Here is a 284132-nt window from a genome sequence, read left to right as displayed (position 1 = left end):
GAAGGCTGGCTGGCCTCGGCGTTGAGAGCTTTGGGAAGTCGCCACACTTAGCAGCAGCATCTCACCTCTGCTCAGAGCTGCCCCCAGCCATTCTTTCAGCTCCAAATGATGGATGGACCTCCGTCCCTCTCATGAACTGATCTCACTTTTCGCTAAGTACAACTGCCAGCAGCAAATATCAACTTTTCCCCCTGTGAATATTACTGTACAGAACGTTTTGGCTCAGTGGCATCTGTGCACGTACCCGACAGCCAGCTCCTCTCTGCTCACAGACACTCCATGCTACAAGGAAGCTGGGGAGTTTTTACATTATTTTTATGGTTTAACGTATTCGGCGCACAGTCTCCAGAATGACTGTCCTCTTCCCTGCTCTGTAACTTGGATAGGTCTCTGGGGCTCATTTAAACTGTTTGCCTTGCTCTTTCATTTCTTTTTTCAACTGGAATTTAGTGCCCAGCTGACAGATCTTGAAAACAACATCCAGTCGTCCTCCACCCTTCCAACAGTTCATGAACCACTGCCTCCAGCCTTGCAGCATGCTGGGTGGCCCTGCACAGACTAGGGCACCTTTCAAGGGGGTAAATGCTTTCCCCCTTGTTTCTCACTTGTATTTTTGGCCTTTTTCCCTGCACAAATGCCTGGTGATATCCCTGGGTTCTGAGTTGTGGTGAGCACTGGCTGTCCATGCTTGAAAATCAGTGGGGCCATCAGCCTGTATCAGAAACATGTGGCCAGCAGGACCGGGAAAGTCATCCTTCCCTTGTACTCCTCGAATCAGTTTTGGGTCCCTCACTACAAGAATGACATTGAGGCACTGGAGCATGTACGGAGCAGGGGAACAGAGCTGGGAAAGAGTCTGGAGCCCAGGGGTTGTGTGAGCAGCTGAGGGACCTGGAGCTGTTTATCCTGGAGAAGAGGAGGCAGAGGGGAGACCTCATCACTCTCCGCAGCTCCTGAAAGGAGATTGTGGTGAGGTGGGTGCTGGGCTCTTCTCCCAAGTAACAAGTGATAGGAGGAGAGGAAATGGCTTCAAGTTGTGCCAAGGGAGGTTAGGTTGGATATTAGGGAAAAGGTCTTCACTGACAGAGTGGTGAAGCAGTAGTAGAGGCTGCCCAGGGCTGGGGTGGAGTCTCCATCCTGCAAGGTGTTTAACAGACGGGCAGATGAGGCGCTCAGAGGAATGGTTTCGTAGTGGAGAGATAAGGTTGGACTTGATCTCAAAGGTTTTTTCCAACCAAATGAATCTATGATCAAGTTACTATTAATGGTGGTGCTATTTATTAGCAATAATTGCAGTCATGCTCATCCTTCGTTTTTACTGCTTGGTTACAATATAGGCATCAGCTTTCAGCTGTATGCTGAGACTGTGAAGCTCTTTAGCCTCTCCCGTGAGCGAGCCCCAGCTGAACGCTGCCAAACTCACGTGGAATGCAACAGCCAGGGACTGACAGTCTCTCAGTCACTGTGTATTTTCATCATTCTCTTGTTTTTCATTTAATTTAAAGCTGTTCTTAGTAACTTTTGAACAAACCACTGTGTAGCTGTCTTGAGCATTCAGACACAAGAATCCCTGCTTTGCACCACATATGTGGAAAGGAAGTAATGAACGTCTCTAGCTTAATGGTCCAAGTCTTCCTCGTTGTACAAAAAAAAAACCCAGCATCCCCAAATCCATTTTCATTTATAACATTATGAGTGATTCTACTGGCAGTGTTTTTTCCTTCCCATATATATTTGAAAGAGAAATTCCCCATCCTAAAATGATGTTCTTGCTTAGATCGAATACTTTTCAAACTCCGACTCTGTGTTTAACCCTTTCATTAACCTTGTGCTGTTTTATCACACACTATGTGGGTTGGAGTGTTCTTCTCTACAAAGATGACACCCAGGGAAGCAGAAAGCAGCCTCAGCAGATGACTGAGAAGCAGATAGAGGTGGTGCTTGGAAAATGAAATTGGAGCAGCTTCAGAAGGAGCTGTGCTGTTTTTGTGACAGCAGAAAGCCATGAGGACTAGCACCCATCTCCTTAAAGAGCAGATATCTTCTGCCCATGCTCCTCTACTAATGACAGTGAAACTGTAATTAGGGTATGATCATCTGCATGCAGACACCCTACCCTCAGCTGGGCTGCTGAGGGACGCAGGCAGGTGTCCAAGCTCAGGTAAAGGGACTCTGCAGGGTAGGCTGATGGTATCTCTGAGCTTTTGTGGACCTTAGTGTGGTGGTAATAGCACAAGAGTTCGTAGTTTTTTCTCAGCGTGGTGGTAATCGTGCATAGCTCCCAAGACTAGGTCACCTGCAGAGGAACTGCCTCCCAGCTAAGTGTGGAGATAAGCAGTCTTGAGAGAAGGGATTCCCCCTTGTTTCCTGATGAAATATTCCTATGAGGTGCAATACTGGCAATGTGGGACAGAGAGAGAGAGAAGCACGTGCTGCCTGGGAGGAGGAAGATGAGGCCACCATGAATGGGGCTGGAGAACTCAGAAGTCTTGGTCTGCTCTAACAGTTTGTTGGTGACTGGGGGCATCGTCTCCCGATGCGCAGGGTATTTTTCATCGTGTCGGTGACAAATGGCTCTCGGTTGAGTAGAAAAATGGTTTATTGATTAGCTAGCAGCGGTGCACACGGGGACTGTGTTGCTAACGAACTGCGCCTGTTCCGCCAGCTGCTCCCTGTGGGGGCTGCAGGGAGGGATTGTCCATGTGTGACCTCTTCCTCCTGGGGGCCTGGGTTCTGCAAAACAGAGAACGGGGGACAGCAGTGCTTAGGGAAGCCTTGCGCCTTTCCCTGGCTCCCTCAGGAGAAAGACCTGGGTGTGTTGGTTGACAGCAGACTGAACATGAGCCAGCAATGGCTCTTGGCATCTTGGCTTGGATCAGAAACGGCGTGACCAGCAGGTCTAGGGAGGTTATTCTCCCTCTGGACTCGGCACTGGTGAGACCGCTCCTCGAATCCTGTGTTCAGTTCTGGGCCCCTCACCACAAGAAGGATGTTGAGGTTCTGGAGCGAGTCCAGAGAAGAGCAATAAAGCTGGGGAAGGGTCTGGAGAACAAGAGGAACGGCTGAGAGAGCTGGGGGTGTTTGGCCTGGAGAAGAGGAGGCTGAGGGGAGACCTCATTGCTCTCTGCAACTCCCTGAAAGGAGGTTGTGGAGAGGAGGGTGCTGGGCTCTTCTCCCAAGTGACAGGGGACAGGACGAGAGGGAATGGCCTCAAGCTCTGCCAGGGGAGGTTCAGCTGGACTTTAGGGAAAAATTTTCCCAGAAAGGGTCATTGGTCCCTGGCAGAGGCTGCCCAGGGAAGGGGGTTGAGTCCCCTTCCCTGGAGGTGTTTAAGGGACTGGTGGACGAGGTGCTGAGGGACATGGGTTAGTGATTGATGGGAATGGTTGGACTCGATGATCTGGTGGGTCTCTTCCAACCTGGTGATTCTATGATTCTAAGCAGGGATGTGTCACTGCCCCCAAGGCAGGCGACAACCTGTCTTCTGTCAGAGACAACCACTGCTGTGCAAAAGGACCATCTCTGCACATCACCTCTTGGCAGTCTATCCCTCTGCTTTCCCATTTCTCTCCTTTCCTTGTCCACACAGAATAAACCCAGCTTTAGCAAAATGCTCTTGTGCTTGATTTTAAGCAGAGAGCAGTCCTACTGGACCTAGCTGGCCTGTTCAGACCAAGGGTTTTTGGATGCTGTGGGGTGGGAAGCCACACCAGTTATTTGAACTGTCTGTGCAGACTGTGTATCATAGAGTCATAGAAAGAGTTGGGTTGGAAGAGACCTCAAAGCCTATCCAATTCCACCCCTGCCATGGGCAGGGACACCTCCCACTGGATCAGGGGCTCCAAGCCCCATCCAGCCTGGCCTTGAACCCCTCCAGGGATGGGGCAGCCACCCCTGCTCTGGACAACCTGGGCCAGGGCCTCCCCACCCTCACAGCAAAACATTTCTCCCTAAGATCTCATCTCAATCTCCCCTCTTTCAGTTTCACAGCTTTCCCTCCCATCTTCTCCCTGCCCTCCCTGATCCAGAGCCCCTCCTCAGCTTTCCTGGAGCCCCTTTCAGTTCTGGAAGCTGCTCTAAGGTCTTCCCACAGCCTTCTCTAGGCTGAACAACCCCAACTCTCTCAGCCTGTCCTCATACAGGAGGTTCTCCAGCTCTCGGATCATCTCCATGACCTCCTCTGGAGTTGTTCCAACAGCTCCAGGTCCTTCCTGTGCTCAGGACTCCAGAACTGGATGCAGGGCTCCAGGTTGGATCTCACCAGAGCAGAGCAGAGGGTCAGAATCCTCTCCCTCACCCTGCTGGTCCCACTGCTATGGATGCAGCCCAGGCTGCCAATGTCTTTCTGGGCTGTGAGCACTCATTGTTGGCTTGTGTTGAGCTTCTCATCCCCCAGCACCCTAAGGTCTCTCCTTAGGGCTGCATTCAATCCATTCTTCATTGAGCCTGTAATTTCTCCCGACTCAAAGCTTCATTGCTGGAAAAAGCCAGCCCAGTCGCTTTGTTGTCTTTCTCCCCTCACCCCCCCCGCCCCCGTCTTTAGCCTCCGTGTGCCTTCCCACAGCACACCTTGAGCAAGCTGAGCATAATTAATCACAGTTTGCTTCCCTGTGTTTGCATGGGGATTCCTAATCCGCAGTAAATCCTTTGGGGAACAGATGCAATTATGAAAGAAACACTTATTAGAAAGAACTATATGTGCCATAAAAAAAATGTTGGGACAATTGTCCTTTAGTTGTTTGTAACGATGCCAGCTGTAATATAGGATCCTAGTGCTCCATCCCAGCTGTCTGTGTCCCCCGGTACCGTGTGCTTCAGTGATAGCCTGTGCTGGATTTCATGCACAGCTGCACAAAGCCCTCTTATTTCAGCTGCTCTTCCTTCTCTCTCCATCCTGCGAGCACCTATTCTTGACTCATCAAGCAAAAGCCTGTCACAGCCGCGAACCTCCTGTAGCAAATGCTGCTGTTGATCTCTCCTGACTGAAATGGATGATGAGCTGCTTGGAATTAATATCTTCTGCACGTGTCAATGTGAGCAGCCACTGGAAGAAGATACGCTTGACAGTGATTTGTTGGTTTGACTGGCTTGGCAGATGAAGGACCACAGCAACTGATCTGTGATCGCGCACTGTGCTTTTCCATCTAGCGGTGTTTTCTTCTGTGGTAAGGAGTGAAGGAGGATGTTACAGTCACCATCCATGTGTTGGGGCTTTGTTCAGCTCTCCTGCGGTGGTGTTGACCACCTGAGGACAGCGAGTCCAAGGATATGAGGATTGTGGAGAGCTGTGTCCTGTGGGAGGAATCACATGCTGAAGCAAGGAAAGAGTGTGAGGAGGAAGGAGAGGTAGAAAACAATTTTGAGATGAACTGACCACAACTCCCATTCCCTCTCCTTCTGCACTGCTTATGAGAAGGTTGTAGAGAATTCAGAAATCCAGTCAAGTCTGTGAAGAAGGGAAGGCTAGGGGGAAGGTGTTTTAAGACTATGGTTTTATTTCTCATTATCCTACTCTGATTTGATTGGTAATAAATTAAATTAATTTTCCCCAAGCTGAGTCTCTTCTACCCATGACAGTAACTGCTGAGTGGTCTCTCCCTGTCCTTATCTCAGCCCACCAACGTTTTGTTGTATTTTCTCTTCCATGTCCTTCTGGGGAGGGAAGAGTGGCTTTGGTGGGCACCTGGCATTCAGACAGGGCCAACTTACCACAATATTCACTGTTCTAGAACTTAAATCTCAACTCAGATAAAAGCCGTTGGGTTTTGAATTTGTGTAGTTTTTGTCAGAAATGCCTTTGAGTCGTGTCATTGTGTGACATGCAGCTGAAGGTACAGGTTCTGCCCTGAATTGCTCTTTTATACTGGTCCAGTGGCACAGTCCTGTGCTGTTTTCTCTTATCCCATGTAAAGCTAACAGAATAAATATGCATTTGTCCTCCCTCATGGACATAACCCAGGTAAGGTGGGAATGGAAGGGAAAAGGGAGTATGTGAGAGCAGGTAAAATAACTCATCTGCACTGTTTTGTTGCAGTGCCCTAGAGGGCGTTTTCAAACCATGATAGGGTTGTGCTCTTGGATTTGGCCAACCTTTTTTTTTTTCACCCTGTGGATTAGCCCTTCACTGGTAAGACTTGTGAAGTAATGTCAGTCCACTTCTGTAGAGGCTTAGAAGGAACAGCCAAACAGATACAGGCAAGAAGGAAGCTCTTTAGCAGCACTGCTGGGTAGCCCAGGACCAAGGTCAAATAATTCTTCTGGTATGAACAGGGAGTAACTCATCTTGGAGGAAGAAATAGAAGAAAAGGGAAGTTGCAAGTGCTGGAGAACAACGGAATATGGGACCTACCGAAAAACTGTGGGTGATTAATAAGCACAGTCACATATTGTGAGGCTGTTGACCTGCATGTCTTAAGGTGAAACAAGTCTGTTCATAGGCAAACAGCAGAACCATCCAAGGAGGAAAAGGAGTAGGTTTGGAGAGGTGTTATTAGTGCTGTAATCTGAATGGCTTAAGTTCAGGTACTAGAAAAATATTCCTAAGTACCAAAAGAAAAGAATATCCCCCCCAAAAGAAACAACCAATAGCCAATCTGATTTCCCTGAGTGATGAGAGTAAATATTTCTGATTGGGAAGATGCCAGAGATGTCAGATATCTTGGCTTTGCTTGGATTTTGCTGTGGTTCACATGGTATTCCTTTTAACAAGGTCGATAAGCAGGTCTCCGTAAAACTGCCGTGGGAAAGGTGCAAAACACAGTTGGAAACCAGACAAGAGAAGTCAATGATTTGCTGTCAAATGAAAGGATGGATTGAGTGGCTTTCTGCAGGAATCTGTCCTTGATCTAATGGGAGTCGGTATTTTCCATAACGATCCACATGATGGAATATTCTCAGTTAAATCTGCGGAAGTTCAAGATGGGAATTAGTGCAGCAATTGCAGAGAAAGAGATTTCTAATCTTGTAACAGTAAGGACGATTAAGTGCTGGGATGTTCTGCCTGGGGATGCTATGGAGTTTCCATCATTAGAAGTGTTTAAGAAGGGTTTGTAGGAACATCTTTTGGGAATAACACAGAGCTAACCCTACCTTGAGGCAGGGGCAATGCTTGAGGTCCTTTCCAGCCCTATTTTCTGTGACTCCGCATCATGCCAAAAGCAATGTTACATCCCATGTGGCTTTTAGGGGAAAGTGTGAAAAATACCATGAAAAGCTAAAAATATGTGATGACTTTATTAGTTTTTCTTTTATTTTAGATCTTGGGAAGAAATATTTTGCTGAGGGTGATGAGGCCGTGGCCCAGGTTGCCCAGAGCAGGGGTGGCTGCCCCATCCCTGGAGGTGTTCAAGGCAGGTTGGATGGGGCTTGGAGCCCCTGATCCAGTGGGAGGTGTCCCTGCCCAGGGCAAGGGAGGGTGGAACTCTATGGGCTTTAAGATCTCCCTTCCAATCCAAACCGTTCCATGATTCTATGACTTTAGAAATGCAACTTTGTGCTTTTATTTACTAAAATCTCAATATTTTATCCCAGTTTGCCAAACAAGAGGCAGAAATCGTGTAGCTTGGCTTTTAAGCCTCATTATCTGCAGTTCTACCAGAGCTCTTGCTGGCCTCCTCCAGCCTGCATTTGAAAAGCCTGCGAGGTAAGGGCTTACCACTGTGGAAAAGCATTGGATGTCTAAAACTGAAATATGAACAAGGGTATTTGTATGAAATAGGAATGAATAAAATTTTTTTCCTTCGACTCCTCTGGCAAAGGCAGCTGGGCATTTGGAGTGATGGTGTTTGAAATGCAAAATACACCTCATTGGAGAGTTGTTCCGTGCAATTCATCTTCAGAGTACGCTCTTAGTGCTTGTTTGCAATGTGCAGCTATAAACAATGCTTTCTGAAAGTGCTCCGGCTGGCTCCGTGGCAAGGAAGAGGGGAAGGGTGGTAATATCAGACGTTTCAATCCCCACCACAGCCTACATTGCTCAAAGCAAGATGACTTGCAGACATCCAACACAGATGAGGAAGATGAATCGTATGCAAGGTCAGGCGCAATGCCAGAAAACTGATAGAGGCAAAAGCAGTTAATTGCTTTAGATTCCAACAACCCCAAAACGTGCCCTGTGTACAGACATCTGTTCCTTGCGCATCGGTGGACCTTACTGTCCAAACCAGCAAATAAAACAGGCAGTCAAGGCGCTCATCGTGATTTTTAATGTCAAAATCAGATTCACTGTTGCCTTATGGTCTCTGTAATTACTAGACATCACTCATCATTTTTCCCAGCTCAAGGGATACTTTGTTATTGACCTCAATGGGAAGATATAAATACATTACTGAATGGAAATATCAGCATTTACTGTTGTGAAAAGGTCTACATCATAGCTCAGAGGACTCTCAAACCTTTATCTCGGGGTACCTACAGCAGAGGAGAATGCTCGATACTGTTGATACAATGGCAAACCGCTGGTACTGAGGTCTTATCTTAGAGAAGAAAAACCTATTACAGGTTATTAGAGGAGAGCAACAATAGCAAACCACAAGCCCATAGGAACTTGCTGCAGCTGAACATCTAAAAATACCGTGGTAGGCTAGCACAGAGCTACCAGCGATGGAGGTGGCCAGAGAACACAGAGGCCTTACTCGTCCCAAGATATTTATTTCTCCTGAATGTGATGAGCACTGAAAGAGAGGAGAGCGAGCAAGATGCTCTCGTGAAGCCACATGTGGAGCGTCGTGGTGGAAAGGAGCTTTTGTGAAGCTGTGCATGGAGCATCACAGTGGATGTTCAGCTCTGTGGTTCACCCCTGAGACTGCCTCGCAATTATCACTCTAGAGCCCGTGGTGGGGGGATGCCTCCTTGCTGGCGGCACCCCTGGAGACATCCAATGGGTCAGTGTTGCCTGAACTGGGCTTCCCTCCTGTTGTGCCCTTTGGGGACCCTCTCTTTTGGGAGGAATGAGGCTGTTGCAAAGGTGCCAGGGGGTGGCAGCTCTCCCCTAGGCTGCCCATGCTCCCTGGGACCTGCCTGTTACTACTGCATGAATCATAGAATCACCAGGTTGGAAAAGACCCACAGGATCATCGAGTCCAACCATTCCCATCAATCACTAAACGATGCACCTCAGCGCCTTGTCCACCCATCCCTTAAACCCCTCCAGGGAAGGTGACTCAACCCCTTCCCTGGGCAGCCTCTGCCAGTATCCAATGACTGTTTCCATGAAAAATTTTTACCTAGTGTCCAGCCTGAACCACCCCTGGCGGAGCTTGAGGCTATTCCCTCTCATCCTGTCCCCTGCCACTTGGGAGAAGAGGCCGGCTCCCTCCTTTCAGGTAGTTGTAGGGAGCGATGAGGTCTCCCCTCAGCCTCCTCTTCTCCAGGCTAAACAACCTCAGCTCTCTCAGGCACTCCTCGTAAGACTTGTTTTCCAGCCCCCTCATGAGCTTCATCGTGTGAGAGCCATTGCCCGCTTCACCCCTCAGCGCCCTGGAGCTGCGATGCATCTCAGCGACACAAAAGAAGGCTTTCTAGGTAGGGATCTTTAGAAGGGATCAGCAGTTCTCGTCCATAAAAGTCGTACACCTTTGCTTTCTGAGTCTTCGGACAACCACAGAGTAAATGTGCAGGCAGGGAATGTGCTCAGCATGGGACACGTTCTTCCACACCATCTGCATCACTCCTTAAATGAGAAATCGTGACTGGTGATGCTTAAGCTGAGCACACATCACCTCACCAAAGGTTTTTTGTTTAGCCCCCAAGACCTTTACACCCATCAGCCTTCTGCATCCCTGCCCAGCACAGCCACCGCAAAGGTTGGGAGGGAAAGGTCTCGCTCTCCTGCCTGCCTGGCTCAGCTTTCTGCCCGAGTGCATCTCCAGTGGGGAGAGCTTCTCTGTCCCCTGGTAGTTTGTGCTGGTTCAGACAAGCCCTGCTCAGACATCGCACCTTCTGCGTGGTCCCACCAGGGCTAGTGGGAGCCAGCTGGCTGCCCCTGCGTGCTGGCTCGTGTGTTCAGGAACTGGAGGGCTGTTAGCGACGGTTTGCTAGGACAGGGCTGGCAGAGCTCCTGTGTGAGTTCCAGGCTTTTTAAGAGGCCCCATAAAAGAGCCCCATCCACTTTGAAGGGGAAATGGCTGTTTGCAGACAGGCAGGGCAGTGACAAAGCAGGAACTGGATCCAGAGATCCTTCCAGATGGAAGGGCCTATTAAGTGGCTGATAGTTTTTTGGAGTTTCATGGATTTCCCCTAGGAAGAATCAGTAGCTCAAAATGCGCTTGGCTAGAGTAGTTCCTGGATGATGAGGGCACTGGGTCTTGATTGAAAATAAGGAGATGGTGAAGCCCACCATCCCTTGGTGCCTTCTTCCCATGGCTCCTCACCCCTGCAGTCTCATTCATTTTTAAAACGGTGCCACACAAATCCGTGGGCTGCGTTAGAAAATCCCAGCCCGTACTCTCAGCCTCCCATGGGAGTCTTCAAGAGTGGAAAGCTGCACGCTTCCAAGAGATGCTTTAGGCACTGGAGGGAGAGAGGACCTGGTGCCCATCAAGCCTGAGCCCTTCCCAGGGTGACAGCCACTGCGGAGATACTAGCCCTGCTGGGTGCCTTGTCACTAAACCTCTCGGGGTGGCATTGCTGATGGGGTAAACAAACCAGGCAGGCAGCTCCCCGCTGTCCATCCCCACAGATCTCCGCTCAGCCGGTACCCCGGGGGCATGCCGGAGGGCATGGGGGATGGCCACCCCCTCCCTGGTGTGTCCCAGCGGATTGGGGACCCTCCCTGCTGCAGGGCAGGGAGCAAGAGGGTCTTGGCATGGGGAGGGGGAGCCCTGGCCTCAGAGGGCATGGCAGGATGGGGGGAAGGAGAAGGAATGTGCATGCAGGCACTTGATCTGCATAGATTTGTTTAGATGCCTAAACCACAATGGAGCCCTCTGTGAGGGTTGTGCTCTGGTGAGTATCTCTGGGGTGGGGAGCTGTAAATCATAGAATCACCAGGTTGGAAAAGACCTCCGAGATCATCAAGTCCAACCATAATCAGATGCACTTTTGGCTTTGGGCAGGGATGCATGTGGTGGATCCCCAGGGATGCAGCAGGGACCAGTCCATCCAGCGGCGTTGGAGGGGTGAGGAGCAGGACAACCAGGAGAGCTGCTTTGGGGCTGGGCCCCTCTCTTCCCATGGTGAAGATGGGCCATGATGAAGGGAAGCCAGCCGAGCCTGCATCCCACAGGGAGAGCTGGCCCTGCAAATTACAGTTTCTCTGCCTGTAAGTGCTTATTATAGTTTATTGAGCTAGGGAGGTTTCTCTGCTTTCTATTTTGGGCTGAGCTCCCCTTGTATTTATTTACAATCAGCAGAGCAGCTTGTGGCCATTGGAGTTGAAGAAAATTGCTGTGAAAAGCAGGAAATTGGCTTCTCACCTTACGAGAGTGGGATTGGGCTGCACGTACGGGAGCTGCAGCTCCCCTGGGGAACCCCAGCCCTGCACTCGCTGCACCAGGGGATGGCTTCAACCCCAAACCCATGGTGCTGTTGTCTTGTCTTGGTCCGCGTCACTGTGAGTTGACATCTCACAGGCATGCCTGAAGTAATCTCCAACGCTGGCTTGAGGCTGTGTATCAGTGTGCACTTGGCACTGGCTGTGAAAGCTGCCTTAGGCAGTCAATGCTGCATCTCGTATCAAGACACACATCAGTAACCTTAGTGTGAGCTCACATGCAGAATCATAGAATCGTAGAATGGTTTGGGTTGGAAGGGACCTCAAAGCCCATCCAGTTCCACCCCTGCCATGGGCAGGGACACCTCCCACTGCATCACAGGCTCCAAGCCCCATCCAACCTGGCCTTGAACCCCTCCAGGGATGGGGCAGCCACCACTGCTCTGGGCAACCTGGGCCAGGGCCTCCCCACCCTCACAGCAAAACATTTCTTCCTGAAATCTCATCTCAATCTCCCCTCTTTCAGCTGAAAACCCATTCCTCTTGTCCTCTCCCTGCCCTCCCTGATCAAAAGCTCCTCCCCAGCTTTTCTGGAGCCCCTTTCAGTACTGGGAGGCTGCTCTAAGGTCTCCCTGCAGCCTTCTAATATAGTTTTGAAAGGTACCTGAAGTCTTTCAGGGATGCATCTTGGAAGGGTGAAGGAGTGGTGAAAGCCTCCACAGAGGTCTCTGGGGTACATAGCCCCATGTTCTGCATGGTTCTGAGCTCTCCTGGGCTGCAGGCTGGTACCTCTGACATCGTTCCACACCCCTCTAGGCACTGCTGCTCCTAAAGTCATAGGAGTTTTCAAGCAGAATGATGAGAAAGCTGCTTTGTGCTGGTGTAACAGCCTCCAGAAAGCCTTGCAGTCCCTCTGCGTTAGAAAACAACTTACCTATACGGTTTCATCGTGAGGTGCTGAGCACACAGCCCTCCAGCAAATCCTGGCTTCGAAAGCAGAGGGGGTCAGTGCAACTCTGTCTGTCCCCAGCCAAATCAAGTCCCTCGGAAGAGGAAAAATGTGCAAGTGCCTGTGCAGCATCTCTCTCTGGACCGATTGTAAATGTCATGGCAGTGTCTATAAGTGGCCTAACATATTAAAGATCAGGCAGCTAGGGGAGGAAAGATGACCTTTTGCATTTTGCCCAGAGCAGGCAAGGATAATGTAATTATAATTTCATGTAATTCATCTCCTGACACTGTGTAATAGCTGAACCTCACATGGCCGAGCCAGGGATGGAGCGGAGAAAGGCAGGAGGGAGAGGAGGACCTCGAGCCCAGCTGGGAGAGCATCCTCTGGGCAGAGCCCCCCACCCTTGCACAGCTCATCAGCTGCCGCAGGGGTCCGCGCTCCGGCCGGGGTGCAGATGGAGCCTCTTTCTCGTGGGAGGCTGCCAGGGCTGTTAGCTCAAAGCTGCTGTGTTCAGAGGCCAGCAGCTAAAATGCTTCGCAGCCCACAGGAGCATCTGGCACAGCCAGGGCTGCTTGCTCTGCCAGCCTCAATCTGCTCCTCTGTATGGTTCAAGCTTTGCTCCTTCCATTCCCGATATTGTTTCCTGCTTTTCAAATTGCACTGAGCACAAATCCTCTCTCTGTTGCTGGGGGAGGCGAGGGGCTGTGCCTCCCCAAATCCTAGAGCTGAGGATGGAGCAAACCCATCCCCAACAAAAAGAGCTTTACAGCTTTTACCCTTAAATAAAGCTTTTCTCTTGTCCGAGCATGCTGTACCTAAAACCTGCAAAGTATCAGACTACTGTTGATTAGTTATTTGTTCATTTGTTCAGCTGTCTCTGGGCTGGATGGTTTCAGAGAAGTCTACTCTGGCTTGTCCGTAAGGGATGGAGTGATGGAACGAAGCACCTGCAGCTCCTCTGAGCCTGTGACAGGGGATGCTGTGCCCACTGCGCGGAGTTTGCACGGGTTGCAAAGGATGGTTTGTTAGCAGAGCAGATACTGTGTTTTCAGAAAGAAATTACACCTATTTAAAAGCTGCTGCCACCTGAAATTTATTCTTCATCACTAACTGATTAAATTCTGTTAGTCAGAGACTTTATCCTGCAGAAATTCTCCAGGAAGCTCTAATAGCAGAGTCAATCTTTATAATATCAGGAACAATAAAACAGAGAGACCTCATTTTGCTGCAAGTTTTATCTGCGGGTACGTGGCTCCGCGTACCTACCAGCCCCATTATCATCCCAGCACCCAATAGGACTCATTAAATATTTATTTAAAAGGTTTTCATTCCTGAATGGCTTAATAGAAACTGGCAAAGATTAAATGGCTTTGTTAAGATAAACAGTGTGGAGCAGAGTGCGCCGTATTGCGTGGCTCAGGGGACTGGGCAGTGGAAGAGCGAGCTTGGGGCTGGAGGCAGCGTGCTCCGGTGTTGCTCCAGGGAAGATCCTGAGGCAGAGCTGGATCAGCTAGCCACAAGGCTTCATTACCCAGTGAATACAATGTTGGGTGATGCTGAGCCCAGAGGAGCTATGAGATCTCTCTGAACTGATGTGGGGGCCCAGCACCCAGTGTTTGCCGCACGATGGCCATGGTCTACCTTGGCAGCTGTCCATGGGAAACAGAAGCAGGGATACTGGTTAGGGGGGAGTTATCATCAAACTTACTGCACTCTGCACTCTCAAAGCCCAGCAAAATGCCCCAAGTACAGCTACCACAAGAGAAATGCCTTCATCAGCGTTGGGCTGTGTGGGCAGCGTTTCTTTCTAAAAAGGCTCCATCAGTGAAAATGATCTCATCAATATCAGCTTTTAATTCACCTTCCCTGCCTCATCCCGTGTGCCTCCTGCAGATCTGTCACAGTAGTCATCTTGAAGCCCTCAGTAAATGTATTTTTTCTTATTAAAATTACCCCGAGCTGAGCTAGATGAGAGAGATTTGCTGACATTTCCCACCCTGCTCTGCATTTGCCTTCCCAGTAGCAGAGCAGGTTGTGCCTGTCTTGCATTAAAACGCCTTCTGTGATTTCTCTGCCCCCTAAAAAAAGACACTTACAGGCTTCCCCACTCCAGCAGCTTTCCTGTAACAGCATCTCTGACAGGCAGCAGCCCTGTGTGGTGAAACAGGCTGTGCCTCAGCACTGGGATGTGACACCTTTGGTGCCATTGAAGGAACTGAGTTTCCACCGGGAGGCTGGAAAGTGAGCACCACATCCTTTCTGCTACGAGGAGCTTTGGAGTTACACCCCATCCTGTTGGAAACACAGGCTGGTGTTGGGGTGGGGAACGTGGGCAACTCCAGCGCTGGGGAGGCAGGAGCCAGCCCACTGCTGTTTGCACCTCCGAGCCCTTTTAAATGCAGAAAGAAAAACTCGTGTTTTCCACCTTGCTCAACTGACTTGCTTTTCCAAATCTATATCAACACCTAAGGCTTTTATTGGGATTGTTTTTGAGCAGGCTAAAGGGGGAAAACCCAGCAGCTGAAACAACTCGCACCTCCCATCTATGGATTGAATATAATACTTACCCTGTTATTTTATAACATTAAAAAAGGAAGTGTCCTACTTATTTTTGAAGCATAGATTTTTCTGCATGGTAGTTTTTTGGTCGATACGATTTAATTATGCTACAAAACACTGAAGAGCCAAGCTGCCATGCCTGGCCTCCCCCCTCCCTCAGCTCACTGGGACGGATGGAAGCAAGTCGGCCAGTTTGGCATCACCCTACCAACTTCTCTCCCCCAGTCTGGATTCCTCCAATTTTCTTCATTGTTGCACTTTAGATGTTTTGGCAAACACCCTCGATCTGCCCCAGACCAAGAGCCTCCACATTAGGGGGAGATGATCCAGTTCCCTGTGGGAGCTCATCCTCACCACAGCCATGGCAACTCAGCTGGCTGAGTCCCTCACTGGTGGGATTCCCCAGCTCCCTCCTGAGCTGATTCAAATGTTCATCTGATGTAGGAGCCTGGCCCCCTTGTCCCAGCTGGCCTGGCCTGTGAAGTCCCTGAAGCCCATTTAACCTCTGGCAGGACCAGCAGCGCTGGCACAAGCGGTGCCTGCGGTGAAATCAAAGGGCGCTTTGAAGGCTGCAGAGCATTTACATTCAAAAGTCTTTGAAAGGTTTGGGATTTATCTCCATCCTGGGAGGGAGCCTTATTAGTGGCTTTTGGGTACACCGCTCCTGAATAATGAGGACAATCCTGTCTCAGGAAGATAAATCCCAATATAATGATGCCATTGTCTTTCCTTATTGTAACTCTCCGTCAGCCCCTCATTTAACTGCTGTTTTACCCAAAGATTTTGACAGCCTGTTTTAGCACAGGAAGGATAATACAATGCTTTTTAATTGCCACCCAATCTAAAATTAGCCCTTTCTTCTGTGGCTAATGAGCCACTGCACAGTCCTCTGGGGACGATGGTTTGAGTGTCACCTGTTGCATCTCATCTTCATGGCCACACTGGATCTCCTGCTGCTTTTACATGTCTTGATGGGTTTGGTGCATCACCTGAACCCCTGTGGCTGCAGATGCTTTCTGCTTGAATCCTTCCCTTCCTACACTTGTCCACTTTGAATGGAAAGAGCAATCAACAGGAAAAGGTTTTTGAAGCTTTGCAAATCCTCCTACGTTCTCTAACAAGTGTAACCTGCAGGGTGAGGGAGGGGATTCTGCCCCTCTGCTCTGCTCTGGTGAGACCTCATCTGGAGCCCTGTGTGCAGTTCTGGAGTCCTGAGCACAGGAAGGACCTGGAGCTTTTGGAGTGAGTCCAGAGGAGCCCATGGAGATGACCTGAGGGCTGGAGAACCTCCCATATGAGGACAGGCTGAGAGAGTTGGGATTCTTCAGCCTGGAGAGGAGAAGGCTGTGGGAAGACCTTAGAGCAGCTTCCAGCACTGAAAGGGGCTCCAGGAAAGCTGGCGAGGGGCTCTTAACCAGGGAATGCAGGGATGGCATGAGGGGAACAGTTTTCATCTGAAAGCTGGGAGATTGAGATGAGATCTTGGGGAGAAATGTTTTGCTGTGAGGGCAGGGAGGCCCTGGCCCAGGTTGCCCAGAGCAGTGGTGGCTGGAGGTGTTGAAGGCCAGGTTGGACGGGGCTTGGAGCCCCTGATCCAGTGGGAGGTGTCCCTGCCCATGGCAGGGGGTGGGACTGGATGGGCTTTCAGGTCTCTTCCAACCCAAACCATTCCATGATTCTATGAATTATCACATTAAAGAGAGTGGCTGAGACAATCACAGTACAGAAACACTGCTTGGAAATAAATTGTGAGGACATGTTTCTGCCGTGACTGGACTAGGCAGGCAGGTGGCTCATAGGTCATTACAAGTTCAAGTCAGTTCCCAGAGGGATGCAAAGGGAGCCAGAGATGGATGTATTGTAAGAAGGTTTTCTGGAGAGGACCTGAGCAATTTCAACCAGCTGCCATGGTTGGGATCAGCTTGAAAGTCGCCTAATGAATTTCTTTGTCAGGAGGAAATTGGGCTGTTGACTGGAGGAATGCACAGAATAGAAAAGCAGGTTCTTTCTGTTGAAAATCCACCAATGAAAAATCCAAATAAAGCTAAAAGTCCTTAACCTTTTGGCATGGATTTTTACATCCGTAATTCTCCCTGGGCACTCAAGGCAGCAGTGGGACTGCTGCCTGCTCTGCAGAGGAGTGAGGGGGCACAGAGGCAGAGACCTGTTCCAGCTCAGTGCAGCGGTGTGGAGTCATCGAATCGAGGAATGGTTTGGGTTGGAAGGGACCTTAAAACTCATCTAGTCCCACCTCCCCTGCATGGGCAGGGCCACCTCCCACTGGATCAGGTTGCCCAAAGCCCCATCCAGCCTGGTCTTGAACACCTCCAGGGATGGGGCAGCCATACTGAGTCAGATCTGAAACCACAGCCATGCTGGGATGTGCAGAAGCACAGCCTGGGCTATCCTTGCATGGGGTGTCCCCAAGACCTTTATCCCCAGGCTAACTGACTCGTGATACACACACCCCCGGGTGGCAGCGCCCCTGAGCTGAGGTCTAGCAGCTTCCAGGCACTACGCTGCAGCGCTGAGCTTGCTGCCAAAAAGCCACATGTCCCCAAGGAAATTGCAGAGAGCAATTTCTTGGTATGAATTTTCCAGCAGTTTGCAATCAGCAGCAGGCAGAACCTTCTGCCCTGCACATTGTCCCTGAGGGCTGGTGGGGAGGAGCACTGACCGATGCTGGACTGGTATCTGGAAAGGTAAGAACGCTGGGGCGTGTGCCCATTTCCCTCCACTCTTAGTTTCTGTGCTGACTTAATTTTGTTGTTTTCCCCAGAATTAGCTGTCGCAGTGGAGGAAACTCAGAGCAGCCTTCACACCGTTCCCAGGAGCATGTCTTGGACTCGTCAACGAGGTACATTCCCCAGAATGAAATGATAGTGCAGCAGTTCTCTCTGTTGTGTGTGTAAATCTCCTGGTTTTGCAAGAAGAAAAGGTCCTCAATCATTTCCTGGCTTCTAGGTGCTGAGGGGGTCCAAAACTTGCTGGATCTTTGGAAAGCGCTGGGTGGGTTTTGCGTGCTTTGGACTGAGATGATAGTTCATTTAAGGAAGATCCCTTAGGAGCCTGAGCCACCTTTTGTATTTATTGTAGAGCTAGTGCTTTCAAATAATTTCAGAAGTCTAATTCTCCTGCTCGTGTCTCCTTGACCCAAATTTAGCAAGGACTGGGTGATCAGCAAACAGCCACGAGCGATGCCGCTTGCCTAGTGATGGCTTTGCTGTGTGGGTGCTCACAGGGTAGGTGTTTGTAGTACCTCGCTGGTACAAAAGACCCATAAACCAGTTCAAGTAGTGAGATAATCTCCATGGCTCGGTGCTGCTGGGAACACTATTAGTGGTTGTGGGACTTGCTGCTGCTGAGGTGGACCCACAATTGTGTGTCTGGCTCTGTTTGAACCTGTTCTGCTCTGTCTGTGCCGTGAGTACCGAGCATGCAGTGCTCTGCCATGAGCAGCGATGCCCAGAGCTGGATGCCACAGCTCTCCCTCTCTTGACTGGCACAGCCATTAAGCCACAGGCCTGGCTCTGCAGCCACCTCTGAGCCCACAGAGATGCACGGTGACAGTGGGAGGTTGGCTGGTGGGGGCTGCAGCCAGCAAAGAGGTTTTGCAGAGGAGCTGGTTGCTGCGGCTCTGCTGGCCTGCACTGGTCCAGCCAGGGCTGAGGCTGCTGGTGGGCACTGGGGGACACATCGTGCCGATTCCTACAGATGACTTACAGAATCATTGAATCATTAAGGTTAGAAAAGACCTCTAAGCTCATCCAGTCCAACCATCAGCCCAACCCCACCATGCCCACTAAACTATGTCCTGAACTGCCACATCCTCATGCTTTTTGAACCCCTCCAATTGGTGTCTCCACCACTGCCCTGGGCAGCCTCTGCCAGGCTTCACCACTCTGTTAGTGAAGAAGTTTTTCCTGCTATCCAATCTAAACTTCCCCTGGCACAACCTGAGGCTGTATTTCCTCTCATCCTGTCCCTTGTTACTTGGGAGGAGAAGAGACCAGCAGCCACCTTGTTACAACCTCCTTTCAGGCAGTTGTAGTGGCCCCTCCATTATCGACGTGAGCAGGATTCAGTAGTGATGTGGTTCTCCTAATCTCTGGTAACCTCCAGGTGAGGATGCTGGTACCTGGGGTCCACTTTTCACCATGCCCCCTCCAATGAAGGAGCTATGACTTGTGACTGTTTTGATCCCGCGGTGGCCTTGATTTGCCACCAGGTTCCACTGGAGCAGGCTGGAGATCTCTGCTCAGGGTAATGGGATGTGGGGATGCTGCAGGAGGTGAGGAGCAGCCACGGACCTGCAGGCACAACCTCACCTCCCTGTCCTGCTCACTGGCTGCAGGCACAGACCAAACGACTAAAACAAGGTGTAGTTTTGCCCGGAGCTGCCCTGCTGCAAGCACAGGCAGGATGACTTCGTGTTAGGGAGCTGGCACCTCGGAGAAGTTTGTTCTTAGCACACAGGAGCAGCCTGGAGGCTCCTCCTGACTCTTTCCCCCTGTAATGATGCTCTATGAATATTGTAAGAATGAATATAGTTATGCCCTGAAAAAAGAAAACTCATTTATTTATGAGGCTATTTGATTTCCTCTGAAATGCCTCATCTAGCAGCCCCCCTCCATTAGAAACCCTCTGAAGCTATGCAAGAAAAAGCCATATCTTATTATTTAAATTAATAAAGCAGCTGCAGATTTTTGCTTCGTTTTAAAATATGACTGTAGAAAATATCCTTCCATGGACCATTTTTCCTGTGGTTTTCTTCCTGAATATTCCTAGCTATGACCATAATTAATTTTAACGAGTCACCCACCATCAATTCCACAGTAATTTGTAAGTGTCCTGCAGCTGACTTAAAAAAAAAAATTCAAAGTGATGCCCTCCTCCAGCTGCCTCTTTAATGAAACCCAGGATTACTTAAGGAATTGGCACTTGGCCCCAGCAACACAAAATTGCCTGGTCCTCAGTCAGAGCCGATGCTGTCCACCCGTTGATGGATGGCGTCATTCAGGGCTTTTATAGGCACTGTGAAAGAGGCCAATCTGTCCAGTCTGATAAATCTAAATCTTCTGTGATATATCATAGTTCTACCAGACAGATGTATGAAGCCAACATGATGCTTCATTTTTTCCCAGGGAGACAGCCTCTCCGAGGTCAATGGTCAACACCAAAGTTCTCAGACAGACTTTGGCCTCTAGAGAAGGAGATTGGGAAGGTCTGAGTGGGCAATGGGAAGGTCTGGGTGGAAGCTGGGAAGGAGGCTGGGAAAGCCTGGATAGAGAAGGTTGGTATGGTCTGGGAGGGAGGTTGGGAAGGAGGCTCGGAAGGTCTAGATGGACATCGGGATTCTCTAGATGGAGGTTGGGAAGGAGGCTGGGAAGGTCTGGATGGCAAAGATGGATGGAGAAAGGAGGAACAGTAAGCACTACAGAGTCTCCCGCACTGGGTTAATGTCAGATATCTCTACAAGAAGAGTCTCCAGCTGCTTGTAGAAGCTGAAGAGTGTGGGAGCCCTCAGAGGGCGCCTCCAACTAAACTTCACCAGGTTATTCTCATAACAGTGAGGAAATTAGGTGAAATACCGAAGTCACCAGAATGTAAGAGTAGGGCTGTCAGGTGGAATGAAAAGAGAGGGAGGGAAGGATTGATGTGCAGAGCAATCCCACACCTTCATAAGGATGGTTGCAGAGGGAGAGCCCCCATTCCAGCACCCACCGCCCTGGTGCTGCTCTGCTGGGACTCAGGGTCACCAGTCACTCACCAGCAAGCACAGTGCGGGCTGGGCAGCAGCACGCTGCCTTCAACCATTTATTTTAATAAAGAAAATCACTGATGTCCTCATTAGAGCCTCACAGCCGAAAAGCAAGGGCTGGAGGCCAGCAAAGTGACTGCACGCTCATGGGAGCTTCCTGCTGACATTTTGGAGCTAATCAGGCTTGCTGGCACTAGCCAGGGGTTTGACATGAGAAATAAAGAACCAGGTAGCAACAAGATCTTCTGTATTGCAGCAGGGCTGGTAGCCAGGTCTCTCCTCTAGATCCTGTACTAGTATATTACTGGCATCCAAAGAATCATAGAATGGTTTGGGTTGGAAGGGACCTCAAAGCCCTTACAGTCCCACCTCCTGCCACGGGCAGGGACACCTCCCACTGGATCAGGGGCTCCAAGCCCCATCCAACCTGGCCTTGAACTCCTCCAGGGATGGGGCAGCCACCACTGCTCTGGGCAACCTGGGCCAGGGCCTCCCCACCCTCACAGCAAAACATTTCTCCCCAAGATCTCATCTCAATCTCCCAGCTTTCAGATGAAAACCATCCCCCCTTGTCCTCTCTCTGCCCTCCCTGATCCAGAGCCCCTCCCCAGCTTTCCTGGAGCCCCTTTCAGTGTTGGAAGCTGCTCTGAAGTCTCCCTGCAGCCTTCTCTTCTCCAGGCTGGACAACCCCAACTCTCTCAGCCTGTCCCCATGTGGGAGGTGCTCCAGCTCTCAAATCATCTCTGTGGCCTCCTCTGGACTCGCTCCAACAGCTCCAGGTCCTTCCTATGCTGAGGTCTCCAGAACTGCACACAGGGCTCCAGGTGGGGTCTCACCAGAGCGGAGCAGAGGGGCGGAATCCCCTCTCTCACCTGCTGCTCCCACTGCTCTGGATGCAGCCCAGGACATGGGTGCTTTCTGGGCTGTGAGCTCACGTTGCTGGCTGATGTTGAGATTCTCAACCCCCAGCATCGCCAAGTCCTTCTCTTCAGGGCTGCTCTTGATCCATTCTCTGCCCAGCCTGTAATTGTTGTTGGGATTGCCCTCCTTTGATTGCCCTTGGCTTTGCGAGTGTGTTCTGATTTGGTGCAGGTGGCCATGGGGCTTGGGGTTGTGACAGCAATATTTGGAATGTGTTTGTGTCTACTCCCATGAGCTATTGTGATGGTATGTTGATGCTGGCGATATGATTTTTTCCTGCTGGGACATTGCTGTGATCCTTCTGCACCACGTCCCGTTGTTTAACTCCCACAGCTAAGCTGACAGTGACCCCAGGTCCGGCTGCAGAAGCAGAGCTGTATGGGGAGAGCCATGCAGTGCTGCAGGAAGGTGGAGTTAGGATGTGCACAGAAAATCCTGACCTCTTACGACAGCTATGCCAGCCATTCTTGTTACAGCCCCTGGAAAAGCACTTATCACTGGGTCTTAATCTGCAGTAGCTACAAAAGGGATAATATGTCTGTCTGGGGAGCGCCAGGGGGCTTATCAATGTTTATAAAGAGCAGCACAGAGAGGGACAATGTTCAGAAACTCTGAGTCTGTTCGCAGTGTTCAAGAGCCTGGCTTGAAAATTGTGAAAATATTGAAATATGATCTCTTCTTTTTATCTCCTGGTCCTGCGCTGCTGACTGCATAGCTCATGTTTGCAGAGCGCTGAGCAAAGTGTTCCTGGCTGTGTGCAAATGATGTGCTGAGGCTTCTCTGCATCCCAAGGCTGGTGTCCTGGGGAAACACTCATCTTTCCTCTTGGGCTATGAGTCCAAAACAGGCACCTTGAGATGGCAACGGTCCCTGAAGGAGAAATAGCCAGGTTAACATTAGGCAATCAGATGTAAAAAGGGACTCAGAGCCATCATTTCACTTTAAATGCTGAGTTCCAGCTGCATTTGGTGAGCATCGAAGGTCCAGGTAGGCATCTGAGTGAATCCCAAGCACGGGGAAGCGCGCGCAGTAGCACTGTGAGCAAGGAAATCAGGGAAGAGACCGTATGAAAAGCATTCAGTTGACTGAAAAGCCCATGAGGATACAGAAGACACTCACTCTTTACATATGCAAAGTTTAGCCATAATAGCGTGAAACCGTGAAAAATATGTTTCCTCTTTACTGCAACTTGAAATGGTGAAATACGGGCTGACCAGCAACTGCGGCAACCGTTTTATCCTCCAATTTATTGCTCTCAATTCCAGCCCGGCCCCGAGAGCCTGGCTCCCTTTGTACCATTTTTCTATTAGCGAGTTTTATTTGTGGCCGGGAGCTTTGTACTCGCAGAGCAAAACCCGACTTTGCTCCCAAACCATCCTGCCTGGGCAGCGCTCCAAGGGCCGGCACCGAGGGTGGGAAGAGCTGCTGCTCACGGCTGGGTGGTGAGGAAGGTGTGACCGCAGGGGTTCTGCCGGGCTACAGTGCCAGGAGCAGGGGTTGAGCCACTGGAAGCTTTCCATTCAACCACCGAACCAAGAACAGGTCAAGGAAGGTGATAGGATAGGAGGAAACGGCCTCACCATGGGAGGTTTAGGTTGGGTATTAGGGACTATTACTTCACTGAGAGGGTTGTCAAGTACTGGCAGAGGCTGCTCAGGGCAGTGGTGGAGTCTCCAGCCCTGGAGGGATTGAAATGACATGTAGGTGTGATGCTTAAGGACATGGCCTGGTGGTGGGCTTGCCAGTGCTATGTTAAGGGTTGGATTTGATGATCTGAAAGGTCTTTTCAAACCTAATCTCTTCTGTTAACTGGGTACAGCAGTGCCTCAGTTTCCCCATGTTGTTTCCACCCTGGGGGCATTGCAAGTTGAGGAGAGGTGGGAGAAGGTCAGAGACATCATGCACTGGTATGGCATGAATACTCCTTGAATACTGTGTCGCTCCTTGAATCCTGTGTTCAGTTCTGGGCCCCTCACCACAAGAAGGATGTTGAGGCTCTGGAGCGAGTCCAGAGAAGAGCAACAAAGCTGGTGAAGGGGCTGGAGAACAGGCCTTATGAGGAGCGGCTGAGAGAGCTGGGGGTGTTTATCCTGGAGAAGAGGAGGCTGAGGGGAGACCTCATTGCTCTCTACAACTACCTGAGAGGAGGTTGTGGAGAGGAGGGAGCTGGCCTCTTCTCCCAGGTGACAGGGGACAGGACGAGAGGGAATGGCCTCAAGCTCCACCAGGGGAGGTTTAGGCTGGACATCAGGAAAAACTTTTTCACAGAAAGGGTGATTGGGCACTGGCAGAGGCTGCCCAGGGAGGTGGTTGAGTCACCTTCCCTGGAGGGGTTTAAGGGATGGGCACTGAGGGACATGGTTTAGTGTTTGATGGGAATGGTTGGACTCGATAATCTGGTGGGTCTCTTCCAACCTGGTGATTCTATGATTCTATGGCCACCCAGGAGGCATCTCACCAGCCCAGGGGACCCTGGGGACACCTGGGGCTGCCCACCGGAGCAGGGACAAGCTCAGCTTTCAGACAGATTTTGGTGAGATTTACTGGAGGTGCCCAACCTACCTCTAAGCGTTGCTTGCCAGTCTCTGCCTAGCAGGATCTTCTGTGGCTTTCTCTGGCCTCATTCCCAGTCCTCCCAGTCCACAAAGAACAAACCCAGTTAAGTTGCCTTGTGCTTGGCTGAAGGCATTTAATCACTGTCTCGGCTTGATGGAAATACGAGCTACTCCTGTGCCAGTCAGGACACGCTCTTCTTGCATGGACGAAGATGAGCAAGGAGCCATCCAAGCATGAAATAGTTGTCAGGCTTCCAGAGGGTCACAAGATATATGGATTATGAAGTAGAGACTCCCACAGATCTCAGATTATCAAATATAAAGACTGCAGGAGAAGATTGCTTCAGCGTGTGAGATCACAGGAGCGCTGCCCTGAATTCAAAGCTGGGCTGAAACACCAGCCCCAGTGCTGGCTGAGCCCATGGGGCTCCTGCTCATAAGCTTTGGGTTCACCCCAAATATAGCCATCCCTGCAGCAAACTGGTGAGGGGGCCGGAGAACAGGCCTCATGAGGAACAGTTGAGAGAGCTGGGGGTGTTTAGCCTGGAGAAGAGGAGGCTGAGGGGAGACCTCATTGCTCTCTACAACTACCTGAAAGGAGGTTGTGGAGAGGAGGCAGCTGGCCTCTTCTCCCAAGTGACAGGGGACAGGACGAGAGGGAATGGCCTCAAGCTCCACCAGGGGAGATTTAGGCTGAACATTAGGAAAAAATATTTCACAGAAAGGGTCATTGGGCAGTGGCAGAGGCTGCCCAGGGAGGGGGTTGAGCCACCTTCCCTGGAGGTGTTTAAGGGATGGGTGGACGAGGCGCATGGGTTAGTCATTGATGGAATGGTTGGACTCAATGATCCAGTGGGTCTCTTCCAACCTGGTGATTCTATGATTCTATGAAACTATTTGGTCATGAGAATTATCTTGCCCCTGGTTCTGTCTCCAGCTCGCAGGAATGGGCAGGTTTTATATCTGGGTGTGCTATGTGGAGCAGAAGACTTCTAAAGGTTAGAGCACTTGAAGGACTGGAGGCAGGGATGAAACAGGACACTTCAGGCAGCTTGAATAGAAGCTAAGAGGATTAGTGGCGTTAGGTTTGACACCGGTGGAAGCTGTCTTGTGCGGGCGGATTAAGAAGAGACAGATGCTAGGGGAAACCCAGCAGTGTGGTGGCAAATCCTGAGGGGCTGTCGGAGACAGGGAGTTCCTGCATACGTGAGATCCAAGGGGATGATTTGGCTGGTGGGAAAACACTGCCATGCCCTTGAGCCTCTTTCCTAAGCCCCAGAGACAACGAGTAGGAATTCCATCACGTAGCGTGATAGCGTGCAGAGGCTGCTGGTATTTCGCCTGAGGTGAGTTCCATCACTGCGCTCGGCTCCAAGCTGCGACATGCAGTGATCTTTCACAGGTGATCACCGCACTGTTCCCCTTTTCTAAGGTACAGCTGAGGGTCACCTCCCTGTTCCCATATCTTGGTGCCCCGTGTGCATCACCAGCAGCTGGAAGCAGGGCCCTGGCCAGGAAAGCCTTGGCTCACTGGACTGCTTTCCACCAGGAGGAGCTGAGCCACGAGCACAGATGATTCCTGTGAGATGCCAGGGCTGCAAGAGCAGGGCATGGGCTTGGTGACCCTGCCAGCCAAAACCTGAGGTCACCCCCAGGCAGCCCCTGTTCCAGATTCAGGGGGAAGAGAAAAGGCAGCGTGTAACCCAGGGAGCCAGCAGAGGTGCAGGTTCTCCGTGTCTCTGTGTCCCCTCTATTCGTCCATCCCCATCAGCTGCACCTAAAACTGGGGAGTCCCCAAGACATTCTTACAGCTCATTAAACCCAGCCCTGGTAGGGACCGCGACTACACCCCACCCTCGCTTGGTACATGACTCCTTATTCCTCACTTCCCCTGCTGCCCACCAGTTATTCTTCCCCAAAGCCCAGGCTCAGCCCCATTTGAATTAATTGCAGGAGTCAGTCGTCAGCTGCTTTTATGTAACGCTCCCGTGTAATTCCATCTACTTGTTTCCACTCCCCAACTAATTTATTCACACCAGGTTTGTTTAAATCAGCCCAGCCCTTCTTTTCTTTTCTTTTTTTTTTTTTTTGACCCCAACAAGGTCTCTTTGTAAACTATGTTCCCAAGGACTCAACGCTCCCCAGGTAGCCAGGGTGAGCTGGAGTGAGCCCCAGGGGAAGGGAACAGCAGGGCAAGTGCCTTCACGGGGTGGGGGGGTTGCTGTGCTGAACGCTGCTCATGACTTACCTATTTCCCTAATTATTTCTATTTTACTGTTTTCTTCTGCTGCTTCAGCAAAGAGACAAGCTAGACTTCTCAAACAGACCCCCTTGTAGTGTTCACATGCATATATATTTATATATATATATAGTAATATATATTTTCATATATATATATAGTAATATATATTGAGATTTTCTGGAGAGCAGGTGTTCTTTATAGTGAGGTGAAGAATGCTCTTATATACTTATCCATCCCCAGGGAGTCTAATACATAGAAAAACAGTCCTGCTGGAGGAGCGGTGCTTGCTCTTCATCTCATGTCCTTGGCTCAGCAGTGCTGAGCACTGAGATGTGCCGGGCACCGCGGGGCCGTATCTTGCTGGCAGAGCTGCAGTGGCTGCAAAGCTCAGTGGCTGTGCTGACGAGCTGCCTGGTTCCACGCACTGAGAAGGGCTCACCTCTCTCTTCTAGCACTCCTTCAAATAGACAATGGCTCTTCATTTAGCTCTTGTGTTGACAGGGCTCAAATTAAGAGGCAATTCCAACAGCTCTCAGAGCGAGAGATGCACGCGAGTCCTCATGAGGAGGCAGCGGGTCTGGTAGGGAATTCAATATCCCAAATTCCCACAGAACGTAGTGGATAATTGGGGTTCATCTTCACATCAAGGTTACCGCTATCTCATAGTCATGGCTTGATCAAACCCCACCTGCTAGCAAGTATCCTGAGCAGGGTTAGGCAGGGGCTATGCATCACAGCGCTGGAAGAGTCCCAGCATGGGTTTTGCAATACCTGAGCCTTGCAAGAAGAGCTGTGGAGGTATTAGGACTGAAAAATCATCTTATTTGCTTATAGATTTCCAGTAGAATCTAATAATTGGAAAAATAGTCCTGCCGGCTTGCGTACACCGTGCTTACAAAGGGAGGAAGAAAAATCACTCCGAGGATGACAGCGCTTCGATACTTTCCCTGTAATTTTTCTGGGCAGACAGACAAGTCTCCCTGCGGCTGGTATTAGTCTGTGTCTTGAGGGAGAGAGCGGAGACCAACGGCGCTGGGAGCCTAGAGCATCCCTCAGGCACGTGCAGAGCCAGGAAAGGACTCTTGTGAAGATGAATTGCCATAGATGGAACCATGAGGTCCCACCCCACGCATGCTGTGGCATGTGTACCTGTCCCCTGGGCTAGCTGCGGTGACACTGCAAGCCCATTTGTGGTCTCGCCTCTGCCAGCATCACCTGCAGCTCCTGTTTGCACCGATGGGGAGATGCTGCTGTGAAAACAGTGGGTGCCATGTCTCATATAGAGGGAGAGAGGGAGACTGGACCCTTCTGGGAAAGGATCGTCCCCATTTCCAGAGCCAGCACAGCAGCAAAAGTGATGCTGCTGAGGATCAGACGTCTCTCCTCTGTGAACGATCAGAATATTTTGCTCTGCGCAGATTCCTAATATAGCACCTTCTACCATCTGTAAATAGCACACTTAAATGGCAGTTTATCAAAAACAAGTCTTGGGGAATTATCTGAAATCAGCCTGTGTAATGAAAGGTGTGTGAGGTGGAGGGCCAGATTCTGCACAGGAGATTGAGAGCTGAAAAATGGCAGCAGCATCGAAGTCAAAACACATTTGTTGTTGTTCTGCTACCCAGATTCTGAGCGAAACCCCTCTGAGTCCCTGACATACCAGTGCTGGGCACAGTAGTGGCTGTTACCCACACCTTTGCACACTTCACACATGATCGACAGAGTAATTGGAAGGTTTTTGCAAGGGAGCTGATATTTTGCATTTGGAAAATCAAACTTTGAAACTTTCTCATCCCAAAGAGCTCATTGTTTGCTTTCTTTCTGCTTCCAGCATTGCTTGCCCCTTCCTGCTGAACCGACCTTTCCTTGCAGCTGATCTGTTGCTGTTTCTCTGCTGACCTGTTTGCTCCTCTGCCTCTAAGGGAGCTGAAGGATTCTTAATTGCTGGAGTGCATTGTTCTTGTCAGAGGTTTTGGGATTCTCCCAGAGCCAGCATCCCAGCATAGGTGTGCTGAAACTGCAGCTCTACAGACAGGAGCCATAGAATCATAGAATCACCAGGTTGGAAAAGACCCACCGGATCATCAAGTCCAACCATTCCATCAATGACTAACCCATGCGCCTCGTCCACCCATCCCTTAAACACCTCCAGGGAAGGTGAATCAACCCCCTCCCTGGGCAGCCTCTGCCAGTGCCCAATGACCCTTTCTGGGAAAAATTTTTTCCTAATGTTCAGCCTAAACCTCCCCTGGCAGAGCTTGAGGACATTCCCTCTCGTCCTGTCCCCTGTCCCTTGGGAGAAGAGCCCAGCTCCCTCCTCTCCACAACCTCCTTTCAGGTAGTTGTAGAGAGCAATGAGGTCTGCCCTCAGCCTCCTCTTCTCCAGGCTAAACAACACCAGCTTGTCAACACCTCCAGTGACGATGGGCACAATCCTTGGCCTCATGAAACCATCCCTTTTGGTAAGAATGGCAAAGAGATAAAGCATCATGGCTAGATAACAGTCACTGGCTGCTGCCCATTCCCATGGTGATTTCGCACTGCGGGACAAGGACCACATCTCACTTCGCATGTGCGCTGCGCTCAGCCCCAGCCCTTGCTCCCCAGCACCTCAAGGCATGTTTTGTGTCCTTGGTATTTATCAGGGTAGCAGTAATTGGAGAAGGAATTGGGATGAGGCTCTGCTCGGCAGCCAGGTATGATCTAGGGTAGGAGCAGTCTCATTTTAGAGAGACAGGCTCTGCACACAGAAAATGCCAGGGAAGGGAGGCTCCTCTCCTTTCGGCTCAAGTTAACGCTTGTGTGGGTCAGGAGTGATAACTTTGTCTTGCCAAGTCTCACCGATTAGCATTCTGCTCCAGTCTGGGTTTCGTAAGCTGGTCTGACTTCGTAAGATAAAAAAGTAATAACACTGCCCTCTATTATTTATTAGCAGCCCTTATGTCTCCCGGCAAAAAAAAGAGTCCTTCCTACTCCCAGCTTCCTCGCCGGGCTGCTCCGAACAAGATGTGGTGCTGTCTCTGCACATCCACTGTCAGCCAGGATTTCACAAAGCTCCAGAAAACCCATCTTGTGGCTCAAGAGTTACATTCCAGAGATGACAGGCGCTTGTTTGGCTCCCATCCTGTTTTCCTGGATGCCTGGGGTGGCCTTGTGCTCCGGCTCCAGGCAGCCCAGGACACTTCTCCAAACCCAGCAGGGAAAATCATGGCAATCAGGATAGGGCCAGATGAGGTCCCCATGAGGGCACTTGCCTTTGGCCTCAATTTCATAGCTATTAAGCTCTTGCATTTAAAATCATTTTGCCTCCAGACTCTAAAATTACTGCTCCAAATGAAGCAGGCATTGGTTTTTCAACCTGTTTGGCGTGGGTGTCTCAGATGAAGGTGATCCATGCTGGATCCTTTGGGGTCCTGCAGATGGGATTTTGAGAAGACAGAAGTCCCTGGTGTCCTGGCCAGGTTTTCCTGGAGTGTTTGCCCCTCCTGGGAGCTGTGCACAGTGTCCTCCTCTCTGGGCTCAGCCCGGGTACGGGGGCACTGGAGCTGCCCGGCACGGCGCCAGCATCCCTGCATTGCCTATGGTTTGTGTTGACTGTATCGACTGAATTAATTACAGCTGAGGTTCAATATTGAAATTACTCAGAACTCCGGATAGCCAAGCTGAATCAATTAGTTTATTAGCGAGAGGCAAAAGCCAGCCGAACAGTGAAGGGCCGCTGCACCCTTGGAGAGGAAGCAGAGCAGCCACCGTTCAGCACAGATCAGCCCCGCGATGTGCATTTAGAGAAATCCTTGTGGTTTTACTCGACACGATATCTTTGTTTTAGCCCCAATAACCCCTAATTTAACCTCTGCATTTTGCTGAGGCTGCACTGGCTGCTTGGGCAGCCCGGCAGGAGCACACAGCATCCTCATGTACAGCAGTGCACGGGGCTGCTGCCGAACTCAAACAGAAGGGAGGCTGTGATGTGCACGACGTCTGTGACTCATGTAGGTGACATTTCTAAGCCCCAAATATGGGTGGGAATAACAGCAATAAAAATATATCACTAACTAATCTAAAGATGTAGGACTCAGGTCAGCATATGCATATGCGCCACTGGGATGCCTCATCAAGCTTCCTGGGATCTCTGTCAAAAAAGGACTCTCTCTAAGATGTGAACGCTGTATTCATCCTCCTTGCTGCAGCATACCCTGGCCAGGATGCTCAGAATTAAAGGGCTATTTCCAGTTCTCTTAAGCCCCAGGTATGTCACTGCTAGGAGGTATCAGGTAGGAGTTTGGCTCTGCTTGCATCATGCTTAGTGCACAGCCCATGGATGTGCTAGAACTCCAGGCTTTAAAATCCATCACCTTTTCATTGTCGCTGCTCTAAACGTAGAAACTGCAGCACCTTTGCACGTGCGAGCATCCAGCTGGAGATTCACTGGGGTTTTGCTGAGGAAGCGCCTGGAAGTCTGCCTTTGCTGGGGCGTAGCTGGCTCCTCGCAGGTGGCAGGGGTGGCATTGCCACAGCCATCATCACCTGGGAAACGGAGAGGTACAGAAATGTCAGAGCAGCGGTGTTCTCTCACATTTCTTCAGTAGGCTGGCTCAGTGTGCATCTGGCTCAGTGTGCATCCAGCTCAGTGTGGCAACGCAGAGCAGAGCCCAAAAGTAGCCTCATCTCCACACCCCATCCTTGCAGATGGCCATGGCACATGGATGGCACAAGCCACCCTGCAGCGGGTGGCCACCATGGGCCATCAAATGCCTCTGGTAGGTGTAGGAGAGGCTCAGGACCAAATGAGGTGAGCTATGCCCAAAGGAAAGGATCCCAAAATGGAGAAGGCTGAGTCCCACTGAAGTCAAGACTTCAGTTCCTTTCCAAGTGGAGCCTCCTGCTTTGGAACAAAAAGCCTCTTATCCTCCTGAAGCCTCCAGGAGCAGAAATTTCCCAGCCTGCATGGGATCAAGCCCTAAGCTGTCAACATGTCTGTCACTTAAATAAGATCTTCACAGGGATGCTCTTTGGATGCTTGCAGTTTTATTTATTTAGTTGGTTTAGTTTAAGATTAATCAGAAATGGGGAAAGAGCCAGAGACACACAAAAGAGGCTCTAAATAATTCTGAGTGATTGAGCGCACCATGATTAATGGGATCTGCTGATGGCATTCGGGTGGAAGCAGCCTTCCGAAAAATAGATTTATGTTAAATGGAAAAGTACAATAATGTCATTCACAACAGGAGAAAACATGGGATGGAAGAACCTGCCTTGAACAGTTGTCACACATAATTCAGGCTCACAATGAACAAAACTTAACTTCTCAGAGCTCTGTGTGTCCTGATTCTATATTCATTCATTATATTTGATTATCTTCAGCCTTCCCCAAGTGTAATATATTATTTCTTACAGGATTCACCATGCTTCATATCAGGCATGGTTTAATATTTCATACAGTTCATTAAATAACACATTCAGTTCAGCTTACAATGCCTTATTCATAATCCCATATACATCCCTGTGAAACAAGAGAGAAACAACAAAAAAAAAAAAAGATGTATGGAGAAAACAGGAGAGTGAATCGAAATGGTTCTGTAAAAGGACGCCTTTGCAACACCGGCAATTAAAGGAGCTTTGCAAAAGGAGAGGGAGAGGAGGTGGCACTGGGTCCCTGCCTGCTCCACGGGTGGGAGAAGCAGCAGTGGGAAGCACGGCTGCAGGGCAGGAGGGATCGGAAGAGGACATCTGGGCTTTGCTTTTGGTCCAGTCACGCTGAGCAGGCTTATGCTTCTTCCCTCCTTTCGTACTCGAGGCATGAACCAGAGAAAGCTTGTCTCACGCTGACCTCGTGTATTAGATTAAAGCCGTAAATACCTATTGCCCTCTTGCTGGAAGCAAGCTCGGAAGGCTGCACACTGTATCCAAGCTTCCTCTAGAAATATGGACAACGAAGGCTTTTTATGGACTCTGGGTGGTTTTAGGCACCTGCTTTTAGTTTGAGGATTGTGTTGAACCAACCTGAGTGACCCGCACCACCACAAGGCACTCTGCCTTCATCAACATGCTAGGCTTGCATCCTGCTTCTATGAACTTCAGCGTGAGAACAGCTTGTCCACAAATTCACACCAGGAGCATGTTATTGCACAGGATCCTGCTGCAATGTGGGGTGCACAGGCAGCCCCTGTGCATGGGGTGGGCATGGGACCATCAGCTGTGCTGACACAAGATTTTCCTTGGTGGTTTGCTCTCTAAAGCTCCTTTGTGCACCAATCTGGAACAGCGAAGCAAGATTTAAAAGCTTTCTCACAAGTAGCATCTTCTCCTAAAGGCAGTTTCCTTGATTTCAGGACTTTGGCAGGAGGAGTCCGACTGGAAATTTGCTCCAAGCCGAAGAAGCTCTTTTTGACAGAAAGTTTTACTTGTCCAAACATGGGTGGAAATTCCTTCCCTGCTTCAGAAGACAGCAAAATACTGCAAATATCTCCAAGGAGGGTGAATTTAGTCATTGCATCCACAAGGACACTCTGTCTGATGGGAGAAGACTGGTGCACAGCAGAGTTTATTATTTCTTCATGTGATTAAAATTAATAATTCATATGGGGATGAACCGACTCCCTTGTAATTCCTTGTGAGCCACGATTCCTCCTCGGCAGCACCGGGGATGCCAGGGGAGACCTGAGGAAGGAAAAAGGGGGCTGGATGAAAGTGCCCCAGGGAAGGGCAGAGTGAGAAGCCCTTGTCCTTCTCCTACGCTCAGTGGCTGCTGCCCCAAGAACATAGGAGCTCCGTGCTGGGAGCAGACAGTCGCCCCAGCAATAAATATCCCTGGCTAAACCATGCATACCGAATGAAGACATACGTTATACTCAGTCCTCAAGAGCTGCAAATATCTTCTGCTCTTCCTTACCAGGATTGTTCTGTCCTTGTCAGGAGGACCCTGAGGAATGCCCGAGCTTGGAAAGGAGGATCTCCAGGGATGCATTATTCAAAGGGCAGGAATCAGCAGTGTGCTGGGCTGCGACTGCCCGTGCCGTTGATTGGTGTATGTTCTCAGGCATGTCTCTCCAATCCTATACCGTTTTATTCCTCAAAGAACTGCTTTCTCTATTTACACACAAGCTGTCAAGGCAAGGACGGTCTCATTTGTTGTGTTGAACCCAGCAGAAGGGGAGCCTGACTCTGCAGAGGCCTCTGGTTCCTCTTTCCCTGTAATCCTTCCTGATGGCAACATGCAGATAATCATGGAATGGTTTGGGATGGACAGGATTTCAAAGCCCATGCAGTCCCACCCCTGCCATGGGCAGGGACACCTCCCACTGCATCAGGGGCTCCAATCCCCATCCAACCTGGCCTTGAACACCTCCAGGGATGGGGCAGCCACCACTGCTCTGGGCAACCTGGGCCAGGACCTCCCCGCCCTCACAGCAAAACATTTCTCCCTAAGATCTCATCTCAATATCCCCTCTTTCAGTTCAAAACCATTCTCCTCGTCCTCTCCCTGCACTCCCTGATCATGAGCCCCTCCCCAGCTTTCCTGGAGCCCCTTTCAGAACTGGGAAACTGCTCTAAGGTCTCCACGGAGTTGAATTATGCAAGAATACTGGCTTGAGCTGTTGCTTTCTATACAGGTCCATGCTCAATCTTTTTTCTCCATTTGCAAAGGGAACCTGTGCTCACTGATAATGCAGAAATAGCCAGGAGTGGCTGCATTCAGACATCAGAGCCTGTCTGCAAAATCATGCCAGCCCTCCAGGTAGAAGGCCAGAGACAACATCCTTTGATGGAGCTGGCCAGTTGCAGGTAACTGTTAGCAGAAGCAACAGTTTTGTTAACATCTCACTGGCCCAGTTCCGCTCCTCGCTCCTGCCTGGTGCTCCATCTGCCACGGTGGCGGCAGTTTCGCTCCGCGTTAACACCCTCCCACGAGCAGCTGCTCCGCGGCGGCTCTCCAGCGCGCTGGCAGGAGCGGCGCAGGGCGCTGCGCACGAACGAGCTGGGCTGACAAGACTTGCGCCCACTGGATGGAGAATAATGGTCCCAGTGGCAGGAATGCAGGTGATGCTCCTCAATGGTGCCACCCTGGCCAATGACAAACCCCTGAGATGCGTCCTACGTGTCCCCATCCTCGTTAACGCCGCTTTGCTCAAGTGTTCCCTTTGCACAAGTGTTTTCTTGCTCTTGTCCCTCTGCCTTTCTGCATCTCTCCCTCTCTTTTCAATCATCCATTGCCCTGTTCCCAAATGCCAGAAGATATTTGGTGTTAGGTCTTGTTCCATTCCTTCATAAAGATGGAAACTTCCCCTGGCGTCTGGCATAGCTCGGGCTGGGAGGCAGTTTGGATGTGAGCATTTCAAATGGCCGTAGATGGGTTTAGCTCCAAACTCTCTTCCTTTTTTTTTCCTTTCCAGCACCATAATCCTGCCTCCATCGCTGGGCTGGATTTTCTGCCTTTTTTCCTTTTACTCCTCCCACCAGATTTGCCAGCATGGAAGAATTACAAGAACAGAAGGTGAAGCTAAATCTTCCTCCTTTATTTTTATTTGTTTTGGCATCCCTTCCTTGCTCTTTTGCCAAGCCCTTCCAATTCCTCTTCCCCAGTGCCCACGCTGCCTGCCCAGCGCAGGGGACACATGGTGCCCATGAAGCACAGTACCATGCGTGGTGGCCCCCAGCTTCTCTGCGGCAAGAGGAGGGGGTGGCAGAAATACCAGCCTGAGACCCAAGGAAGCACCTGTGTGGGCTTGGATCACCCTCTGATGAGGAACCGCTGAGTCAGGGGCTGAGCCGTGGCCACTAGCTGGTCTCCCAGTGGGTGGGAAAGGCTTGTCATCATGGGTGGAAGCCTGTGGTGGAGCTCCAGCCTTGGAATCATAGAATCATAGAATCACCAGGTTGGAAAAGACCCACCGGATCATCAAGTCCAACCATTCCTATCAAACACTAAACCATGTCCCTCAGCACCTCGTCCACCCATCCCTTAAACACCTCCAGGGAAGGTGACTCAACCACCACCCTGGGCAGCCCCTGCCAGTGCCCAATGACCCTTTCTGTGAAAAAAGGTCCCCACCCACGTCCTTAGTCCCTGCACGAAAGCCATTCAGTACGTCTAATCACCCTTCCCACATTTCTTGGATGCTTTCTCAGCTCTATTATGTTCCTTTTCACCTGAGTCGCATTCAACATGTAGGTGCCCGGGGGATTTATGGAGTAGCAGCATGATTTTTTCTGTTTTGCTCTCTGTTCTTCTCTGAGTAATCCCTAACATTCAAGACGCTTTTAGGTTTTTTTTGATCTCTGTTGAGCAATGAGCTGATGTTTTTGGAGAACTATCTATTATAACTCCAAGATCTTGTTCCTGAGAGTTAATAGTCAGCTCAGAGCCCATCATTTTATTTCTGAAGCTGGGAATAGTTTCTCCCACGTGCACCGCTATTTATCCACGCTGAATTTCTCCTGTCATTTTCTTGGCCAGTCACTCATCACAAGGTCCTCCTGCAATTCCTTACAGTCAGCCCTTGTCTTTAACATCCTAAAGAATTTGGGAGCATCAAAAAAAGCTATCATTTCACTCTCCACTCCCTTCCTCTTCTATTCCAGTGAGTCTCCCCGTGGGATCTAGGAGCAATTTTGGGGAATCCCATGGGAAAACTATCAACCATGGAGGAGAATGGGAGAGAGTAGCCCCTGTGGCTGCCTGCAGTCCTGATGGGCATCAAGCACCTGGGAGCACTGGGAATAGGCTCCAGGCAATCCAAACAACAGATATCTGTAGGGACAACTTGTTTTGATACATTACCCCCAAAATTTATTAAGAAATGCAATTTAAGGGTCTTTAAGGACCATAAGGAGTGAAAATTTCCAGTGGAGGAATGGCCGTGGGTTTCCTACGCGAGCAGATGCTCAGCAGAATCGATACTCTCCAGGGAATTGTTCCAGAAGGTGGATGGAATAGAGTGATTCACGGTATTAAAAAAAATAAAATAGAAAGAGAGACATCAGAGCTCCTGGAAGCTGTTCAGTTGGCAATGCGAGGTCTGCGAATAACAGACGCCCAAGGGAACTAATGTTTTAAGCCAAAGCAATTTGGGTAACAGGACAGGCTTGGGGAGAAAAAACACACAGTGCCAGATTTTGGATTATGCTGCACATCACTGCTAAAATAGAAGACACACATGTTGCAAATGTACAGCCGAGGAACACGTTTTATAAGCATATTCCTAATATGGCATGTGCTCTGCTTCTCATTATTGATAATCACTAACTATAGCTTCTCCTGTAGCTCTTCCCTCCTGTTCTCTTGAATGTGGAGTTTAACAGGCCAGCGATGACATGAAAAGATGGGATGCAGGTTCTGTTAAACAGCTGTAAAATTGTCCAGGTGAACATATTGGCAGTTTTGAGGGTCTGCCTTGAACTCACCGTGCTTACGTTGCACGGCAGTCGTGTCCAGGGTGGGATGAGCCCATTTGTTTCCCATATTGGCATCCGTACAGGAGGGCTGGAGAAGCGTAGAGGCAGCCTCAGCATTGGCTTTATTTGATCAATAAGGCTGTGTGGCAAGCACGGCAGAACTCAATCTGCCCAAAAGCACTTCTCTGAAAAATGTCAGATGATGCTTCGAGCTCCTGCAGAGCCGAGAGTGTATTTTCATTCTGCAAACCAAAATCAAACCTCTCTGTTCACTGTTATCCCCACTATAAGCCCAGAGGAATCAGTAGGAACCTGGTGATAAATCACCTTTTCTCTGAGAGGGAAGAAAGAAATGCTTTTCCCCTTTTCCCTCCCAAATCTATTCTGTGGATTTGTGTCCTCTGTGTCCTCTGCATTTCTGTCTGTGTAAAATGAGGGCGAGCACGTCATTGCTCCAGCCACCCGCTCCAGCAGGGCCAGTAGAGCAGCTCTGGACCAAAAATTAGGAAGTTTTGTACCTCTGGCCAATGCTTTGTGTTGTGTCCACTGGGAGCAAAGCAGCACGAGATGACTGACACCAGCCAGCGTGTCCCGTGATCCTTTATTACTCTGTAGGTCTCAGTCACCTCCAACATTTTTTTCAAGGACTGTCCTTGGTGACTTTTCTGTATCTGACCCCAATTCTATTTGGGAACTTGTGGAAGCTCATTTTATCAAGTTTTTGGGTAGGTGCCTCAGGTTAGTAAAGGATTCCATCCACATCTGAAATTCATGTCCCAGCCCTCAGGGACCTGGAAGACCGCTGTTTAAAGTGCAGATGGTCCATCACTGCTGGGAAAGCCCCAGTTAGTCCTGTTGCCACCGGGCTGTCCATCCCCTAGAGCTGCTGTAGCACCTTTCTTCAGGGAGATCCAGTGTGGACCAGGCTGCTTATCTTCAGCAATGTGCTGCCCGCAGCCAGGTCTTGGTGGTTCCAGTATCATCACTGCCATTAAGCCCTGGGTTTATCAACATAGGTGGTTCTTGCAGCTCCTGCAGTGCTTCTCCTGTGGCTTTCATGCACCAACAACTCCCTCCTTTCCACATTCATAGCAGTCCCCATCTCCTACAAATCTCTGCAGCATCCCGGGCCCGTCGTCTGTTAGGGTCAGCCTTGAAGGGCAACAAGAAAACGGGTATCTCTGCATCTTCCCCTTTCACGTGGAGCCCAGAGATGTGCTGGATGTTTTGCAGCCTACATCAAAGAGGTCTGGTGGTCCTAGTCCCTAAGAGCTAACGTGCAAGCCATTGGCTGGTGGTGTCGTGGCAGTGCCCCAAGGAAAAACCCTTGTTGGCCACGAGCAAGGTGTTGCAGGTAGGACAATGAGTTGCTGTGGGGATTGGCTTGGCCGAGAGCTGTGGGGTTCTGATGTGGTGGTGGGGAAAGGTGCCTGGGGGGAGATGGAGCAGAGTAGAGAGGACAGAGCAGCCCCAAGCTGAGTGTCCACTGCAGATGGCAAAACCACCATCCGATTTCAAGTCCTGTCCCAAATCTCCAGTCCCTCAATTTTTTCAGCACCCTGTGGAGGAACTAACTCCATGCACTTAATCAGATGCCACCTTGGGCCACCAATCTCCACTGGCCATGGCCAGATGAGGCCAGACACCACCCTCAAGAAGAGCTTCCTAACACCGTAGGAAGGCAGGTGGGGAGCCATCTCCTTGGTGCATCCCAGGAGGGAGGTGAGGAGCCGGGCTGGAGGCAGGTGCCAACTGGGGGTGGTGCGGAGGGACAGAAGCACAGCTTCACCCCCATCCCCTGACTCATGGTGGGTCTCTACGATGCTGCGGGGCTCAGCATGACAGCTCGGCTGCCTGCGGTCGTCTATAGCAACTGAGCCACCTTGGAAGGCTGTGCTGCCTGTGTGGGCTTGAAATTATGTGGTTGTTTTTGTTCCCTCTCGGAAAAAAAAAAAGAAAAAAGACAATCTGATTTGTATGTAACTCTGAATAAATTCCTTGTTAACCTTTACAGCCATCTGGAGGGAGAGTCACTCCTCGCTGCAGAGCACACCGCGGCTGTAGGAGGGAGTGATGCTTCTGCCGGCAGATTTGACAGGAGCTGGTGTGGAAGGAGCTGGAGGCACCGCACTGGGCAGGAGCCGAGAGCTCCGTCTCAGCCTGGGCAGAGCCAGGATGTGGAGGATGTTGATGTTCAGAGCGTCCTGGGGTTGTCAGGAGCCAGCTGGTTTGTTGGTCTGTCCCTTTTGCTCCCAGCCACAAGCACAGGGAAATGGGAATAGCTTCTCACTGCTTGCCTTAGGTAGGAACAGAGATGGAAAACCTCTTACTGAGAAGCCCTGGTCTGAAAGCACTCTGGGGGTCTCCATTTGCTGCTTGGGTCATGCTGCCCCAATGCCACACTGTGCTAAAGACCCGAGCTTTGAGGTTTGCATTTGAATTTTGAGGGCTCGTGTCTGCCCTGGTTACTGAGAGAGTCTCTCATGTCACATGGGAAGAGCTGGATCAGACCTGAAGGTCCATCCAGTCCACCCATGGTCCCTAGGAGTATGATTCAACTTGCCAAAGACATCGTCCTCCTTAGGCTTCTCCACCTTGGAGCAGTCCCTTGTTAAGCTGGCTTTGGAGCTGCGGTACCTTTGTTCACCTCCAAGAGCTTCTTGCAGGGTCTGATCTCCACTGGCACTGTCTCTGGCAGCTGTTCCCTGCCACCCTTGTTATTCTATTGACTTTCTGGACTGACAAGACTGCAAAGTTCTTCAGTTCTCAGCGGCAGCTGCAGCATCCAGCTGGGTAATGATTTTGTGTGCAAGCCTGGTGCATCCCTGGCTAAGCGTGTTTGGTGCCGTCTTCTCCTGCAATCGTTTCAGCACCAGCTTCTCTCCCACACATAGGTGACAACCCTCAAAGTCCTTCATGCAGCTTCCTCCTGGCATCTCAAGTGCCCTGGGGACACTGGATGAACCAGCAGCTCCATGACCGTACAGCAGGAGTCCCACAGGACTGGTTGCAGAGACTTCCTGTGCATTTCTATAGCTCCTAAAGCCTTCTTGGTTATTCACATCAGAGTTAGTTGGATGTGGAAAAGACTGCTCCTCCTTGGTGTTTTGGGGTAGCAAGGGGCTGCGAGGGGAGCAGGGGATGCTGCAGAGGAAATTTGTCCATGCCATCGCCATGGGGGTTCTCAGATACGGGGATTTCCAGCATGTATGAAGTCTGACACAAAAAACCACCAAGACTGTGCCTGCAAGGCTTTTTATTTAACAAATTAAGAAAATCAGCTACAATCACCTTCACAACAGTTCCCTTCTGAGTTGACACACGGCTGCACACGATGCTGCCAATGTTCAAAGCAATTCCACACATCATTCTCTGAAAGGCTGTTGAGAAACTCCATTGTTTTAGCTTTCACAGCTTCTACCAACAAAAAAATGGGTTCCTTTGAGCACTGGCTTGATCTCTGGGAAGAGAGAGCCAGGTGTAGCGAGCAGGGTGGGTGCTCAAGCACAGCAATGTTATGAGCTAAAACCCACTTCATAGAGAAAGCATTGTGGGCTGGTGCACGCTGACATTTTCTGATTGAGGGTAAGAAAGAAAGCTTCTCGATTTGAACACGCATCCACTCATACTGAGTGAAGTGATCAAGTTGAGCTTTATCTCACTGTGGCAGGTCAGAACATGTTCTATACCCATCTCTTCATCTCTCCCCTCCCGTTCTTGATTCCCGAGCTAGAGTTAGTCTTGGGTTTTTTGGTGTCCAAGCTTATACGTGTGTTGCATTGGATTCGCATCTGACCTTAAAGCACTTCCCAAAGCAACACACTCACATTTATCCCCTTTCAAGAATACTCTAGAGGGCTCATGGATCTCTGATCCTCTGATCCCAGGAGGATCCCTTACCCAGTAGAGCAGCTCATGCTTGGCTGCATCCTTGCCCAGTCCCGTGGCAGCGGTACTTGTCAAGGAGGTTTGGTCATCCTGGAGAAGAGAAGGCTCTGGGGAGACCTTAGAGCAGCTTCCAGTTCTGAAAGGGGCTCCAGGAGATCTGAGGAGGGGCTCTTGGTCACAGAGGGCAGGGATGAGGGTGAAAGGCTTTCAGCTGAAAGAGGGAAGATTGAGATGAGATCCTAGGGAGAAATGGTTTGCTATGAGGGTGGGGAGGCCCTGGCCCAGGTTGCCCAGAGCAGTGGTGGCTGCCCCATCCCTGGAGGTGTTGAAGGCCAGGTTGGATGGGGCTTGGAGCCCCTAATCCAGTAGATGTCCCTACCCATGGCTGGAACTGGATGGGCTTTAAGATCTCCCTTCAGACCCAAACCATTTGGTGATTCTACGAGCAGAGAGGAGAAGGGACACTGGGCATCCATCTGTCTGCCAAAGGCAGCCCCGTGGCAGCCCAGACAATGGGATGAATTACAGTTCCCGCAGATGAGAGAGAGAAGGGGGAGTGCTAGCCAAATAAACACAATGCAACTTTATTTTCTTTCTTTCTCTGCTCCCTTTAAAATTTATAAATATTTTGAAAACTTTCCAAAGGGAGGGAAAAAACAGCAAGTTGCACATCAGTGACTCAGTGCAGTGTCACTCTGTTCATTAGGAAAGAAGGAAATCAGATTGTTACTGGAATTAATAAAGATTAATCTCTTGGTTGACTAGGAGAGGGGAAGGGGATGCACTTTAAACTGGTTGGACATAACAAGCTCATGGCAGGTTTCCATGAGCTCTGTCTGAAGGTCTTAATTATAAGCAGCTCAAAAAAAAGGCAACGTGAAAGGGAATTTGCAACACAAAAGAAATAAATTAGATCTCAGATGCCTCTATACATATTTAATCGTTGGGATGCTGATGAAGAGGAATCTTTAATATTAGCTGCCATGATCCAGTTTTGCTTGTGCAGGGCCCTGGGGCAGGTGCTGGGCCCGGCCACCAGCAGACTTGGCTGGTGGAAAGGGTTCTGCTGTGGCTCCTGAAGCACAGCCACGAGCCAGGAAGGAGAAAACCCCAATCTTTGGGTTTGGGAACTCTACTGGAATAACAGTGGCATCTCCTTGGAATGCTCTCCAAGCACAACGACTTGACCTTCAGAGATGCTGAAGGTCAGCAAGATGCTTGCTAAGTCCAAGAACATCTTGAACCATGCAGCCAGAGCACCCAAAATCCCTGGCTGAGCCTCCAGCTGCCGCAAAGCACAGGGGATGACTGCACCCTTTTTCATTTTTAAGCCAGTCTCACTAAGTCCTCTCTGAACTCATTTGATTCTTCTTGCCATCTTAGCTCTGATAACCACAAAGATTATTTACCTTTACCCCATGGCACATTCTGACTGTCCTGAACCTTCTTCTCATTTATTGATCTCCCGCAACCTCCTGGGTAACCGTTTCCACTGTATCTTTTTAAGACTCGGTTTAGATGTTATCTCTCCTTGCTTCTGTTTGTGTTTGTATAGCGCATCCTCATTAATTAGGATGTCTTGTCGGACAGAGTGTAGTCTTCAGGGAGTTCCTCTAGTGATTTGTTTACAGATGTCAGGTTAGCAATAAATTGAGAGAAATAATTGACCTTTCCTGTAAGACTTTGCTAATCCTGTTTCTTCTGAACTGTTTCAAATTTTTTAGCGTACTGCGGTGTTTTTCTTAATCAATTGTTCAGACTGTGAGAACATTAATGGAGATGCGATCAGGAACATGTTGCAGTGATGCAATTTTAATGATTCATCCTCCATTTCTCATTAATTCATTGCATTTCATGTTTCTTCAAGTGCTGACTTGGGAAGTTTGCAAGACTTTAAATAGTTCTGTTTTTTTTAAAAAAACAATTACAGGAGCCTTCTTGGTATGAGTTGTGTTGCTATGGCAGGCTGAGTAGGGTCTGCTTAGCGGGCACGAGGTGGCTGCGGAGCATGGATCTCATCCCAGCATCCAGGACTTGATATTGAGCTGGAACAGGTTCCAGCCAGCATGCAAGGAGAGTAGTCAGCAGAAGAAAGTTGATAAAGGGTTTAGAGAGGAAGCCATGTGAGGAGCAGCTGAAGTCACTTGGTCTGTTCAGCCTGGAGAAGAGGAGACTGAGGGGAGAACTCATCATGGGCCACAGCTTCTTCACCAGGGGAGGAAGAAGAGCAGGCGCTGAGCTCTTCTCTCTGGTGACCAATAACAGGACCTGAGGGAATGGCAGGAAGATGCCAGGGGAGGGTGAGGTTGAGCATTAGGAAAAGGTTCTTCCCCTAGAGGGTGGTGGAGCCCTGAAACAGCTCCCAGGGAAGCAGTCACAGCACCAAACCTGACAATATTCCAGAAGCATTTGGCCAATGCCCTCAGCCACATGGTGTGAATGTTGGGGTTGTGCTGGGCAGGGACAGGAGTTAGACTCAATGGTCCTTATGGGTCCCTTCCAACTCAGGACATTCTATCATTCAATGAACACTTCCATTAAAAACCTTTACTTTTAAACAAGTTAATTTCCTTCATGCCACTGTAAAGAGAAATCCCGTGTGGCAGGCTACGTGTAATTGTGATGCTTTCATTAGAAGTGCTCAGACTGAATTTATTATCTTTTTTTTTAACTGAAGAATTCAAACTTTTGGAAGTTAAATATCTTGGAACAGATCCAGCTTTTGTTTTAAAGGAACGTTTCCCATTGTTATATTGCATTTCAGAAATTATAGAAAGATTTCACATTTTGAAAACAAAGCCTGGGGAAACGGAATGTTGCATTTCATGAAAAATGAAAATATTGGGGCTTTTCCATGTCAGTTATTTTAAGAGGACGATAACATTCTTATTAAACCAGCTGTGCGAGCATCTAACGCTGCTACTAATGTGAAACCACAGCTCCTCACTCCTGATCCTTGACAATTAGCAAAACAATGATTAAGTGTTCTGCAAGGAAATCCTTTCTCTAACTAATCCCCTAATTAGAAATGCATAGATTGACTTAAACTTATCAGATACAGTCGATTCACTGCAAAACCATCTCTCCCACCAACAGCGATAACCAGGCGGTTTCTGCCGTGGCAGGGGCAGATGTGACGTGAGATCAGGTAACGCAACCCCCTAATCTGCCTTTACACGGGCTCTTGTGTCACATTAAAAACACCGTTAGACCCATCAGTTTATAAATTACACATTCATTAGTACAAGCTGTTATCTTGTTTCACACGAAGCTGTCAATTTAAGCCAACATTGCAAATTACGTGTTATCTCTGGGCTGTAATTGCCTTAGGGATGCTCTGCGTTGTCATTTCACAGGGTGGGAGATGGCAGCAGCGTCCTCTGCCAGGAGCACTGGGATGAGGAGGTGGGATGAATTTCCCAGTCTCACCACCCCAGTCATCTCCAGGCACCCTGGGTGCACCTCGTCAGGAGCAGAGGGACACGTGCGTCTAAATCACTCAGTCTTTTTAACTCACACATGTCCTCTGTGAGAAGTATTTAACTGAAAGCCAAGCCAGCAGAGTAAAACGCAGCATCTGCCATTGATCAGGTGGAAGGAGACTCTGGATGTTTAGTTTAGAATTAAAAAAGTCATGTTTATAATCTAAAAAAACTTCCCTTTGAGCATTTCAGGCAGCATCTTGCCAAAGGCACTCTTGTCTGCTTGGGTTTTCAAGCAATGCTTGGTGGCTGAGTCTTTGTAGCCAGGAGGTAAATCTCGTTTTCTTGCTCTTGTTTAGCAGTTTTGTGCTTACAGGATACAATTTTTTGAGTGCCGCTCCCAGAGCACGGTAGCTTTGCTCAGACAGGGACCAAGCTGACATGTCCAGCATGCAAACCCCTCTGGAGGCTCGGTTCCCAAAGCGCTTCCCGGACAGAAGGTCTGGGTGTCTGTTTGCACACTCCCAGTCCATAGTAAGCAAGTCTCAGGGGGCTGAGCACTGGGTTATGCCTGAGCACCAGCTTGCTCCAGGTGCTGCTCACCGTGCCCCATCCTGCCGGCAGCAAACCCTCCAGCTGTGGCTTTAGTTAGGTCCTCAGGGGCAGGCAGAGGCCCATCAATCAGCCAGTCTTTGCTGGGCCTTCCTTTTTAGTTCATAGAATGGTAGAATGGGTTGTGTTGGAAGGGACCTCAAAGCCTTTCCAGTCCCACCTCCTGCCAGGGGCAGGGACACCTCCCACTGGATCAGGGGCTCCAAGCCCCATCCAACCTGGCCTTGAACCCCTCCAGGGATGGGGCAGCCACCACTGCTCTGGGAAACCTGGGCCAGGGCCTCCCCACCCTCACAGCAAAACATTTCTCCCTAAAATCTCATCTCAATCTCCCTTCTTTCAGATGAAAGCCATCCCTGTTTGTCCTGTCTCTCCCCTCCCTGATCAAAAGCCCCTCCCCAGCTTTTCTGGAGCCCCTTTTAGCACTGGAAGCTGCTCTAAGGTCTCTCTACAGTCTTCTCCAGGCTGAAGAAGCCCAGCTCTCTCAGCCTGTCCTGGTATGAGAGGTGCTCCAGCCCTCATATCATCTCCATGGCCTCCTCTGGACTCTCTCCAGCAGCTCCAGGTGCTTGCTGAGGTCTGAACACAGGGCTGCAGTTGGGGTCTCACAAGAGCAGAGCAGAGGGGCAGAATCCCTTCCCTTCCCTTCCCTTCCCTTCCCTTCCCTTCCCTTCCCTTCCCTTCCCTTCCCTTCCCTTCCCTTCCCTTCCCTTCCCTTCCCTTCCCTTCCCTTCCCTTCCCTTCCCTTCCCTTCCCTTCCCTTCCCTTCCCTTCCCTTCCCTTCCCTTCCCTTCCCTTCCCTTCCCTTCCCTTCCCTTCCCTTCCCTTCCCTTCCCTTCCCTTCCCTTCCCTTCCCTTCCCTTCCCTTCCCTTCCCTTCCCTTCCCTTCCCTTCCCTTCCCTTCCCTTCCCTTCCCTTCCCTTCCCTATTTCCTTTCTCCTTTTCTATTTCCTTTCTCCTTTTCTATTTCCTTTCCTCTTCCCTCTCTTTTCCCCTTTCTATTTTTGTTTGGAACATGTCTCCATCCCACATGTCAGGGTCTCTCCATGCAGGGTGCATGCAAACCCAGGGCTCTGGTGGCGCCTCCGCTCCATCCCCAAGGGCAAGGCAGCCAGCAATAATTATCTTACTCTGTCCTGGGAAAACCTACTGATCAGGGAATATTTCTTGCCCTTTCAGGTGTGTTGTCGTCTTGTAGGTCTGTGGTAGCTCTCCCCCTGTGTCCAAAATCACCGTGGAGAGGGGTAGACAGAGACACATCACTGCGTATGTACTCAGAGGGACAGATGGCATCATCGTCACAGAGATTTATGCTCCTTAGGACAAAAAAAAAGCTAACCATGTTTAAAATGAGGCCATTTCCAGCTGTCAGGATAATGGAGCGTGCCGGGAGGACTGCGAATGCCTCTGCCTTTCCTCAGCTGCTCGTGGCTCCTCACGCTGCTCCACTTCAGCATGAGCAAAACTCCTCCTCACCAGCAAACAGCCTGGAAAGGATCTCCTGCTCCCTCCCCAATTAAGCAGTGTGCTCTCACTCCCATCCAGGAGGGTGAGTTTAATTACAAACTAAACCCAGACCCATCTGGTTAGGTGGTTGGTGGTTTTTTTCCCCAAAACTGATGGGGTTTGGCCATTTTTCTCTTAATTTTAGGCTCAAAGAAATAGAACATTATTAAACTCTGGCATCGGTGAAGGTGACCACAAACTGTCCCTCACTGAGCTGCTTTCTTGGCAGTGAGGTCTCTTCTGCTTTGAATCATAGAATCATAGAATCATAGAATCACAGAATCATAGAATAACCAGGTTGGAAGAGACCCACCGGATCATCGAGTCCAGCCATTCTTATCAATCACTAAACCATGTCCCTTAGCACCTCATCCACCCGTCCCTTAAACACCTCCAGGGAAGGTGACTCAACCCCCTCCCTGGGCAGCCTCTGCCAGTGCCCAATCACCCTTTCTGGGAAAAATTTTTTCCTAATGTCCAGCTTAAACCTCCCCTGGTGGAGCTTGAGGCCATTCCCTCTCGTCCTGTCCCCTGTCACTTGGGAGAAGAGCCCAGCACCCTCCTCTCTACAACCTCCTTTGGAGGTACAGAGCAAAGGAAAAGGGTCAGGAAACCCCAGTCCTGTGTCTGAACTCTTTTCCCTGCTGTTAATTCTCACCCATCCAGTGCGTGTCGTGGTGAGATCCCCTTCGTGTTTGCCTGGAGGAGCCACCTCCCATCAGTTTGGGGTTCATTCAGAGTTGTTTTTACAAATTTCACTTCATGCCTGTTTATGAGTTACACTCTTCCCCTCTCCCACAGGTCTGTGCAGTTAGACACGCCACAATTACTAAGGTCTGTTTGCGCTTCTCTCTGCATTATATGAGATCTTTAATGGAGGGGAAAATCATGCAATTGCACAAAGCTAAGCAAAACTTAAGCTAAAAGAAGTTAGTGATAACATACCTAAAATAAACCCAAACTGGCAGGATGTACAGCAGATACCTGACTGCGTTATTTAGGCATTGGGAACAAGCAAGAAATGCATTCTTGCATTCCCTCTTGTGTCCCAAAGACACTTGCGAGCTGGCCAGGGATACTGGGTGCCTCTGAGGAACATAGCTTGTTCATAGAGTCCTAGAATGGTTTGGTTGGAAGTGAGCTTAAAGCCCATCCAGCTCCATCCCCTGCCATGGGCAGGGACACCTCCCACTGCATCAGGGGCTCCAAGCCCCATCCAACCTCGCCTTGAACACCTCCAGGGATGGGGCAGCCACCACTGCTCTGGGCAACCTGGGACAGGGCCTCCCCACCCTCACAGAAAAATATTTATTCCTAAGATCTCATCTCAATCTCCCCTCTTTCAGATGAAAGCCACCCCCTCTTGTCCTATCTCTGCACTCCCTGATCCAGAGCCCCTCCCCAGCTTTCCTGGAGCCCCTTTCAGTGTTGGAAGCTGCTCTAAGGTCTCCCCACAGCCTTCTCTTCTCCAGGCTGAACAACCCCAACTCTCTCAGCCTGTCCTCGTACAGGAGGTGCTCCAGCCCTTGGATCATCTCCATGGCCTCCTCTGGACTTGCTCCAACAGCTCCATGTCCTTCCTGTGCTCAGGACTCCAGAACTGGACCCAGGGCTCCAGGTGGGGTCTCACCAGAGCAGAGGGGCAGAATCCCCTCTCTCACCTGCTGCTCCCACTGCTCTGGATGCAGCCCAGGACGTGGGTGGTTTCTGGGCTGCAAGCACATGTCACCAGCTCATGTCGAGCTTCTCATCCCCCAGCACTCGAAGTCCTTCTCCTCAGGGCTGCTCCCAGTTTCTTAAACTCCCATTAGTTTCTTAAACAATTCTTCAGAAATTATTAAAGCTAAAAGAAGTGTATTGCAAGATAAAATAAGTTGAAATCCGGACAAGGCGTGGAAACTTCTGAAGGGGGTGTGGCTAATTACTGAAGATGATTTGGAACACCGGGCTGCCTGGGGCACAGGGATGCCCTTCTTGAGGAGGTGCAGAGAGATATTTGCCATCACTGTGCAAGAGCAAAAAGCCCAGAATAGGAGCATGGCAGAGACACAAAGGGGTTCAGGCCCAAACAATGCACATAGAAATGACAATATTTGATGGAAAAAGACTCTATGGACAGAGCTGCACTGGGTCCTGCACTTGGGGCACAACAACCCTGTGCTGTGCTACAGACTAGGAGAAGTCTGTCTAGAAAGCTGCCTGGAGGAGAGGGACCTGGGGGTGTTGGTTGGCAGCGACTGAACAGGAGCCAGCAGTGGCCCAGGTGGCCAAGAAGGCCAATGGCATCTTGGCTTGGATCAGAAATGGCATGAACATCAGGTCCCTCTGTACTCGGCACTGGTGAGACCGCTCCTCGAATCCTGTGTTCAGTTCTGGGCCCCTCACCACAAGAAGGATGTTGAGGCTCTGGAGCGAGTCCAGAGAAGAGCTACAAAGCTGGTGAAGGGGCTGGAGAACAGGCCTTATGAGGAACGGCTGAGAGAGCTGGGGGTGTTTAGTCTGGAGAAGAGGAGGCTGAGGGGAGACTTCATTGCTCTCTACAACTCCCTGAAAGGAGGTTGTGGAGAGGAGGGAGCTGGGCTTTTCTCCCAAGTGACAGGGGACAGGACAAGAGGGAATGGCCTCAAGCTCCACCAGGGGAGGTTTAGGCTGGACATTAGGAAAAACTTTTTCACAGAAAGGGTCATTGGACACTGGAACAGGCTGTCCAGGGAGGTGGTTGAGTCACCTTCCCTGGAGGTGTTTAAGGGACGGGTGGATGAGGTGCTGAGGGATATGGTTTAGTGTTTGATGGGAACGGTTGGACTCAATGATCCGGTGGGTGTTTTCCAACCTGATTATTCTATGATTCTATGATTCTATGATCTTCCCCATGGATGCACCAATGCATCTGAGGTCTCGGGTTTCATGTCCTTCCTGACCTCGCAGGCTCTGTTTCTGTAGGATTATTCCTGTGTAAGGACCTTAGTGCCTGCTTACCAGCCAAAGCCACATTTCTGGCACGGTCGATGTGGAGGACTTTGAGTGAAGAAGGCCATTAAGCACTGCAGCGGTGGAGTTACTCCATCCATTCCTGGCTCCCCAGAAGAATTGACTGTGTTGTTACATGGTGGAGGGCTGCGATCTCTGCATAGATTTAACCACCTGACAAATGGAGGACCCGAGTTAAGGTATCTGAGCTTAGAGCTTGCTTTATGAGATTGACCATATAATAAATCCAATAGTGCTTAGCTCAGCAGCCCTCCCCAAGCAACTGCAGCTAACGACTTCCTCCAGAATTGATACGAGCGCAGCGCGGTGCAACGGCTGCAAGGCTGTAAAAACAGAAATCTGCAGATGTAAAAACTGCAATGACCTGGCGGTGGGAGCCAGCTCTTTGCCAAGATCTGTTAGCAGACCTGGGAAAAGTGCCTGAAGCTTGGGGGCATGTATGGCCAGATACAGAGAGGGTGGTTGATGGGCCATCCTGGGCGATGTTCAACTGAAAAGGCAGACCTACATCCCCTGAGCTCTTCCTGGCCATCTCCATCTGAAAAGGATCGTGTGTGGATTCGAGGCCCTTCCCAGCAGCAGTGACATTGTGACAGTCTCCACATAGCGTTTAAAGACAGGCCACCCCCAGTGCCTCGGGTGCAGCCTCATTTGAGGATGTCCAGAGCCTGCGCACAGAGCCCTCGGAGAGGACTCTTTCTCATTGGGTTGACATGATGCAGCTAGAGCAGGTAGGAAAGAAGAAAGGACAGCCCTGCTGCATTGCTGTTGCCTCAGGAAAACAGCCCCAAGCTGTGGCTTCTCCATCCCCATTTGCAGCCCTGTTGCGTGCCCCATTCAAATGTCTCTGTTGTCCCAAGGATGGACTTGAGGGGACCACAGGTCCATGCTGGGTCTGTTTTTATCTGTCATGGGTAAAAGTCATGGCTAGGCACATCGTAGCTTGTTTTTTTCTGCTCCCTTAGAGCCTGGCAAGTCCTGGGTTGACCCAGAAGTGTTTGAGTTGTTGCGAGAGAGGACAGCTCTGTCCTAGTGATGCCTGTGCTCTTGCTCCACAGGCAGCCCCATCTGGGAGATGATCTGAGCTTGACCTGCTTGTAGATCTGCTGCTGATTGGAAATAACTTTGCCAGCTGGTAGTGGTGATGGTAGGAAATGTACTGAGCCCCTCCCTGTGGAGATGTCAACAGGACTTTGGCGGGATCTGTGTTGGAGCTGTGGAGGGGCAGCAAGTTGGGTGAGCAGTCTGGCATGCACATGGCAACGGGCACCGTCTGCATCCTGTCACTGGCTTTCAGTTGTCTTCCTCCTCCTTTGTCACTGTTAGCATTTGTAAGATCCCAGAATGAGAAAAAGACCACAGAGATTTCTGCTGGAATCCTGTCTCTGCTGTTGATCCCATGTGTGGGCTTAGACACCTCTCTGCTGCCTCTGCTCCTGCAAGCTTGCACCCCCCCAGCAACCTGCAACATCTGCAGTTTTGCAAACTAATGACATTGCAGAAGCAACCAAACATCATGTCCCAGGGCCTAAGTTAACCTCCTCTTCCGCCTCCAAGGAAAGTCTTGCAGAGCTGCCACTTGTGCTGATGGAGACCTGCACCTCTCAGGAGCCAGGATGGACCGTTGCCTATGATCAGATACTCATTTGATAAACCAGTGCTCTCACTCAGCACAACAGTGACCTCCTGGGCTGTAACATCACAGTGAGTGAGGCCTGGCCAAGGGAACAGGAATCCCTAGGGCAGAAACAAGTTAGGGAAACCCAGCTACCCTTCATGCACAAGCAAAAGGTGTGGTAGGGCTCCTCCCTGGCTCAAGTAGAGATTTTTCATTAATGAAAAGTGGCTAAAATTCACATAGTATTTACCAAGATACTATGCTGTTTATATTTAAGATCTAGAAGCTGTGGCTGTGGCTGCCCCATCCCTGGAGGTGTTCAAGGCCAGGCTGGATGGGGCTTGGAGCCCCTGATCCAGTGGGAAGTGTCCCTGCCCACGGCAGGGGGTGGAACTGGATGAGCTTTGAGGTCCCTTCCAACCCAAACCATTCTATGATTCTATGATTTATTCAGCTTCTGAGTGCTGACAATTTCTTGTGCCAGTTACTTGCTTTGGAGAACAAGTCTGTCCAGCACTGCGAGTCCTCAGCCAGAAGCTCTGACCCCACAGAAATAAGAGAATTTGTTTTTTGATATGCACTGTGCCTGGCTTGGAGATGCTCTCATCATCCCTCTGTGTCATGAGCAGAAGTAGTAATTGGACGGTTGGCAGGCAGTCATCATACATTTCACATTTTTAATAAGCACTTGCAAGAGAAATGATCCGTTCATCTTCTCAAGCTTTCCACGAGGACACATAAAGCTGTAGAAAGCCTGCAAGCCCCGCCAGCCAAATGCCCGAGCACTAACGCTGCACAGAACTGGTCGCCTTGGCCGCTGGGTTGGAGAGGCCAAACCAAAACGGCGCAGGGATTGGTTCAGTGCAGTGTCCAGAAGCAAATACCGAGGTGAGCTCATCATGTCTTGCCCAGAGAGTGTCGCTGAAGGGATGATTTGGGCAATTATATCTTAAAAAGCAAGATAATCCTGTGTCTGTTTTTCAGAACAGGCAGCAATAATTGGCTTAACAGAATAGGTGCTGATGATTCCTTAGAAAAAGTGAAGATGCTCCGATTACACTGGTTTAGGTTCATGGCATGTTGGCCCTTGTGTTGCGTAGTGGGTTTGTTTTCTGTGGGCATGACAGGGCTGCTTCAGGATGTGTTTGATTTGCCAGAGGAGCACGATGATTTCAGAAGGTCCTTGAGCCCATACACCTCAAAGGCAAAACTCTTTCCAGCTCCTCACTCCCACGTGCTCTGCTACCTTTGCAGGGCATTCGTAGCTGATGGATGGCAACAGTGCCGGCTCCAGGGTATGAGCTGAACTCCGAACTATTGTAACACGAATGAAAAAACACTTTTTTCTTTTTTTTTTCCCGAAAGAGTCACCTTTGGGAGGTGTTTCTGGCTTTTGGATTGCATCTTGATCGAGCTTTTGGATTACTTTTGGGGTTGTGGCCAGCAGGTCGAGGGAGGTGGTTCTGCCCCTCTATTCCTCAACATAAGAAGGAGATGGAGCTGTTGAAATGGGTCCAGAGGAGGCTACAAGGATGATCAGAGGGCTGGAGCACCTTCCATACAAGGACAGTCTGAAAGAGTTGGGGTTGTTCAGCCTGGAGAAGAGAACGCTCTGAGGAGATCTTAGAGTGTCCTTCCAGTACTTGAAGTGGCTACAAGAAAGCTCAGGAGGGACTGTTTACAAAAGCTTGTGGTGAATGGATAAGGGGCAATGGGTATAAACTGGAGAGGGGCAGATTTAGACTAGACATTAGGAAGAATTTCTTCGCTCTGAGAGTGGGGAGGCCCTGGCACAGGTCACCCAGGGAAGTGGTGGCTGCTCCATCCCTGGAGGTGTTCAGGGCCAGGTTGGATGGGCCTTGGAGCCCCTGATCCAGTGGGAGGTGTCCCTGCCCACGGCAGAGGGGTTGAAACTGGATGATTTTTAAGGTCCCTTCCAACCCAAACTATTCTGTGATTCTATGATCTGCCCCTCCATTCCCTGGTGTAACAGTGCGTGAAAATTAAAGTTGAAGCCATCAGTGAAGTTGAAGTAAGAAGGTGTACTCTGAATCGCGCAGAGTCATTCAGAGACAGCTTTTCTTCGTGCCCTCTGTGTGGTACTACCTTCTCATCTTGCTTATCCTCACAGCGAAAACGAAAACCACGGCACATTTTTATTATCCTGTCTCATCTTGTGCTCCGCACAGAGCTGTGGTAAAAGAAGAAAATGAGTCTTGTTTGTCTCATACAAGCTTGATCTGAGACTGCCGGGAGCTTCGCTGTGCGTGGATTGCTTTCCTGACCTATTCCTCCAGCTTTTGTTTTTCTCTTAAGACTCACCTCAGCCCTTTGGTGAGCTTTCCCTGTTTACCCAGGAGAGAACCAGAGAAGCAGGGTGGAATTTTTGGTTCCAAACAGCATGGTCTGGAGAGGAAAATCTGCCTGCCTCTGTCTCTGCTCCTTTCCTTGTCCTGCTGAGCAACCCTGTGAGCTGCTGAAGATCTGGCCACGAGTCCCTAGTACCACAAAACCTCAAAACCAGCCTGAAAAACCACTGAAAACCAGTTTTAAACCCATACATGCATATGCACCCTGCTGAGTGACCAGACATTCAGACTTGAGCCTAGTTTTATTTGCTTATAAAGAGAGACAGTCATGGCCACGCTGCCTGAGGTCTCCTCCCCCACCACCTCTCCTCACCACTTGGCCACAGATACCTGTGGATGTTTTTCTCCAGGAAAATTGCACAGGATTACAGAGAAGCACTGGTGGTTTGAGAAATCCTTAGGTAGGAGTGATGGCAAGTGGAGCATCTCTGCAGCAGAGCATCGCTCTGGGCTACAGCTCTGCTTTGCTAAGGAGAATTAGCTTGCAAAGAAGCAACCGCAGCAAAGATGTGGCCACATGGACTTTGCAGTGCTCCGGCAAGGACGGTGCCTCTCTAGGGTCCTCGGAAGCGTTTCCATCTGATGTGCTAATGCTCAGTGAAGCCTCTGCGCTCCTCTTCTCTGCTGCTGGTATTCTGCTGGCGTAGCTCAGCAAGCATGGGGACCTGGCATGCCTTGTCATCAGATCTTCACTTGCTGTGGTGATAGGGCTGCTTATCTAACCACACACTTAAACAACCACAAAATGTGAGTAGAGAGCAGTGGCAAGTCGCATGCCAAAGGTCAGGTGGCCAATTTTGTTTGTTTGTGAAGTCTTGGAATCAATTTACCTCTTTTTGCTGGAACACAAGAATCCCACATCCGCGGGACTAAGACTTTGGCACAAAGGGACATGAAACCATTTTCTTTTTTTATTGCGCAAATCAAGAGTGACACAGAAAATGTAGAAGACAAATCATTGGGCAGTCCTTAAGAACTTGGGGGTGGGATTTTTGAAGGAGCCTCATGGAGCTGCGATGCCATGCACTACTGGCACGTATCTCCCCCGGGACACTTTAAAACCCTGGCTTTAAAACTCAGCTTGAGCAAAGTGTTGCTGTTAGTGCTTTTAGTAACAGCAATATAGATTTTTTTACTGTTGTTTCCTATGGGAAATTCACAGCATGTCCCTACTGTTATTTTGAGGTCACTCCTTAGATACAGCTGCGATAATTGAAGAGGCCAGTGCTGAGCATGTTCTGCACAGTGTTGGGATGGGCTGTTGCTGTCTATAAAAAGCTGCACTGGAACAGAGAAGGACGCTTGTATTCCCTTGATGTGGAAGCCTTGGGAGCAACTGTGGCTGTTCAGAAGAGGACTGGGCTCTTGGGAAACAGCTACAAGGCTTCACACAGCAAATTCTCTAGCAGAGAGCCAGGAGCTTTAAGGGATGCGTGGCAATACCTGTGCTCCCAGCCAGCTCCCAGTCCCTGCTTTGGTGGCACAGGGAGCTGATGGTGGCTTCACAGCACTCCTCCCACCTGCCCATTGAGCAGCTTAGCTCCTTCGCTGGAGGGGTTGTAGAATCATAGAATGGTTTGGGTTGGAAGGGAGATCATAGAATCATAGAATCACCAGGTTGGAAAAGACCCAACGGATCATAGAGTCCAACCATTCCCATCAATCACTAAACCATGTCCCTCAGCATCCCATCCACCTGTCCCTTAAACACCTCCAGGGAAGGTGAATCAACCACCTCCCTGGGCAGCCTCTGCCAGGGACCAATTACCCTTTCCGTGAAATATTTTTTTCCTAATGTCCAGCCTAAACCTCCCCTGGCGGAGCTTGAAGCCATTTCCTCTCATCCTGTCCCCTGTCACTTGCAAGAAGAGCCCAGCTCCCTCCTCTCCACTACCTCCTTTCAGGTAGTTGGAGAGAGCAATGAGGTCTCCCCTCAGCCTCCTCTTCTCCAGGCTAAACACCCCCAGCTCTCTCAGCCACTTCTCATAAGGCCTGTTCTCCAGCCCCTTCACCAGCTTCATTGCTCTTGTCTGGACTCACTCCAGAGCCTCAACATCCTTCTTGTGCTGAGGGGCCCAGAACTGAACACAGGATTCGAGGAGCGGTCTCACCAGTGCCAAGTACAGAGGGAGAAGACCCTCCCTGGACCTGCTGGTCACGCCGTTTCTGATTCAAGCCAAGATGCCATTGGCCTTCTTGGCCATGGGCAGGGGCACCTCCCACTGGATCAGAGGCTCCAAGCCCCATCCAACCCGGCCTTCAACACCTCCAGGGATGGGGCAGCCACCACTGCTCTGGGCAACCCGGGCCAGAGCCTCCCCAGCCTCACAGGAAAACGTTTCTTCCTAATATCCCATCTCAATATCCAGGGCACTGCATGAGCTGCTGTTTTAACATTCCTGAACATAAATCCTCCCTCTAATACACCGACAATTGCTGTGCCCGCTGTTCCTCTCATAGCTCTGCAACGACGCCCATCTGCCGGGGTGGCTCTGTGCCCGCAAGGGTGTCACGCCAGGAACACGGCTGAGGTGCCAGCTAAACAAGCTCGGAGGGGAACAGCCAGCGCCACACGGAGAGCCAACAGATCCTCCTGTTTGCAAACAGTGCCAACGCTGGGCACCGCGCTTCACTGCAGAGTGTGCATCTGGAGGGGTTCGTGGGCACTGCACCCCTGGCACGTGCCTCCGAGCTGTCCCTCTTCTGTCCGGTCGCCTCCGCGTCTGCATTTCTGCAAGTGGGCAGCGAGCTGGGGAGGGGAAAATATGTTGTTCGTTTTTCAGACCAAGGGCAAGTGAGAAGTTATTTGAGCAGAGCTTCTCAGGCAGCTTTTGCCAAGAGCTGGCTTGTCTGATGTTCCCAGTGCTTTTCCTCCCTTGTTTCCAGCTGCTAAGCTGCCCGTCCTTAGTACTCACTTTCACTGTCAGGTTTTTTGTGCCTGGGAAAGGGGAAAGGCAATCCCCTTCTGGAGCTGTTGGAACGGGTCCAGGGGAGGCTAGAAAGATGATCGGGGGGCTGGAGCACTTACTGTATGAGGACAGGCTGAGAGAGTTGGGGTTGTTCAGCCTGGAGAAGAGAAGGCTCCGAGAAGACCTTATAGTGACCTTCCAGTACTTCAAGGAGCTACAAGAAAGCTTGGGAGGGTTGCAGAAGGTGTATTTGTTGCCCATCATACAGGCTTTGTGCTAAAATTTGCTCTTCACCAAGAAGCCAGTGTGGAAACCACTACTTTTAAAACGTAAGCCTTGAAGGGAAAGTTGCTTGAGTCTTCTTGAGGGAAGCCACCTGCCCATTGCTAGGGCAGATTTGAGATCAGAAGGGGTGGCAGAGATGGCTGATGTTATTTTGTGGGAGACTTAATTTTCCCAGTGTGCAGATACCCTCTTCCAGACCTTTTAAGTTCCAAATAATTGGAAAGGATCATCTTGCTGACAATGCTTGTTCGTGGCCTGGTGCTGGCAACCAGAGATGGTACGAGTCGGAGCGAGGACTTGTTTGATATTATGCGTCTGTCCCAAATCATCGTTTTCACTTGCACTAATCATGACTTCTTGGAAAGTGGTAACACTACGCAGACATAACAACGTTCTGATCATAGCTGGGCTTGCGGAAATACTTGTCATCACAAAATCTATTTTATATGGGTACCAGTTAGCCTGGTCTCATAGCTGAAAGGCATGAAGGATGAGTGGGAAAGCAACTGTGACTAATGGAAGCTTTTCTCAAATGTATGTAGTCATAGGAGTTAATGAAAAGAGGAAAAAGAGCTGGCTCTTGAACTCTCCATCAGGAGAAGTGAAGTGTAACACTGCGCAGAAAAAGGAGCTATCATTTTCAGATTCTTTTGCAGCAATTATTTTGTATTTTCAAGCCTCTCTGAGCTCCCAGATCAGCTTAGGAGACTGGATTTTCTGAGTATTTCCTGAAAAGACCCAATGCTGCTACAAGAAATCCTGCTTTCACCATGTCCCTACTGTCCCTTGCAGAAGCAGCCAGTGCAGGGAAGGATTAGCTGAACTCCTGTCCTACTGGATGCTTATCCCAAATGGACTATTCTATCACCCTAAGCCTGGCTCTCATACCTCTGCCTGTGGTATCTGGCTGACACTCATGCAATAAGCAGCTTGGCTACCAATTCAAGGCAGCCCAGTTTATTGCATTGAGATGCAGCTTAACTTTGTCACACCAGGGAATGGCTTTTCCATGAAGGCAAACAGGGGAAAGCAAGCAGCACCACAGCACCAAAAAGGCTCTTGGTTTATGTGAGATTCTTGGTTTAGGATGAGAGGAAATGGCCTCAAGTTGTGCCAGGGGAGGTTATTAGGAAAAATTTCTTTACCAAAACAGTGGTGAAGCCCTGACAGAGGCTGCCCCGGGCGGTGATGGAGTCTCCATCCCCGGAGAGGTTCAAAAAGCGTGTAGATGTGGTGCTTCGGGCCATGTTTTAGTGGGCATCTTGGTATTCTGTTGATGGTTGTACTGGATGATCCTAAAGGTCTTTTCCAACCTTAATGATGCTATGATCTATGATTCTATGGAAAGTTAGAGCTGGATTAATCATTTCTGGCTTTACAAGTTGTACAGTGGATTTTGAGGTCTTGCAAAGAAAAGCTCCTTCCTACTCATGAGTCTAGGCAGCAATTTGAAGAATTACTTTTTCTACATCCATGGATTAATCGGCACTTAATTGAGGCTCTGTTCTTGGCGAGTTGCTCGGCACATGGACCGAGCACACGGCTCACAGCCTGGGAGTCTCTTCCTGTATCCTCTAGATCCAGACCCTGTTTCTCATGTCACATTGATCATTAGCTAGCATCTGTTTCAGATATTTAAATGGGAAGTGCCACACATGATGCATTTATTTGATTAATGCAAAATATGTCCTCCAAATCCTGAATTCAAAGATCCCAACTGGAGCTTTGCAGCAACCCCCAGTGCCAGCAGAAGCCTGGAGGCTTCAAGCTTTCCCATGCTGAAGGCAAAGCACAGTTTTTTCTGGCCTGGAGGGAGAGACGTGCTCAACCTGCTCAGCACCCTGCTGTGCACCCCACAAGCCCAAAAGCCCAGGGCTGCTGCCAGCCAGGGAACTACAGCACAAGCAGAGCTCTCAGCAGAGCCAAACTCTCCAGTCTGTGGCAGGGCAAGGATAAAAGGAGCTTTCTTGATTTGGGTTCTTTTATTCGAGTTACATAAAGCTATTACCCAGCTCAAAGAGAGCTGGCCTATACCCTGCTAGCTTTGATTTGTGTCTAGCCTGACAGATAAGAGCAAAGCTGCCTGCTTCCATCAGAAAGCAAACAATCTGGGTACAGCAGGTGCTTAAAATATCCGCAGGAGGAAAAATCAATTAAAGAAATGAAGGGCTGCTGGGGCAGACCAGGTGGTTAAGGACCAGAGGAGGGCGAGGATGGGGCTTTTATGGGTGAGGGAATGCTTGGGGAGGGCAGAAAGGAATGGGCTGGGGGACGCTTGGGGAGGGCAGAAAGGAATGGGCTGGGGGCTATGGGTTAAGGAGGAGGTGTGGGGATGCTGCTGTGCTCTGGGGTTGCTGTCTCCGCATGAGGGAGCCATCTCCTTGTCCCTGTGTGTAAGCTGAGCCTTTGGGCTTTCTCTGTCCCTTTTATCTCCCCTTGATTCCCTTTTCAGGTCTGTAAGACAGCGTGTTTGCAACCCGACTGCCTGGGTTGCTGGTGTGGGATCAGGGAGACCTACAAGGACTTCCCACTTGCTTTGATGAAGCCGTTTTTTAACAGGAAATCTCCTTGGGTAAAATCAAGCTCTGATAATAGTTAATAACGGAACTTTATTGACTATAGAGGAGCTAGGACTGTCCCTAATTAGTCTTTGATAAGCCTGTTATTTTTATTCTCCTGGATCTCTGTACCCGAGGGCTCTGCCTCCAGAACAGCACTCACTCTGATCCTCACTGTAAGAAGATTTGCTCTAACTTATCTGGGGATCATAGAATCACCAGGTTGGAAGAGACCCACCGAATCATCAAGTCCAACCATTCCTATCAAACACTAAACCATGTCCCTCAGCACCTCGTCCACCCGTGCCTTAAACCCCTGCAGGGAAGGTGAATCAACCACCTCCCTGGGCAGCCTCTGCCAGTGCCCAATGACCCTTTCTGTGAAAAATTTTTTCCTAATGTTCAGCCTAAATCTCCCCTGGTGGAGCTTGAGGCCATTCCCTCTTGTCCTGTCCCCTGTCACTTGGGAGAAGAGCCCAGCTCCCTCCTCTCCACAACCTCCTTTCAGGGAGTTGGAGAGAGCAATGAGGTCTCCCCTCAGCCTCCTCTTCTCCAGACTAAACACCCCCAGCTCTCTCAGCCGCTCCTCATAAGGCCTGTTCTCCAGCCCCCTCACCAGCTTTGTTGCTCTTCTCTGGACTCGCTCCAGAGCCTCAACATCCTTCTTGTGGTGAGGGGCCCAGAACTGAACACAGGATTCGAGGAGCGGTCTCACCAGTGCCGAGTCCAGAGGGAGAAGAACCTCCCTGGACCTGCTGGTCACGCCGTTTCTGATCCAAGCCAAGATGCCATTGGCCTTCTTGGCCACCTGGGCCACTGCTGGCTCCTGTTCAGTCGCTGTCAACCAACACCCCCAGGTCCCTCTCCTCCAAGCAGCTTTCTAGACAGACTTCTCCTAGTGTGGAGCTGCTCAGGGTTGTTGTGCCCCAAGTGCAGGACCCGGCATTTGGCCTTGTTAAACCTCATGCCATTGGACTCTGCCCAGCAGTCCAGCCTGTTCAGATCCCTTTGCAGAGCCTCCCGACCCTCCAGCAGATCGACACTTCCACCCAGCTTAGTGTTGTCCGCAAACTTGCTAAGGGTGCACTCGATGCCTTCATCCAGGTCATTGATAAAGACACTGAACAGGGCTGGACCCAGCCCTGAGCCCTGGGGAACCCCACTTGTCACTGGCCTCCAGCTGGATTTCACACCATTTCCCACCACTCTCTGGGCCCTCCAGCCAACCAGTTTTCCACCCAGGAGAGTGTGCGCCTGTCCAGGACAGAGGCTGACAGTTTCTCAAGCAGAATGCTGTGAGAAACTGTGTCAAAGGCTTTACTGAAGTCCAGGAAGATCCATCCACAGCCTTCCCCTCATCCAGCAGCCGAGTCACTTTGTCATAGAAGGCGATCAGGTTAGTCTGGCAAGACCTGCCTTTTGTGAACCCGTGTTGACTGGGCCTGATCACCCGGTTCTCTTGCATGTGCTTCATGATATCTCTCAAGATCACCTGCTCCATGACTTTCCCTGGCCCTGAGGTCAGACTGACAGGCCTGTAGTTCCCTGGGTCCTCCCTGCGACCCTTCTTGTAGATGGGCACAGCATCAGCCTCCAGTCCAGTGGGACTTCCCCAGTCTTCCAGGACTGTTGGAAGATGATGGAAAGGGGTTTGGCCAGCACATCCGCCAGCTCCTTCAATACCCTTGGATGAATCCCGTCCGGCCCCATAGACTTGTGGGTGTCTAGTCGGGCTAGCAAGACTCTGACCACCTCCTCTTGGATCACGGGAGCCTCATTGTGCTCCTCTAGCTCCTGGGTTTGTACACAGGGGGAACAACTTTCTTTACAACTAAAGACTGAGGCAAAGAAGGCATTAAGTACCTCAGCCTTTTCCTCATCCCCTGTCACTGTTGTTCCTTCTGCGTCCAATAGGGACTGTATGGTCTCCCTAGTCCTCCTTTTATTATTTATATATTTATAGAAGGATTTTTTATCTTTCACCGACTTTGCCAATCTGATTTCTAGCTGAGCCTTAGCCCTTCTGATTTTTTCTCTACACAATCTCACTTCCCTCCTGTAGTCCACCCAAGAGGCCTGTCCCCTCTTCCAGAGCCCATAAACATTTCTCTTCTTCTTGATATCACTCAAGATCTCTCTGTTCAACCAAGCTGGCTTTCTCCCCTGCCGGCTTTTTTTCTGGAACACGGGGATGTCTTTCTCCTGAGCTGCTAGGATTTCGTTTTTGAAGAGCTCCCAGCCCCCCTGGGCTCCCTCGCCCTTGAGTACTGTCTCCCATGAGACTTCGCCAACCAGCCTTCTGAAGAGTTCAAAGTCTGCCCTCTGGAAATTTAATGCTACCGCCCTACTAACAACCCTCTTCACTTCACCTAGAACAGAAAACCCTATCATCTCATGGTCACTTTGTCCTAGGAGTCCTCCTACTGCCACATCCCCCACAGGCCTTCTCTGTTCACAAACAGCAGGTCCAGGAGGGAATCTTCCCTTGTTGGTTCATTCACCAGCTGTGTGAGGAAGTTGTCTTCCACGCACTCCAGGAACCTCCTAGACTGCTTCCTTTCTGCTGTATTGTACTTCCAGCAGATACCAGGAAGATTGAATTCTCCCACAAGAACAAGAGGCATCGATCTAGAGATTAACCCCAGCTGTTTATAGAAGAGCTCATCAGCTGCTTCTCCTTGGCTGGGTGATCTGTAACAGACTCCCATCACAAAATCTACCTTCTTATGGGCTCCTCTGATTTTAACCCACAGGCACTCAATCTCCTCATCGCCACAATCCATCTCAACAGAGTCCAAGTCCTCCCTTACAAAGAGGGCTACGCCGCCTCCTCTCCTGCCCTTCCTGTCCCGCCTGAAGAGTTTGTACCCCACCATAGTTGCACTCCAGTTATATGAGTCGTCCTACCACGTTTCCGTGATGGCAATGACATCATAAGCTCCTTGCCCTACGACAGCTTCCAGCTCTTCCTTCTTATTCCCCATGCTGCGTGCATTGGTGTAAATGCACTTCAGCTGAGCTGCCGAGCCTTCAGCCCTCTTAGAGGGAACAGAGTTCGTTCCCAATTGCCTGGTAACTGGAGTAGCTAGCTCCAGAGTGCCCGTATCTCCCTTAGCACCCCCAGGTGTGTTCACCCCCACTTTTTGTGTGGTGATGTACTGGTGGTCCTCACCAGCACACCCTCTCCGAATCACCAGTGCCCCACGTCCAGGCTCGCTCCTGTCTAGCCTGGTCTCAGCCCCCTCTCCCTTCACATCTAGTTTAAAGCTAGATGCTCCGTGCTGGGGCTGCACAGCCTTGTGTCCTGTCCCCACACTGCAACAAGCCCTCAAGGGTCTCCACTGCCCTCCTTGAATTGCCACATGAGCCTGGGAAATCCCTACGGATGCGCCAAGGAATGCTGCGAGCCACCAGCTTCACAGCGAAGGTGCGCCCAAGCTGGATGAAATCTCCACAAGAACCCACTGCTTGTGTTTCTGCTTTCTCTGCTGATGGGGTTTTCAACCTGCCCGCTCGGTTGGGGTTTCAGATTTGAAATCCAGATTCCTGCTGGCTGGGAAGAGAGCAGCAGCAGGAGCCGTGGGAGAGGCCAGTGATGGTTGCGGTGGGTTTGGGGATGGGCAAGGCTCCAGCAGCACTCTGGTTTTGGATTGCCTTCCTTTGCTTCCCATTTTATAATGCTGGTGGAAGAGCCAGGCTGGTGTTTTGCTGCTGAGGAGCTTTTAATGCTTCTTCCTCTTTTCTTTTTTTATCAATAAGCCAACTTTGAAACAGGGGCAGCAAGTTTCCCAGCTGAATTCTTTGGGAGTTCTCAGTGACCTTGACAGCTGTCAGACTCTTACAGTTCTGCATCTTCTACAACGGAGCCCACATCCCACTGTACTTACCAGAAAGTGTGCTACATTCTGGCTTTTTCTGTTGTATCCCACACGTTCCTTCTTCTCTAGCTTTCAGATGTGTTGGTGATGCCCATTGAAATCAATAGCAGCAGCAAGAGTGGTTTTGCCGTGGATTTCATGGTTCTGGTATTTCAGTAAAGCTCAGGGTGTATTTGTGGACACGGCTGAGAAGCAGCATCAGGCAAACACCCTGGGGTGTGAAGCTGGCTGTTGGGGGGATGCAGGGCACCCTATCAGTGTTGGAGGCACCTCCACATCTGTGGGACCTCCAGGAAAATGGGTCGAACTCTAAAGGAGCTGTGAGCTTGGTGCTTCCCATCTGCATCTCCTGCAAATTATGGCTTGAAAAGCAGCAATGTACCTTTGTGGGTCTCAATGTGACAGTTGGCAGTGGAGGAAAAAGAAAATCCACAAAATATTTCTAATCCTTAACATTATTGGGGAAAACCTGGCAGTGTGACCTCCCTGGGGTTCAGAACTGGTGAACAAGACCTAGATTTTATTCAGGTTCAAACTCTCTGATATTTGAGACCCTCATTTCTGAGGGAGATGGATTGCTGAATGCTTGGAGTCAGATGCTGCCATCAAAAGCATCAGTCTCCCTGGATCACCAGTGGAGGCGAGTGGCTGAGGCTGTGCTGCTTGCCTGCCTTCTCTGGTAGGCAGACGTTTACACCAAGGCGAGGTGGGGTTAGCTACCCCCAGGCACAAGCTGTGTTGCTCTCAGTGACTCTGCAGTGATGCAAAGCAGTCGCTGGTCCACAGGCCTTCTCCTTCGATGGCTGCGTCCATCTCTGAGCCGCTGCTGGTCCGAGTGGTTGCAGAACTGGGGTATTGACCCCGTGGTTTGGGTGGCGATGGCCCTGGGGAGGCAGCCGGCACAGGAGGGGAGAATGAAGAGTTTCCTGCAGCAAGTGGCTACTGGTTGTTCAGAATGAGGCTGACGACCAGCTGAAGACTGTCCAGCAGCACAACCAGCACATCTAGAATGACAAGAAATAACTGTTTTGCTGAAATGCCAGGGTGAGCCTTAAGGGCATCTCAGATCTTTCCACCTGGGACATGTGAAGCCCTTAATCCCGTGCTAGCAGGGTGAGGGAGCAGGTGGATGGGCTGCTTGCTTTGGGAGAGGTCATAGAGAATTGAGAAGAGTTTCCTTTCCAGTGTCTTGTTAAATTTTGGGGGTTTGTCTAAGGGCACCCCTTGAAGCAGGCAGGGACATGGGAGGCATAGAATCATAGGATCACCCGCTTGGAAAAGACCCAGATCATCAAGTCCAACCATTCCCATCAAACACTAAACCATGCCCCTCAGCACCTCATCCACCTGTCCCTTAAACACCTCCAGGGAAGGTGACTCAATCCCCTCCCTGGGCAGCCTCTTCAAAAGGGGAAAAGCAGATGTTACGTGCTGTTATGCTTAAGAGAAAAAATGATGGATCTCCTAACTCTCCCTCTGGCTGCTTTAAAGCCTCCGAGATGGCAATGCCATTAGCTGCACAGCAGGACAAGCATTACCTCTGCCTTGCAGTTTCACTAGTAGAGTCATCCAAAACCCCAGGAGCACCTGGAGATGATCCCAGGTGGGCGTTTCTGTCCCTGCAGCAGGAGACAGTGAGCACAGGTGGCCCAAACATGGGCTTTCCTCGTCCTGCTCGCATCATCAGAGTAAGAAGGGCACTAATACTCTGCTTTTTCCCAAATTCAAAAGCTCTGCACAGGTTTTTAACTGAAATCACTATCGCATTCAGGGTTGTTTTTCATCAGTACCTGCACAGGCTATTTTGGAGGCTTACAGCATCTAAACCAACTGGCTGCCTGGGAGAACACACCCTGTAATTTTGGGATCTGGTGTGCAGGAGTACAGTAAATATTTAAAGCCACCAGAATGAGGTTTCTGAAGGACTCTGAAGAGATTGATTTCCCCAAGCCCCTGTGACTTCAAATGGAAATTTTGTGCCAGCCTCCTTTCAGTCAGCATTTCCCAGAGAGTCTAAATGTAGATCTCGGGTGTGCTTGATGAAGTTGGGACTCGTGGTTCCCCCGTTGGCTGCTGGGCTGAGATCCCGCTCCCTCTTAGCAGCAGCTGAAGCACACGGGCTGCTAGCAGTGACATGCTGTTCTGCTCAGACATGCCATGCTGGATTTTTTTTCCTGCCGTTCAGGATGTCTGATCATGTTGTTTTTCCTGTTGGCTCCCTCTGTACATCCTCCATCTCTTTTTGGGTAAAATCTGGTGTCTTCAGCCAAGCTCAGAAGCGCTGGGATCTTGGGTAGGATGAGGTTCCAGCTCCTTTTGGCAGGCTCAGGGGAGGCTTAGGGTGGGTGGATGTGTTTGGCAGGAGGTGTTACACAGCGTGGTCGTGGAGCTCTCCTTGAGAGCTTCCACCTCCGGGCGCAGCACCATAACCTGCACAACGCCAAGGCTAAACCTGCTTCCAGCCAGTGGATGTCTGGCCCCAGAAGAAAGCCCAGCACAGGGCTTTGTGACCACAGTTGTCCTCTGTAGACACCATTGGCTGCACAGCCCCTGTGTTCCCACCCCCATGACACCCCGTCTGTTCGCATGCGCTCGGGTGGGGTGGTCTTGCTGCTGCTTTTTGGAGCCTCTTGCAGGGCTACACCCTGGCTGGTGGCACCAGCAGTTTGTGCTCTTGCTGCCAAGGTCCCTCTTCCCCTCAGCTTGGGATGTTGCCTAGATTTATGCAATGGCTGGTACGTCCCAGGTGGTGGGCAGTCTGTCTGTCCATCCCTAGCAGGTCACTAGCAAGTTCTCCATGATGACAACTGTTTACTGGGTGGGGATTTGGAGAACCTTTGTGCTTCTTACCCACCTGATACCTGCTTTACTGCTGGTGTCCCACTCCTGCTCTGGTTTGTTACATCCCTGCATATCCCTGTGCAGACGATTTGTGCTGCATGTAACTATGCTGTTTCTCCAGGGATGGGTTAGCAAGGAAGGACCTGATGTTAGGGAGCTCATCAGGCTTCCTAAGTGAAGAAGAGACACCCTGGAGCTTTCAGGTGTCATCCCTGCCCACCAATACAACTAACTACCTGAAAGGAGGTTGTGGAGAGGAGGGTGCTGGCCTCTTCTCCCAAGTGACAGGGGACAGGATGAGAGGAAATGACCTCAAGCTCCACCAGGGGAGGTTTAGGCTGGACATCAGGAAAAAAATTCTTACAGAAAGGGTCATTGGGCACTGGCAGAGGCTGCCCAGGGAGGGGGTGGAATCACCTTCCCTGGAGGTGTTTAAGGGACGGGTGGATGAGGTGCTGAGGGACATGCGTTAGTGTTTGATGGGAATGGTTGGACTTGATGATCCCGTGGATCTTTTCCAAGCGGGTGATTCTATGGTTCAATCATCCTCTCGCCAATCCTAGTACCTACCTAGAGGCACAAAGCCAGGTCACACCAGATGATCACAACGCATGAACCATCACAGAGCTGTGGAAGGGAAGGGTGTCATAGTGTGTGGTGCAGTGGGGAGTGCCCCAACCACCTCAGCTTTAGGCCAGAGTAATATTGCATGGGAATTTGGATCTCTCCTTGTGCTGATAGTGATCGTTCTTGTCTCACAGCAATGAACGTCAATAACAGAATCATAGAGTGGTTTGGATTGGCAGGGACATTAAAACCCATCCAGTCCTACCCCCTGCCCTGGGCAGGGACACCTCCCACTGGATCAGGGGCTCCAAGCCCCATCCAACCTCGCCTTGAACCCCTCCAGGGATGGGGCAGTCACCACTGCTCTGGAATCCTGGGCCGGGGCCTCCCCACTCTTACAGCAAAACATTTCTTCCTAAGATCTCATCTCAATCTCCCGTCTTCCAGCTCAAAACCATTCCCGCTCATCCTGTCTCTGTCCTCCCTGATCCAGAGCCCCTCCCCAGCTTTTCTGGAGCCCCTTTCAGTGCTGGAAGCTGCTCTAAGGTCTCCCCACAGCCTTTTCTTGTCCAGGCTGAACAACCCCAACTCTCTCAGCCTGTCCCCATGTGAGAGGTGCTCCAGCCCTCAGATCATCTTCCGGGCCTATTCTGGACTCGCTCCAACAGCTCCGTGTCCTTCCTGTGCTGATGGTTCTTTACCTCCTTGTTTGCCCAAGTGGACAGGGACTGTTCTCTCACTCTTGGTGGTCGGGAAATGGAGCAGAGAGGAGAAGCTGGCTCGCCAGGCGCTGGTGAAGGCTACAGGCAGCTCTCCTGCTCACAGCCCCAGCAGCTGCCGCTGTTACAGACTTGGGAACATTTTCCCAGCTCAGCCCAGTGCTAAAACAGGCTCTGCCTGTGCTTGCCGGAGGGCAAGCGTGCGCTCAGGAGCAGTCGCATGCCACGAAAGGCAAACTCTCTGGAATAAGGCCAAAGAGCATCGTCCCCGAGCCGTGTCAGGGAGCACAGAAACAGCCCTGGTTCCAAAGCAAAATCAGACAGGATGAAAAAAAAGGGAATATAATGATGTCGATGCAAATTTGGGCTGAAATGATGTGAGTGAAATCCCCGAAGATGTGGTGCCAAGAAAAATAAAACCCAACAGAACATCAGAAAAGCAAATTGCAACAAATAAGAGGCAAGGAGGGGGGGCAGAGAAGAAGAAAAGGATTAATAATATGGAACAGGCAGAAGAAGACACAGGCGATTGGCAGAGGCGAGTGGCATCAAACCAGGTGGTACGAATCCCAGCGCCAGCCCGTCACCAGGAAAAAACCCAGAGGAGACGATGAGTGATGTGAGGCAGAACCAGGGCAGAGAGACGCTGCGCAGAGACGGGGCCATGTGGAGGCACGACGGGCTGGTAGTGATTTGCAAACCAAACAGCGATTCAAGGGCAGAAATAAACTCGTCTGAAGAGCAGAAGGTAAACTGCAAAGCAGAACGATGTCACGCCGAGCGCGAGCAGCCTGGAAATGCAGCTATTTGAGGTGGATTGACAGTGACAAAGACAGCAGAGCTAGGTCGAGCGCTGGGGACAAGGACCTGGCTCTGTGCATGCTGGAGCAGTGTGACAGGGCTTACGAGGTGCCTCTGCCGTGGGGCTGCCAAGCACTGCACCTGCTCCCTCTGCAGCCCCCAGGGGAGCTCAGGCCCCATGTTCATCAGAAGGGGAAACTGAGGCACGGGGAGGGTGGGCAGTATGACTTCCAGATGCCCTCCTTGGTGGTTTCCCAACCCTGCTGTCATCCTGGGGTCAGGATGGGTGTGGGAGCATCACCCAGATGCAGCCCTTATGTCACTGACCTGTCCCTGCCACCCCATTCCCTTGGCTCTCCTCTAAACCTCCGCTCACCTCTTACTACAGCTGGAAAGCAAATCATAGAGCAAACCTTGGTTTCTACATTTGCCCCTGTAAAAAGCACCAGTATCCACCTCAGGCAGCACTGGAGAGGCAGGAGGGGCAGTGGGGATGCTGGAGCCTGCTCGTGCCACGCGGGCAGCCCTCCCCAGCACAAAGCCCTCGATGTTAAATTCATGCTGCATGCCTTACAATAAATGGAGCTGCAGAGACAATAGCAACCCTGGTACATTTAGTACATAAATAACTTTAAAATATCGGTATTGTGGAAGGGAAATCTCTGTCATTTCACTGCAGTACTTTTCCATCAACGCCGCGCGCTGCCTGCCTGGCGTTTCATGGGGATGTGCAGGCAGGGAGGGATGTGCAGGCAAGAGTAAAGCAGGGCTCAACTAACCAGGGACAAGCTGTTTGTGTGCAGCCAGCCAGGGAGGACATGGCTTCATCTTCCAACAACTTCATCTGAGCTCTTGTGTTTGGGTTTATGCTGGGCCAGTTTTGCCCTGTCACCCTGTAATGAGAAGGGGAGAATACCTCACCCCACCGGTGAGCAGGAATTTGGTCTTTAATGAGAACCTGGCTCCAAGCAACAAGAACACCAATATTCCTTTTAATTTCATCAGGAAATCTTTGTTCTTGAAGGTTAAGTGACAGCGTGAAAGCTGAGAAGTCACCTGGGAGGGATCTGAACCGATGGGTACAAAGCCCAAGGGAAGGCTCTGCTCCTGGCAGTTTTCATCCTGTGCTGTCACCAGCCTGTTCTTAGGGGCTTGGGGTCAAGGACTCCTCAAAACTACCCTCTCCTCATCCAGTCCCTTGCCTCTCAACTTCCTTGCAGTGAGGACAGACTCAAAATAGTGCTACCAAAGCCATTAGTCATGCGGGGAGCGTCACCCTGCAGTGGGATTCATCCCTCCTCTGTAAATAACTCCTTCCTGCAGCCTCAGTTGGAGGATTATTTATATCTGGCAAAAATTGTCCCCAGTAGGAGAGTGATGGGAGGCCACAACGCTTCAGACAACATCTCAGTACAGGGAACATTGTTCTCCATGAGGAGGCGTGTCAGGGTGGCTCTGGGATATTCCTATTTTGATAGGAATGGTTGGACTCGATCATCTGGTGGGTCTTTTCCAACCTGGTGATTCTATGATTCTATGGGCTGGAGAGCTCTGGGCCAGCCCTTGGCTCCGGGGTCTGGGACACCAGGGCTGAGTCCATGCTCTAAAGGGAAAGCTCCACATGCTGCCAGGATTCCCAGAGCCCCAGAACCTTGTGAAAGGTGAGTTTGCGGGCTGGCAGCTCTCAACCCTGCCTGGGCTCAGATATGTATGAGCGTGTCCAAGGATGCTGCCAACCATATGCCAGTTGAGGGGCTGCTGTTGGGTTTCTGCTGGGGTTTGGAGTCAGCGCTGCCTCTCAGCACCAGGAATTTCATCCCCATGGGTCCCTCAGCACCCAAATGTGTTCCTCTTTAGGGCACCATAGGAGGTTTTAAGCTGAAAGAGGGGCGACTGAGATGAGATCTTAGGAAGAAATGTTTTGCTGTGAGGGTGCGGAGGCCCTGTCCCAGGTTGCCCAGAGCAGTGGGGGCTGCCCCATCCCTGGAAGCATCCAAGGCCAGGTTGGATGGAGCTTGGGGCAACCTGATCCAGTGGGAGGTGTCCCTACCCATGGCAGGGGGTGGAACTGGATGGGCTTTGAGGTCCCTTAGAACCCAAACTGTTCTATGATTCTATGTAGCTGTGACAGCAGCCAGGGAGAGGTCTGCTGGGGCTGCATTTAATAGCTAGAAATTACCTCCCTTCCCTTTAAATGTTGTGCATTGAAGCTTTTATACAGCGGTGCCTTCTGCAAATTAAAAAAAAAAAAAACAAGCGCAAAAAAAGGAATAAATATTTAAATGGTAAGAAGCCCATTTAGCCTCTCACAAACATCTATATCCCGGAGCAGTTTCTCGACGAGCAATTTGTGTTTCATTATGAGAAGAGTGGACATGTGCTAGCAAAATCCATCCTTTGTTTATACCTCCAGTGACCGAGGCACTAAGCAGCCTTCCTATCTTTTTACAGCAGCCTCCCAGCAAATCAACCCACTCCATGGCCCATTAAAGCCTTTAATCAGCCACCTCCGTGACTCGCAGCAGCCGACACACAAACAAACCCCGCCAAGGCATTAGGAGGACCCAGCATGGGGCTTTCAGGAGCGAATCCTGCTTTTGGTGGGTTGTGGTGTCATGAGCATCCCAGCAGCATCTCAGTGCCTCTGGGGACCACCTTGTCTCTGCGTGCAGGGATGAAGATGTTCCTGAGTGCCTGCCCAGCAAGGCGGGAGGGCACATCCTCTGTGGAGCCACGCTGGGACCAGGTATGGAAGGGGTTGTGGACAGGCTTTTCCCTCAGGAGCGAAGCCCATGGTGCAGGAGTTGAGCCCTGATGGCAACCAGGAGGGATGGAGGTTGGGCAGGAGCAGGCAGCTCTGCAGGGCTGCATCCCACAGAGCTTTGGATTTGCCCTTCTCCTGGCTCCCCTGCTCCCTGGTGGGGAAGTGCAGGCTGGCAGGAGCAGGACTCAACCCAAATCCTGCCCAGCTTGACTTCTCCAGTTATGCAGCTACAGACTAGGAGAAGTCTGGCTGGAAAGCTGCCTGGAGGAGAGGGACCTGGGGGTGTTGGTTGACAGTGACTGGACATGAGCCAGCAGTGGCCCAGGTGGCCAAGAAGGCCAATGGCATCTTGGCTTGGATCAGAAACAGCGTGGCCAGCAGGTCCAGGGAGGTTCTTCTCCCTCTGGACTCGGCACTGGTGAGACCGCTCCTCGAATCCTGTGTTCAGTTCTGGGCCCCTCACCACAAGAAGGATGTTGAGGCTCTGGAGCGAGTCCAGAGAAGAGCAACAAAGCTGGTGAGGGGGCTGGAGAACAGGCCTGATGAGGAACGGCTGAGAGAGCTGGGGGTGTTTAGCCTGGAGAAGAGGAGGCTGAGGGGAGACCTCATTGCTCTCTCCAACTCCCTGAAAGGAGGTTGTGGAGAGGAGGGAGCTGGGCTCTTCTCCCAAGGGACAGGGGACAGGACAAGAGGGAATGACCTCAAGCTCCACCAGGGGAGGTTCAGGCTGGACATTAGGAAAAAATATTTCACAGAAAGGGTAATTGGGCACTGGCAGAGGCTGCCCAGGGAGGGGGTTGAGTCCCCTTCCCTGGAGGTGTTTAAAAGATGGGTGGATGAGGTGCTGAGGGACATAGTTTAGTGATTGATGGGAATGGTTTGACTTGATGATCCAGTGAGTCCTTTCCAACCTGGTGATTCTATGATTCCAGTTAGGATGGGAGAGGTGGGAGCAGCAGCGTGGCTCATCCCAACCCAACCGTGGCCGGACTTCTCCCCAGCCAGCCACCCACACCCCAGCTGAGCAGCAGGTGAGCGGGTAAAACCCACACCAACGCTTTACACCGTGATGTTTCCCAGAGCCTGGGCCTCTGCCTCAAACAAGCTGTCTAATGGTACGAGGACTGCCTACCTGCAGATGGTACAGACCCTCCGTGCAGCTACAGACCCGAGGAGAGGGTGGCTGGGTTTAATCAGCCCTCCAAGCTGAAGGATTAACGGCAGCAATCTTGTTTCCAGCCAACCTCCAGATGATACAACATAATAAGACATATAACAGCCTCTTGGAAAAAAAGAAAGTTATAGTTCCCACAGCAACCATAACTCAGCCATATTACACACATATATATATTAAGGCATAAATTTAACAACATATATTTTAATGCAAAATATCAGCAATGCACGTGGGGCCAAATAACAGCAGTTGAGGGATCCATAACGTTTGGCTCTCCCCGCTTCCCGCTGCTTGAATCTCACTAGCACAGTGAGGAAGATGAAGCCGGGCTCGTTATGGACCTTCATCCTCCCGCTCCTGCGTTTTGGCAGAGGGAGGAGTGCAGGGACACGCACACAGACCTGTCTGTGTGCACAGACCCCCCCATCTGTGCACCTATAGGTGGTCATGCGCGCGATGTACGGAAAAGCTGTCTGGGGTAATAGCACATCTCCTGGGCTGCCAGCAAACGCCCTTGGATACAGCAAGGATTTCTCCTGTTGCTCATCAGGCTGAATGCAGAATGAGATCCTTTCAACAGATTGCTGGGCTTTTCTCAACTATCTGGTGGAATTGCACAATGGGGATATAATTCTCTATTACATTTTATGAAATGGCTCAAACCCATGTCATTTGAGCTCATTTTGCCAGCCGGCTTCTGGATGCCGGCAGCAAAGCATGCGCGGTGCTTTTCCTGCTAATGCCACACAGGTTGCTCCCGACGGCTTGCAGGGGATAATTGCAGCTGCAGAAATGGGAAGTGTGGCGATCTGGTCCCTTGCAAACAGAGGTCCCCTGCTCTGGTCCCCTGCAAACAGAGCGGTGAGGATGGCAGGACACATCCCACCCACACCATGCTTGACATTCCAGCCATCAAAAAACTGTCCTGGAGGAAACAATTCCAGTGGGAAAAGAAAGGGGATTAAAGCACCCTATGGAAATGGCCAAGAGGCTCTTTGCATCAGGATCCTGATATGGCCCTGCTGTGCCCCTGCTGGTGCAGCGGGTGCTAAGGAGGCGGGAGCAGCCTCGTTGGGGCCCTTCCCCCTTGGCTTGGGAGATGCATTTAAGCTGAGCTCCTTGGTGTGTGGGTTGTTGTGTTGTGGGCACAGTCCCCAGGCTTGTCCTTTGTTCTGCTCTGTTGGTGTGTCCTGGTGAGCCTCAGGTCATGATCATAGAATCACCAGGTTGGAAAAGACCCAGTGGATCATTGAGTCCAACCATTCCTATCAAACGCTAAACCATGCCCCTCAGCACCTCGTCCGCCCATCCCTTACTGCTCGTGTCAGTGCCCCTTCCTGCAGGTAAGCTGGGTCTGCACCTCCTGGGGATCCCTGAAGCAGGGAGATGCCGGTTCCCTCTGCTTGGCGTGGCTTACGCCTATGTGTTAACTCTATGAGGCTTTATTTCACCTTGGTACTACACTACTAGGAGCTGAACTACGAGTTGCTGCTATGACTGATGTTGTATGAGTGTCTGTGGTATAAGCACCTATGTCTGCACTTAAATTAGTTTGATTAATTGCATTGTCCCCTATATATCTGCATTATATGTGCATTTACATATATAGAGGGAGAAGTTCAATGTGAATTGGCAATGTGTGCTTGCAGCCCAGAAAACCAACCCTCTCCTGGGCTGCATCCAAAGCAGCGAGACCAGCAGGGTGAGGGAGGGGATTCTGCCCCTCTGCTCTGGTGAAACTCCACTTGGAGCCCTGTGTGCAGTTCTGCAGTGCTCAGCACGGGAAGCACCTGGAGCTGTTGGAGTGAGAATTTCTTTCCTGTGAGGGTGGGAAGGCCCTGGCCCGGGTTGCCCAGAGCCGTGGTGGCTGCCCCATCCCTGGAGGTGTTGAAGGCCAGGTTGGATGGGGCTTGGAGCCCCTGATCCAGTGGGAGGTGTCCCTGCCCATAGCTGGGGGTTAGAACTGGATGGGCTTTGAGGTCCCTTCCAACCCAAATCATTCTGTGATTATGGAGAGAGCTGGTCTGTGAATATTTTGCTCTGCCGTGTCACCTATGCTGAGGAGGTAGAGCTGGTACCTCTGCAAGTCTGAATCTTCCACTGCCTCATTTTAAAAAAAAATATATATATGTATGCACACTGTTTACAAAGCAATCCCAGCTAATCTCTCTATCTAGCCAGGGCTTTAGGATGCCCTTTCAGCAGGGATTTGTCGAGTTTGCTACAGTTATTTCCTGAGAATGCATTACCTGGGGTTGTGGATGAATAATGTAGGTCCTTGTTCAGCAAGTTACTTACAAATGTCGAACCTTAAACCGCTGAAGTCAATGGATCTGCTTGTGTACTTAAAGTTAGGCATGGGCTTAAGTGCTCCAGTAAATCAGGGCCTTATAGCCCAAGCTGGCACTCCTAATAAGGTCTGCTGATATAAATAGCAACCGGTATTGACCCAAGGGTACGTTTGCCTTGGTCAGTGTTGCATCCTGCAAGACAAATGCTGATAGTGGTGGCAACAAAACAGAGATGTCTGTGTGGCTTTGCTGTGGGTGTCCTCGTTGGATAGGTGGCACATCCCCCACTTCTGATGCTCCTGGCTTTTCACTTTAAACCCCTGCACTGAGGATGGGAGGTTGTCCCCTCCCCGAGGTGATGGAAATGGGGGCTTGGTGCCTGTTCAGGAGCAGCTGAGTTGACCCAAGGGTTTGCTGCTGCTGGGAAGGGAAGGGAATGGGAAAGCTTGAGGACAGAACTGGGGCTGGCACTGCTAGGTGACCAGGACATGCCCCCAGGGTCCCCTAGGAGGTCCCTCCGTGCTCTGCACTGCTGTTCCCCTGCCAGACAGTTCAGGGCTCTCTGAGAAAGGCTTTGGTGTTGGACAGAGGTGCTGCAGAGCCCTTTGGGAAAGCTTCCAGGAATAAAATCCCAACTCTGCTTCCTGCAAAACCCCAAAGTGGGGGTGTCCCAGCAGGTGGATCCACCCCCCTGGCAGGCAGTGGTGACCGCAGTTTGGCTGATGCTGGACCAGGGGATTGCTGGGCTCACTCTAAGGTGTGTGGAGCCATCCCAACAACCTGGCCAGCTTCACCCCTGAAGGCTGAGCTGAATAAATGGGAAGCACGATAGATCTCCCTTGGATGGTCCTGGCTCGGTGCCCTCAGCAGAGCCTGGTCTGCAGCTCTGCCCAAGTCAGCAGGAGCATGACGTGAAATACTTTGGTCTCACCAGAAGTATTTTTTTTTACATTTATTTTGGTTTTAATTATAATTTCTGGCTCGTGTGTGTATGCAGCAAATGCTGCCAACAGGTTGGCACAAGCGGAGGGGACCCCTCGGAGCAGGAGAGACCCGGCTCAGAGTGCAGCCCACGGGCACAGAGCAGAGGCGGTGTTTCAGCAGAGATCTAATTAGCGGTTCTAATGAGCCCTGATTTCTTCGTCACCTGCAGGTCTCAGCTGCTTCTCAGGCTGCATTGCAGAGCTGAAACATCAAGGGGTACATATGGGTGGGGGATGCCCCACAGTAATAGCACCATGGGACAGCACAGCCCTCTCCGTTCCCACATTCCCTGCTCATCCAGGCTCGCTGTGGGGACCTTAGTGGGCACAGGGAGCAGGCAGCCAGGGAGAAAAGTGCTAATTAAACTCTTCTCTAGCCTCTGCCACGCTTTGGCTGGCAGGGAGCTACTCCAAGGGGAATGGAGAGTTACGGTAGAGTAGAAAAATTAGGGCATGGGGTAGAGGGGCAATAAGGCATAAAATCACAGCTGGGCAGAAGAGGATGCAAAACATGTGCAAACTGTGAGCTTTGCTCTCTTTTTTGTTTTTTCTTTTCCTTCCCTGAGCATCCCTGTTCCCAGAGCACAACCAGCCCATCCTTCCTGGCACAGCTTGTCCCATCCAAGAAGCAAGAACCGAAGTGATGCCTTTATCTCAGACCTGTTGGGTAGTGGCTGGGACAAGCAGCATGCTGGGTGTGATGCCTTTTGGACAACGTTGAGCAGTAGAAAGCAGAGCCAAGCTTAAACCACATAAAACCATGGTTGTCCTGGCAAAAAAGGAGTTGCAGGCATGGTGCAAAGTGAAGGGAGAGTCCGTGCCCCTTGCAGAGGTGGGTGGGCTCTGGCCATGGCAATTTGAGCTTGCGGGTAAAAGTCTTCATTCCCTGTCATGCTCCCTTCCCTGCTTTCCAGAAAGGCTTATGTTTCCCGTGATTGCTTGGGCAAATTCTTGTGAGCAAGCCAGCAGCTCTCCTCTTGTCTCTTGTAATTACTGTCCCAGTGTTCTCCTTGAGAGAGACCATCTGCTACTCCTCCATCACCAGTCATCTTCCTATCTCCCTGGCGCAGCCCTTTCCCCGGAGAATGTGGCTAATCGTGCTGATGGTGCATCTCCTGAGGTCCCACGCTGCTCGTTAAGCTCCATCAGATCAAAGGTGGCTGCTCCATCAGCTGTTGAACCAGCCACACATTCGGGGGGCTCTGCTGTGCCCTGTGCTGGCCAAGAAATGAGAAGCCAGGGGCTGTGGGCAACGGGAGCTGGTGACCCCATCAACCCTTGTCCCCTCTCTCCATGCTTTGCACAGCTTCTGAGCAGACCAAGGCTGTGACTGTAGGGGCACCCCAGGACCTTTTTGGAAGTCAAGTAGGGGGGTGGGATATCCCTGGGGGGACAGGGGCTGAGTGAGGACAGGCACGTGGTGACCAGCCCAGCGTGGGGCGGCTTGGAGCACTGGGGTGACACAGGGTGCTGCTTGGGGGGTGCAACATCCAGAACAAGCAGGTTTGGGGTCAGAAACAAGATGCATTTCTGAGAGCTTTGGGACTCCCAGGAGCAGCAGAGCCAGGCTTTGAGTCGATGCACCAGCAGAGGGGAGGGTGGGAAGCAGCTCAGCGCTCGGCTGCACCCCGGTGCTATTAGTCTCTTGCTTTTAATCAACAGCAAATGAGTCTCTGGGGGCCTATTCTCTTGCTGCAGGATACCAGAAACTTTCATTGAAGTCAATAGAAGTTACTTGTACCCTTAGGCAGGAGGCTGTGGTCCTGGGAAGTTGCTAGGGAGCTGTGATTTATGCTGGGTGTCCCAGACTCGACCAAAGCTAGTGCCTGCCTCTTGGAATAATTCACAACTAAATGTACATTTATATAAAATATACAGTAAAACCATCACATTTTATTAGGGGAGGGCGTGCGATAAATTTTTATGTTGAAGCTTCCAGCAGCCGAAGGTGAAAAGCGTCTTCAGGAAAATCACTGACATGGAAATAGGCTTTCATCCTACCATATCAGGTGGCTCGTTTGGATTTTTAAGGAACCTCATTAGAGCATTAAATGATCTGTAAAGGGTGAAACATTTTTTTTTCTTTTTTTTCAGAGGCTCTGTTGCTGGCCAAGCTCTGAGGGTGGTGGGTCCTGAGTGCTTGCTGAGCCCACTGAGGCTTGCTCTGCCCCGCAGCCCCGTTCCCAGTCTGTCCTCAGAGCCAGGCAAGAGCGCTCGTTGTTTATTCATGTTGGCAAACATCCTCCTAAAAGCCCCTATAAAACTGATTTTCTGTCTGTTAATCAAAATTATTGTCTACAAAAATATATGCGCGTCTCCTCCAGGATTTATCCGAAAGCTTTAGCTGCGTATTTATATCCCCATGCCTGCGGATGAGCCAGGTGCCTCCTGCGAGTCTCCTCCATCCAGCTTGCCCAAGGCTTCGCGCTGGCACGTAAACGCTCCCATGTGCCGAGTACTGTGTGCCGAATCCTTGTAGGCAGCCTCCAACCCTCCAGGCTGGGAAACCCTGCTCCTGGCTTTGACTCCTGCGCTCTCCCCTCAGTCCTGCTGTCCTCGCTTAATTCGTTTTCATCCAAGAGCTCGTGCCGCTCTCCCCTTGTGAGAGCGTCTGCTTGCCCATCTGCGAGGCTGTGAGAAGGGCTTCCCAAGCTCTGAGCGGCCCTTCTGCTCCAGCTCCTGATTTCCCCTCCTAGAACAACCCCCTCCATGACTTTGTAAGGCGAGTGGATGCTGCAAAGAAGGGGTTTTTAAAGATGACTGAGAATACAAAACATCAGAAATTCTTAAACCATTCCAAGGCCAGAAATAACCTCTACACCTGAAGCCCTGGAAGCATTTCAATACCGTGTTTCGGGTTTAAAACCGCCTGAGAGCTGGTGAGGATGGTTTAAGCATTTATAAGTACCACGCTCGCTATGTGAGGAAGAAATAAAATGGTCGAGACAGGGAGAGATGAGCGATTTTGCAGGCATTTGTCCCTTTAGCAACATTTCAAGGACATTGGCACCACCTGGGCTTGAGCAGCTCAGTCCGCGGAGGAGCTGAGGGGAAAGAGCTGAAGCCCTGGGGCAACAAAGCCCTTTGCAATGAGCCCCCCAAAATCCTGGTCATTGCAGACTGGTGAATCTCCAGCAAGTCAGGGCCACCCACAAGACCCAGCATGACTGGGTCAGGAGAGGCGAGAAAGATGATACGCAAACCTCTGCTATCTGTTATCCTCTGCATCCCCCTTCCCAGGATTATGCAGTTAATGGCGATGAAATCTTCTGATTTGCTATTTTGTAAGAATTCCCCATCCCTGGAGGTGTTGAAGGCCAGGTTGGATAGGGCTTTGAGCAACCTGATGCAGTGGGAGGTGTCCCTGCCTGTGGCAGGGGGTAGGACTGGATGGGCTTTAGGGTTCCTTCCAATCCAAACCCTTCTATGATTCTAAAAAGCTTTGCTTTCACAAATGAACAGTTTTTAAAAAACATCTTAATGTACATAATCAGAGGCTTCTGAACTTAGCCAAGGTTGGAGAATAACTAAACAAAGGTGTGTGGTTGCTTTGCTTGCACTCGTATATTTAAAAAAATGAGTAATTCACAGAAAAGCATTCCAATCCCTGTACGTGAAGGACTTGCCAAGTTTGTAAAGTGCTCAATACTTTTTAAGTAGTGTTTCCAACCCTCTGTTTTCTGGACAAAAGCTTGGCAGGGGAGAGATTTTCCTGTTCATAATTTAGCATGTGAATTAAGGGAATGCAGGGACAGGATGAGGGGAAAAGGATTTTAGCTAACAGAGGGGAGATGGAGGTGGGATCTTAGGGAGAAATGTTTTGCTGTGAGGGTAGGGAGGCCCTGGCCCAGGTTGCCCAGAGCAGTGGTGGCTGCCCCATCCCTGGAGGGGTTCAAGGCCAGGTTGGATGGGGCTTGGAGCCCCTGATGCAGTGGGAGGTGTCTCTGCCCATGGCAGGGGGTGGGACTGGATGGGTTGTAATGTCCCTTCTGACCCAAACCATTCTCTGATTCTGTGATTAAAGAGGATGTACAGCCTTTTTTTTTTTTCCTCACTCTGTTTAATGTAGAGATCATGCTTTTAAAATATTTAGGGGTGGCAGTGCTGTAATGGGGCTCCAGGAGGGGGAATTCGGCTGCTGAGGCTGAGCCAGCCAAGGAGTGACCCTGGCTGCACCCAACTCCTCTCCATCGCATCCCTTGGGTCCCTGCCTTGCATTTATAACACGGAAAGGCAAAGCTTTGCTGTGTCATTAGCTGCTAAAGCACTGACTGATGGAGCCTAGGAGGATTTACCAAGGGCAGGATCATTTTATGCGTGGCCTGGATCCTATATTTTTCTGCTGGCTTTTGCTCCCAGGCTCTGTGACACTTGGCCAGGCCGCGAGCAGCTTGGCTTTGGCAGCCTTTGCCCTCCAAACGTGCTCCTGGGCTTCGCAGCGTGTGGTCACCAGAGCTGCCCACTGCAAAGCTGTGTTAACTGGCTTTTTAGCCTCTCATTAAAAAGGGGGAGGAGGCTCGAAAAAGGAACCTCAATTAAGAGAGGTGAAAGTCAAAACATCAAGAAAAGCTTTTAGTTGAAGAGCAGCCCTGCAGGGAAACGCAAAGGCGAGTCACTTGTTTGGCAGTTTTACAGATGGTGATAATGTCACTTTTTGGAGAAAAGAGAGGGGAAAAAAAGCGAGCTGGGTGGTCGGGAGCTTTGAAGAAGTAGGACGCGCACAAAGGCAATGAGAAGGGAGAGAGAAAGCACCACTGTGTGGCTACCAGCTCCCCATTGCAGCCCACCTTGCAGGGACAGCCCTGTCCCTCCAGCCACTACTGGGCTGCAGCCGTGCTCCTCGGAGTCACCCGGCTCAGCCAGCACATGGAGAAGCCACAACTGTCCCGCTGAGTCTATGTGATTCCTCAGACTATGGAAAGGTTTCCTCTATTTAACTCAAAATATGAAGGAAAAATCATGGAATGGGTTGGGTTGGAAGGAATCTCAAAGTCCATAGGGTTCATAGTATGGTAGAATGGATTGTGTTGGAAGGGACCTCAAAGCCCATCCAGTTCCACCCCCTGCCACGGGCAGGGACACCTCCCACTGGATCAGGTTGTCTGCCCAGATCCCAACTTGGCAGCAGAGACCCAAGAGAACAGGGTCCACAACAACTCTTGACAACTCTCCACAGGACAGCTCTAACTCTAAGCCAAAGGCTAAGGCTACCCTCAACCCTAAGGACTCTCCGTGGACAGTTGTCCCTGCAGAGAGCTGGCCATGGCGAGTTGTCCCTCCTTGAAGGAGCAGGACTGCTGCTACATCCCTACAGATCTTCTCTTCCCTGTTTTCACTTGACTTTAGTTTTTCTCCTCTTTCCACACTTCCCTCGCTTTTCTCGTTCCAGCTGCATTGTGGTTTGTTGCCCCCATTCCCCAGCCCTGCTTCTTGAGCTCGCCCCGAGTGAGGAGAGGCCACCAGCAGTGGTGTTTTGCAGGGAAATATCTTCCATATCTCTGTAGTTTATGACCTGGAAGAACAATTAAAGGAAGGTTTGAACCCACCCCCTGTCCTTAGAGAAACCACCCCCAAAGCTCGTGGAGAATAATGCAGATAAAGCAATATTTTGCCATTGCTGGGTTTTGGTGAGCTCAAATTTTTGCTTCCAAGGTTTCACCACCAATAATTCTCAGTGGGTTCTCAGCATTTGCTCTCTGACATCCTGGATCCCTGATTACCACTCAGGAGATGTTGCCCTCTGCAGGACAGGGTTGCAGTGGCTTTTACTCATGAACTCAGAGCTTCCAGAAAAGTCAATATTTTATTTTCTTTCTTGGGATACAGTGTTGAATTTCCCTGGTTATGAGCGCACTGGCTCTACCCCATCCCTGTGCCCAGAGCACACAGCCAGCATGGGCTCGCTGGTGGAAAGCACCTTGAGGAGCGCTCAACCCCAGCTTAATCAGTCTTGAGAAGAGAAATACTCCCAGGGGAGGGAGTTATGGCCATGAAGGTCCTGTAGCTCTTGAGATTCATGTTGGTTTTATCTCGGCTCCAAATGAGTGGGAAGGGTCAGCTGCCATTCTCGTTTGAAAGATGCTTCTCTGAAGGGCACCTCGCAGCAAGGAGGTGGGAACCTTGGAGATACTGAAGCAGAGGGGTGTGTTTCCTTTGCCTGGGGATGAGTTTTCATTACTATCCCAGTGAATTGGTTAGCAGGTAGAAACATTAATAAAAAAAATGGGACATTTTACCAATCTGGTCCTGTACTGAGAAGCACGAGATCAGTGGAGGATCATGAAGAATAAGACTGAAATTACAGAAATCTCAGGGCTGGCTGGGAGCCAAATCCAATACTGGATTTATGGCAAGTCAAATGTTGTGTCATCTTTTCCCTAAAAGCCTTTTCTAGGTTTCATACTCATTAAATCAAGGGAGGAGACCTCCACAACTGACTAAAACTAACCAGTCCAGCTCAGTTTCTGGCTGGTAGATACTCACGAGATCACAGAATGGTTTGGGTCAGAAAGGACCTCAAAGCTCTACCAGTTCCACTGGATCAGGTTGCTCCAAGCCCCACCCTGCCTGTCCTTCAACCTCTCCAGGGATGGAGCAGCCACAGCTAACCTGGGCCAGGGCCTCTCCATCCTCACAGAAACGTATTTCTTCCTAATGTCTAATTTAAATCTCCCCTCTTTCAGCTTAAAACCATTTTAAGATGCCAATGAGCAATCTGCAGCTAGGGAGTCATTAGCAAAAATTATTCAGTGAGCAGTTTGGAACAAGGAATAAACTTGAGAAACTTCAGCACTTGTTGGCTGATCACAGGGAAAAAGAAGAGAGAGAACTCGGTGCCTGAATTATTTGTGATGACTTGATTACACCGGCAAAGGATGATGGAAGATAGAAACAGCAGTCAAAATTTTCTGCCTTTTTCCACCTACGCAGTTTTCTTGGATCCACTCAAAATTAATGGTGTGTTCGATATCAGACCCGCTCAAGTGCCGAGTGACTCTGAGCCTAAATGTTTTTTGATTTAGTACCCTGTCCAGTAGTACTATGCCTTATATTTTGGATCTCTCCAAGATTTAAATCAGGTGACAAGTGAAGGCTTTGATAATCCGAAGTCCTGCTTCTGCAGGGGAGGTGACAGCCCTCTTTAGATGACCCTAAACACTTCAAGATGGGAAGGAGCTCGCACCTTGTAAGACCAATCTAGAAATAATGCAGCCATATGAAACCAGAAAGCTGAATGCAAAGCTCAGGAGGTGTTGGGAGAGGAAGATGAGACATAAAGATCATGAGCTGAGAGCTCCTGAGATCATTTGGAGCTGGGAGATATGAAGTAAAGAGGAACCTGTCCCAACAGGTTTGAGCTTGGTGAACTGAACCTCCTCGCAGCCCTACGCGAGTTTGTCCGTGCTCAGCCCCTCAGGACTGGTAATGGGGTGGGTCTTTTCCCAGGTGTTTGCAGGATTTACCCAGCTCTAATTTTCCGTCCCACTAAAAAACTGCAGATCTCACAGGAAAGCTGCTTTCCCATGAGACTTCGCACTGAATCTTGCGCATCCCAGGGGGGCTGCAGAGCACCCAGCAAGCTCTGGTATGTGTAGGCTCAGCTAAATCCAGAAGCACACAAGGTATTCCCCACGGGAGGTGCATTACCTGCTCTTGTGCACACAGCAGCTACCGTTCAAGTGGAGATGAAAACCCTGCTGGGATCAGCACACTTTTAATTAATGGCAATTTTGCAGAAAATACTGTATGTCCAAAATGACCCCGTGAAGAATTGAGGCACGCTGTCTCGCTCTGGGTTTTTAATCACAGGCCTCGGGATTTATTGAGACATCCAGGCTGTGTTTTCTGAGCTTTAGGAGGCTCTTTCTATTACAAATCCGTGGATTTTTATGCATTTGGTAATGGATTTCTGATGGAATTTTGAAACTGGAGAGAAGCCACTAGTGGGGACTCTTCAGGGCATCGCTCTTGGCACCCGAAGAAGGAAAAAAAATGGAGAGGGGGTGGAAAACTTAATGAAAAAATATATTTGTATAAACAATCAATGAAGATCGCGTTTGTGTGTTAAACAACCACCTTGAAATTGGTCTGTCTCAAAGGACTGAGCAATTGCAGGCTACCTTAGCATGAATGATTTATGACATTCATGAACTTGGCAACTGCATCAGTTTTCCTAAACCTGGCAGCAAACACCACCTGCATATTAAGTGAAGATTTATGATTTATAAAACTCACCTCATTATGCAGAGGAACATGAATTGTCTTATGTGTGCAGTCTATAACTCCTGGGACAGATGAAAAGGCAGCTATGACACACAATTTATGTGTTCTTGCTGCTGAAGTTGGTGAGGCAAAAACAGGCAGAATAACTGGGTCTTTGAGCCGGGGATTTTCAAAGCTGTCTATGTTCCTTCTCCCAGAACGACGTCATGGCTAAAATTGCCCGCTCTCTTGGAGGGGAAAAACAAACCAAACCTTGCAAAGATTCATGGTGGAGGTCATCTGAACCAACGTGCTAAGTGATGCCCTCCCTCCAAAAAACACAGGAATAGGAAGCATCTGAGACACCTCCATGGAAATAACACGCTTGGTGTTGAGCTCGTTGCTTGTATTTTTCCCCACCCTGTCCTCTCCTGACCTTTCTCTCTCCTGGCTTCAAGGAAGGAAGAGTTTTGGTGTCAGAGACTAAAATGTGGCATTTGGTTAGGTGTGGAATTCATGTCACTGAGAGAGGACTGAAGCAGAAAGCCCGTGAGCACAGGGTACCAGCTGGTTTCCCTCTCGCTGGGTCAGGAGAGCATTTGAGAGGCTTGAAAACAGACAGGGCTGATGGACTGAAAAACGAGTGACATGATCTGAGGAGAAAATGCCCCAAGTCAGGACTCATCCCTGATCTACCCTGTGAGTTTGAGTGAATCACTCATTGCTTGTGCTTATTGTTTCCTTATTTGCTTAAAAATAAGATGCCCAAGAGAGCAGGTGCTGGTACGGTTCTGTTGGAAGGTCCTGTGCTCTCTGGTTACTGCTGAGAGCAGGAGAAATCTCAGCCTCGGGCTTCCCCTGTGTGTTAAGGGCACCAGAGGACAGGGACATCCCCTCTGTCGCTGCCCCAGCTTGGGCAGGACTTCCAGGGGTGGACAGGGTGTCATTGCTGTCCCTGGGCTCCTGGACCTGTGCAGCGACTGCTGCACAGGTCCAGGAGCCCAGAGACAGCAGTGACATTGCTGCTGGAGTCCAAGAACATTGCTGCTGGAGTCTAAGGTGGGATGCTCACTTGCTTACTGACCTCAGGATGCTCCTTGGCTCCAGGGATGTGGGCAGGACACAGGGGTGCAACGAGGGCATCAGGCTCCCCCTGTACCTCTGGATCCATCTCCTTGTGAAGTAAAAAAAGCCAGCAGGGGAAAAAAACAGCTTGGTTGAACAGAGAGATCTTGAGTGATATCAAGAAGAAGAGAAATGTTTATGGGCTCTGGAAGAGGGGACAGGCCTCTTGGGTGGACTTGGAGGGAATTGAGATTGTGGAGAGAAAAAATCAGAAGGGCTAAGGCTCAACTAGAAATCAGATTGGCAAAGTCTGTGAAAGATAACAAAAACTCTTTCTATAAATATATAAATAATAAAAGGAGGATGAGGGAGACCATACAGTCCCTATTGGACGCAGAAGGAACAACAGTGACAGGGGATGAGGAAAAGGCTGAGGTACTTAATGCCTTCTTTGCCTCAGTCTTGAATTGGAAAGAAAGTTGTTCCCCCTGTGTACTAACCCAGGAGCTAGAGGAGCAAAATGAGGCTCCCGTGATCCGAGAGGAGGTGGGCAGAGCCTTGCTAGCCCGACTAGACACCCACAAGTCTATGGGGCCAGATGGGATTTAACCAAGGGTATTGAAGGATCTGGCGGGTGTGCTGGCCAAACCCCTTTCCATCATCTTCCAACAGTCCTGGAAGACTGGGGAAGTCCCACTGGACTGGAGGCTGATGTAGTGCCCATCTACAAGAAGGGTCGCAGGGAGGACCCAGGGAACTACAGGCCTGTCAGTCTGACCTCAGGGCCAGGGAAAGTCATGGAGCAGGTGATCTTGAGTGCTATCATGAAGCACATGCAAGAGAACCGGGTGATCAGGTCCAGTCAACACGGGTTCACAAAAGGCAGGTCTTGCCAGACTAACCTGATCGCCTTCTATGACAAAGTGACTCGGCAGCTGGATGAGGGAAAGGCTGTGGATGGATCTTCCTGGACTTCAGTAAAGCCTTTGACACAGTTGCTCACAGCATTCTGCTTTGGAAACTGTCACCTCTGGCCTGGACAGGCGCACACTCTCCTGGGTGGAAAACTGGTTGGCTGGAGGGCCCAGAGAGCGGTGGGAAATGGAGTTAACTCCAGCTGGAGGCCAGTGACAAGTGGGGTTCCCCAGGGCTCAGGGCTGGGTCCAGCCCTGTTCAATGTCTTTATCAATGACCTGGATGAAGGCATCGAGTGCACCCTTAGCAAGTTTGCGGACGACACTAAGCTGGGTGGAAGTGTCGATCTGCTGGAGGGTAGGGAGGCTCTGCAAAGGGATCTGGACAGGCTGGACCGCTGGGGAGAGTCCAATGGCAGGAGGTTTAACAAGGCCAAATGCCGGGTCCTGCACTTGGGGCACAACAACCCTGAGCAGCTCCACAGTAAGAGAAGTCTGGCTGGAAAGCTGCCTGGAGGAGAGGGACCTGGGGGTGTTGGTTGACAGCAACTGAACATGAGCCAGCAGTGGCCAAGGTGGCCAAGAAGGCCAATGGCATCTTGGCTTGGATCAGAAACGGCGTGACCAGCAGGTCCAGGGAGGTTCTTCTCCCTCTGGACTCAGCACTGGTGAGACCGCTCCTCGAATCCTGTGTTCAGTTCTGGGCCCCTCACGACAAGAAGGTTGTTGAGGCTCTGGAGCGAGTCCAGAGAAGAGCAACAAAGCTGGTGAAGGGGCTGGAGAACAGGCCTTATGAGGAGCGGCTGAGAGAGCTGGGGGTGTTTAGCCTGGAGAAGAGGAGGCTGAGGGGAGACCTCATTGCTCTCTCCAACTACCTGAAAGGAGGTTGTGGAGAGGAGGGAGCTGGGCTCTTCTCCCAAGTGACAGGGGACAGGACGAGAGGGAATGGCCTCAAGCTCCGCCAGGGGAGATTTAGGCTGGACATTAGGAAAAGATTTTTCACAGGAAGGGTCATTGGGCACTGGCAGAGGCTGCCCAGGGAGGGAGTTGAGTCCCCTTCCCTGGAGGGGTTTAAGGGACAGGTGGACAACATGCTGAGGGACATGGTTTAGTGTTTGATAGAAATGGTTGGACTCGATGATCCAGTGGGACTGTTCCAACCTGGTTATTCTATGATTCTGTGATAATATGTGACCTGCAAGCAGCAATTTAGCTCTGGCCCCTCAGCCAGGCAGCACATTGCTAATTACACCCAGGGGTTTTGGCTTCTCCTGCAGGAGAGAAACATGTGCAAAGACTTTGGGGTTGTAATTGGCTGTAGTCCCACTTAAATCCAGTTAAGCTGCCTCCGTGCCCAGCCTGGCTGCTTCTGCTTCAGTTGCCCGTGCAGGGAATTGGCTTGGGGAATTGAGCTGGGAAAAGGTGAAGGGGCAGAGAACCTTCCACAAATTGGGTCCCTGCAGCTGATCACCCCTGTTCCTCCACGGGAGCAGGGGCTGCAGGTGATTAGGTCATGGAGTTCTTGGATGCGTCCTCCTTCAGCAACGAAGGGGTTGGTTTGTGCCACACGTGTCTGCACCTCGGCATGATGATGATGCTTGGCTGAGTGAGAAGGCTCAGCAGGAGGTGAGGAGCTGAGGCTGGAGGCAGTCAGGATGTGTTCTCCTGCTGCTGCTTGCGAGGGGACACAACTCGCTGTTTGTTTTCTGCAGTAAAAACCTGCATTGAAGCTCTTTGAAATATATGTTGATGCTCCTGGAAAGGAAGGAGTCGGGAATATGAATGATTTTATGTTTCACTCCCTCATCATCTTATTGCCAAGGTAGCAGAGTAGGAGCATTTCTTCTGTCTGAGCACAAACCAGGAATTTTTCTCCTCCTTTTGTTCCATGCCTTTCTCATGAGTCTGATCCAAAATCAAATTATTGTAACTGTATGTATTAAATAAATCGCAGGCTTTACCTGGGCCAGGTGTGTTGGCAGTGGCTGATCCAACAAGAGCATCTTGGCACAGGCTTTGCCAGGCAGGGAAGAGTCTCTCTCCGTCTCTCCCGGCTCCGTAGTCAGACAGTCAGCACAAAGCAAAGTCTTTGCACAGAGGAGCTGCGCGAGGTTTGCAGCATTGTAGCTTACAAAGGAAAGGGCATGCATTTAAGAAATAACAAAGGAAATAGCAAGTATGTATGAATGGAGCGATTTATAATGTATTCAGTATAAAAACGCTGTATTCTTTCTCAAAAGGCAAAGATGCTGCCTCAGGACTTAGGTGCTGGCTGGGGAGTTTTGCATCCTCCGAGCTGCATTGGGAATGGGAAGCGATGGGTACAAAGCCAGGGAGAGGGTTAAAGTAGCATGGGGAAAAGAACAGTGGGCAAGGAGTGCTGTGAGGAACTGGCTCAGGGGGAGCAGTGTGGTAACAGACCCTTGTGGTGGCCTAGAGGAGGGGGTACAGAACACTCTTGGTTCCCACGGCTCTAAATTTGGTGACTCTGCAATTACCAGAGTGCAGAAAGAGCAGAGAGGAAGAGAGTCATGCCATCAGCGGCAAGCGTGTCACAGAGGAGTGATCCTTCCAAAGCCATTTAATGAGGGAGCGATTAGGGAAGCAGAAATAGGGAAACACATTTGGGCCTTGCACTGGGATGCTGGAGGGTGTGTGGGAGAGCAGATGAGGCTGTTTGGAGACAGCAGACCAGAGCAGAGGGCTGGTGAGTGCTGCAAAACCCTGTGGTGAGCCAGGGGAGAGGACGACTCCAGCCCTGCTCAGCAAAGGGCAGAGGGGAGATACGGGCCAGTGCACATAGAACCATGAACCCTGAACGCAGGGGTCTCCAGGGGCTTCCCCCACCTTCGAGCCCGGCTGGCTGAGCCCCGTCAGCCTCCTCTCCATGGCACAGCTTGGCTCCAAGTGACCTTCAAGCCAGCCTGTCCTCTCGGTAGGACTGACATCAGCCTTCAGAGCCGCAGCATCTTTCCCAAAACCACTCTTTGTACCTCAGCCACTTCAGATCAGGGTAAAAAAAAAAATAAAAAAATCTGCAGAGTGCAGCATTTGGAATTTTTCCTTTGTAACACACTAATTGCCCTCATTATTATGGTTCCTGGAGGCACCTCAGATCCTTATTACGGCAGCTGCAATCATGTAGGGGTGAGATGTGGTTTGCTGCTCCCTCCGGTTGCTGGCATCCTCGGCTGAGTGACAGGGCTCTGCCACACACACGGTGGGAAGGTCTGGTGAGCTGCTGGCAGACTCGCAGGCAGCCGCCGTAACTGTCTTGTTGCTGGTTTGTTGCTTCTCTGTTGCTTTCTAATTTATTTTGTGATGCTGTACAGGCTAATGCTTGCTGCCAGACCCAGTGGAATCAGGGAGTGAAACCAGGGAAGCCTGGAAGGATGCTGGAAATGTGTTGGAAATCCACACGTCCCTGCTCGATCCCCCCAAGACCTGGCCAAGCATCTGCCTGGTGGTTCCTTACAACACCAATGTGTAAGAATTAAATACTCAAGGCAAAGAAATGCCTGCGTTCCTTCCATCCCTGCAACAGGGAAGGTTTACTTTCACCCTTCTACCCCATTCCCTTCCCTCCCGTACGCTGCAGCCCTTCCCTGCGTATCTACAGATAACCCTGAATCCAAATACAACTTTTTCCTCCTGCGCACCCAGCGTGGCGGGACATGGTTTGTGATTCACCCTAACGCAGACTGATGCCACGCTGCGTTTGATCCGTCGCTGCTTTTTCTGTGTACGAGGCTTCATTTCAGCGAGCAGGGAAGCTCCTCAAGTGCAGGTGCTTGCCTCGAGAAGCCTTTCCCCAGCGGGTCACCTAAACACCATCATCGCTCAGGGAAACTCCAACACCCCTGGGAGCCAGAGAGCTCCTGCTCTCTGGCTCCCAGGGGTGTTGGAGTTTCCCTGAGAGCTCTCTGGCTCCTGCCAGCAGGGAATAATGAAGGTGGGGAAGCTAATGCAGAGCTCCCCGCAGACACATCACGCTGCCGGCAGCCCTAGCAGCTTCTTCCATGGAAAACCGTGTGTAACCTCCTTGTGGTTTTGCCATTTTCAGCGACATCCTTCTGAGACAGATGCCTACAGAGCTGACAGACGCAGACAAGTGGTTTTAGGCTGTGTAGGAAAGGAGCTACAGCTCTGCTCTGCTCCTATGGGAGTCAAGCAAATGCTCCGTGTTTGCTCTCTGTGGGAGTGGGGACAGGACATCCCTGTGGAGCCTTGTTTGCAGCTGCGAGACCAGCCTCTGCGGGGATTCAAAACAGCCTCACGTCGGGCAAGTTACCAGCAAGGAAACTAATTGGGTCCTCACAGGGCAGCTCCTTTGCCCCATTGCTGTGTTGTGGGCAGCTGGTGCCTGGTCCTCGCTGCAGGGAGTCTGAGAAGAACCGTGTTGCCCTGCCCTGCCAGCCCTTTGTGGGATTTCCCTTGTCATAGAATAGTTCGGGTTGGAAGAGACCTTAAAGATCATCCAGTTCCAACCCTCTGCTAGGGGCAGGGACACCTCCCACTGGATCAGGCTGCCCAAGGCCCATCCAACCTGGCCTTGAACCCCTCCAGGGATGGGGCAGCCACCACTGCTCTGGGCAACCTATTCCAGTGCCTCACCACTCTCATGGAGAAGAAATTCATCCTTGTGTCTAGTCTAAATGTGCCCCTCTCCAGTTTATCCCCATTGCCCCTCATCCTATCACCACAAGCCTTTGTGAACAGTGCCTCCCCAGCTTTCTTGTAGCCCCTTCAGGTACTAGAAGGTCTCCTCAGAGCCTTCTCTTCTCCAGGCTGAACAAGCCCAAGTCTTTCAGACTGTCCTCGTATGGAAGGTGCTCCAGCCCTCTGATCATCCTTGTAGCCTCCTCTGGACCTACAGGTGAGCAGCTCATGTTTCAGGAGTAGAGATCAGACTTGCCTGCTGGCCTTGCACTGGGGCATCCCAGGGGCCTTCACTGCTTCGAGTATGGTTGGACTATGATCCTGTGGGTCTTTTCCAACCTAATGATTCTGTGAGTTTGCCGCGTGTGGAAGGTGGCGCTCAGGGAATGAACCCCTGACATCAGCCAGACCCAAGGAGCTGTGCCCAAGGGTCCCTTGCAAGCTGTCCCCTCACAAGCAGCCAGAAAGGGGATTTTGCAACCTTCAGAGCAGGACGATTTACACTTTCTCTTGTTCTTATCACCTCTGCAGCCTGCTGAAACAGTCTCACCTGTTGCACTGTTGGAAGCTGTCGAGGGGCTCCTCTTGCAGCCCGGGGAAGAAGGGCTGGCGTGCTGCGAGGTGGGACAGCCTGCCCTTCTCACCTTGGAGACCAAAGGGGAGCAGGGAGGAGCGGCACAGAGCTCCCAGAGCAGCTCCAAAGCGCCTTCGTGTTTTAATTGCAGCCTTGCCAACACTTGGGAGTTGTCAGGGATGTGAATTAAGCTGTCATTCTCCTAGAGTTATGATTCACAGTGGCTGGGAAAGCAGCGCAAGCACGGCTGGCTGCTGCCCCTTTCTGGTGATGGGAGACAGGGACACGGGTGGGATTGGCCATGGCTCATCCCAGGACTCAGAGATGCCCGAGGGATGAAGTCAGGCTTTTGTGAGCCACGCAGAAACAATCTGATTGAACACTTATTACGAGTGTATGTTAATCCTGGCTCAGTTATAGTGCGTGGGATTTAGTGTGCCTCGGCAACAGCTCCTGGCCCTGCAGAATCGTGGAATTGTACAATAGTTAGGGTTGGAAGGGACCTCAGAGATCATCTAGTTCCAACCCCCCTGCCACGGGCATCGACATTTCACTAGATCAGGTTACCCAAGGCCCCATCCCTACACTCCTCCACCTCCTAGAAGAGCTCTTATGTTCAAGCAATATTGAGCAGCAGAAAAACCCAACTCTCCCACATCTGTCACTTGTGATAAACTTTCTCCATGGAATGATGTGGTTGGAAAGGACCTTAAAGCCCATTCAATTCCAACCCCCTGCCCTGGGCAGGGACACCTCCCACTGGATCAGGGGCTCCAAGCCCCATCCAGCCTGGCCTTGAACCCCTCCAGGGATGGGGCAGCCACCACTGCTCTGGGCCACCTGGGCCAGGGCCTCCCTATCCTTATCGTGAAGAATTTCTTCCTAACGTGTAATCTAAATTTTCCCCCTTCCAATTTAAAGCCATTCCTCCTTGTTCTGTCACTCCAGGCCCTTGTCAAAAGCCCCTCCCCAGCTTTCCTGGAGCCCCTTTCAGTACTGGAGGCTGCTCTAAGGTCTCCCTGGACCCTTCTCGTCTCCAGGCTGAGCAAGCGCGCTGGGGACACGGCTCTGTCCGCGCCCTCGGTCTGGCCACGCCCCCTCCCCTGACTGACCACGCCCCCTCCCCTGACCGGCCACGCCCCCCTCCCCACAGGTCACACTGCGCATGCGCGCACTGCCCGGCTCTTCCCTCCCCCCTTCCTTGTCGCCGCCTCCCTGTGCGCACGCGCACCGCCCGCCCTGACGCAAGGCCCCTGCAATCGCCCTGCGCTTTATCCTGTCCGACCTTGAGTGCGCGGCCGCCCTCAGGACCCGGGCTGTCCGCGGCAGCGCCTGTGCGCGGAGGGCCACTCCGGCGCCCGCGCCTCGGCTCAGCCCGCGCCACCGAGGCGGCCGCCTTCCTCGCCTCTCGCAAATACAACGCGCGGCCGCGCGCGGGGCGGCGCTGTGCGAGCCGTGTGTGCCGAACGCGTTCGGAGCGATCGGGCGATCTCCGGGGACAGCCCGCGACGGGGGTTGGTCCTGCGGCGCCTCACCCCTACTCCCCCCGGCAGGCCCCACGTGGGTGGAGGTTTCCAGAAGAGCCGCGGCCGCGCGCGCCCCGTCCCTCCTCGCCCCGCTCCGCCGCCGCCATGATCAGCGCCGCCGCGCGCCTCCCGCTGCTGCTGCCGCGCGCCGCGCACCCCCCCGCGCCGGGGCCCGCGCAGGTCGGGGGGCGCTGAGGGGATGGGGGGGCCCTGAAGGAACGAGGGGGCCTGAAGGGATAGGGGAAGGCCCTGAGGGAGATGGGGGTGAAGGCCCTGAGGGAGATGGGGGGGGAACGGGGGAGGCCCTGAGGAAACGAGGGGGGGTCTGAGGGGATGGGGAGGGCCTGAAGGGATGAAGGAGGCCCTGAGGGAATCGAGGGAGACAAGGGAGGCCCTCAAGGAACAAGAGAGCCTAGAGGGGCACAGGGGAGGCCCTGGAGGAAGGGGAGGGAGGCTTAAGGGAATGGGGGAGCCTTGAAAGGATAAGAGAGCCGGGGGAGGATAGGGGGGCATAAGGGAAGCCCTAAAGGCATGAAGGGGGCCGGAGGGAATGGGGGACGTCTTGAAGAGATGGAGGAGCCCTAAGGGAATGGGAGGGGGGCTTGAAGGGGCGAGAGAGCCCCAGAGGAGGTGGGGAAGCGATCCGATGGGATAGAAGAGGCCCTGGAGGGGACGAGGGGCCACGGCTTGGGGAGGAATGGCAGAAGTCCTGAGGGAGTGCGGGGAGGCACAGGGGGCTGTGAGGACAAAGGGACCCAGGGGAGGCTTTGAAAGGATGGGGCGGCTCTGAGGAAATGGCGGGGGGCCTTGAAGGGAGGAGAGGGCTTGGGGGAGCAGCTCTGAGGAAACAAGGTGGTGGTGGGCCTTGAAGGGATGAGGGTGATCCAGGGGTGATGGGGAGGCCTTGAAAGGACAAGGCAGCCCTGAGGGAATGGGGCCTTTTAAAGGCATGAAAAAGCTAAGGGGAGCAGCCCTGAGAGTAGAGGAGAGATGTGGTAGGCATGTGGGGGTAGGTGACAGAGGCATGAGAGGGCGCGTGGGAGAGACCAGGGAGGCCTCAAGGGGTCTTGAAGGGACAAGAGAGCCTGAGAGAGGTGGGGAAGTGACCTGAGGGTACAGGGAGGGCCCCGAAGGGACAAGAAGGGATGTCTTGGGGGGAATGAGAGAAGCCCTGAGGGGATGGGGGAAATTCTAGGGGGATGAGAGAGGCCAGGAGGAACAGGAGGCTGTGGAGGGAATGAAGGTGGCCCAGGAGGGATGGAGGAGACTCCCAGGGAACAATAGGGGTCTTGAAAGGATTGGGGGGGGTGTATATGGGGATGGCGAGGGGCTACGAAGGCTACGCTCTGTGCTGCTGCCCTGCCCATCAGTCTCAGAGACGGGATAGATTCTGTTAAGGAAACTGTTAATGGTGGCGAGGGGGAGCAGGGTGATGGTCTGGTATGGACCAGTTTGCATTAAGTTATTTTGTTAAAAATCCTGAGAGTTGATGCTTTCGGTCCTCAAAGGTGCAAAGTTGTGGTCACTGCAGAAAGAGTTGATGCAAAAATCTTGCCTGCAGGCCCTGCAAGAAAACTTTTAGAGCACTTATTGCTGAGCAGGCGTGATGCTTGGAGACAGGGGTTAATGTTTATCTTTTGCTGGTTGCTGCAAACTGAAAGTTCAGAGTGGATTTACCTTGGTATGTTATGTCTGGTTGCGTATTTGTAGGTTGTTTTGTATGAGGGAAATGGCTCAGTTCTGGTAAGAGATCAGAGTTCTGCCAGGTGGATAGGTGTAATTATTGGGGTTTGTGGCAATCTGACTCTCAAATTCCTCCTTAATTTGCAATTAAATTTTAAGAAAATAAACACTGTAGTAGGGACAGGTCACTTGAGGAGTTGTCTGCCTTTGAAATGTGGAAGATCGCTTGGTTTTTAAAACTGAATTTTCACTGGGACATCCTTATTTTATAGACATTTTGGAATGGCCTCAGTCAAAATGTTCTCAGAACAGCATCCAGCAGAAGATATGCGTAAGTATTTCCTTCCTTTTTCACATTTAGCCATTTAATATTAATATCGATTGTTGTCCTGGTACCAGCACTGGTTATTGGAGTTGGAGATGGGGTAACAGAGCAAAACCTGCAACCTGTGTGTTTAGCTTTGCTAAGGCTGTTTCTTTATCTCTCGTTTTTTTTTGCAGGGGGACTTTCAGGAATTTTTCTCCCCCTTCTCCCACCACCAGCAGCACCCACAAAATGTTGAAATTTGTTTGGTTTAAAAAAAAAAAACAAACCACTGGAAAAAAACAAACAAAAAGATACCCTAAACATTGGTAGAACAAATTGTTTTATACTGGCTTGACATGAGGGTAATGAGTGGCTCCATATTCATACAGATAGTTTATTTCAGCTTGTGTATTATAATTACTGGGGTTTCTTTTTTGCATGAGTAGCAGTTAGTTGTGTAACTTGGTCAGATGTTTTGTGGCTGGTGCTGATTCAGGACACAGTGGGAAATCTGTTCCTGTTAGAAAAATGGCCCAGTTCTGATTAGTGCAGAGAAACTGAGCAGTTGCACATTTCCAAGATCGCTGCTTTATGTTACATGAATTGGAGAGAGAGACTTAGTGTCTTGGGGAGCAAGAAGGGGGTAGGTAGCCTGGTCCTAAACATGGTCCTGCTTTGCCTTCGGTATCATCACAGGGCATGACTTTGCAAGGCAAAACTCTAATTCAGTTCTCTCTGGCCTTAATGGGGTAACATGCGCTTCCTAGAAAGGCAGAGAACATTTGAATTTGTCTTGTGTAAGAACCACTCCAGTTTTTCAGAATTAAATTAGTTAGTGGCTCCTCAGGACTGAAAACATGGTTATCTTAGTTCTGGCTTGGAGAACCCTTCATGGGTTAAGTAATTTGTTGCATTTGTGTATTCTCTACGTGCTAAGCAGCAATAAATAAACCAATGCAATTTATTGTTAGCATTTTGACTGCAGGTGGATGCTTTCAAACCAGTTTGAACATGATAAGCAACCCAAAACCAGTTCTGTCTGTGGAGGCACATATTTAGCTACTGCTTGGTTCTGTATCGGGATGTTGTAATATATGTAGTAAAGAGTATTCTTGTGAAGAATAGTATTTTGTGTTTATTTAAACAAGCTAGGATGTACCTGTAATCAGTTCGACTGAGAACAAGCACTAGGTTAAATTTCTCTGCAAGAGTCCAGGAACACCTTAGCTCAGAACACAGTGTGGATTTGCTTCGCCATCCAAGTGAAAAGTCACTTTGTCCAGCCTTCAGGGTGGAAAAGTGTTTTGCTATCTCATGGTTTTCCTTTGTTAATAATTCTGTTTTTCTTACAATGTGCTTTTCAGCTCAGAAGCAATCAAAGGTGCTGTTATTGGAATTGATTTGGGTACAACAAACTCCTGCGTGGCAGTTATGGAAGGAAAGCAAGCAAAAGTAAGTAAAAAATTTTAGCTCAGCTTAGAGTAAAGGTATTAAAAGGTCAGAATCCAAACAGGTGTTCTCAGAGGTGATGTTTTTTGATGGTATCCTGTTATGTTTTTTACGTAGGTGCTGGAAAACTCCGAAGGTGCCAGGACAACACCATCAGTTGTTGCGTTTACAGCGGATGGTGAACGCTTGGTTGGGATGCCGGCAAAGCGGCAGGCAGTGACTAACCCACACAACACCTTCTACGCTACCAAGCGGCTCATTGGGCGGCGCTATGATGACTCTGAAGTGAAGAAGGACATGTAAGGGAGGGCAGGGAGCAATTCTACATCCAGCAGGAATGCATAAAATACAGTGCTGTGTAACATGACGTGTTTTAAAGTATATCCCTCTTTTAGGTGAGGTAGTTATGCACTCATGTCTCAAAGTTTCATTGCTTATATTCTGAGGGCCAAGCTGTACTTTGCTATGTTGGTTGCTGATCATCTTAAGGTTTTCAGAGGAGGAAAAAGCCTAGCTGATGCTGTGCAGAATGGTTGGTGTCTACCAGCCAAGGCTTTTCTCATTCTTGAGGGCATTTACAATCAAAGCTTATATGATCATACCTAAGGCTTGTGATTAAAGGATGTAGCTGATTAAAAATAGCAGCAGGACATTCTTTGTTTAGAACTCATACATGCTCGTTTGTAGGGGGTTTGTGCTATATGCTGGTAGAAAAATCATGTGAAATTCTTCTCTTTTTCAGTAAGAATGTTCCATTTAAAATTGTCCGTGCCTCCAATGGTGACGCCTGGGTAGAGGCTCATGGGAAACTCTATTCTCCAAGCCAGATTGGTGCCTTTGTGCTAATGAAGATGAAGGAAACTGCAGGTTGGTACAGTCTGGTCTTTGGTGTGTGTGTGCGCAAGCGTGGCCTTGGTGCTGAGCTGTGGTAGAAGGAATTGGAGCAGCCACAAAGGTGTTCTTTGGTGTAGGAATCCTTGTATAGCCAGCCCTTCCATAGGGTGGAGGCCTTAGGGAAGATTAGTGCCTACCTCAGTCTCCGGTCTTTAGCAGGGTATTGGTGCTTTGCTTGAAACACACTCTTACGAAAATTGAATACCAATTGAGTTGATACTCAATTTTAATTGAATTGAATGCACGTTTACTCAGAATGGGGAGCTCCTTTTCATTGTAAACAGCAGTCCTTGTGCCTCGCAGGCAGCAGCAGAGCACAGGCTGTGGCAGCCAGGATTTTGGGTGGCTTTGTTCTAACTCGACTGCTGGATATGTAGCAAGAAAGGGACCGTTCAGGGGACCTAGTATTTGAGGCAAATGAATAGCTTCATGAATAGTCCAGTTCCATACAGTTCCCTCTGTTTTCCTGGAAAGCAGCAAGTTCTTGGGCAGCAAGCCTGTCTTCTGTTCTTAATTAGGAAGGTGATTTCAAACTACATAATGATAACTTGGTGTGATGGTCTTCTCTTACAAGGATAACTCTCTGTTCCATCTCCTTTTCCCTCCAGAAAATTACCTGGGACATTCAGCGAAGAATGCTGTGATCACAGTCCCTGCTTACTTCAATGATTCCCAGAGACAGGTATTCACAAAGCTGCAAGACTCTTGGGCTTATAAATCGCATTTAGTTTCTCTCAGTAGTCAGCACCCTTCCTCTTTTTTTCCTCAGGCTACAAAAGATGCTGGGCAGATCGCTGGCTTGAATGTTCTGAGGGTGATTAATGAACCGACAGCAGCTGCTCTTGCCTATGGTCTGGACAAGTCTGAAGACAAAGTGTAAGTGCCTGTTCATAACACCTGCCCTCTCTTCAATAAGCATGCTGTGATTTGCTTTGTAAATGCCTCTTCTGCTTTCAGTTTTTTTTTAAATCATGGGTTGGAATTCTGCCAGATGAGACTCGGAGCTCTGAGTCAGTGCTTTGTAATGGCACCTCTGTTCTATGCCAGCCGTACTTAAATGAAAGTGAGTTCATAACTTGCAGCTACAACTTAATTATGAAGGCTGTGTGTCAATTTAATTAACTTACCTAGTGGTAGCAGCAATAGGTGTGGCTAAGGATAACAAGGTGAGAGGCTGAGGTGTAGCACAAGAGGTGCGCCAAGGCTTAGTGCCTGGAATGCACAGCTTGCATCTTCCCTGCCTGCCTGTGGCCTTCTCTTGCTCTCAAGGGTGGCTATATAAATTCTTTCATAGAAGGGTTTGGGTTGGAAGGGACCTCAAAGCCCATCCTGTTGCACGTCCCTGCCACGGGCAAGGACACCTCCCACCTTCCTATTTAAGATTTTGTATTTTTCTGATGTAGATTAGAGTGCTATGAAAGCCTTGCATTTTGAAAAACATGTTTCATAATGATACTGTGTCCCTGCCCTTGTCATTGGATGCAAGTGTGGCTTTTGCTGAAGAGAAAGGATCTGCCTTCTCTGAAATAACAGGCAAGGTTAAGCATCGTGCAGCACATCTTTCAGAGAAAGCTTCCAGCTCTCAAGGAATGTGTGCGCTGCGTCATTTGTTTACTGTGGTCTTTAGAGGACCTCTTAACTTCTCTGCCGGCTTACCTCCTGGGGAGAGTGATTTTTGAGCTAAGCAAGTTTTTGTCTAGAAAGTAACGTTTCTGCATCTGTTCTTGTAGTATTGCAGTCTATGATTTGGGTGGTGGCACGTTCGATATTTCCATTTTGGAAATCCAGAAGGGAGTCTTTGAGGTTAAGTCCACCAATGGTGACACCTTCTTAGGAGGAGAAGATTTTGACCAGGCTTTGCTACAACACATTGTTAAAGAGTTCAAGAGAGAGGTAAGGTAACTTCTTCAGAATTCAGTCTGGAGTTACACTCTTTTTCAACCTCACTTATATAAAGGAATGGAAATTCTCTTTAATTACTAGGACTTGGTTTGTAATCTATGGCACAATTGAAATTAAGAGTATTAACTATCTGTTAGCCTGGCTTCCAGTTCTTATATTTGCTTTCTTGAGATGGACTGTTCCTCTTCTGGAAGACTAGCAGAACTTCTGCTTTTTTCCTCTAGCAGAGCAGGAATATCCTTTGTAGTCTGCTTACTTTTAATAGGGAAAATCTGTGGTTCCATTGAATGTGGCAGCACAGATGTATGCAATACCGGCTTGGCTGCAGGAGACTGCAGTGTAATTCCAACTCCTTTACTAATTCAGCCTTGCCTTAATATTCTGTGATGCAGCAGCTTTTCCAAGCTGTATGTTATTTACCATGTAATCGCTTCCAGAGCAGAGAGGGCTCACAGATGCTTCTGAAATGGTAAATGCATTTGCCAGAAGTGAGAGAGATCAGCGGAAGTGTATTTATATTAGGCTGTATTTCTAGAAACATCTTCACAGTCAAGAGTGATAGGAAGGTGAACTGCAGTGGAGAGAAGCTCTCCGTGATTCCTGTGCAAAAGTTGAAAGCCTATTAACCAGTGTTGTTTGTCTCTTAGATGGGTGTTGACCTGACTAAAGACAACATGGCCCTGCAGAGGGTGAGAGAAGCCTCAGAGAAAGCAAAGTGTGAGCTTTCATCGTCTGTGCAGGTAGGTGGCTGGGTTCAAAGCAGCCCACTGAAACAGTTCAGTATGCTGAGTTTTGCATGGTTTTTGTTTACATAGCTCCGTGAAATTGCTGGTTTTTTCTTGTGGTCACAGAACAAGCTTCTGTGTTAAAGTGATGCCAGTTGGTTACAAAATCCTTTAGCAAGGAAGACTGTTTGGGAGTGCAGTTAATTGTGGAAAGCTGAGATTATTAGCGGGTGCTGGGTTTTGCCTTTCTTCTGGCACTGTGTTTTCTCATCTTGCAGGGAATGTGGCTTTGGTCCCAACTTAAGTATTTCAGAAATATGATTGCCATCATGGGAGTCAGCTGCAGGTAGTGCTGCTGGGTTACTGACGGCCCTTCCAGCTTTGTGCAGGCAGTTCCAAAACCTTGGTGCTATTCATTCCACTGAAACAGCTAATTTGTCTAGTAACAAGAAATAATTTCTATAAAGGTTCTGTACTTATTTGCCTAGAGAAGAGTTGTCTGGACAGTGGGCAATATATACCTCCTTTCCTTTTTCCACTCACTTTGTATATGAATGCGTTCAAGTATGTTCTTTATTCACTACTGAAAATAAGGAACGGGAGAAGCAGCAAGTTGGGGGTGTAATAGTTACTGAAGTGAAATTAAGGTCAATTATATAGTAATTGAAATGAGGACTCTGCCAGTTTCTAGGTTCTGAATAAACATTTTTTTTTGTTGGTGGTCTTTGTTGGCTGGTGGGGAGCTCATAGCAAAGCATTTAGGCGAGTCACAATGGATGCATAGTTCTGCCAGAGACATAGCAGGCTCTGTTTTACTAGCTCAAGAGTTGGCAAATACAGTCTGCTTATACCAGGAAAAACTGAATTCCTTAACTCTTTAATGGAGAAGGGAAAAGAACTTGCTTTAGGGCCTATTTTCCCCTAATGCTTTTGACCACGCTGCTTATAAAATGAATGCACACATCTAGTCAGTAACATGAGTTTAGTTAGTGCTGTGTAAACTTAATCTCTAGATCTTAAAGCATTAGCGTTTTTAATTGCTTTGATTGTGGTATCTTTTAATGTCAGCATGACTCAGCACTTGAACAAGATGGTTGCAGCGTAAGAGTTGCTTTAAAATGCAGCATGTGAATTTGTCATAGCCATGAAAAATGGAGATTATGGTCCCTGGCACTGATGGACTTGGTGTTAAATGGCAGTGGACTGGCTGTCAAATATGAGTTGTTTCCATTTAGAAAACAGTCAGGGGTTCTGAAATGTTACACAAAGCATTAGTCATCTGGCAAACGTGTTTCTGAACACTGACAATGAGCTTTCTTCTGTGTTGTGCTGAAGGAAGAGGATTAAGGCTGTAACTGCTTCCAGCATGTTTCAGCTCTGATCACCTGGCTGTGATAGAAATTAAATTGTTTTTCAATAAAAGACTTGAAAGTAACATGATATTAAAATAGAACTAAACAGTTGTTAACCGAGATGTGTAACAAGAAAACAGTTTTCCTGTCTCTTATTTGAAATGTCAAACATAAAAATATGCTGGCTGCCTCTTAGAGACTGGGTTGCAGAGCTAACAGCCACACAGATGTTTCAGTACAGGCAGAACAGAACCTGTAATTTGATCTAAAACCTGTATGTAGCTGCCTTATGTCCCATTCCTGTTTCTCACTCTGTGCCTCTTTCTGTGCCTACAGACTGATATTAACTTGCCCTACCTTACTATGGATGCTTCTGGACCAAAGCACTTGAACATGAAGCTGAGTCGCTCGCAGTTTGAGGGCATTGTAGCTGACCTGATCAAAAGGACGGTAGCACCGTGCCAGAAGGCCATGCAGGATGCTGAAGTCAGCAAGAGTGACATTGGTGAAGTCATCCTTGTTGGTGGGATGACCAGGATGCCGAAGGTATGACATATATCTCCGTTACTGGCGAAAACTGGCACAGCCTGCTGGTGCTTCCTGTTAAGGGTGATCCACAGCGGGAAAGTCAGGGGTCTGGTAACTTCAAAGCTCCAGCAACTGAAGGCCCCAGGAACAGAGTTCGCATGTTTAGTCCCTTGACAACAGTGGCACGATACTCTCATCCTGTTCAGTTAGCTCAGCTTGGATCTAGAGGCTGTAGCCAAGCTGTATTTAGCAAAGACAAGTGGGAGTTATCAGGGGTTGAAGATTCAACTTGACTTTCTGCTGTGAACCCAACATAAGCAGTGTTGTTTAGATATACAGAGTGTTGGAGGCTTCAGTGTGTGATAAAGGTACGCTTCAGTGGCAATAACCTATCGGTGCCTTCCAGTGGATTTCTTCCCATGTAGAGCAGTCATAGCTAGCTGTGAAGAAACTGCACGAGCAGAATAGCTCTGTTACCTGCTGTTTGCCTGTATTTGGCTCCCTGTGTGAGGCTGGGTGCTGTCAAGCGTATTTAACTGGCTATTCCTGAGACTCATCACCTAATACCTGGCTCTTGTGTGCTGTGGCGATAAGCACCAACAGGTGACATAGAAGCTTGCTCTACTGACATGCAGTCTCTCGCAGGTAAGGCACTATCTGCTGGTGATGCATCATTCTTGTTCGCAGCAGTGCAGGCTGCTGTTTAACTCCCTGAAGTCAGGACTGAACGTGTCTGCACACAATCTTCAAGGGTACAGCTTGTCCTTTTCTACAGCAATTGGCAAAGTCTCGTTCCATAGGGATCCATCAGGCTTGTGGTGTTTGTTTGCTGTGAAGATTTGTGATTTGCAGTCCTTGCTAGGATTGTAGGTGTGTACATAGTTCTGCTTGGGATCAATTTGGGGTTTGGTGGTGGGTTTGTCTTCTCTAAGTGTTACATGAGCCTGGGAGCTGGAGGTGATATTGTTGTGTGCAGAAGGTCACCCAGGCAGGGGAACCAGAGCAGCAAGATAAACAGAAGCTACTGCTCTGGGCAAAGCTCAAGTGGAGCAACTTCCCAAAGTCCCTGCTTTTCCAGCGGGGTAAGGGAAAAATGGTGTGGCTAGTGACACATGAAGTGATGAAAACCACTTCTGGAGGTGGGGAAGCCTTTTCTGAAGTGTTATGTATCCTTTGGGGTGGCAGACAGTACTGAAATAATGATTTCATGGTTTTTACTACTATTCTTACTTTATACCCTGTTAGTACCACCCCAGTCTGTGGCTCTGATTTTATATAATGCATTGCTGAGGGCCTGTAGTTACAGCTCTAACTTCAAGATCAGTGCCTGTGTTTCACCTAGCACAAGGCCTTCTCTCTGTACGTTGTTTTCCTTTCGCCCTGCTAGGAGGGACCATGCCTTCTTTGGAGTGTTCATGTGGCCAGTGCTCCAGGAAATGTACAGATGGTGGTTAGAAATAGTTTCTTTTGTATTGTAAAATAGGCCTCCAGGGGGAAAGACTTGCACTTAATTATATGCCTATGCATATTAAGTGCCTTCCTCTGCAACGATCGCTTGGGACAGATGTCTCCTGGCTTAAGTGCAGCCAGGACAGTTTTCCAGGTGCATCACACTTACTGTGCAGGATGAGTGGGAACCAGGTCCCACATGCTTCTCTTGTCAGGAGTAGGGGACTGCCCTGTGCTCTGTGCAGGCACCTTGTTGCATTACGATCTGGATACATCAGCAGTAAATCTGTTGGAATCAGGAGAATTCCTTCCCTGAAAACGGAGTAATGCAGCTCAGGCTGTCTGCTGATGAAGCAAACCTGCTCTGGCAAAGCAGCCTATTGCATATAGTTTGAAAATAATGTACTTCACACATTTTTCCCTTTCTCCCTGTATTGCACACAGACAAGTTGAATGTCATTCTGCCCTGGATTTTTTTACCATCCCTGCATTCTGCTTCCACAGCTGTACTGTCCTTGGAAACTCTGTTGTGCCCAGCGCTGCCTCATACAAGGTCCTGGGGAGCAGTCCTTGACTCCTACTTGATAAGCACGGACAGATCCCTGCTGAATACAGCTGGGCTGTGTGCAAGGACTGATGTAGGTTGACTTTGCAATCAAGTCAGCCAGCTACAAGAAAGTCTCCAGAGAATAAGTTGTCTAGACTGAAATGAAAGCATTTAATGGGGTGTACGGAAGATGGGATTGAGGGAGCAGTCACAGGCCTGAAGCTTAGTATTTCTGCTGTGCCATGGGGTAACACAGCAGCAGGAAGCCTAAAGATACAAACTGGTAGGTGAGGCTGGCATGTTCTTGCAGCCACAGCACTGGGCAGCGACACTTCTCTCTGCATATGAGCTGTGCTTTCTTCCCATTCAGGTGCAGCAGACTGTACAGGATTTATTCGGCCGTGCTCCTAGCAAAGCAGTTAATCCTGATGAAGCTGTTGCTATTGGTGCAGCTATTCAGGGTGGCGTGTTAGCTGGTGATGTTACCGATGTGCTGCTGCTGGATGTAACTCCCCTCTCCTTGGGGATTGAGACACTGGGAGGTGTCTTCACGAAGCTCATCAACAGGAATACTACCATACCAACTAAGAAGAGCCAGGTATGAATTGACTTTGAATGAGTGATTCTTTTGTGGTGATCTAAACACCCCGTGAAGGTTACCCAAAGCATTCCAGCAGGCAGTCTTGTCTCCTCTGCATCTGACAAGGACAAGCAGCATAGAAATGAAATTTAATGCCAGCCACAGAGTATTTCTCTTGATTATTAGCGTACCAAAGAGGGAAGAGGTAAGTTGTGTTAATGTGCCAGGATACCCCAGGGTGTTTGTGGTCAGGGTTGCAGTGTGTGCAATGATGTAACTGTCAACACATCATTCTGAAGAAGAATTGTGTGGAGACTTTCTGCAACTGAGCACTGTGCCTGTCTGAGACCACCTTTCCTGCCCCTGTGCCTTGGAAGGGGTTACTTTATTTCTGTGTTGTAAAGGCCTAGTAGGCTTGGGTGTGATACTTCTTTCACTTTGCCTTGTCTGGGTCTGCTAACGTGTGCTCTTCCTGATAACACTTTTTCTCTCTGGGGTTTATCTCTTTGAAGTAGCTTCTCTTTATTCTTTTCCTTGTTGTTAGTCAGTTTGTAACTGCATCCCTTCCCATGCTGTAATCTACTTACTGTATAGTAACTTTCTCTTCCTTTTCCCCAGGTGTTTTCTACAGCTGCTGATGGGCAAACTCAAGTGGAGATTAAAGTATGTCAGGGGGAGAGAGAGATGGCTAGTGACAACAAGCTTCTTGGCCAGTTCACCCTGGTACGTTGGCTACTCGGTACTCCCAACCTTAGGGCTGGCCTTCTTTGAGGAATGCAGTGTTGGAAGGAGTCATCTTACAGAAGACATTTGACTCTTTGTAGTGAAAAGGCAGTCTCTAAAGGTGCAGCCTTCAAGTGGCAGGGCAGCAGCTAGCATTTAAGATGGAATTTGGCGTTTCTGAGCAGTCTTATGCGGCACTGGGGCTACTGCAGCCTTAGGGCTCAGCTGCTTAAAAGGGCCTTATACTTCTGGGTACAAAATACTGAAAGAGCTTTGTAGTAGCAAGTCTGCACAGCAGATAACCCAAACCTCTGCTGTTGTGAAGGCGAGACCTGGAGCAAGCTCCATGTCACTGCAGGCCCTAGAGAAACTCATTGCAGGCCCAGTGCTGCTTTCCTGTGAAAACCTGTGGAACTGTCCTGCTTACTGGAGAATGGACGTGCTCCAGGGCTCCCTGTGTGCGGTGTGTGGCTGACTAACCGGCTCCCTAAATGGAATTGGTTTTGTCAGCGTTGGCAGAATTTGCCACTGGTATAACTGTTGGTCTGAACATGCTGTTGCCGTGAAGAGCCATCCAGAAAGAAACGACTTTGCCTGTCTTTTGTACCTTCAAAGGAAGCTGCATTGCCTGACTCTTGATGCAGTAGTGAAGTCCAGTTGTGTCAGAACTGAGGAAAGGGAGCATCCTGCCATGTCCTGGAGGGAAAGAGGGGCTTGTTTAGCAATAAACCAGAACCTGTGTCACATCCAAACCAAATCTGGGGGCTACTGCAAGTGGTTTCTGAGCACTTGTTCTGGGTAGAAATCTGTATCTTGTTAAAGCTTGATACTCCAAATTCACCACGTCATGCCAGCAGGCATGAGTGGGGCTCAGCTCTGAGTCTTATTTAAGATGCAACTGACAGATCACCAAGATAATGTGCTTAAAACTGGAGCCTCATTCCTTGAGGTCATGTCCATGTGGGATCTAACAGCTGAGCACTTCTCGTTCCCAGGTCGGGATTCCTCCAGCGCCACGAGGAGTGCCACAGATTGAGGTCACTTTTGACATCGATGCTAATGGTATCGTTCATGTGTCGGCCAAGGATAAAGGCACCGGACGAGAACAGCAAAGTAAGTGTTCTGGGTGCTGCCCAGGGATGAGGAGGAGAGGTGGGGAGCAGAATAGGGAGAGGAAGAAGTAACAACTGGCCTATATATCCATATTAAAGAAGTCAAGCTGCTGTGAACACATAGCACACTGTTGCCCTCTGTTAGCCTGCTGACAGGTTGCCACCAATGGATGAACTCTTGCACATTGGCAGAGATGAAGCATGTGTCTATACAAAGGTCGAGGAAGTCCTTACTGGCAGGGTTTGCTGCATTCCACATCATTTTGCACTGCATGACAGTCTGTCTTGGTCTGCTGCGATCGCTATAGCAGTGTTCCAGCAGAGTGTGGCTCTTTCTCAGGGTTTTGGGTATGTATTGGCAGAGCATCATCCCAGAGGTGTCTGGCAGCCAGGTTGGCTGAGGGCTCACAGGTGTTTCTGGAGCACTGCTCCCTAGTCACTGAGGAGCTCGGAGCGCTGATGTTCTGCTCTATGTTACCTTGAAGGGACAGAAATGTGACTCAGCACGAGAAGGGTAGAGACCTGCTGGAGTGAGTACAGAGGAGGCATTGGAGATGTTCGGAGGGCTGGAGCACCTCCCATACGAGGACAGGCTGAGAGAGTTGGGATTCTTCAGCCTGGAGAAGAGAAGGCTGCGGGGAGACCTTTAGAGCAGCTTCCAGCACTGCAAGGGGCCCCAGGAAAGCTGGGGAGGAGCTCTTGATCAGAGGGCCAGTTTTCCCCTGAAAGAGGGGAGATTGAGATGAGATGTTAGGAAGAAACATTTTCCTGTGAGGGTAGTGAGGCAGTGGCCCAGGCTGCCCAGAGCAGTGGTGCCTGAGGAGCCATGCCTGGAGGTGTCCAAGGCCAGATTGGATGGGCCTTTGGGCCACCTGATCCAGCGGGAGGTGTCCCTGCCCGTGGTGTGGAGGTTGAAACTGGGTGATCTTTAAGGTCCATTGCAACCCAATCCATTCAATGATAAATTGGTGTCTGAGGGTCCAGCACCTTGTACGAGTTGTTCCTGTGCTGTGCTCCTGGATGTTTTCTTCCTTCAGAAGTGCCCTCTGCTAACACACAGGGAGATTGCTCTCCGTTTGAGGCTGCTTGCATCAAGGTGCCAGCTTTTAACAGAGAAATCAAATTAGAAGGATCTGTATTAGGTCCAGGCATGCCAAGTACAGATCTGAAGAGATCAGACCTGTGCCCAGACCCTGTTTTGTTTCTTACAAAGGTCTCAGATTCAAGTGTTTGGAAGCAGCAGGTATTTTGTGTAGCATCCTTGTTCATTTTGACTCATTTAGGCTGGAAATGTCTGTAAATGGCAGGAGGCTTGGGGACTTCAAGCTGACAGGCTGTTTTCCTCTGTAGTGCAGTGAAATTTTAGGCTTGGTGTTCTGGGGTAATTAACAGCACTGTTGACATTTTCTAAAGCTCTGTCGTGGACTCAGAAAATTACTTTGAAGCACTTGTAGATTCCCCTGGTACAAAATAGATCTCTCTAGTGCCTCTAACTGGGAAGCATCTACACTGCCCTTTGTTGTTTCTTGCAGGCGACCACTTGAGCAATCAACAAACGCATGCTTCAGTTAAAAATGTTGTTAACTCTGTGTTGGCAACTTGAAGGCTTAAGATGGTCTTCACCAAACTGCTTGGCTTTTAACATAAATCTGTTTCCAAAATCATGCGGCTTGCTACTTCAGTTTCCTTGTAGATTTTCCATGTGGAGCAGCTTTCTAGCTCTGAGTAAATGCCTGCTGATAACAGGCAATCTGAAGTTTTTAGTTGCTTTTCTGCATGCAAACATGGTTCTAATTACAAAGGCTCAACCCACGTCTGGATCCAGAGGACGTGTGTGTGTCTGTTCAGGGTTTTGTACCATTGACAGGTATTATGCAGAAAACTTATTTGTAATAAGGATCTTAGTATAACATTTTGGCCTTTGGTCCTCTCTTTCTCAATGAAATTAATTTTTACTGCAGAGATCAGCTGAAGTCTAGACTATGCTTTTTGCCACTACTAGAGAAGAAGGAAAAAAAAAAGGATACCTTTAAGAGTCTGCTTGTAGAATCATGCTATGTTCACTTACTGTGGAGCTGGGTGGGGAATGTTGTCTTATCCTGCTACCAGCCTGGGCTGCTTTCCAACAGTGGAAGGAATCTCTGTGCCCTGCTAAAGCGATTCCTTCTGTTTGGATATTTTTTTACAGTTGGTTGGTGTTTTGCTCTGGGTTTAGGTTTATGTTTTTAACCTGTTTGAATTCCCCTTTGGTTTAGGGGGCTTTGTGTGCATGTTCCCTTTCCAGGAGGCGTAACTGGAGAACAGTCAGTGATTTGCAGAGGGTTGGACAGGAAGTGTCAGGCAGAGCTGGGGAGCTTGTAGATCTAAGATGTCAGCTTTTATCCTGCCAGCAGCATCACTGCCTCTTCAAAGGCTGCCTGCCTTTGTACTGCCCACGGGGTCTTCACAGGCGCAGTCCCTAAGCAGGGCTGCTGCCGTTGAGAGGGTTGGGAAATAATACTCTCCTTTTCTCAAGGATGAGGGCACATTCTTTATTAATGCTTCTTCTCTAATGCAGTTGTTATCCAGTCTTCTGGTGGCCTTAGCAAAGATGAAATTGAGAACATGGTGAAGAATGCGGAGAAGTATGCAGAGGAAGACAGGCGAAGGAAGGTAATGTGATCGTCACGGTGTCTTCCAGCCAGCAGTGTGCCTGCTGGTTGTTGTTCTGTGCTATTAACTGTGCGCACTGCAGAGGAGCTGTAGGTTCTCTGTGTAGTCTGGAGCTGTTTGGTTGCACTGTTACCTGTGTATCTTCCTCCGTCTTGTCTTCAGTTACATTTGGATTGCAAGAAGGTGTGTGCAGAGGCATTTGGGCCTCGGGTTTGACTTGTGTAACTTGCCCAGTGCGACTAGTATTTTAATTCCTCCATGAAGAATTACTAGGATGTGGAGGCAGCAATCAGCAAACTCACCTGCCTGTTGCCCGTGGCAAACAGCTTTGCAGCTCTGGTTATGTATTTGTCACTGCTCTTCACTGCCCACCTGCCTATTACCTTGGCAATTTATTTAAAGCCAGCTTTCCACAGCTGGGTTCTCACAGCAATGTTCCATTGAAATGGAAGCAGTACAGGGATACTTCAGCTACTATCTCTGAGTTTATTTTAAAGCTTAATTTGTAGAACTGCTAAGCAAAACTGCACCTCAGCCTCTTCCTTTGTGAAAAGTTGACGTTTTCATAGTGTTGAGAATCTCACTGTGGCATCTTGAGTGCTGTACTCACCTGAGCGTGGTACTTGCCCTTGGTGCAAGTGAAGCTGCCAGGAGGTGTTTGAAAGCCTCACTGACTTGATCAAGGGAACACTGACACTTACCATGCTTGAGTAACTGAACCTGTGATATCCATAGGATTAACGGTTGGAACTAATTTGTTTAATGAGGGTAGTACTATTGAATTATGCTACTAAATACAGAGCATTGATTTTTAAGCAGACGCAGTAAAGGCCTGCTCTGGGATATGGCATCACCATATGTTTAGTGATTGCTGGAACTAGCACACTGACTTTTCCTACTCTGTGTGCCCCTGGATGATAGAAACCTTTCTGGGGGTGTTCAGGCAGCACAGTAACTCTTGCCCTTGGCAGTGAAGGGATTAGAAGAGACTGAAGGAGAGAATACATGGAATAAACTCATGTGAAGCAGCATTTCCGTGCCTTGGCAGGTCTAAAGCCACAAAGCATTGACTTATTAGCATTTCTAGGTTGGATGGAGAACATTTAAAGACCTTGTTCTGGAAGTCCCAGTGTTTAAATAACTGTGTCATGTCCAAGAAGCGTAGGAGGTGGCCTAGCACTTGAAGAAGCTGCACTGAAAACTTTTTCCTGTTGCCTTGCTTTGACTTCATATCTTAAATCATGGGAAAAGTTCTTCCCTGTTTTAGTCTTGATGTAGATTACATTATCATTCTTGTTCAGTGACCGCATAGATGAAGGCAATTCGGTTACTTTCTTAACCATCGCTTCTTTTTACTTGCCTTGCATAGCTAATTGTCAGAATTCCCTCGTTGCACCTTTCTGATCCTGGCTTTACTGCCGTGGGAGTATCGTGAATGCCTAAACAGAGTTATCACTGCTGGACTTGGCATCGCAGAAGGAGTGAAAACAGTGTAGAAATAATTATTTTTCATCAGCTTTCCACTGTACGTGGTCACTCTCCTGAGAACTTCCTAATCTCCCTGTTCAGGGAGGCTGCTCTTTCAGGTGGAGGGAGGGCTGGGTGTCCCAGAGGCAGTTGCTGGTGAAAGGCTTGATGTTGGCTAGTTCTTGGCTTTTCCAGCATGCTAAGAGCTGTGCTTCACTAGTTGCCCCTACTTCTAGGCAAGTGAGCTTGGGTGTGAAAGTGTGAGGTCTGCCAAGAAACGGCTTGCTTGTGTTTCTTCTTCCCCCCTTGTCATTAAGAAGGAGCCAGGGTGGGAGCTAGAATGGAATCTGGCAATATGGGGAAAGAAATGCCAGCTGCTGGTCTATACGTACACAACTCCCATCACCAGTGATAAATGCAGTAGGCCCTAATGAGCTCTCTTACCCAGGAACGCGTGGAAGCTGTAAACATGGCTGAAGGCATCATCCATGATACGGAGTCGAAGATGGAGGAGTTCAAGGATCAGCTGCCAGCAGATGAGGTACGTAGTTCTTGATCCCTTAACGTTATTGGAGATAAGATTCCATACAGTATCTGTTCTTAAACTCACTCATCTGGCTCTGGCCACCAGCACCGATGCTGCACAGTCATCTGCTGCTGGATTTTGCACTTGATGAGCATGGCTGGTGGGAGGATGTAAGGACGTACTTGGAAGAACAGGGTTTGGATAATAGCAAATATCCTATTTCAAAGTGTGAGTCGAGTGTCACTGAAGATCTAAGAGCCTGGGAAGCTGTTAATGAAAGGCTTCTGCGTGAATTATGTCCTTGACTCGCCCTTGCGGTGATTTGATAAGAGCTGCACTGTGGCCTGCATGAGAGGAGAGTTCTGTTCAAACACTGGAGATGACAAACAGGGCCTGCCCGTACATTAGAGGGGCAAAGGCAAAGCTGCCGTGCGGTCCTGCGGTGCTAACACGGCAGCCCGGAACCTGGAGGCTGTGACAATTACTGTATCCACTCAATCCCAGTTTTCTTCTGTCTTTGGAGTGAAGTGGATATTTAGTATCGAAAGAGTGCTATTGTAAGTGATGGCTCAGTTTCTCTGTTCTGAATGTCTGAAGCCAAGTTTAACATAGGTTGCACAATCTTCAAGCTAACAACTCTCAGAAGCAGCATAAAAGGGCTTCCAGAGCCCTTGTGAGGCCTTTGAGGAAACAAAGTCACAGTTCACAAGCAGCCTCTGGTCAGTTTGAATGCAGTTTTTCAGCTACCTGCTCTCTCCAGGATAGGGACTGGGTAACTCTGTGTTTGGGATTACGATCACGGGAGTTTTCCGTAGGGAGCACTGAGCCTAAATCTGTTCCCTGAAGTGTGTTTTGAGGAGTGGCAAGAGGAAGTGGGTAGCAGCGCTTAGCAGTAAAGCTGCATGGTCTGGATAGAGACAGCAGCCTGACACAGGCAGCAGCAATCGCCTTCCCCTTCCTGGGGCTCGAAGTGAGAACTCTGCCCACGTTTTCCTGCAAACACTGCTGAGCAAGCGCTGCCGCCACAGCCGCATCCTCCAGTAACCTCTTTTCCCCAGGCCTGCAGCTCCAGCAGCGTGCCAGCCTGACAGGGAAATGCCAGCCTGGGGGAAGGGTTGGACAGATGGCTACAGGGGTTGTGATGAGACTGTATTGCCTTGGTTTGCCTCTCTGCTCCTTCTCCCAGCACAACAAAGGGATCAAACAGGGTGGTGAACAGCCTCGCTTGCTGGCTTTCTGACATGCCTTCAGTATAGCTGAAAACCAGCTTTCTTTTCCCTTTACCCTGGCTCCGAGGGTGACTGACTCAGTGGCGAGGTGCGCCAGGGAGGGCAGCTCTCATCCTTGGCCAGCTCTTCAGGCTCTGCAGGGCTTTCTGTCCTTGGCGCCTCTGCTGAGAGTGCAAACAGGGAGAGCGATTAGTGCCAACTGTGGCACATTTAGTGAAGTGGACAGGTGCCCGTTGGGAACTGAATGCAGTCTCAGTCCCTGCAGACCGTATGGTGCAGTTGGAGACTTCCCGGCTTCTGGCAGGAAAAGGTGGTTTGCCGTGGGCAGGAGGTGGGCGAAATGACAGGAATGAAATTCTCTGTGGACCAAGTGCAGGATTTCATAATGTTTGTTTGTGACTTCCTTGCAGTGCAACAAATTGAAGGAAGAAATTGCTAAAATGAGAGAACTTCTGGCTCGTAAAGACACCGAAACAGGAGAAAACATCAGGCAGGCAGCAACCAGCCTGCAGCAGGCTTCCCTGAAACTCTTTGAAATGGCATACAAGAAGGTAGGTTCATGGTTGTTCCCATTTTATAGCCCTCAACTGGGGAGGGGTGAGTCAGGACAGTTAGTCACTTAGGAGGGATCTGTGCTTAGAGGTGGTGCTGAGTCTCAGTGCAGCTCAGTGAGTGATGCTTGCTGAAGGGGCAGCTCTAGAAAGTCAGGTAGGGGTGGCGGCCTGAAATCCTGGCCCTCCTGCCATAGGCAGCGCACCTCCCGGGCAGTGTCTTACACTTCTGTACACTGTGGTATGGAAAGGTGCTGGAATGCCTTAATGAGGAGCATAAAGAAGAGCAAGGACAGGGCTTTCCCCTAGGTGGGTGGAGTGCCTAAAGACGTGATGTCTGAACTTACTTTAAGGTTGATTGTAAAACAGGCTTCCTTTTTAGTCAGCCTAAAATTACAGTACTAAGGCCATCAGGATTTTCTTCTCCGCCTCCTTCCCAGTGAGAGGCTCACCTGCTGGAGCCCTGGCAGCTGGGCACCTCACCTTTCCAGGGAGGTCTCCCAGGATGGAAATGGCACACTCTGCACGCGTGACCTTGCTGGTTCCAAGCTCCCTGTGCTGTGAGAAGCTGCTTTTCTGAACCTAAACTGAAAACGTGCAGTGCTGCAGTGGAAGCTTGTTGCCTCCACTTGGAAAGCATAAATAATGGGAAGATGATTTCCTCCCTCTTGGTAGCAGTTGTGCAGAGATGAAGATGGCTTCCATTCTCCCTTTTCACTGCAGGAAGAGTTTCTGCAGTCTAGAACCAACCTAAGTAGCCAGCTAGGAAGTCATGTCTGAGAGAAACGCGTTGTTGCTACTGTAACTCACAAGCCAACTCTTTCACAGATGGCCTCTGAGCGAGAGGGCTCGGGAAGCCCGGGGGATCAGAAGGAAGAGAAACAATAAGAAGTCTCTGTCTTGCCTTGACTCGAGTATGAAGAGGTCGATTTTCTTGACGCTTGGGAGAGAAAGGACCTTCCTGAGCAGCAATGGGCAGAATTCAGACTTACTGTGTTTTTGCAGTATTCTATATATAAAATTCTTTAATGTATAAACTTAGTGATGTGTCTGCTAGATAAATTGTCACTTGATGAAAGTTAATTCATGCCAGGTGAAGTTCTGAGCGTTTGGCCCTGTGCTGTTCGCTGAGGCACCTGGGGACTGGTCATTGATTTCTGATCCCGGCACAATGGTCTATTAAATCGATATCACAGTTTGGAAACCATGTCACTAAATTGAGGAGTGGAGGTGGAAGTCCTGTTGAAACTGGGAGGAGAATAATGCCTGTACAGACCCTTCGTGTGGATGTGACTACTGGTGAGTGGCTGGTAAGGCCTGCAAGCAGCAGTGGCCAGGCTGGAGAACATCTGGATCTGCAGCTGGGCTGGGAGCCTTGTTCTGAAGGAGAAGGGTTACTTCAAATTTAGCTGTAACGTTATTTCTTACGGAAGAGGCTGTGTTAAATACTTTGCTTGTCTGAGCCTTCTGCTCCATCCTTTGTCTGTTCTCTGCTTATGGTAAAATAATTTCCTTGATAATAAAACTGTTATTGGATCCATTCTGGATTTTTTTAAAATAAAAGCAGAAAAGTGTTCAACACGGAGTTCTTGGTATCCTGGCCTTTGGTGGAGGAGGTGATGATGTAACTGCCCAAGAGAGCTCCTTGGGGAGCAGTCGGCCAGCGGAAGTGGTGGGATCTTTCTGGAACCGGTGGTTCTTTTACAGGCAAAAAGAAGGAACCTGGTGTCAGGTGAGGGTGCATCCCTTTTGCTGGTGTTGCTATTGCACTTGGAGGAGATGCCTGGGGTCCTGCTATGATCCACAGGAGGAGCAGCGGGAATGATGGTGCTCGGCGCTGGAGTGAGCTGCCCACTGCTGCTTCTGGCAAGGAAGGTCTTCCAAGGAGGTGCAATCTCCTTCCTGCAGCGTGCTTATCCCTTTTGCCTTTTCCTCTTCTGTTACTGTGTGTGCACGATGGACTGGAAAGAAAACATAGTTTACAGCTGCTTAGTCCTGACAGCTTAACTGCTTAGGGATTCCTCTGGCACTCGATAGAAAGTTTCCTAGGTAAGAGAAGCTGTTAGGGAGGGTGCAGCTCCCAATTCTGTGAACTTCCCTTTCAGCTGTGAACTGAGGTGTTCCAACCCCCAGTCTGGTGCTTTGCTTTCAGCAGGGCGGTGGGCGAGGTGCAGGGGTCTGAGCTCTGCTGGGGCTGTTCACGGGGTGGGTAGGGGAGGTGGGTGCAGCCTGTGGGGCTTTCCTCGGTGTGGCCAGAGGTCTTCCTTCCACAAGTGGCATAGTGGTTACAAACCCACTGTACGTAGGTCCAGGCCCTGTCCTGTTGGGTTAAGTAAGCGGCAGGGCGGTGTTTGTCAGAGGTGGGTGGTGGCAGGCTGAGGTGTGCTTGGATTGTGTGCTCCAGTGTGGTTCCCTGGAAGTTTAGAGGAATGTGGCTTAAGGATGATTTGACAGCTGCTGGTCTTGTGTGAAGCCGTGTGCTTCCTTATGTCGTGGTGTGACCCTGCTCCCATCCTGGGGGCTTGGTAATAACAGCAGGGAGCGCTTGGCTGTGCAACTCCTGAAAATAATCTTTTCAAAAAAAAAAATCTTTTCAGAAGTTCAGAGGGCTGAACTGCCCTCTATTGCTGCTCCTGTCAGAAGCAGCCCCAGTATAAAACTGGAGTCTGAAAAACAGGAGACGTTCTCTAGCGGAGCAAGCTGGGTATTTCAGGTGTTGAACAGAAACGTCCTTAAGTGAAGCAGGTTAAAAACAATCCTCTCCAGAAGCTTTTCCTGCTGCCTCCCTGGAACTGCGGCAAGATGCTCCTGCAGCAGAGCCAGGGCAGCCCCGGACAAGGCTCTGCTCTGGGCTTGTAGCGCCGTCAGGGCAAAGGTGATGAAGCATCATCTCTGGGGCCCTAAATCATTGATCAGGGTCGGCCTTTACTGTGTGAAGGATGTATTTTCCATGTCACAGTTTAAAGCCTTCTTTCACAGATGCTCTTTACTTTTTAATGCACTGTACTTAGCTCCTCCTTTATAACCTACATTGTTGAATGGGGAAAATGCAGTTGGGTGCTGTGTGTCATGCTGAAAACAATTTTGCGCTGCGAAGAGCTGCCAGGAAGGCAGGAGTTGCAGCACCTGGGCTGTCAGCTCTCATACAAAGGAGCAACTCCCCTTCTGAGACGTTCCCTGCTGCTGTCCTGCCACTGGGAAGGACAGGGAGCAAGGTGTTGGGGGCCCACTGCCTGCAGTTGTTTTCCACGTAGGCTACTTGGGAAGCCAGTAGCCCCAGCAGTGTTTCAGCCCCACAATAGTTGCATTCTTAAGAGAAAAAAGAGTGATGAAGAGAAGTTTGTGCTGCACCTGCCTGCATCCTCTTACACAGTGTTGTCTGTGGGTGGGAGCAGGGCAGCGTGAGGCATGGCCTCCTAGGCTCTGCAAGCCAGACCAGCAGGGATTGGGATGAAATGGAATCATATAGGTTGGAAAAGACCTTTAAGAACCTCAGGTCCAACCCTGAACCTAACCCTCTTCACCACTAACCCCTGTCCCTAAGCACCACATCTACATGTGATGTAAAAAAAAGTGACAGCGTTCAGCTGCACAAACAGCACTGGGATAGGAGATACCAGCGTCACAGTTCCTGTCTCACTTCCACAGAGGATGGAAGATGGAGATTTCAGTCGAGTGCAGAGTATCTCCCTGTGCTGCCAGTGCTCTCTTTCCTATAAGCATTTCCCCGGGCTCAGGAACTTGGGCATCACGGCTGGTGAGGGTGGATGGGGACCTGCTGGATTGCCTGGAGAGGTAGGAGATGCTTGGCTTCCTTCCTCTTCCCCCTTCTCCATGAGACGTGAGTGCCAGGGCACCGAGGAGGCATGGCTGCTTTTTAAAACCCAGCAGTATGTCTTGGAAGTTCTATTTCAGCAGCTCTGCTCCTGTTGCTGCTCTCTGCTCCACGGAGCTGTGCTGCCTGTCGGAGGCAGGCGCTGCTCAGCATCTGTGCTGGTTCACGGTGGCAAGGCTGGAGCGGAAAGCGCCACAGCGCATCAGGCTGGATTTGGTAAGGGGTATGGTCAGCAGGTGCTGTTCGGAGTCAAGTCCAAGGATTGGGCTGGAAAAGCAGGATTGCCAGGGACGCGTGGGATAAGTTGCTGTCCGCCTGCATACGCCATCCCTGTCCTAGCGTGCACAGAAACTCCCGCCTCAGCAGATCATCTCCTAAGGCCAGGCGTAATCCTCCTGGTTTGAGGAGGATTATAAAGGGCTGTGTGGGACCAGATGCACGTGGAAAAAAATACCTGTAAGGGTTGAAACTGATACTTGCTCAGCCCCAGGAGAGAAACAAGACTTTAAATCCAAGCAGGCAGTTCAGAATTCCCTGCCTCTCCCAGCATGACCATGTTGATAGAAGAACCGAGTCTCAGAAGGTCTCTGCTCAGGTGATGGTGCTGCCCTGCTGTCCAGCTCCTGGCAGGGCTTCAGAGTCACTTTGCTGGGGAGCCAAGAGGCAGTGTGGGAGGGAGAGGAGGCTGTAACAGCCTCGTGGTCCTGGGAGAACAATCCCCCCACGGCACGGCTGGTGCACAGGTGGTGGCCAGGCTGATGGGAAACCAGAGCTGCTGTGTCCCAGGGAGGCGGATTGGGGCTGGAGAGCCACAAACTCCTCCCGCACCCAGCTGCCGGTGCCTGCTCGGTATCTCCTGGAGAGCATCACCTCCAGGGAGGTGGCAGGGAAGCAGCCCCACTCCTAACACCTCATAAAAGATCCAAGGAAATAGCATCGGCATCATTTCAGCCTTGCGTTTCCCACCAGGCTGTCCTGGAGGCAGAGCCGGCAGGCACCGCTATGGCACCGCCAAACCCACTGCCTGGCATCTCTGCGACAAAACTGGCAGGTTGTGTTTTGTGATCCTGGGTGCTGAGGCCACAGCTTGTGTTCAGGTAGAGAGGCAGAGGCGGGTGGCTCCCTGCAGCCCTCAGGAGTCACAGCACTTGGGAGGCTCATCCTGCACTTCCCAAGCCTCTCGTGAGCCCCCAGACCCCCTCGCTGCCTCACTCTGAGCAGTCAGCATTGCACCAGCACCTTCGCAACAGCGCCCTGAGCTCCACCAAGGCCTCTGTGGGCACTGTATGGCTCTCCAGACCCAACAGGGAAAGGAGAAATGCGAGATAAACCATAAATCACTTCCATGCCCCCCCATTTCCCTTCCCTGTGCCTCCTGCCTGGGCAGGAGGCTGGCTCAGGGAGGATGTGGGGGGCCAAGAGGGTTACGCAGCGGTGGATGAGGGAAAGGCTGTGGATGTTGACTACGTGAACTTCAGTAAAGCCTTTGACACTGTCTCCCACAGCATTCTCTGGGAGAAGCTGGATGCTTATGGCTTGGACAAGCATATTCTCTGCTGGATAAAAAAACTAGCTGGATGGCCGAGCCCAGAGAGCTGTGATGGACAGAGCTAAATCCAGCTGGTGGCCAGTCACACACAGTGTCCCCAGGGCTCCGTGCTGGGTCCAGTCTCATTTAATATCTTTATCCATGATCTGGATGAGGGATTGAACACTCCATCAGTCAGTCTGCAGATGGCACCAAATTAGGCAGGAGCGTTGATCAGCTGGAGAGCGAGAAGGCTCTGCAGAGGGATGTGGACAGGCTGGATCCATGGACCAAGGCCAATGGGATGGGGTTCAACAAGGCCAAGTGCTGAATGCTCCACTTGGGTGGAGCAACAACAACCCCATGCAACGCTCCAGGTTTGGGAAAGAGTGGCTGGAAAGCTGACTGGTGGAGAAGGACCTGGGGGTGCAGGTCGACAGTGGCTGAACAGGAACCAGCAGTGGCTGAGAGGGCCAACAGCATCCTGGCTGGGATCAGCCATGCTGTGAACAGCAGGAGCAGGGAAGGGATTGTCCCCTTGGACTTAGCGCAAATGAGGGTGCACCTCGAATTCTGGGTTCGGTTTGGATCACTATAAGAAGGACATTGAGGGGCTGGAGTACGTCCAGAGAAGGGAACAGAGCTGGGGAGGACTTCAGAGCCCAGGGGTTCTGGGAGTGGCTGAGTGACCTGGGACTGTTTAGCCTGGAGAAGAGGAGGCTGAGGGGAGACCTCATCACTCTCTGCAGCTCCTGGAAAGAAGGTTGTGGTGAGGTGGTTGGTTGCTGGGCTCTGCTACCAAGGAAGAATCATAGAATAGTTTGGGTTGGAAGGGACCTTAACGACCATCCAGTTTCAACTCTCTGCCATGGGCAGGGACACCTCCCACTGGATCAGGCTGCTCAAGGCCCATCCGACCTGGTCTTGAACAGCTCCAGGGATGGGGCAGCCACAACTACCTGGGCACCCTGGGCCAGGGCCTCCCCACTCTCATGGTGAAGAAATTCCTCCTTATGTCTAGTCTAAGTCTGCCCCTCTCCAGTTTATCCCCGTTGTCCCTTGTCCTATCAGTACCAGCCTTTGTGAACAGCCCCTCCCCAGCTTTCTCGTAGCCCCTTCAGATACTGGAAGGTCACTATAGAATCGTAGAATAACCAGGTTGGAAGAAACCCACCGGATCATCGAGTCCAACCATTCCTATCTTTGGAGCCTTCTCTTCTCCAGGCTGAACAACCCCAACTCTCTCACCCTGTCCTAGTACGGGAGGTTCTCCAGCCCTCAGATCATTCTTGTATCCTCCTCTGGACCCATTCCAACAGCTCCATCTCCCTCTGATGTTGAGGATTCCAGAACTGGCCACAATCCTCCAGATGAGGCCTCACAAGAAGAGACAGGATGAGAGGAAACGGCCTCAGGTTGCTCCAGAGGAGGTTTAGGTCGGATATTAGGGAAAACTCCTTCACTGACAGAGCGCTGAAGCCCTAGCAGAGGCTGCCCGGAGCTGGGGGTACTCTCCACCATTGGAGGGGTTCAAAGAGCGCGTGGCCACGGCACTGGAGACACGGTTTATCGGGCACGGCGGAGTCGGGCTGCTGAGAGGTCTCCCCGAGCCCCTGAGGCGAACATGGCAGCCGCCCCCACCACGCGCGGGCCCTTTAAGCGCGCGCGCGCGCGGGGCCCCTGGCGCGCGCCGCTCTCGCGAGATCACAACCGGGTGGCCGTGGTGGCGTGGGGGGGGAGAGGGGGAGGAGCTCGAACTACAACTCCCATCATGCCCCGCGCCTCGCGGCCAATAGCTCCGCGGGCTTTGCCGTCGGGCGGCCAATGGCGCCGCGCCCCGCTTCCCCCCCCCCCCCCTCCGCCTCCCCCCCCGCCTCCCTCCTCCCTTCGCCTTTTCCCGGGGGCGGAAGTGATGTCACGGGGCGCCCCCCACGTGAGGCGATTGCAACACATGCGGCGCGGCGAGGGGGAGCGCGAGCAGCCCGGCCTCGACGTCAGCGCCGCGCGGGGCCGCGCCCGGGCCGGGTAACCGCGCCGGGTAACCGCGCCGCCCCCCTCACCCCCCCCACCCCCCACGGGCCGCGGCCGCCGAGCGGGAGCGCGAGGAGCGGGGCGGGAGGAGCGGCGGCGGCAGGGGGAGGAGGAGGAGGAGGAAGAGGAGGAGGAGGAGGGAGAAGATGGCGGACGATCCCAGCGCTGCCGACCGCAACGTGGAGATCTGGAAGATCAAGAAGCTCATCAAGAGCCTGGAGGCGGCGCGAGGGTGAGCGGCGGGGAGGGGGAGAGGGAGTCGGGGGGGTGAACGGGAGCGGGGACAGCGGCGGGAAGAGCTGCGGGAGCGGGAAGCGGAGCGGGAACCGGTGGGGAAAGCGGAGTAGAAACCGGAGCGGGAAGGGGGTGCGGGAAGCGGAGAGGAAAGGGGAGCAGGAAGCGGTGCGGGAAGCGGAGTGGGAAAGGGGAGCGGGAGCCGGAGCGGGGGTGCGGCCCGGCTCCGCCGCCCTTTTGTCTCGCCGCGTGGCGGAGCGGCCCCGGGCTCCCCGGCCCCGGGCTCCCCGGCCCCTCGCCCCGTCCCGGCCCCTCGCCCCGTCCCGGCCCTTCACCGTGTGATTCTCGGCTGGCCCCGGGGACGCGGGGGCTGCTCAGGCTCCTCCCGAGGGAGCCCTGCGGAGGCAGCGGTTACTTTATTACTTCTCTGACTGAGGCTTCCTTGGTCTTCCCCACCCCTTCCCCTTCCAGTGACGGCGCTGGGCTCGGTTTCCCTGAAAACCAACTCTTTCAAAGTTTGGATAGCGTTAAATTTAAACTATTGTATCGTCTTAGCGCTTTGATTTCTTTTTTTCCTCCACCAGAAGTCAAATTGCTGACCGTTCTCCCAGTCTGTCGTGTGCCAGAGGTGACACGGTGCCTATTCCTGTGGGTAACTTGGCAGTGGCCTTCCTATAGGTTAGAAGTCATTCGACCTGAGGAGTTATAAGGGCTAGAGGTACCACAGCTGTGGGATAGCAAAGAAAGCGTGTGTCTCTGTACACAGCACGACAAAATAAAAGCAAAGGGTGCCTCCTTAGAAGTGTGGCTCCAGTTTCCATAGGCTCATCTGAGCCTGTGTTCGTCTCTTGGGGGTGCCATACTGTGGCCCCTGGAAAGGCAGGGTGCCTTTGGACAGCCTGTGTAAGCTGAGACACTGTCAACCTCTTTTCCTAGCACCAGGGCTTGTTCTTGTGCGCAAAGCAGGCCAGCGGGGTCATTGAGCTGCAAACGAGCCCAGGCAAGAGGGTAAGGGGGGAGGAGTACCCCAGCCACAGGTCTCCCTAAGTCTTTTATCTCACTGTGATCTAGCTGTGCAAGGGATGGGCATGTGGGATAAGGGAGGGTGAGCCAGGGTGTTCCTTCCCTGCAGCAAAGCAGACTCAGTGCTGATCATTTAGCCGTGCCTTTGTATGGTGTTGGCCTGTGTAGTATCACAGGGAGGTCCCAGCAAGCACAGGAGCACGTGAATGACTTCTGCCATGGAGTTCAAGGGCCTTGGGGAGCTACAGGCATCTGCTGCAGCTTGTGACGGCAGCCACCAGTGTCTGTAACAGTGCTGAGGGGGCCAGGGTCTTTTGGGAATGTCTGCTTTGTGGTTTGGCTCTTTCTGGTGCAAAATGTTGTAGCATAAGCGTGTTTGCCTTTAGCGGAAGCTCTCGGGTTGTTTGGGATGGGTGAATGTTGAAGACAATGAGACTGAAAATGGTGTTGGTGAGCTCTGGAAGCGGTGAGAGTGAAGGGCTGGCTTGGAGTGGGCAGCTGTTAGGGTTAACAGCTTCTTGAGGTCACAGCCCTCTGAGGTCTTCTATGTCAGAGATCCCTGGCCCATCTCTGCTTTGTGATAGAGGTGCTGCAAGTGCTGTAGAAGGCATGAGAGCCCTCTGGATCCACAGTATCTCCTAGATGTCACGATATTCCTGTTCCTTAATTTAATACGTGTGCTAGCTGCTAAATTGCTGCCTGATGAAGGCTGCTGATGCTAGCAATCCTTCTGTAAGCAAGGTTATGCTGGTTATGTGTAAATGCACGTTGTGCTTCCAGGGAGTCCTCGCTAAAATTGTCCTAGTCTGTTTGGGTCCAGTCAGGGGGAGAAACGCTGTGGCCCTTTCCAGCAGACGTGTTCAGCTCCCCGGCACAAGAGGTGTGAGGCAGTGAAACAGGCTTTTCCGGCCTTTGGGAGAGTCGCTTCCTCTTCCTGTGAAGTAGGAAGACCTGTTCTGGGGTGGGTTAGGGGCAGAGCCTTTGAATAGGGTGATGCGGAGGGTCAGGGACTCCTCAGCGTCTCCACCTTCCCTTACTCACGCACTCCTAATAGTGACCCAGCAGCGGTGTCCCAGTTTCATGTGCCGCTTGTTCCTGCAGTTGATCAAAGGGGTAGGAAACAGAGGAAGCTGGAGCGAGGCAGTCAGTGCGTACATGGTGGTTGGGGCACCTCTCCTATTACCCAGCTGTTTTGGGAAAAGCTCAATGAAGTCTGCAGAACGCTATCAAAATACGAAGTGAGCGTGAGAGCTAGGAAGTGCTTTTATCGTATCTGGGATAAATGAGGCAAGTGGCGGTGTTTGCTCAGAAAACCAAGGGAGGAGGTGATAGCTTCAGCTTTACCAGGAGCTGATCGGCTAGAGGCTAGCGAGGGTAAGATTGCTTCCCAAACTTTGAGGCAACATCCTAGCAGGGATGTCCAGTGTCATTTTTCCAGCCCTGCTGAGGAAAGCTGGCTTTCTCGCTGGTCTCTGAGTAGCAAGGGCCTGGCAAATCCAAACAATAAAAAAATAACATATAGGCTTCTAGACCCACTCTAAAGCCCTGTCTCTGCTGGCAGAGAGTAAAAGGAGCTTTTACCTGTATCTTGCTTCCTAAGACAGAAGTTCTCTCCTCCTGGCTCTTCCAAAGTGGAGCTTCAAGCTGTCTGATCCTGTATGAAGTTAATGAGTTGATCTGTCCGATTTGGTAAGAAGAGATGGGTGAGTAGCTGCTGTCTGCAGGGTGCGTGAAAGAAAACAGGGCCTGAGTTTTGCCTTACAGGCAATTAACCTTTCTAGCCAGAGGAAGATGAGGGTAAAAGGCTGATGATAATCAAGTTATGCCTTTGTGAGAAGTCTAGCCTTGTCATTCATCTCTGGTAGCTTGGAATGCCCAGACTTTCATCAGGCATCTCTGCTTCTTTCCTCCTGAAGGGTTCTGCTTTCAGTCTGCAGTCGTGTTTGTAAAATGGAGGCTTGGTGAGAGGCCATGCCCCCGAGAAGCTGCAGCCATGTCTTTTCACGTGGATGTCGCAGCAGCTCAAGTAGAAGCGCTATTAACCACCCTTATCCTCTCTCTCCAGGCTTTTCTGCCGTTGCTTCATGCAGTTTTCCAGCGTCAGTGTTGAACTGACAATCACTCTTTGTTCCTTTGGTTCTGAGTAGTTAGCAGTGCTAGGGTCAGTTTTTTCTGCTAATCTAAGCTGTAAATGCTTGGCAGAATCAAATATAAGCAGCAACTCGCAGTCTCCTTGCAGGCTTGAGCCTAAGATGTCACATCTCAATCATGTTTGGAAGACTTCCTCTAAGTCTTAGAAAGAAGGACCTTCATCCTGCCAGCGGCTCTGCTCAGCAATGCTTTACTAACCCCACTGGCCAGGTGGACTCTAACCGTGCCTGGGAGCACAGCAGGCTCTGATGCAGGGTGCAGAGTTAAATTTCAATAGTAAAACCTTCAAAACTTGCTCCCGTGGGACCTCTCTCCTGCCTTGGGACTTTCTGTGTTGAGAGCAGGAGCTCTTATTAGTTATTTTGCTGTAACAGGGAAAGAGGAGGTAGAGGTTAGTGTCTTGGAAGGCTGTGTCTGCAAGTGCAACTAAGACCGTTTCTCCAAACAAAGTATTTTGGAAGGTGTGGGGAACAAGGCATATGGAAGCTTCTGAGCAAATGCAGCAACCAAGCCTGAACAAGTAGCTTATTCTAGTTGTAAGGAAATGCATAGGGGCAAGAGAATTGAGACATGGCAAGAGAAGGAGAGAAAGCTTGGTGTCTCCACAGCCATGGGAAAGAAAAGCGATGCACTTTCCTGCTAGGGTTTGGATTCTGCCAAACTGAGATTTCTATCTGATGTATGGAAGAAAGCAAATGTGAGGCAACTAAGAAGTTGTTGGGGAGGACAGAGGCCTGAAAATGTGTGGGAATTCCTGCATAGCCAAACAAACTAGTTTGGCTTGAGGGTGGAAAGGCTGACCTGTCGCTGAGCCATAGGTAATTTGTCCAGCTTGCGTTGCAGAAAGCATCATTCGCAGGTAGGTTTTCCTGTGGGCCCTCTGGAGCCTTGCTCGTCCTGATGGAAGGGCCCACCTCATGCTGCCACTGTTTCCCAGCCCAGTGTGACAGGGACAGGAGCTGCTTGGGTGAAGGTGGGTGGGAGGCTGTGCCTCTCCGCTCCTTCTTCTAGGGCAGCCTGTGATAATGCCACTGCTGGGACCAGGCAAGCTGGCGAGGCTGAGACCTGTCTGGCCAGCCTGTTGGCTCTGAAGAACAAGATAGTCATGTTCTATTCTGCTGTTAGCACGGTGGCCCTTTCCAAGTGACCTGAAAGCCCCCCTTCTTGTGAGTTAACGCTGCAGCCAGTGCTAGCTGCTGGGATGCATTTAGGGAAAAACTGGGAGTTGAGAGTAACATCCTGTATGGATTTGCCTTGTTCCTGGTTTCTTTTGAACCAAGTGCTGGGAAGCCGGTGCTGCCAGGAATACGCTGTGTCTCCCTCCTGAGTTTGGCAGTGCAAATGCTCGGTCGCTCCTCGAGCACCTGCAGCGCTTTGGCTGTAGATGGCTGGTTCTGCTGATGGCACATATCAGCAACTTCGTTGCGCTGAAGTTGTGACTCTACTGGAATAACTAACTGTTGAGCAGTTGAATGTGCTTGAAAAGTTGAGTGTTATCTCTGGTGTGAATTTTTCTGCTGCATTGTATATGCATATAAGGTGCAGTACACAGCATAGAGTGGTGTACTTATAGGAGTGTAGCAGTACTGCTGCGTCCAGGGGAGTACCAGTATAGATGCCTTGTCTTCAAGTAGTGTCATGCATCAGGAGGAGGATTTAGTGTGGTCTTTCATTGCTGTGACTGGTTTCTGGCTGCGCTGGCAGAGGTGTCTGTTCAGAGACTTCTTCCCCTGCTCGCGGGCTGGCAGCAGGCCTCTTTCCCTACCTTCTTTATCAGAATCTGTCATGGCTGTGCCTCACGCTGGGGCTCTGGGCAACAGTTTAACCTTTGATACAGGATGTGTTCCTGCAGAGCTGAAGCTTCTGGTGTGAACTGAGCCTGAGTGAGCTGGTTGATCTGGGAAGGGCCTGGCTGTGGCAAGGTGCCCTGTTAATGAGGTTGCAGTGCTGTGATGCGAGTGCCGGTCTGGGACAGCCTTTGAGGATCTGTCCACTGCACACTGACCGGTCTGCCTTTACCAGAAGTCTTCTGCCTCTGCTGGCATCTGGGCTGGGTCAGCACCTGACTGTTGCTCTCAGGCAGTGTGAGACACTGAGTGGGCAAGGATGGGAAGAGTGGCGTCTGCAGGGTGGCATGTGGAATTTATCGTAACTGGCAGTGCGTTTTCTGCTTTGGCTTTATGACCTCTCATTGAAGTGTGGAGTGTTTAGGGAAGCGGTTACAATGTAATTTCTTACCTAAGTTAGATGCTTCCTCGAAGTACTACTTTCCCAGCCTGCTGATCTTGTGGGTGGTTTCTAAAGGAGGTCACATTTCTGTTGCAGAGGTAAAGGCTGTAGCATTAATACACTCGGGTACTGTGAGGAGGAGGGGACATTTGTAGAGAGACCAGAATAGAAATAGTTTGGGGCAGAAGTGGTACCTGAGACATTGTGCCAGGTAGTCATGGAGAAGGAAGGCTCTGTCCCTGCTTTGATTTTTAGGGTATCTTCAGGCTGCTGATCTCCCTACTGCTGGGCTTAGAAGGTGAATATAGATTTCATTTGAGCAGAGTGGATCAGACCTTTTGTAACTGAGTCAGTCTCTCTGAAGAGCTTGTCTTTTGGGGTGGGTGGGTGGGCCGAGGAGACTGCCCTCTCCCTGTGCCAAGGGGTTGTTGACACGCTGCTGATTGCCTGTGTCTAATTGTTGTAAAACACTTCCTGGGCTTTCTCATCTGCCTGCTCTACCTGTTCCTTTTGAATTATAGCAACTATTAGGAAGTGCTGTTTTGAGAGCACACGCTAGCGAGTGGCGGAAAATGACCTGATCTGGCAGAATGGTTACGTGCCAGACAAGAACTCAGAGTGTTTTATAGCCTTTGGTTGTTCGGCAGCCCGATACCCTCTTTTACAACCGCGTGAATCATTAGTGAGCAGGATGATTCATGCACAGATCATCATTCACATCGAGCTGATGAATGAGACCCTGCCTGCTGAAGAAAAATGACATGGTAGAAGATGGGAATGTGCACCTCAAAAGAGGACAGACTTTTTTTGGCTTTGTGGCAGCTGGGTTTCTTTCCCACCCCGTTAGCTCCCTATTTCTATGTAGCTCTGAGGCATTAACATCTTAACAAGCAAATCTGGATTTGTTGTTTCAGTCTCTCTGTGTACATCTTGTACCCAACTGGCCCATTAGCGTAATGCAACAAGTCTTTTAAACTTGGAGCATTCATAATTGGAGAGGGAGCAGGGAGAGCAGGGGAGCTGTGGCAAACTCAAGCCTCCCAGTGAGTCACAAATGTCTGAAGTGAAGAAATGTCTGTTCCACTTACCAGTAATTGGGCATCCGGGCTTTCTGCATGAGGTCAGATGCAGCCAGTAAGGCCTATTCAAAACATGGCTATGCAATTATGTTTTGTGATGTGTTGCCTTTGATCCAAGGATTTCAGCGTGGCATTGATTCACCTTCCCTGTGGGGTGAGCAGTATCCACTTGTACTGATTCAGTGCTCTTTGGCATTGTGGGATGAAGTCAGGATCTGCTCCTGGAGCTGCAGAACTGATCTGGGTGCTGGCAGTTGCCTGAGCAGCAGCCGCGGTGTCAGAGCTGGCTCCAGCTGGGGACCGGAGAAAGCTCAGAACATGAAGCTGCTTACGTTGACCTCTGTGCAGGTAGAACGTGGTGGAGCAATGGGCAAGGGTGCGCTGTTACCTGCTGCCTCTGCAGCCTGCGGACACGTGATACCTGGCCAAGTTCTGTGTGATGTCCGTGACCTGGTTCTTCTTTCACCTCCTTTTTGTCCCTGGAGAACGATGCGTGCTGAGCACAGGAGGCAGGTCCTGGCAGCACTCCAGCCACTCCCGAGGGGGAAGCACTACCTTGCCTGACCCTTGGCGAGACACTAGCCAGCCTTGCCTCTGCTCTTCTGCTGAAGCAGCCGTCAGCTGCCTCCCTGTGGGAAGCTATCCCTTGCTGCTGAAGCAGAGGGTGTATAGAAGAAGGCAGACTCACTTTTCTTTCCCAGAGTGGGTTCTGTCTTGGTGCTTTACTTCTGAGATTGTACTCTGTAAGCTTGCTTGGCATTTGGGGTCTTTTCCTCTTAGAGAAGATCAGTGGGTGAGGGTAGGAGGGCAGAATACGTTTTCATGGACAGTCTTGGTGTCCATGTTCAAGCTGTTTCTGATTACACAGAGTACTTTTTGTGTATCATCTTCCTGTAATGCTGGCAGATGCCATAGAAGATTGCAGTCTAGGGCTCTGGGGCAGAACTGTGTTGGGAGAGCTTGGTTTTGTGAGTCAGGTTTGCAATAGCTGCCTGGCCTCATGCTGTGCAGCTGAGTGGTTTTCCATTCTCCAGGGTAGGGGAGGCATTCAGAGGTTCAAGGGGTAATTAGCTCCTGGAGTATTTCTTCATAGAATCACCAGGTTGGGAAAGACCTCTTGGTTCCACTCATAAAAGAGGAGCTTGCTTTCGCCAGTTAATACTTACACTGAAAACTACTCTCAAGGGACGAATTACTTGGTCTCCTGGCTCTGTGATCTAGATCCTCCCCTCGCATCTGCCTTCCCTCCATCTTCTGCTTTTTATGTGCTTTTGAGGTGACTCTGGATCCAGAGAGGTCACCTCTGCCTTACTCTTCCTTGGGAACTGGTCTCTTCCATACCTTCATACCCTTCTTTGGATGACCTGCAAACCTTTGAGGAACAACTTGTATTCATGTTGCCTTTTAGGAGATAATGCAGAGTTCTGGTGATGCCGTGGTGAAATGTAGAGTGCCTCTGAGGTGAAGGTTGCGAGGGCCATGCTGAAATGGTACTGTTAGAAGTTCTGCCAGCAGCATGGCTTTCAGCTCAGCTGCATGTCGAACTTCAAAGGAGTGAGTAGTGGGTCCCGTTGTCCACAAGCTGGTCTTGTGTTCTCTGTCTAGGTCTTGCTGCTGCACTTTTCTCCTGCTGGAGCTATGCACTGAGCCCATCGTCTGAACAGGGTTTCATCTGTTTCTGATGGAGACATCATCAAATGCTCTTGCTTGTCAAGCAGCAATTAAATTGCAGCATGTTGGCTGTGTTTGTTGCAAAGCATTCAACATCTGGGTAAACTTAAAGATGACATTTCCTCTTAAGCACTGAAGGAATCTTAGACTCTTGGGATACTCTGCTCTTTCCTAGCAGGCTGACAGGATTTCCAGGAGAAGTTACGTAGCTTTTGCATCTGCTGCTGTCTTTCCCAATTTGACATCTTGAGTGGACTTCAGCCACTTCCTATTTGGTGATGGCTTTGTCTTATTAACAGACATCAAGTCTTTAAAGGGCACAGCCATGACCTGTTTGTGTACTTCACAGCCGGAATCCATAAGTTGTTAATAGCGTGTGTGTAGAACTTCCCTATAGCAAGGTCAGTGCGGTTGCGTACAGGGCTTATGAGTAGGGAGTGACTGATGGCCTGTACCCGAATCAGCAATTTTGTACTTGCCTGTACCAAAGGATGCTCACTTTTCATAGCACTTCATTGAACATCTCAGCTCAGGTACAGGATCAAAACCCCCTAAATGCTCTACACTTGCATCACTGCTTGTGTGGACCTTAGAACAGCTTCCAGTGCTGAAAGGGATTCCAGGAAAGCTGGGGAGGGGCTCTTGATCAGGGAGGGCAGGGTTAGGACCAAGGGAACGCTTTTCATCTGAAAGAGGGGAGTTTGAGATGAGATCTTGGGAAGAGATGTTTTGCTGTGGGGGTTGGGGGGCCCTGGCCCAGGTTGCCCAGGGGAGTTTTGGCTGCCCCATCCCAGGAGGTGTTCAAGGCCAGGCTGGATGGGGCTTGGAGCAACCTGATCCAGTGGGAGGTGTCCCTGCCCATGGCAGGGGGTTGGAACTGGATGGCTTTGAGGTTCTTTCCATCCCAAACCATTCCATGATTCTATGACTGTGCTCTCACCTTAGTCCTTCAGTAAAGCACCACGTGCCAGCAGCACTGTGTGGGCCTTTGTTCAGAAGCAGTGATGTTCCTTTGGACCTGTGGTATGTACTTGGTGAAGTTCTGCCTTAGATTACATAGATATTGTTGGCATCTCTCTTGCAGTGGGCTGTGGATGTGCTGGTGGTGGACAGGTGTGGCCATTGTATCACTTTGGAAGTCTTGGTTGGCCAGTGATGCCTGCCCAGTAATTCACAGTCTTCTTGGATGGAGACCAACAGATATTACCTTGGAAAGGTAATATTGCTTGGAGCAGCACGTGGCAACTTTTGTTTTGTAGAAATGTTCCTACCTTGTAATATGTAGATAATATCAGATTTGTAGACTAATTTGAGTTGGAAGGAACCTTTAAAGGTTTCTTGGTCTAGTCCAACCCCTCTGTAGTGAGGAGGGACAATTTCAACTAGATCAGGTTGCTGAGAGTCCCATCGAAGCTGACCTTGATGTTTCTGGGGATAGGGCGTTATTTGAACAGCTTCGCACTCCCTACTGGTCTCTGGCAATTGCCTCCCTTGATTCCTAGGGAAAGCAAGATTATAGAGTCATTGAGGTTGGAAAAGACCTCTGAGATCATCGAGTCCAAAGATCCTCATGAAGCTGGTGGGAATGAGCTCGTTCTGAGGCATAGAGAGTGGTTGACCTCTGCTCTGCATCTCCACACCACACGCAGTGTGCTATTAGTGTGAAATGTTTCATTGTGGAACAGCTACAGCTCAGCTGCTGTTTGTCCGGTCTCCTCTGATACCACAGGCCAGGCCAGTAACTGCTATTTATATAGCAAGTCTGGTTGATTAAAGCACTCTTGTGCCAGCACGTCCCACATTCCAGGAAACAGGTTGAGTGACTGTTCCTACTTGGACTTCTGGTTGGGATAGCTCTTGTTAGTTAAGCCGAGGGTCACTGCGGTGCAGTGGTACCTGCTGCATGTGGTATTTTGTGTGGAGATCTAGGAGATCCCTACCAACTTATGCAGTGCTGCACCAGTGAAAACAGCTCCACTGGACCAGTTTCTAGTTTTGGTTGGAAGCTGAAGGTGTAAGGATCCGCGCAACTGTTCCTTCTGGCAGGCAAAAGAGTGGAAACCGAATCCCTGTAGGTGAAGGTTGCCACGAAGAATGGGAGGCTCAACTGCCAGTCGTAATGAAAACCATCCGTGGGCATCCTTGGCAGCTTTCTGCAGTGTGGTACTCTGCTCACTTTGTGTGCTCATTGTCTGTTGTGGTGGCTTCCTCATGCTGAATGACAGAGCTGTGTACACAGCGGGCACCGCGCCTGGTGCCAAACGTGGTGTGGGGTTCCACACAGCAATCCAGCTGTGAGATCAGAATGGTTTGGACTGGAAGGGACCTTAAAGGCCATCCAGTTCCAACCCCCTGCCATGGGCAGGGACACCTCCCACTGGATCAGGTTTCTCAAAGCCATCTCCAGGGATGGGACAGCCACCAGCCTGAGCCAAGGCCTCCCCACCCTCACAGCAAAACATTTCTTCCCAAGATCTCATCTCAATCTCCCCTCTTTCAGATGAAAACCGTTCCCCTTCATCCTCTCCCTACACTTCCTGATCAAGAGCCCCTCCTCAGCTTTCCTGGAGCCCCTTTCAGGACTGGAAGCTGCTCTAAGGTCTCCCCGCAGCCTTCTCTTCTCCAGGCTGACCAACCCCAACTCTCTCAGCCTGGCTTTGCATGGGAGGTGCTCCAGCCCTTGGATCATCTCCATGGCTGCCTCTGAAATCCCTGCTTGTCTTGTGGGAAGAGCTCAGCAGTGCCAGCCTTGGGCTGTGAAGGCACAGCTGCTGTAGGGCACCGTCAGGTGCTGCTGGATGATCCCTCTTCGGCAGTGCAGGAAGATCCTGCAGGGAAAAGGAGCTGCCTGCAGGCTGTAGTACCTGCCTGCAGAAATAGTGGCAAAACTTTTCCTGTCAGCTTTTCAGGCTGGGTTAGCGATGATTCAGCACCACACACACTGCTGCTTGTGTGACAGCTTGTTAACGTTTGCTCTTAGGTCTGTGTGACTGGGGAGGCTGTTTGTGTTGTGGTGCAGCTGTCGGAAATTCAAACTGTAGTAACATTGAAGTTTTAATAATAGAACAGGCTGTCCTATCCACAAACCTCAGTCTTCTAAAGAACTTGCTGCGTCGAGGGAACACAATGTGCTTGGTTTTGCTTCTCCTGCCCTCAGACGGTGCTCTGACAGGGTGTAGGGGCAATATTGGAGCCTACCTGCAGTGGCTTAGGAGCAAAGTCAGAGCCCTCATCTTCTGTCCTAGAGATATCTAATGCTGGTACCTTCCCAGCCATGCTAAATCTGCGCTAATTGCCAATTACTGACAGGACTTGCACAGTGTGAGTAGTAACCATAGTACCCAGACCTTGTAATGCTTCTACCTTCCCAAAGATTGGCAGTTAATTGCCTCCTTGTTTCTTTGTTGTGCGTGGGCAGGTGCCTCTAGTGCATTTAATTGTTTTCTCTCCTCCAGTTCTTAGTGCAGTGGCACATTGTGCTGCCCTTGGTCTGGGATGCCGCTTACACAGCAAACCTCTCAGAGCATTTCGGGTCTCGCCACACACATTTGCTTTACAGTGGCAACTATTTGGCTGCTGTGCAGGCACTTCTCAGCCTGGAATATGGGCTGCAACTGGCTCTGGCTGCTTAAACCTTCTGGCTCAATTTGGTCTGAAAGCATTAGCTCCCTGCTGATCCAGTATAATTTGTCTTGGGTGCACTAAAACCAGGGGAGGGCACCTCTTAGCAATACTGTATTTGAAATCATGATCCCGGCAAGCAGAATATAATCCGGACTGCTTTGGGTCCAGCCTTCATGGAGGAGTGCTGGGGATGATACAGGGAAGAACCAGCTCCTTCCACATTTCATAGAATTAGAGTGGGTTTGGTTGGAAAGGACCTTGAAGATCATCCAGTTCCAACCCCCTGCCATGGGCAGGGACACCTCCCACTGGATCAGGTTGCTCAAAACCCCATCCAACCTGGCCTTGAACACCTCCAGGGATGGAGCAGCCACCACTGCTCTGGGCAACCTGGGCCAGGGCCTCACCACCTTCACAGCAAAGAATTCCTTCCTAATATCCAATGTAAATCTTCCCACTTGCAATTTAAAGCAATTCCCCTTCATCCTATTGGTACAAGCCTCTGTAAAAAGCCCCTCCCCAGCTTTCCTGGAGCCCCTTTCGTTATTGGAAGGCCGTTACAAGGTCTCCCCGCAGTCTTCTCCTCTCCAGGCTGATCAACCCCATGTCTTTTAGCCTGTCCTCATAGCAGAGGGGCTCCAGCCCTCACATCATCTTTGTGATCCTAAGCTGCCAGTGTGAGCACTGCCCTTAGTTAGACCACTCACTTAATTGTTTGCTGTAACAGTTCTGTAATGACATTCAGTCTAGCAGTTAGCGAGCTGGGGGTTGTTGTTTGACAGCCAACGGCCCGCAGGGCAGCAAGTGTCTTATGTGCTCCGAAGCCTGTTGTCTTTAGAGGCCTTTAGAGTTTAGAAATTTCATTTTCTAGAAATTTCATTGTGCTGCATTGAGCAACAGTAACCACGGGTTTCCTCAGACCTTGCCATCCTGCAGGAAGGTCACATCCAGGTACCAACGTGCTTTGAGAAGGGCAAACCACTTTCTTGTGGGAGGATAACAAGGTCTCAATGGGTGCGTGAGGGAGTTAGGCTACCATTGCAATCACTTGGGTGCAGACCTGCTGCTGGTGTCCCCTGGTCTCTGCCTCTCTGGGACATGGTCTAATTTAGTGATCAGGTCCTGACTGTGTGCTTGTTTAAGGAAGAGGGAGATGAGCATGGAGTGCTGACTGTTAACTGCAATTAGCTGGCTGCCTAATGAAATAGTAGTTGGGTGGATTAGTGGTACCCAGCAGGGGCTGTTCCCCTTGGGGTGCTGGGTGCCTCGTGCTCTAGGCTCCAGCTTTCTTGTGTTCGCAGTTGGATGCTGTGAGGTGCTCTGGTTGATTCTGCTCCTGTGGCAAGCTGCACGCCTGCTGTTTTGCTGGATTCTGCAGGAATCAGTGCCTGAAATAGCTTTGGCTGAGTAAATAGTGGCAAAAGCACATCAGACCCAAGAAATGCACTTGATGTTGGTAATGGAAGGTGCTTCTGGATATAAATTCAGGCTGGAATTTGCTGAAGGGTGGGACCAAGCACAGTACTGTACTGTGTTAAATTAGTTCAAGACTTAGGTGATGCATTCAGCTCCATCTGAGAGACCCTTTTCATTTATTTGTTTGCAGTAATAAATCACAAGGGCTCATGAAGCCTGCTGCATTACAGTGGTAGGGTGTTTTGGGCAGGGTTGTTCCTAAGGAACAACAATTTGGCACTTGTGACTGCCTTATAGATAAGACATTGTGTGTAATATAAATAACCACCTGTTATGTAGCTTCTTTCGAGGTGTGGGATTGGTGCAATCCAGCCGGCTCAGAGTGCACAGAGCTGTGCTCTGGCCAGCAGCCCTGCTAGTGCCCACAGCACTCTGGCAAGTGTTTCTGGGGCAGTGGGGCATAACACGAGGCCAGGGGCTGGGAGTTGAGGGTGGGTTGTGTTTAAAAACAAAAGATAGCTTTACAAGTACTTTTGTACTGAAAAATTAGTCTTGGGAAGGCACACCTGATCTTCCTCCTTGCTATTCACATACCTCACTGTCTGCTCTTTCCCTTCTGTCCTCAACACAGAAGGAATTGCATGAGCTCTCCTAGCAGGAGAGCTGTGGGGTGCTCAAGGGGTGCATGGTTCCATCTTCCATCTGCTACACTGGGATGCCTGTACTTGGTGCAGCAGGTTAGGCGTGATGTGCAGAGCTTTCTAATCTCTGGGAAGGCTGAGATCTTTTCTTTCAGTGGAAGAGACGAACTGTGTGAGCTTGCCTCAAGAGTGCAGCTTTCAGAAGAGTCGGGAAGAGTTGCTTTCGTTCTGATCAACCCTCTTACTCAAAGGAGCCTGCTGGGAATGATAGGCCATTATATCTCCCCTAAGGCTCGTGCCATTCACTGGGGTAGCCAACTGCTTTAATCGAGTGGTATATGGAGTATTCTTGGCTGGTGTGACCTGCAAGTCTGATAGCTGTCGGCATGGCTCAAAGCTCCTTCTGGGAATAACGCGTGCAAGTGTCTCTTTGTGGCTTTCTCTATTAGTGCGTATGGGGATCTTGGATATTAAACCCAATTAGCTGCCTTTAAGGTCGGGACGTATTTGACCTACCAGCATCTGTTTCAACTTGGCCTGAATTGAAGATCTTAGGAAGAGGGCTGTACAACTTTTGTAAAGAGGCTAATGGAGTGATGCTTTTTAAAGCACTTCCCTGCTGTCTCTGTAGCCCAAACACTTCAGGCAGGACGTTAGTGTGTGACAGTCTGAAACAGCAGCAGGCAGATACTGTGCTGGTCTAATCCTGCCGTAAGGAATGTGAGAGAGCAAACCGCTTTTTTTTAATGGCTGAAAGGCATTTTGTCGTTTCTCCGAATTCTGCCAGAATCCTGAGTGGAGGGTTTTTCACACGGCTTGGCTGGTTTGCTTGTGGGAGGGCTGGAGGACACAATGAGGTATTTGATTTTTATGCCATTACTCTGATGTGAAGCGTGAAGTCTGGGTTTACTTTGAGACAATGCAGAAGGAGCGCTTCAGATACCTGGGATACTTCAATGGCACATGGGAGGGACCTGCTGGAACGCAGACAGGAACTTCCCTGTTCTTTGTTTTGGATTTGAACCACGAGGCTGCTTTGGGGATTAAGACCTTTGCAGGATTCACCCTGAAGACACAGGAAACATGAATATCAGACTTACTTTTTTCACATTTAATTTAAGCCAGGTCTGTGATCTGTTGGGTCTTACCTTGTGACTCTGTGTCTGGGCTTGGTGCACTGAATTAGCAGTTGTGTGCTTAAGCGTGCTTTATTTAAAGCAGCTGCCAGCATTGATGAGCCTCTCCATGGAGGCGAGTGCTGTTGGAGAAGTGAAAAGGACTAACTGCTGCAAAATGAGCCTTCCAGTCCAGTGTTCGGTATTCGTCTGAGGAGAACAAAGTGTTAAAACAGCACTTGGGCTGGTTAGTGCTCCAGCTGTCTTAGAACAAATGGAATGGGCTTAAAAATGTCCCTCAAGTATGTGGCTGCATTGTTTTAAATCATCTCTGCTGGGGACTGCTTTCATGCCTTCAGCTTGCAGCCCTTAGCCTGTGCATGTTCTTTTTCTCCAGAGTAGTATCCCAGGTTAGAGGAGCGGCTTTTGGGAGGACTTTCTTGGCAACGGCTGACCTGAACACTTGGTTGTGGAGTCAAATCCTCTGAAGAGTCTGTTCTGTTTCCTTTTCTCTCCTATTATTGTCTAGCAGAAGGGGAATTAAATCACTTGCAGTGAAGTGAAGCGTCCTTGGGGGGTGGGAGGAGAGGGAGCTGTGTGCACAGAATATGGTATGGAAACATGTGTTGCTTTGGCTGGTGACTCCTCACAACCCCTCTCTTTTCCTTTCCCAGCAATGGTACCAGCATGATATCGTTGATCATTCCCCCCAAAGACCAGATTTCCCGAGTGGCAAAAATGTTAGCGGATGAGTTTGGCACCGCCTCCAACATTAAGTCTCGAGTGAATCGCCTTTCAGTACTGGGAGCCATTACATCTGTACAGCAAAGACTGAAACTCTATAACAAAGGTAACTCCTAGCTTGTATGGAGGCTGGCCAACTTCCCTTGCTTGGAAGCAGCCTTAAGTTCCTGCTGTGCAGTTCTGCTAACCAAATCTGTTGGCTTGTGCTGCTGTTTATGTTGATATTCAGGTATGTTGCCCATGGATGGCTGCTTCAGGGGTAGATCTTGGGGCTAGAATAGTGGAATGGCCCTTGGCTTTGATAGGATGGAATCCTGAGCCCGTCTTAACAGTGCTGACTCTTCTAAACCTGGGCCTCTTAAGAGCTGCTCCACAATAGTTTGTTTGCATTAAACTAGTGGTTTTCCATCAGGCAGAAATGTAGGTATGCTTTATGGATGCCACTGGGAGGAAATAGATCCAGGCTGTCAGATGAGTTCATAGCTACAGTCTTTACGCTGACGAGTGGCCTTCATTGAGATGGTCAGTCTATAAATCGCTGTGTAAGAACTAGGAAAACTTCATGTTGTTCAAGGGATGTTCAGGCTTTTTCTGGATTCTATGAACTTGCAAGCTGATGGGTTTAATGAACAGGTATATGTTCTTGCAGCTCTGTTGTACACCTTTCCATCAGCATTACCTTTAGCTTCCTGCTCTAAACTGTTCAGTTTAGGTGCGCTACATTTGTTTGTTTTCCATCTAGGAGGGAATGAAGTGGGGGAAATGGAAAGTAAAAGAACTTGAGAACTTCAGTTTCAACTCTATCTCAAGGCCTAGTAGTTGGTTTTTGATGCATACAGCTCTGAGTGTTTCTTAGTAATCTAAAATTGCCTATGTCCTTTGTAGTACCTCCAAATGGTCTGGTTGTTTACTGTGGAACAATTGTGACGGAAGAAGGAAAAGAGAAGAAAGTCAACATCGACTTTGAACCTTTCAAACCAATCAATACATCGTTGTACTTGTGTGACAACAAATTCCACACAGAGGTAAGAAGTCTCCCTTTGCCTGCTGGTCTTGCAGTAGTTGCAGTCAGGTTGCTTTGCTAGACTCACTGCAACCACCCTTGGCATGCTCGCTTCCAGCGGCTGTAGAACAGGAGGCTTTAATGAAGATGTCTTGCTGGTGAAGCCACTGGGTGATGGGCTGGCACTGAGAAATGTGTGATGCTTGCTGAAAGCAGTAAAGATGTTGTCCAGCTCCTGCTAGAGCTGGCTTTATGGCCCATGTAGTAACTGTTGAGTTTGTGTAACCCTCAGACATAAGCTTTCTTCTGTAATTGGAGGCAGGGTTTTTTCTTAACCTTAGAGACCCGTAGATCTTATTCCAAGCCAGGCATTAAAGTAATGCCAAGATAACATTAGTGCTGCCAGTCTAGATATCAGCTGTGTTAACTGGGACCCTTCGTGGAGAACTGGCACGTGTGTAATCTGTCTGGGGTAAAGTGGGCTTGCTTTTATCCAACTTCTGATCTTAGTTAAAAGTATGTTTTGAGGCATATTTAAATGGATGCAGATTGCACTTTGACTGTATGAAGTCAGTTTATTGTGTCTAAGGCCATTTTGGCTCTGTTGACTAACTGTCCTTCATGTCCATGGCATCCACCACAATGAATGTGTGGGCTGAAGAGTTAAAGGCCTGTTATTAAACTGCTACGACATGGGACTGATAGGCCCTTAAGTGATGTAGTTCTGCGTGCTTGCTTGGTTTTGGTGATCTGATCCACAATTTGGTTTCAAAGGTTAGGAGTACAGCAAAAAAAAGTACGCTTGTTGCACAGATGAGATGTACCCCTATTGTTCTGTTGCCCCATCAAGGATAAAATCCCAATCCATCTTTTACCCACCAGAAATAGCAAAACTATGTGCAGGTAGAGCTCTTGAGTGCTGCTGAGCCCACAGGTCCGTAGGCGATTGAAAGCAAGAGGTAAATAAGGATTCAGGAGAGAGCCAGCAGTGCAAAGCTAAGGGAGGTACTTTGTCCCTGGCATTGTTGGCAGTGGGTGGGCAGTGGTGGGTTGCCCCCTGCCCTGTCAGGAAAGGGATTAATTTGGTCCTGGCTGCAGCTGCTGCCTCAGGGCACTGATTCAATACAGAAAAAAGCGGCTGCTGCCCTGTGGTCTGTTCCCTAGAGGCAGCTGTTAATACCCTCTTGCTAGTGTGTAGCATTCCTCAGCGAAAGTGGCAGTAACTTGTGGAATTTGTGCTAACTGCTGCTACTGATGTGATTAGTGACAGCACCTTTCTCCATGGGCTGCTTGCTCTCCTGTGTCTTTTAAGTGTGTGATTATTTTACTTGGTATTGCTTGCACGGCAGAACCAGGCGTAGCTGTAAGTAGAAGCCTCCTGTTTGCTGCCTTGAGCACTGAAGCCTTTACTTGCCTTTCATTGTGTAGAGCTGTCCCTTTAAGCCAGTGTTTTCCCCCAGTGCGCGCCTAGAACTAAACAGGTAGGGCACCTGGCTCAGTACATCAACAGGATTCCTATGCAGGTGAGTTCATGTTAAGGAGGAGAAACAGGACATAATCTTCACCTTTTAGGCTAAACTTGCAAAGAGGAAGCTCCGACCAGGCTGAAGAAGCAGATTAAAAGCAATATTCCCTTTTTTGTGCTTGCTAGGCCACATAGTGGAATTGCTGACATAGAACTAATGAAGGGGGAGTTGGGGGAATCACTAATGATTGGATACTTTATTCAGATAAGAGGGAATCAAGAACATCGGCGCTGTAGTCATCTGCTCCCTGGCAGAAGTACCTGATAAAATTTCCTCTAGATACTTTATTGCCTGTGTGAAACTGAAGTAACTTCCCAAAAGGGATATAAACCCTGATTTCTGTCTGAAGGGCGGGATTTACAATGACTTATTTTGGTACCTTGGCTAGAACGTCCATTTCAGTCGCACGATTTGCTTGGCTCTGCCCCAGTTAAATAGAGTGCAATGTAATATGCCACTTCCTCCTCTCCTTCATCCTGCTTCTGGGGAATTGATACAGAATATTTTTTTTGGCCAGCAGATTCCATTAAACTTTAGTGTCTGTTTCTTTTAAGCTTGAAATCTGTAGAATTGGTTGTGTGGGTTTTGAATGAAGATGACTGATGGTTTTTATTCCTTCCATTCCTCCCAGCAATCAAGCTGGCAGGCATGCAGGCACTTAAAGGTCCTGTGCAGTAAACCAGCACCATCATTCTTTCAGTATTAAACCTGTGACTTAAAACAATCTAGCATTTGACAAGTTCTCTGTCCTGCTGATGTGTTTAAGCCATTCGGAAAGAGGATTCTTGCGATTACATTTATTGGGTTTGCATAAGTGAACAGAAGCATGTGTGCTGCCTGCTCTGGCTGCCCTGAGGGAGCAGCAGCTGACCGAGCCTTAGAAGCAATGTGGAATTTGGGTAGTTACAGACATCCCACACCACCAGAAGCAGGGCTGGCCAGGAAATTGGACAAAAGTAGCTCAAAAGCCTTTCTACTAAGTAGTGATTTAGTTGCTAGTCAACTTAAATGACCTGGCAGGATGAATTTTGCTTCCCAGTGTAAAGGGAAGTAAATTGAAAGATAATTTCATTTTCCAGCAGCCATCATGACACTTTTCTCTACAGCCAGTTAGGCACAGGACATTTACTGCTGCTGTCACTTAACTCTGCTTTGTGAGGCTGAATTTGTCACAGCCACTGTAGATTTCATCACTCCACCTTTGGGACTGCTTGGTGCAGCAAACCAGCAGTTGTGGTAGTTGGCAAGTTGAAAGCTGGTCTGTGCTGGGGCTTTGCAGTATAAATCTGAGCAACCAGTAAACTAAGTGATTTCTGCTTCCCTGGCTCAAAGGCTAGGAAAATTACTCTTCCAGTTTTGCCATCCGGTGAGCTGATGGAGCCTCGCAGAGGTGTGATCCGTTTCACTGAACGCTTTCCAGAGCCAGTCTTTAGGGTTTTGCTATTATACCTGCCTGTGATGCCATGTGAGGAACTGGTGATGCAATGACCAGCTTAACACAAGCTTAAATATTAGTCTTCTTTTTGCCCTTGGCAGTGTTGTGTGAGACAGTAACTGGGGTGGTCTCAACTCCTGAATCTGCTCTTGCTCTAGTTTGTTTGTAAAGATAGTAATGACCACCTGTGGAACTACGATTTATTGAGGCGTATTGTTCCTGGTAGCCTTTCTGAACCTGAATCATAGAATAGTTTGAGTTGGAAGGGACCTCAAAGCCCATCCATATGCAACCCCTGCCCTGGGCAGAGACACCTCCTACTGGATCAGGTGCTCCAAGCCCCGTCCAGCCTGGCCTTGAACACCTCCAGGGACGGGGCAGCCACCACTGCTCTGGGCAACTTGGGCCAGGGCCTTATCACCTTCATTGTGAAGAATTTCTTCCTAATATCTAATTTAAATCTTCCCCCTTCCAATTTAAAGCCATTCCCCCCCATCCTATCGCTATCCACCCTGGTAAAAAGCCCCTCCCCAGCTTTCCTGAAGCCTGTTTCAGTACTGGAAGTTGCTGTAAGGTCTCCTCATAGCCTTCTCTTCTCCAGGCTGAACAACCTCGGCCTCCACTTGGATGGGAGGTGCTCCACTCCTTGGATCATCTTCGTGTCCTCTTCAAGACCTGTTCCAACAGTTCCATATCCCTCTTACGTTGGGGATTCCAATGCAAAATACTCCATGTGGAGTCTCACAAGAGTGTAGTAAGGGGCAAAATCCCCTCCCTCGCCCCACGGGCCCTACTTTTCTTGCAGCCCAGGATGCAACTGGTGCTTACTGCTGACAGTTTTGTTTTCTGTTCCAGGCTCTTACAGCGCTGCTCTCTGATGACAGCAAGTTTGGCTTTATTGTAATAGATGGTAGCGGTGCGCTCTTTGGAACTCTTCAAGGAAACACGCGAGAAGTCCTGCACAAATTCACTGTGGATCTTCCAAAGAAGCATGGTAACACGCTGGCCTGTTTCTAGACTGTTTGCGGTAGAATGCCGTGGGCTGAGCTGGGAGGGTAGAAGCAGGGAACTTGGCCTGTAGGTGTTTAGCTTTCCTCAATTCTTTGCTCCCTTGAAATCTGACAGCGAAGCCTCTAGTCTGAGCCTTCTGTCAAAATTAATGAATCACTGTAATATGTGGTTCATCTTCTTAAAGCGGCGCTTTTTATTTCTTGGTGCATTTGACCCTTTATTTGGTTTTGGTACATTCCTAATTAAATATTACTAGCACAGACATTAATACCACTTGATAGTGTCTTCAAAGCTTGCATCTGATGGTGTTGCGTGCAAACCACAGTGAAATGCAGGGAGCTGTTCCTTGCAAGAATTGCGGAAGCCTAATGGAGCAAGGAAAATTCTAGCTCTGTTATACAATGCTCTATTGTAGTGATGAGTTCAGCACATTGTCTGTTAGCTACTCCTGGTTTACTGCCCTTCTCTGTAGATTAGAATGGGATGAGATGAAATAGAAACATCTTTCCCAGTAAGTTTCTGCAGCAGAGACTGTCGGGATGCATTGCATCAGCAAGAAAAGAATGTGAGGCTGCGTAACAAAGGAAGATGCTTTTAATGAAGGTAGCGAATGTGCACAGATGTTCAAAACTTCTATAGAATTGCAAGTCTGTACAAAACAAAAAGAAATCTCAAACATGTTTCCCTCTGTGGCATGCATGGAGAGAAACCTCTTGCTGTGGATGAACCCTCTTTATTCACTTGCTGTTTCAATTCACCCCCCTAGCTCTGCTGGTGGCAACTGATTTTGAAGGCTGCATCTGCCCTTGGCTTCAGTTACTCAGGGCCTAGTTGGGACCATGTACTCACTGTCCTGAGATGAAATGACTTCCAAACTGCTACCTCGCATCTGTTCTCTCCTACAGGTAGAGGAGGTCAATCTGCCTTGCGCTTCGCTCGTTTGAGAATGGAGAAACGACACAACTACGTAAGGAAGGTAGCGGAGACGGCTGTGCAACTCTTCATTTCTGGTGACAAGGTGAACGTGGCTGGTCTCGTTTTAGCTGGCTCAGCGGACTTCAAAACTGAACTAAGTCAATCTGACATGTTTGATCAGGTGAGCGGCCTTTTCTGAGCAAAGCCCCAGTGTTTAAGCTGGCAGTAGTAACCTGGTGATATCAGAAGTAGCTCTGGTATAGGGTGCTTTTCAGGAGGAATGGAACCTTGGTGTTGTAAGTGATTTGATCAAAACCAAATATCTAATGTAACCTAAAGAGGTCTCTCTTGCCTAATACCTCCTGTGAGGAGGCCAGATCTCCTTTTCTTAATAACAGTGCTAATAAGAAATCTGCCCTCCCTGGTGTGGACCTGGCATTCACATTTTTCATGCTCCCACATCTAAAGTAGAAGCTGTATTGGAATTAAACTCCAGTGAATCTAATCTCTGTGTCCCTCTTGCCTGAAAGTTATGCTTCAATATCAAGAATTCAGAGGCCCTCTGACTCAATCTCTGCTTGCAAGTGAAGCAAAATAGATTAATGCTGTGACTTATGCCAAGTACTTACTCTTGCGGCATTATGAAGTGGTCTTACGGCAGTGCTGTGTAATAGACTCTCTCTCCTCTCTCTTCTCTTTTTCTTGTTTAGCGGTTGCAATCCAAAGTGCTCAAACTAGTTGACATTTCATATGGAGGAGAAAATGGATTCAATCAAGCGATTGAGTTGTCAACTGAGGTCCTCTCCAATGTGAAATTCATTCAAGAGAAGAAACTAATAGGTATGTGACTCCATGCTCAGCTTCATCCTGAGCTAAGTGTGCTTAATTGAATGTGCTTGATCTTGCTTTAGACCTCCTGGTATTGCCTTTGTGTGCTGCCTCAGCCATGGGATGCTATAAGGTGGGCAGAGCATGATGTGTAGTGATTATTCCTGTTCCCTGGGCACCTGGAGGACTTGAAGGAGTGGGGAGTTTTAATGTTGTTTTTTTTTTTCCCCACCAAACTTCTTGGATCTTCTCCAAGAAGATCTTCTCCAAGAAGATCCAAGATCACCTTTGTTTTGAGCCTTCTGGTGACATTTGGGTGGGAGGGGAAAGAATATCTCCTCAGATTTTCATCTTCAGTAAGACAAGAGTTAAGATTTATTTTGTTTTAAGATTAAGGCAGTAGAAATGATCCATTGTTTGACTGTCAGCAGACATACTTTGCTAATTTGACAGCACAAGAGGGCAATAGTAATAACAGTAACTACCTTACGCTGACAAAACCCAAGTTAAATAGTGCCTGCTAGTGGATTACTCTGATTGTTTCGTAACAAAGGTGAGGCTTTGAGTGGAGTGAGATTCCTGATGGGGCAGTGTTTGGAGTTGACTTTCTGCCGATGAACGTCCTAAATTACATGCTCTGACATGTTACAACCCTTGTGTCCCTCAGTGATGTTGCAGTCTCCTCTTCCAGTTTCTTCTTGCATTCAAATCAAGCTTGTTAAAAATCCGTGTGGCATGATCAGTGTTTATGATGATCCCTTTCTCTGTATCCTGTCTGCAGGACGATACTTCGATGAAATCAGTCAGGACACGGGGAAGTACTGTTTTGGCGTTGAAGATACACTAAAAGCTTTGGAAATGGGAGCAGTAGAGATACTGATAGTCTATGAAAATCTGGATATAATGAGATACGTTCTGCACTGCCAAGGCACGGAGGGTACGTAGCACTTCTGTGACGCTGAAAGGTCCCTGAGGGTTTAACGCCTAAGCCATCTTGCTTGGATAGATTATGCTGGAGGAACTCACTGAGTAGACCTTTAAGGACTTGATCAAGGGAATGTTGGGTGGAAAGGTCACTAACTTGCAGCTTCCCAGCTGCTCTGGGGGAAAAGTCTGAAATTAGGAAGTTTCCACTGGGGAGAAAGCACTGCTGGGATGGGGTGGGTGCTTGTCACAGAGACAGCATGAAACCTGCCTTTCAGTTGTGTAAATGCAAAATATAGAGGGGAGACTGACCTCACCCTTCTGTCCAGAAACACAGTTCTTGGTGACTGCAGACAAACCCTGTGCCACAGCAGGGCCTCTGCCTTTCAGAAAGGCCGTGTCGATGACCAAACCCTCTGTAGTGTAATCACTGGCTGCTGTCAGTCTCACTGTCTTTAACCTGCATCTGGTAGTCCTATCCAACCTTATATATTTTTTTTTTCTTTCCATTCTCAGAGGAGAAGATTCTGTATTTGACACCAGAGCAAGAGAAGGATAAATCCCACTTCACAGATAAAGAGGTATTTCAGCTTTGGGGCCTGTAGATCTATTCTGACCATGCTGGTGCAGCATTCTGAATATCTGAGCTTAGCTTGCCGCATGCATCTCAGCGCAGTGACCTTTCTGGCGCTCAGACAAGACTTCAGGATGGCAGCCTGTGGCTCTTCCTGTTCACCGTCAGTGCAGCCCCTGGATTCTAGGCTTGCTTTTCTATAGTCATCACTGCTGCCAGTTCCAAGGTTGTGTAAATGAGTCGAAGCGATAGGCAGTATGGAGTCTTTGACCAGACTAAGGTCCCAAACCAGTACTCCCTGCTTACTGTGTGCTGATTTGGTCAATACACAACAATGGTGAAGTTAGAAACTATTACATGGATTTAAGTGCAAGGGAGTGTTTCCTTCTTAGATATGTTTGAAATGTGGATCTGTCATTCATTGCCTGTGAGTTTCTTGCCTGTACAGGTCAGAAAACCCTCTCTTGGGATGTGTGGAGAGTCTTTATTACGCGGCAGAGTAAACTGGGCAAAAAAAGTCTGTCCCTGGCGAACAGGGCGGTTGTTTCTGTCTCATGTTAGGACTGCCAGGGTAGCCATCTCCAGCTGCTTTCACCCCTGGTGGGGCAATTACAGATTCCTTCTATGCACAGAAGTTTTACGGGGTTACCTGCAATGACGTGGTAATTCTATGCAATAATCACTTGGCCTTCTACTTACAAACCTATGCTTTTTACCTAGATCAGTATTTCCTAGAGAAAACAGTCCTTGGTTAGATGAGCGGCGATGGACTGTGGGGTATAAAGTAAATCATAAGGAACAGTGAAAAATAAGGGTATAGCACGAAAAGACAGTTGAGCAGAAGAACAAACGAGGCGTTTTCTCTCCTGCTTCTCCACTGACTCCTGTCATGTGGAGGCCCAAAACACGAGACCTGTTAATATTTAATGTCTTGGCACCAGGAGCCTTCAGCTTGTGCCAGCACTTGTGTGACACAGGTGTGTCAGGAATACCACCCACCCTGGCAGCTGTGTCGGGCTGCTGCAGCCTGGTGTCTCTGTCTTGGGACTGAAAAGACAGTGGTGATGTTTAAGCCAATAACTTTTGTTGTGAATTGTGTCGCTATCTAACATCCAGTGACCATAACGTTTTCTTTTCCCCCTCAAATGTGTGCATAGACGGGCCAGGAACATGAACTGATAGAAAGTATGCCCCTTCTGGAGTGGTTTGCAAACAACTACAAGAAATTTGGAGCAACATTGGAAATTGTTACAGACAAATCACAGGAAGGATCTCAATTTGTGAAAGGATTTGGAGGAATTGGAGGTAAACTGCAAGAGAAAAATGTGTTTGTCTTTTTTTAATGGTTAATTTGATAATCTAGTGCCAGAACAAGTAGAAAGCTAAACAAATTGGTCTTACTGCTATTAGTCACAATACCAGTTTAAGAAACTGTTATGTTCATCAGGGACCTCCAGGTGAATTAATTCCCTGCTCAGTGAAGTGACTGCCTGTTAGTCAGCTGTCACTTAGGACTCTGTTCCTCAGATCCCCTTGTCCTTCAGCGGGTGGATTGTCCTTCCTCCCAGCTGCTCAGTTGCGGAAGGGCTGCACACTGCTTCCCTCTATCTCTGCACAGTTGTTTTGATGGCAGACCATGCCCTGCTGTGTAGAAGTGCTGCGTGACAAACACTAGCCGAGTTTCTGAAGCAGTTGGATAGCTGTTATTCATCTCTCAGAACTTCCCTGAACTTTGCTCAACTGTATTCCTCTTCTTTTCAAAATAAAAGTATTTTTGGCCCAACCTCACAGCAAAATGAGGCTTCTGAAACCCTTTAGTCCTCTTGGGCTCACTGACCAGTTTCAGCTGAGCCTGCCGAGGGTGCAGATAAACTCATGTGCTTCAGTTTGACAAAAATCATGAGCAGGATAGAGCAGAACCACCTGCCTGCACCTTATTTTCCCCAAACCCGGGATTCCAGGACAAAGCTGTTGCTTGTTTGCTGATAAGCCAACTGTGGCCACTTAGTGTGTTTAAGCTTATGGATGTAAAAGAGTGTATTGTAACAAGAGATTTTGAGTGGCCAGAGAACACCCGTTAGAAGGAAACAAGTTTGAATTGTTTGGCTACATTAAAAGCAACACATTCCTAAGTTTTTAGGGTTTGTAATTCCAGGAATCCTTCCTGTCCTGCCAGATCCAGCCTCTTTCCATGGTGGGATACTCCTTTCTACCATGCTCCAGCCCCGTAGTCTGGAAAGGAAATACTCCTTGGATACTTTCCACCCGTGTAAATGTTCCCAGGGATAAAGGCTTCCCAGGAGCCCAAGGCTGGTGTTTGGGGTGGGAAGAGTCCCATCCCAATATTGCTTTTACTCCATTAAATATTGCTTTTACTCCATTGTAGAAGTTATTTCGATGCCAGCTGCCTTCTGAATTTGACTGCTAGGCCTTTGTCTGGGTGGTTACACTAGGACAAACAATCTGTTACTGGTAACTTTTTTTTTTTTTGGAGCTACAGTCCTAGAATAGGCTCAGCTTCTTCCAGAAGAAAGCAGGTCCGTGGAGGATAGGCAGGTTTTCCTTCCTTCTGGCAATAAATTATGTTGGGCAGTGACATGGCTGTGGCATTTCCACTCTAGCTGTGTGTCTGCTGCCAGTCACCAGTCTGAGGAGAACATGCTAAGGCAGCTTTGGAAAATCGAATTACAGCCAGGGCTCGGTAAACTACTTGAAATGCCTTTCTAGCTCTTTGAATTTTGAAGAAGCTAAAGCGTGTTGTTTTTACCAGGTATCTTGCGGTACCGAGTGGACTTCCAGGGAATGGAATACCAAGGAGGAGACGATGAATTTTTTGACCTTGATGACTACTAGGTAGTCGCCCTGGGTCTGGCAAAATGTGCCTCGCCCCTCCAGCATCCAACCCAAGGAGCAAACTCATGGTGGAAAACACAACAGATCCCTGCCTTAGAATTGGAACATTTCCAGAACTTGATCCGCAAGCATTGGATTTAAAAAAGCGAAACCCTACACTTTGATTTGTCATAGTGTCAGTACAGCAGCAAACTACTAAGTTCCTATATGCCACTTTGAACTAATTTAAAAAGAATCCCAGTTTTTACTTTTACTCAATGGTGAAATTGGTTGCTCTTGTATTTTATGAAAATGATTTTTTTAACCTTCATGATACATTAACTGCTGTAAACCTCTTCCTTCAAAAATTAATAGAAGTAAGATCCTACTGGTTTGTTTCTTTTTACTTTGGAGAAATCAGTTGCTGCGTTTCGCAGCAACGTGACCCATTTACATGGCATTCTCAGCTTAGACTGCAGAAGAAGAAATGTAATGTGATTGGAGCCATTCATTCACTTCAAAAGAGTAAGAAAGGCACTTCCCTAGAGTGCTAGATTGTAACGTGTGGCTTGCAAATTCAGATGGTTTGGGGAGGCTTACCAGCCAAACGTGCTTTAATCTATTTGCGGAAGCACTGCTCTTACAAACTAGGAAATGCACTTCATTGATTGCAATGGAAATGCTGCTGAAGTCTTGGGCTTTAATTGGGTTTGAGCAGTGCAGCCATCAGGAGGGGCTGCTTTTTTTTTTTTTCAGTCTTGACAAAAAAATAAACCTACGATTTAAGTGAAGTAAGGTACACTTTGCTTTGTGTTGTTCCTCAGTAAGTTTTGTTTTTCTTTTTGCTTTAGGACTGCGTAAGGTTTCCTTGATTATGTGAATTTGAACCCACAGTTCTTTAATGGAAGCGGGTATTTTACAGGAATAATTAGTAAGCGGAGTCCTTGACTGACTCTCAGTACTGGTGCATTTGCAGCCTTGGATCCTGGTTGGCACAGGACATCCACCTCCAGCACTCAGTCTGTTACTGTAGAGGCTCACAAACCTCCTGTAAATCCGATGCTGAACTCTAATGCACCCTTAATGGGTGAAAACTTCTGGTTGCATCCAGACTCCAGGAAGCTTTTTGTCGTGCCTGCTCTATAGAATGAATTTTGACTGGCTAGAAATGGCTACGGGTTTTTCAGAGGGTCTGCAGGTAGAGGGTGAAGTGAACGTTGGCACGAGATAGTGCACAAATCTTGCTGCTTTTTGGGGTTCCAGGGTTCTCCGGGCACGCTGATGCAGTGCTGCTAGGTAGCTCTGTTCTTCACTGGCTCTGTCACTCCTGGTGCATCGGTCGAAAGCAGCTTCTGTTCCAAGTTGCATACCTGCCTATTTTTCCAATAATCCTGTTTCACTTGAATGAAGGGGGAGCTTGTCTTAAAACTTCTGCCACGCTGTTCTTTGAGGTCCAAAATTCCTGTCACAATGAGCAATATGATTTGTAACCCTGGTTTTTGACCTGGCAGATGGCTTTGCTGTCGTTCTCACGTGGAAGCTGGAATCGCTCACAAAAGGTGTATCTGGGTCCCCTGTAGTTCTACACAACCCCAGGTTTGAGCACCTTTGCGGTCTCCAGGGCGGTATGTTCTGGATTTTGCCATTGTAAATGGGTCTGATGTGACATGACAAGACCAGAAAAATTGGATGTAAATTTACAGTTTTTGAATATACTGCTTGTTGTTTCACATGATACATTAGGGTATGCAGCTCCTTTTTGTAGTTTTTATTTTTACTATTTAAGTTTGGAAATGATGCCAAATTTTTGTATTTCTTTAATCAATGTGTTCTCTTCAGTGATATATATTGCATTATATATTGATGTGTATATCAATATATACTGATATGTATTACACTCACACATACAAACACATTAAACGGGGGTGAAAAATCCTAGCCTTCGCATACTATATAGCCTCTGCAGAGAGATCCCGAGCAGTGATATCTTGGTGTTGTGATGTACAGAAATGGAGAAGAGTATTAAACCATATTTAAGAATATAGTACGGACTCCTGGTTTATTTTTCTTAGCCCAGGAAACTGCTTTACTCTCAGCTCGGTGCCGGCTTCAGGGCAGTACTTGTGGAGGTAGCTGTTTTGTAGCTGGTCTTGAGAACATCGCGTTCAGTCTTCGTACTGCGGAGCTCTTTGAAGCTGCAGCAGAGATTGAACTTCAGAAGTGGTGGGGAGAACCGGTTCAAAGAGTGTTACCTGTGGCGGTTACCTGAGCAGCTGAGGCAGCTGCAAAGTGCCTGCTGGTACAGAAACCTGCCCTTCATATTCCCCTCCCGGCTCACCTGCGTGCTTTGGTTTTCAATACCTTGTGTGTTTAGCCTTGAGTGTTTAGCGCAGGGCAGGCCCAGCTCCGAGGTGTGCTCCCTGCGGGGGCCGATGACTCCCAGAGGGGCCCTGCCCCCTTCCTGGCAGGGAAGGGGATAAGTAAAAGGCATCAGTAATATCAGGAGTTTTAACAGATGCTTTAAGTCTCCCTGCCTAGCAGCGGTTCTTTGGCTGAGGCTGAGCATCCAGCCTCTCGTGCCACAGCACCAGAATGGAGCGGGATCCGGGCTGCGGAGCCTTCTGCCCCTTGCTGTTCTGTGCTGGCTCACACGGCGATAGCTCTTCCCAGAGCTTAGGTGGCTTAGGTTCCTGTCTCAGATGTGCAGAGGGGAGAGTGTGACTCCTGGTCCTTGGGTCTCCAGGTGACTAAAGTTTTGGAGATGTGATATTTCTGCTGGAACAGAGATAGAAACGACACACAAGCCCACTGGGCTGCATCCCCTGCTCCCTGAGTCAGCTCTGGGAGCGGATCAGAGCGTCAGGACCAGATCAGCACAAAATATTTAGTGATGCCCTCATTCGGTGCACCAGAAAGCTGCCCCGGTCTTTAACCAGGCAGGTGGATGTGTAGAAACCCAGGGCTATTTCTCAGTTAACCCTTTACAGGTTGCAACAGCAAACCTGGTTTCTGCTTTTTGATTTCACATCCCAAGGGAAAAAGGAGCAGCGAAGCCTGGCTGCTGCAGTGTCCCAGGGCTGTAGAGTCCAGCAGCACAGCCCCTCTGCCCCACATGTGCTTGGATGCTACTCTTGCCCTCTGTACTAGTCCTCCTGATCGGTTCTTGGGTCTCTTCCCCTCTGTGTTTCAGTGGGAAAGCACAGGAGCAGCTGGTCTGCAGAGCAGCCAGGTCTGGGGATCCCTCTGCCTGCGTTGGTGTCCCCTCCAGCTGCCCTCTGGCTTCTGCAGCTTCTCCCCAAGGCACTTCCCACGAGGCTGCTGCGGAGTGAAACTGTTCTTCCTCACAGCTGCCAAAATAAGGTTGCTAGGCCCTGTTAACCCCTCAGGAAGCCGTTCCTGGCTCTGGTTGGCTTTTGTCCTAGTTCCCAGGGGTCGGCGGTAGCACTCGGATTTTCTCCTGTTTGAAGGTGCTGATTTACAGTCATCTTTCTTTCACCTCAAATATTGCAGAGCTGGCACGCGTTCTGCCTGGCGTATAAACACCAGCATCACCTTGCAGTGCTCGCTGGGGACACTGACCGCTTTCAGCCCCCTGGGTTGCAGCAACGGGGAGTTTGGAAGGGAGCTCAGTGAGGCTCGTTCAGTCACGAGTGACCGGAGGCCACAGGTTTGTATTTGCCTGTGGGCGGCGTGTTGTGTGCCTACTGCCCTGGGGGCTGCGAAGTAATAATTGCCCTGGAAGGGCTCCAATCCCCATTAGCTGGAATCATGAGAATCACTTTGTGATGCGGTTTAGGAGGCACGGTGGGGTTGGACTGACGGTTGGACTGGATGAGCTTAAAGGTCTTTTCCAGCCTTAATGGTTTAGTAGTTGATAGGAATGGTTGGACTTGATGATCTGGTGGGTCTATTCCAACCTGGTTATTCTATTCTATTCTATTCTATTCTATTCTATTCTATTCTATTCTATTCTATTCTATTCTATTCTATTCTATTCTATTCTATTCTATTCTATTCTATTCTAATGAATAGTGTTCTTTCCAGTGTGTTGCATGGAGCCACTTCTGTGCATCTTGAAGACATTTAATGTGTTCTGAGGGTCCCATCTGGCCGCACCAGTGCCATCCCGCACCTGAATTTGGCGGCGGCGTGTGCTGGGCGTGCATCTCCCCAGCCAGCTGCGAGGAGGCTCGCGTGAGCGGTTGCAACAGATGATCGGCTGCGGCTTGCTGTCTGAGGGCATTTATCTTCTTGTGCCAAAGGGCTTCAGCTCTTCTCAACGCTTCAGCTGCCCGTGCCTTACACCCTCTGTACTGCCTGCTGAATTCTTATTTTAGGCACAGTAAGTCCGTGCTGCTCTTACTGCATTCCCAGTTCGGTTTAAGTTGGCGCCCCGTGCTCAGATATTCTGATAAAGCTCGTCATAAAGGCTACTTTTTGTACAGTTGTAATTAAAGACAGAATTTGCCCTTTGTAACTTATTATTTCGGGACCTGGAGCCCAGCCTGCACTGTTGTTGCTAGCAGGCTACAAATACCATTGTCCTGGGAAGCCGAGCGCAGCCGGCGGCGCTGAATGACAGCTCTGGAATCTCACTCAGCTATTTTTAGTCACTGCTAAAGAAAAATTGCACTTCCAACACTTTTGGGTCTTTGTCAGTGCTTAAATAAATCAAAGGGCAAATCCTGACTTCTCGCTAACGAGTAGGACAAGGAGGTTACCTTAAACTGGGATAAAAGTGAAATGCGGGTGAGGGCAGTGAGCCCCAGCTCTGCCTGGCGGTCGCTGCCGTGCTCGGAAGGGGCTGCAGGGGCGGCACAGCCCCAGTCACCAGCCTGGCCTGCTTGATGCAGGTGGCCCATGGTCATTGCTGCGCTGGGGGGGCTTCTGTCTCCTTGCTCTCCTCCCTGTGCCCCTGCCAGGGTTGCTCCCCCCTGTTTCGCTCTGTCTCCCCTGGGTCTTGCGTCACCCCATGGTGGTGCCATGCGTGCAGGTCTGTTCTCTGCAGAGCCGTGGCCATGGTCACTCTTTGAAAGCCAAATCCAGAGGCAGGAGCTCCTGGAGGATGCTGTGTGCAAGTATCAGGCTGTCATATGCTTGACTATTCCCTTTATCCCCAGACACCCCTGTGAGGCAAAACCAGCTTCTAACCCATTGTTCCTTTTAATGCCAGAGCAGCAGTTCTGTGAGAAGCTGCTTCACCTGTTTGGCCACCAGGTTTCCACATTGGCAGGAGAAAACCTTCACTCTCGTTCACAGCTGAGTTTCCTTGTCTTGGTATTCGCTGCTGTGTGCTTGGAGAGTCCCAGGCGGCTGCTTTGCTGCTTTCTTCCCCTGCGCTCTGACTTCGGGACTTGGTTTGAAGGGGCCCAGTGGGTTCCCAGTAGCCTCCAGTTACCTGAGAGCTGCTCTGCACATTGCTCAGGCTCCCACAGCCCCGTGGAGGTAAGATGGTAGCAAGGGCAGTAGCTCCTGGAAGGACACGTGCATCCTGTCCGGCTCCGGGACAGCATCCCCAGGGTTTGGTGGTGGGTTTGCTGAAGCCCCAACATGAGAGCAGAGCACGCAGCACAGCAACGAGTTGGAGAAACTGGGGATGGTGACGGCTTGCGGCGCATCCGGGGCACTGCGGCTCTCCGGGTGGTACCTGGGGTCATCGGTGTGGCCACAGCCCACATCTCACACACCTCTTAGGTTTTGGGGTGGCTTTGAGGTTGTGCAGGAGGACACTGACTCAGTGGCCTGGTGTATTGGAAGGATGGAGAATTGCGGAATTGTTGAGGCTGGGATAACCTTTAAAATCATTGAGCCCAACCCTTAACCTCACGCCGCCAAGTTCAGCACTAAACCATGTCCCTAAACAGTGCATCTACCTGTCTTTTAAACCTCTGCAGGGATGGGGACTCCACCACTGCCCTGGGCAGCCTCTGCCAGGGCTTGAGAGCCGCCCTCAGGGTCACCCCCAGTAGGGCAGGTCTGCATAGTCACAATCTAAATTTACCCAACGGAGCAGAAAAGTTGTATTGTTTGAGAACAGGAGGGGACGGAGGCCGGCGACTTGCCTGGAAGCTAAAAATACATGGAAAAAATATTTTTGTAGCAAGGGAAATGGAAATGTAGAGGAAGCAAGAGAAATATAGAAGCAGAAGAGAAGAGGGAGGGAGAGTTGGTGTCATCCGAGCACTGCTGTTCTTGGATGGAACACTGGGTGGCTTTGAATGGTTGCAGATGTCCCTGGTTCTGCAGCCCCACGGTCCCCAGCCGCGTTCTCACTGCTGGTGCCCAGCTGGGATGGAGCTGTCTCCCTTCTGCATCCTCCGACCTTTTGCCTGCTCAGGTGGTGCCTCCATCTGGGTGTGGGGAGGGAACAGCACGGTCCTTATCACGGATACTTTGTGGGTATCTGCCTTTCAGCACAGCACGTGCCTCCCATGGCAGCTCCGGGCTGAGACCTGGGAGGTGCTCAGGGAAGCCAGAGCTGTTCAGCTGCTTGGAAACATAGAATCATAGAATAGTTTGGATCGGAAGGGACCTTAAAGCCCATCCAGTTCCAACCCCCCTGCCCTGGGCAGGGACACCTCCCACTGGATCAGGCTTCCCAAGCCCCATCCAACCTGGCCTTGAACACCTCCAGGGATGGGGCAGCCACAGCTTCCCTGGGTGACCTGTTCCTGAGCCTCACCAGGTGAAGAAATTCCTCCTTATGTCTAGTCTAAATCTGTCTCTCTCCAGTTTACACCCAGTGCCCCTCATCCTATCACCACAAGCCTTTGTGAACAGGCCCTCCCCAGCTTTCTTGTCGCCCCTTCAGATACTGGAAGGTCACTCTAAGGTCCCCCCAGAGCCTTCTCTTCTCCAGGCTGAACAACCCCAACTCTCCATGGTTCTGATAGTAAAAATGCATTTTCCTAACCAAACAGCGTCCTACAAGTCACAAACTAAATGTTGCCTCCGGGAAGTGAGGGAGTGATGCTACCCGGTGCGTTTGGAGGCTTCCCAGGCCAGATCCAAACACACGTATTCCAGCATCCCTGAACCAGGTATCAGCAGCTACCGTGAACTTTTAAATGTTGCTCCCTAAATGTGGAGCCCCTACGATGTTGCTGCCCTGGGGGGTCCATGCTCCACATCGCGTCATCACCCCCTTGCTCTGCAGGGCATTGACATCCTTGTGGTTTGGGTGGACACCAATGGATTGAAGCCACTTAGGTCAGAAAACAAGAAGGGAAAAGTCGACTTGGAGATCATCTGTGTTTAAAGAAATTGTGTTTGTATCTGTTTAAATAGTGGCTTGTGAGGTTTGCGTAGTGAGAGCTTAAACAGAGGTATTTTGGAGTGATCTCCAGGGCCCAGACGGGGCAGGCGATGGGGATGGGCAGAGGCACCGTCTTCGTGTTCCCGGAGCCAGCTTACGGTCTAAAAAACTCCAGGGCTGCTTAAGGAAGCTCCCGCTGAGTCCTTGCCTGCGGAATGCGGCAGGTAACCAGCTGGAAGGACAATTTTCATGCTTTGCATACAAGATAAAGCATGGTGACTTTCTGTGTGAAGCACAAGTGTTAGAGGTGTAGCAAGCAGTTGCCGTCATCTGAAGTCGGCCACCTTTGCTCAGACACCGCTTAGGAGCCAAGAACATATTTCTGGAGGGTGGGGAAGGAAGAGAGGATGTTTTAAACCTGTGTCATGGGTGGCAGCGGGCTGTCGGGACTGTGCGCTGCCGGGGACACGTCATGCTGGGTTTCCTGCCGTCAATCCCACTGTTTTGTCATGCGTTGATGTGCCTCATCTCTTCCTTGGTGCTCTCTGCCGTTAGCCACACTGGCCTCTTTTCTCCACTTAACTGCCTTCTTTTATTGTGCCAGGATGGATTTTGGCTTCATCCATGGCTGAGTGAATCTTCAACACCTCCCTCTCGTCTCTGTGCATCCCAGGAGTGACCAAGGTCTCACAGAATCACTAGGTTGGAAAAGACCCACGGGGTCATCGAGTCCAACCATTCCTATCAATCACTAAACTGTGCCACTCAGCACCTCATCCATTCATCTTTTTGAACACCTCCAGGGATGGTGGAAGTGTTGATCTGCTGGAGGGTAGGGAGGCTCTGCAGAGGGATCTGAACAGGCTGGACCGCTGGGCTGAGTCCAATGGCATGAGGTTTAACAAGGCCAAATGCCGGGTCCTGCACTTGGGGCACAACAACCCTGTGCAGTGCTACAGACTAGGAGAAGTCTGGCTGGAAACTGCCTGGAGGAGAGGGACCTGGGGGTGTTGGTTGACAGCGACTGAACAGGAGCCAGCAGTGGCCCAGGTGGCCAAGAAGGCCAATGGCATCTTGGCTTGGATCAGACACGGCGTGACCAGCAGGTCCAGGGAGGTTCTTCTCCCTCTGGACTCGGCACTGGTGAGACCACTCCTCGAATCCTGTGTTCAGTTCTGGGCCCCTCACCACAAGAAGGATGTTGAGGCTCTGGAGTGAGTCCAGAGAAGAGCAACGAAGCTGGTGAAGGGGCTGGAGAACAGGCCTTATGAGGAACGGCTGAGAGAGCTGGGGGTGTTTAGCCTGGAGAAGAGGAGGCTGAGGGGAGACCTCATTGCTCTCTGCAACTACCTGAAAGGAGGTTGTAGAGAGGAGGGAGCTGGCCTCTTCTCCCAAGTGACAGGGGATAGGATGAGAGGGAATGGCCTCAAGCTCCAACAGGGGAGATTTAGGCTGGACATTAGGAAAAAATTTTTCACAGAAAGGGTGATTGGGCACTGGCAGAGGCTGCCCAGGGAGGTGATTGATTCACCTTCCCTGGAGGTGTTTAAGGGACGGGTGGATGAGGCGCTGAGGGATATGGTTTAGTGATTGGTGGGAATGGTTGGACTCGATGATCCGGTGGGTCTTTTCCAAGCAGGTTATTCTATGATTCTATGACTCAACTCCCTCCCTGGGCAGCCTGTTCAAGCACCCAATGACAGATGAATGTCATGTGCAAACCAATGAAGTTCTGCACAGTCCTACCGAGCGCATTTAGGGCTTGCTTTGCAAAGCTGGGGCTGCCTTGCTGTACACCTACCATTGCCTTTCTGTGCTGAGATGAGCCTTGCCACGCATCACCCTGGTTGGTTCAAGGCCTGGGTCACACTCTTTAGCTCCAGCAGCTCCAGCAGGAGCATCCCAGGAGTGTAAGGAGGGGGATGAGGAGGAGGGTGCTGCCTGGGGCCTTTGTGCGAGGAGCATCCCCCTTGGGATGCTCAGAGCTGCTCCGGGATGTTGGGGGATGCTCCATGTGGGAAGGCCAGATCTCATGGTGCTGGCTCTTAGAGCTCATTAGTTTTTGTTAATGTCTTATTTATCTCAAGTATATCAGAGCTTATTTGTGAGGAAGGCAAGGGCTGGGTTTGAAAGAGAGACTGCCACATGTGGGAGGTCAGTGGAGACGGTGCTGGGATGGGCTCTTCTGCAGTGCTATAGCCAGGGACAATTTAAATGAAACAAAAATCATTCTCCTGCCCTTTTCCTTGCTGAGGCCAAAGGAGGGAATTCTGCCCCTCTGCTCTGCTCTGGTGAGGCCCCTCCTGGAGCCCTGTGTCCAGTTCTGGAGTCCTGAGTACAGGAAGGACATGGAGCTGTTGGAGCAAGTACAGAAGAGGCCATAGAGATGTTCCGAGGGCTGGAGCACCTCCTGTATGAGGACAGGCTGAGAGAGCTGGGCTTCTCCAGCCCAGAGAAGAGAAGGCTGCAGGGAGACCTAGAGCACCTTCCAGTCCTGAAAGGGGCTCCAAGAAAGCTGGAAAGGGGCTCTGGATCAGGGAGTGCAGGGATAGGATGAGGGGAATGGTTTTCAGCTGAAAGAGGGGAGATTGCGATGAGATCTTGGGAAGAAATGTTTTGCTGTGAGGGTGAGGAGGCCCTGGCCCAGGTTTCCCAGAGCAGTGGTGGCTGCCCCGTCCCTGGAGGTGTTGAAGGCCAGGCTGGATGGGACTTTGAGGAACCTGATCCAGTGGGAGGTGTCCCTGCCCATGGCAGAGGGTGGGACTGGATGGGCTTTGAGGTCTGTTCCAGTCCAAATCATTCCATGATTCTGTGGTTTTGGTGCTGTGCCCCACCCAGCACAGGATGAGAAAACATTTTAATTTCCTGTGTCCAAAACACGCTGAAGGCATCAAGAGAAAATAAAGATGTTGCTGGAATAGCCTGATAACATGTCCACAGGTAAGGTTTGCCAGAGAAACAAATGCATTGGAGCTGACCAAGGCAGGAAATAAATCATTAGCAGGGTGCAAAGGTTTTTGGCTGGTTTGTTTTTTTTTTTGTTTTGGGGCACCAGAGCTTTGAAGCAGCATCTCATTCCCCCCATTGGGGCTGTGGTTGCTGCGGGTAAGGCAGGAGAGCAGCTGGGCTGGAAGAAGCTGGAGTGGGGGTCAAGGATGGCCCAGGGTGTGTGTCAAGGCTCGTGGGGAAGGATGCGTGTGGTGGGGCTGGGGGTGCTGAGCCCCTCATTTCCTGCAAGGGCTGCAGGTGACTCAGGCTCCAGAGGTGCTGGACAAGACAGTTCCCACCCCCGAAAGTGTTAGCAATTGTTTGAACAAAGTGGAACAGTGTCAAAAACCTCAGTTAAAGGGGAGGATCCTGTAGGTGACAGTGCCCAGCTCTGCAAACCAGTCAGTTCAGATACGGTTCATTGAAATTTGAGGGTGTTCTTTTAATATCCCAAGGCTGACACTCTCTAAACTATTCCCAGCTTGCAAATATCCTTCTGAATCATGTGAGCTGCTAGGATTTTTTTGTATTTTTCACATGACAGGAAATTTTATTCCATGTTCAAGACCAGGTCCTGCTGTACTGGGGAGCAAGGGGTGTTATATTAGTGGCTTCACCAGCCTACGTATGAAAAAGTAACTCTGTTCTGGTTTCTTACACCTGAGAATTGTTTTCTGGTTTTCCTGGAAGACCTGAGGAGCTGTGCGACCTGTCTGACTTGGATGGGCAGTGGTCTGTGAGCAGAAGGGGTCTGTGGAGGAGTGTGAAGGAAGCCACGTCCTGCAGGGTGCAGAATGGGATCTTCTGGCTCTCTGCTCTTGAGGCCACAAGTTCATGTCCTGCTTTGTCACGTAGGAGGCGTCAGCTGAAGCAGCGCAACCCCAGCGCTGCAGGAAAGCAGCATGCATCTTGCTGGAGAAGGTGAGTCAGAACCCAGGCGGTGCAGCTGGCAGCCATCTCGCTGCCCACACCCGCTTCTTCTCCTCCTCCTCATCTCCAAATCTTTATCGAACCAACAAAGACACAGGACAGAAAACTTGGAGTGCTGGATCCCGTGCCTGGGTCCTGAGCAGCTCTGTGCTCTCTGTGGGGGTCGAATCACCCCAAAGCAGCAATATCTGGTCCCAGAGACCTATGGCCACATCCTTGTGAGCCGTGGCCCTGCGAGGAGCAACTCTGGGACAGCCACATCGGCTTTGCTGCTCCACATGGTCCTGCAGCAGGTGGCACCTCCTTCTTCACTCAAGAATGTGGGGGCTTTGCATTGACTTTTTGTTTTAATTATTTTTTATAAATAACAGTGTTCTGAGCCCCCTTTGCTCCTGACTTTGGTATTTTAGGACCAGGATAAGGATCGACTGCTTCTCTCTGGGCTGTGGGAGAGGGGTAAGAATCCTTCTGAATCGGCTCATTCCTTCCAGAAGTTTATAAAAATCATCAAAGCCTTGTGTCACCCCATTTTGGCTATAAAATATTTCTTTGAAGGAAGAATAAACATTTCATACATCAAGTGCCATCATCCCAAGCTGAGAGTTGGGATTGTTCAGCCTGGAGAAGAGAAGGCTCTGGGAAGACCTTAGAGCAGCTTCCAGTATTGAAAGGGGCTCCAGAATAGCTGGGGAGGGGCTCTGGATCAGGGAGTGCAGGGACGGTACGAGGGGAACGTTTTTCATCTGAAAGAGGGGAGATTGAGAGGAGATCTTAGGAAGAAATGTTTTGCTGTGAGGGTGGGGAGGCCCTGGCCCAGGTTGCCCAGAGCAGTGGTGGCTGCCCCATCCCTGGAGGGGTTCAAGGCCAGGCTGGATGGGGCTTGGAGCTTCTGATCCAGTGGGAGGTGTCCCTGCCCATGGCAGGGGGTGGAACTGGATGGGCTTTGAGGTCCTTTTCAACCCAAACTGTTCCATGATCCCTGCCTTAAGAGGAATGTAAACATTTTATCTCTCTCTTACCAGGTGGAAGTTCAATAATTATTCTTTCAGCAGGAGCATTTGAAACGGATCTGCTTGTGCTTTCCTTGTGCTGCAACTCGTTATTGGCCATTGAGTGAGCTCGGATCCCTGGCTAAATGGCCAAACAAACAACTGTAACATCCTAAGATGAGGGGTTTAGTAAACAGACTATGTTAGGCTGGGAATTTCGGGAAAGCATCCCAAGTTTGGGAAATGGATCCCCATGGAGCTACTGGAGGATTTGAGCAGCTTGCTCCTGCTGGCTCCATAGCAGATCCCAGAGACTCTGTCCTTTTGGCATGCCTACCTCTTCTTTTTCTTTATTTCCCACCTATCTGCAACCTGCCTGGGTCGGCAGTGCACTGGGAGCAGCATCCCTGCCTGTGGGGACAGAGGAGCCTTTCTGCGAGGCTCCTGCTTTTATCCTCATCCCACGGATATTTAACACCAAGGGGGATCCCTGGAATAAGGGATGGGCTGACAGGACGATTGCCATCCGACTAGGACATTCGAGGCCTAAAAAATGGCAGAAGATGGACACGGCCTTCAAAATAATTCACAAAACAGAGGTGGGGAGGAAAAAAAATTGAATGATGTTTGAACTGGGAAATACTTCTCTGCTGTGTCAGTCTGAATATTCTCCCCCAGGTGCCATGCAGTGCTGGTCCAGCACGAGCCAGAGCCAGACCTTCCTGCGTGGGAGGAGAGGTTGGAGGGGATTAGGGAGCAAATCCTGCTGTGGGGCTGGGCAGGCTCTGGGATCTCTGCTGGGAATCAGTACATGTACAGAAAATGTGGACTGGAGATTGTGGCTGTGTTTCGGTGGAGGTCCCAGCCCAAGGTGGTGGGTTAGGGCTGCATCTTGGCACAGCCCCAGCTCATTTAAATACTCAGTTTAGTATTTGATAGGAATGGTTGGACTCAATGATCCGATGGGTCTTTTCCAACCTGGTGTTTCTATGATTCTATGACTCATCAGGGCAGCCTCTCGTCCCCACACACAGCGGACGCCCACTGCCCACAGCTTTTGGGGCACTGCTGGTTTGTGACCTGCGATATAAGCTTGCCAGGGTTGGATTGAACACATGATTAGTTCTGATTTGAAATGGTGAGGATGACTTCAACCTCAATTCATTCTTGCGCTGTTGCACAATGTGGAGGTTTCTCTGGTGCCGGGGCTTTCCCTCTTCCACTTCCCCTTCGTCCTCCCAGGAAAACTTGCAGAGCGAGTCCTCTGAGGCTGAAACTGCCCCACCACCCTGGTGTGCTTCCCACCCCGCAAGGAAGGCCACGGTTAGCACTTAATGACCAGCTTTGTCCCTGCGTTGCTGATGGGTGACAGATCTGTCAGCAAATTGTGATGCACACAGGCGCGGTGGAGTTCCTGATAGAGCATGGATTAACCAGAGTTCAGAGCACACACCCAGAGATGTGCTCCTTGACTTACTGTGGTCCATGTAGGTGTGGGAACACAGTGCTCGGCTTCAGCAGACCCCTATGGGTTTGTATCTTGGAATAGATTTATCAAGAACCTGATTTTTTTCATTCATCTTATTAGATCTTGCCATGGATGCGCCCCTCAGTCCTGACAGGCTCTTATGTGATGGGTCACTCAGAAACAATTTTCCTTTAATTTACAGACGCAAGGATGAATATCCCCTGTTCTTGTTCTTCTTGGTATTCTGCACTAAGGCAACTAAGGCATTTCTTTTCTTATTTTTAATGCTTTCCTTAATTATTTTCAACCTTCTTCTCTTTCCTTCATCTTATAAAAATTGTTTTCAACATGAAACTATAGCAGATAACTCTCTGTGGTGTAGAGGAGGCCATGGAGATGATCCAAAGGCCTGCAGCACCTTCCATGCAAAGCCAGGCTGAGAGAGTTGGGGTTGTTCAGCCTGGAGAAGAGAAGGCTGCAGGGAGACCTTAGAGCAGCTTCCAGCACTGAAAGGGGCTACAGGAAAGCTGGGGAGGGGCTCTGGATCAGGGAGGGCAGGGACAGGACAAACAGTTTTGATCTGAAAGAGGGGAGATTGAAATGAGATCTTAGGGAGAAACATTTTGCTGTGAGGGTGGTGAGATCCTGGCCCAGGTTGCCCAGAGCAGGGGTGGCTGCCCCATCCCTGGAGGTGTTCAAGGCCAGGTTGGATGGGGCTTGGAGCCCCTGATCCAGTGGGAGGTGTCCCTGCCCATAGCAGGGGGTGGAACTGGATGGGCTTTGAGATCCCTTTCCAACCCAAACCATTCCATGATTCTTTGGTTCTAACTCAAGTTCCATCCAATGGCCACAGTTTGACACCCATGCCTCCTGCTGTGGCATCCATTGTGATAGATTAACCATTCAAACTGCCAGAATAAAACCATGGATTTACTCTTTCTTCAAATAAACTGAGAATTTTTGCCTTTTTATCTCAGCTTTTTATCTTTTATTTTTTATTCCTCTTTTCCTGTGTACTGGGCAACCCTTTCCATACTCACAAAAGTGGTCTGACTGTACTGCTGTACTTTGGAAAACTCGTAAAATAGTATCATGCTGGTCAGCAAATCTCTCCCGTGTATATTTAGACTGAGACATGCTGATTTTTTACTTCGATGTCACGAACAAATATCTGCTGCCTTGTTTGATCTTCAGAGTGAACATCTGATTACAGGGAGAGCAAAACTGAGCTGGATTTCATCCCACCTTATTCTTGATGACACCTTCGTGAGGTTGCAGCGTGAAGGATGGGGTATAATTTGACCTGCAAGTCCTTCGTTGTATGTTGTGATTCAAAGGTGGAAAGAATTCAGCTCAGCTGTCAGTCTGGATACCCAGGTGTGACAGGAAAAACCCTCAGATGTTCTTTGACATGGAGAAGGAGTGTTTCTGGTTAAGAGTCTGTGGGAGATCGCTCAGCCCAAGCTGATGTTAGCATGGATTTATGAGTTTGGGCTTTGTAGTCCCAGTCAGAGGGACATTGGGGCAATGGCAGGTTTGGTGTTCGTTTTGTCCAGAAGAATGTAAACCTGGCAGCTTTTGGGGAGCACAAAGGTTTCACCCCTGACCCCAAGCAGCAGCAGCAGTTGTTTGGTAGGAAGGGAGACCTGCTGCTCCTGGTCTATGAAAAAAAGCTTAGCTTTCATGGTAAGTACTTTATAAAGCATTTTTGAATGAGTAAAATACACCTCTGCTGACATAAATGTCCTGCAAAGCAGGTGTATTGTCAAGAAGAGAGGATTTTGCACCACACTCCATTTCTTAACCATTTGGCAGATATTTAAACAGGTAACGGAAAAAAACGCTTAGCAGGAAGCTATCGTGTCCATTTTCAGAGTTGCTAGTGCTGTGCTGTTACCCTAGATTGCTGCTTATGACATTTTTCCTTCCAATTTCCAATGCCGACAAATGCATTTGGTCCCTGCTTTGTCATCAGATCGCAGCCTGCGTGCCCTTGGCCACTGGAAGCACCTGAGCTTTCAGTGCCACCGATCCTGTAATCCCACCCAGCGCTCGCTCCAGCTGGCTCCCAGCAGCCGATGCTCGGTGCCTCTGCGGTGGTGGCAGAGGAAGATGCAGGCACGCTGCAGTCTGCCAGCACGATACAGACCCTAAAGGCTGAAAAAGCTGCTCATTGTGATCAACCACCACCATTTCCAATGTTTCCTTGCAAGTACAGCTCAGGAGACAGGACAAGAAGGAATGGCCTTGAGCTCCGCCAGGGGAGGCTCAGGCTTGACATCAGGAAAAAGTATTTCATGGAAAGGGTTGAGTCACCTTCCCTGGAGGTGTTTAAAAGGCGGGTGGATGAGGTGCTCAGGGACATGGTTTAGTGATTGACGGGAATGGTTGGCCTTGATGATCCAGTGGGTCCTTTCCAACCTGGTGATTCTATGATCTCCTTTCCCAGATCTTGCATTTGGCCCTTTCCATCTTCATCTAACCTAGACTGAAGGTTTCCTCAGGTGACGAGGACTGGCTGGTTTTGTCTTCTAAACTCTATGTGAGTCAGTCAGCATCTGGTGAATAACACTGGTTAAGGATATCCAGGATGGGTTGGATCTTCATATGGAATGGGCCTGGATCTTCATACGGAATCACAGAATCACTAGGTTGGAAAAGACCACAGGATCACAGAGCCCAACCATTCCTATCAAACACTAAACCATGCCCCTCAGCACCTCGTCCACCTGTCAATTAACACCTCCAGGGCAGGTGACTCAACCCCCTCCCTGGGCAGCCTCTGCCAGTGCCAAATGACCCTTTCTGTGAAGAATTTTTTCCTCATGTCCAGCCTGAACCTCCCCTGGCGGAGCTTGAGGCCATTCCCTCTCGTCCTGTCCCCTGTCACTTGGGAGAAGAGCCCATCACCCTCCTCTCTACAACCTCCTTTCAGGGAGTTGTAGAGAGCAATGAGGTCTCCCCTCAGCCTCCTCTTCTCCAGGCTCTCTCAGCCGTTCCTCATTAGGCCTGTTCTCCAGCTCCCTCACCAGCTTCGTCACTCTTCTCTGGACACACTGGGGCGCTGAGCAGCTGGGGGAGCGAAGCACAAACAGGTCCTGTGGCCACTGCTGCCTGACCCTGACCAAGCGAGGATAAGTTCTAAGGGCACCCGACTGGGCAGAATGGGACGCAGGGACCTTCCAATAACCGCAGGGGCTACAAGAAAGCTGGGGAGGGGCTGTTCCCAAGGCCTTATAGTGATAGGTTGAGGGGGAATGGGTATAAATTGGGGAGGCGCAGATTTAGACTAGTCATAAGGAAGAATTTCTTCACCATGAGGGCCGGAGCCCCATCCCCGGGGCTCCCTCACGCTCCCCCGGCCCCGTCATGGCGGCGCGGGGCCCGCCGGGAGCGCCCTGGGCCAATGGCGGCGCGAGTCCCGCCCCGGGCGCGCCCTCAGCCAATGGCGTCGCGCGGCTCAGGCGGAACGCGCCCTCCCCCACTGGCTGCGCGCGGCAGGCCGGAAGCGCCAATGGGACCGCGAGACTCGCCTCGGCTCTGCCTCCGCCAATGGCGCGGCGCGCACACCCGCAGCGCCCCTCGGACCAATGGCGCGGCGCGGCACATCAGGCGCGCTCTCTCAGCCAATGGCGAGGCGCGGTACATTCGGCGCGCTCTCTCAGCCAATGGTGAGGCGCGGTATATCCGGCGCGCTGCCTCGGCCAATGGCGCGGCGCGATGGCCGCCGGCCGGCGCCGTGACGTCAGCGCGCACGCAGCGCGCGGGGCCGGGAGGGGGGGCGGCGGCGGCGGCGGCGCGCGGCGGGGCCTGGCGGGCGCGGGGCGGCGGGGCCGGAGCTGCCGCCGCGATGGAGCCCGACTCGGTGATCGAGGACAAGACCATCGAGCTGATGGTGAGTGACTTCGCCTCTCGCGGGCACCCCGGGGGCCGCCCCGCAGCGGAACGCGGCCCCGCCGCCCCCGCCGCCCCGCCGTGAGGGGCCTGTGGGGGGGAGCGGCCCCGGCCTGTCCCGGCCCCTCGGTCCCGGCCCCTCGGGAGCGCTTAGGCCGCTGGAGCGGGACGACGGGGAGCGGCGGCCGGGTGGGGGCGAGGGAAGATGAAGGGTTTGGCTTTTAGCGCACGCGAATCCTATAGAATCACGGAGTGCCCCGAGCTGGAAAGGACCCACGAGCATCGTCGAGTCCAGCTCCCGTCCCCGCAGAGATCTCTGCAGCCAAATCGTAGTGGGCCCTGATTTTACTGCCTTTAGGGGTGAATAAAATGAAGTCGGGAGCTCGAAAGGAATAATAATTGCTAAATACCCCCCAATTTACTTGTCATAAACGCGATTTGCTTTCACCCCGCACGATTTCACGCGGTACTGCAGAATCAAGCGGTAAAATGTGAATATTTGCTTCTTGGGTGCTCTTATGGTGAGCTGGGTTCAGTGGAGACATTATATGGGCTTTTAGCCAGTACCGGCCTTGCTAATCTAACCTGGAAAACACAAATTGTCTGAGTTTTCTGCTCTCAAGAAGCAGGAGTTTAAAAAGAAGGAGAAAGCCGACCTCGCTTTGTGATTTTGTTCCTGGTCACCGAGGCCGGTGGCTTAAAAGCTGTTCTCCTCCCTTCTTCGCCCTGATCGATTGGGTGATCCTGCTCTCACCCGTGATGCCATCAGAGCAGGCATCCGCACAGGAGGAGTCGCCTGCAGAGAAGATGCCTGCTAAATTCCCAAGGTGTAAAGTGAGTTCTAGTGGATTTTATCCTACCTGGCACAGTTACTGAAACTCCTCAGCCTGGGGGTGTGTGAGGCGCTAAAACAAGGTTTGAGGCTGGAAGGTGCATTTGCCTCCCTCAAGTTTCTTACTTGTCTCTCTGTAAATGCTCTCCCGTTTTAAAAGTTTCTTCTGTTTGGGGCCAAAGTGTGAGCAGCCAAAGTGTGAGCAGGCAGAAGCAAATGTAAATTTTTCTGATAATTGTACTCTCTTTTTACAGCTAGACCTGGGAAATTGGTGTGAATATCGATGAGGTTATCGAGATTTTTATTACGTAGGAGGAGGTTTAAGAAACAATTTTTTTCTCTCTTTCACTATAAATTGATAAATGTAAAAATTTATTAAGACGAACAATCGATTCTGTAGCTTCCTGTAGAAAATGGTACTCTGTAAAATGTAGTTTATAAGATATAATGTTGTTGAATTTAATTTCAACCTTAGCAAAGGCTTGCCTGTGAACACTAGTGTTCGAATATGAATGCTTCGCTAAAATCATTGAAAGTTATACCAAAATGAAGACATGGAGGAGGTTTTGCCACTTCATGTGTTGCAGAAGATAAGATTATCCAGGAGATTTGTTTAAATACGCGAAGCAGTAGGAGAAGCTGTATGGACAGAGTTCTCAGTCAGTGATTTCAGTATTGTACACAAACCCTTTATCGGCTTTTAATGCTGGCAGCAAACATCCCTAACCCAGGGATCATCTTACCCTGTCAGACTCAGTGGGACATTTTGCTTTGTTAGAACGTTATTATTCAGTAAAAGCAGAGTGTTTTATACCTCTCTCTGATACAGGAGATTGGTTTTTGGTTCCCTTTGGGTACTCAATTGCTCCTCTCCACTGCCAAGGATGACTCTGTAGTAAATACAGGAGCAAATGTACAATGCAGGAGTTCTGAGGAGCAAATACAATGTAGCTCTGTGGCTGATAAACAAGAGATAATGTGTCAACATGGTAATTGCACGGAAGTTTCAGAACGTGATGTTCTATCCCTCAACTGTGCCTTCACTGGAGACATCATTTGCATTTATTTAAAGAGGAATCAGTCACGGAAATAATACTGCTCTATTTTTAAGGCTGAAATCTAAGAGAAATATGTGCAGCTTTCAGAGCAACAACTTTCATTTACTCTGGGAGGTTTTAGCGAGTGTTCTGAAGTCACTGTATCTTTTAGCACAGCTTAAGGCTTGACATCTCTCTTTCTAGTTGTGTAGATCGTGTAATCTGACCGTGTTAATGGTGATGACCAATTGATTTAGTGATCACATTTCCTGGCTTTCATTTGCAGATGGCATCTACCTCTACAGATGAGATGCCCGTTGCCTCTGGAGGTGATTTTGAGAGGCCCAAGGGCTCCAAGTTTGCCTGTGTTGGCTGCAGGAGGTCCGGGTTTAGGCTAAGGATGTATCTGATGGTATTGGTTTTCATTTAGATACCTTTGTTCTTACGCTGTCTCACTTAAATGCTTTGCGTGAGTGGGCAAACTATTAGAAAATGAGTAGTGAGGAAGTAATCCAGAACAGATGGAGGGCTGGCCGGAATGATTGAAAGGGCTCTTTCTTCCCCTGGTTTTGATTTTCCCTGTGAAATTAGATAACTGTAACCTTTTTGCTCTTTTAAAGAATCAAACTCTTTTTTTTTTTCTTAAGGTGAGGTGCCATCAACAGTGCTTTGTGAAACAGTTTTTTAACTGCAGATTCTGAGTTGTGTACAAAATCTGTGTTGTTCTGTTGCCTCGGACCTGTTATATGTGTTTGTCTTCAGTACCTGCTGAAAGCCTCGTGTTTCTCATTGCTCGCAAAGCTTCACTGAACTGTACTTTTGTTTTACCAGCAGGCTTTCAGAGTAGGAGTAATTAGCTTCTTAGTGTCTATTTAAAGTGGTTGTCAAAGAATGCATACATATGGTAAATATGTTTTTTTTAATACAAGTTATGAATTTATGGGGTGAACTGTGTGCAGCCTAAGGTGGAGGTAATCTTAAAAAAAAGAAAACCCATTGCTCCCAGGCTCTCATACCCCCCAGCCAGTATGGGACCTGGTTCCTGCCGCAGGAAGCCAGCTGTGTGTAATTCTTTCGCTTACCGAGCTTATTATCGTCTGTCTTTCCACTGTGTCCTTGATACACATGCTGTTCACCAAGCACAGATCCCCCTGCTGCAGAATTGGCAGTTCAATGTAACACTGCACTGTGGCAGGAGTATGAGAGGGTTATGGAAAAGCCGCGCCTGGGAGTAAAACGGACAAGTGCTTGTTTATGGTTGAATTATCATTTTTTTCTTAAAGTTACATATGCGGAAAATACTCTTCCTAATATACTGCCTTTACTGTCCAGAACATCTCTCTCTGTCTATCATAAAAGTGTCCAGTGCTTAAGTGCCTCTGTAAATAATAAATGAAGAACTATAATTGAATATCTTGCCAAGAGTCTTTAAGTTTCTCCTGGCAGGACTTTGATGTGAGCTGAAGGCCTTCAAATTCAGATGGTAACCACCTCAGAATGCAGTGTTTCACATCAGCGTGCCTGGCGAGTGGCCTCAAGTTCCTTGGGTTACTGCAACTGGAGATGGCTGTGCCCCCAAACTATTTAAAGCTTTATAGTGCAAAATAAATCTTAGCATTCTGTTTGGAAACTAAAACACAGCTGCTGTGTATATCTCAGTAGGGCTGTAGCATTCTGGCTTTTTTCTTCCCTCTCTGTCTCCATCCCTGCAAGCCAAGCAGGCGGTTACATTTTTGTGATTTTTTTTTCCCCCCCCCACGTATTCTTAGAGGAATCCTTCAGAGGGTTTGATTCCATAGCGATAGAGATATGGATGGACTAGACAGCAGTCATCTTTGCATCTGAAACAAAGGAGGGGCTGTTCTGGCTAAAGTATGACTGTTTTTTTATCTAAGGTTGCGGGTAGATGGAGAGTGAGACATCTGTAAACCTGGTGTAAACTAGTTTAGCCTTTTTCGGGAGGATAAAAATCTATTTCCTTTGCAGTTATCTTTTATTAATCTTTGGTAGCTAAATTAGAATTGGGAGCTGTATGTCAGACATTGAAGCACACAGTGATGGCATGCTGGACGGTTTTATCCATTGGGAAAAGGGAACTGGCCTGATCAAGTGTCTGAAGAGGTGGATTTAGGGAGTCACAGAGGAACCCTTGGGGCTGGGGATGCAAGGTCTGTGCTGCTGCCCAGGCTATCAGAGCAACAGTCACATTTCAGAGAGAGGAAGGATGCAAATACAGAGAGAACAGATTGCTGTGGCTTTGGCAGCAGTGCAGAAAAATGGGAAGGAAGAGCTTAAGAAAATGAACTGGAGCAAGGCAGCTGAATTCAGAGCCCTTAGAGCGCTGATGAAATGAAGGAAGTGGAAGGCTATATCTTTTGGGAAGGGTTAGATCAAACAGTAGAGGGAGTGGAGAAATGGGGTGGTGAAGGAAAGGGGGAATGCAAAGGTGCAGGAGAGAGGTTACAAAGAAAGAAGTTGTCTGAAGTTCATGATAGTTAGGGCAGCAGCCATCAGTTTGTACAGGTGAAGGAAAGCTGCAGATGCTTCATTGGTAGGGAGAATCCTGAAGCTAAATTGCTTTTAGTTCTTAACAGAAAAAAGTTACGTTTGCTTGGGGAGAAAAAAACCTGGTGTCTCACCAAAGGCTTTTGAAATCCCATTTGAGATTCAGAGAGCTCACGATGCAGTTAAATTTTCTAACACGACTGAATTTCTCGATCTTTGCAACAATGCTGAGCAAGTAAGCTGCAGCGGGGAGAGTTCAGCACGTGTATGGCTTCCTGTGTGCGTGAGCGCCACTGGACAGTTCTCGGGGTGATGAGTGCCTGTGAGGTCTGGCTTGGGACCAGGAGGTCCCGAATCATGTTTATAAATCCAGTGTCCAGGTGTCAGTGTGGAATGAGATCACTTCTCTGCCGGCACGCTGCTGTGCCCACCAGCTGACCTCTCTGAAGTGCTATTGGGTTGCTCCTTCAAAGGGCTGTAAAGCACATGTATGGTGTTTCTGCATTTCAGTCTGTGCTGACTGTATCCCTTAGGCGGAGTCTTTGGACGTTGCTGAGAATTTGGGTCACCCATCAGCGTTGCAGCAGCATCTCAGCAAAACAAACTGCCTTCTTGTGAGCTGTACCCTTAGAGAGGCTTGGGAGCCTGCCTTCAAGGATGGATGTGCCTTTTTATTTCATATGTGTGTTCTGAAACACCTTTGCTGCTTGTTACATCAACTTGATGTGTGTCTGTCGATGCGTTACGTTTTATTGCTGGCGAGTTTAGTGGTCACTGTTGCTTTGCCATTTTCAGTTTCATCTTCCTGCGCTGCTTTGAGTGCTTGTGCAGCAGTGTTCAGATTGAGATTGCTGATGGGTTTAAAATGAAATGGATGGTGCAGCAAACATGCCAATGTGAGAAGGATGATGTGTGGGAGTAAATAAGAGACCGTGGTTATGAGAGGGCTGCTCCTTGATAAGTAATATTTTTGTTATGAGGGAGAAAATAAATTGAAGGGAAATGAGGGTGTTTACTGAGTTATTTAAACTAATGCTGATTAATAACAATACTTACGTTCCAGCTTTTTTCTCTGGTGATGTCTCCTTTATACTAATGCCACTGCTTATGTTGTTGTATAATCTGATTTCTCGGTTTGATTTTCATGGTGTTGATAGTATTTCATTATTCACAGAAAATCCACTTTTTCTGGAAAATCCCTTCCTTCCCCAGTTTATTGGTATATTCATGCACTCAGTGGTGCGACATCTGAGAACCTACTCCATTTCCCTCTACTGTTTCCACCCATTTCCCAATATTAGTAGTGCACAACTAAGGCCAGAAAATGCAAAAATAACACAAAGCCATTTGTATTTTAGCGGCAAAGAACATGCTGACTCTTTTTGGAAGCTTTTGTTTGCTTCTCCTGCAGGCTAAATTAACACTGGAAGCATTTGAAGGCATGTTGTCTCTTCATTGCTTTGTTAATTCAGGTCCTCTCAGGAATTGCATCCCTGTGCTTCTGCCCCAGGAAATTAATGTTTTTATTGGGGAGCAAAGAGCAGTGCGGCTTCCCAGGCCCTTTTTTAATAGAAATGCAGACAGAAATTCGTAAAGTCTAGGTAGGTCCCTACTTACTAGGAATAGGGGCTGTTGTGCTTTCTGGGCAAATTGGTAAAAAAGGGTTTTCAGGTCAACTTTAAATTGTGACAATGCTATGAAATTCTGTTTTGTTCACTGACTTAGAGGAGAAACCCAACCGCGCATTCAGAGTTTTGAGTTGTGGGGCTGTGTTCCGAGTTTCTAGCTGTTGAGATGTTCCTGAGTATGGAATTCGGCACAAAAGTTGTGAGCTTGCATCCTTTGCCTTTTAGTGGGGTGCACCTTTGTGTATCAGGATACCTTGCTCGTTGATACTTTGTTCCAATCTTCTGTCCCTTTCAGACACACCAGTTTAAAGATTTCAGGCAAAAATACCTACTGCTTTTTGAAAAATCTATGCTTGGAATCTGTTTGCAAAGTTTAAGTTACAATTACAGCTTGTATTTGATAGAGATCTTTTAGGTGGTTCTTTTTGGGCAGGGAAGGATGAGCCAGGGAAACTTGACATTCAGGCTGTCTCCATTGCGCTGGTGCTCCTCGAAACAAAAATCAGCTCTGTGCTGTAACGCTTGCAAACACTTTTAAGGAATGCCTTTATGGTGAATTGCCGCGCCTTCCAACATCCAGCTGGCTCTGTAGCAACTTGGCAAATCAGAACATTTATATAATTTTGATAGCAGGCTTCTTACTGAGCTATATTGTACTCTTGAAATTCTGAGTCATATGCCCTGACATCTTATCGCCTTACTTGGCAGCCTTAAAAATCATAGATTGGACATGCTATCAGGCTTACAGTGCTGCTTTGTCCTTGAAATGTCGCTCTATAATCGACTCCTGCTTTACCAGTGGTAGAAGAGCAGAAAATGACCCTGTGGTGAAGGTGCTCCTTTCTTCAGGGTGCACTGGGCAGGCAGGGATGTGACTGTCCTCAGTGAGAGTTTCTTGGCCCAGCTGTGAGCAGTGGCTGTTCCCCCCACCCTTCGCCAAGCTGCTGGTGCTTTGAGGCGTGGGTGCAGTTGTGGAGGCTGAAGAACGTGTGGTTCAGCTCTTGGGGCTGGAGAGCAGAGGAAGGGGTGAGAGGCGGCAGAGGAATAGTTGTCTGTGGATGTTGCAGCCTTATGTTCTAGAAAGCGTTGCTGTTGCTTCTGGCTGATGTTGGGGGAGATTTTGTAGGCCACATCTCAAACTTTTTGAAGATCTGTCTGGCAGGTGCGCAGTCTGGTCTCTAGGGTGCGCTTTCCATTACACAGTGTGTGCTTTTGACTCTCCATCTTCCATTCGTTAAAGCTGCTTTAAATTAGTCACACTCTGAGTGTGCTGCTGGAGGTCCTGAATGAAGGCCTTTTATCATCTCACTCGGTAAGAGGTGACTTTTTCTTGTCACAGCAGCAGCAAGCCTGGGCTTACTCTCTTCTAGATCATTTCCAGAGATACAGCGATACTGAATGTTCACTGAATTCGGTGCTGTCATTCAGATCATGAGTATTTTGACTCCATCTTTGTGCTGCAGCTACATAAGGCAAGTCAGATAATTTTGAGTCTGGGAACAGGGAAATAATAATGGCAATAAAATCTTTTGGAGCAGATTCTGGGAGTTCGTGGAACAGGCTTGTGAGGCATTAAGCTGGTGGTTGAAGCTTTAGCATTTGCTTTGCTGTTTGCATTGTAGTTTCTTCTCATCTTCCTTTGTCTTTGCAAAGCGAGCTGTTGTTCCAAAACACTTATTGTGCCTTGGGTGATTCAGGGCAGGGGAAAGAGTGATTTCTTGTCCCTAAATCTGTTTCTTTGTCTTAGATCCACCAATCCGATGACCCCACTAATGTAGTTGTTACTGGACTGGTAAGGTGCCTAGGCTGTGCCTCTAACAGCATTAAGAGTACATAATTGGGATTTCGTTCAAAAAAGAAGTAGGTACACCAAGCTGAAGATGATTGGCTGCTCTCTTTTAACAGACAAGTCTGAGAAGGAAAACCCATTCGAATCCCCTTTCATTCTGGATTGGTGGATCTGAAGCCCAGAAACAAAGTTTCAGGTAAGAAGTCACCCTGTACTATATCTTGCTGCTTCTGCTTAGATGAGTTTGTCTGCAAATTCAGTATCTTTCTTTAACTGCTTAATGTCCCCAAGGCAGTAGAACACACCAAGTTAGCTGCTGAACTTAGCATAGGAAAGGGCACATTCAGTAATTTCATGGGCAGGTTATTAGGTAATCTAATCGCAGATCTGTTGTGAGAACGTAACGTAGACTTGCCTTCTGTGGAATGGCAAAGCGGTGTCCACAGGTATGGGGCATTAATGAAAAGGCTTACAGATACTGCTTCCAAAAGAAGAAACCAGCTTTACTGATGACTTCGTTGAACTTCTCAGTCGAGTTGAAGAAGGTAGTAGCTCTCTTCTCTGATGAGTTCATCAGAAGCTTAGAGAACTTGTCTAGCTGTTCATAGCACAAATTCCAATGGCTGTATCCCGCCAAAATGCCGTTTGAAATTCTGTTGTGGGCAGCACTTGGAGTCAGCCTTTAAATCCTTCATGAGATTTCAACAAAGTTCTGTACTTGGTTGTTCCTAAAGCATAGCTGAGCTGGTTGTAAGGCACGATTCTCAAGAGGAGCTTTAAAGTCAGAGTGGATTTATCTCGGAACAGGGGGAGCATGGTCATATTTTGAGTCACATTCATCTGAGGTTTTGAGATGACTGGAAGAGACTGCAGCATGTTATCTTAAAGACAAGGTTGGAAAGTGTTTGTGTGCATTAGGAAGGAAAACTGGGTGCCTGGCTGATAGGAAAATGAGGTTATGTGCGTTACTATCTGGTGTGAATGGGAGACCTACACCTCTCCTAATGCCCAGCTTCGTTGTGAGTTAGCGCTTTAATGAACTCAGCAACTCATTTCTAAAGTCAGTGTGATGCCATGTGCCTCAATTCCTTCTGATATTAATAGCCATAACACAGAGCTGCTTGAGTGTTCTCTTTTGTAGCAGCTGTTAAAGCAAACGTTAAGGCCTTTTTACTTAACTAACAGTAGAAGAAACTTTTTTAGGTGCTGTTGACCTCGTGTATTGTTTTAGCACTGCGTTTGCTTTGCCGTCGTGGTATTTTGTGCAAAAATGATACTTGAATTTAATCAATGAATACATACATAATGAATTACTTGTGCCCAGGATATGATTGTTTCCTCGTTTGATTTTTTTTTAAGTATTTGCATTTTATTTGTTTAAGGTGGAGAAGTCTTTTAAATTTATTTTTTCTTTAAATCTGAGAGAAAATCTAAGGGAAACGCTTATTAACCTTAGTCTGACACATTTCTCACAGTCTCATCTAGCATCAGATTAAATCTTTCCCACACACCAGTCAGATGCACCTTAGAGTTAAAACTGGAAAACCACATCTTCCCCTGGAATATTTGCTGTTCAGGGTGTGCCTTTTTCTAAAATGAGGGAATGGGAAGGCAGAAGTGACCTTGGCATCTTTAATGATGAAAACTGAAAAGAGGAAATAATTTAAATATACTGGAGGGGGAGGGAAGGAAGAGGAAGCACAACTGTGCACTCCTGCTGATTAAGATCCCGATGTTATGATATTTAATATTGCTTAACTTTGTGAAACATGAGGCAGACCTACCAGAGGCAGTAGTGGAGCTGACGTGGGCTGGAGTGCAAGGATATGCTGGTTGGAGGCTTAGTTCTTGCCTGGGCTTTGAATCTTCTTTTTCAAGAAGTAAAATGTAAGTCAGCTATCGAAGGCTGTGTAGATACTCCCCCTGCAGCAAACCCCAGATGTGAAACCAGCACTTTATTATGTGTGGAGCCCAGACTTCACATGCATTTAAACTCGTCATTGAAGTGCATGCTGCCCTGCCTCTACTAGGTTTTTAGATGGGGTTTTTATTATATTTAGGTTGTGTTAGGCCTCATCATTAAAAACTCTATACAGAAAAGAGTCTAAGACAACTTTTAGCATCTAGGACAAGTTTCAGCCATGTTTTTCTGATTGTTTAACTCATTCAACGTTTCTCCTCTCTCAGCTGGCAGTGCTAAGTCTTTGCAGGGTTCCTCTTTGTTTCCCAGTTACGATTTACCATGAGGAGGTGTGCTGCTGTCTCTGCTCTCAGTAATACCTCTGTTCCTGCTGCATAAGAGCATCAGAAAGCTGTTTTTGCTTTGAAATGGCCTTTTATTTCATCTAATGTAGGATACATTAATGCAGAAAGGAATATCACAGTTCTGGAGTTTTGAAAGTGTGGGAATTGGGTTGTACGTATGCGAAGGAAGCAAGAGTTAATCTCAATACTGTGCATATTGGAGAATTTGGATGATTTCATTTAATGTCTGGAGTGACTTAAGTAAACACATTAGGATTTTCTTCCTGGTCTTTTGTATCTTTCTGAAAATGAGCTACCGCATCTCATGAGTCTTATCCTGATGAATAAATTATAATGGGTGTAAGACTGTTGTTACGTGCAAAGAAAGCATTTAATCTTTTCTCCACTGAACCCATATTCCTTTTGTAGCATCCGTTTGGTTGTAGCAAACGCATACTTTGATCTTCAGGAGCTGAGTGGGACTGCGTTACCGATCACCCTTCTGTGAATTCCTTGTCCTATCTAGAAGAACGGTGTGGTAATGAGGAGAATTTATCTGATAAATTATTTTCCTTTTGTCTTACTTTGTATTTCCTGATTCCTCACTTAGTATTTTCCCCCAATGGAAGCAGCTTATGTGCAGAGCTTGAATGGCTGGTGGAAGGTTGTAACATTGAGCGACTTTGATTTTGAACAGCAATCATTTTGCTAAATAGATTTTTCCAATGCAAGTGTGACTCAGCTGTGGGTTACCTGTTTTTCTAAAATAATCTGATAACCATAAAGGAATAATCAAGAGCGCTTCACCAGCTAAAATGATTTTGCTGCTCTGTGGATACTTCTTTTTGAGAAATTTACTTTTGCATTTGTGGTTTGTTGAAGAACAGAAATGCAAGAGTAAATTAGATCTAAGACAACTTCCTTGACCTGAGAACGTAGCAGTTCTTGAAGCAGAACACTTGAATGCCTGTGTAAAACTCCATGGATATTGAAATATGAATGGTACTCAAACAGCCTTCCAATTCAGACACTCAAGACTGGATGTGAGGTTGCATTTTGGTTGTGGAAAAGGTAGTGATGTGGTGGCACTGATCCCAAATGACTCGTACGGAGCATGTGAACACACTGCATCTCTCAAGGGACAACTTGGATTTGACATGAGAATCGGAGGAGTACAAAGTGCTGCTCTTGGTCTGCCGTAAATTGTTTCTTTGTTTTTGAATACCTCAGCAAAGAGATTCAGTGTTGTGCCAAAACGCGCAGCACAGCGAATGTGTCACCGTGCCAAGCCAGGCTGTCACTTGGGGAACACACGTACTTGTGTTACATGCATGCCCCCACACTTTGTTTCCAATTCAGTAGTCACACTTCTGAGCATACTTTGACATTTTTACTTTTCCACCTCCTGCAAATATTCAGAGTACTTGTTCCGCTGTCTGGTTGGTTCAACACTGTTGTGCTTGTCACTGTTTAGAATGAAACACTTAAGGTAAAAACACCAGGTAAGAGGGGATGGAGTTTGCTGAGCGGTTGGCAACTGTTCCCTGCTGAGTGTAAAATAATACTGAAGGCCTTTGAACACTGTTACTGTATTATATTTTTTCTGCCATATTGTGATTAATGCTGATTTTTGAGTAACAAAGATCTGAGCTTGATACTAAATTTGATTTAGGACCACGTAGCTTTCATAAACAATCACGCTGTCCTTAAGACTAAGTTTGCTCTTCAGAATACCCCTTTTCTAGCTTAAATCTGATCAAGTAACTGCTGTTACTAAACAGTTCTGTTGGTCTAGGCCTAAGTTGAAGTGAACTAAGCAGTAAGTTACCAATGGTGAATGGCATTCAGATTTCTTACAGCTAAAAATCTGAAGGGAATTCAGAATGAGGGCTGAAGTTTTTGGTTGTACCTGACTTTGCGGGTCTGAGTCCCTGTGAGTAGCTGTGTGGACATCCAGGACATGTACAGACCTGGCTGAGGAGCTTGTTTGTTGTCACTAGGAAGTTGGGAAAAAGCATTTCACACTTCAGGGTTTGTAAACGATTTGTTAGATCCTTATATTCAACTTCATTTTCTGATAAGAAAAAAAGTTGCTGTAGGAAGAGTGAATTAATATAATCAGGAATGCTAATGCTCCTTCATTTGTTTTACTGTGTTTTTCTTTGAAATTTTAAACCACCTCCCCTTGACAATCTTTTTTGGACTCTGTCTAGAAACTGATTTTCAAATACAAGTTTCCCAAACTGCAAACACACCTATAAATTTTGATTCCTTAAATTATCTTGTATAAATAAAATGCGTATGGTGAAAAATTCTAAGTCTTAAAAATACTTTCTAAAACTTCCTGCACTAAGGCTTGGTTATGTCAACTCTGTCAATAACAGAGATGGCAGTGTTTCCATCCTTGGATATCCCTCTGAAATGAAAGGTTCTAGGACATTTTACAGTGCTTTAACAATAGCAGTGCTGTACATCTATGAGAAGTACAAGGACTTATAGGTAATTTTTTTTTTTCCTCTATCCTAAAAGCTATGCATACAAAGTTAATTTATTGGAAGGAACACTGCTGCATGCTTTACTATTAATATAAGAAGTCATTAGCATCTGACCTTTAAAGGCATTGAAGCATATTCCTTTTTTAGTGATGCTGCTGAGAATTTATACTTTAGAATGCAAATGCATTTGCGTGGGTTTCCTAAATTTGAGATGCAAGATTGAAACCTAAATCTTGAAAGATAATTTCTGAGGCTGGACCAGCAAAGCCATTCTTGGTAGACAGAATTAAAATCAATCATAGAATAATAAAATCAATGTATAACTCTTTCCAAACATAAGGCATCTAAAAGACCAGGATGAGAGTTTTTTTTACTTGTATTTATTCTTTTGCATCATTCAATCCCTGCCGTGCAGCTGTAAAGCCCCTCTTTCATCTGCTTGCTCCTCCCCTCCCAGGAGTGCAGTCAGATGAACAGGCAGCTATCCTGATCTGAGTTGATTAAAACTCTGCATTGGCAATTAGCTTGTTACTTAAAGTTTGAGCCTCAGTTTGCCTTATCTTAGGGTGCATGGTTCTCTTATCTGCCAGAGGGTTTGACACTGGCTTAGATGTGCCTTTAATAGGATGCCCATGGGCCAGGGTCATTTTCCCTTTCCCAAGCTTTATTAAATAGCGCTGCATCTCCCTGGGATCCTGACAGGAGGCAAGTGAAGACGTAAGTTCAGGCTCGTTATGCAAGAATTAAATCTTTAATATACTGTTATGCTTTTATTTATGACAGTTCCTATGCAGGCAGGGTCAAGAAATAACATGACAGGGAAGCAGATAAATATTTGCACATTCCTGTTTTAGTGTGAAGTAGAAAACAATATTTAATTAGTCGTATTGTGCAATGTCGTTGCTACAGCGGTGTGTCCAGTGATTTTTATAAATCCTATTATTCAGAGTTTCGTAATGCTGTGGAAAGGTTTTTGTGTGGCTCGAACTTGCCATGGAGATGGCCTCTGATGTATTTTGAACCAAATTAAAAAATGGTTCTCAAATTACCCAGATTTTTAAGTTCTTCAAGTTCAGCTTATTTAGCTAGAGTAGTTCCTAAAAGAAAGCACAGTCTAATAACTGGAACCAGTGATTTCCAGCTTATAATCTGTGGACTTGTGTACATGTAAACTTGTTATACAGGTTATACACACAGTTCGGTCCATCCTATATGAAAATCTTAGGAGAGAAGTTTATTGTTTCTCGATCAGTGACTTTTACTGAGTTATGAGAGCAGAATTAAATTTTCACTTGGCCCGTATGTTTAAAAATGCAGAAATTTATTTGGGCTTTCATGACTCCCTGCAGCACTGCACTGAATTTTAGTGGTTCAGTGCTGCAGGAGCACCGTTCAGGTGTTGTGCCAAGTAAGATTAAATAATGAAACGGCTTAGAAAGGAAGTTTCTTGGATTACATATGCTTGTTTTGAAGCAGAACTATATATGATCTATATGAATTCATCTTAGTGGGTTTGATCAGTACATCCTGTCTGTCTTTAAACATATAGAGATGGGGGTTTTTTGTCTAATTTAAATGAAGGTATTTTCCCTGATGTCACTGGCTGACTGCCTTAGAACAAATCTGGGTACGAAATTTCAAGTGTTTGTGTGAGGAGGCGTCAAAGTAAATTGTGGCAAAGGAATTATAGATATGTGGAATTAATTATTTGATAACTAAATTAAAAATCACATTTCTCTAAACCTTAAATAAGAAACTTTTAATAATAGATAACTGAATTATTTTGATATTGAAGGAAGAGTATTACTATATAGCATAAAGATCTCTATTTTTACCTCTGTACGTAAGGTGTATGCCCCCATTCTTCACATGACAAGTACACAGTACAGCGCATCCATATGGAATTGCAGACTTCCTCCTGGATTAGAGAGAGGATTCCAGTGTATTTTGTGATGCTGAGGTCGTTCTTCTCCTGTTTTCAGTTTAATTTCTCTCATTAGCACGGAGATGAAAATGTTAGGCTTTCTTTTGTTTTATTCATAAGATGTGAAATAAAAAAAAAAAGGTTTCTAACCGGTCCAGTGGCTCTGGGCTCCCTCCTTCCTCTCGTTACTGGCACAAACCGCTCTCCCTGAGCCTTCACCTCTGCTTTTCCACTTTCAACTTTGGTCTTCTTTCTTTTAAAGATTTGATGTTATAACTAAATTGGAAACTTGCGTGGAAAATCTTGAAAGCTCAGTCTGTGCCAAATTTTAGAGCTGGGTTTGTGTATTGTTCAGTAGTGAGGAACTGGATCCTTGTCCTGAATTTTATCTTATGGTTATGGAGCGTGTGTACTCTTCTGTCCTTAAAAGGAACTGTGAAATAATGTCAGGGAGCTATGAGGGGTTTGGGGAGTCTGCATCAAATTTCTTCATCTTCAGAAAAGAAATAAAAAGGATTTCCAGACGTTTCTTAAATTTTAGTGTCAGCAGTGGGGAGTCAGCTTGGTTCTTTCTGGCTTGGGTGGTGGTACGAGTAATAACTGCAATTAGGAGACAATTTGGCTTTGGGATACCCTCAACTACTGATACAAGCTGTTCCCCCAGTAACCCATTCAATAGAGATACAGTGCATCTGGACTAAGCTGGGTTTGCTCTTGCAATTTGACCTCAGCTGGGTGTGGTTCCGCTTTAAAAATACCCAAATCCTTGTGTCCCTGTCCTAGTACATCAGCTGTAAGCTCAGACGTTAATGCTGGCTTTGTTGTAAGGATAAATAGTTCAAATTGAGAGAATTAGACAGCGCGGGGTGCCAGACCTTAAATACTGCAGCTCCTCTGGATTGTACCCTACAGAACTGCTCCCCAAGCTGAGTGCACAGGTCAAAACCTGGTGAGCAGCCACAGCCAGGCCAGTCTGGGTCAGATCTTTCCCTGTGGCAGCAGAGCCGCTGCTGTGGGCAGTGGGTGCACGGACGAGCTGATGGACCCACACTGTAACGACTCTGATACCTACCCGGGGGAATGAGTTTCAGTGTTCGTCTGGGCGCTAAAGCCAAGTGGTTGCAAAAGAGGAAAATCGGCTCGTGTTGTCCTTTCTGGGACAGAGGGATGGCTTTTTTTCTGAAAAGGATCTTCAGTCATTATTTTACCCTTGGCCGCTAATCCTATGCTTAATGTAGAAATAACATAGATAAGTACCCACTTTAACTTACTAATGAGTTGCCTGCCTTGAGTGATTTGTTGTGGCATCTAACTGCTTCTTCTCTTCCTTCCTTTTTGTCACCCTGCAGTGTTCTGTGCCAAGGTCTTTGTGGCTAGGCTGCTCCAACCTGGTAGAGAGCATGTGCGCACTGAGATGCCTGCAGAGCATGCCCAGTGTCAGATGTCTCCAGGTGCCTTTCTTCTTTCTTGTTGTAAATGTTATGCGTATGCTGTTGAACATTTGTTAAACTCTCAGGACTCTGTTTAATCAATTGTTAAGTCTGCTAAATGTTTTCTTTTTTTGTGCATCCTTTTCTGAAACCTTCTACTTAACTGCACTGTAGGAGTAAATCTTAAGCGAGCTTTCTGTACAGTAGACTCTGGGGGGGGTGAGCTTTTGTGTTTGCCTGCTTACTGAAGTTGTGATATAAGTAGCATAGTCGTGCATGTTGCCTGCTACATTTTTGCTTTCTCATTTAATTTTAAAGACAATAACATGATGAGCTTTGCCATTTCTCTTAAACTGCAGTGAACTGACTAGCCTGTATTTGTGTGATTTGATTTAGAAAGGATAAGCTTTTTATGTTCTACTAAGCGTGATCCTGGTTATAGCTTTACATTACAGTCATTACGCATGTTGAATACAAAACAGTTACATGGGGTCCTGGAGCTCTGGGTGGCTCTGTTAACTCAGCTTCTTAACCTTTAAAAAGTGAAGAACAAGGGTTGGGGGCTTTGCCTTGTGCTGAAGGCCACTAAAGCTGAGGTTTTCTGTTGTTTTTCTTCTAGTAAGCTGTTGAAGCTGAGCCTGTGTAGTTTATAGAGGGGGCATTGCTGCTGTTTCTGCACTGGTTTGGGAGGGTTTGAAAATGGTACAAAGGGAGGTTTTGATACCAGTTAACAATTCTGAACTCCCAGAATATTTACTTTGGAAAGAAAATGCAGAACATGTAGTAACTGTGTGGCACTAAAGTGTTTCTGAGAGTTACATTTTTAGCAGAACGTAACTATTATTAAATGTCAGTATCTTTGATAACATAATAGCGTTATTCAGTGGTGCAGTCTTTCATGTGTATAGAAGGAGTCCTTAAAAGAAATTGCTTTTTGTGAGTGTGAACTTCAACAAATTGAGTTTTGTTTGCAGTCAGTCCCTTCGAGTTCAGATGCTGGATAACATGAATGCCTTGCCTTAGAGTAACCATTTCTTTCAAACCCTTTCCTCTTGCCTGCAAAATGTGACCACTTGAGTTCCAGCAAATTTGAGTTTCAGAATTAATGTCTTCAAAATTTGTGCTAAAATACAAACATGTTTTTCTGTTAGAATGCTTTGTTTCCAGTTTTGAACTACTGTTCAAGGAGGAGGGGACCCATGACCAAGATAAATTTTACAGAGATTGGCACTACATTATGGCCAGATAGCGGGTTATAGTAAATGCTTATAGTCATGGCAGGGCAAAGTCACTGAGGTTTGGTGTCTGTCTTAGGAATATTTACAAGATAGATCTAGTATAGGATCATCCTGCTCTCCTTCCCTGGTCCTTGCCATTCACCCTCTCACTGGAAAAGTAAAATAAAGCTTTCTTCAATGGGAATTCTGATTTTTTTTCCTCTTGGACCTAACTTGTCCATGGCCAAAGAGCATCTCTGCATTTTTCAGCAGGTGCTCTTGGTTGTTTTGAAGATGGGTGGTGATGTTGGAAGGAGGCTGGATGGAGCCTGGTGGGCCAGGCTGGTCATAGTTTCAAGGCTTGTTGGTGAGGGATGTGGGCAGTGAGCGTGGAGCAGCTGCTGCTTTGCTGTCACGAGGCTGCTCCTCCGCACAAACCTCGGGCTGCAATCCAACGCTGCCTTGCTTAATTGCTCTCTACTCAACTTTTGAATTTGTGACTTGTGCCTGTCTGTATTAAACAGCCGGTGGACTGTGTCAGGAAATGAGTGGTTTTGCTGCTGGTGGTGGGTGTAGATCTTGGTCTCGTGCAGTAAAAGGCTATGGGAAGGGCTACCTGCAGGACTCCCCTGGATTTCAAAGGACTTGTCAGGCTGTGGGGTCCCTCATGAGCTCACATTCCAGCTGCAGGCAAAGTTTACATGTCTGCAAGTTCCCTATGTGGGAATTGCAAGGACTCTTTGATGATGAATCTCCTTAGTTAGCACATCATGACAAATGAACTGCTTTTTTCCCCCAGCTGAACTTTTCATTAAAGCAATGTTACAGACAGAAAAATCTATATACTCAACTGAAGTAATAGAATGTTCATAATAAATAGGTTTACTTTTCTTTCTGCTACAGTGTTTATCAGTAGGTACATAGTAGTTAACTGTAAGAGGAAGAGGTGAAAGCTTAGGCTGGATGGTCAATGAGTTATTTGATGCAGAATACATTGTGTTACACACTTCTGTTGATAATATTGATTAAAGGATAAAATACAAACTACTTTGTTCATGAATATGCTGTTTTAAACACAAGATTTTTGGAAACCTGTTATCACACCGATATGGTGTCGTATAATTAAACTAATCCAGCTGTTCTGTCAGGATGCATCACTTGGAAAAATGTCTCAAACAGGAGTTGTTACAAATCTGTCAGTTTTCACGAAGTGCAGATTTGAAGTACAGGTTCATTTGTGCAGGCTTTTTCTCCATGTCCTGCAGGAATTTAACAATCCCAGAGCATTTTAGACCTCTAATAGTAACAGCTCACAAGCTTAACAAAGTGGAGTAGCAGAGTACATCACTGTGGGGAAAACCACGCTGTTTAAGCACGTGGGTTTGCTTCAGAGCGGTCAGGAGCTCGGTGTGTGGAAACAGTTTTGTGTATCCAGTCTGTTGTCTTTCAGGAGTGGCTGAGGAGGGATTGCACTGGGGGATGTTGGACCCCTCTGTGTGTGGCTTGTACTTTTCTGCTGGTTGCCCTCTCTTGATGGACTGTGTAGGGAATAAGAGGAGTAACAGTACAGAGCTGATGCCTGGGCACGCTGCTTAGTAAGGTGCAGGAAGCACTTCGGTGATTTGAATTCTGTTAAAAAAATTAAGACTGGATGGTTTGATTTTTTTTGAAAAAAAAATCTGATTTTTGTGGAACTGCAACTGGGAGTGAAAGGGGTTGAGTCCTTTAGATGCATCTGTGGGAGATACTTAAGCAAACAAAAAAGGTTCTCCTTTCAGGCGTGTGACAGGCGAAGGGGAACTTGGAAGTGAAAGTGACACCAGCTGCTTTTCCCCATTTTTATTTTTGGTGCCATGCCTTGCTCTTCATTGTTTCCTGAGCTCTAAGCCCACATGTGAAACAAGTAGGGTATATATACTAGGAGGTGTTTGTTCTGTAGCACTTGTTGAATTAGCAAAATGGTGATTAGTAGGGAGCTTAAGGAGGTAAATGTAGAAGGCCTTTGGTGAGTCACAGAAGTTATCTGGGAGTTGTATCTGTTGTCTTTGTGAGTTGTATGTGTGCACTAATTGGCAAAAGGATCAGAAAGAAGGAAAAAGCCCTAGTCTTTAAATCTGGAGCCTTGTGGCTTTTCTTCAAGCAGCTCTTAGTGCTTTTTTCAAGCATTTAGGCTTCCTGAGTAATCTCCCATCAGTCTAAGAGGTGAAAGCAGAGATTAGGTTTACTCTTGCCTTTCCCTAATGTTGTTAGCAGCCATAAAACCTAACCAGGCTCCTCTGAAACCAAGCTGTAACATTTTAAGTAAATGCCCTCTAATGCCAGTGGAGTGGAGATGGTGTTCCAGTTCTCCACAATTCACCTGTTTTTGTGTTTTGTGCTTTTTCTCATGCAGTCAGAGACCTCTGTAGTTCACTGGAGAAACACTGAGCGCTGTCAGTGAATGGAGGAGGGAGAGAGATAATTGACTAAAAAATATTTATTCTTGTTTGTGGTAATTTGCTCTCATTTATTTTGATTTTCAATGGAATTAATATCATTTGGAAATAAAGTCCTTGATGCTTATTATCACTTGTTATTGTTGTATTGAAAAGCATATATTGAATGCCAGATCACAATATTCAAAACTACTATAGATACTGAGGCCTTATTTTTTTAACTACTTAATTATCTTTATAATGATTTTGTGCCAGGGAGCTTACCATTATGAACATACTTGGATTCAAGTAGTTGCTATTTTCATCCTTTCTTTGATATGGATGTAACTGCAAGATTAAAAGCATATTGGTCTTTTTTGTAAGTGTTTAGAGAAACTGGTTTTTTTTGCTAGTTGTGCGGTGGAGCCATAAGGACACATCACCTTCACTAGCTTCATCCTCGGGAAGTGCTACAGTAGATGGGAATGTATTTTGTCCCTCTGGTTTGGGAAATGGCTCCAGCAGCCCTGTCACACAGGAAGAAGCGTCCAGTGCTCTTATTGCTGTATAGAAGCCTCTGCAGTGTGTGTTGAAGCCTGATCATTAAGCAACAGGAGAGGAGTACTCCAACATCGCTTTGAATTATTACATAGCATAGAGTGTGATGAAGTAGTGCTTTGAGAATAAAGTATTGGAGAAATTACATTAAATTCTCCTAGTAACCAGATACTACTCATTCAACTCTTTCTTCCTGGTATTTAGAATCATAGAATAACCAGGTTGGAAGAGACCCACTGGGTCATAGAGTCCAACCATTCCTATCAAACACTAAACCATGTCCCTCAGCACCTTGTACACCCGTGCCTTAAACACCTCCAGGGAAGGTGACTCAACCACCTCCCTGGGCAGCCTCAGCCAGTGCCCAATGACCCTTTCTGTGAAATGTTTTTTCCTAATGTCCAGCCTGAACCTCCCCTGGTGGAGCTTGAGGCCATTCCCTCTCGTCCTGCCCCCTGTCACTTGGGAGAAGAGGCCAGCTCCCTCCTCTCCACAATCTCCTTTCAGGTAGTTACAGAGAGCAATGAGGTCTCCCCTCAGCCTCCTCTTCTCCAGACTAAACACCCCCAGCTCTCTCAGCCGTTCCTCATAAGGCCTGTTCTCCAGCCCCCTCACCAGCTTTGTTGCTCTTCTCTGGACTCGCTCCAGAGCCTCAACATCCTTCTTGTGGTGAGGGGCCCAGAACTGAACACAGGATTCGAGGAGTGGTCTCACCAGTGCCGAGTCCAGAGGGAGAAGAACCTCCCTGGACCTGCTGGTCACGCCGTTTCTGATTCAAGCCAAGATGCCATTGGCCTTCTTGGCCACCTGGGCCACTGCTGGCTCCTGTTCAGTCGCTGTCAACCAACACCCCCAGGTCCCTCTCCTCCAGGCAGCTTTCTAGACAGACTTCTCCTAGTCTGTAACACTGCACAGGGTTTAATTGCATTTAGTTGCATTTAGTTGCACTTTGCCCTGACTCTTTTAGAGACATCAACTGTCTCTTTTCTAAAACTCTACTCAGTTTGTTCTTGCTTATTCAGACACACCTCCCATTGTGTTGTCTTTTTTTTTTCCTACACCTTTCTATTTATTTTGTCCTTAAAATATTCAGCTTAATTGTGAGTAGTGTCCTGCTTTTCGTTTTGTGTTCACGTGAGGGGTCTGCAGCTTGGAAGCTCTAACAGAGCACTGAGTCACTGCAGGAGCAATAAACTGCTCACTTCCAGAGCTTCCAGCATGAGAAGCCAACTTGTTCCTCCAAAAGCCGTATCTGGCAATTCCTGTAGTGGCCTTCTCAGCCTTACAGCTACCCTGCCTCCTCCCAGCCCATTCACCCACTGGCGTATTCTTTGATAGCGCGTTTCGCTTTACCTGTCCTTCGTCCTTGACTTCTGCACAGCAGGATGTCCAGCTCCATCAGTGTTTCTTGAACTGTATTTTCATTCTTACACCACGTGTCCTGATGTTGGATACAGGAGGAAGGTGACATTGACGTAGTTCTTGCCAGTGTCATTCCTGCTTAGATTAAGACAGGGTGTATTGATTTACTCTCCATAAGCGGAAGCTGTCTTCACAAAATAGTGGTCTTAAAAGCCCTTTCAGTTGGCCAATTTATAATTTATTATAGAAGAAGTTAGGATTTGCCAGTGGCAAGTGGAGTTCTGGAGCGTTAGGGCTTTGATATTAATGCCTTACAATCTCATTCCCTACAGAGGAATTATTTGCTAGCAGTAGTGAATCTCAGTGCTATCACACAGAAGGAAGTTTATCTTTCTATTTATTGACAAGATACAATTTAGCTTTAACTTGCTTAGCTTCTGTTGGTTGATGTTTGTGTTCAGATACCAGAAGAAAGTACAACATCGGAAATTACTGTTGGAAAAAAAATGAGGCAAATGAAGGTTTCTGATTTATTGACCTGAAAACTTCCACCATCCCTTTTTTGCAGCACAAATTCAGATGCAGACATGAAGCAATGTTCTTAAAATGACAGTGAGTGCAGAAAATGTGTTCCGCTAAAACTTTTTCCTGCGGTGCATGAAATCACGAATCGGAAGATGATGAATAGGCTGTCGCTGTGTAGTCTGCATCCTTTTGAAAATGTTATTCTCTGTTAAAATGAGTTGCCATAGCCAGACAACTGCTTTAATGCTTCTGTTAGGTTTGCAGTGATTTACAAATACTTCTTTGACATGTTTTCTCTATTTTGCCTCAAGACAGTTGGGACTGTTACTGTTTCTTTTTGGAAGTAGTCCAACAGGTCCATTATAAAGCAATGAATATTTGATTCTTTTCTTTAAAGGAACAGAATGTTCCCTCCAATATCTGGAATATTTGTGCTTGGCCCTTTATTTTAAACAGTCATCTTTTTGAGACAGAAAGCTTCAAAACTAAGGATAGTGTTGTAGAAGCAGTTAAAGCTATCCATGCAGTAGGCCTGTCGCTGGTTTGTGCAGTGAGATGGTCTGAATCACCCAGTTTGGTGAGCTGATGTGAAAATGTTCAGCTGCCCTGTTAATCAGCAGCAGCACTTCCCAGTATTGTTGTTTCTTCAGGCTGAAGCTGAAGTCTCCTCTCAAAATTAATCACAGTTTGGATTTTGGTTTCGGGAGTTTCTCACAAGACCTTGGTTATTTTATTTTAGTTGTTAGTATGTGTGTGTTCCAGACTCTGAGGGCTGCTGGCATAGATTGCATAGTGGTGTCTGCCAGCCTGCACTCCAGAATCACAGTGTATTTCTGTAGCGAAGTGCCCCAGACTGGGGCCAGTGCCGGGCATGCAGCCTCTCAAGGGCCAAGTCTCTGACAGTGGCAGCAGCTTCCGGTGCTTCCAGATGGTGTGGCCATGGCTTGTTGCTAGGTTGAGACACCCACAAGATAATTAAGTGTAAAATGCAGGGACTGAGAGTTTTCTAAGCATGATTTATTACCTGAAGGGCAGTGTTGCGATAAGCACTTTGTTCAGTCATCCTTTGTAAATGTGAGTGCTTTCAGCTTTGTGACTTCAGTTATTGACTACGCCTGTTCTTCTCTAGGGCCAAGAAGCGAGACCTTCTCTTCATTGGGCCAATTCATAGTTTATTTTTATGTAGAAGAGAGTGGTTACTTACTAGACTACTTTAGCCTTCAGCTAGCGTGCTAGTATTGAGCTGTGAACCAGAGCTCTTCCTCTTTAGTTTCCTCAGCTGAGGACCAGAAGCATGTTCCCTGATGTCAGAAGACATCAGAAGCAAAGGGAGTCCATATGTGTAAGTTTTGGTTCCTGGTTTTCCCCGGACACTTGAGTTAAGTCAGTCCCTTGGAGCTGGCTGTGGCTCTGTCAGTTCTGGCTGTGGTAGGTGTGCAGCAAGCGGTGGCAGCAAGTTTGGTAGCAAATGCAGCCTGTGACACCGCTTTGCAGGTTGGGGTCATCTGCACCAGCTTCGCCTGCGTGGGGCTGTTTGTTACTGACCCCCAGCCTTCCTGTGTGCTAGTAAAGGGGTTTGATGGTATAAACAATATAATACATACCGGTGCTTTTTTACTTTCCTGTTTTCAGCAGGTTTTAGAGGTCATTGAGGCTTGTACATGTCATCCTCAGGCTGCAAGCTTGCTTAAACAGAGGAGTGACTCCTTTCAGGAGCCTGTTTCTCTTTCTAACCTGCTTTTCAAGTTATTTCACCTGTGACTGTTAGGTAGGGGGGAGTTTTTACCTTCATCTTTTCTTCAGAATCTGCCGATATTCAAAAGTTCATAATTTACTTAATCAGTAATCTTTATGATAGTAGGAGGAAGTGTTGATGTGACTCCTTCTTGAGATATTTCACTGAGCTGCTGTCTGCTGGAAGGGAATTCTGAACAGAAAAAAAGTAATGTGAGCTTAGAGATCTGGTCCTTATTCCTTTGAATCACTTGCCATCCTGCTTTTTGTTAGTGCTTTTCTGCTGTTCCATTTAGAGATCACAATCCATAATTTCTTACCCAGAAGGAGAAGTCCCTAAGGAGGCAAGTACATTTCTTTGTGGTGGATTCCTGTACCAACACAAGGTGCTAGGCTCTGCCTCAGTAAACCCCGAGCCATGGCTTACAGCTGCAACAGATGTGCATCATTTCAGATAGAAATATATAAAAGCTGACACAATCAGCCTAAGCTTCATGTATTTCCTCAGTAGTGGGCAGGAGCTGTTATTCCTGATGCCCTTTACAGGGCGTCTGCAGAAGATCCTGCCTTTGAGTGGTGTTAGGCACACCTTTTGTGTTTTCTCAGCTTCCTTTAAAAAGGGTTTTTTTTGCTGTCTGATCCTGTTCTGCTGTGAAGAAGTTTGCTATGTAATTTGTCTTGCTTTCTGCCTGCCTTCCAGCAGTGCCGTGCTTCTATGGGGAGGGAGCAAAATCTTCCTTAGAAGAGCAATATTCCTATTGCAAGGCAGTCTGTTCATGGTGCGGGTCGTAGAGTTCTCTGCCTTGCAGGTGTCTTTCCCAGGGAAGAATTTTCAAGGAAAGAGAAAAATATAATCAGATCTTTCTCACCAAGGAAAAGAGCCCTGCATTAAAAGAGGACAGATAATGGTAAAAATTTAAATTAAAAAAAATATTCATGAATGACAGTGGACCTCAAAGTTCTGTCTGTATAAGACACTTGGTAGCTGATAGTGAAATGCCCTGCTTCAAAAATCACTTGAACACGGTTCAGGTGAAGATATCTAAGTGAGATGTTTAAACTAGAGAATTTCTTCAAGGGATATGGTACCAAAACAGTGTTTACCATGATGTAGCAAGAATCCTTGTAAAGTTTTGCCCATGTTGGCTCAGGCTGCTAGAGCAAATGTCATCTGCGAGTCTCCAGCTTGTGTGTAAGCAGGTATGTTGGGAAAACTGTTAGTTAGGCTGAACGCCTTTGAATTCAGTTCCTGGATAGTAAAAAAGCAGGATGCCTGGCTTGTCATCACCCTGCTCTAAAGGCTTTTCTATTGTCCTGCAGTATCTGTTAAATTCTTTTTAAGCCCTGTTAACTTCAAAGTTAGCCTTCAGGGCAGCTTGTTGGAGGGAAAAGCCCTTTTAGATCCCGGATCAGGCCTGGCACTTTGTTTGATGCTGTTCTTTTTGCTCAGATGTGAAGGAAACAGTAGTTTTCCTGCTGAAGTGGCATCCAGCCCAGCTGTCTCCAGGCAGCGAGGTGATTGCTGGCACACTGGGTGGTCACAGGGTGGGTTTCAAGGCCTTTCCTATCCGCTGCCCATGCAGCAGAATTGCCACCTTTTTTGCAAAGTGGTGAGCTGTGACATAACGTCCATCACTGATGTGACACAGATTATTTTTAATCTGCCCAAAAGAGGAACCTGAGATATTGGGCAACTGTGCCTCCCGTTCTCAAATCCTTCTCTGTAGAGTCTTTTAATTATGTGCTTTTTTGTATTAATCAGCTGTAACTGGAAGTTGTAAGGGGAGAATTGCTTGCCTTATGGATCAGGAGCATTTAGACATCCATTTTATGTCATGTGAAATCTAAATTGTGCAATGGCACTTTCCTTTTAATACCTAGATAAAATAAGCATTGACTGCAATGTGTCTCCCTGGGCAAGGCAGAGTGGGTCTCCCTGGGCAAGGCTGAGTGGGTATTCGAAAAAATTATTTGTGTGAGTTCTTTTTTTTTCCATGTATTAGTGAAAGCTTGTCTGTTTAGCTGATGGGGGTCTGTAGCCTTTCTTGAGATAAATTCTCTCCAGAATTTTGTTTGCTTGGATATCAGCAGTTACAAAAGCACACTGAAGTTGTGGATAGGTAAATGTCTGTGTTTCAGACAGTTAATGAGTGATGAGGATTTCCAGGATAGATGTGATGGATTGAATCAGTTTGAGTTGCCTGCTCTGGAAGATGTTGCCGCACAGCTTTGGAGGGAAAAACTGGGCTTACAACAGCACGGGATTCTTTCCTGGAGCAGCTGACTGGTTTTAGGCTTTAGTTTAATTGACTGTTTCATTGTGGTGGCTACTTTTTCTCTATTTCTTTTGTGTGCAAATACCTTCTATTTTGCAAAAGACAAATAATTGAGGGTTATTGTGATTCTATTATTTCAGACTCCTCAGGATTCTGAGTAACCTTTCTGTAACTTTACAGAAAAGGTTTGTACAGAAAACTCTTTAAAATTTGGTTAAAGTTTTGCTGATCCTCAGGGAAGTGCAAAACCCAAAGAATCTGAATAAATCCTGAATTAGCTCTGTTGGCCAGGAAAAGTGGAGGGAGGTGGTGTTGGCGTTTGTCACTCAGCCACTCAGACTAGAAGCACATGTCCACTGTTTCTCCTTCTGTTCCATTTTATTGAGGGTTAAAGGGCTGGGGACCTCTTCTATGTCTTAGGGGAAGAAAAGAGTACTAAGCACCAGTGGGTGTGTGACACAGTAGTGGAGAGGAGAGAAAAATTGATCAGGTTTGAGAACAACAGCTTTAGTGGTCTGGATCTTCCTCTGGCTGCAGTGTCTGCATCCCTGCTCCCCACTGATGACCATCCTTCCTACAGCTTTTGGGACACCTTCAAGTTGAGGGCTGTGCCTGGCTGCTGGCTGGCACAGTGAGCTAACTACTTTTAGACAGAGCTGGTTTCAAAAGAAACCAGCAGGAGGTATCTGAACTGAAATTACCTCTGGGAATCTAGGAATAACCCTTGAAGTAGTCTAACTTTGCATCAGGCAGCCAAGTTGCAAGTGTAGTTAATCTTAACATAGCGTAATTTATTTTTTTGATGAATGTTAATTCATCTAATTACAAGCTTAGCCTGAAATTTGCTTCTGAGGTGTTACTTGCCCTACCTTTAATCTGAAATACTGCTAATGGTCTTATTAATTGTGTAGAGGAGAGTGGTGTGTGTTCTTAACAGGCTGAGCAGAGAATGGATTGAGAGCAACCCTGAGGAGAAGGACTTGGGGTGCTGGGGATGAGAAGCTCAACGTGAGCCAGTAACATGCGCTTGCAGCACAGAAACCGCCTGTGTCCTGGGCTGCATCCAAAGCAGTGGGACCAGCAGATGCGAGAGGGGATTCCGCCCCTCTGCTCTGCTCTGCTCAGGCGAGACCCCATGTGGAGCCCTTCAGTTCTGGAGTCTTGAGCACAGAAAGGACATGAATCAGTTAGAGCGAGGCCAGGGGAGGCCACAGAGATGATTCGAGGGCTGGAGCACCTCCCGCACGAGGACAGGCTGAGAGAGTCGGGGTTGTTCAGCCTGGAGAGGAGAAGGCTGCAGGGAGGCTTAGAGCAGCTTCCAGCACCAGAAGGGGCTCCAGGAAAGCTGGGGAGGGGCTCTTGATTAGGGAGTGCAGGAGGAGGACAAGGGGAACGGTTTTCAGCTGAAAGAGAGTTAGATCTTTAGGAAGAAATGTTTTGCTGTGATGGTGGGGAGGCCCTGACTCAGGTTGCCCAGAGCAGTGGTGGCTGCTCCATCCCTGGAGGTGTTCAAGGCCAGGTTGGATAGGACTTCGAGGAACTGGATCCAGTGGAAGGTATCCCTGCCTGTGGCAGGGGGTGGAACTGGATGGGCTTTGCGGTCTCTTCCAGCCCAAACCATTCTATGATTCTACCTTGGTTACCCATGAACATAATACAGAGAAAGATGTAGCACACAGGTTTTGTACCCTGTGCTGTACTGCAGGAAGTGTAATTTGAGTTTTGCCTGGCACCTGACTGGGGGTGCCCACACAGTGCACATGCTTTGCGTAGCGATGCTCCATTTGAACTCCTTTGCTTGTAGGAGGTGTGTGCAGGGGGCTTCAGGGCTTTGAGACAGAGCACTTGTGTAGGAATAATGTGTTGTAGGGATGAATCAGCCAGCTTGAAAATGTCTTGGCTGCTAATAGAGTCCTTGAAGTCGGCAGCTGTTTGTCTGCTTACTGGGTTGGAGCAGCTCTGGAGGTACAAATTCGAGCAGTTGCAGTGAAATGGAACTCAAAATAGTTTGTTTTCCTTATACAAGTCCCGTAAATGAGTTGATGAGTGAATGTGAACAGGTTTATTTTCTTCCCTTCCAGAGCAGATGCAAATTTAGTATTATCTTTTCCCAGTATTTTCCTCTCAAGTTTCCATTTGTGATTTGCTTTTTAGTACAGGCAATAAAAGCTTAAAGGGACTTTTCACCAGGTGCTGAGGCTGTTTCCCAGGTAGCAAATGCTACTTCATGTTTCCATTATACAAAAAACAAAAGAGCTTGGCATACCTAACCCTCGAGTTCCAGTTCACCTAGCAAAATCCAGTTATTTAAGGTAGCTTTTTGTAGTGTAGTTGTAAATGGTCCGGACAAATTTGTAGTGCAGGAGAGGTGCCCATGGTGCAGTGGAACTCTGAAAACTTGTTACATTAATTTCTGGAGCTCCAGTGAGTTTGCTGTCTAGGTGACATGGTTTGACGTATCTCTTGAGGCTTACGTGTACAGGGAAAAATACTGTTCTACTTGGTGATGCATTAAGTGCAAGTAGGTTTTACTTGAATAGATTTACTTGGATTATTAATTAGATGAAACATTAGCAATAGTGTTAGTGCAAACTCAACAATAGTAATTAGAGCTGAGACCTTGAGGTAACTTCTGAATTAAAAAACAATAACAAGAAAACTGGAACCTTGCTCCAGTGCCTGTGTGCCTTGCTGCAGCCTGGGTGTCATAGCTGTGTTGCTGATGTAAGTGTTTTACTGTTAAAATCATTATTTGCAGGCAGAAAGGATTTCTAGTTTGGGGTATTTGTACTCTAATGTTGTGATTAATTCAGAAATGTATTAGGGAGACGATTGAACTGTTGGCAGTGATTATCAGTGATAAAAGCCTAATGACTGCTCTAATTTACTATGAAGTGTTGAGAGTTCTCTTCGCTGGGCAAGAGTGTGATGTACTGCACACAGAGCGTATCTGCCCAGAACGGGTGAGTGAACCTGTAGTTACAGGCGTGAACTGAGACAGCTGAGAAATGAGCAACACTCCTAAACTGAAGGTGTAATTAAACCTTCCCTTGGGCTCTGAGTCCAGCCAGTTTTCACCTGAAGTAAAACATTATCCATAAGGCTCAGGTGCAGCATTGCAGTAAGACTTGCTGGCTGTCGCTTACTGCTAGGTGCTCTTTCACAACCTAAGATTCTTTTTTATTATTATTAATACAATTTTTTTCAATTACTAGCTTGAGCTGACCATGGAGGCTTTATGAAAAATGTTACAGTGAGGCTTAGTGGAGCCCCAAACCTTCCCCATCTGAACTGAAAACTGCATTTGCCATTTTTTTAGGAAGCCGATTCTGCACAGAACTAGTGCTTTCTGTTTTCTTCAGCTCATGGAATATTTTTGGTTGGAAGGCACCTTGTAAGGCTCGTCCAGTTCCAATCCCTGCCATGAGCAGGGACGCCTTTCACTCCATCAGGGGCTCCAGGCCCCATCCGAGCTGGCCTTGAACGACTCCAGGGATGGGGCAGCCACCACTGCTCTGGGCAACCTGTGCCTGGGGCAGGTGTAGTGATTAAAATAGATGTACATGTGGGTCTAGACATGTTTATATTCAGCAAAATAGTTTGCATGATGTGCAAGCTTTTCAAGCCTTTGTGGTTTGGAACTTGAAATGGTTAATTTAAGAATTGCACAATTCAGTACTCATTGTCCTTGTAAGAACAACATATTAATATACAGGCAGTTTTTGATTAGTGGCTCTTTACTCCAGACACTTGGAGAATTAAATGAGAGTTAAGGGTTGTTTGAAGCAGTTTCACAACTAACCTGTTAGCCATGATCCCACAGTACCTGTTGAGGTCAGCCATCCCTGAAGAAGTAGAAGAGCTATTTACATATTTACAAAAAAAGCCCCAACCATGTGGAACCTGAATTGGCTGATGGATCAAAAGCCTCCTCCCCATCTAAAGTAGAAACTGTACCTGCTGCTGAAAGCACTGAGTGTCTCTGGGGACTGCAATGGTGGTGTTTCTTTTCTAGCGATGTCTTTTCACTGAGTGGGAATACAGAGATGCTTGAAAATAGCTGTAACTTGGACAGAAGTAGCACAGGTTTTTTGTTTCTTGCTCCATCCTAAATCGACTGCAAATTTTAGCACTGACTAATTTTAAAATCCTAATCTTCCTGAGAAATCTGTGTTGCCTGATTCCTGGAGCTTTCAAAGCCTGCTGGGTGGTGTTGCGGGTACGGTGCATCCTCCGCTGCCAGCTGGGCTTTGAGTAGCTGATGGAACTGCTCTGCTGGGGGGATCAGACTGCAGTTGTGTGTGCCAGTGCCTGTCAAAGGGAGGTGCCATCACCAAATCCTCGGCTGTGGAGTCAGAACCCTTGTTTTATGAAATTGGATCAGTGTAGTAATTCTGAACTACAGAGCGTTTTTGTGTATAGTTTCATTCTAAAACCAAATTCTATGGTTCTTTCTTATGTGGCCCACACTGCTCTGACTCCTGAGGTTAACTTTTTCTTAAGTCAGGCATATGAAATATTAAGTGATGTGCAGCTTGTTCTTTACGGAAACTGAGCAAATCAATATTGCAATGAGGTTGAAGTGAAGACTGATACTTTAGAAACAACGTTAAAATAGTGGCACTAATTTCCAGTCACCAAAGCACTGCTGATAAAACAGAAGAACCTGCTTGGAATCTTTCGAAGCTGCAAAAATAACTGTTCTGAGAGTTCAAGGGGAAGAATGGCTTGAGATTTTCTTTCTCTGTGCAGGGACAGGAGCAAACTGTTGGGCTTGGGGAATGTAAATCTGGACAGAACTTTAGGGGCATCAAAACAGGGGTGTGAAAGCATTAGGTATCTAATTTTAAACATCTCACGTCTGTAGGCTGTGGTCAAACTACGGTGTTTGGTTTTAGCAACTCGAAACACGAACTGGACAACTGTGCACTGGTGCTGAGTTTACCATGTAATCTTTGTGTTTAGTCAGAGGCCAAGTAAAAAATGCTGCCTTATTTTCAGTATGAGAGTTTTTTCTAATTTGGCTTCAGCTGTTGGATCTTGGTAGACTCTTTTAGTATTTCAAGTCTATTTTTGTTTGAACTTGCAGCAATAACTACACTAAAATAAAACCTGGCAGCTGGCAGAGTAGCTTGCTAGGTAAGAAATGAGCTTTATTGAACTGAATTTATGCAGATCTCTAGTGCTTACATCAATAGTTTAATTTAGGCTGAAACAAGCAGTTACTGAAAGAGATGTCAAATATTGCCATGTCCGTAGTCTGCAGAATTACCTCGCGAGTTAAAATCATAGAATATCTCGACCCGTAAGGATCATCGAGTCCAACTCCAATCATTAAGGTTGGAAGAGACCTCCAAGGTCATCCAGTCTAACCATCAGCCCAACTCCACCGTGCCTGCTAAGCCTTTCCTGAAGTGCCATGTCTACATGCTTTTTGATCCCCTCTAGGGTTTTCTGTAGGCACCTTGAGTGAGGTTAAACTTGTAGCTGGAGGTGTGTGTACCCCAGGCAATGGTCCAGGCTTGGGGAAGAGTGGCTGGAAAGCTGCACAGCGGAAAAGGATGTGCGAGTGCTGGTTGACGGCAGCTGAACATGAGACAGCAGTGGCCCAGGTGGCCACCAACATCCTGGCTTTAATCAGCTGTGGTGTGGCCAGCAGGATTAGGGAAGTGATCATCCCCCAGTACTTGGTGCTGGTGAGGCCACACCTTGAATCCTGCGTTCGGTGTTGAGCCTCTCACTACAAGGAGGACAGTGAGGGGCTGAAGTCTGTCCAGAGGAGGGCAGTGAGGCTGGTGAAGGGGCTGGAGCATTCACAGGTCTTATGAGGGGTGGCTGAGGACCCTGGGACTATTTAGCCTGGAGAAGAAGAGGCTGAAGGGAGACCTCATCGCTTTCTGCAGCTCCTGAAAGGAGGTTGTGATGAGGTGGGTGTTGATCTGTTCAACCAAGTAACAAGTGATAGGACAAGAGGAAATGTCCTCAAGTTGCACCAGGGGAGGTTTAGGTTGGATATTAGGGAAAACTTCTTAACTGACAGAATGGTGAAGCCCTGGCAGAGGCTGCCCAGGGCAGGGGTGGAGTCTCCATGCCTGGAGGGTTTCAAAAAATGTGTAGACGTGACGCTTCGGGACATGACTTAGTAGGCACAGTGGGGTTGGGCTGACAGTTCTTCTGGGTGATCTTATAAGTCTTTTCCAACCTTAACAATTCTATGATTCTATGCATTGCTGGCACTGTCTTCTCTTTATTGCACAGTTTGGATTACTGTCCATAGCTTTTTGTGCTCACTCCTTTGAGTCGGGAATTTTTCATGTTATTCCTCTGTATCTAGCCTATGGCTGTACTTCTGTGGGAATTTTTTAAGGGATGAATCCTTCCAGAGGTTTGGGTAAGGATGCTTTGTAAATCACCTCCTCCTTCTGACCTGGCATTTGGAAGCACTGTAGTCTTCATGCATTTCCATACAGACTGGTGTATACCGATTTTGAGGGATGCGATAAGTAAGGGGTTTAGTCCTTGCAGCGAGAAGAGTTGATTCAAGTGTTGTTCAGACTGTTAGTGGTTCTCCAGCTTCATTTAGTGTTTGTGCTACAGTAGATTTTTATTAAGAGTCTCTCAGTAGTTAAAAGAAGAAAATTCCCTCATGTCCCTGATGAAGTACTGAGATGTTGTTAATGAATACTGCTTAACAGGTTCCTGGATTAGAAATGGTGACCACTGTATCCTAAGGAGAGGCTCACATTCATTTTGAAATGCTTTAAGCTGTTCAGGGTTTTCTGGCTCTATTAAAAGGAGGAAGCCACAAGGGTCACGTGCTTGTTGCTTTTAGAAAGTAGAATGGTTACCCAGCTTTCTTCCCTACTGGTGTGGGCCAGTTGTTGCAGAGGACGGTAGATTCCTCTCCTCCTCTGAGTGAATGTCTAATTAATACCTTCAGCAGCCTTTGTCCTGGCAGAGCTGATTCCAGGAGGCAGTTAGAGTGTACAGAGCTCAAGCTTAATCTATTTGACTTCAAGATATCCAAGTATGTATTAGTTATTTCGTATCATTTATTCAACTTCTCTGAGGTCAGATATAGATGGGGTTTGTTCTAGGAGATCAGAGCCTGTTTAGCTCAGCTGTTTTGATTAGTTTTGCTTATTTTGTAATTTTAACTGAAATTTCCTGGTGTCTTTTCCAGTGAGTGGGAATTTTGTCAGAAATTAAAGACTTAGGTTGGTCTTTAACTTGGATAAGAATTACTGGTGTGGACTCAGGGGGAGCAGGAAATAGGTCTTGTTTTCTATCAATTCCCTTTTCATTATAGCTGAAAATGTAAGAATTGAAGACTGCTATTCTTTTCTTTTCAAGGTATACACCTATTTTGTAGTTTTATCTCTCCATCCTTTGTATCCTGTAAAACCATTCTTTGGTGGGGATGAGTTCCTTGCTGTAGCAACCTAGCCCTGTTTGCTTTACTAGGTGCTACTTCCACAGCTGCCTCTCTTGTCCCAGTTCCTGGGACTGCTGCTGTCACTTATATAATTGCCCTCTCGATACTGGAACTAAAACTGGGTTAAAGAACAAAGCTGCCCCATGCTGTTTCTCTTCAGAGTCAATTAAGTGACTGAAGGCACTCCCAAGTCCTGAAGTGTGGTGCAAACCCAAGTGTTATCTGCCTGTAGCTAACAGGAACCTGGTTAGCCCTTACCGGCTGGATAGCTGCATCCTTTCTAAAGGAATCTTTTTTCATAGACCTCCCGAGTTCATCTACAGAAAAACTTGGGTACTTTTGCACCTAATGCCATACAGCCGTGCGTATATGGAACTGTTATGCTAGAGACACCGCTTTAATTCCTACCAGCAGTCTGAGGATCTTCACTGAAACTGTGATTTATGAAGATTTTTTGTCATTGGGGATCATTTATGGCCTGTTTTATTTTGGAAGCTTTTCCTAATCTCCAAAGGGAATGAGCTTTATGTGATTGTTCTGCTTGTCAATGCCTCTTTCTTTCCAGTAACTCTTGAACCGATTTGCCATGTTCATGTACATTTCACAGAAATCCCAACGACTGGAGGTATTGTGGAGCAGAAGCACTAAAGAAAGCTTGAAGCTACTGCAGAACTAGGCAAGGAATATGCAATGCAAATCTTCAGGAACCAAACTTTTACAATTCTACAGCTTGTAGGGTGATATGTAAACCAGCCGTTGTTGGTTTTAGTGTTAACGAAAATAAAGGCTGAGGCTTTTCTCAGTGTAGCTTTATTCAGTTGGGTTATAGGAGCTATAAGGCAATGGAAACATCTATGCTTAGACTCATTATTATCACTTTGGTGTTGCTGCCGTTCCCAGTAGGGGTTGGAGAGCACTTATTCTAGGCTGACTAATTAAGGAATGACAGCTGGTTGGAAATATCATTCAGCTTTTGCAAGAGCTGTGAGCAACTTAACAAGAATTTCTGGAAAAAATGAATTTATATGCAGGATTAATTGACAATATTTAGAGGCTACACTTCCACTGTGAGGCTTTTGTCACGATGTGGGTAAAAAATCAAGGCTGCTCTTTCAGAGCCTGCAAGTGCAGGTCATTCTTATCACAGGGACTCACAGCCTTGCAGAATCACTGAATGAGAGGTCCTGGTGCTGCTTGGCAGCAGAGCTACGGGGAAGTCGAGTGGGGTCTGTGTTACAGCCACTTCAAAGCTGCTTGGGAGGCCTGCTGAGGTGTCCAGCATGGGAGCTTTATGTAGAAGGTGGGTGGGGTAAGCAGCAAGATGTGGGTTGAGAGGAGGAAGCAGCATGATGAAGGGAAGAGCTGCAGCTGTAGATGATAGAATCGTGGAATAGATGCCTATCTTCCTTCTTGCACAAGAGCCAGAGGCTTTCCCAAGCAAGTACTAGTGACACCAGCTGTTAGGAATTCTGAAATTCTTCTTGTGCCAAGTGCTGTGGATGTGCAGGATGGATTAGAGTCGTCAGATTGCTTCTTCCAGACAACAGGGCAGGATCCACCCAATCATCTTTCAGGCTTCGCTTAGGAGGTGTGAGTGCTTTAGAGACACAGGAGAGCCTCTATACAGTGTGTAAAATCCATCAAGTTAGGTTTCATGTGTCCTGGGCAATTACTCCCAAGGTAAGTTTTTAAGAAAGAAGTGGAGAATTTATTAGGAAGAATAATAGGGAAATAAGTTCTATATTTACGAGTAGAAAGAACCCTAAAATATAGTAAGGAAATACAGAGTGAGGTTAGGGAGGGAGAAGAGAGAAAGCAATTAACACTGTTGTAGGTGCCATTAAATTAAGGGAGCTACCTACTTCCCAATTGAATACATAAATGCAGTATTAAATTTATAGCCTAAAAATTGATCCATGTAGTCCATCCTCACATTCATGGCTCAGACATTGAGAGGTCATGGAGACATCTGTCAGTGGCAGTACTGCCTGTGCCAGGTTGCCCATTTGTGGATCTAAGACACTCTCCTCTTAGCTGAGCTGTGCCCTGATGCTCTGAAGGAAGAGGGACAGGTGGAGAAGGGCAGGAGAAATGCATCTGTCCTGCTTCTGCCTTGTATCAGTGGACCTGCTGAGGATGTAGCATCTCCTTAAAGTCTGCTACTCGGATTTCTTTGCCTCAGGAGCGCAGTAGAGTTGAGTAGGTGCAAACTTGCTGTGCAATCAGTCGCCTAAAGTTGAAGTCTGATCATTTGCATGAAGTCTGTGTTCTTGCACGCTTTATGTTACAGTGCTGCTCTGCCCTAGTTCTATTACATGTTCCTGAAATGAAAAGCCATTACATTTAGAAGATGGTTCTTCTTAGCCTGCATCCTGGAGAGCTGGCAATGGTCTCCAAGGTGTTTCCCAGTAGAGGAGCAGAAGAAAGCAATGACAGCGTCTTGCTACACCTACCAAAGAGAGGTTAGATTGGGATTAAGCCAATGTAACGTGGGATTTCTGCAGAGTACGCTGACCCCAGCTATCCATGTTCAATTTTCTTCATGAGAGTTCTCATTCCTTGCTCTTAGCTCACAGGATCAATACATATATTTATGCTTTGACTACAACAGGGGAGGGGATATTCCTTACTCATTTAAGCGCACAGTAATTGAAAACACCGTTAACAATGTATAATCACTGTAATAAGTATTTCTACACATTCAAATTTAAAATACAATTAAAAAAGCCTGTGTGTAATTCCTTGGAGTGTCGTTTGCTGGTGTGGGCCAGCTGGGTACCAGGCAGAGTACGGCTGAGTTGTGCTCCCTCCTGCGGCGGGAGAGCATCGTTTGACGTTGTGTGCAGATCAGTGATAGTGCTGGTTGTGAAGAGGGTGTAGTTATGAATAACTGGAAGGGCCCTCAAGAGACCCTAATTTTGAGATTGTGGAGTGATAGCACTTTTCCAGTGTTCCTGTTCTGTGTATGTCCAGAAACACTAAAACACATGTATCTGCAGGGTAACACAAAACCTTCACTGTCTTTGCCCACTTTGGATTCCTCACTAGCCATCTCCTGGGCTTGCATTGTCATCGTTAAATGAATGGTAACCAGATAGATTTGAGTTTTCCCATCACCCAGTGGACATAGTTTTCATAACATGATCTTTCGTCTTGGTGTTGCATGTTTTTTCATACCTAACGGCAAGGCAGAAATGGCTTCAAGGTAAACTTGAGGCAAAGCACTGGTGGAGGAAGGCTTTCTGGTTCTGTTGGGGTAAATCCCTTGTGCAAGAAAGAGGAGGAAATGAAGCGATGAATGCTTTTGATGTGGAATGGTGTTTTTATAGGGATTGGATGTAGTGAAGGGGTTAAGCCATAGTCTGTGGTGGCAAGAGTAGAGGAATTGCGTGACTTGTACTATCATGTGTTTTACTTGAACGCGTTGTTCCTTGTTCTGCTGAGACAGCTGATAGAGGGGAAAGAGGGCTACAATAAATGCAGAGGGTGTTTTAAGACATTCAGGTTTTGAGGATAGCCCTCTCCCAGTTGTCTTCTGAGTGTGAATGGTGGGAAGGACAGGTTTGGGGAGCTAAAGGAACAGTGACTGTCTGGGTGTGGGGTAGGAATAGATGGTGATAGTGGTGTGGGCAGCAAGGGGAGCTGGGAATGAAAACACAGGCAGGGAAGAGATGAGCAAAAGATTTTGAAAAACTGAGATAAACTCTAAAAGAAACATTTGTAGCTGAAGTTCTTACACCTTGTGGTTGAACAAAAGGAAGGAGAACAGTAGGGAGGAGCAGCAGGGAAAGCGCTGTCATTAGATCAGGGTGAGGAATGTGTGCGTGCCAAGGGTTCTAGGACACAGAAGGGCAGCGAATTATGGAGCCATTCTGCAGTGAATGGTCCCTCCTCCTCCTTGTGGTACGCTAGAGCTGGAAAAAAATTCATATTCTGTTGCATCTAAGTAGCATATAGTGATTTTTTTTTTAACCTAGACGTATGCAATTTAGCTTTGGCAGAAAGCGCTAGTTGATTACTTTGACAGGTTTAATTACTTTGGCTTGAGTAGGATGAAAGTGAATTTATTTCCCAGTGAGAAAAGCGTTGAAAGGCTGCATGAAAACCTGTCAAAGGCAATTGAAGAGGGCTTGGGGAGTTATCTTTACAGTAAATGGAATTGATAAACATGTCAGTTAAAAGGGGAATTTATTTATAATACTCAGGTTTTGTGGCCAGAAATCTTTGATAATTCCATTCACTGGGAAAATGAATTTTATCTGCTCATTTGATTTGCTTTTTCATAATGTTTGTAGAGCAAGGAGTTGCCATAGAATAAAAAATTGAAGTAATAATTCTGTTTTTTTTCCTAGAACACGTCAGTAATGGAGGATCAGAATGAAGATGAGTCTCCAAAGAAAAATACCCTATGGCAGGTAGGACTAAACCTGTGTAGAGGGAGAGTTGGCATGTTTTCATATGTTCCTGCTTTTGAGAAACTTCCAAATCTTGCGTCTCTATAATCATCCTTGTATGTAGTTCAGTGTATCATCCTAAATTAGCTCGGCCTTCAAGTGAAGGATGATGCTGGTGAAGAATACTAGAGAAATTGCTAGATCTTCTCAGATTTTGTAGTTTGTGCTGACCTTGAAAGGGCAATTCTGCATTAAAGGATACTTGAGAATACAGTTCAGCCTTTCTGAGCATGCAGCTTCTCACGTCAAAGGGAAAATTCCACACTTTCCCATGGCAAGGAGTTGCAACCAGTTTGCTTTGAAGAAGTTTGGGATATTTTCAGAGCTGGCAGTTGTTCCTCTGCAGCCTTGGTCTCCCAAAGGGCTCACAAGAGCCTGGCAGCAGTCCTTGGTTCTGTTTCCTAATTAGCAGTAAGATCTGGGGTGTTCTTTTGTAGCATCCATATTTGTAGCTTAAGCTCACAGGACTTTAATCATGTTTTTATGTCACTGTTCCAAACATTGACACGAGCTGTTTTTCAAGCCCTTGACATCTTGTAATTCTCAGTCTTCATTTATGGGCAAGCAGCTCAAAACTGACATGAAGGTCTTAAATTCTTGTGTTCATTAGAGAATTGATACCCCACATTGGTCTGTCTCTAGAAGTGTGTTATTTTAACTGTTGGAACCTTGGTAAATCATTAGTGGAGACAGACTGCAGCACGTGGCACAGGTAAACTGCAGTACGCAGCTGGAACCACTGCTTTGATCTGGAAAAGTTTTATCTAAGAATTAAGTTCCTTGCTGTTTAAATGCTAAAAGATGCAAGGGAATTGAAGTCTTTCAGTGTAAGAATTAGCTTATAACTTGAAGCAAGGTCCTTTAATTGATTTTTGTCTATGTAAGATGAAATCTGTATGGCATAACTCATAGCTTTAAGAATGCATTTTGAAATATGATTCTGTTGGTTATTTGTTTGCATCTTCTCATGTTTTCTTCCTCGAGAGAGTCCTTACAAAGTTGTTCCTGTTCTTGTTTATATTTAAACACTGATGTCCCTTTTTTAAAACAGATAAGTAATGGGACTTCATCTGTGATTGTCTCAAGAAAAAGACCATCGGAAGGAAACTACGAAAAAGAAAAAGACTTGTGTATTAAATATTTTGACCAGTGGTCTGAATCAGATCAGGTTGAATTTGTGGAACACCTTATTTCACGAATGTGTCACTATCAGCATGGACATATTAACTCTTACTTGAAGCCCATGTTACAACGGGACTTCATCACTGCGTTACCAGGTAAATTAATATTTATTTTACAGGAGGGGCTTTTGTAAGTATTTTTTTGTTTAATACTTAGGATGTATGCAAACTTTGCAAAACAGCCTCTTCATTTAGAAGTGTGTCATGTATGAGTAAAGTGATGCTTCCTTGTCAAAAGAAGTGTGGGAGGGTGGCTGAAGTCAGTCACTTCTGTGATTAATTGAATTGGCCACTGGATGCCAGTGTTGTTCCATGTTAAAGTAGGTTGAGTAGTGTATCCTGAAGAATAGTTTGTATTTAAATTGGAACTAAGAGGTCATAAAAGTTGTATCTCTGCAAGCTCTGGTCTGACTTCCTTCTTTGTATGAACCTCATGAGTGTAGAAAATGCTTTAGATGTGTTTTTGTTTGCGACATCATCCTTGTTACATTCTAGATTTGTTCTAAGTTTTCTGAATCTTAAGTAAAAAGCTGCCTGCATAGGGGAGTGAATCTTGTTTGCCTGATCTTGTTACTGGCTCAAGAGCAAAAGCACTTGTGGATTATTGTATAATTCAGCCACGATTCCTTCCTTCCATTGCTCAACACCTCTTCTGCTGCTCATCAGTGTGAACCTGTATTAAGAGCTTCAAGAGGAAATCTGTTCTTAAGCTTGCTGTATGCATTCCTTAAAACATGGAGCAGTAAGAACAAAGTGTGTAGAGTCTTTAGCATTCAATCTCCTGGTAAGCTGTGTATTTTTTCCATTAATTTCTGGAAGGAATTGTATCCCTGGATTTTTGCTCTTGGGGAGAATGATTTGTTCAATTCCTTGAAAGGTCAAAGTATGGATATTGTTTCCAGAGCGGGAAATAAGTGATCATCGTGTTCCGTTTGCCACCAGCAGTGTAATAGCACAGATTCATACCTACATTGAGTGAGTAGTAGGGGGATGTTATCCCAGGAGTGCCAAGACATGACAGTGGATGCTGAGGGCAGCTAAGGAGGGATTACAAATCGTAAAAGGATTTGGTACCCGGTCATTTTTTGAGCACGGAGACCACTGAAGTAAAGTTCCTTTGAAGTTTGGTCATATTACAACCCTGAAGGTTTTGTAGCTGTTGCTGTGCTCAGGTGTCTTGTGGGTATAGGCTGCCCTGGGGTCTGGGGCATGTTATGGATTTCTGTTCCCTTAACTGCTGCTGTATTTCCACAAAACCTGGAGGAATTTCACTTTTGGAGGTGATGGGGGATTTTGACTTATTTGAGCTTCTGACTTTTTAAAAATCTGGTTTTAACTGTGACTGATATTATACAGAATTGGAAAAGTTATTCATCTTAATAAAGGGCTTCTGTCCAGGGATCCGCAGCTGTCCTTGAAACGCCATGTCTTCTTAATGAACAGCTTGGTGATGTTAGAAGTGCTGGATTTGGGGTGCACGTGTGTGTCTACTGTGGAGATGCAGTAGCTGATCACAGTTAGCTTCTCCTGAAAACCGTGGCTTAATCAACTAAATATTAATGAGCATTTGGTGCTAGGGTTTCAGTTCCAGTAAGAGTCTGAGAAAGCCTTGGGTTAGTGGAGGGAATAAAAGCACGCTGAGCACTTGTCATTCTAAAGACTTGATATGCTCATTCCATAGAACATACTTCTCCAGGCAGGCACTCTTACAATCATGGAATCATTAAGGTTGGAAAAGACCTCTAAGGTCATCCAGTCCAACCAGCATCCCAGCCCCACAGTGCATACTAAATCATGTCCCCTCCAGAGATGGAGACTCCACCGCTGCCCTAGGCAGCCTCTGCCAGGGCTTCACCACTCTTTCAGTAAAGAAATTTTTCCTAATATCCAACCTAAACCTCTCGTGGTGCAGCTTGAGGCCATTTCCTCTCAATGCTAAATCTTCTGGAGAACATTCCTAACCTGTGTTAAACCAAAGTCACCTTAGGGTGGAAGGTTTTCTTGTACTCTGAGTTTATTTGGAGATTTGCTCTCCTTAGGAACCCTGTTCTAGCCCTGTCTCTTTCTGACTTGCATGAAGGGTTTAACATGCAACCTGTGGATTTCTAATTGTGGAATACGCTCTGTGCAGGTATTTGTGCTTGATTCAGAAACTCCTGCCTGTTGTGGAAAAAACAGTGATGCAGTAGTCTGAACTCTGAAAGGCCTTTTGAGTTCTGGTTTCATGCTGACCTCTTCCATATCTTTGAAATGATGATACAGGTATTATAGAACAGGGAGAGAACGCCATCACCACTGCCACCAGAAAACCACAGACTGTGCCCTTGTTAAGTTCCATGGATGCTTTGAAGCATAGCCTTTTTATTAGAGCGTTCACTGGGAACTTCACTGCTCCTTGGAGTTCTCCTCTCCTCTTTTGGTGGAGGAGAATTATTTAGCTTGTTGCCAGGAGATGGCAGTAACAGATAAAATTTTAAGATGTTATTTTGTGTATGACTATCGCTTGAACATCTTCTGTTTGTCTGCACTGTCTCCTTTGGGAATTGCTCGTCTCCCATCTGATGTGGTCATGATTTTTATACTTCAAAAACTACTCACAACACTAAGGTGTTAACAGTATATTCACATGCCAGCAAGACTGCTTTGAACCTTCCTCTGAGTATGTTTCTTGATGGCATTTGTCTGATGGCTCAGCTACAGAGCTTGCAGTTTACGGTGGTTCGTTCTGCTCTGTTTGCTTTGGGAAGTGCAATGTTTTGTGCAGATAATTCTTCTTCTTTCTCTTCAAAATGTAAAGTGTTACGTAGACACATAGAGGACTGTTTGTATGATTGCAGCCATCCAGATGTACTGGACGGTCACTTGCTCCATACAGGCTCGTCTGTTGAACCTGACTATTTTATACTGAAGTCTTCAATAACCATTAGATCTGTTTCTGCTGAAGCACAGTGTGTGCCCTGTTGATCACACCTGTAACCTTCAAAATCTGAGACATGCTTACTCAGCAGACCAGTTGGTTTTCTTTATTTTTATCTGGCTGTCCCCTCCACTTCGCTGAATTAGCTTGTCTTTCTGATAGCCAAGGATTCATGATCTGAAATGAACTCTTGAAAACAACCTTGCAATGATTATGTTTTCCAGAAAAAGCTTGAGAACTGTTCAAATCGCATATCATCCCAGTAAGATAAATATATCCTAAATACTTTTTACTTAGAATCTGAAAGTTGTTATTTACTAGAAAGATTAGAAGGCAGCACACTGGAAGACCGCTTTTACAGTGTCTTCAAACTGCTGCTGCAAGGAGATGGTGCAGCTGAGAGCTGTTCTGAGACACAGTATTGTTAGGAGATAATTAGCTGGGGTGGAAATGGTTGTGTTTGAGACCCAGCACTCATTTGGACCTTGTTTCATTTCAGTTATTTGAATCCAGTATGACTGGTATTGAAAAATTCATATAAAACCCACATACATGTACGTTGTAGGAGCTTTCACTGGTCTTTAAAGCCTTTTTGTAGTTCTCTAAATTACATAGAAGAAATGAACAAGCGCTCCTCACCTCCATTTGTTGGCTTCCCCTTTCTTTCTGTTCATTTTTATAAAGGCTATGCCAAGTTTAGTGTGCAGTGGGGGACTATATGAACAACCTTTCTGAATTCTTTAAAGAATTAGCAGCAGTTCTTTTGATTTTTCAGCACTGTTTGAAGCCTAAAGTAGGCTGTCATGAGATAAAGTGGAAAATGAATAAGGTCGTCATCTCCTAGCTTGAAAGATTTTCTTCATGCTTGGCCAACTGGCATCCGTTATTCACAAAAATGAAGTTATTCTGGGTCTCTGATTTAGTGGAGTTTTTGAAAAAGCAAAATTGCAGGGCCTTGGAAATAATTAGCAGAATCAACAGTGAGATTTTATGGGACCAGTGACACTGTAGTTGGAATATGAACAAGAAGAGTTTGATTGCTATTTTGAATTTAGTGCAGGTCTGTTTTGATGGGGGTTTCTGTGTACATACCCCTGTGCAAGTGCAGTCACATTTTTAAATCTAGCGCCTGTGGCAGAAGATCTCGGCAAAGGCCATAAGAAAACACATGCAGCGTTCTACCTGGTTTGTCTTGGTGACTCTGTGGTGGCAGCTTACTGTATTTATCATCTTTACTGATGCGTTTATTCTTTCTACCAGCTTCAGCTGAGTTCCCAGTGCTTTTGGAATTTTATATTTATGAAATAATATTTTGCAACATGTTGCCTTACATAGACCTGGATCAGTGGGCAGGATCCCAGTTTGGGTATATTTCAACTTCTGGCTTGTTGAGTGCATTTAGTATGTAAATCCAACTCATCCAGGATATAAAAGGATTCCAGGGTTTATTAAGCTGTTTCTGGTAGTTAAGATTTTCATGATGGAGGTGAGTGCGGGGATAGGACTAAGGGGAATAGTTTTCAGCTGAAAGAAGGGAGATTGAGATGAGATCCTAGGAAGAAATGTTTTCCTGTGAGGATGGGGAGGCCCTGGCCCAGGCTGCCCAGAGCACTGGTGGCTGCCCCATCCCTGGAGGTGCTCAGGGGCAGGTTGGATGGGGCTTGGAGCAATCTGAGCCAGTGAGTTGGATCCCCATGGCAGGGGGTTGGAACTGGATGGACGGGCTTTGAGGTCCTTTCCAACCCAAACCATTCCATGATTCTATGAAAGTCCATGTTTCCCTAGTGCACCAAGAACTATTGCTTGTTGACCAGCACTTCCCATGCTGCAAGTGAAATTAGGGCGTAGGAGGTCGCCCAGGTAGATGTTGTTTCTGGGATGACTTAAGTACTGCCAGAGGGCTTTCATTTGAGGTGATGTTATTTCACTTGGGAGTTTGTGTGGTACATTGCTGTGCTCATCCTGTGATGCAGTAAAGCTGTGGTGTCAGGTCAGCAGTGTGCAAACTCACACACTGCTCCCTTGCATGGAAGGGAGTGTGTCCCAAAGGTGGGGGAGTAGCAGGTGTGGGAAAGATGCTGTGGGAGTACCTGTCCATATGGCTGTTGTAAATACATTGGGAAGTCTTCGTGCTGCTAAACTGAATTTACTTTTTGCTGGGATTTGCGTGCAGAAGCTGAGCTGTCACCTCTCATTATTTGAGCTACTTGACTACTGCTGATAGTGAGGTTCCTTAGCTGATGCTCATACCAGAAACAATCGCATCAATTCCCACACCAAGTAAATTCTGTGTTGAGTGTTCCAGTCTGATTTACTCAGCTTGAAGCTGTTACAAAACACTTGTTTCTCTTGGGTTTTTCCATAGCTGAAGAGAGGCCTCAAAGCCCCCAGCTTCTGGCATAAGTCGTTCAGTAGTCAGTCTCTAAGTGTGGAGTCTAGTGACAGTAAACTGTGAATCAGGATAACTGCCTTGGGATAACCACCATTTGCCATTAAAGCATTACCGTTCAGTTCATTCTCATGGATTTTCTGTCCCTACACCGGGGTGCAGGGCAGTGTGGCTCTGCTGAACCAAATTCAGGAGTGGGTTTAACACCTGTGGTTTATAGATGAAGCTGAAATACAAATGATGTCCTTGGATTTAGTGCAAGAGAGGCTTTGCAGAATCCTTCCTTCTGTGTCTTCTGGCTATGCCTGTGGAGCCCTGTCTTCTGCTGTGCTGAATTATTTGTTATTATATGTAAAGGAGTAGTAAAAGAATCAATATTTTATATTTTTATTACTGCTGCTTAGCAAAGCACCTGCTTGAAGCTTATCTTCTCTTTGGATCGTGTAGCCTAGTGCATTACATCCTCAAAAAGTCCAGGATTCTGTGCCCAGAAGCAGCAAAACGCTTTCTGCTGCTTGTGTAGAATCATAGAATGGTTTGAGTTGGAAGGGACCTCAAAGTCCATCCAGTTCCAGCCCCCTGCCATGGGCAGGGGACACCTCCCGCTGCAACCGGCTGCTCAAGGCCCCATCCAGCCTGGCCTTGGACACCTACAAGGAGGGGGCATACAGGCTATATTGTGATGGATTGTGGTTTGTGCAGCAGGCAGACTGTACTAGAAAAGGAATCAAGTGTTAGGGATATTTCAGTGTATCTATTTGGATTAATTTGTAACTGATGCTTCTACATATGATAACTTAATTATGACATTGCTCCAGTGCCCTAAAGCAGTGCTGGTGCGCTCTGAATGTATTGCAATGCTTGTTTAGCAGTTTACTGTGCAGTGATTGACATTTTGATTTCCTTTATTTCTTTGTAGAGCAAGGCTTAGATCACATAGCAGAAAACATCCTTTCCTATCTTGATGCCAGATCACTCTGTGCAGCAGAGCTGGTGTGTAAGGAATGGCAGAGAGTCATCTCTGAGGGAATGCTATGGAAAAAACTGATTGAAAGAATGGTACGCACAGATCCGCTATGGAAGGGACTGTCAGAAAGAAGGGGTTGGTAAGTACCTTGATAATAACCAAATTCATCTTTTACAGTGTTCTCCTTTACAAATGTCCCTAATTATAAGCTCAAAAAGTAAGTTCATAGTAAACTCGTAGCACCGAGATCCTTCCCTCTGCCCTGGACTAGTAGGGGCAGCCGCTGTGAAAACTGGCAGCTCCCACTGCTACTTAGGCTTTGTTCCCTGCCCTTCTGTGCACCAGAGTTTTTCAATGGTTGCTTCCGTGGGGTGTGTCTGCAGGGAGAACAAGCACGTATTATCAGCTCACGAATGAACAACAACATGTTTTGCAGGGTGTTTTCTTGAGTGAAGTGTTTCCAATTCTACTTTTTTTTGCTTAAAATATAAAACAGCAGCTTAGGCTGAAGAAGTCTCTCTCAAAGAGAAATCATTTACGTATGTGGCAATGGAGTTGTTCTATCCTATCAGTATCTGAACAGCTGAGATGTTCTGCTTTAGAAACCTGCTTTTCTGTGCTCTCTAGTGGTGTGCCTAAGAAAATGCAAGGCATAAGGTTAAGAGCAAGAGGACAGCAACCTGTTGGCTAAGAGCCTTGTGAAGCAGTGAACCCTAATTTGGAAAACCTTAAGAAAAACCTTTTTTAGTCTTGGGCTTAAATACAGCTGTCAAATTGTAAAGCCACAGGGGTTGCACTAAATAGTCTTAGGAGTATTCTGTGAGAACATGTCATAAGGTTTAGTTCTGTGCAGGCTTTGAATTCCTTTGAAGTTTGGATTCTTCGCAATACATTGAAAAATATGTTTCTGGTTCTTTCTAGGGATCAGTACCTGTTTAAAAACAGACCAACAGATGGCCCCCCAAATTCATTTTACAGGTCCTTATACCCAAAGATAATACAGGATATAGAGGTACGTTTTCTGCTATATCGTATCTGCAGGAGCAGTCATGTTGCGTGTTGTTAGTATTTCAGAGATGGTGCGTGTTGGAGTGACAAAGCCTGTGTGTCTGTGTCACTGCTGCTTGCGAGCTCTGGCTCTTCAGACAGTGTCAAAAATAGCCTCAGTAATTTGCTGCTGCTGTACATGCATGACAGTGTTACTTTAAGAGTTAACGCCATCTTTTTGGCATTCAGACATTTTTGGAACTCTTCTGGGATGATGGATTTTAATAAAACAGCTGTTTTAGGAGACTTACTACTCCAAGACAGTTCCATGTATTGCTGAGTGTTTCCATGTATTGATGATGCTTCCTTAGAAAAGGATTAAGATAATGCCTTAATCACCAGTCATTTAAACTGTGGCTCATTTTAGTATTTTAGATTTCTAAAGCAGTCTGTGTTGCAAACAGCGCTTTCTCCAGCATGTGGGATTCTTCTTCCTATTTCAGGGTTTACTGAGAACAATCAGTCCTACAATGAGGAACAGAGTAGGGGTATTGGTGGTAAAGAGGCTGTAGAAATGATTGCTTTCTTTGGTATACAATTTTGCCTGTCTTATTCAAGAGTTACAAAGTTGGGCTCATTTGCTTATTTTTAAACATTTCTGATAACTTGGGATCATCTTGGTGTTCTGTCTACCAGCAGAAAATCTGCCTTGCTCAGTTTGCTGTGTACCCGCCACAAACTCTTAAGGTTAACCACAGACTGTAATAGATGTATTTCAGCTACGTAACGTATGTGAGATTACTGGTCTGAAATTCATCAGTGAGGAAATGTATTTTGATGTTTAAGACAAATATGAATTAATGGAATCATTCTGCTATGGCAAATGTGAGTTTGTTGCTTGGCACTCAGTAAACAACCTTTTTCAGAACTCTTAACCTATCTGTAAAATGTATCTGCTGGAAACATAATCCAGTTTTCAGATATAACCCTTGCTATGTGATTTATAAACACTTAAAGATGAAGAACTAAGCATGAGATGTAGTCTAGGCAAAATAAGATCAAACTTGGTATTGACTTGTGAGCTGAACGAGACATTTTATTATCCAAAGGGAGCTGTCTGCCCTCTGTAAGGAATGACAGAGGGATGCCGCACTGATAAACACATAGGATTAAGGAGAGCTTAATGTGATGTTTTCTTGTGTTCTGCAAAATACTGGAAACGTTCAGTAGCAAAAATGGGTAAAATGTGATGTGAAAAGATGACCTTTGTGATGATGAATAACCCCGAAAGAGTTTCGTTATAAATCAGATTTTTCAAGTTCTTTTTCTGAAACTCATTTGCTTAGGTTTAAGTGGAACATTTGCATAGGAATTCTTATTGTTAGAGAAGGGAGTGTTCCTTGGAGCTATTCTAGGGCCTTTGAACTGCCAAAATCTGCTATTTGGTACTTTCTTCTTTAGTTGCTGTGGATGTGCAAATAACTGCAATGAAACAGCTCCTGAATTGGACGGATTTTGCTAGTATGAAATAAACAGGAACAAACCAAACCCTTCAGGCTTTGCTTGTTGCTAATATATTAAGTGTAAAATTGTTCAGTCTCTTAAGTGTCTGGGAGTGCGGAAACAAGTATGGCACTGCAAATAGATCGTAGTAATGGACATGTTTATGAAAACTAAATTTCATTAAGATAGCTGTAAATATATTAAACCTTCAAACTGGGAAAAAATGTGCACGCCTTGAAAAGTAAGGGCTCAAGTGTTCAGTGTGGATGAAAAACACATGGGTGATTGAAGTCAAGAAACCCAGATTTATAACTCTTTTTGAACCCTAACTTTTTTTCCAGAGTTTCCACTCATAAGCTGTTAATTTTCCCTTATGTAATACTCAGGTGGATGATGTGATAAATGTAGAATGTGCAGAGTAAGGGGTTATCCTGTGTCAGGCTCTGGGCTGGAGCTGAGGGGAGAACGTGCTGTATGTGAAACGCACCGTGCCACTAGGGCTTAAAAACAGGAATGTGAGTAATAAGCGTGGGAAAAAGGGGTAGCTTTTCAAAGAGTAAACTGTAAGCTGTTGCCATAGTTTCTGCCTGTTCCAAACTGCCTGGTGCAATCCAGCTACTTTTACATATCACTTTTACATATCATTTCCCTAGTTTCTATCTAATGCTTTTATCCTTCTCGATGTTAAATATTACTAGGGCATGCGGGAAACTCCCCCGTGTCTCAAACTCGGAGGCAGAATAGAGAAGCAGAATTAGGGCTGCTCAGGGAAAATCTTGAACTTCCCATTCCATGCTTGTGTCTACAAATATATGAAATACCTTTGGTTGCGAGTGACTGTCAGTCACTTGGGGCAGAATTTAAAGTGTTGGCAACCAACCCCAGCTCTGTCGATGGTCCTGTGGATGCTTTGCTAGAGCAAGATAGCTGAAAGGAGCCAGGCCCAGCCAGCTCTTACCTCTCAGTAAGGGTAAGCTTCTGCCCGAATTCAGGAAACAAATGTGTCTTCGTCTGCTCTCTGGGGTGAAGTCTGTCTTCAAAACACAATGGCTGCTACAAGAATCCTCACTGCTTGGTTTATACAGGGGATGCATTTCCTATTCCTGGTTCTTTGAAACTGCTCACCTGGAGGGGGAAGGCAGAGGACAGGGTATTTGTGCCGCATGAAATGTTTCCCTCCTTTAAGTATTTCCTTCAAGCTTTCTGAACTGCCGCTGTTTTCCTGCCTGGAGTGGAGTTTATGTTTTTGCTGATAGTCAAGGGTACGATAATTCTTCCACTTCCCAAAGTCTATTATAATTTTTCTAATAAATCTCCCTCTAATAAATCACTTTTCACAAATCGCTTCCCTAAAGGGCTGTCAAAAGAAGCTTTGAACAGTATTTAAAAATGGAGATGGCAAAAATAGCAACAAAACTCAGCTATGTGTCCAGGAGCACTTAAACTTTTTCTCTCCTTATTCTGTTTTTAAGCCTAAAGTCATGCTCTCCCTCAGTTTCATACTTTTCCCATTCCTTCATTTTTCTCAGAGCAATGTGCAGAAACTCTTAAATAAGACTTCCATCCTAGCTGTGATGAAGAATCTTGTATCTCTGAATACCAAAATGTTTTTTCTTCAAATATTTGCCTGGAACTTCAATAACATCTTCATGTTTCTGTCAGAGGGTTGGAGTTTGGGGAGCTAGTGATGAGCCAAAGGCTACCATATTAGCATTTATATCATTATATAAGTATTTTATAAGATAAATATTTTGTGTCTGAAGGGCTTGACTTTTTTTTTTTTATGTAGTAATATATATTTGATGTAACACAAATCTTGTCATTCAGTATTTTACCTGTGGAGCACAATGATTAACCAAATTCTGCTAGACTGTTTCTAACAATAAGAGAAGTTATTAATAACTTGCTGCAGCTGGTACTAAATTGGACTGTGGGTAGAGATAAACTCCAAGGAGAATGGTCTCTCTCCTTTGGATTGACTGACAGAATTAGAAAAGTAACTCAATACCTGAATTAACAATTGGAAGGAAAACTGAGGTAAACAGTTGATAAATGATAAACAGTAAATTGGAATCCTTTCCCTTTTGGCATTTTGGGTCAAAAGTCCATACAACCACAAAGTGTCATTAGCTACAAGGTAATACGGGCTATGACTTCGCAAAGGGAGGTTCACTCACTTCCCTGAGAATTTATTAATGCCAGTATCTGTTTAGTTCATGCCAAACACATTTAGGAACACAATGTCACTTCTGAAATCATTTGATTTGAAAATAACAGGACATTTAGAGATCTGAAACCAAGTTCTTGGAAAGAGGTCATTATTCTCCACCTCTACTGCAAAGCCAAATATTTAATTAGGTTCCATTTCACCAGAGGTGGTCCAGGAATTTTAAATGCCTCCAAGTCAGATGTTGAATTGCCAGGCTTCTTTAGGAGCCTTTTTAAAGGGTAAAAAACCCTGATTTAGGGCTTATCCTAGAAAACGGAACCTGGGTTTGCAAGACCTTGTTTATAGAGATAACCTGGTTGGTGTGGAGTATCCTGTGCTCTGGTGCAGTCTCCAAGCATAGTGAAGGTCAGTCCTTTTGATGGGATTGTGTCAGTCAGCACGTTGCCAGGGTGGAAAGTTTATTACTGCTTGTTCCAGAACCCCAAGTCCCTGGATGTTTTCTCTGTTGTTTGTGAAGCTTGGCCAACTGTTCTATTTTCCCCTCAGGGTCAGCACTAGTATCTGTTTCTTGTGATGAGTTGAGAAGACTCATGTGCCCCTCATCTTTAGGCACGTGGCAGGTGCCATTATCTTGTTTCCACGGAAAGTTAGGTCCACCTAATTATGATGAGAATTTCTGAAGTGTGAATTTGCTGAAGACTTTGATAACACGTGATGTCAGGCCATTGGATAAACACTGGGCCTTCTTCTGAATTTTGAGCAAGTTCAGATTTAAGGACTACAACTGAAATTTTAAATGTGAAAAGGGGAAAAAGTCAGCTCTCACCCCAATCCCTGCCAGCACCAGGAGGGCTTTGTGGAAGTTGCAGTGTATGATTTCTGAGGAAATCAGTTTGTTTAGTGCTGTTCTAATTACGATGCTGGAGAAATTTTATGTGCGTGTATGGGGAGAATCTGGTCAGCATTATATGCCTAGAAATCAGCCAGCCTTTGAAGTCCCTGTGCACAGGCACTTTCCAAAAGATGTTTCTCAAAAAAAGAAAGCAGTCAAGGAGAGGGGAGGCTGTTAAGCTGCAGGGACAAGCTCTTGTGCTGCAAGGCACAGGTTCCAACTCATGTCTGTATAGGGTAGAAGACTTCTTTTTGGATACCCCTAGTATGGGGTGGATCCTGGACTTGGTGTTTTCATTCACTTTACCTGCATCACACCTACTATTTTTCACAAATAGGCAGAAAAGGCTGCAGTTTTTCTTCTGCAGGTTGAAAAAAGGATTCACTGCACCTACTAGAGTTCTTTGAATGCCCCATGCTCTAATAGGGCCTGATAAGTACCTATTCAAATATAACCTTGTATTTTTATGGTGCTACACGTACACTTAGTTATTGTCTCCAACGGAAACTAAAAGGTACAATAACTTTGTTGTTCAGCAGCCCTGTTCTTTGTCAGGTGTTGTGTACAGCCCTGATGCGTTGTCACTGAAGTGTCTCGGAGGACCACGCTGTTTTCATTGCTATTGGCTTGTGCTTTTAACATTTCCCCTCCAGATCTGGAATTTACAGCAGTATTTCTCTGTCACTTTGGTGTAAGCTGGGGTCCAGTTAAAGTTAGTATAGTTTGATGCTGCATCTGTAACCTGAAATTTCACTGTCTCTGAAGTGTGTTATACCTACAATGAGTGTAGAATGGTTGGGTTGGAAGGGCCCTTAAAGATCATCCAGTTCCAATCCCCTGCTATGGGCAGGGACACCTCCTACTGGATCAGGCTGTCCAAGGCCCATCCAACCTGGCCTTCAACACCCAGCTGGTGGAAGTTGGTGGAAATAGGAGAGAAAACCAGCACAACCCATCCATGGGTGTTACTGTGATCATTGCTGCTTGCAGCTGCAGAGTTGAAAAAGGTTTTGTTCATCAGATGCTGTCTTGGAATCCCTTTTAGGATGTCATGCTTTGTAGCTGTGTTTGCAGAGGTGCTTGATAGAGAAGATGGACATTTCAGGGAAGAGGGACTGCTTTGTTCACCTGCATCCTCCTGTTACAGATTCTCCTGGGCAGGAGTTGAGGGGATTCTTTACTCCCTCCCTGGGGAAAAAGAACAATTGTATGATCAGATTGAAGAACGTCTAGTGGAGCATCCCATCTCTGGACAGCATCCAGTAGCAGATGCGTGGGGCAGAGCATGGGTATGTGATGCAGCTGCACGTCATTTACGTGGGAGTTACCAAAGCCTTTCTTTCATGTCCTGCCTCATCTTCTATCTCCCCTAACTAATGCATCACTACCACTGTCCTAGGCAGTACCATAGTCCTGATGTTGAATTACTGTTCCTGAGGTTCAGAATTTCTTCAAATCTTCTCCTCGTCCTCAGCGTATTCCTCTGTCCAGATTTATCTCACTTGGCATCATAAGTTCAATCTTTTCCTTTACATGTGGCTCTAAAAAGGGTTCAGCAGAGCAGCAGTGAGCCTTGGTAATAGCTTTGCTTGGTGGACCTTTGAGCAGCTTCTCACATATTGGATCAATCACATGCAGAAAGAGACAACACTTCATCAGTTTATATTGTCCACATTTGGATCTTATCTAAGCAGCTGTAAACATGAGGAACTTAATTTTTATGTCTTGAGTTCTGCCAAGAAATCATGATTTCATTGTAACACTTGCTAGGAAAAGCTTCCCATTCCTTTTACTGTAGTATTGTTTACATTTTTTTTAATTGTTCGTGGCTTTTCTGGTCTTGGAATTCATACTAAAAATGATATCTTGCCATAAACTTCTCTGAAAGTCAATGCAGTGTTCAGACATGGAATGGCGCTTGGTAGGACACTGCTATCTTTTTGGCCTTGCTTTAATTTCAGGCTGTTCTTCAAAACATAGCCTGAGTAGCCTGAGGTTTTTATAAATCAAGCCAGAAGCCCACTTTTGAGTTATTGGAAGTTTTTAACCTTTTTCTTGTGGAAGTGGGCCTTTCTGCTTGCATTGAACAAATGCACACTGAATCACAGAATAGTTTGGGTTGGCAGGGACCTTAAAGCCCATCCAATTCCACCCCCTGTCGTGGGCAGAGACACCTCCCACTGGATCAGGGGCTCCAAGCCCCATCTAACCTGGCCTTGAACACTTCCAGGGATGGGGCAGCCACCACTGCTCTGGCCAACCTGTTCCAGGGCCTCCCCACCCTCACAGGAAAACATTTCTTCCTAAGATCTCCTCTCAATCTCTGCTCTTTCAGCTGAAAACCATTACCCTCATCCTATCCCTCCACGCCCTGATCAAGAACCCCTCCTCAGCTTTTCTGGAGCCCCTTTCAGTCCTGGAAGCTGCTCTAAGGTCTCCCCACAGCCTTCTCTTCTCCAGGTTGAACTTCAAATATATACATTATATTTGAGTGTTATATAGTGGATCACTATTGTCTGTTTGTTAGACTTGTTTTAGTTATTCTCAGTGAAGGGTTTTCATTATTTTCAATTGTGAATAATCTAAAGTAAGAAGAATCAAGAGCAGATTCTTTTGATGAGCAGTCATGCCTGTGCTTTCAGATCAGTGGTGTAAATTTTGACTTGAACACTGAACAGTTTTCCTGTAAGAGACAGTGTCACACGGCTTCCAGTTGTACAGCATCTTCCTTCTACATTTCAAAGCATTTTGAGAGTAAAACCCAAATGTAATCACTCTTAGTCCTGTAGCGTAACGTTAATCGGTTTGATTAAGCTTTTTCATGGAATAGTGTAAGAGAATTAATAGGTAAAGGCTAGAAGTAGGATGATAAATAGCAAGATGCAGTGGTGAGTGGCTTGCAGCACTTGGTGTTCTTTCTTGTAAGAGCAGTGCCAGTTCACATTCAGGATGTTGGTATGGACACCTGTATCCCCTGCTGCTTGCTTCTGAAGACAGTTGCTGGCTCAGGTGACAGTGCCCTCCTGTCTTGGTGAAGGTATTGTCAGGTATACCGTGCCTGCAGCCAAAAGTCTTCGTCTTCTCCGCTGAGGTGCAAGCTCTGTAGAACTTAGTGGCCATGTAATTTTCTTGTTCATCATTTCCGTTATGCAGCTGGTCTGGGTGAGAGGTGTTTGATGAAGGAGGTGTAGGATACAGTGCAAGTGCCTCTTCTGTCATACTGCCGTGGTGCAGGGATTTTATTGCTGTCTGTGTGCAATTCCTGCCTCAGTGCTGATCCAGTTCCTGTGGTCTCCTATGGGAGATTTCAGCTGTCTTTGCTGCTGCGTGCCTGCTGCCAGTCCTTAGCTTCTTAACAGCAGTGTTTAGAAGTGATAATGTTAACAAGGAAGGTGGTAATGCTCTTTACTTGCAGGGTTTTTGTCCCTCTGTGGGCTGCTCTGGAAGAAAGCTTTGCTCCTGGCATGTTTTGGCATCTGTGGCTGTGAGGCAGTCATCTGTGTGGTCAGAGATCTTGTGGCTCAGGCGGTTGTTGTAATGACAGGACAGCTCGCTTTCTGCGGGTTCCTCTTGAGGACCAGCTCAAGCCTTCTAGGTAGTTTGCATCATTTAGCATTTCCTTTTCAGCCTGAGGTACAGACTATAAAAGCTCTTTGGCCCACACTGACAGCAGCTTGGAGACCCAACAGTGAGTTCCGGACTCTAGCCATGATCGAAGGAATTAGTATCCTTCTTCAGGGGCTTGATGCTTTTTTTTTCCCCCTCCCTAATGATTGCAGCCTCTTCAGAGAGTCCTAGAGAGGAAAGACCTCACAGATGTGGGGAACTTGGTGCCATGGCCAAGCTGTCACTTTGTCTTTGCTTATCAAACCCTCTTAACTTTGTACTCAAAGCTTTTAAATGTCATTTCCAACCTAAATGATTATGTGAGCTCCATAAGGAATGAAATGTTAAGCCTGATGTCATAAGTTCATTTGCTTCTGCCATTCCTCTGCCCCAGTCAGGGGGAATTTTCTTTTTTCCTGTAGAATAAAGGATGTGAAGAAGAAGAGTTTCTGATTTTTAACTGCCCCTAGTCTCAGTGCCTAATGTTTCAAGAGAAATCCTTCCACGTGTAATGAATGCGCAGGTTCCTTTTTCATTTGTTCTTCCTCTTTTGTCCTGCAGGAAAATTGTGTGTTCAGAAGGAACAGCAATTCCTTGGTTTATGGGATTAAGATAAACCTACTTACTCTGCAATAACATTCACAGGGATAAAAATGCAATTTTTAGCCAAGGAGCTGAACATCATGTACATTATCAAAGGGAAAAAAATATGTTTCTGGTAGATTATCCTTAACACTTCCAATGTATAGTTAATGTTCCAACTATTCATCCAGATGAGCTCCATCTCTTTTTACTGTGCATCTTTGTACCAGTGAACATATTCTGGCACGGTCAAGGCTTGGCTTTACCTCTGCATCTTGGGCTCATTTCGATGTGTACTTTTGCCTCTAAACGCCTTTTTGATCCATTTGTGCATTCCTGCAGCTGCCAAATGGCTCTCCTGCTGGGGCAGATGCTTTGGCTCCAGTGCTTGTTCTTTATCCCTTGTACGTCCAGGTTTTGTTGGTTGCACAGCATTTGTCAGCTACTTGCTGCTTTTCTCAAGTGAGCGTTTAGAAGAGGATGAGAAACCTTGTTTACTCTGCGTGTGTGATGAGGAGATAGTGTTCTGCAACGTCTTGCTTTTAGTTGTGAAGCCTCAGTTTAGAGGCAGTTGTCTTGGAGACTTGGAGGGGGATCTGTGGAAAATGCAGTAGTGGGTGTTGCAGACGTTAGTGTTGGGTTTGGTAGCATAAATATGCAAATAAACCATGGGTCTTTTCATAATTGACTCAGTAACAGTCCATAAACCAGCAGTTTCTTTCTCACCCCTCGTACGTGCCCGCCTACTTGGCGTAGACGCCGTTTATTAAGATATCTCCTGGACAGAGGCTGCAGATGAAGATTTTACTGACTGCGCTATCCAGTAACAACCAGACATTTCCTATAGCCAGAAGCTTTAATGCGGTTGCCAGTATTGTATTAAACATGTTCCCTTTCAGAGGGTCCTCCAGGTTGCCCACCCACTCAGCCGTATTTAGTCATCTAAAATAATGTTATTTCTCTATACATACACATCTGTTTTCACTCTATTGCCAATTGAAACGCTGCTGTATATTCTCTGTGTATTGTGGCCATTTTCCCAGCGTATTGAAAATTTACGCGGTGTAAAGGGATTTTACAAGTTCTCGAAAAACATGAAGTATTTTCCCACAGTAGCCACACCACATAACGTCGAAACAAAATGACATCTATTCACAGAACTAAAGCGTGCACCTGCGTGTGACTTACTGCTTCATTGTGCCTTTGTATAGAGATAAATAATCTCTCACTTCTTTTATTTGAAGCCAACATTTTCTTATGGGGATCTTAAGTCACTTCCTATAGTGAACATGTGAGGATTAAAGCAGCCAGTGTCTGAAATGTCCAGTGAGTGTTCCTCTACTTGCTTCTGGTTCATTTGGGAAGCCGTTATAGACAAAATTTCTCGTTTTTTTATGTTCTTAATATATTCTGTAGCTGTTGGAAATCACCGTCGCAGGAAGCTGAAGTGTGAAAGTGCTCGAATGGTGTTAGAGCACTCAGCAGCTTGAGTAATCCAGCGTGTGTTGCATACAACTGCTTAGTTCAGAGCTTTCCAAGAACGTTGCTTTAGGGAAACTCCCTTCGACTTCTTAGAAATGAATGTCTGAATGTATGCGGTTTCTACAAGTATTGAAATTGGCCAACTCAAATCTCTGATGCTTTATCTACTGTACAGTCAGTGTTAGTATTGTATTTTTAAACGTCTTGCCTTCAGATCTTTAATTACATCGGTTCATGCTACTAATTTCTAAAATCCTCTCCTGTTTCTCAAGAGTCACCTCTGTAGCGGCAAAGGGATTAATGAGTTGCAGCTCTGCCCTCCTAGCACAGATGATAAATCTTCAGATAAAACACAGATGAATCTTCAGATAAAGCTTGAGAATTGCCTGTCCTTCCTCCTCTGAACCTCCATCCGGTGCTAAGCAAGGAGCCTGATGTGCAGTTTGCTGCCTTGGAGGCCGGAGGCCAGGGCTGAACCGGCAGCTTCAGATCTGAATGTTTTAAGCCCAGTTCCCAGTGTGACAATCAGCACCGCGCTGCCTGGCTGGAAAAGCTGATGCCAAAGTGACAGATGACTTCCTGTCTTAATTCCATTAGCTTCCCCACCAAACTGGAAAGGAATGAGAGGGGATGAATAGCTCATCATCGTGCTCCTCTAGAAGCATCTCTTAGTACTTGATTTAGACAAATTTCTGTTCCCCTTCAGGTTTGTGTTATGGCTATGGATAATACACTCCAAATTGCATAATGGGAGACAATTGAAGGAGCAAATGCTTGAAAAATGAAGTGGTAGGTTAGTTTTCCCTTGGAGCAGTCATGTTTTCCTGGAATTGGAATGTCATAGTTGCACTGCACTTTTGTCTTTAATAAGCATTTCAGTTGTTTTCCAGTCCTGGAGGAGCTGCAGTGGTGCCTGCTATTGCATTGAAAGTTAGGATTTGGTTATAAATACGCTTTTCCAATCAAACTGGCAGTCAATCAGCTTCTCCCCAGGTTTCCATGCAATATTTGGGGGGGATCCCAGGGAAAAAGGCAAATAAATGGCTGTTCTGGTGCCTGTGCTGGAAGACAGAAAGCATCCCAGCCTGTCTGGGTACTGCAGGTGTTGGCCTGGAGTTCTGTGCCTGGATTCTCTTATGACTGTTGGTACGAACGTTCTGTCTGAAATGCCACATTTCTTTGAAACCATCGTTTGTTGTCTTACAAGTAATAAAGCTGATTAAGACATGGCAATCATCCTGCTTCTACTATGAATTAATATGCAGCTTCTTAAGGTGTGTCAGGTCTCTTTCCTTAAAAATACCTCTCTGAATGAAAATGTTAAGGATTAGACTTCCACAGGTTTTAAGGAAAGAGAAAATGTAAGTTTGGGTTACTTGAAATCTCATAGTCCCTGTTCAGTTTTATTTTTATCAGGCTTTAAGGTGCTTAGAGGAGAATTTCATATCTCAAAATCCCTTTCTAAGGTGTGTAACATCAGTTAATAAGTGAAGTGACTGGGTATGGAAGGAAAGGTCTAGGAACTCCCATAACCTTACTGTGGGACTCAGTGGTTCTGTAATGTTGGTTTCTCGAGTGAGACTGAGCATGGCACCATATGAGATTTTGGTTTAATCTTTGCTTCTGTCAGATGGTTGTGTAAATATGGGGGAACTGAACCGTTATAACAGGTTACTCACTAATGGCTCCTTTGGAGATTCTCATTAAGGCTAGTTAACCATAATTTTCACCACTGAACACAGACGCTGTCATGATGAATTATAAAAGTCCTAATTCTAATTCATTGTGTTTTGTGTAATTTTATTAGAGGCGGAGAAAAGACCCATTTAAGTTTTAGGTACTTCCAATTTAGAGATGGTGTATGCAAAAGTGGGAAGATTGCAGTGTGTGTGTTGGAGCAGGCATGCTCGAGATGCAGCCTCGTGCCTAACTCCTGGGTATTTCCCCTCTTGTTAGACTATAGAATCTAACTGGCGATGCGGACGACACAATTTGCAAAGGATTCAGTGCCGCTCGGAAAACAGCAAAGGTGTCTACTGTTTACAGTATGACGATGAAAAGATTATCAGTGGCCTACGAGATAACTCCATTAAGGTAAGCACTTCCTTCAGTCTTTTCCATGGAAGTTAATGGGTGATTCTGCTTCGGCTGCTTGTCATCTTGATGATTTCTCTTGTCTGTTTATGGGAGAGTGTTGATCTGTACAGTGTTTGTGAGGATGTGGCATCTTCTGTAGCCAAGCTAAGTTCTCACCTGCACTTTGGGGACTATAGGGACTGTCAGCTGGTAGATTGATACTGCTGACAGCAGAGAGGTGCTGGTGACACCAGAGTTCACAGAACAAGAATGAAGACTGCATTCACCTCTGTCCTCAGGTGTGTCTCTTTGCCGTTGCTAGTAGTTTCCTTCCTGCTAATAGGTTGCTTTCATGCTAATCATCCATGGCTTTTAGCTTTTTGTGGTCACTAGTTATTTCGCTGTTCTGTCAAAAATTTGCACTGAGATTTCCTCAAGCTAAAAGTGAGGACAAGCCCCCTGAGTGGACAGGCTAATGACCTATGGAGTCTTCCAGCTGTCTCCATTTTTTTCATTCCTTCTCTGTTGCAGCAACATTCCAGTCTTGGATCCACGTTCTTGATAAGCCATTTGTGCTTCTCATTTTTAACAGATTTGGGACAAAACAAGCTTGGAATGTTTGAAAGTATTAACAGGACATACTGGTTCGGTTCTCTGTCTGCAGTATGACGAGAGAGTCATTGTAACTGGATCTTCAGATTCTACAGTGAGGTGAGTGTGAAGTTTTTGCACAAAAATTAGAGTATCTGGACTGGGAAAACTTAGTGATATCCAAGTATCAGTAAACATCCCTACCATGAATGTGATACTCTGTTCCATGAGCAAGGAATTCATACTGAGCAAAGCATCACATTCAGTAATGTCCAATATGAAGGCGTTCAGGTACAGTTCAGTGGAAGAGCCTTGTTTCCTCTTGGTGTCTGGCATTGCTGAACCAGTGTCAGTCTCTAAAAGTTTTAAGAACTGATCTAAGCACACTTCAGGTCCTATACATTTAGAGTTTTTCACTTCACCTAAGTTAGTAGGTAGCCATGGAGGGTGCTAAATCTGAACAAACAGTATAAAACCAAAAGGAACCCATCTTGGATAGTATTTGTCTTGGTCTGTTCCATCAGTTTATACATCATGCAAGTTCTAGTCATCCTGGAATGAGTTGTAGCAGCAGTTTCTCTTAGCAGTTGTCCCAGTTTAGCTATTTCGTGGCCTAGTTGTTAATTTGTTGCTTATGAGTCTGAGACTTGAACTAGGATATGTCCCTAGCACCCATCTTCCTGCATTCCTTGGGCCATGAGAGGTCTTTAGCAGTCAGAGAGCTCTTCATTAGAGACAGCAGCAGGGGTGGGTGTGTTTGCCATTTATACCATGCATAGCCATCATCCTTCATTGGGAGTAAAACTCTCTTCTTTTGCAGAGTTTGGGATGTGCATACGGGTGAAGTTCTCAACACGTTGATTCATCACAACGAGGCAGTGCTTCACTTGAGGTTCAGTAATGGCTTAATGGTGACGTGCTCCAAGGACAGATCGATTGCTGTTTGGGATATGGCATCACCTACTGACATCACCCTGCGCCGTGTCTTAGTTGGCCATCGTGCTGCCGTTAACGTGGTGGACTTCGATGACAAATATATTGTGTCAGCGTCAGGGGATAGGACCATTAAAGTAAGTTGGCAGAGCTCTGATGTAGCTCTGCGTGCCTACCAAGCCAGAAAAACTGCTGAGTGTATTCAACTCTGAAGAGCCAGGGTGTTCGTAGCAGTTCTATGCCTTTTTCCTTACCGTGGAGCTTGCTGCTTCCTCTTGCTAGCTGTTAATGTCTTTATGCGCATAACTAGACTCGTAACATTTTTGTGGCTTCTGTTGTACAATTGCAAAAAAGTGAAGCCTGTTTTCTGTTTGAACTCTAGTTCCAGGATCAGTTTGTTTGTTAAATGTGGCACATTCTGTGCCTTTTTCCAAGCGGTACTTTTTATTTCAGTTGGCAATCCTGTTTCAGACATGAAATTTATCAGCAGTTGCCTTTCCTCACTACGCCTTCCCAACAGCTCAACTCGACTTTGCTCTGTTTGAAGAATTAAGAGGCTGTATTTGAAGACTATTGCATACCAGAAGATTTGAGCTACCCAGAGTATATTAATACAACAAAGGCGTTTCCACCCTTCCCTCTTTAGAACCAGAGCTGCCTTAGGCTGCGCCAAAAAGCTCTTGGCGACTTAATGTCCAAATATCTGCCAGAGATCCTGCTCTGCTGTTAGTTGGAAAATGAGCCACTGGATACACTACATTGTTACAACTTCAATTACAGTTCGTTAAAAGTGGGCAAAGTTGATTGAATTGTTTAAGAAAGAAGCAGCCACCAAACTTTATAGGCCACGGTTTTGGCGTTCTCTTACCAGTAGGTTGCTAGCAATGTCTTTGATTAAAAAATGTGGGGGTTTTGTGTATATGATAACATCAGTTTTTAAAAACGATTACTGACTTCTCAAGATTCAAGTGTAATCCAATTTTTTAAATCATTTGGGACAGTCTCTACCACCTGAAAATATTTGTATACGGCCCCTGGAACTTTTCTCATTGACCTGACATGCAACAGCGGTGCCCATGGCTGTTGTCACTGCTGTGTCCCCATGGACGTAGCTTTCCATTAATGCCAGGTTCTGCTCTTTGCCCAGAAAAATACTATGCAAGTCTTTTTTCCACTGTCCATTAGATCTCAGCCTCAGACCGCTTCCATTTATGAATTCATAATGGCTTCTATTGAAATTCAAAAGCCTTGTTTGGGTGGAGTTCTTAGAGGAGCTCTTATCTTTTGTTTCACAGGTCTGGAGCACGAGTACATGCGAGTTTGTCCGTACTCTCAATGGGCACAAGCGTGGCATTGCCTGCCTCCAGTACAGGGATCGACTAGTTGTCAGTGGATCTTCAGACAATACCATTAGGTGGGTGCCTGCGAGCTTCTGTTGGTACGTGACAGTGCACATTTGCAGGTGTAAAAGCAGGATTCCCCTGACCTTTGATGCTGTCCTGCACTGCCACGCGTGCAAAAGATCCTTGGTGTGTCTTGCTGTTGGAGCAAATGATTTAAGAGTGAAAGTTAATGTAGTGTGAAAGTAAACATATCACATCCCTGTGCGAAAGTGGGATAGTGAGGATTTATATCAAATGTCAGCAGAACCTTTGTCTATTCGTAGAATCACCAGGTTGGAAAAGACCCATCGGATCATCGAGTCCAACCATTCCTATTAATCACTAAACCATGTCCCTCAGCGCCTCATCTACCCGTCCCTTAAACACCTCCAGGGAACGTGACTCAACCACCTCCCTGGGCAGCCTGTTCCAGTGCTCAATGACCCTTTCCATGAAAATTTTTTTCCTAATGTTCAGCCTAAACCTCCCCTGGCAGAGGTTGAGGCCATTCCCTCTTGTCCTGTCCCCTGTCACTTGGGAGAAGAGCCCAGCTCCCTCCTCTCCACAACCTCCTTTCAGGTAGTTGTAGAGAGCAATGAGGTCTCTATTGCTGTAGTTTATCAGCTTACCTTCTACTTAGGTGAGGAAGACGTCACTGGTTCTCTTAGTTACTTTTCACCTCTAATCATTGATTCATGCAGAACCGAAAAGTGTATCAAAGTTTCCCAAGATAACGTAACATGTATCCAACCTTTACTTGTATGTCATTTTGAATGACTAAATTAATTTCGAGACACTGCATCTGCAACGCAAACTTACCTCCGTAACATCTCATGGTTCTCAATTTTGGAAGAAAACCGTTCCCTAGAAAACCATTCAGTAGCTGGCTTGAGTCGCTGCCTGCGAGGCTATGGGGCGGTGCTCAGCCTGAAAGCTGGGGAGGGGCTCTTGATCAGTTTGTGCAGGGGCAAGATGAGGGGGAATGGTTTTCAGGGGGGAGATTGAGATGAGATCTTAGGAAGAAAAGTTTGGCTGTGAGGGTGGGGAGGCCCTGGCCCAGGTTGCCCAGAGCAGTGGTGGCTGCCTCATCCCTGGAGGTGTTCAAGGCCAGGTTGGATGAGGCTTGGAGCCCCTGATCCAGTGGGAGGTGTCCCTGCCCATGGCAGGGGGTGCACCTGGATGGGCTTTAAGGTTTTTTCTAGCCCAACCCATTCCATGATTCTATGATGATTCCATGAAGTATTCAGCCTTTGTTCTCTATTCTTTTAAGGCTATGGGACATTGAATGTGGTGCCTGTTTAAGAGTATTAGAAGGCCATGAAGAACTGGTTCGATGCATCAGGTTCGACAATAAGAGGATTGTCAGTGGAGCCTATGATGGGTATGTTTTTGAAAGCAATTTCTAAAAGTTTTGCCTTTCTTAGTAAAGCGTCTTCTGAAAGCTATCAAGACTGGTATTCCCTGGTGTAAGGGTTCTCTTCTCGTTTGATTAATAGACCAATATTTAACTGAATGGCTTCTGTGTGATCATTTCCACACAGCAGGCTGCAGTTTTAAGTAGCAAGGAATTGCTTTTCTGATACTTTTTATCACACTCCTACATTGTGTTAGTACTCAACTTTGACTTTCTTTAGTAAGTAAACTTTTGTCTGGCTGATGTGGTGTTCCTTCCCTTAGGAATTGCTCCTTGTCAGGGCTGGTGTGCTTAGACTAGGTTAGACTTTCTGTGTTTATAGGACAGCAGCACTGGAGATGTTTATTGCAAGTGTAAATATGTCTTGTGGGGCTCTCAGAAGTCTTAAACCATTTCTGTTGGGTTGAGGACAGGAGCCCTGCTGTTAACGCTTATGCTTTGCTCGGTGTTTTGGGTGCGCAGTGGATCCACAACAGATTACATGCTTTAAGTGAACAATAGTGTTACTGAACACAGTTCTTGAACTGAGTTTATCTCTAGTCTTTTATTTGCGTTTAGTGTCTCACTCAGGTTGGCATTTCCAGTTTAATTCTGGAACCACTGGAACCTTGCTCTTCATCAGTAGTGCTGTGAGCTTTTGAGATCTGTGGTTCCAAAGTGGCTTCTGCATACATATGACCAACCCGCATGGACCATCACAAACATCATTGTATTTACTGCTAAAAATAAATACAAAACTGTATTTTTATGAGATTTAGTGTTAGTATTTTAGTGAAGAAAGATTCTCACAATTTGCTTGATCCTGATGAACTCACTGTAGGGAAAATCTGCTGTGCTTTCCATTGCTTTAGATGTTTCTTCTATGCTTATACTTGAAATGACGCTTTCATAATAACCTTCTTATTTTCCTTTACAGTAAAATTAAAGTTTGGGACTTGCAAGCTGCTCTTGACCCTCGTGCCCCAGCAAGTACATTATGCTTGCGTACGTTAGTGGTATGTAAACTTAATTCATTTGGGGTTATTTGAAATCTTTTAGTTGGCAGTGTTGTTTTATTACATTACGGTGGGATAGGTGAGAAACTTGGGATGTTTTATCAAGCCTAGGCTGCTGCTTGTTCCAAGAACAAAGAACGAATTGTTATATCCTGAGTGATTTGGATCTGAGCTTAAAAGAAAGAACAAGTTTTTCCAGTTTGAGATTCTCAGATAGTCTTAAAAAAAAAAAAATCATGACCACTGTATCAAATCATTCCAGTAATTAGTACGTTTCCATAATATCATTGTAGGGCTGGATTGCCATTTCCTCTTATTAAAAAGGGGGGATTAATCTTGTGAGCCTTTCCCAAATCTTCCTTCTAACCCTTCCGTTTGGAAGGTAGATATGTGAAGAGGGAAGGGTGGCTGAGTCAAACGGATTACCACAGGAACTCTGATCGCTTCAGAGTACTATCAGGTTTAAAGCTGTTGCTTGAGCTACATTATTCTTTGTAATGAGGGTTTTGGTTTATTACAGTAGACTTAATTAAAAATAGATTGAGGAAATGACTTCTTTTCACCAAAATGTGCATGAAATTTTACTTCAGGAGTCAGTTTACCAAGCTATAGCAGCCACAACCCAAAGCTGTTGTTGATATGTGATGGTAACTGGCTTATTCAGTGTGTGTGCTTGCCTTCCCAACACCTAAAGAAGTGATTACATGGCCAGAAATGTTTCTCATTTTCCTTTCTACTCGGTAGTCCTTTCACAGACATGAGATTTAACTATTCTTTTATCCCACATGAATGTAGTGCATTTAGCTTTACCGAGAAGGTTGATTCTCTCCCTTCTGGGTGCACTGTAGCTCAGGTTACTGTCTGGGGATCAGCCAGACAGCTCCGGGTAGTTCTCTAATAAAGGTAGCATACCTGCTTTAAATTTATGACAAGTAGAAGAACCCTTTCTGGGCCTCTTAGTGCCATTTTGAGATAGATGTCTTGGAAGAGCTGACGGAGCATGATGTTATAGTGGCCTTCCAGAATCTCAAGGGGATGTACAAGAAAGCTGTGGGGGGACTTTTTACAAGGGCATGTAGTGATAGAACGAGAGGGAATGCCTTTAAATTGGAAGGGAGAAGATTTAGTTTAGACATTGGGAAGAAAACCTTCACAGTGAGCAGTGTGTCCTGGCTGGAGCTGCGATGGGGGTGTGTTAGGGCTCTATAAAAACAGAGACCACAGCGATGTTGAATGCAAATGTTCTGTAGAAGGAGCCCTGGCAGGTTGTTGGTGCCAACCAACCTTCCACATTGCTGCTTCCTGGTTAGAATAGACTGCTTTTCTCATTAATAATTGTGACCTATATGGCTGGCCCCTCCAGGGAAGCTCAGGGTGTACAAGCACTAGGTTTGGAAGCCATGTGTACTGCTGAAAAACAGTTTACATACAGAATCAGCTTTTCTAGACTCAAGTGTAATTATAACTAAGACTTTTTTAACCAGCACCCAGAGTTTGAACTAACATTCTGTGTCCAGATATATGTGTGGGTACACATGCAGTGAAATGTTACCCTCTCCTTGCTTTGCTAACTCATTCCGTATTGCTCACAGGAACATTCAGGACGTGTCTTTAGACTCCAATTTGACGAATTTCAGATCATTAGTAGTTCCCACGACGATACAATTCTGATTTGGGATTTCTTAAATGTGCCACCCAGTGCCCAGAATGAGACCCGCTCTCCGTCTAGAACATACACTTACATCTCCAGATAACAGTCTGCACTTTACTGCCCTCAGAAGGTAAGGAACTACTCGCTGTTCTTGGGTGTATTATAAATATTTGAAATTATCACTCTGCTTGCAGGTTGGCTTAGTCAAAACAAACTGATATTTTCCTAGTATGTCTTTGTGCTACTTCTTTTGCCATCTAGTTTTTGTGTGGTCATGCTTTGGCTTATGAAGCCTCAACTTATAATACTTATCCCCTTCTATAATGCCTCCTGTTCCTAACTGGATACTTATATGTTTTTATGGAAAGTTGTTATGTATTCATAGCATCCTTGGAAACTGAGGAGACTTGGTGTGTGGCACAAGCATTGCAGACATCCTGTGAAATCAGAGCCTTTTAGAGCTCCTGATGCATCTGCTCACTGTGTGAAGCTTTGAAATGAGCACTGTAACATCTCTCCAGTAAACTGAGCGTGGGTGTGATCTTTGGAGAAATGCACATCAGAAAGGAGCAGTTTGGTGATGACCACAAATAGCGGGGAAAGCTTTCAGAACTGAGAATTACATCGTGCTAGGCAACGTGACAGCTCTGGAGCTGTCAGAAACTGCGCACATGAACTTGCCTATTTTGTTTCCATTTTTCTGCAAGTCAGCTTTATTTCAATCTCAAAGTACGGTGGGTAAAAGCTCTGCTGTAGATCTGTTTGTTAGGACAGTCGATTCTTTTCCTTATGTCATCTTTATTGCTGCCAACAATTGCACTGCAGACTATAAACAGCTGTGAACACTGGGACTTTGGAACAGAGAAACTGTCTTACCAAACCTGAGTTGGAGCCCTGTTCTCCCGTGCCCTGTCTCTGCCAGCACTGAGACTGGATGCTTCCAAGGAAGTGGAGACGTAACATTGCCCCAACAGGAAGGATTTATTTTAGTTAAAGTAGGTAATTAATAGTCTGCTTAAACATTGTGGGATAGGCTTCTCCTGTCTTCATATAAGCATGGGTTTTCATTAGTTATCTGTATATGTTTAACCCAGCTACAGCAATGAGTTCCTCCGGTTTTCCCACTCCTCCTGTAGGATCTCTGCTTCTGGCTAGGAAGCTTCTTTGAGATACTGGTTCTTAAAAGTCAGCTCTCTCTCACCTGTAAGCACTCCTCAGGCAACTGTTGGCTGCCTTTTGCGCTAACTGAACTTGAAGCCAAGATAATGTCTTCTCTGGATCTGACACTTGGATCTGTCGGCTTGTTACATTTCTCAGAGGGTCAAAGCAAAAAGCTGGCTGCTGCCAGACCGAGCTGCCTTTCTGAACCTGTGATTACTTAATATAATTAGGCCCAGGATTACGGAAGAAGTCTTATGCTATGTAGATGAGCTAGTGTGCAGAATCAGTAGTTAACAGAACCTTCCCTTAAAACCACGTTTTAAGAACAGTGCTGCAAGGGTAGTTTGGTAAAAGCCATGGAATTTCCTCATCCTGCTGCAGCAGGACAACAGGATCAGAAAGGCTAAACTGCTGAACCTAGAGTTTGTGCAGAGTGGGAAGAACAATTTGCTGGGAGATAAATCCTGCAACTACCCCAAGAGCCAGGTCTTTCAGTGCAGCTTATCTCTGACTTCCACTTCAAAACCATGTCAGATGACACACTTGCATCCTTGTAGAAAATTTGGTGCTGTCGTGGATGCTAATGTCCCTAGGGACTCGATGATCCGGTGGGCCTCTTCCAACCTGGTTGTTCCATGATTCTGTGACTTTGTCCTGCTCCTTTTAAGACAGAGGTACTGGCATTGGCTTCCATGCCACCTGCAGACATAGCAGATGAACTGCTGCTGTGGGAGCTCCAAGGCTTGTGGAAGTTGAGTGGGTTTCCCTCTCTATGGAAAACTTTTTTTACTTCTTTTCTGAGTAATTCTATTTCTTCCCTTGCCTTTTCAGGCAGGTAGAATAGGCTGTGGGAGAAAACATCATTCGTTTTGGAACAATCTCCATCTATCTTCCAGGTTATACATGAACGCTTTCTACTCTTAACTTATAAGACAATTTGAGATCGACAAGTTCTTTTCTTGTTTCTTTTTTTTTGTTTTGTTTTTGTTTTTTTTTTTTTAATTATGTTTTGCAGGCCTCTTTCATTAGTTTTTATTCATGGAAAACCATTACATAGTGTGTCTTAAGCACAAAAGAAACTAGGAGTTGACTAAAATTTATATCTGTTTGTTTAACCAGTAAGATGCTGCTGTCTTGCTTTCCCCTCTTGCCACACGCAGCCCATGAGACCCAGTGTCACTGCGATTTGTCAGCGAAATATGAAATGCCTTTGGCAGTGTGTTCTATTCAAATTCTGCACGCTTGACAGTCTTGCACATCTCATGCCTGACTTGTTCCATGATGCACAACCAAAACCATGCAGCCCTCCATATCCTGGGAGCTGTAACGACAGTCCCTTAATAATTATTTCCTGTGGAGGAGAGATGCTGTGATGTCACTTTGACAGGTTTGTCTGACTTAAGGATCCAAAACACATAAATCTACATAAAATCATGGTCAAACAGCTAATATTTCATCGAGACATTTAATGAAACAGTTTTACATGCTTTCAAACATTATAGCTTTCTGAATTTTGAAGCAGCCCCGTACGCATTTTTACAAGGCTTGCAATGTTATGCCTCTTCAAAGCCGATCGTTTTTGACAGCCCTGGCGGTTGGCTGCGAGAGTTTTATTGCTTTCTGTTGAATTCCTGTTGTTTATTGTAACATGATAAAAATTGTTACCATATGATAGTCTAATATTCTTATACGAAGCACCAGCCCTTGGGCTGGGGGAAGGGAAGTCAAGGGGAAGATGTTTAACCTTCCATGGGAATTTCATATCAGAGGAGAGAGTGGCTCTCTGTAGCCCATAAAAAATGGGTTAGGAAGTGGCAGGTAAGATCAAAGTTCAGGTTTAATTACACTAACAACTTAAACTGGCTCCAAGCTGATCATAGAGTCGTGGCTGGAAAAAATAACCAAAATATAAACCTACTTGAGTGTTTTGTCTGTTTTCTTAAAAACTTGTTTATTAAAGCAGCTGAACTTGCATCCTGTGCAGAGTTTGCTCCTCTGCAGTGTGGAGAAGAAAGGAACATTCTCTCACAGTTGTGTGCTGGTTGCTGTTCCAGTAAATAGTGCTCAGCACGTAGCAGCCTCACTTGGGGTCACTCCTTCATCCCCAAAAAGGGTTTTGGGTCTTAGAAAACTGCCAGCATTTCAGTGACCCCTCAAAGACTGCTGCCAGTGAGTCTTGCTCTTACTCAGCTGAATTCGGAGCATGTTCTACAGAGCGAAGGCAGTGTCTGCAGAGGTGCCTCTCTCCTCAAAGGAAAGACTGCTAGCACAGAGAGAAGTGTTTAACGGCAAGCACGCCCTGAATGCGCTGTGTAACTTGTGTTCCTCATGGGTTTTCTTGCCCTTTTAGTTTCAGACTGCGGTGCAAACAATGGTGTGGGCCTGCCCTCCTCCAGCTGTCTCCAACCATGGCTTTTGGATTTGTATCTGTTGTTGGTTCACCTTGACTTTTGTCTCTTTCAGGGTTCCACAGTCTTGAACTACTGGATTTTTGGCTACTACATGCCTGAAGACGTTGATCGACAGCTAAAGTCAGAATTGGTTCTAGATGCTGTGTAGATGCAAAGCAGCACAAGTCTATATCTAAATTTCTTAATCTTTCCTGCTCTCAGTGGTCATCTTTGAATTTACTACAAAGTCACTGACTCCGAGTAGATGAATTTCAGAAGCCTGTCCTTCCCTGCAATGAGAAATCCAAAGCTTCACATGTAAATTGTCTGTAGAAACTGAACTCTGATGGGTTGTTTTTCAGAAATAAATCAGAAGTCAAGAAAGGACTTGGCCTAATTTATATTGCTTTGCACTTTTGTCTGACTTTAAAGAAAAAACATTCTCCAATGAAATTTGGGTGCCAAACACATGCCCAGAATGTACAGAGCTTTGCGTTCCGAGTCACCATTGTCCTTTAGCCTTTACTCTCATGACAGATCCAGAGCCTGTTTTGTTTGATAGGAGTGTACGTTGGACTCTTAGAAATATTTCTGAATGGCTCAGTAATATTTTTGAATTACAGTTTACTTGTTTCTGCACCAATAATTTCTTTTAAATTAAAGATTACCTGTAATTCAGGCTAGGTTATCTATACTAGTTGTATAGCACTGTCTTTTTTTCCTTTTAACTGTGCTCTGTATTACAGCCGTCCCACGCTTCCTAATGTTTGGTAGAGTAAAACCTTTCCATGTGTGCTTGCCTCATTTCAAATACTGTAAAAGCATGTAGATATAATGTACATAACAGTGTCACCTCTGGGTGCTGGGAGTCAGGATCTCCTGACACTACACACTAATGCAAACTGTGGTAGCACTTGGCAGCAGGATGTTCTAACTACTGGCACTGTAGGGGTTGACAGGAGTTACCAAGACATTTTCTCTGCGAAAGGAGGTTTTCAGTATTCGTTAGGATATTTTTTTTTTTTTAATGGGAACTACATATTTTAAAATGTAATTTCTAAACTTTTGAAAAATTAAAAAAAGTTTAATTTATGTTCTGTATCTTATATTTTTGTGCCGCAGTATTTACCGGTGTCTTTCTTTTAATACCAGCAGGTTCTCACAAATGCCTGCCGATGTCCTTCCTTAGCATTAGTTTGGCTGCTCAGTGGAGGAGGCGCCATGGGCCAAAGTTTAAATTTATTTTTGTGTGATACGTGACACTTCCTTACAGTGCGGTGGAGGTCCCTCCGAGTCTAGTTACCGAGCTGATCGCCGTGCTGGTTTTCTTTTCCATAGCTATCAGCTGTTGCGATGTCCTGCTGATGGTTCCTCTTCGTTAGCGTGCTCAAATTGGGAAGTCTCAGGAGTTTCTTCTTACATTGTCGTAGTCTCCCCTCTAATTTATGTGGTCATATAAGCGCTACCGTGTTTTTCTTGTGTCAGAATAAGACATGGGTAAAGGCAAGCGTGACCGTTTCATCTGCGTTAGCCATGTGTGACTACGCCTGTCGATGGCTTTTCTTCCGTGCTTCAGTCAAGCTCTGTGTGACATCCACCTGTTTTCCTGGAGATGCTGTGTGCTGTCATAGAAATGTATTGTCATTCCTTTGGTTCTTTGTACGCCCTGTATTGTTTGTCCTCTGGCAGCGTTTGCATTTTTCCCTTTTCCAATCAGAAAGGTCCGATAGCTGAGGGGTTGCTCTGGTGTTACGGCCGCTGTTTACGAGCTAGAACACGTCAAGGTGTTACCAAACCGTTACAGAAGCGCAACTTAAGGTTTTGTCCTCACCCTTCAAGCTGAGAGGTATTGGGATCAGCCTTTAAGTTAAGCACCCAGTTACGTGTTACTACAACAATTTTTATTTCATCGAGATGACTGAATGTGACAAAGTAGAGGATTACAAACAGGCTCCTAAGCATCCCTAAGATTACTTCTTGGTAAGCTTGACAGTAGTTCGTGAAAGTGTCTTACGTTACCCTTCTCATCTAACGGCTTTAATATTAAACTGTTTAAAACAAGAAATCTCTCACAGCCCTGAAGAAAAAGGTATTTGTTTCCGAAGATCGGAGTCCTCTTTTTGTTGGTTTTTGGTTCTTTTTTTTTTTTTTTATTTTAATGCATGTGTAAGATTTAAATTCCTGTTTTTCCTTGGGAGATAATGATATTTGAACATGCAGTCTGAACTTCTTTGTGCTTTGTGTAACATAGCAGTGGACTTTTGTGATTGGCACCCAAGGAACTCCACTCCTGGGATTCATGGTAGTGATCCTGGCTGCACTCTGGACTTTATTTTGCTAACCATAATTGAGCAACTGTACATTACTGCTATATTAATGTTTCAAAGCACTGGGATAGTCTAATTCTAACTTGTAATTATGTTTGCCAATTATGTTTGGAAAGTTGGTGTATGAACAGCTTCTTGAAACTGTTAAATTGTACAGATATCGTTCATGATCTAAAGCTTTGTACTGTGGAATGTGCTTAATAAAAAAAAAAAGGTTTGAACTTAATTAAAAGACTGGATCGGTAACGCCGTCGAACCGAGCCTCGGCATTGGGTGTTGGGTGATGCCAGCGCATTGGGAGGAGGCGGTGAGGACAGAGCTGAGCTGGTTCTCCCATCTCAGAGGAGCTTGGCTCTGCTTTGCTGCAGCATGTTTGTGTCGTGCATCCGCAGAAACGTCACAAGAAGAGGTTTTACTTTATCAAGAATGTAGATGATAATATCTTAAAAATTCTGTGTCCTTGGCTGCAGTCTGTGTTCATGCGCTGAGCCCTGTGCAGAGATGGAGTCTTCCAGTGCTCACTGTCTCAAGCAAAACATTTTATTGGGTTTTCTTTAACTGATGTGCAGTGCCTGGTGAGAGATTGATTCGGTGTCCTCAGCTTTGCCTGCTACCCCCTGGTCTGCTGTCAGTATTTTGATTTGTGAGTTAATTTGGCTTTTAAACAATTGGAGAGGTTGCTGCTGTGTGGTTAATGAGTTGCTCCGGTTCATTTTTGCACGCTTGGACCAGGTGCGATTGATCGTGCAGTTTCTCTGCCGCTGTCTCGTGCCTTTAGCCCAGCAGGACTGACGGGACCTTGGCCGTGTCTGGGTGTGAGGGCGGTGGGGGCTGGAAAGGTCTTGTTAAATCTCACTGCTTTGGCCGTCCCTGTGGCCGATGAGCTGGCTCTGTGCTGACTGCCACGCTCACTGGTGACCTCTTGAAAGTGTTGGGTTTGGGGAGGTGTGCACTGGAAGTGCTAACCTGGAGAAGAGGAGGCTGAGGGGAGACCTCATTGTTCTCTGCAGCTCCTGAAAGGAGGTTGTGATGAGGTGGGTGTTGGTCTCTTCTCCCAAGTAACCAGTGACAGGACGAGAGGAAATAGCCTCAAGTTGTGCCAGGGGAGGTTTAGATTGGATATTAAGAAAAATGTCTTTACTGACAGAGCGGTGAAGCCCTGGCGGAGGCTGCTTGGGGCAGAGATGGAGTCTCCATCCCTGGAGGGGTTCAGAAAGCGTGTGGCCGTGGCACTTTAGGATACGGTTCAGTAGGCATGGTGGGGTTGGGCTGATGGTTGTGCTGGATGAGCTTAGAGGGCTTTTCCAACCTTAATGATTCTATGAAATGTTTTTAAAAGTGCTATAAAAGTCTGAGCTAAGCATGTGAACAAAGTTCTGGCTAAGTATTTGCAAATTCACCCTTCAAAATGTCTCTCGGGTGTAGATCACTTTTTATTCTTCTTGGCCCACTCAGATACTGGATAATAATTTTTGAAGCAACGTTGCTGCTGCTCTGCTTGGAGCTCCAATTCACAGAGAGGAAAGCCAGTAAACTATGTTTTGTGCTCGAAGTGCATTGTAAAACATGAAGCTTTGCTGAACTAAAGGGGCTGTGAATGTCTTGCTGGATGTCATTACCCAAATAAGCCATAAAAGCTCTGCGATAGATACGGAGTATAAACTTTGAGGTCAAACTTTAAAATTCCATCTTACCTGGGTGGCCTTTGGTTGTGGTTGGTTTGTTGGGTTTTCCCCTTGCAGTTGGAGGCTGTTTAACAGTCATCTGTTGATTCCCACTGGAAAACTTCACAGTGAAGCCGTGGAGGCACCTCTGCCGGGTGCTCCCACCCGTCCTGCTGTGGTTTGGGGCCCCGTTTGACTCTTCCCACCCACTTGAAGGCTGGGAGCGACGCGCTGCCCTGGGCGCGATGCTGGGGAACGCCCCGAGCGTGTGCGGGCAGCGAGGGTGGATCTGGGGACCATCTGGCCCTAGTTAAGGAGAGGCCATGGAGCGTTCTCGGGTTGCAAGGTAGGAGGTGGACCTGGCCGTGAACCGTGCGGTGGGTTGGGGTCGACCTCGCTGGCTGCCTCGCTGCGGTGTGGCAGCTCCCTGTGTGGTGTTACTTGGTGCTCCTGGGGGCTGGGAGAGCCCGGGCTGTGCACGGTCCATCCTTCCAACAGCTTTTGGTAACCAGGCGGTGGGGTTTGCCCTTAAGAATGGGGTGATGGGGATGCAAGGCCCCTCAGCGCCCTGTGGTGGGAGCAAGGATGCTTTTGGCAGCCAGCTGTGTCCCTTCCCTGATTGCCACTGCGTGTTGGTTTGTTCTCTGGGCGGTGGTGGGTTTCCTGGCCTTGGCACAGGGATGGGCACCCTGTGTACAGAGGAAGGACGCGTCAGCAGCGGCTCAGGTGGGCAAGGGGGCCACCAGCATCCTGGCTTGGATCAGCCACAGGGTGGCCAGCAGGAGCAGGGAAGGGATCACCCCACCCTGGGCTCAGAGTTGGTGAGGCCGCACCTTGAATCCTGGCTTCAGTTTTGAGGCCTTCACTGCAAGAAAGATATTGAGATGCTCGAGCACGTCTGGAGAAGGGGAACAGAGCTGGGAAAGGGTCTGGAGCACGAGTCTCATGAGGAGCAGCTGAAGGAGCTGGGGCTGTTTAGCCTGGAGAAGAGGAGGCTGAGGGGAGACCTCATCACTCTCTGCATCTCCTGAAAGAAGCTTCTGGTGAGGTGGCTGCTGGGCTCTGCTTCCAAGGAACAAGGGATGGGACGAGATGAAGTGGCCTCAAGTTGTGCCGGGGGAGGTTTAGATGTTAGGGAAAAAGGCTGCACGCGGTGGCCAGGGCTGGGCTGCGGGCAGCGCGGTTCCAAGTTCTGACCCAGCATCTGCTGCAAAGCACAGAGAGCTGGTGCCCAACGCCAGAGTCTCTGGCTCCCTGGGGGCTGCGGGGAGGAGGACTCAGGCTCTGGGGCACCGTGAAAGGATGCTCTGGCTCTCCATCTCCGAACATACCCAGCCACGCATTGCAGAGGCTGCACTTTGAGCTGGTTGTCAAGTGTGGGTGCTCCCCGCCAGGTGCGTGGGGCTGTTAATCATGTCATGGACCATCTTTGGAGAACAAGTGGTATGAGGAGGGGCTGAGGGAACTGGGGGTGTTTAGCCTGGAGAAGAGGAGGCTGAGGGGAGACCTCATCGCTCTCTACAACTCCCTGAAAGGAGGTTGTGGAGAGGAGGGAGCTGGGCTCTTCTCCCAAGTGACAGGGGACAGGACGAGAGGGAATGGCCTCAAGCTCCGCCAGGGGAGGTTCAGGCTGGACATCAGAAAAAGATTTTTCACAGAAAGGGTGATTGGGCACTGGCAGAGGCTGCCCAGGGAGGTAATGGAGTCACCAACCTTGGAGGTATTTAAAAGATGGGAGGATGAGGCGCTCAGGGACATGGCTTATTGGTTGATAGGAATGGTTGGACTGGATGATCCGATGGGTCTTTTCCAACCTGGTGGTTCTGTGGTTCTGTGATCCTGGCCCCTTTCCCCATCTCCACGGCAGGAGCTTTCCTACCCTCTTTTCCCCAGGATATCCCTTTTGTCCCCATGGCTGGGGTTTCCCTGTATCTTTCTGAGCTCCTTCACCCCAGAATCCTCCCTGCCCGCAGGAGGCTGCTGCTGCTCTCCCCTTCCAAGAGCTGCTCAGCTGCCACACGGAGCCACTGCTTGCACAAGTCAAAACCCTCCAGCAGGATCGGAAACAGCAACTTTCCCTTCTGGAGAAGCACGAGGGGTGGATATTTGTGGAGGTTTATTCTTGGTACTTGCTGGAAAGGCTCCATGAACAGCAGCGGCTGCGTGTGCCAAGAGGAGGAGAAGATGGATGGAGGTGAGTGCCTGCTCCGGGGAGACATTTCCCCTCTGGAGGTGGAGAACAAGCTGTGAAATGTTCTCGCTACATGTTTATGGATCTGCTGTGCAGGCTGCCGTGGCTCTGCTCCCGCACACTCACACGAGATGTGTCGGTGCGGGATCGGCCTCCCTCGCATCCAGCGGGGCAGCTGGGTGGCCCCTTTGGTACTGGAGATGGGTCTTAGGCTGAAGTAGGAACATCTTTCCTTGTGTGCATGAGTATAAAAATCCCAATTTCATCTTTTCCTTGGCACAGGCCAATGCAAATAGAGGGAGATGCATTTGTATCTCCTGACTATTATTTTTTCCAGAGTCAAAAATTTTCTATTTCCTTTTCCTCTTTTTTTTTTTTTTTCCCTTTGAAGGGTTTATTTTTAATTTCCCAACACATGATGCTTTGAAGAAAATGGTTTGCTTTTTTTCCTGCAGGTCTTCCACCGAGATGGGCTGGCTCTTCCATGCTGGAGGGGAGGCCGAGCCAGGGACCAGCGGCTTTGACTCTGCTGGATGATCCTCTTGTCCTGGAGGGCGATGGGCAGAGGTGGTGCCTGCCCTTTCAGCTGAAGGAGACCCTGGGGCGCCCAAGGAGCCACCGTGGCAGCAAATGCTGTTCCTGAGCTGGCACATCCCTCCGGGAGAGCCTCTGCTGAAAAGAAAGGTGCCTCCTTGATGCCCCTCAGGTAGTTACTGAGATGTGTCCTCCCCTGGTCTAGGGACAGCCCTGGAGTTTTTCTAGAGCTGCAGATGAAAAAAATCAGAGAATCATAGAATAACCAGGTTGGAAGAGACCCACCAGATCATCAAGTCCAACCATTCCCATCAATCACTAAACCATGCCCCTCAGCACCTCGTCCACCCGTCCCTTAAACACCTCCAGGGAAGGTGACTCAACCCCCTCCCTGGGCAGCCTGTTCCAGTGCCCAATGACCCTTTCTGTGAAAAATTTTTTCCTAATGTCCAGCCTAAACCTGCCCTGGTGGAGCTTGAGGCCATTCCCTCTCGTCCTGTCCCCCGTCACTTGGGAGAAGAAGCTGAATTCCAGCTCACCTTAGGGTCATGTCCCCATTTACCTTGAGCTCTGATGGCCCTGTCGTTCACATGAATGCTGATGCTCTTCTACCACTGCACCGCAGCACTGGCCGAGCAAACAGGACACAAATCCTGTAAATTTATTTTGTAAATAAACCCAAGCAAACAAAAGCTGTAGAGAGATTTCAGGATGGGAATTTTTGAGCTGGAAGGAAATCCTGGGGTTGGTAGAGCCAGTGCCTTTGTGCAGCTCCCCATGCTGCACGTTTGAGCCGCGTCCCGGGGGAGGCTGAGTTTCCCATGGGATCTGCCTGCTCAACATGGGAAGTGAGTTACGGGATTGAGTTCTCAGCGCTTTTCCGAAAGAGTCAGTCCGGATTCATGCCTTTAGCACCTGTATTTTTACAGCACCAACCACAATATCCCGCTGGATGAAGATCAAGGCCTTTGTCCTTATTTTCAAGGTGTGTAACAGCCTGGGCTGTGGATTTCTGACAGCCGAAAGCTTCCAGCCTGAATTGAACAGCACGGCATCGCTGGCTATGTGGGTGAGTAAAGCACATCATCTATGCAGTGCATGGATCTTCCTCTGAGAGCCTGGGGGATGTCCAGGAGCAGAGGGACATTGCAGGCACCACTCCATCCTTTTGGAGGGCCATGGGGAGCCTAAGAGCCAAATTCTTCTAAAGAAAATGCGTAGGAATAATCATAGAATCTTAGAATCACCAGGTCATCGAGTCCAACCATTCCTATCAATCACTAAACCATGCCCCTCAGCACCTCGTCCACCCGTCCCTTAAACACCTCCAGGGAAGGTGACTCAACCCCCTCCCTGGGCAGCCTCTGCCAGTGCCCAATGACCCTTTCCGTGAAAAATTTTTTCCTAATGTTCAGCCTAAACCTCCCCTCGTGGAGCTTGAGGCCATTCCCTCTCGTCCTGTCCCCTGTCACTTGGGAGAAGAGCCCAGCTCCCTCCTCTCCACAACCTCCTTTCAGGTAGTTGCAGAGAGCAATGAGGTCTCCCCTCAGCCTCCTCTTCTCCAGGCTAAACACCCCCAGCTCTCTCAGCCGTTCCTCATAAGGCCTGTTCTCCAGCCCCTTCACCAGCTTTGTTGCTCTTCTCTGGACTCACTCCAGAGACTCAACAACGCAAAAAAAAAAACTTGGGAAAGAACCTCTTCTTCTCCCCATCCCCAGCAGTGCTTCTCCTAAAAAATTCCAGGCCAGACCAAATCTACGGGAGCGCAATCCTCCTTGAAGATGCTGCTCCATCTGCAGAGGAGGAGAGAAAAAGCGCCGTGTGCTGGACACAAGCTGCATTGCTTACAGCGTCGTTGAACGAGGCTGTGACCATCAGTGCGGTTTGAAGCCCACCCTTGGGGATGGTAAAATTGCATTTTGGTTGCTGTGCTATGGCGTGATGGGTTTTCCTTGAGCTCCAGCCTGCCGAGTGAGCGGCCGTGCTCTATGTCAGCAGCAGGTTTTATGACCCCCTCCTTGCACCGTGTTGGACCCCACGTCCTGCGGCTCCACCATGCAGCTGGGTGCAGGAACACTCATGGACTTCTCCAAGCTCCAGCTTTTCCTTGGATCCTTCAAAAACATTTGTGCTATATTCTGTGGTACTGAAACAGGACATGAGCCAGTTGTTAATTGCTTACATACCAGCAAAGTATATTGCTGTGAGAGGCTACACGGCTTGTACAGCATTGTTTTTATTTTCCAGTAAAGGGTTTTATTGACATGAAGCTGGAATTCAGGACATAAGATGACAAAAGTCATCAATAATTACCCAAATCTACAGATAACAGCCTATATTTAGGGCTGAGTCCAGGTACTTCAGCAGGATGAAGGACTTATTTGAATCTAGACATCTCTTGATTGAGTGGTTGAAGCTCGTTCAGTTTCCCTAGGTGTTTCCACTATTGATAAATACATGATATGGGCTCACTAAAAGCTGTTAGCACTGACTGAAATAGTTAATTTCGATCCTTAGAAGATTTTTCCTTCTATTTTAGCATTTAGATTTTTTTCGCTGTTCTATATGGTAGTTTAACAAGTCAAAATTACAATGGAACCAAAGAGGGATTCCGCAGAATTGTCACCGTGGTTTATGCATCTCTGCACCACAGAACTGGATGTGTCCAATTAGGCATTAAATTGACTGCTTTTTGTGTTTGATAACGAGCTAACGCTGCTCCACTGCCTTGCCTGAGCACCATCAGCACTGTGGGAACAGTATTTAGTTACGGCTGCATCTGGAAAGGTTTGGAATCGACCACCCTCTCTCCTCGTATCGTCTTTCCTACTGTCTGATCGCAGCTGTAAACCCGGAACAGCCCTCGTGGTTGGGTAAATCCAGCACTGCCGGAGGAATGCGGGTTCTTCTTGTCTGTGGGATTTCTGGTACCAGCACAACGAAGCTCCTCGCCAGCAGATGAACCTGATGATCTTGCAGGTCTTTCCTGTCTAAACACGGCGTCTCTGATGAGTTTCGCATGTGTCTGCACTCTTCACCCTGCAGCGTGCTTGTCGGCCTTGTGGTGTCTCCTGGGAGGTGCTGTGGAGGAATTGATTGAGAAAAGGCACTTGGAGTCCTCCACACGCTCATCGTTGACTCCAAATCCCCCGGGCGGGTTTGGCAAGCCCTACGTGAAGACATCCTGCCGGCTCCTCCCCAGCGCTTGTAGGCATCCATTTCATCGGCACATGCTCCTGGCGAGCTCGCAAAGACTTGTCACCGTTTACAGCAGATGCCACGAGACTCAAGCTGTGAAAGGAGAAGTCCAAACCACCAGCAGCTGGATTGGAGCGCAAACATTTCCCTCTTGCGCTGAGTGAGGAAGAGAGGGGTGGGGAAATGGCCAGGCTGATGTTGCCCTAAACCTCTGGTTCCCTTTGAGTGGGAGAGGAAATGACTTTGCATGCAGGCTCCTGGTTTTGGGGAGAGATGCAGGCATAGATAGGCCTGTGGGCTGCCAAGGACCCTTCATGCTCCCTAATCCCCACCCTGCTGCTCCAGAAACGACGTGGCCAGCAGGTCCAGGGAGGTTCTTCTCCCTCTGGACTCGGCACTGGTGAGACCGCTCCTCGAATCCTGTGTTCAGTTCTGGGCCCCTCACCACAAGAAGGATGTTGAGGCTCTGGAGCAAGTCCAGAGAAGAGCAACAAAGCTGGTGAAGGGGCTGGAGAACAGGCCTTATGAGGAGCGGCTGAGAGAGCTGGGGGTGTTTAGCCTGGAGAAGAGGAGGCTGAGGGGAGACCTCATTGCTCTCTCCAACTCCCTGAGAGGAGGTTGTGGAGAGGAGGGAGCTGGGCTCTTCTCCCAAGTGACAGGGGACAGGACGAGAGGGAATGGCCTCAAGCTCCACCAGGGGAGGTTCAGGCTGAACATTAGGAAAAAATTTTTCACAGAAAGGGTCATTGGGCACTGGCAGAGGCTGCCCAGGGAGGGGGTTGATTCACATTCCAGGGAGGGGTTTAAGGCACGGGTGGATGAGGTGCTGAGGGACGTGGTTTAGTGATTGATTGGAATGGTTGGACTCGATGATTCGGTGGGTCTTTTCCAACCTGGTGATTCTATGATTCTGACACGGCAGCCCACCCCACTTTGCAGCCCCTCTCCATGTCATCCTTCCCTAGACCTGGCTTGCAGACAAAACTGGGTGTGGAGGGGCATGGGGATAAGAGCAGCACTGCAGCAGGGTGAGGAGCAGCCCCATGGTCACCACAAGTGATGGTGGCAGGGAAAGTTTGCTTAGCAGAGATGCCTCATCTCTTCTGGTTGCACCCATTTCTTAGCAAAGATGATCAGAGGGCTGGAAAACCTCTCCTGTGAGGACAGGGCTGAGTGAGTTGGGGTTGTTCAGCCTGGAGAAGAGAAGGCTCCAGGGAGACCTTAGAGCAGCTTCCTGTATGGAAAGGGGCTCTAGGAAAGCTGGGGAGGGGCTCTTGATCAGGGAGTGCAGGGATAGGATGAGGGTAATGGTTTTCATCTGAAAAAGGGGAGATCGAGATGAGACCTTGGGGAGAAATGTTTTGCTGTGAGGGTGGGGAGGCCCTGGCCCAGGTTGCCCAGAGCAGTGGTGGCTGCCCCATCCCTGGAGGGTTCAAGGCCAGGTTGGATGGGGCTTGGAGCCCCTGATCCAGTGGGAGGTGTCCCTGCCTATGGTAGAGGTGGGACTGGATGGACCTTAAGGTCCCTTCCAGTCCAAACTGTTCTGTGATTCTGTGAAGCTTCTCTTTGACTGTGGCTCTTGCCCCTGTGCCTGGTGCATGATGTGCTTTAGAAGGGAAGTTCAGACCAAAAACCAAGAAGCCTGGGAGCCACCTGAGTGCAGCCACCCCTGTTCTGCCAGCCCAGAGAGACCCTGTCAAGGACGGACGATGCTTTCCTTGCTAATCGCATTTCAGGACATATAATCCTGACTTCACACTTTTTCCCAGACAATATCTTTCCATATAATCTTAATGATTCCTGCTGCAATAACAAATAGGCAGCCCTGAGAATAACTTCACACTTAATTTCTCGTGCCAAGAATCTCACCACTTGGCCCTTCTTTGGGTGTTTTCCCTCCAATCCATCTGCACAAACAGAAGCGGGCCAGTTCTGTGCCTCAGGAATGAGGAGATAAAAAGGCAATAATTTATTTTTCCACCAAAGCTCGAAGTATTTTATAGAATTTGCTAAAGTTTTTGTTTCAGGAAATTTCATCATGTCTCCAGGAAAAAAAAAAAAAAAGAAAAAAAAGCACCTAATTGCCCTCAGATTTTCTAACTCCCTTTTCATTTTTGTAATATGAGGAGGTCTAGGTCATCTCAAGGTCACTGCAGTTAGTGTTGCTTTAGTGCACCTCTGTGGATACCTCCTTTCTGCAGCAGTTTTTCCTTTAAAAACAGCCCCAGCCTGCTGCTGTAACAGCCACTTTCCTTGGCAACCCTTTGCATTCCTTTAGCATATGGAAAGATTTTTTTCAAACACATCCCAGTGTATGTCGCTTATAGGTGAACCTCCCCGGCAGGAGCTGTTCGAGTGGTGCTGTTAGAAAAAATCACAAGAAGAATTCCCTCAGCTTTTCACAGAAAGCTGCCATGTCCCATTATCCAGACTGGAATCTTAATGTCAAAATAAAATGCTGCTGGTTATCAAATTAATAAAAATGTTTTGCTTGGGAAAAACTTGATTTGACCACCCTCCCAAAGCTGCCTTGATGTGCTGGCTGACAGAGTTCCGGCTGGTGAGTTTGGTCCAGATTGGATTTACTTTGCTCTTTCTGATCTAGCTTTGCAAAGCTGTGGACTCCAAATCTTCTACCTTAGAAAAAATTATGTGTCCTCTTGAAAATGGAGCAAATGCTGCGTCTGTATATGCTGTAGAAATAGAGTTTAAAAAAAACAACAAATGAATCATAGAATGAATCATTGAATGGTTTGGGTTTGAAGGGACCTCAAAGCCCATCCAGTCCCAGCTGTCCTGCCGTGGGCAGGGACACCTCCCACTGGATCAGGGGTTCCAAGCCCCATCCAGCCTGGCCCTGAACCCCTCCAGGGATGGGGCAGCCACCACTGCTCTGGGCAACCTGGGCCAGGGCCTCCCCACCCTCACTGCAAAACATTTTTCCCCAAGGTCTCATCTCGATCTCCCCTTTTTCAGATGAAAACCACTACCCTCCTCCTATCCCTGCCCTCCTTGATCCAGAGACCCTCCCCAGCTTTCCTGGAGCCCCTTTACATACTGGAAGCTGCTCTAAGGTCTCCCTGCAGCCTTCTCACAGGCTGAACAATCCCAACTCTCTCAGCCTGTCTTTGCACAGGAGGTGCTCCAGCCCTTGGATCATCTCCGTGGCCTTCTCTGGACTCGTTCTAACAGCTCCAGGTCCTTCCTGTGCTCAGGACTCCAGAACTGGATGCAGGACTCCAGGTGAGGTCTCACCAGAGCGGAGCAGAGGGGCAGAATCCCCTCCCTTTCCTTGCTGGTCCCACTGCTTTGGGTGTGCATATACCTGAACAGATAAGACAAGAAGAAGACAGGAGAAAGGAGATATTCTCTCTGTTCGTTGCTAAGGTGCTGTGGCACAGAGGGAAAAGCAATTTACATCTTGGATAAAGCCTATGACTGGGTCGTTGCCTTGTATGAACCTCTTGTGACAACCCTGTCCACAGCAAGGCTTTCCTCTGGGCATGATCATCTTAGGCTGGAGTTACTGGGTGTTTGAACCATATGTTTAAAGCAAAGCTGATGGGTTCTAAATGAACCCTCATGTTATCTCCATCTGGTTTTGTCTCTTCATGCTGCTGGATTCAGGAAGCGGCAAAAATTTGCCAAGTCACAACTGAAAGGCCCAAATTCAGACACCAGTAGGAGAGAGGAGCCCAGGCAGACGGGTGAGGGAGGAGATGCTGCCACACAGACCTGCTTCCTAATCAGGTACCTTCTAGTAGTGGTGTGGAGGGACTGACTGCTGGGCTTGGGGAGAGAATAGATCAATGGAGAGGACTTAAACAAGGAGTGCAGGAAAGCTGGGGAGGGACCCTTGATCAGGGAGTGCGGGGTAAGATGAGGGGAATGGTTTTCAGCTGAAAGAGGAGAGATTGAGATGAGATCTTAGGGAGAAATGTTTTGCTGTGAGGGTGGGGAGGCCCTGGCCCAGGTTGCCCAGAGCAGTGGTGGCTGCCCCATCCCTGGAGGGGTTCAAGGCCAGGTTGGATGGGGCTTGGAGCCCCTGATCCAGTGGGAGGTGTCCCTGCTCATGGCAGGAGGTGGGACAGGATGGGCTTTGAGGTCCCTTCCAACCCAAACCATTCCATGATTCTATGACTGCGTAGCGTGCTCCTTGGCCGCCTGTGACAGCAACAGCCATGGAGCATCTTCTCAAGCATCGGAAAGGCTTAGTGGAAATACAGACCAGCTCAAAGAGTGGAGCGCAGCAGCAGCCACCAGCCAAGGCGCTGGGCTAGCTCCATCACTGCGTGCATTTGCCAAATGCATGGGGACAGCTGCTGGACTAAGAGGCTGCGGGAGGACCTTAGATGATGGTGATGCTATGCTAGGGAGTTTAACTATGAGCAGGACTTGGAAAAAGCTTGGTCTGGAAGTTGTGTTTCCATGGGAGTTTTTTTTATGCAAGCATGTGCTAAGCAGCATGCTGGGCTGTATCCTGGTACTGAGATATCCACGTCTTTATTTGTTGAAAAAAGGAGGAGAGCCTTCACTTGCTGGAGGTACGCTGGTCCTCACTTCTTCCCACCTTTGATTTAGCGTCTTGCCTAGCACTCTTTCTGGATATATAACAGGTCTGGGACATGTGGGAGTGCGTGTTGTTCATCTTGAAAAAATATTGTCTTTTCACTAGCAGCATCCTTACCATTCTGTGAAAAAGTTGCTCTGTGCCCACAGCCAGTGATGCCTTAAGAGAAAGTGGCACTGGTCCGAAAGGCAGGAGAGGTCAAACTTGTCTTTGCTAAAGATCATATTTCAGCAAATGGAAAGGCTGTAAACGCCTGCACTGGTTGCCTTGACAGGGCTTGGAAAGAAAATTGGAATGGAGGGAGAAAAATCATGTATTCAGGGCAAGAAGAGCAGTGAAAGCAACACTAATATTAGCCCTGCACGACCAGTAGGGCAAATAGTGATGCTGAAGAGTGAATTGACTTTTCTTTCAAAGCCAGGCTTCCAGGGGCTGGTTCACTGCAGGGAGAGCCTGCAGCAGGCAGGGGGGTTGGCAGGTGCTTGAGCTAATTTGCACACCTTGATGAGCATGGTAATGCTGTCAAATGCGAGCATGTGCCGCTTCACAGCGCCTCGCACTTTGAAGATACTTTGGGAGCTTTCAGTGAGCAGAATGTGGGTCTTGCAGGGCAGAAGAATTAAGCATCCCGGTGAATTCCTGCAAGAGAAATGTTCTTAGTCCTGTTACTGAGGCAGAAAATAGACAAGATGCCCCCTTGAATGTTGCTCTTGGTATATTTGCTGGGATATGCAGAGTTCCTAAACATAGATATTTGCAGTTTTGAGCCTGTATTTTCAACCTGGTTTCTTGTCTTTTCACTTTGTATAATCCTTGGGGAAAATAGAAAGCCTGCAGGCGTTTGTACTAGAAATGTAGTTGAGGTATGACAGGGCCCTATTTATCACAACCACAGGGTGTAAAGGTGTGGACAAAATGGGCAGGGACACCTCCCACTGGATCAGGGGCTCCAAGCCCCATCCAGCCTGGCTTTGAACCCCTCCAGGGATGGGGCAGCCACCGCTGCTCTGGACAACCTGGGCCAGGGCCTCCCCACTCTCGAGGGAACAACAGTCTTCCTAATGTAAATGTAAATCTCTCCTCTTTCTGATTCAAACCCTTCCCCCTCATCCAGTCCCTGCCCTCCCTGATCTAGAGCCCCTCCCCAGCTTTCCTGGAGCCCCTTTCAGTGCTGGAAGATGCTCTAAGGTCTCCCCACAGCCTTCTCTTCTCCAGGCTGAACAACCCCAGCTCTCTCAGCCTGGCCTCATACTGGAGGTTCTCCAGCCCTCAGATCATCTCCATGACCTCCTCTGGACTCGTTCCAACAGCTCCATGTCCTTCCTTGGCTGACAATGACAAAGAGTACCATCAAACAAGTACAACAAGGACATGCCTGTGCAGCTGGTTTGGGTTTTTTCTCCATGGTTCCTTTGGAATGCACAGTTATTCTGCAGGGGTGCAAGAAGGAAGGCAAACATAGATACTGTATTTGGCTAATTAACCTTAAAGCAGCCTCGTTTCTTGGGAACAATGGCTCAGAGCAAACTTAGACCAAAACTTCCTTACACTTCTTGCTTTTTTATGTCATATATTTGCTCATTTTCCAGTTGCCATGAATCTGAAATGTACTCCTGTGCCAGGAATAGTGGTCTGGAGTGTTCCATGGGGCGCTGTATCTTTCTACAGGTAAAAGCCTTTTACTAAGTCTGCTTTTGTCCGATTATTTCCTTGGTCTAAGCTCTGTCATGACACTGTCTCAGATGTCAGTCAAAGTGGTGGGATCTATACCCCAGCCGTGAGAAGGTGCTGGAGCTGGAGTGGAGTCTCTGAGAAGTGAGAGCAAGTGTGGGTAACCACCCCTCGTTTGGAGATGTGGGCTCTGGCGTGGTCCAGACACTCATCTGCTTGTTGATAACTTCACATGAATCATTTCAGTCGGCCACAAGATGACCTTCATCTTGCTTAGGGGCCCACGACCATATAGAAAGGAAAATTTTGTAGCTATTATTTCAGGGCTTAAGTTCTCTCTCTCACGACCAGACACATGGCCTAATATCTGTTGGCAAGCTGGGAATAGAAAATGAAACACCATTATATATGATCTATTTACAGCTGTACATGTGCTGGTGCCGATCCATCTGTGTTCCAGGCCACGTGCCGCTTGGGGTATACTGGGAGGGGAGCCCATTTAGAAAACAAGGTCGCAGAGCAATGCATTTCAACTGATAATATTGGATAAGATGTTTCACCCTCAAGGTTTTATTTTTCTCCGGCATCTGATGACCACTGCGAGACAATAGGAGGGCTGAAGCCAGGTTATTAGCTTTGAATCCAAGAGAGTCCAGCCCTCAGTTTGGGACCAAGTTCCATGGTGGGGTTGTCAAAAGGGCTCTGTACATCTGATACCATGGGCTTTTGATAATCTGAGCCATGTACGGGGCTGAATTTAAGCAACGCTTTCAAAAATGGTAATAGTTATAAGCTGAAAGAGGGGAGGTTTAGACAAGATCTTAGGAAGACCATTATTCCTGTGAGGGTGGGGAGGCTCTGGCCCAGGTTGCCCAGAGCAGTGGTGGCTGCCCCATCCCTGGAGGGGTTCAAGGCCAGGTTGGATGGGGCTTGGAGCCCCTGATCCAGTGGGAGGTGTCCCTGCCCATGGCAGGGGTGGGACTGGATGGGCTTTGAGGTCCCTTCCAACCTGAATTATTTTATGATACTGTGAAAATTGTGCCTCACCTGTGGTTTCCAAGAGGTCTGAATCCTGCATGGCAATAAAGTCAAGTGTCCTTCCAGGTGGTATGGGACCCTCCTACCCAGCTGGTTTTCTGGTGAGCGTATTATGGATTGTGTGCATCTCTTGCTTCACCCTTACCATATTTTGCCGTATTTAGGCAAATAATAGAATCAGGAACAAATACCATATTTTTTTCTGTTGGAGATTTTCCTGGACATACCCATTTCTAAGAGTCTGCCAGTCAGAACTGGCTGAACACTCCCTATGAATACATTTCAGTTTGCAGAGTCTCGGTGAATTATTTGCCGTGACTTGGTTTTGCCTATTTACTGTGAGTTATGCGGGGTGAGTGATTAATCATGTACGGTGGGTGCTTTTGTTTTGGTTTGCTTTTTCACTCCACTACCGGATAACTGAAACAAGAGGAGTGAAATAAGGAAATTCAAGTTGCCATATAAAGACTTCCAACATGAAAGCTAGAGCCAACACACATTCATGTGAGAGCTGGCGAGACTTTTACTTCTTCCACTGCCTCTATGACATTTTGGCAATTCCTGAGCCCATTGCTGAGTTTTTAACTTGTCCCATGTGACATGATCCAAATATGCTGGGCCATGCTCCTTCTCGGTTACTGCAGTCATACAACAGGCATCCAGATATTCCTCTTGAAGGAAAATTGGTAACTTTTTTTGTGCAGGAACATCGTGGACTGGATTTGTGTCGGCCAGTGCTGCGGTGCAGTGGTAGAAGAGCATCAGCATTCATGTGAACCACAGGGCCACCAGAGCTCAAGGTAAATGGGGACATGACCCTAAGGTGAGTTGGAATTCAGCTTCTTCTCCCAAGTGACGGGGGACAGGACAAGAGGGAATAGCCTCAAGCTCCACCAGGGGAGGTTTAGGCTGAACATTAGGAAAAAATTCTTCACAGAAAGGGTCATTGGGCACTGGAACAGGCTGCCCAGGGAGGTGGTTGAGTCACCTTCCCTGGAGGTGTTTAAGGGATGGGTGGATGAGGTGCTAAGGGGCATGGGTTAGTGTTTGATAGGAATGGTTGGACTCGATGATCCGGTGGATCTCTTCCAACCTGGTTATTCTCTGATTCTATGATTATTCTGAGGTAGTTCAGGTACATTCTAGTCAATTTATACCTCGAGCTTTGACAACTTTTTAAATGTAGGTTGGTTTGTTTGCATGCTTCCATTGCATAGTTCTTAATTGTGTGGGGGTTTGATTTCTGCTTCCTTCTTTCTATCACTTATAATACCCTGTCTTGACTTTTGAGAGATCAGAATGATTTGGACTACTTGTCTGGGTTGTTCCCTTGATAGGGAGGAAGAGTGGAGTCTATTTTCAAAACTTCTTCTCTTGGTAAGTTATTTACACCCTTGGACAGGATTTCGATGGCAAAGCTGACGCTAATAGCAGGTGCGGATCTATTTTCAGAGCTCTAGCAAGATCAGCACTGCCTCTCAGCACCTCCAGCCAACAGCAGTCAATTCTCTGCCCAAAGCATCCCATGACACTGCGATTCGGAGTCCTAACTCTTCCCCAGCACAAAACGGGGCCCCATTGCAGAGAACATGAGCTTGGCATGCAACCTGGAAATGATTTCTCTCCCATATATCCAGCCACCTGGCTCAGCTGTGGATTAAGGAGGTTGTTCTCCTCGCTTACTTTTGGTGCCACTCCAACAGGGGTTGTCTGGCTGACAAAGGGAGCAAAGCAGGTCCCTGGGTGCGTATCGCACTTGGGAGGAACGGTGAGCGTTTTGGCAGACCAGGCTCACCTCCCCGCTCCCAAGTGAAGCCACTTGCACACTTGTGAAGAGAATGGACATTGCACGGGTGTCCTGTCCCTGCCACGCAGCCCCATGGGAGCTCTCAAATACAGCTGTTCGCAAAACCTTACAGGGAAATGAAAAGTTGGGTAAAATTCCTAAGGCAGCAGAAAATATTACTTTTTCTTCTTCAAAATGAAATAAAACTTCATAGCTTAGTGATATCTTTTTGGCTATTACCTCTCCAGTGCTTTATCCTGTTGGCTTATGCACATCCATTGCTGTTGCTACGTCTGATATGACTAAGAACACAAGCCTTTCTTCTGGGAAATGGGCTTTCTTTGTTAACTTGTCTTCTCCCTTTTGGCTTGGCTGAGAAATCGCATAATAAAATCCAAAGCACCAAAATAAGATCTTTTAAAATTCCATTTCTTGCCCAGACTAAGGAGCCCAGTGATATTCCTGATGAAATGGCAGGGGCAGAGAGCTGAGAAAATATATTGTGATTATTTTAAGCAGCTGCTGAAACGTGAATGTTTACCAGGATGAATCATTTTATAGTGCTTCAGTTTCTCCAGTTTGGCCCCAAAGACAACCAGAAATAGAGCAAAATATTAAATTATATATGTATTCTAAAGGTAAGAATAAAGCTGGCAAGATGACATCTGTCACCTCCAGGGAGTGTATCCTATCCCTTGTCTAATTCCAGTGATTTGTGTGCAGCAAAGTTCCTTATGTTGAGGATTGTACAACTTCTGTGGCGCTACATGCAATTACCTTTTACTGCCTAGACAAACTGTCAGAGCATTAACCTGAGGTTTTCCATGTAATGGTCCAGATGCACGCCGCCCTTGAAAAGGCCCATAATTCAGCTTATTTATAGCTGAATAAAAAACAATGCCTCCAAATACAAGTCAAAGTTCAGAGAGATTGGCTAGTAGAGCATTTTAAAGCCTAGTTCTCAGCAGGTTATAGGGCTGGGGAGAGGCCATAATAGGATATTGAAATGTTTTTCTTTTTCAGACTTGGCAGTATATTCCTTGACATCCTGTTATAATTTTATGAGCTGGTTGAGATTGTCGTATCACTTCAGTTCCTGACAAGCCTCCAGGTTGGGAGGAACATGAACCATTGCCTGTTGTCCACCTACATGTGATGCTGGAGATAAGTGGGTAAGTGTTTGATTCATAGAATAGAATCATAGAATTGTGGAATGGTTTGGGTTGGAAGGGACCTCAAAGTCCATAGAGTTCCACCCCCTGCCACGGGCAGGGACACCTCCCCCATGATCAGGAGCTCCAAGACCCATCCAACCTGACCTGGAACACCTCCAGGGATGGGGCAACTTCTCTGGGCACCCTGGGTCAGGGCCTCCCCACCCTCACAGGAATATTTCTTCCTAACACCTCACCTCAATATTCCTTCTTCCAGCTTAAAACTCTTTCCCCTCATCCTATCCTTGCACTCCCTGATCAAGAACCCACTGCCCAATAGAATCGTATCTGCCTGTGTGCCAGAATCATTCTCCTGCCTCTGTGGCAGGAGATCATAGAATCATAAAAACATTTGGTTGGAAAAGACCTTTGAGATCATAGAGTCCAACTGCACCTGCCCACTGCTAAACCGTATCCCTGAGCAACTCATCTACCCATCTTTGAAATACCTCCAGGGATGAAGACTCCACCACTTCCCTGGGCAGCCTCGGCCAGTGCCCAATAATGAAAGCAACCTACAAACTGCCCAACAGTTGTGGCATTTTAGTGCCTGAAGGCACTGTCCCAGATCCTTTGAACATCCCACTCTAAGTCCTGTGTTCTAGTGCCGCTTCATGCATGGAAGCATGGGTGTAGAAGCCAAAACCAAGCGAATGAATATGTGAGAGGAGTTTGCTGTCCAGGCTATTCGGTTGTCCCATGCGTGGGCTCATTTCACATGGTACTGCAACTCATAGTGAGCTGTAAACAGATCCATCGCAACATCTCACCTGTATGAACTGATTTTTGCATCTCTTTGATTAAAAAAACATTAGCAGTCCACCTTCTATTCCTTCTCCAAGTGTTTTATGTGCTGCTTCCTTTAATTAAAAGTAAAAAAGTAGATAGATTGAAGGGAATTTGCTATGTGGTAGTTATATATGTAACAAAAGTGCATATAGGACCTGTCATCTGTTTCTTTTTCCCAACGAACTGCAAAGTCAACATGCACAATTATGTTTATACGAACAGGCCAGAAAAAATGGATGGTTCATCAAATAAAAGGGGTCGTGTTTGGCTCTGCTGGGCCAAGTGTTCGGCTGGATCCCGTGTATTTATAAAGTGAGAAAGCAGAGCATATTTGAAAGTGCAGGTGTATAAATATTTCTGCCTGATCTGCTGGAGTATTTGAAGTCTCCCTCAAGCCGCGGCTCTGACTCACCACTTCCCAGCATGTGGGAAATGCTGCCTTGTGGGCAGCAGCAGCCCAGATCCTGGAGACAACATTGACCACATCCCCGAGGCTGGGATTGCATTGCTGTAAGGGAATTGCCCAAGGAGCACTAGAAGATGTCTCCAGGGTGTCCTCCACCCTTCATCCTGGCTGTAGCAGCATGATGGAGGTGGGGCCAAGCAGCAACTGAAGGCTGGGGTGGGAGCTTCATCCAGGGTAGAAGCAGTAGGTTGACTCTGTGGATGATCTGAGGGCTGAAGCACCTCCCACATGAGGACAGGCTGAGAGAGTTGGGATTGTTCAGCCTGGAGAAGAGAAGGCTCTGGAGAGACATTACAGCAGCCTTCCAGTACTGAATGGGGCTCCAGAAAAGCTGGGAAGGGGCTCTTGATCAGGGAGTGCAGGGATAGGACCAGAGGGAATGAATTTCATCTGAAAGAGGGGAGACTGAGATGAAATTTTGGGAAGAAAATTGTCCTGTGAGGGTGGGGAGGCCCTAGCTTAGGTTGCCCAGAGCAGTGGTGGCTGCCCCATCCCTGGAGGTGTTCAAGGCCAAGTTGGATGGGGCTTTGGGCAGCCTGATCCACTGGGAGGTGTCCCTGCCTATGGCAGGGAGTGGAACTGGGTGATCTTTATGGTCCCTTCCAACCCAAACCATTCCGTGATTCTAGGTGCTTCAGGCAGATGTGGAGCTGACCATTTGTTTCCCTGGCCTGCCATCCGCGGAAGAAGGCTGCAACTTAACTGCCAACATGGAAAAAACATCTCAGTTTTTAAGTCTAAACTTCAAAGCTGGTCATTATATTTAATGTCACAAACCCCCTAATAATCCTGAGGAGGGAGAGCGGAGCAACAACGTTTGGCAGGCTGACACAAGCTGCAGACGCAATGCAAATATTATATTAGTTACTTCCCAGCCATGACTTCCTCTGGGGTGCTGTCACTGCTGCACATGGAAAAGTAAATCCTTTCATAATAAAACACATGCATGCACAAATATACACACACGCATCCAGGCACGCACCTGCAGAGCCACAAACCCAACAGCTGCATCACTCAGGCTTTCTCAGCAAAGCTCATATAAGATCTCTGTCTGTTGTAGAGTAAATCTAGGGTTTAGCTAAGCTGCAGTCAGCCAACGCCGGGTAATATGCTTGTACAAAATACCATTCCAAAAAGCATGTAGACACGGCACTTTGTGACAGGGTTTAGTAGACACGGTGGTGTTGGGCTGACGGTTGGACTGGATGAGAGTAGAGGTCTTTTCAGACCCCAATGATTCAATAATTCTATTCTATATTTTATCTCCTTTTCTGCATGTAGCTAGGGAGTCTGTGACTAAATAAAACAATTATTAATAGCTTTTTCTCACTTATACCTTTTCTTTCATTAAACTGGCCTTCTATGTAGAAAACTTGACGAAGTAATGAAGAACTCTTTGAACCATAGGGACAGAAAGAAGTAGATCATCTACGGTAGAATTTGAATCGCAGTAATGTTTAATAGCCAAAGCCAATTAAGCATTGTTAGTCCAGCAAAACTGACTTTGTCTTCAGGGAACATCTGGCAATTTTTGTGCCCAACTAGATTTGGCAGGCAAGTTCACCGACAGGAAGAAAGGGAAACCCACAAGTTGGTTATAATATTAGTGCTATTCCATGGTTAACAACAAAATATTTTAAGCTACAAAGCTGCTGATAAACTTTCCTGCCAGCAGGAGAATTGTTATATTTCTACCAAACTCTGGTGTCAGTTTTACTCCAGGAGCCCTGTGAGCATTCCCTGCTTCTGCCAGTCTGGTGATTGCTTTGCCTTAATCCTGCTATTAAAAGACCAAATCTTGACCTTTTTTGGTATTCCTGAGTGTAAAATTGAGTCTGTGTGCAAATGTGTCCTGGCTACAGGCCCGAGAAGGAGCTTCAGCTTTGAAGAATCATGATGTTCAAAACATGATCTTGCTCTAAGGAAAACTGTGGCACTAGTCCTGCTTTCTTCAAAAGTAGCTGTGCCCATGGTATTTAGGATTCCTGGTATGTAGCTTTCCTTGGGCCATACATTGATTGAGATATTTGAGAATATTGTTTCTTTAGCTCATGGTGAAGGAGACCTCTAATGTAAACAATGTGATATTTTGGCTGGGATAAAGGGCATCACCCATGTTACCTTAATTGCTATAAACGTGAGCTGAGGAAATCATACAATCATAGAGTTATTTGGGTTGGAAGGGACCTCAAAGCTCATCCAGTTCCAACGCCTGCCATGGGCAAGGACATCCCACTGGATCAAAGGCTCCAAAGCCCCATCCAACCTGGCCTTGAACACCTCTAGGGATGGGGCAGCCAGAGCTTTTCTGGGCAATTTGGGCCAGGGCCTCTCCACCCTCACAGGAAAATACTTCTTAATAAAATCACTCTTGGGTGTCACGCTGTTAGCATTTCCTATTTTAGAGTTTAATTTCATTATAATACTAGAACTTTATAATTCTGGTAAACTTCATAGAAGAGCTTATCGACAACTCTCAACACTGGCATCGTAACTCCGAAATGGATCCGTTCCCACAAGACCTGCCAGTTGTGCTTCTCCCTCGTTCATCATGACGCTGATGAAAGCCACTAGATGTCACTGCTATATTGCACTAATAAAGTAAAAATAATATTTTTCTGGCAATAAATGTCCTGACTCACAAGGAAGTTGGGTTATAAAAGCCATGGATAGTTTGGATTCCTTCCAGTTAAAAAACAAGACAAAACTTTTTTCCTTTTTTTTTTAAACTAAAAATATTGGATCAGAGTTCAAAACAGTCATTTAACAAATAACATTGACTTGTATTTTAAAAGGAAAAATACTTTGAAGTTAATACCAAGTAAAGAAACTTGGTCTGTGGCTCGGTGAACTGAGATGATGGGAAAAAATTATATCTGAAGGTGTACAGTGCTAGAGACGAGGCTTGACTAAGTGCAGGGTTGAGGACGTTCAGGAGTACTCAGATTCTCTTGCTCAACCAGAAATTGAGGCAAAAGGCCAGTGAAATAATAGTAATGGCTGTAATAATATTGTGTGTTTATATGGTGCCTTTCATCTCCCAGGTTTCCACGCTGCAGTGTCTAGCTGACTGCAGATACAATAATCACTTCACTAGCCACCAAGAAGGAACCACCCTTGGCACAGCCATGGCAGCTGTCAAACAGCACATTAGGAATCGCTGCTCCAGTTCAAAAAGACCATGAGGGCATTTTTTTAAGCAGCTAAAGAGCATTTTAACAGGTCAGCTCTGCCTTTGTCTCTCTTGCTGGGGCTAGTTCAAGTTCAGGCAGGTCTTTCTCTCTTCCGGAGGGGGAGGAGGTTTGGGTGGTTTTGTTTGCTTTATGGCTTTGTTATTGAAAAACTGGCAGGTGAGCACAACTTTTTAACACTTCCTGGAAAGGAACTTAATATATCTCAAGTGGCCACCTGATTATACCTTACTGTTATTCAACTGAACCCTTATATTTTTCTTTTGATGTCACCTAGGGGAGAACCAGTCAGATTTGAGTTAGACTTCCATGGGTAATGAACATGCTGGACTCCTGATGATGGAAGAGGCAGAGATTGTCCTAAATTCTCATGAGAAAATGCTCAGCTGAGGTAGAGCCTCCCTTCTCTATCCAGGGAAGCTCATTCTTGAAGATGAAGAATGCAAGGTTGAGAAGAGAAGAGAGAAGAGAGGAGAAGAGAGGAGAAGAGAGGAGAAGAGAGGAGAAGAGAGGAGAAGAGAGGAGAAGAGAGGAGAAGAGAGGAGAAGAGAGGAGAAGAGAGGAGAAGAGAGGAGAAGAGAGGAGAAGAGAGGAGAAGAGAAGAGAAGAGAAGAGAAGAGAAGAGAAGAGAAGAGAAGAGAAGAGAAGAGAAGAGCGGGAGGGGCATTTTTTATCCCAGGTGAATCCTTTGCCTACTGTCTACTAGTAAGTGATCTGGTCATTTTCATGTAATTTGATAACGAGCGTTCTGGTATGGACGTGAGAGCACATATTAGGAGGGCAGAAGCTATTGGGAGTGTAGGATCCTGCCTCAACTCATTCTTGATTTTGCTCTCACGGCAGAATTAGTTGAAGTTATTGGTATTTTTCAGAGGAGCATTTCATACTCTGAGGAAGATCAGCGCAGCTGCAGCCTGGGGCAGAGCCTCATCCTTGTGTCCAGGTAGGTCCTGCTGCTGAGAAAGATGGAGATATAACATTCTGTACTAGTACTGGTGCATGTGATCATCAAGAGAAAGCAGTTAGGCTCACTGTCAGGACTTGAGTAGCTTTAGTCTGTGTCCACTGCATAACATGAATGGACTACACTATGAAATATGTATAAACACTGCTCTGGCTTTCATCCCCATCTGGGGAGCTAGTTAACTGACCTCAACTAACATCAAAGGTAGGTGAGATGGTTTTTGAAGTGTCTGGAACTGTGCTGGACACGGTATGAGAGAAAAAGTCCTGCTACACATCAGCTTTGAGGGAAAGTGCCTACTGTGTGAGTGTGCTCTTCTCTGACGATGCTTCTGTTTTAAAGTTAGCTAAGATAATTTAGGTGGATAAATCTATGGTTTGGAAAGCATTTTGGGGCTAATGGCACTGTATCACTGTAGGCTTATATTAAATACCTGGTATCCAGCAAAAAAATCATCCAAAGACACAGACGCACTGTTACTAAAACTGGGGCTAAAGCTAGTTGGTCTTTCTCCTGATGGGTAGCACTACAGAGTTTGTATGTTCTAGGTCTGGGTAAACTCCCAGATGGAGAAGGAATGAGATGGAGAAACAAGGCAAAGGCAAGAACAACTCACTTCCTTGGCTTAAGTTACCGACAAAAGCATGAAAGCCTCAGCCTGCAATATAAATTATGACCTATCAACTCAACCAGAGTCATAATAAGAAGGGAGGAATAAGATGAGCAAGGCAATAGGGGAAAAGCGAATACTATGAGTAATGGCAACAAGAGGTTAGTTCCCTAGAAGTTGTCTAACCACATTAGATAGCACAGCTTAATGATTGAGTCTAGGCCCAGTGTCTAGAGAATAAATCAAGTGTTTTTTTTTTTTTGTTAATAAAACATTTTCTCCATAGCAGATGGATTTAATATCTCCTGTATCCATACTGTTCAAGGCTTAGAGTAGGGATGCTTTTCCAGGATAGCATTATTGATGGCTTCATTTCCAAGGGATGCAAACTCAGAGAGTTCTCTTAGGCCTTGTTACTATAAACTGTTAAGAGAGGATTTTTGTCTTGCTCTTCTTTGTTTCTTCCCCTTCCTTCCATTTTTTTTTCTTAAGTGTTTGCTGCTGATCGACTTCACTTTTCTGGGACCAGTTAATTCCTTCCACTCTTCATTCTATCTGCTTCTCTCCCTTGCTCTGTAACTTCCACACCTCTCAGATGTCCAAGTTGTGGGGACTACCCTAGATATTGCCAAGCTGACAGAGGTAACAGGCAGTGCTGGAGTCAGTGTGCCGCTGAGCTCCCCTTCACTCACTGTGCCAGCTCTCCTACTTTCCAACCAGCTCCCACATTACTCTTTGCCCAGCACAGTATAGAACACTGGAATGGTTTGGGTTGGAAGGGCCCTCAAAGCCCATCCAGTTCCACCCCTGCCATGGGCAGGGACACCTCCCACTGGATCAGAGGCTCCAAGCCCCATCCAACCTGGCCTTGAACCCCTCCAGGGATGGGGCAGCCACCACTGCTCTGGGCAACCTGGGCCAGGGCCTCACCACCCTCACAGCAAAATGTTTCTTCCTAAGGTCTCATCTCAGTCTCCCCTCTTTCAGCTGAAAACTCCGATAGTTGCTGTAGGACACATCCTGCCCCCCTGCTTAGACAAAGATGGGATTCAATTTTGGATTTGGATTGTATTTTGTCACCAAAAATTTATATACATGTAAGGATCAAGATTTTCCTACTATGATTTTTACTTTTCTTTAAATATATGAAGGGGGGTGACTACAAAATTTTTTGAGTAACGGAAAATTTTATTTGTTATTGATTACTGGTATTTTTAACCTGATTCATTAAGAGTAGCTGAATTTAATTTCTTAGTCAGCCTGTCAATCCTTCCTCTTTGTCTCCCTCCAACCCACTCCCTCTCACCTCAGCCCTTCCTGCAAGGTATATGTGGTGCACACAAGACAGTGTTATTCCACAATGACTAAGTTGTCCTGAAGTGTGTTATGGTTTAATAACAACAGGAATTAGGTTTGCTGCTACCAAAACCATTTTATTATGACACATCCAAAGACATAAAACCCTCTTGTGCAATAATAAGGGGAAAAAACTCTTTCCATCCACTTGTACAAAAGAAGGCTCGAGAGATTAGGACTATAATACGAAGAAAACAAACATGATTCAGTGTAGAAAAATGTAGCTAATATGTCTAAAGGAAACTGCGAGTACTTAATCAGACAGAAAGAGATTTGGGAAGCAGCATTATTGGACATGACCTGTGAGACAGCAAATCAGATATTAAGTAGATAATTATATGTTTTGCTGAGATGGCACTGGCATCTTGGGATTAGGGATGTGGTGTTCAGTTGTGTGTGTCCCAGTTGGGTGGAAGACATGAGTGAGTGTGTAGAAATGAAGTAAAAAATATGAAGAAAATCAGAAAAAATGAAGAAAACAATCAGATGAGGGAGACAAAAAATTTGGGGGAAATAATAAAAAAGAAATAAAGTATTGGGAGTGTAACTAAATGACAGCACAAGGGAGGGTGAAGGAGTTCAAATATTTGAAAGCACTGAGTGGGAAAAGGGACCACACAATGAATGCATGAGATGAGGTCTAAAGGGTGACAGGAAAGAAAATTTTATGTTGACTAAAAAGGGAGGACTGTGGAATCTCCTAAGACTCATAAAGGTTACCCCATTCTTCCATGTTATTTAAAATAAATACATGAAAGTACTAGGAAATAGTAGACTAAAGAATTTGAGTAACTTTGGGCAGGAATGGGAAAGAAAAGGAAAGTTGAAGTCAGTCTTTTGCGTCTCCAATTTATGGCTGATTCAGTCTCATCTCACTAATGTGCTTTGGGATGACCTTGTTTGAACTTCAATGGATCAGAAGGTTGGGTCAGGTTTAGCGAAGCTTATCTGAGTTCTCTTGCAGAAATGCCCCATCCAGCCTGGCCTTGAACACCTCAGGGATGGGGCAGCCACCCCTGCTCTGGGAAACCTGGGCCAGGGCCTCATCACCTTCACAGGAAAATATTTCTTCCCAAGATCTCATCTCAATCTCCCCTCCTTCAGCTGAAAACCGTTCCCCTCACCCTCTCCTTGCCCTCCCTGATCAAGAGCCCCTCCCCAGCTTTCACTTCTCTTCTCCAGGCTGAACAATCTCAACTCTCTCAACCTGTCCTTGAATGAGAGGTGCTCCAGCCCTCAGATCAGCTCCGTGGCCTCCTCTGGACTCGCTCCAACAGCTCCAGGTCCTTCCTGTGCTGAGAACTGGACGCGGGGCTCCAGGTGGGGTCTCAAAGAGCAGAGCAGAGGGACAGAATCCCCTCCCTTGCCTTGCTGGTCCCACTGCTTTGGGTGCAGCCCAGGATACGGTTGGCTTTCTGGGCCCCCGCCACACAGGTAAGGGGTGGTTGCCCCCGGAAAGTTTCCTATTTGCTCAAGCGTTTGAAACAGAAAGCATAACCTCCTCTCCTCATCAGTCCTTCTAGTCTTAGGCAACTCAGAGCTATAGTCTCAGGGCTGCTGCTGCTGAGTTAAGTTTATCAGATTTAGTTAACCAAGGTAAAAAATAACGTACAGTTATAAATGAGAGTGCAGCATTTCTTCTGTTTTGGTAGTGCACCCACTCTGACTAGATATCAGAGATGAAAAGGCAACATATTCTTGATAATAAACACTTAATGAAATCTCTTCGGATCTTACAGTGAACTTTGGTTCACGTCTTATTTTCTCCAGCCTATTTGTGCAGCTTCGCATATTACACAGAGAATCAGGAAAAACATAAAAATGCTAATACTTGTGAAGTTTTCTGGTTGGTTGTGACCTCTCTTTCACCTGAGCAGGAGCCGTGCAGACATACAGCTGAAAGCTTGCAAGAGCCTGTGGTGCCTGGGAACGGAGCCACATGACCTGCAAGTCTCCTGTTCAGTGGCTTTCGCATGGGCCGACAGCGAAGCAGACGGGAAGTGAGAGTTCACTGAGAAACAACACATCCTCACTGGTGATGCCAGCCTGAATTCCTGACATACTGGCAATTAAGCCATAGGCAACTGCCAATGGCTCTCTGGCCAGCCCAAACAAAAAGTTCCTCTTGAATGTTTAAAATTAGAAATAAGATATTACCCAATTGGACATCACAATAAGAGCAGTTGCTCACACTTGCTCAGAATCTTTATAACAGGTTTAGGACTGACTCTCTCCCCTTGTTTCTCGAGGTTGCAGGTACCTAACCCTGATTCAACCTGTCACAACTCTGCTAATACGGTTGCTGGAGCATCACACAGGGCAGAGTGTGTGACTATGAAACGGCAGCGCCTTGTTTGCTTGGAATTTGTAAGAAATAAGAGGTAGTTTTTATTGTACTTAACAGCCTTTTAAGAGTGCTTTAACGATGCACTGAACCTCTCAGGTCTATTAGACCCCCTCAGGGTCTATCACTTGTATCTCTTTGGAGACAGCGGTGTAAAGAATCATCCTCATCCTGGAGCCTGAGGGAAACCAAGCAGCAGAGTCTGCTGTCCTGGGGACTTGTCTACTGTAACAAACAAATAAATGACTTTGAATAGAGTAAGTTCTGAAAATTAATACTATTAGTAGCGGAAAATAAAGGCTCTCTGTTCCATAACTCTTATCAGCACAATGCAAAACTTCCCTGTGAGAATGAAAATCACCTCTGTCCTCACCTGCAGGACTTGGAAAAGAGTCAGGCAGATGGACAGACACACACCCAGAGAGCACCTGGTGCCTTGTTGTGTTTTCTCCCTCTACTTTGGTTTCAGAGTTCTTTGTTTCTGCAGCATTGGTTACCACCCACCTAACACAACGTGTCTTTTATGTAGAGGCTCTGCAGCTTAAAATAAAAAGCCAGCCTTGAAGCTGCGAATGGAATGACTTTGGGTTGCAGATGGACTTGTCCCAGTGGAAGAACTGTGGCATCCACCAAAAGTCAAATTTGTTCTTCCAGAGCTCAACGGTTTAGTTTAGATTAATAAAAAAAGGGTGGTGCATCACATCAGAGCTTGAGTTCTCTGTCACTGTGGAACAAAGAGCAGTTAACGCGCCACCAGCATCTGAACGGGGCTTGGCAGGGCTCTCTGCAGCTGCAGATTTGAGAGCAACGTTAGAACTGGCTCTAAGAGATACTGCTGCAGTGGGAGTTGATGGGGAAGGGAGGGGTGATTGTTAACTTGAATAGCATGATTCTGGGTTATTATTTATTTTATTATTGGTAATGAATTTTTTTTTTTCCTTGCTGAAACTTAGGCCTGCTCCAGTCATCAGCATGAGGTTGTAGTGGGGACTACTGCCTGCTTGCCCTGATAATCGCTCTCTCATGTCAGGGTTGACATTCTTCTGTGCATGCACGATCATCATGTTTTTGCCATTGGGTGAGACTTCTAGATCAAAGAGGTTTATGAGCAGAACCTCCAATGTGCTTGAGGTTTGCCCATCACTGCATGATACTTCCCAAGAGCATATTTCCTCATTAAAAAGTAGCCAGACTTGTTCCTGACTGCGTTATGGTTAGTTTTGATTCAAGGCTGCCTCCAGAATCAATGGGAGTGTGCTCTTGGAAAGTACTATACAGGGATGGGGGAAACCTCAAACATTTTGGAGGTTCAGTTTGGAAACCTCTTTGGTTTGGAAGTCCATCAAAAGCGTGTCATGAGATGGTTAGAAGGCTGGGTGGGGTTTCCATCTGAGGCTAGAGTGCAAAAGTGAGAATTGTTTAGCTTGGAAGAAGGAAAGGTTGGAGAGTGAGTGAGGTGTTTAAGAAAGATGCCGTGAAAACTAATCCACTCCTCAAATTAACTTTGCTCCCTAATATGAGAGCAAGGGGTCAGTTAGTAAAAATAAAACAGGGAAAATATTTTAGTGTGGACCATTTAACTAGACTGTTAAGAAGTCTGGATCCCCCAAAGCTCTAGACAAGAAATTGGTACAAGCAATGTGATTTAGCAGAAATGGCCCTGATTTTGAGACTTTGCTGTGTGCCCTTGAGCAAAGTTTTCTCTCCACTAAGTGCCTCCTTGGTATGTCTTGACTGTGAAGGTTCTAAGTAGAGTGGAGAATTAGTCCTAATTGTGTGCTTTTAAAGCTTGCAGGTTTGGGCTGTTCAGGCACTTAACCATCACACTGGGTGTCCGATGGAAATTTGAAAGTGCTTACGTGACAAAATCCTGTAAGGAATCCAGTATCAGCTTCTTTTGAAAAGTCTACCAGATAGGTGTTTTCATCCCAAGTGCTTATACACAAAAAATCCTGGTTGTCTTCCATTGTATCTCCCAGTAATACAACAGGTTTGCCAGCACCACCTCCTCTTCGGGTGTACCTGGTGGTGGTAGGTACATCAACCTATGAGATGTCTAGGTAGTAGAAAAGAAATAAAGCTTATAAAGACTGGATTCTGGATAAACTTAGGAAAGAAGTCATCCCAGTTCTGGAGAGTGGCTCAGAGTAGTGATGGAGCGATGGTTTACTCCGAGATTGTTCCTGGATAAAGTACCTTGCTGCTGAGGCCTCAGCTGTCAGTTTATCTAAGTGCTCCTTCTGTTCTCTTCAGAAAGCTCATGATGCACTTAATTCATAGGAAGGGATCAATGAAATGTGATTTTTAAAAATATAAACCATAGATGACAACGTATAGTACCAAATCCAAAAAGGAGCTGAAAATACAAATCAGACTGGATAGACTGGGGCTGAGGGATTAGTCCCTGAGGTAGCAGTGTGAGACAAGCTGACATGGAATAAAACCAACAAACACAAGGTCATCTGTCTCTGCTGACAGATAAAACAAAGCAGCGTAAATAGGCAGTTTTGTAAAGCCTCCAGGCTGGCACTATCAGTCATAGCCCAGAATTGTATTGGATTATTGGATGGTGGGGTGGAGGGGGGAAGAGGAGGAGAATTTTGTGCAAGTATCAGATTATCCTAAGAGTAAGAAGCAGGGGTTTATGAGAGGCTGTATTCTTAATCACCTTTTCCACCTCACTCACAGCCTGGAGATGCTTGTCAGTCTGTGACCCGGGTGAAGCAGGGTGAAGAAGTCACCACTGCCCTGGGAGGAGAGTGCTAGGCAGTAACCTGCTCTGCTAGCACTCCAAACCCTGGCTCTCCTACCTAGCCGAGAAGCCTTCAGTTGCTCCTCAAGACAACATTGCTAACACCTGGAGGTGTTTATCTCACAAACTATTAAGCCTCCATTAGGTTTTAAGGACCTAGAGCAAGCCTTCGGATATGATGGAAAATGCAGAGGTACTTGGCTTATCAGAATAGAAAGGAGCAAAGACAGTTTTAAAGCCTCCAAGGGCTGGAACAGCACAGCACGTGGGTCACGGGCACAATGACTGATCCCTTCCTTGGAACAGGTAAGAGCCGTGGTTTCTTGAGTCAAGGTTAATGTAAAGCCCCTGTGAATAACATTACTCACCACTGGATGTCATTATTTCTCTATAGGAAGGCATCAGGGACACTTCTTTGGCAGCAAAATTGTTTTTATTGTCTTTTTTTTTTTCTCTTCTTCTTTCCCTCCCCCAAATAAAGAGCCTCACATATGGGATATTCAGGTGTTTGGCACCTTTCCACTTGGCTACGGTAAGCTCAGGAACCAGATTACGCTTCTTGTTTTCCTAGGGTGGAGAAGGTTTACAGCCCTGTGATGAATACGGTCTATCCTTAAACCTGCAGCTATCAGGCCAGATCGTCAGCTGGTGTAAATTGTGCTGCTCTGTTGAGTCAAAGAGGCAATGCCAATTTAAACAGGCTAAGGATCTAGCCCGTTATGTCTGCTGCTTTCAAGTCCCACTCGGCTACAGCCAATCCTTCCTGCTTCCTCATACGCCTCCTTCTTGCCTCTGTGTCCCACATTTCTATTAGTGTTCGTCCTCCTTTCTGTCTCAGCTCACTGTTAGAAAATTTCCTCCAAGCGTTGGTTTTGGTCACTTTTCCCCATTCTTTCTGCTTCTGTTTGTATTGTCTTCAAGATGCCCCTTCCAGAGGTAAATCTGGAAGGAAAACTTTAGAGAGATGGGGACAACTGGAAAAGGAAATGAGTCATAAGCTCTGCTCAGAATCTTGTCCATCCAACATAATGTCTATCTTGGCTTTTTGGTTGTTCTGAATTTGCTTCTGATCCTATTTCAGTGTTAATTTTCCACATGAGCCCCTCCATGAAAACTTTTAATATTTAACAAGCGATGTGGGACTTTACTTTGTTAGTTCCTGATACGGGCACAGAGAAGGTCTGGGAGGAGGTTCATTCTAACATAACCAGCAGCTAACCTCCTGAAAGGGCTATTGTGCCACCTGTCAGTGGCTGCTGTCACAGATCCTACAATTATAGGAATTGGTTGGAAGGGACCTTAGAGCCCATCCAGTTCCAAACCCCGCTGGAGGGGCAGGGACATGTCCCACTGGGTCAGGTTGCTCCAAGCCCCATCCAACCTGGCCTTGAACACCTCCAGGGATGGGGCAGCCACCACTGCTCTAGGTAACCTGGGCCCTGGCCTCATTACCTTCACAGGAAAACGTTTCTTCCTAAGATCTCATCTCAATCTCCCCTCCTTCAGCTGAAAACTACTTTGGCTCATTCTATCCTTGCATTCCCTGATCAAGAGGCCCTCCCCAGCTTTCCTGGAGCCCCTTTTGGTAGTGGAAGCTGGTCTAAGGTCTCCCCAGAGCCTTCTCTTCTTGAGGCTGAACAACACCAACTCTCTCAGTCTGTTCTTGAATGGGAGGTGCTCCAACCCTCAGATCATCTCCGTGGCCTCCTCTGGACTTGCTCCAATAGATGCTCTGCACCATCCTCAGCACAGAAGGGAGATTTACTTTCTGAAGGGCAAGGAACAGGATGGTGCTGTTGACGGAGCTTTAAAGCACAGGTTCTGCTTCCTTCCAGTGAGTAGTTTCCTTAGTACCCTTCTGACAAAATTTGGGTTTGGAGGGGGTCTCAGGCATGATGGCTTACAGTGTTCTTACATTTTTCAATCGCGTTTCTTTACCTCAAATGAAAAGTTAATTAAACTAGTTCATTATTCTTACAGCAACAAAGAAGAAAATCATCTTCCAGCATCACAGTGATAAAACAGACCAATTCTTTTTATATTCTTTACATTTATTAGGGTATGCCCATCAGCTCAGGTACAATATTATGTGAAGGATCTTGAAGAGTGTTTTAATGATTGCAAGCGTGAAGGCCTGGATAATGGCACCTGCTCGGTCAAAGGAGCTGCTGTTTGTTCTTTAACAAATCTGCCTGCCCCCCTTGCCGTGATGCCGTGATGGATATGGTGCCTCTTTACATTACGCATTGTCTTTCTCTCAAAAGGTGTACCCTAAGTTCCAGGGATGCATACGTTATTGTTGGTGATGATCTGGTTGTGCCCTTCTGCATCAAATCAGTTGGCTGCTCTGCTAGCAAAAGCTCTGAACCATGGCTAGAGAAAGTAATTCAAACATCTTGTTTCACACAGGGTTCTCGATGAGATGAGGAGACCATTGCTGTTTGAAAAGGTGGCATAGAAAATAGCAAAACAGTTCCATGAGATGGGCTTCATCCAATTTATGATGGATTTTTGGTGTAAGCAAAGGTAATTTGTAACTAAATAAAGGGATGATGGAGCTGTTATTGGGCTACAAGGATTAGGATCTGTGATGTAATGAAACCATACAGCTTCAGATGGTAGGGATAGGTCTTGCTTTGATGAAATGGAATTAAATTCTTAGTTTCCCTGCCAAAGAAACACAACAGACTAAAAAAGACTTGGCATCTCCCATGGTGAGTATTTTAGGATTAGATAAACTGAAATGTTACTGAGTTTTAATGTCAAAGTGTATTATAATCTCAAATGTAGCTGTAACAACACCTTCCTACCAATTCAATAAGTAGTCAGCGTGGGTTTGGAATCCTCACTGGGTTTAAAATGTATTAAAAAATATTCTTCATTTGTACTCCTGTTACCTTATCTAGTCATTAGTCTGCAGCAGAGAGAGGTGTATTCTGCTCAGATTGTTCAATGGTAATTAATTTTATATCCATTTTATAATTTCCATGTTTTATCTGGACAAATGGTGTCCCTGGCAATGAGATAAGTAGTGAGCAAGGCACTTTCAGGGGCTGTTTGGTACGTCTGATGGCTAGTGACTTCTGAACCCTTGATAGGGACTTTAGCCCTTTACATTAGCTGTCTCAGAGGTCACCTGAGGTGTCACTCTGTTAAAGAAACGGAGGAGCGCTATGAACAGGCGATGCTCTCTGTGTGATGTGTTAGAGAGTGAGCCACTGGTACTGGGCATCTGAAGAACATTCATGGTCAGAACCTCCAGGGTGTCTGACTTTGAGTGAAGTAAATTTGTGTTTATTGTTTGTTTATCAACACACCGCAGGAAATATTTGAAATAGCTTTGCAGATCTGAAACCTCTTGTGAGGTGAGTTGTAAGACAGATAGGGGAGGGGCTGTGTAAGATCAATCACATTGTCAGAAAACAAATCTAAACAGATTCAGCAACATGAAGCCATCAAACTGAGACTGTTCTTCAAGGAAATAATTTAACCGAAAGCATGACTGGTACTATAAAGGTGTCTCTCTTGGTCTTTGACACATTGTGATTTTCAAGTTTGATGCCAACATCAGTTATTTTACTCCAAGAGAGTTAATTTTCTTAGTTATTTTGCCTGCTGTTTGTTTTCTAATCTGCATATATTTTTTGTTTATCACATGAGTGTTTAGACTGGACGTTAGGAAAAATTTCCTCACTGACAGAGTGGTGAAGCCCTGGCAGAGACTGCCCAGGGTGGGGAGGAGTCTCCATCCCTGGAGGGGTTCAGAAAGTGTGTGGCTGTAGCACTCGGGGATGTGGTTTAGCAGGCATGGTGTGGTTGGCTGATGGTTGGACTGGATGAGCTTGGACATCTTTTCTAACCTGCATGGTTCTATGATTCTAGTGCTCAACGATCGATATCTCATAAAACTGAAGTTCCTGCAGTGTATAATGCAGAGCTAACGCTGTCACAGGTGATAGCCACACTGCTGAGGGGTTTTAGCTGTGTAAATGATTTAGATACTTAACTCCAGCGTAATAAATAAGGCTTAGGCTTCTTTGTGAATCTTAGCTATCGTGCCTGTGCTTTCAATTTGATGACTCACTGCCATAATCCATCTGCCCAGACCGGAACGTGGCAGGCATTCTGTGCTAACAACTCAACACAGTGGTTTATTTTTCTGAAGAGGAGATGCGAGGAATAATTTGTCCAATTGAAACTTCAAGGTGAGTCACAGAGTGATGACAAGGATTAACTTCCCGCAGCCTAGTCTTATGACTGCAGAAACATTTTAGTGAGTCTTGCAGGAGACAACAGAGCTGGAACACAACTGGCTGTCCATCAGGAATGACCTTGGAGTAGCACTGGCAACGCTGGCTTTTGCTCTCTGACTATGAATATGAAGCTTTAAAGGCTATTTTTTCCCTCTGGTAGTGAATATTTTCAACTGACTGGCCAGGACTGAGAGCTCTCATCAATAACTGTGAAAGCATACTGGTGTTAATTTAAGAGCTTTGCTTTTTTCAGCTAAACGCTGTTCTAGGGGAGGTTAGTGTTCCTTTCTGACTCTTCCAAAGTGCAAAGGAGGAGTTCATCACATAAAGACTTGTGGCGTTTCAATTGGATTGTGATACCCAACTCCTTTTGGGTGCCCTGAAAAATGTCCCTATGCATTCCTGCTGGGCTGGTTGAAAGCAATTTGCCTCATTTCACATCCTGAACTCTCAGGTAGCCCATCTACCCTTGCACTATTAACCAGCTCCAGAAGAAACCATCTTTTAATGCGTCCTTTAAGAGAACACCTGATGGCAAGAATATGCTGACAAAGGCAGCAGCATCTCTCGTTGGTTGGGTAACAAATTAAACTCTGCTTGTTTCCTCAAATTGTAGCTGTGTTCTGGACGTTTTGCAGCTGCTATTTCATTAACAAGAAGTTCATAGTGTTGCCAATAAAAGATATGAAGAAATAATTTTCAAGCAATAGATTTGACTTATCTTCTTGTTCTAGGGGCTCTAAAGTGGACTTCAATTATGTTCGGTCACAGCTGTGTCAAACTCAATTGCCCAAATTAAACCTGTTCCCAACTGCCTAAACCTGTTTTTGTGTCAGGAGGTCTATGTAACACTTCTCAGAGCTCTGACCTAGTAAATGTATCCTCTGGAGTTGCTTTTTTTATTTTTTTTTTTTTACTTTTTCCCCCCCTAACACCTAAAAATGCAGTTCTTTGAACCAAGTATTCAGTAAAAGGCTCTGTGACTGGCTGTACTGCATGATATGTGCCATGGAAGGGGAGGTGGAAACAAACCAACTGTTTCAAGATATTAAATTGGATAAAGTGAAAAGTAGCCCAAACTATGTTAAACAGTAAAAATGACTTTGCCACTCTCAGGGCTTAAACACAGATCTTGATAATGACCGTAAAATACAATGATGCATTTCTCTTAGATGAAAAAGGAACAGATACACAATGTTCTCTCTGGCTTCTTTGGAAAAGCGTTTAGGACCTCTTATGTTATATGAAGAAACAGGAGAAGCAATTAGCACCGAAGCCAAACTGCAGCTCTCAGTCTGAATAGTACTTGACACAGAGACCTGCTCAACCCTATGGTTTTGTTCAAGTAATGAAGTGTTGCTCAGTGTAATTAAGGATTGCCAGACTTGCACCCTGAAAGTATAATAACAGCTTTCATCATGTAGGATCTTAAAGCATGATGCAGACTGCAAATCAAGTTCTCTGCTCCCTCTCTCTCTTTTCAAACTGAAATTAGACACATTTTCTGCTCTTTGAGGATGGGTACCACATTTAGAAAATGTACCTTTTTTTGTTGAGCCAAGCACCAACAGCTTTACTGGCAGTAGTTAAACCCATAGCACTAAGGGGGGTACTTTCAACAGATTCTATTGTCTTCTTGGCTTATTTGTAGCTCCAGCAAAGGTTATCCTTGCTCCACTCTTGCTGCAGAGGCTGTCTCCTCCCAGCCTCTGACAGCCTGGAGCCTGTTCTGCAGAGCTCACTCACAGCCTGAAAAGTACAACTGCGACCACAAATGTTAAGACTGGCGATGAATTAGGTTGTTTTTTTTTTATGGATGAGATCTATTTCTTTCTGATGTGATCCTTTGCTATCCTGGTTTGTCATTTTGGACCTCCTAGGTTATCCTGATGACAAATAAACTGCAGGTGCTTTGAAGGGCACCTGCTATATCACCTGGAATTGATGTAAATATATGAAGTACTCACAGATTTTGTCTTTTTGTTAAACCTAATGTTACATGTGCTATTGTACTGTGTGTGTTGAGAAGCAACAGACCTGAATAGCATGCATGAGAAATGACGCACAAAGCCTGTGAGTTTATATACTCGTTTTTGGGCCAAATACTTTACTGAGGGGGATTATTGTGAGTTTTAACTTCTGCAGCTGTTTCTCTGTGTTCCTGAAAATTCAAAGTTCAGTCTCATGTTACACTGGGGCAAACCAGAAGAACTTCATGTTTCAGGTACTGCCCACTGCACATTATTCTCTCTTCACAGCATCAAATCATGGTGCAACTGGGATGAATTTGTCTTTCCGTGAGGCTCTTTGTCTTTATCTCTCTGAGTAACTAGTCTTCTGGCCTTAAGATCATCTATGATACTAATTCCTTCCAGTATTGCCAATTTTTACAGTTTAATCATAAATCTGCTGGAGCTGGATTTGCATTAAGGCGAAACACATCAGTCATCACACTCTGTTCTTGCCTGCCTGGGGGAGAACCCTGTTTTGGCTGGATTCATAGAATCATGGAGTGGTTTGGAAGGGACCTCAAAGCCCATCCTTTTCCAAACCTCTACCATGGGCAGGGACACCTCCCACATGATCAGGTTGCTCCAAACCCCACCAACCTGGCCTTGAACACCTCCAGGTTTGGGGCATCTATTTTCTTCTGGTAAAATAGATGGATGCCTGAGAGATCAGGCAATGTTCTGTCCTTCCTCCAGGAAATGGAAAAAAGTTGTGAGATAGGAGATGGGGACAAGAGGAAAAGAAATTAGTGCTATAAGTGATAAAATATTTTTGTCCTGCTTTGAACACCAGTTGTTCTTCTCTGTGTTTCTCTCAGCCACAAAGCCAGATGGGAACCTCTGCAGGGAAAGTCTCTTATCTGTAGAAGGACAGTAGCTTGAGGAGAACAGAAGCACAATGGCAAAATATTGGCAAAAGATGGAAGATAATCCTGCAATGCGAGTTTTGGGGACAGCTTGTATCATCAGCCAGTGCCTCCAGCCAAACCATAATCTTTCCTTTGTTCCAGCAAGAGTTTCTGTGAATCTGGGAGTGCTGCTAACAGGCTGTCAAACGAGAGAGAAAAATAGGAGGGAAGTTAAAATGTCAAAGGGCAGGATACAAGCTATTTTTAAGATGCCTGTAGTGTTTTGAACCAGAGCAGTTGGCCAGGAGAGACTGGTGAGAGGGTGTGCAGAAGCTCTGCTTGTCCTGCCCTGTGCGGGGTCTGTCACGTCAGCAGGTGCCCCCATTGCTGATCTCCACCACCATCAGGATAGCCTGAGGAGGGAGCGTTTCAGGTTGATTTTTATTGCTCTGACGCATGAGTGCATGGTTTATGTGAGGGGCATTGTATGTTTTTTACTTTCCGGAGCATGGTGGGAGGCACAGTCCCTCCCAGCTCTGAGAAGAGCCAGCTCTCTCCTGAGGGGAACCCTCCCCCCTGCTCACTCAGCTGCTTGCTCCCAGCTGTGCTTGCTGCAATTGAAGAGCAGCCAGATAAAGTTGTCACAGGTAAAACGTGCCCTGTCTGCAGTGCCCAGACCTTCCCCGCACCACTAACACTGCTCCATGGTGCAAGAGGGTGAATGGTTTGGATGAAGAATTGTTGGGAACGGGTAGAAAAGGAAGGGACACTGGTTCTGGTGAAGCAATGGGGTTAAATGGAGAAGCTCAACATGAGCTGGCAGTGTGCACTCACAGCCCAGAAGGCCAATTGTATCCTGGTCTGCATCAAAAGGAGTGTGGCCAGCTAGTCAAGGGAGGGGATTCTGCCCCTTTGTTCTTCTCTTGTGAGACCTCATCTGGAGTGCTGTGTCCTGTTCTGGAATTCTCACATAAGAAGGAGATGGAGCTGTTGGAATGGGTCCAGAGGAGGCTACAAAGGTGATCCAAGGGCTGGAGCATCTTCCATACGAGGGCAGGCTGGGAGAGTTGGGTGTGTTCAGCCTGGAGAAGAGAAGGCTCTGAGGAGATCTTTATAGAGACCTTCCAGTATCTGAAGGGACTACAAGAAATCTGGGGAGGGACTGTTTACAAAGGCTTGGAGTGATAGGATGAGGGGCAGATTTAGACCAGACATAAGGAAGAATTTATTCACCATGAAGGTGGGGAGGCCCTGACCCAGGTTGCCCAGAGCAGTGGAGGCTGCCCCATCCCTGGAGGTGTTCAAGGCCAGGTTGGAAGGGCCTTGGGCAGCCTGATCCAGTGGGAGGTGTCCCTGCCCATGGCAGGGGTGGAACTGAATGATCTTTAAGGTCCCTTCCAACCCAAAGTATTCTATGATTCTAAGTAATAGCAGAAGTCTGTACTCAAAGAACACAGTCTTCAACTTAGGAGTGCATTTCTGTTCCCAAACAAGTTAGCACCTATGATCCCATTTTTAAAGACTCCTAGGGGGAAGACCATTCTCCCCAGTGAAGGTTATTGCCATATCACCTCCTTCCGGTCCCCAGGTTGCAACTCACACTGATAATGGAGGGAGGGTGAATGCACCACATCTTACTACTTCCCTCTGCTTGCAGCAGGCAGGGGAGGATTGAACCATGAACATGCATCAGGGTACCCAAAGCCTCATCCAGCCTGGCCTTGAACACCTCCAGGGATGGGGCATCCATTTTATCTCTGGGCAACCTGGGCCAGGACCTCCCCACCCTCACAAGAAAACATTTCTTCCTAATATTTGATCTTCATCTTCCCTTTTTCAGTTTAAAACTGTATGTATATACATATGAATGTGGCAGCAACCCCATCTTTCTTCACTTAGAAGGTACGAAAAGTCTTCTGTGACAGCTGGTGGCAGGAGGTTGGATATAGTTGATAGGATATATTTATTTTCTTATATAATGAGCATTCTCTCTCTTTGTCCTTTAGCTGCAGATGGCTTTGAACTGGGGACTCTGTGAACCCTGGGAGAATTCCCAGGTGTTATATGTGTAAGAATATAGTTATGAGAAGGCATGTGAATTTTTGAGTGGATCTTTACTACTGCACTAATAAACCTTAAGAGACAGCAACCAATGCTGAATTATATGGAACCAGGTTAACGTGTGGTGACAAGAATGTAATTGCCGACAAGTCTGTCTTTTCTGGGCATGTACAGTGTTCAGTTTGGGTAACGACAGACTTATCTCTGTATTTGGAAGCCAGTGCCATGTTGCATTTACAGCTTAATACAAAGAAGTGGAATTCTTTTGTGCTTCCGTGAGTGAGCATAATTACTGTTGGATGTGAATTTTAGGTTGGCCTTCCCAAATTGCTCACCACTTACAGAGTTCCCCTGCAAGGCAAGACTTCTCCTTAGAAGGGCCAATGCTGTGGTACCCCTAACGCTTCACGATATTGGCAGTATCCTAGATGTTTCTCATGGAAAAATGCTGCTTTGACAGTTTTTCTGTGACCTGATCTTTGGGTGTTAGTCAGGTTTCTGGTAGATGCTGTGCTATTGTTTTTTTCAGTAGTTTGGGGTTACAGTAAGGTTTACAGCCTGTCATTCTGTTGTTCCACAAGCCCTCTCCTGTTCAGTGATGTTGCACCAAATACACGGTGGGGAACAACGTCTTCGCTCAAGCCAATAAATCAGATCTCTTTCTATGCAGAGTTTTAATGAGAACGACATTTTCTTACAACCACATGTTGAGCTGTACAACAGAGTATCAGACTGGCTTTGAAAGCGCAGCTCTTCTGTGAGGAACTGCTTGGGTTTCTGTGATGTTGGCCCATGGCAATGCAAGTAGCCCAAAGAAACACAGATGTATTCTGTAGTTTTACATACAAATAGGAGAATTTTCCATACTGTGAAGAGCAGCATGCCTTCTTTCAGATGTTGAAGCAGAGTTCCTCAATATCCAGTAGAAGCCTGAAACTAATATTTCTGGTTGACTTGCAAACTCCAGAAGATGCTTCTAATCACAGCAGCACTCTCTGGTTCAGGCAGACACCATGTGAAATTTACTGCTATAAATGAAGTTCTTCTACACTTGTTTTCATAGGATGATGATGCACCCAGAACTTAAAACCTCAGAGCCTGTTTAGAAAAATATAACTGTGGTGCTTTGTTGCTGAGGGCTTTTTTTTACAGTTGATTGTTGTTTCCCAGCTTTCTTACATCACCTCCACTGGTGCTGCAAGGCAGATGTAGGAAACTTTGTGTAAATGTACTCAGTCAAGAAGCCATTGTGTCACTGCGAGCTCTTCAAGATGTTCATTGCAATGTAGCATAATTGGCAAGGTCACCATGGAATAACTATGAAGTCTTTAGGAAAGTTAGAGAAGTACTTTACAGGTCACCTTTATTTTTCCTACCATAGATGCCATGCTTTACAGGCTTCCTTTATGTCACTATGTATTATTGAAGTGGATAAAGAAGTCCCTGTATGTTTAGCTGAGTAGAATATTAGATGTAGTTTGGGGGCTTTGCCTTAAAAGAGGCCTGGAGAAGAGGAGGCTGAGGGGAGACCAGTGCTGGCCTCTTCTCCCAAGTGACAGGAGACAGGCCGAGAGGGAATAGCCTCACACTCCGCCAGGGGAGGTTCAGGCTGAACATTAGGAAAAAATTTTTCACGGAAAAGGGTTGAGTCACCTTCCCTGGAGGAGTTTAAGGGACGGGTGGATGAGGTGCTGAGGGACATGGTTTAGTGTTTGATAGGAATGCTTGGACTTGATGATCCGGTGGGTCTCTTCCAACCTGGTGATTCTATTATTCTATGAAATTGAAGAAGCACCAGATAAAATAGTAGGCATGGTGCTGTTAGGCTGACAGTGGGACTTGATAATCTTGGAGGTCTTTTCGAACTTTAATGATTCTGTGATTCTATAATTCTATGGAAATATGAATGTTTCGTTAACATAAATGGGAGCGTGAAGCTTGCTGGAAAGAATGCATTGAATCAACTGGCAGCATACAGAGCTGTGGGGTTTATTTCTGTTGTAGTGGTGCTTTGAGATTCCCCCAGACTGTGTTGTTGTTGCACAGGTGGCAGCATATGATGTGCGGGATAAAAGAGCGCTCACCTGGGAGAGCCTGCCATCTAACTGAAAAAGGGCATGGGAATGGAGGTGGTGGTATTTACACTTTAAAAATCACAAGCTGAGACCTGGCAGAGGTAAACGCTAAACAGAAGAGCTTGTAGTCATAGAATCATAGAATCACCAGGTTGGAAGAGACCCACCGGATCATTGAGTCCAACCATTCCTATCAAACAGTCAGCAAGGCTTCCTCTGGGTTCCCAGTTCCTGTAAGTCATTCTTCGAATTGAGGGTGTGAAGCCCACCACCATCATCTTCAGGTTAAAGCCCCTACTGAGTTTCTACTTTGGGTGTAGTTTTACATTCATGAAGGAAAACATAAGATTAAATAACTGGTGAGCAGTTTAGCATTAGACAGGAAGGTAGTTGTGTATAGTGACGCCGCTGCCCCTTCCTAAACCAGCCCCAAACCAAAAGGTGTGTTACAGTCTGGTGCTGTCCCTGATGTTTCTTTGTAATCCTGACTGTGTGTTTGGACCTTGAGAATTCTTTCATACAGGTACATGCTAATTTATTGCTATACACTTTGGGACACTTGTTAGTAGGCACGGTGGTGTTGGGAGTGATGGTTGGACTGAGCTCTTTTCTTACAATCATAGAGTCATTAAGGTTAAGAGTGTGGAATATTATGATTTATTACCTGATAAACAATTAACCCAGTGTTGCAAGATCGCTGCAATTTGTGGATTCTATTCAGAATAAATGAACACAAATACATGCTGCAGAGACCCATGGAGAAAGCTGGGACAGTAAGAATTGAGCACTGCAACGATGCCAGCCAGCTCCAGCATATCCAGCCATCTATTTTGAACTTTATTTCTCTCCTTTTGAAATTTCAGGTACTAATTTTCAAGCAAAGCTGCTCGTTTCAGCATATCTGTTGAAAATTCTGTTTTATAAATTTTTTTATATTGAAACCAACTCCTTACACAAAATGCATCACAATTTGAGCAACTCTGGAGTTGATTGAAATACATAAACTAAAAGATGTCCAAGTTAAAACTTGTGGAAACCTGAAGCTTTCCCGATTATTGAGAACCTTTGGAAACCTGTGGCCCCTTCTACTTTGTATTATATAAGTGATATACATTTTTAAAGGATGACTTCTATGTCTGGTGGCTAATGCAAATAGCTGTACTGTAGTTTTGGCCAAGTTTGTGAAAGACCCCAGAGGTACAAACACAATCTGAAATTTAAACATATGTAAGAAGGTTCAAATACTCCTCTATTCCTAGAAAAACAGCCCTAGCAAAGCCAGTATGAAATTTTAGTCCTAAATATATTGTAAGTACTGCTGGTAGTGCTGCCTGTAATTAAGCTTGCCTCACATTTCCCATTATAAGACCCTGTCTCCAATGGTGTAAAACTTTGCCAAATTTTAACTGTTTGGGCTGAGACTTTCCATGCTGAATGTCTGCTTCAGATGAATTGTTTGGAAAGCTTCAACAAAAAATGGTTACACCATTTCTGGGAATAAAATTAAGACAAAAAAATATTTTCTTTTGCCCATGCAAACTGAATTCTGGCATTTCCTAAGGTTTGAGTGCGTGGGTCAGTAGCCTAGTGTTTTGTGTATGTATGTTTACGTTTCCTTCAGAAAGGGAGAGTTTATAAAAGAATCCCTACATGGACATACTTGGATAGCTAGAGAACTTTTAATTAAACATGGAAAATGTAAATAATTTAATTGGGTTGGCAATAATGTAATTACATGGATTTATTGTTTATCCCTGGGCAAATCTCTGGAGGCCTGATCTCAACAACCCCATCTTTCATATGGGCATGGACTATGGATTAGTTTTAATATTGGTCTCTAATCTTTTATTTCAGCTCTTGGATATGAGGTTTGGCCAATGCTTTCCTCCTCCACAGTTTGCTGCTAGGCTGATCTTAAGTTGGCAGGGAATTTTGATTTGAGTTGTTGGAATACACCCTAATATAATAGAATTGTAGAATTGTTTGGTTGCAAAAGACCTTTGAGATCATATAGTCCTACCATACCTGTCCACTACTAAACTGTATCTCTGAGGAGACATCAGCTAAATCTGTTCCAGTAGCAGACTTGATCTTCATCTGTTTGAAGTGAGGGTGTCTTCTGTCGTATTCTGTGAGTCTCCAGGTACCAAAACCATCCAGCAACCTAATTTTAGTTGGATCTCTGATGGTTTCTAGTAGTGAAAATTTGACTTGCTAGTCTATAAATCTTTTGCTCCTCCAGAGAAAGAAGTTAAAGGAATATCCCAAAGTTTGAACTTAATAAAATGGGAAGGAAAGAGAAAGAGCAATAGGCACTCAAAATAATTTGGAAGAAGATTGTTTTTCTAGATGCACATAAAATAGAGTGGAGAGGGGAGATATCGGCCACCTTTACTGCATGTACAATAGTGCAGTTTCATCCTGCTGCCTGCAGACTCCTTAAACAAGGAGGGATGGACACTCTCTTGCTTTTGGAAAACAGCTTAGCTGTTGTTTCTGCTTATCGTGCTGGCTGGATTTATTTTCTCTGCTTGTGCTGCCCCTGCCTTGAGCTGTTCCCTCTAGGTGTGGGTTTCGGTCCTAGCACCTGCTTAGGAAGCAGAAAGATGCTGGGGCCCCTGGGTGTTGTTTGGAAACTGCTCAGAGGCTGAGAGTGAAATTTGCATCTTTGGGTGTGACAGGGCAGCTGATCTACCTCTGTGTGGACATCGTTGTTTTAGTGGTACCATCAAGGCAAGCTCTCTTTTAGTTGTGTATTTGACTTTAATGCATTGATTTTTTTTAATGGAAAAATAACAAGGTTTCTGGTTGAACTATTTGTGAAATAATTCAGATGGATTTTTTTTTTTGAAAAGGAGAAATCAGGTGTGTAAATGATATTATTTGTTGTTTTAATATTATTGTTGTCAGGCTTTTTAATTACAATCCTCATGATATTCTTTTGGAAAAAAAAAGCTGCCAGCTTGATACATTTTTCTGCATTATTGGCAAGAGCTGTGACAACAATGAAATAATCTTCTGTCTCTGTGTTGCAGGCCCAAGGCAAGACTTGCCTTTAAGTATAATAACTCTCAATAAATGTAGTTTGATCAAAAGAACCTGCATCTCTGCAAATTCATAGAATCATAGAATAGTTTTGGTTGGAAGGGACCTTAAAGATCATCCAGTTCCAACCCCCCTGCCATGGGCAGGGACACCTTCCACTGGATCAGGTTCCTCCAAGCCCCATTCAACCTGATCTTGAACACCTCCAGGGATGGGGCAGCCACGGTTTCCCCGGGCAACCTGTGCCAGCACCTCACCACTCTCATAGTGAAGAAATTCTTCCTTATGTCTGGTTCAAATCTGCCCCTCTGCAGTTTATACCCATTGCCCCTCATCTGTCACTATAAACCTTTGTGAACAGTCCCTCCCCAGCTTTCTTGTAGCCCCTTCAGGTACTGGAATGCCTCTATGAGGTCCCCTTGGAGCCTTCTCTTATCCAGGCTGAACAACTCCAACTCAAATTACCTGAACTCCCTCCTGAGGCTAATATTGACTGCCCTCAGACAGGATCAGTGCAGTCCTCCCTCTTCTAGTTGTGGACATTTTCCATTAAAAGAAGGAAAAAAGCCCTTTGCTCCAGCCTATCAGGGAAGGAATTACCAGAGGGCTATAAGCTCCATTCCCACTTCAAAGGCTTAGGAGCTGACTTGGATTAGAGTCCTGTCTTGAATGCTCTCCTGTAGAAGGGCTCCATCCAGCAGCTAACAAGCTTGGCCCTGTTGTGTCTCTGGACTTGGTCCCTCAGAGATGGGAGTGGCGATATACACCTAAGCGGAAGTTGTCCGCATAGCATTTCTCTTGAAATGTTGTCTCTGTCCCCCTCCGTTCCTAAAACATGTGTGCATTCTTTCAAGTTAAATTTCAGTGGATGTGGTATTTTCCTTCACTTCATCTCCTGAAGGGGTGTTGATGTGATTAAACAGCTGCTTTGTCCTGCCCCAGAGGTGGGTGCCCTTTCCGAGTGGCTGAAATAACTCCAGCCAGCCTACAACTTGCATGAAACTGCTGGGATTCCTCAGAACCAAGTTTATGGAGGAGCAGAATGTATGGCAGGTGATTTGGAAAGGTACTTTGTTGTGTACGTGGGGTCACACCTCCCACATGTATCTGTTACCATATGACTTTTGTTCTTGATTCAACAAAATACTGTAGCAATTTTATAACTTTCCTTATTGAAACTCAAACATTTAACTAAAAACCTGTTGTACTGAATAAAAGACTTAAGATATTAAGCTTTCTTCAAGAATATTTCTTGGATTGAGCATGACCTGAAAGCCTGCTTCGTATTAATTATATGTACCAACGTGCTGCCTAAGTTGTAGTCCTTGCTTTACTTTCTCAGCTGCTCTGTGGGCTTATTTTTTTTCATACTTTGAAGGTTCAGAACAAGAATGAGCTTTCACTCTTATTTATTTCTATGGCCATCTAGAATATTGCTATAATGTAAATGATATCTATAATCTTGATGGGCTTCCAGTGAGCATCCTGCTCTTGCAGTTGAATCTTTCTAGAGCTGTTGATCACACAACATCCTTCTGGGAAACTGGCTAACAAGAGTTTATTAAAAGGTGTATTCACAATATTCTGTCAAGGCAATGGTTTAGATTCAGTGAAAAGTGTTCCTTTATTAAAATGTAAAGCAGTGTCACATTTTGAGTTTTAGACTGCATTTACATGTTGCTGGGAACTGTTTTTTTTATGAACAACATACAAAAATGATAGAGTCATAGAATGGTTTGGGATGAAAGGAGCCTCAAAGCCCATCCAGTGTCCCCCCACTGCCATGGGCAGGGACACCTCCCACTGGATCTGATTGCTCCAAGCCCCATCCAACCTGGCCTTGAATCCCTCCAGGGATGGGGCAGCCACCACTGCTCTAGGCAACCTCCCCACCCTCACAGCCAAACATTTCTTCCTAAGATCTCATCTCAATCTCCCCTCTTTCAGATGAAAACCATTCCCCTCATCCTATCCCTGCACTGTCTGATCACGAGCCCTTCCCCAGCTTTCCTGGAGCCCCTTTCAGTGCTGGAAGCTGCTCTAAGGTCTCCCCACAGCCTTCTCTTCTCCAGGCTGAACAAGCCAGCTCTCTCAGCCTGCCCTCATTGGGAAGGTGCTTCAGCCCTTGGATCAGCTCTATGGTCCTATAAAAGTATAAAACCATTTTCAGATTTTTCATAGTCATGTATTTTTAAGCTAGTAACTTCTTGGTACAAATCGTTACTCATGCAATTTATTAGATGCCCAGGGAGTGCATTGCACCTAGAAGTCATGTATTTTTGCCATGCAGGTGATGAAAATTTGTCTCAATGTAGCATATTGTGTCACCATTCAGTAGCTGGACAGGAGCTCATCACCTCCTCACTGAGCAGAAGCTCTTTGTAGGAAACCACATGTGTCAGAAAGTACTTTTGATCCTTAATTCCTTTTGCAAGTGAGAAGTAATGCTTTGGATGTAAAATACACTGCTTGAAGAATAGCACAAAATGCTTCACAATACTTAATTTGTCATGGGAGAAAAACTGAGAACAGAGATCATTGTGGCAGTAACTCTTGACCAAACTAATTTAATTTTTCTCAGTCTTGGACTTACTGTTCCTGGAACAGTCTAATACTCTAGTTTGTATTGAGGAAAAAAAAATCTATCGATTGTGCCAAGGGCATGAGATGTTTAATTAGGTTTAAAAACGCAGTATCCTTCCTCTCTGTAAAGCTGTTTCTTGTACTCTGTCCCACTTTCTTGGATCCCAGTTCAAAGTGTGATACAAGATCTTGCTCTGACTTACTAATTTACTTTACTCCCAAGAACTGCTTTACATGGTTTATAAACTATTTTTCTTAAGTCCATAAAATGAAAGCTTGACTTGCAGGGTGTTGGTTTGTCAGTTTTATAGCTTGTGCAACATAAAGTAAAGACATTTTTACCATGACATATTCATTCTACACGAGCTGCAATGCCTTACGTAGCACAACTGCAAGGTTCCTGCTGGAATTAACGATCTAAGCTCATACCTGTGAAGGGATTAAAGCAAACATTTAGGTGTTGCTGGGATCCGTTACATAGTAAGAAAAACTTTTGACCTTGCTGACAGCAGGTTTTTCTTTGGCTGTTGAAATGCAGGAGGCAGAAGTAAAAACTAATGGAATTGGCTTATTCCTCACTTTCTCACAATTAAATTCGGCAGTTCTGAAATGGCAGAAGCACATTGCAACCCAGTGACGCCCTTGCTTTGCACCAGTGTGCTCTGAACTGTGTTGCCATGTATGCCAGATGGTAGCTTTGCTCTCTGGGCATTACACTGGTAATTTCACCTGCTGCTTTGGTTGTGCAATTGTGAAAAAGAACAGGTGGCTTAATTTCTTTCTTACATACCAGCAGCTATTTGTTCACTTCCTACCTTCTTACAGAGAAAACAAGTGAAAGGCTGTAATGGTGAGCTGGAAAGTCACGTCCTTAATGTAAGGCAGACATTTAACGTGAAATGGTGCTAAAAGTATGTTTGGACACGATGACCTTGGAGGTCTTTTCCAACTTGGTGATATGGTTCTATTATTCTAAAGGTCCTTGCTTTCATGTTTACTTATAGGTGCTCCTTGTTAAAACTTCTGCTCCTATTCTTTCATTTATATCCAAGCAGCAGCTTAATTGGATCACAGAGGTTTTTTTAACCTCAATAATTTCCCTTTCACTCCTCAAACAAAAGAGGAGATCCCACACTCCAGCTGTCTTCTGTTTTGCAGAGTGCAATGGATGTTGCTGATATGTCCAGTGATGAGGTTGAGTGGAGCTGGACAGGCTTCCAGAGCAAACGGCTGCTTTCCATCTGTTCAAAGGTTTGGCTTTGCTTTTGATGGAAATCTCTTGCATTACAATGCAGTCCAATCCAGTGAATAACTGCCTCTGCAGTTAGGAAGTGTTTTCTAATGTTTATATCTTCATTATGACTCTCAGTAGCTTTATCTTGTCATTTTGAGAGAACCTGTAATGTAAATGCAACCCTCTTTTAGAAGCTGATGATTTGTCTTAATGAAATGGACTTTGACATATATCAGATGAATATTCCTGCTTGTGCTGATGTGATTCTTCTGAATTCCCACATTCTGTATGCTACTTGAATATCCAAGGTGAAAATAAAGTAGGTTATTTGTTTTATCCTCTAAGTACTTGAAGAGTAATGCAGTGTTCTTTAGTCCTTTTTGCTCTAAACAACTTCATTTTTTTTCTGGTGTCTCTTTGGACATTCTGTTTTTGACTTGTCTATTAATTTGTTTTCTTCTGTAGCCTTGCAGATTTATATTTTTGAGAGGAGTTTTCAATACAGAATATTATATCTGAACTGAGATCATCCAATGCTGAATACAATATGTGTTTCTTCACCATGAGAGCCGTGAGGCACTGGCACAGGTGGCCCAGAGCAGTGGTGGCTGCCCCATCCCTGAGGTGTTCAAGGCCAGGTTGGATGGGTCTTGGAGCCCCTGATCCAGTGGGAGGTGTCCCTGCCCATGGCAGGACGGCTGGAACTGGATGACCTTTAAGGTCCCTTCCA

The 284132-nt window shown here is 47.4% G+C and overlaps 3 protein-coding genes and 1 non-coding gene across 8 annotated transcripts; all 4 read left to right on the top strand.

The window, feature by feature from the left end:
• Window positions 1-87524: 87524 nt before the first annotated feature.
• On the top strand, window positions 87525-113187 carry HSPA9 (heat shock protein family A (Hsp70) member 9). Its single transcript, XM_069869542.1, has 18 exons — window positions 87525-87585; window positions 91715-92112; window positions 93888-93946; window positions 95287-95374; window positions 95489-95670; window positions 96114-96238; window positions 96874-96947; window positions 97035-97141; window positions 97996-98158; window positions 98815-98907; window positions 100581-100790; window positions 103139-103366; window positions 103967-104071; window positions 105067-105184; window positions 107741-107835; window positions 109751-109843; window positions 111468-111608; window positions 112437-113187. The coding sequence occupies exons 1-18, from the start codon at window positions 87525-87527 to the stop codon at window positions 112494-112496; spliced, it is 2400 nt and encodes a 799-aa protein (XP_069725643.1). The 3' UTR covers window positions 112497-113187.
• Window positions 103612-103682, top strand: LOC138727348 (small nucleolar RNA SNORD63). The gene has a single exon (XR_011338546.1). It is a non-coding gene; the product is annotated as a small nucleolar RNA SNORD63 (small nucleolar RNA).
• Window positions 113188-119098: 5911 nt separating the features above from the next.
• ETF1 (eukaryotic translation termination factor 1) lies at window positions 119099-148021 on the top strand. Its single transcript, XM_069869668.1, has 10 exons — window positions 119099-119234; window positions 134860-135035; window positions 135815-135954; window positions 139749-139887; window positions 140810-141000; window positions 141530-141659; window positions 142429-142584; window positions 143088-143152; window positions 144303-144450; window positions 145916-148021. The coding sequence occupies exons 1-10, from the start codon at window positions 119149-119151 to the stop codon at window positions 145996-145998; spliced, it is 1314 nt and encodes a 437-aa protein (XP_069725769.1). The 5' UTR covers window positions 119099-119148; the 3' UTR covers window positions 145999-148021.
• A 15381-nt stretch (window positions 148022-163402) lies between these two features.
• Window positions 163403-233735, top strand: FBXW11 (F-box and WD repeat domain containing 11). Of its 5 annotated transcripts, XM_069869645.1 has the most exons (16): window positions 163403-163502; window positions 171409-171488; window positions 173966-174074; window positions 179305-179406; window positions 201259-201321; window positions 202412-202637; window positions 208767-208953; window positions 209736-209826; window positions 221993-222130; window positions 222705-222823; window positions 223524-223773; window positions 224932-225050; window positions 226289-226399; window positions 227349-227427; window positions 229020-229208; window positions 232703-233735. In XM_069869645.1, exons 4-15 carry the CDS (start codon window positions 179356-179358, stop codon window positions 229179-229181), a joined length of 1596 nt encoding a protein of 531 aa, XP_069725746.1. In that variant the 5' UTR covers window positions 163403-163502; window positions 171409-171488; window positions 173966-174074; window positions 179305-179355; the 3' UTR covers window positions 229182-229208; window positions 232703-233735. The 5 variants fall into 5 exon arrangements, with proteins under 5 accessions (XP_069725746.1, XP_069725747.1, XP_069725749.1 ...); XM_069869646.1 differs by lacking the exon at window positions 173966-174074; XM_069869648.1 differs by lacking the exons at window positions 173966-174074; window positions 179305-179406.
• The last annotated feature ends 50397 nt before the right edge of the window (window positions 233736-284132 follow it).

Source organism: Phaenicophaeus curvirostris, chromosome 15 (assembly GCF_032191515.1).
Source record: "Phaenicophaeus curvirostris isolate KB17595 chromosome 15, BPBGC_Pcur_1.0, whole genome shotgun sequence".
Lineage (NCBI taxonomy): Eukaryota > Metazoa > Chordata > Aves > Cuculiformes > Cuculidae > Phaenicophaeus > Phaenicophaeus curvirostris.
The sequence above is the reverse complement of the archived record's forward strand: the minus strand, read 5'-3'. Positions and strand labels throughout refer to the sequence as shown.

Excerpts from the sequence above, each read along its gene's own strand:
- ETF1 (XM_069869668.1), top strand. The coding sequence starts at position 119,149 with ATGGCGGACGATCCCAGCGCTGCCGACCGCAACGTGGAGATCTGGAAG. Across the intron at positions 142,585-143,087 it reads GCACTGCCAAGGCACGGAGG|AGGAGAAGATTCTGTATTTG; the intron begins GTACGTAGCACT and ends TTCCATTCTCAG. Across the intron at positions 143,153-144,302 it reads CCCACTTCACAGATAAAGAG|ACGGGCCAGGAACATGAACT; the intron begins GTATTTCAGCTT and ends ATGTGTGCATAG.
- HSPA9 (XM_069869542.1), top strand. The coding sequence starts at position 87,525 with ATGGGGAAAAGAACAGTGGGCAAGGAGTGCTGTGAGGAACTGGCTCAG. Across the intron at positions 92,113-93,887 it reads CCGCGCCGGGGCCCGCGCAG|ACATTTTGGAATGGCCTCAG; the intron begins GTCGGGGGGCGC and ends CTTATTTTATAG. Across the intron at positions 104,072-105,066 it reads TTCTTGGCCAGTTCACCCTG|GTCGGGATTCCTCCAGCGCC; the intron begins GTACGTTGGCTA and ends TCTCGTTCCCAG.
- FBXW11 (XM_069869644.1), top strand. Across the intron at positions 223,774-224,931 it reads CAGGGGATAGGACCATTAAA|GTCTGGAGCACGAGTACATG; the intron begins GTAAGTTGGCAG and ends TTTGTTTCACAG. Across the intron at positions 226,400-227,348 it reads GTCAGTGGAGCCTATGATGG|TAAAATTAAAGTTTGGGACT; the intron begins GTATGTTTTTGA and ends TTTCCTTTACAG.